Here is a 243,793-nt window from a genome sequence, read left to right on the forward strand (position 1 = left end):
ATAGAAATATTGCATCTTCAGAGGGCTGCACCAGTACTGACAGCATGAAGCCTGGTTAGCTTTGGTTCTTGTTTGTAAGTGAAATGTAGGAAATTCTCTCTGAATACATAACACTGTGTAGATTAGAGGAAGACCTTATGTTGAGACTTGTACGGTTGTGGTCCTGGTTTGAAGTCAGTTTAGTCTTGACCTAGACATAGTTTGGTTATATTCTAGTCCTGGTTTAGTCCTGGTCTATTTTACATTTAGATTTAGCTTTTGTCCAATTGGATAGTGTTCATTTTGATGTAGTGAAAGTGCAAATATGAACTCATTATGCAGTATGGACCATCTGGTAATAATTTAGATGATTGGTGATGATGAGTAACAAGATTTATGGTGTAATTAGTGGGAATTTGAGAAAAAAACTAAAACAAACAACAACATTTATAATCATATGTCAAATTGTATTCTCTTGCAGTGAATAGTTTTACATAGATGCTTGTTAGCTGTTGGTTGGAATGACTATGTTTTTCAAAAATCTTTTAAAGGTCCTTATTACAGAACATTAGGCAAAGTAGTACATCTCCATAGTGACAAAGAAGTAGCAGATCCTCCACTAGAGAAGTTACATGGTGCAGCTTTAAATGTCACTTGTCGAGGCCCTGCAAAAAATGTTGTCCTGTATATAGTCATGTGCATATCTCTTTACATTGTGCTGAATCAGCCTTTAAAAATTCGATTCAAATAATAATGAAACCTAATTTATTTTTTAACTGTTAAACTTCCATATGCGTTGGGCACTTGACATTTTGACCCTCAGTTCTTCTTAGCAAACACTATTTCTGAATAAGTGCATTTTTACAATTTGCAGACTCATCACATGCTCCTGCTCCTTCTCCGACCACACACATGTACTCAGACAGTGCGGTGCAGGGTGGAGGTCTTCGGGGTGGGGGTGAGGCGTGGGGGTTGGAGGGCAGAAGGTCCCTGGGTGGGTGAGTGTCAGCTGCCTGTAGAGTTTTGTGCTGAGAGGACAGAGAAGAGATGAGAGATGTAGAACTGAATCAATCAGCCTGGAGCAGTACTGCACCAATGAGCACAGCCCCAGAGGCTTTACACTGCCAATGTGGGGCAAGTGTGCAGTGAAGCATCAAGATAAAGTCGAAGTAATGTACAGGATTTAGATAGAAACATGTGTTTTAACATTTACATGAAAAAGAATAGAATAGAAAACAGAATAGGAAATCTGATACAATTAGTTCCCATTTTAGCTGGTTAAATAAAGGTTAAATGTAATAGCTTAATTGATTTCAAAATGTTATTTTAAAATTGTAAGAGGCATGGTCTTAGTTCCTGTTTTTAGATTTTTTTTTTTTTGCTAAAATATAATTGTATCTTCACTATAGCCTGAAGAAAAGTTGAAAAACAATAATTGCAAAGTCCTTTTTCTCAAACTCCTACAGAAGATAGATTCTGTAGTTTGTAGTTAGAAGAAGATTTGATTATTTACCTATTTACCAGATTTACTATTACTATTTATTTAATATCTAGCTGCTGTGACAGTTATTTCCCTTGTCAATAAAAGGTATATAATTATACAAAAGTATATATATATATATATATATATATATATATATATATATATATATATATATATATATATATATATATATATATATATATATATATATATATCATATCAAAAGAATCCCATTCAGAGCTCCACATACCATAGCACTTCTGTAATCCCTGTTTAAAGTCACAACAAGCCAAAACTCAGACTCTTAGTTTTCACAGGTGCAGTTTAAACCTGAGTCATGGGTGAGGTTGTGAGTACAATGCCACGTGGCTCTCACAGATCTCTCCCCAAACCCCTCACACCCTCCACAGATGAATATGTCATGACTGTACCAGACGCGTCGCTCCAAGCTACACTGTCTGAAGTTGGCTTTTGTTGGAAATGAGAGCTTGATCTTCCAGCAGGAGTGTGCCTGTGAATGTTACAAGAGCGAGAGGTAGAGGGAGACAGGGGAAGCGGAGGAAAAGAGAGAAAGGAAGAAACAGAGGGGAGGAGGTAGATTGAAAAGTGGGATTGAAGAGAGAGGGAAAATGGAGAGAGGTAGGAAGTGAGTGCTTGATCTTTTGTATCTGTGAATTTTGATAGAGAATTGAGAGTGTGTGATATGACTTTAGAGAAGAGAGAGAGGGGGAAAGAGAGGGATGAAGAGAGACAGATGAAGGGAGAAGGGGAGCAGTGTTTGGAGATGAAAATGAGTCAATTTTAGGATATGGGGAAGGAGGGACAGAAAGAAATAAAGTAAGAGAAGAAGAAGAAGAGAGTGGGAGAGAGAGGGAAAATGTGATAAAACATTTGGAGAAGAGAGGATTAGGTGGGAGAGAGAAGGGAGGAAAAGAAAGAGAGAAAGAGAAGAGTGGAGAAAGAGGAGAAAATAAAGACAAATGGACATAGAGGAAAAAATGAGTGAAAGAGGGAGAAAGAGAGAAAAAGAGAAAGAGAGAGAAATAGAGAGAGACTGTGGAGTTTTATGGGAGACTGTTGACTGTGTAGACGTGGCTACAAACACACACACATTACCTTTCAGCAGGAGCTCGACCCAAACCCTTACTCAGCATCTTCTAAGTTTTCCTATTTGTACAAATACTGATGAGCCTGACAGAAGTACTCTGGATTTTGGATAGCCGTAATTATCAAGACACTGGAAACTTAAATATTAGGACTTTGAATGAAATCCTTTCTTGGGGAAAATGCTATCAACATAATAGAACAGTTGTTGCATTTACATCTCAAATATAAACTCCAAAATTAATTCTAGTGGTGTAAAACGTATGTGCATGTCAGACTGGATGAAATATAAAACTCTGAGGTAAAATCACATTAGATCTTGATGTACCCAAGCCAAAATAGCATATTGTAGGTTGACCAATAAAAACCTGACTTCACCCGCACCATGTAACAGTATAGTGGACATTTGATATATTTTTGAACAATAAATGATTAAGGATATGACTTAATCTAGCTCTAATGTTCTACCTTAAGGCAAGAAAAACACACACATAATTTTGCTGTGGAAAATAAGGCAGCCTCTTAAGTACATCTACTGTATAATATCACTCGGACTCGGATCTTATCAGTGCTCCGACCTGATGATCTATTTGAAAGAAGACAATAATGTTTTATAGACAGCTGTAAAATGCAGTCGCCTGTCTGGTATTGACTTTTCATGTGCCCAGCCTTAAATAGTCTTTCATATAGATCATTTGTTTACCATAGAGGTCACATATACCTGTATAATCCTCTTAGTGCTATATAGGATCAGGACATCAGCACCTGCTCCCTCTTCTGTATATGGAACAAATCAGCTGTTTTAAATCAGACTCTTTATCTTGGGTATTTACTTGAAATAAAAGCAGGAAGTTTGGGCGAGGCACCTCAGATAGACACGCTCATTAAACCAGTGGGATGTATGACATACAAAAATACCCACCCAGCCCCCTATATCTCATACTAGACACAAACTGTACATATTGTAATGATTCTGATTTTGAGTTTGCAAGTTATTACAGAAAACCTTAGTCATTTTGTCCAGAAAGTCAGTGATTCAGTTGATGAATAGGAATCTAATAACTAAAAGGATTGTCCCATCTCTCCCACCCTGTGGTTGTGTCCTTGTGCAAGAGGAGGGTGGTGGTGAAGAGTACTTATTGCATTTTCTCAAGTAGACTAGATATAGTTGAGTAACTTTGACTAGAATCATTTGCACTTCCCAGAAAAGTGTTTATCTGGCTTCAAAGTTTTTACATATTGGTCTCAGATGTTATATTTTACTCCTGTTTGTGTAACACATTTTAAGTGTGAAAGTACAGTATTAAAGAGTTTTCAAACCTATGTGTCTATCTATTAAAAATACCAGATTCATGCATTATTTCATGTTTTAAAACCAAATGATACATACAGACAGTTACACCTACAATTACTCTTACTTGGGCAAATCTTTGGACCAAAACTTTGTACATCTAAGTAATATGTAACATAATAGGATTCTTTTTCTAGTATTTTAGCTACTGTATCCACCTTGCCTAAGTCTGATTTCAACCAGGAGAGACTCAGACAGACACAAAGCAAAAGTTTTAGACATTGAGATGAAGGGGTTTAAATTGGACAGACTGGGAGGAGTCTTTGGAGAGAGGTGATGAAGGCTGAGCAGGTAAACTCTAGAGAAGAGGTGATGTAAACAGAAGCGAAATGAGGTCTTTCAGGCTGAATTTACTGTCTTCTATTGTTTATTATTGTATATTGTTAAGATACTGTATAGCACATTCTAACTGTATTTGTTGTCTTCCAGGCTGCATGCTGTGTTTTGGCCAATCTGCCTTCTTCCGCTTCAACCACCCTGAAGAGGCCTTTAGGATGAAGAGCATGATGCCACAGGGCGGCAGCATCCACACTGCAGACTACAGCCTATGTACAGGTACGGGGCCATGCATATTTACTACACAGGGCTACACAATTTGGGAAAACTAATAGCGATTTTCCTGACAAGCATTGGGATTGTGATTAGAATTGCAATTTATGTTTTAGTATTCCCATATTATGCTACTTTCTGATCTATGTTACAATGTTCTTTCCTCATGAAAAAACATACCTGTAGTTGGGCTGAGTTCATCTCCGCCTTGTGATTTCAAGTGCTCCGCTGTGCTTTCAAACCCCATACACCTTCACTTGTATCATTTGGGTAATTTCAGTCCAGGAATTGCCAGTCTCTTCCGAACAAGAGGTAAAATGGAGATGTTCACTTGAAAACCACTGCTTCATGTCATCACAAGGGGCATCAGAACATTTGAGCTTTGGAGCTGTAGATAACCTCACAATAATGGGTTACTCAAACATGTATGAATAAATCAAAACACAACTCCAAGCATGGTTTTGGTCTTTAAAGTTTTCACATTTTAAACTTTTAAAACTTAAAACATTGAAATAGACCTGACAAATTAATACAAAATTCACACTTCAGAACATGTTTGCACAGATCTAAAGTTCATGGTTAGCAGGTTTTATGCAGAAAAAGACAGAATGTTTTGTTGTTTGTGAAGAAAATGATAGTACTTTGCTAATTGCATCCATTCAAATTGCAATTATGGTTTGATTAATCTTGCAGCCATAGCATTTACCTAATCTTACCTAATATGTGATACTATTAAATATAAAAGCTACTCTCATTCTCTTACTACTGTAAAGTACACACATTGCTTTTGTCCCTTGAATAATAAGGCCTCCATGGAGAAGTCCCACCTGGAGGTTCAATTTCACCCTGGTCTGAGTGAATGAATAGAGCACAGTGTTCTCCGGTGGTGTTGAGGTGGAGCTCTGCAGGTTTAACAGCGAGAGAAGGAACTGCACCCAAACAAGGCATGGTTCTTAACAAGTGTATTACGTTACTGTTAGGGCTGGGTGATATAACTTAATTATACCCCTCATAATGATCGATCAATCAAGATTATTGCCTTGAATTGTGCGATAAAACAAGTGCTTTTACCGACAGAAGATTGAGGATTAGAAATGACTGAATCTTGATTAAAATGTGACTAATTTGGTTCCCATATTAAGATATTTTCTGAACTGTTATACGGTTGTTTCCTCATCAAAAACGTACTTGTGTTTTGTTTCATTCACACATGTTTAAAATACAAACCCTGCATTTTTAGGCCCTTCTCTAAAACTGAAAACACTCTGTTCCACCTTGTGATGTCACATGGTAATACAGGAAGTGCTCCACTGTATTTTTAAACTTGAAAACAACCACTTCGTGACATCACAAGGTGGAACAGAACATTTTGAGCTCTAGACAAGGATTATTCAACACATCCACAAGCGATAGAACTGTGCTCCAAACCTAATTTGTTTACTGTCCCAAAGACGATCATTTAAATTATTAGAACTTTATTTGATTAATATTTTATACAGTGTAAATTCTTCAAATGACTGCATAACTGGTTCACCAATCATTTAAACATTGATATACTATACGCTCAAACCAGCGAGTGCCGTCATCAATATGCAAGCCTCTGTGACACAGGCCTGACTTTCTAATGCTCTCTGTACCCCCCGGTCTGAACCATCCTCAGCTGGGACCTGCGCTGTATTCACACTATGCATGTTTTATGAGCATCCCGTTCGTCTGCGTCTCCGGGCAAAACTTTAGGCTGCTCATGTGTGTGTGTGGCCGATACCTCTTACTGTAAAACTACCTTTCCTTTGGCCTGCATTGCTACCAGAGACTAGGCCACAGTAAGAAATTTTAAAGCTGCACTATGTAAGTTTTTGGTTGGGGGTCCATCACTTGCTTGTTTCTATTCTATAGTGTAATATTAAAGAGATCTACCTTATATATATTCAATTACAGCTGTTTTTATAGCTCTAAAAGCCTAGAAAATCACACATTCTGATTGTGAGCGGTTGCCTCTCCACAGATCTGACCTGTAACTTGGTCCAGTTTGGTCTCCATAAAGATAGAAAGGTTTAATACCATACTGTGAAACATTCCAAATGAAACAATAACATCTCCAAAGGCACCGACAACTAGAAAAGTTACACAATGCATCTTTAGCATGTGACATATTGCTGAAGAAAATATAGATATAAACAATAATGCTGACACTAATTTATCCCAGTTAGACAAAAATATATATATATATATATTTAAAAAGATTTAAACCACCAAGATTCTTCTAAATGTAAAATGTTATTTAAAAAAAATCATGAGCTGCGATAAATAAATAGCAGAATGAAACACTTTAGCATTTACTATACTTATTATACGTCCAAAAAATAACAAAAAAAATTATTCCACAAAGAAAATATACACAAAATAATTACTGATCCTCAAAAATATTGTTCCAGCCTTACTATATTGAACAATAAATCGATATTGTAATTATAGTGACAGGCCTCCCAGTATCTCGTAATGTTATGTCCTTGCTTTAGCAGCTATTGATGCTTCCCACTGTGAGACCTGTATAGCAAGAAGGAAAGCTGGCGGCTGCGTACTTCCTGATCCGCTAATGAAAGGTTTCCGTTGTTTAGGAACGTGCCATTTTCTTCAATTATGCATTCCTCACTCCCATGTTAATCTCAGAATATTTGTCATATCTGAAGCTAAATTACCTCTGCCATCTTTATGACTACTATGATAACAGCACTACAGATAATTTCACTACGCTTTGAACCAAAATTGAAATAATTGAAGTGTGTTGGCTGTAGAGTATACTTTTATTCCCCAGGCCACAAATACATAGACCGATATGTGTAAGTTGAAATGGAGTTAATGCATGGGTACTTTCACTGTACACAAAGTAGTAGTAGTATTTACCTATGGTATATATATATATATATATGTGCATCTATAAAAACAACTCAGTGTAACACTTTATTTATATAACACTATACTCTATATTTATAAACTGTAATGTTTCCAAAGTGCTGCACTGAAAAAAACATTAAAAAACAAACAAGCAAACAAATGCTCTACCAGTGCTTAGTGCTTAATAGTGATAAAATCCTAATGCAATAGAAAGAGGCTAGATAGATAGATAAAATAAAATGAATCAAAAATGAATAAAATATACATGGATAAAATCATAAAAGACACAGTGTACTACACAACTTGTGCGCTGATGTACGAAATGTTGTTGTGACCTATTATTAAGTCTAAACTATCTAACTATTTTTTGCTCATCTCCCTGCAAAATCTTTAATAAGTTCTATGCTCTCGCTCCATGTTGTCATAGTAAAACATACACGTCTTCTGTACCCAGTAGACCCTATTCCATTTACTTTTGGCTGTGTTGTGTTTTTCCAAATCTATCACACTGACCAGCTGTCTTTATCCAGCATCTTTCAGCAGAGATCTAGTCCCCGATTAGACATTTCCTGGCTGTTCAGGCCTTTGTGCTTCTGAGCTGCTTACTGAGGCCACGGTGGCTGGGGTATCTTTTTCAGGGACTATTTATACGCCCCTATTCTACTGTGTGTTACTCCTATGCATCCCCTCTAATGCCTCCACACACTCTTTTTGTTAGCTTCTATTTTAGTTGACATTTTAATAAGAACCTGCATCACTCCTGAGGAGGTTTGGCTCAGTAGCCAGCAGTGAGAATGGAATGAGGTACTTATGTTAATACTGGTCAGATAAAGTTAATTATATTATTGGAATGGTATAATGTTTTGCATTTGTCAGCGGATTTTTAAAAAAGGATTAAAAGCATGAGAATATAAATTATATAATAATATAAATATAAATTATCTAGTTTCAATACATTGTATTTTAGAATGTGAAATATGCTGTGGCTCTGTTTATTTTATAGTTAAATATTTGAGTGGCTTATGTCAGATGTCAGTTTCCCATCTTGTATGCTTATTAGACACTTTTTAACTGCTTGCACATGGTGTCAAGTCAAGCACATTGTAGTAGAATTACCGGAAGAGTGAGACATAATAGATCTTAAAAGAAAATAGTAATAAGTCTTAACTCTGTGGCTTTCCATTGATTGTAAATTAGGCTGTTTTGGTATCCAAACGCATAGAAATTGTCGATTTTTTACAATATATTTAAAATATTTCCTTTAAAAATGTGAATTTACTAATTTGTTACTTTACGTTGAAAGTCTTGACCGGAAATAGCCTTGATCACTAGGGTGTAGCTTCACTGCGCTCCCCAACATCCCCAGGCTGATATCCACCCCGGTTTGTGGTTTATGGAGCCCGGCCAGGCCCCGTCACTCCTCGGCTTCTCTGGCACCGCTGTCCGCAGGATGTCGGGATTACTATGTTTCATATAGTCGCACTGACACTGGCCTGCTCGCAGTTTTATCCCTCCATGATGTGAGTAACCTGCTTAGCGCGTAACGCCTGACAGATGCGATAGTACCTGGTTGCGCGCCATACTCCGTAAGCATAGCGGCTAATTTCTGTTTATTAGCATGTCATGCGATTGTTATTGCGTTGAAAGAACCAGTAAATACATAACACGATAAACCTGTAACCGTTCTTTTATTCCGCTGAAAGGTAAATAATAATTATCTCTTCTATTTTGCAAAATAGTGACATTTATCTATAAAGAAGCGTAATCAGATAAGAACCAATGGACGTATCAGCATACCTATAAATTAAACTTTTTGCCGAAGGATATCGGTTATTAATGAACTAAAGTTGCCGAATGAAAAACGAACTTTTTATTAGTGTTTTATGTCTTTAAAAAGGCGAAACATCGTAAGAGCGTTGATTGAGACAGGATAATTGTTTTCAGTGATTTTTAAGCGTGGTTCGTCAAGTGCTCCTGGCTGAGGCGGTAGCCCATGACATCATTGCACGGGCTTTCCCTTAGCAAACGCTTGCATGTATTTTTATCAGCGCTCTCCCTTTACTGGTGACAGTGCACATATGAATCCAGCTGCTGTGTTTAGTTTGATACGCGAAGTGGCATTCGGCGCACACGGAGCCCGTCGCCTAAAATCCAGGCTATTATCAGTGTGACAGCTCGCCTAATGCTGTACAATTGGCCTGGACATACATTCAGTGCTCATGTGGACAGCCTGTCATTACCACAGAGCGTCATTGTAGCGCTCTGTCTTTTAGATGAACGACCAGGAAGCAAGTCCAACCCCATCTCTGTTGAACAAGCGCCTAATGCATATTTTATAGATGTTCTATTTGGAACAGCTCTCTGACATCATTTTTATAAGAGGAGGGCAGACAAATAGCCTCCACTGTTATTTTGAACTTGACACTAGTACCAAACCAAGTAAATTTGTTTCATTTATAATAAGTTAATTAGCTCAACACTGATAATATTGGCCTGTTCATGGGTTTCAGCCTCCTGTTATAAGCAACATTATAGTGCTTTCTCCCATTCAAAACCTATAATATTTAGTTTAATTTGGTATCATTATGGCAATGCTCCTAATTTTTCATCTTTCTGAAACCCATGTATCATATCATTATCATCTACTTATAGTCCATTCAAAGCACTGGAAGATGGTGTTGGCTCTTATCTTTCTCAAACATTTGTAGTGGCAATTTAGTTTTATTTTTAAAAATAATTTTAAACAGGACATTTTTATTCAGTGGGCCTAATATTTTTGTTTTTTTTAGCAATTTAAATGGAAACATTTGGACTACTGCAGGATTTGTGTAATTACTAATTTATTGACTTGATATCCAGAAGGGTTAATTACTGTGTTATTCTGTCACCAAATCAATTCAAAACTAATCGTATTTAGCCCAAATTAAACCTGATCTATACAGTGATCCTGCCCTGGGGAGTTTAGCTCCTGTGGCGGTAATCGACGGTGCGGCGCTGACATCAGAGAGACAGTTCAGATTAGATTACAGCTTGTGTTCTACTTCGCTTTCGAGCTTCATGGTAATTGGGTTATGTGGGCCCATTTTCTCCTGATCCCTATCCAAAATAGTATCCCTACACACACCGCTTATATTTTTTTCTTCTCCTACTTTTTGTAAGTGTCACAACTATTACCAGCACCCTATTCAAATGACAGATTTTTTTTTTATGTATACCTTACCCTTACCTTAAAGCCCCAGTGCATAACTTTTTATCTTATTGTGATTTCTATTTTTATGGGAGGTGACATGCCACTTCTAGAAAGTTACCCAGTGTTGCTTTAACTTAAGATCAGAGTCAGATCATATCTAAACAAGACATGTCAAAAACCAATGTTAGTTGATATCCCAAATTGTAAAGTAAAATAGTTGGCTGTAAATAAATGTATGAGTTTTTGTTGAAAGAGTAAATAATCTGAACTGATTACAATTTTCATCTTGATATACAATAAGGTTATAGTAATTTTAAAAACACAGAATGTAGTTTTATGAACAATTCCACACATGGATAAACAAACAAAAGCTAAATACGGTCTTGTCTTACAATATTACCTTGTTTTTCAGACACGGAGAGCCTGGTCAATGGGAATCACCACTCCAGCCCGGCACAGTCCCCTCCGGCTCCTGGAGACAAAGTTCAGTCCGAACACAGTAAAATCGTCAGCTCCATTGAGAAGGACCTTCAGGATATCATGGACTCCTTAGTCATGGATGACCCTCAGCCTTCATCCTCAGACTCCAAAAAGCTCCCCGCTGGCTCATCTACCTCCCCCCTGTCTCCCATGGTCAACGGAGGTGGGCGGTACTTGCTGTCTCCACCTACCAGCCCGGGAGCCATGTCTGTAGGGTCCAGTTATGAGAACACCTCTCCCCCATTCTCCCCCTTGTCATCTCCATCAGCGGCCAGCAGCGGGAGCTTCACCAGCCCCTCCCCCATCGGTGGACCATCTGACCAGAACGCCTCCCTGCCACCTGTGCCTGTTCGCTCCTCCAGCTACAACTTCACCTCCCAAGCTCCACCCATCCCACAGCCACGGACCATACTCAATTTCAGCAGTAGCAGCAGTGGAGGTGTGGGTCAGAAGGTCCAGGAGAGCCCTAGGTTACAGAGAAAGCTGCTTACAGAAACTCCTCCAAGTCCGAAATCGACCAGAAGAGGACTGAGTTTAGATGGGAGCGATAGCCCAAGACAAACCCCTGTTTTATCTCCCGAAGATTCTCTCAATGGTCGCAACATTGTGCCAAGTAGCCCTAGACTTATGCCTAAATTTTCTACTTGCCCATCTCCATCTCATCCCAGGACCAAGACCACCACAGTGCTACAAGAAAGACCCGCTAGTCCTTTCCGGGAGCAGACTAGCTTAGCTGATCGCACGCTCACCTCTAGCCCATCAAGGCAACTTTCTCAACCAACAAGAGCCTTCCAGCCGCCTCTAGATCCCATTGTCCACATCATTCAGGGTGGACCTTTACAACAGCGAACGCTACAGCCCCCTGAAAGCCCACGTGTAACTCGGAGAAACATGGAAGTGAATGGTGGTAGTACTTCAGGTTTAAGTATGAGAGATTTGCCCCCGCTTAGCCCGTCTATGGCGCGGAGAGGTGTGCCGGTACTTCCAGGAGCGCTTCCAGGAACAGTCCCCATACTAAAGACTCCAGATAGTCCTTCATGTTTAAGCAAGCTAGTTCCTGAAAGCCCTAGACTGCGTCGCAAAACTGCAACAACGACAGATGAGTTATTAACCAGTAAAGGGATGAGAGCACGTAGTCCATCTCCTACTTTAATGATGGAGGGTAGTGCTAGTTCTAGAAAAGCTGGTTTGGGGAGCTCTCTGACCCCCGCCTACAGTCTGGGGTCGTTGCCGGGATCGTCTCCAGCAGCCAGTCCCAGGACACACAGGAAGATGTCGGCATCAGGAAGGCCTCATCCGGGAATGAGGGAGAGGAAGAACAGTATCACGGAGATCAGTGACAATGAGGATGAGCTGTTGGAATACCATCGCAGGCAGAGGGAGGAGCGGCTGAGAGAGCAGGAGATGGAGAGGCTGGTGAGTTCACGATATGTCAGGAAAACTTTGTATTGAGAAAGTTGGCAGAATATTCACCAGGTGTCAACAGTACATGCGTATAATAATATATTAACTTTCATTTAATACTTCAGAAACAAATTATTTAGGATAGATACAGCAAACATAGATTAGCATGTGGTAATTTGATGCTAGTGTCAAAGTGTTAATAGACTGGGGTAATTTGCAACACCACTCTCAAGGAGGGCTTTAAATAGATAGATAGTTCTTTTCCTTCTTCCTGTTATTGTCTGTTCCAGCAGGTGATAGAATTTTTTCTTTGACAAGACACAACATTCATGATAAATATACATATACATAAACACATTTAGAAAAACACAACACAATAAAAAGACAACAGCAGTAGCCTGAGCTCATCTGATGGACTTCAGAGAGGCACTGGCATTCGGAATGAAGGATTATTTGCATATGTTTTTGCTGGCCAAAGGGTTGCTTGCCTGATGGTAACAGTGTGAAGGAGTTATTGGCAGATTTGACATCGCTAAATGCAATGTGGTTATAAAATTGGTTATAAAATGCAACAACAGTAAAATTTAGAGTAATTAATAAATGCAATGCAAACATATGCCAATATAATTTGCAATTATAAAGAAGCTACAACTAGGTTACAACAAGGAATGGATATTTGAAATCATGCATAACACAGAAAATAGTTCAAGGTCAGAACAAAATTTAAATAAACTTTTTTGTAGTAGTTTAAATTAAACTACTAAAATATCACTCATGCTGTAAGTCGTGGATTGGTTGAATAATCGGCGTGCCATCTTTGAACAAAGCTATTGATTGCTGTTATCTCCATGTTTGTGTATAAAAGTCCATAAACCTTTTGAGTGACAGGTCCGTATCTGGGCTATTGGCTGTCTGCACCGCTGCTGTCATGTAGGTCCCAGGACGTCCAGGGATCACTTAGCAACCGCATTGTTTGTTGTTTCCTAAACTGGACCGGGGGAGGAGGGAGGAGCGGTTGCCGTGGTGAACTTGTCTGGCTGTCTGAATCAAAGTCCTTTAAAAGCCTCTCTGTGAGTCTGAGGCTGTGAGGAAGGCATTTGTCCGCCCTGCTTGTAATTACAAAACGTGTTGTAAAGAGTGTGGGACAGCTTGGTTTGAAGGCACGCTGACATGCCCTGTGTGTCTGTGCGGGGCAGGTTGTGTTCTGGGACCTCCTGGAGAGACCTGCCAATAAAGCAGAGACACAGTGCCACATGTGCCACAGAGGAATGCTTTTAAGTTGCAACTTGACAACTAAAGTGTCATTCTGCAATGTAGTTTAGATAGTTACTTGAGCTAAACTTGAAAGTGGGATGTTTGGAATGATCTATTGATAGACCTGTCACAACAACTACTATATCTTCTTATTGTTCAATATATAAAAGCCTGAACAATATTTTTGGGGGGGTCAATATATATCATGTGTACTTTTTTTACACACTTCTGAGAATTTTTATTTATTTATTTTTTTTATTTGGCTATATGAAAATTTAAATGTTGAATAACTTCTATGACTCTTTGCAGACTAACAGAGGGAAACACTGTTTGTGTTTAATGTTTTTCTACAGACATTGTATTGATCAATTTGGCAAATATTTAATTAAGATTTTCTGACAAACATTGTGATTAGATTTACGATTCTGTTCAAAGTTCACATTTTTAACACATCCAAGAGCATTAAGATTTGAGAGGAGACTGAAACTGGAATTGCAAATTAATCTTTAATTTTCACAATTTGAGTTTTGCATGATTGTAAAATGGCTATCATATCTGCCCCTCTACCAAGAGGTATAGGTTCAATTCCCAGCCTACTCAGTTAGTCATTTGGAGTAATCCCAATTCCCTCATATCCTGTGATTTTTTTTTTTTTTAGACTCTGTGTAGCTTGCTACAAATCAAATCTTAAATTCCCTGAATGTAAGTGTATATAGTGTAAGGCCATTGTTCTTTGTGTTGCTTTACCAACACCCCATTGCAATAGCAGCTGGGATTGGCTCCACAACCTATAACCTGGAGTGTAAAAGATGAATGAATCAGTAACATGAGCTGGCACTTTAATCTGTGGAACACATTATATTAGTAGTCGAGTAGTTTGTTGTATTTGATCTAAAAGTATATTGCATATGGTCGCATGCTTTGTGAACAGCTTTATACCAACATATTTACTTTACAAAGCTGTTAACTCATTCATTATCTTTCTTTTTTTCTTGCACACTATAAATCTTAAGGGTGTGTGTATAACTTTTTGTTTTGGTTGCCTATCACCTGCTTGTTTTATGGATATGTCACTGCTCTGCTTGGAATGTTCCACAGTATGACATTAAACAGCTCTACCTTACATTTATTCAGTTACAGGTGGTTTTATAGATCAAAAATACTTAGAAAAACAGGTATTCTAACTGTGAGCAGGATTGCCTCTCTACAGATCTGACCTGTAACTTGGTCTGGTTTGGTCTCCATGAAGATAGAAAGGTTTAATAGCATACTGTTAAACATTCCAGACAAAGCAATAACATCTCTATGGAGACAAGCATTTGACGGGCCTTCCACCAGAAAAGTTACACAATGCACCTTTAATGTAAATGCAGTGTTTATTCATATTTCATAAGAATGTGCAGCAAAGTAAATTAAAGTTTCCACAATTCAAGAAAGAAAGAAAAGGGAGGGTGGTTCAGTATATATTTTTTTCAATTTTGTTACAGTGGAAGGCTTTTAACACTTCAGTTTATGTTAAATTATCTCAACAGGCTGTCAAAGGCTTAAGTCTTTGTTCCAGGTGAAATATTATGAGTCACTTTAACCTTCGGCCTGGTACCGGCGCTGACACACAAAGAGGAAATATTGACTATAGTTATGTGCATACAGCTGAACCCTGCAAGGTCAAGAGAAGTTACTATGAATAAGTAAAGAATCCAGAAACAAACACAAGCATATATAGTAAGTAGAGTTCTGTTAAGGTTTGTTTTTCTAGTAAGTTGTGATATATATATATATATATATGAAAGCTCAATTTTGTGTGATGTGGGACCTTTAAAATCAAATTTCAGTCCATGTGGTGCCTACTTATAACACATTCCACTTTATTATTTCAGAGAAGACTAAATAATCACATATACTTCAACATGTAGAGGTTCAAAATTACAGGTTTGGAATTTAGACTAGATTGAGAGTTTTAGAGTAATCTTCCAGCTAAGGGCCGCACAATTTAGGAAATTTTTTATTTTTTTTATTTGATTACGATAAATTGTGTAGCCATAGTTCCTGAGCTGTATTTTCTGTATAGACCTTGAGGAGACCAGAGCTTCAGGCCTTGTAATTAGTCACAGTTGAGTCACTGTTATGACAGATTTGGTTTACCCCGGAGCGTCTGAATTTTAATGATTTAACACACACACTCACACAGCCTGCTACTCATTCATACAAGTGATTACAAAACAAAGTTGTATACACTGTGAAGAAATTACTCAAGAAAGAGCCCTCCTGTTGTGGTATCAAATAGGATTACACAGCTCTAAGGCACGAGCAGGCAACACCAGTACTGCTACTTTCATGTGCGCTGTACAAAGATTGTGATGCAATCTGCACTGTAAAATATAGGCCAGGGATAATGTCATAGGGCCACAGGTTTTACTGTACCATGTTAGGTTAACTGTTCTGCAGGGTTTTGTGGCTCATTATTTGTTAAGGTGATTGTACTAGACCCGGAGCCTTTTATTCATTATTCAGAGACGTAAAATGATAAGGTTCAACTAGGCTATGATTTCTAAATGCTCAGATCGAATTCAGTTGAAGGTGGCACCACAACAGTATATTTTTTCAATGCAGTTTGTCCATTCTGTTGGTGCGCCTAACTAAACCATAAATGATTAAGTCCAACCATTATCTTTGTCCTGCATAAAATTTTGTATGCAACAAAAAACTGATCTAGTAGGTAAATAGAGGCAATATTAACATGATATATGTCTGAATTATTTTACATTGCAAGGAGGCTTTAACACATCTCTGGGTGGAGTCTGTGTACCTAATCCTTGTTACTTTAAACTAGCTCTGTAACTTTCTTTATGTCCATTGATGGTCCATGTATTTTTAAATAATGTTTTTATAGGTTTCATTTATCGATAACTATATTCCATGTCCCTCTTTATAATGTTTCATTCAACATTCATTCATTTAGTTTAGTTGAGCAGTTTAAAAATGTGTAGTGTAATTTGTGTAATGTAATTTAAACATAAAACACAAGGAACAATGTCCAAAGAGAAGCAAACTATAATTATGAACCTATCTTCTCCTCTTGTATATGGAGTTTGGTTTGTGCGGTTTGATTCAATATAGGTACATACAAGTTTTTTGTGCTTGTATTCCTCTGTCAGTCACAACATACTAAATGATACAGGTGTTGAACTGTGGATAGTGTAGTGTAGCCTAATTTAACCTCTTTTTTTCCTAATCTCTTTAATGTCACTTGATGCTGGAGGTAAGCCCTGTCTAATGAGTGTCCTGCAGTGACTCCTCAGGTCCATCTGTTTGGACAGTCCTGATTCCAGACTGGCACTGCCCACTTCATATGTCCAGTCACATGTCCAGTCTGAGGAACATGCCCCCTCTAAGTATTACTGTCCCACCGTCCCAAATGTCCCCAGCGGAAACCTATTTGGCCCTGTCCCAAGAGCGCGCAGAGAGGAGCAGCAGAGGCCTCATGTTACTGCTGTGAGAGTGTAGCTTTACTTCCTGCTTGAACATGTGACCTATGAACCCAATAGTCCCGACCACATGAGCATCAGTCTAATGGAGTTTTCTCAGAATGTTAAGCCCAAAAATTGATTAAAAAACATGTTTACGTTACATCATTACTCTTATATTATAGCACATGTTTTAAGCAACTTACGATTACTTTTACATTGTCAAAATTTACATGCATTTATATCATATGTCTGCTAGTAATGTTTTGAGACATTGTTGTTAAAAGTCTTTTAGATTAGAAAGGTACATATGATCTAAGTTCAAAGTGGCACAAAGAAGGCTCATATAATTCTGAACAGAATTAAATCAATTGTATTTTTGATTCAAGATTTCTGGAAATTAATAAAGTAATAATTGAAATCACAATTTAAAACTCAATAAATTGCACAACCAGAGCTTCGATTTGGGACACTTTGATTTGGGAGACCCCAATTTTTAAATATATCTATCACGACTGGTATTATATGGCAAACTACAGACTATCTCAACTCTGCTTTGTCAGATCGGATGTTTATAAATATGGACATGTGTGACATTAGGAGAAATATTTGCTGCATATTTCACATATCTGCTACTGTCCAGATGGATTAGGAGACCAAATATACCCACTCAAACTCAACACTGTGCATGTATCCTGACCTCATGTGGAGAACCAAATATACCCACCACCAAACCTACATCAGACCACTCAAAGAGCAAACAGCAACATGTCAATCTGTTGTATAAAAGATAACCTTTATTTGTGGGACCATAGGGAAATTCCAGTGTTGCACGCAAAGTATAAGAACAGCAGGAGGATAACAGTGCCTTCAAAATCAAGATAAATTATTATTAAATCCAAATCTAACAATTTAACTAGACTATTAGAATATACTTTGAATAGAGTTAGATAGCAGAGAAAGTGTCTTCTTTGTATTCCCTGTATTGTACAGTATTGCACATATTACACACATATCAAGTACATATGGATGACCCATGCACAGAGCTTGCAGTGTTCATTGTTATCATTGGGAACAAATATTTGCTGCCCTGCCTCTGTCTCAGTAATGATAATGATTTAAATTACTATGATTTTGTCTTTGGATTCGGGGCCCTAAATTCTGCATGGAAGTCCCAGGGATAGTTTGGCTCATTGTCTTAAATACTGTATTTAAACCTATATTTATTTATGCAAAGGAAAGCTACAATATGGTTTTGTAAATCTGTGCAGCATGTGTCTCCTTTGGGACAAAACCAGGCCACAGGAGTCACATTAGCTCTTTTTAAGTTTCCTTAGGGGAGTTTTGGCTGTAGTTTAAAAGATGCTCTGTGGTTTTGTCTTTCTAACATGCACTGACCTCATAGACTGAAGATTTTGATCATAAAATCTCTTTGACTACAAAAGGCTTCAAAGACTTGTTGGGTGTCTGCTCCCTCTTACTCCACTAGAGGGTGTTGTTTAACTGTTAAAGTTCTCCACTGAAGCCTGTGGCTCCTTACAGATCGCTCAATGTAGCTGTTTTTATTTTGGGCTTTTCTTTTAGTGGAAATAATGCTGGACTGTAGATTTTATAACAATGTGGAAAAATTACTTGTCCCTAAAACACAGAAGTGGGGAAAAAAAAAAATCTTATTCACATGGTTTATTGTAGCAATTAACAAATATATTCAAAGACTTATACAAAATTATTTAGACACAGTAGCTCACACATCACAATATATTATAATAACAAAGAGAAAAAATATAAATTGTGATAATAAATTCTAAATAAGTAGAAAAATAGCAAGAGACAAATGAGGCATAATTATATATTATAATTATATAAAAGTATATGTACAAGTAAAAATTAAAATAGAAATGTAGTAATGCAAATATATATATATATATATATATATATATATATATATATATATATATATATATATATATATATATATATATATATATATATATAAAATGTATATAATGTATATATATACACACACAAAACAATAATACATAAATACATTTCTAAGCATATTATTGTAAATATAGGGCATGCTAGCTATGGCATACTAGTTCATCTAATCTGTATTACATTACATATTTACCATATCTTCATGTCTTCATTCTGTTTTACTGCCATGACAGTACAGCCATGTTTGGATAATGAACTTAATAGTAGTAGTAGTAGTAGTAGTAGTATTAGTAGTAGTAGAGTAGTAGAGCTCTCCTGCCTGGATTGAACTCATAGCCCTATTTAAAGTAGGGTATCCAGTGCATATAAAGTGTTTAGCCTCTGCTTTTCTTAGTTAACTACCTCCCACTTCAGTTCATTTCATCCCTCCACATGTTCTGACCCCATGACTCCGCCCCCTTTTCACACGGACTTCTCACAAGACTTGACCCGAGTCCAGAGCTATGTAGCCAACAGTAGCCTCAGTCTGTGGTCTCAGAGGAGGACTGAGAGGGAGATGGAGCAGTTCTATGTACAGAGTGGAAGCAGGACCTTACCTGTATTGAGGCGAGGTCAGACCATGCTCTATGTACTATCTATGGCCAGAGACAAGCCGCTGTATCTCCACAATATGGCGGCTCTCCTCAAGGTAAAGTCAAAATAGTCTAGTAATATTTAAAAAAATACCAGTAATTGAACCAGACTTTGGTTGTTCTGTTCATAATGTGCCTAGTGTTTGAAGAGGGCCATGTGATGTTGTGGTAACAAGCTCTATAGTACCTTCTAGTTCTATAAAATTTTATTTACAGAGCTTTTTGCAAGTGTATATTGAGTAATATGTGGTCTTTAAGCACAGGTGAGTGACATAAATGTAGGAAACAGACATGGACTTTAAGTGGGAGGTACATTTCACAATTATTTAAACATGGGGTATGTTGAAATCTAAGTTGTGTCTAATTATTTTTGTACCATTGTTATTATAGTACACATGTGTACAGCAATCTTATGTCTACAATGTGTTGAACAGTTGGCTAGGTTAACAGTGTCCAGGAAAATAAAGGTGCACTATGTAACTTTTCTGCTTGTCTACATTTTGATGTTATTGTTATTTGCCTGGATTGTACCACAGTATCATATTCAGCTTTTCTATCTCCTTGGAGACAAGCAAACCACATCAACAGGCCAAGTTACAGGTCAGATCTATCAATAGGGGACCCAACTCTGAGAATGTGAACGTGTGAAGTACAGGGTTTTTTAAGATAATGCAAAATACTATGTCACTGTTGAATAATAAAAAGCATTATCTTATAAATACTATGAAAGTGGATGACATAAAAGGTTCCAAAGGTCAGTGCATGCCCTAAGAAGCAATTTAAAGGATTAAAGTAGAGATTTAATAGAAGTTCCCTGATGTTAAACAGCATGGGTCCTACTGATTAGATGCCATCTGGTTGATTCATTGTTAAACTGGGCTGTGATTCAGTTTATAATTTATAATTTACGATAATATTATTACTTGACTCTTTTTCTGAATAGGTCCAGTTTGAATCCGAATGTAGATTTTGTTTGGTCCTGTTGGTAATGGTTTAGTCCTGGTGTAGTCCAGATTTAGTTAAGGATTTATTCAAATTTTGATGTGTTGATTGTGTAAGTGTGAATGCACCCTTAAGATAACCTAGTTTACTTTCACTATGGTAATGCTACATATATTGCAATCCCACCACTGGAATTAAAACATACTTCCTTCTTTAAATAATCATCATACAGGATGAAACATGTTTTTGAAATTTAAATTTAAAACTAGTGCAAAAATACAATAGACACCTCATGTTTTTAATAGTGCTAAATTATGCAAAATCGACTCCTGTGGGCTTTAAACCATGTTTTAATCTTGTTACGTTCTCAAAAACATACGTGGAGTTGTGTTTTTCATTCACATGTTTGTCTGTCTACATCTCCAAAGTTCAAGATACTCTGTTCCACCTTGCACTGTCATGAAACTGTAGTTTTAAATTTACAGCTATCTTTTTAGTTCAGTAGAGATTGGCTAAAATGATCCAGATGATTCTAGTGAAAGTGTAGGAAGTGTGTATGTAGGTGTATGAAACAACATTATAACATAGATCAGAAAATAGCATAATACGGGCCCTTTAAAGGAGCAGTTGTTGACTTGTTCTTTTGGGAGTACAGTGATACTTAATCCAATATTTCTGTGCCCGACAAGTATTTAACTTTACAAAGCTGATGCAATTAGCTGCACATGTTACTCCCTGCTTCTTGGCTTTATCTCCATCCTATAAGAACAATCGCTGCTAATCCTGCCTTTATTCTGCACACTGTTTTGTCAATGTCGACGTTGGAGCATTATCCCAGCTTTAATCAGTGCACGTGCCCTTTGAAGTGCACGTCTTTTGGCTCTGAGTCTTTGACATGATAACTGCATCTTCATTTGAGTAGAGGGTTTCCCTTAGGGCCAGAGTGGAGATGCTAAAACGTCAACGCCTTCCTGTGCCAAATTAAGCTCTGCACGTCACATCTGAAGAAGACCACCGGCTTTATTTTTATTATCAAGAGAAATACATGCAGCCTCTTCGCTTTTCCTGTTTTGGCACTTGTATCTTCACCAAGGGAAAGCAAGAAGTTGACTATAACATCTTTTATTATCCTTATGGGATTTGAACATTTGAAACCTCAGAGGATCCCAGTCTGAACTAGGTTTGTTTTGGAGACGCTAATTCCAAATTTCCCTCTAGTTATATATAAAGAACAAGCCTTTGTTTAACTTCACTGCTTTACACACATAACACACTGTACGCATGAAATTTTGTGTTTACACCAGTGACGTAGTTGTTACGGATGCGGTAACGATGAAGCCAGGCATGCACTGGTAAAATGAACTGCTGATCAAAGGTGCAGAGGCAGGGAAATGCCCCGGGCATATAGGGAAAGGGGGAGGAGGAGGGGGAGAGTGTGGTATAAGAGAAAACAGGAGATAGAGGGTCCCATGAGGCAAAGGAAGCACGCTGACTGCCGTTATAAAATACAGAAATTACAAATTAGTATATTTAGGGCATTATATTGACAGGAAATGTGTGGAGCATATATTTATTCTTTAAAAATGAATAACTGACAGTTATATTGATGCATTCAAATGCTTAAGATATTCCTACATTGGCACAATTCTTAGTAATATATTTAATTCAAATAATAGAGTTTTTGATTATTTATTTGTCCATTTTCTACATCTTGTTAGTGTTAGGTTTTGTTTTCCAAGGTTCTATAGGCCTATGTCTAGGGTATACTGTATGCAGGATGCAAGAGCAGGATTGACAGCTAGAGGCATACATTGTTCACATTGGCATTTGTTCATTTCAGGCAATATAGATGCAATAATTATACTACATATACTCTATAATATTTTTACACCATACAAACTCAACATAAACTTTAAAAATCATCTTTTTCTAATAAAGTTTTACGCATTTAATCAGTGACTCTTCCTGGCAATGTTAAAAACAAACTGCTAGTCTTCTGCCCATTTTTTTCTTCTAATCCATACCTTCAGCATGTAGCAATGATAATCCAGTCAAATGAGTATGACAAAGTAGTAATGCAAAAATAAATATATTCAAAATACAATACAAACACAAAAAAATACAAAAAAGTTTTAAATTTTTAAATCATGAAAAAATTTTTAAATCATGAAGTGTACAGTTTTCTTGCACTCATCTTCAGACCAAACGTGGCGGTTGAGGCAGAGGCGTCAGACTGGGGGATAAAGGGTGTTTTTACTCAAGGTTCAGTCCAGGGAGTCATGCTCACAAAGTCTGTTATGTGCATTTTTCATTTAGAGAACTTGTAGTTCTGGCCCAGTGTCCACCAAGAGGTTTTGTACCCAGGGCCCAGAATTTGGAGCTACATCCCTGAGTCAATAGATGGAGCATGTCTGTGGGAGGATGATGTCTTCATGGAGCGTGGGAACTGTGCATTCCTTTAAAACTATGTGGTTGATTGAGCATCGTGTTATGGTCATAAAATATGTCTAAGCTGAATGTTGACCTTGCACTTTGGCTGTTACTGGACTTAAGAAGGCTTGATTAGCTTAATGCTGTTCTGTTGATTGAAAAATGTGTGAATTGCTAAAAATGTCACAATATGATTAATGATTGTACAGAATATTATGATAGGTCGAGTTAATAAAATCCAAATTGCTTCCTATCTGATACAACAGTGGAAAAGTGATATAATAATAGTAAGAAGTAGGCATATATGACGTAAGAGCTTGTAGATTTTGGTTGACAGACCCTCTTTTTGGGCGCGATGGGCGTTTTTTGTTGTGACAGTGACTGGGGGCTGTATCCAGCTTTCAAGGGTCAGTATTTGTCCAACTGTCTTTGGCTCAAGTCTCAGTGTCCTGCAATTGTTGAGCCAGCACAGACAACCAACATGAGAGTGAGTACTTCTGGAACTGAATATCATGTTTTTTTTGCTATTGGTAATTATGCAACATTGAAGATAATTGAATCGAAATCATATATCATCTTTCAGTCTTCTTTCAAATGTTATCATGCTAGAGTGTGGAATGTGGACAGAATCCCAGTATTTTTTTTTTTTTTTTGCCAAAATCATGTAGCTCTAGATTTTGTATTTTGTGTCACTGTATTTAGCACATGGAGACTAGGCAGTATTTCATAGATTAGCCCACTGACCTGTTTCCACCTTAATCAAAATTTGAAGCTGCAACCTCATAGCCTATAAAACTAATTAGAAAACATCTAGTAAATCTATATTTGACTGTTTGGAGAGCATAATTTTAGCTCGCTTGGCATCTGTCACTTGGCTGCAGATTTGATGGTGCATGGTGTTGATTTATGTTGTCGCCAAACATATTTAGCTATAAAATGTTTCTTTGATCCAGTCACTTATTCATCTTTTGGGTTCCCTTGTCGCTCTGGGCAACCTGGCAATCACAGCAGACAATGACACTTGTAGCTTTTAATCTTCTTTCTCGACAAAAATGGAGGCGCTAAACAGATGTGGGGAGTGGGAGGACACTTGGGTAGTTAGTAGCTGCCAAAAAAGTTAAACTCTTTTTAGAAATCAGCCTAAAGGGGTCTATTACTCCCACCTACACAGTTAAAAGCCACTGCTCCTAGATTACAGGCTAAAGCTAATGGTGGCGCGCTAGCTGCTAATCAGGCAGATGCTCCTTCAGTGGGAAATGTTGCTAACTGCAGGCTGTGTGTTTGTGGGTGGGAGTTTTCAGCTTCTCTGGTGTTCCTCGGCGACAAGAGCTGGATTTAAATGTAATTCAGGCATAAGAGGATCAAGAAGGAACAATGCTTTCATGGTCCCAAAGCTTAGTTTACTGTTTACAATATAATGCATTGTCTTATCAGAGGCTTTTCTATTTCCAGTGGTGTTTATACAAAATATAAACCTGCGCTTTTGTTCTAGTGCTTTTTCTCCTGAATGACTCAATGTTAACACAACGAGTGAAACTGAACTCGGCGGTATACTTTGTTAAAATGCATTGTTACAAAAATGCTAGAATGTGTTACTGGAAAAATGGCAGATTGTACATAGCTAATATTGCTCTCAGCTTGACGTGGCGGAGACTTCAGGGGGTTCTGTATGGGAACAGCTGACTCGCTCAGGTCGAAGGTCAGAGCAGTGCGTTCTACCAGGAGGTTCACACAGTGACAGCTGGACAACCAGACTCAGATTGGGGCACTCCGAGTCTGTGCCCCATGTGAGAGATTGAGCTCTCTGTTGTTTCAGTGGTGCTGGCAGACTCCACGTCTGCTCCTGAACAGAACAGAGCTGTGATTGGCACAGGAGGCTCTGTGGGTCTGAGAGCCCAAGCTTTGAACCTGTGCCCTAGTTTCTCAGCCCAAAGTTATGTGTCTGTTATGAGAGATTTGTCTTCATCCCTGTGTGACTGTTATCTGATGTTCTGGGTTTGTTTGTGTGTCAACAGGAAAGACAGCGACTAGAGACCATCCTAAACCTGTGCGCAGAATACAACAAAGGAGATGGGCCCGACCCCCTAAACTCCAGCAGGTTTCCCGGGGGACTGTCAGAGGGGACATGTGGGAGGCCCGCTGTAGACATTTTGGGAGGGACACCATCCTCGTCCACTCTGCGTCTGGCCCAGAGACAAAGAGAGAGTGATGAGGAGAATCTGAAGGAAGAGTGCAGCAGCACTGAGAGCACCCATCAGGAGGTGAGGATGTCCCCCGGGCCCAGCGCAGGCTCTGCTCTGCAAAATGGAGACAGACAGGTCAGAGGCTCGGAAGGACTGCATGTGCCTTGGCAATGCTCTGCTTGGCTTTGTCTTCAAAAACTTGCATTTATTTTATTTAAATAAATATAATTACTCATTTTAGTGATAAAACACATTTATATTGTTGAGCTTGCCATGCCTAGTGGAGATGGATATGCAAGGCAATCTTACTGCTCTGATAAACCATGAATCCCAACAGCTGGAAATAGTTTGATCTGTAAAAGAAATTACAACAGAATGACCCCTAGGGCCTGAAATAGAACCTTATTGCCCATGATGCATGGTAAATGGTACGTCTTGCATCTTACATAAGTTTCATAATAAACATCCATGAAGAGGATTTCATCATTTATACAGCAGCTTCATCAAAATGACCTTGGTATTGCTGCTTTCACCTTTGACTGTGACTTTCTTGTCTGACATTTCTTTGATGCTGCAGCATGAGGACTCTCCTGGCTCTAGTCGCCTGGAGCTGGGGTACCTGGAGGAGGAGCGGGTGCGTGTCCTGTCCCGGATCGATGAACTCAAAACACGGCTGACTGAACTGGAACAGCAGCTACAGGAGTCCAAACAAGAGGTAACATGATGGAAAAATTATGGGGACTAAATCATATTGAATGATTAAAATGAGATCTGTTGAAAATATCAAAAAACTTAATATTGTTATGAAAAAGATAACTAAAAGTCCATCTAGTAAAACATGCAGAAAACATATTCTGAAATGCATGGGGTGCAGGTGCACTGTGTAAGTTTTCTGGCAGAGGGTCTGCCACCTACTTGTTTCCATGGAGATATTATAGCTTTAACTCCAGTATGGTATTAAACTGGAACTGGAAGTGACACCACCAGGCCAGTTTGCAGGTCACATCTGTGGTGACCCCGCTTACAATAAATAATGCATGAGACTTGTCTGTTTGCGATGAAAAACACCCGTAATTTAATAAATGGATGATAGATCATCACCATGCAGACAAAGAAATAACACATAGACCTAGTTGTGTATAAAATTATGATATTTTACTATACTATTTTAGTTTAGACCAGTAATTGAATATCTTTTTGTTTTGTAATTGCACAGGCGGAAATGGAGCGTGCTTTGCTACAGGGCGAGAGACAGGCAGAACTCGATCAAATTGAGGCTGAAACAGACATCATCTCACAGCTCCAAAACAAGATGGATGAACTGGAGAGCGCCATTCAGAGGGAGAAAGACAAGGTAGACATGCCAAAGGAAGGAGCTTGGCGGATATCACATTTGTTACCTTCAAGTCTGAATCTACAAAGGCTTCATTCATACATTATTCCACACAGAACTTCACTGCCTGACTTCTAAAAGCCTCCTTTGATCTCTTACCTTTTTCCTGGTTGGTTATATTGGTGTAGTCAGGAGTTGCACCTAAAATCAGAGCCGTATATAGGATTAAACTAAGGTCTTGGTTCTCTTTGTGGGTGCTTTATCTGGCATGACTTCACTTCTCAAGTCCTTTTAACAAGCATCCATTAACCCCTGATGTCCATTGCTTCTCCGGTTCTCACAATCATCTCTGCTTGCCTCTGGATAGCTAAACCCTGCATGCTTATATGAAAAAAAAAACTGCTTGTCTTCTATAGTGGTTGGTGCTATGTGATGGTAGGATAAGAAATAAATTAGCTGAAATATAGGCAATTTCTCAGCATGTTTCTGTAATATGTGTTTACTCTTCACATATATAAATACATGCTCATACCAAACCGAACTTGAATTGTGCCTTTGTAGAATATTTCTTATTGAAATATTGTATAGACTATATTTGGCTCATCTGTTATTCTGCAATTTTCTGATCTATGTTTCCTAATCTAAAATATACCTGGAGTTGTGTTTTGTTCTTTCACATGTAACACTAAACCTGAAATCACAAATCCTGCATATGTATTTTGAACAAAAGGTAAAAGGTAGCTGTTAACTTGAAAACTACTGCTTCATGACATCACAAAGTGGAACAGAGCATTTTGAGCTCTGGAAATGTAGACAACCTAATAATACAAAATTATGTGTGAAAAATGTGTGAATGAAACAAAATGCAACTCCAGGTATGTTTTTGAGGAGGTAACCACATTGTAACATGGCTTAAAGCTCTCAAGAGTGAGTATTGTGTAATATAGGACCTTTCATTAATTTGTACTGCAGGGTCACAATTGATTTTCCTGGCACATTAATTTATCCCTATTGCATAACTGCATAAGTGTTGCACCCATAAGCTGAGTCAGAACTTTTAAGAAATATATGTTTTAATATACATTTTTACCTGATTTTGGTCCAGTTATTTGAGGCCACTGTTTGCTGTAATTTTCTGATTGAAACATAAAACTAGGACAGCACTCAGGAGATGTGATGCTTTTGTCTGTTTAGATTGTGTCCTTACTTGCCTTCTGTGCCTCCCTGCATTATTATTCAAATTCATTACCAAATTGGGCCCATTACTTCCCAGCCCAACAGAACTTAAATACATTTTTGATTAGCTCGAGCTGTGCTGAAAATAATTAAATTTCGAGAAGATATTTCTAATTTGTGACCCCTTAAAAGTGTGCTATTGCTAACCCTGCAGCCTGGATTTTGCATGGCGTGTACTGAGCCGTGTTTTCTCTCTCTCTCCCGGTCCATCCATTGTGTGCCTGTGTGTGCGTGCGTGTGGTGTCTTCTAGGAGAGGGCTAAGGTTGAGGCTGAGCGCCAGGCCCTGCAGAGCCTCCAGGAGGGCTACGCGGAGCTCAAGAACCAGCTTCATAACTGCCCCGAGTCCCTGCGCGAACAGTTGCAGGAACAGCTCAAAAGGGTGGGTTTGTCAGTCGAGCAGAAGCACCAAACCCAGTGTCCTCAAGAAGTGGCCCATAGATTGATACTCTAATTTACAATTAAGATAATGTGAAGATAAAAAAGATATGCACTATACACATACGCATATGCAATATGTAAAGGTGCACTGTAACTTTACTGGTGGATCGTATGTCGCCTGTTTGTCACCATACAGATGTAATTGCCTGGATTATTTTATGGCATATATACAGCTGTGTGTAATGTTTACAGGTTGCAATATACTTTGACAACATGCATTCTTACTGTGAGAGGGGGCCCCTCCACAGATCTGAAATGTAACTTGGTCTGTTGATCATTCTAGGAAAAGAAAAACAATCGGATCACAAGAAAAGTTACACTGTGCACCTTTAAAGCAAGAAATGGATATATGGATATGGACTGTGCAGTGGCGCAAAAAATAAGGAACAAAAACATTAAGTCACTGTGCACTGTGTTACCGGTACAGTGTTAACAAATTTATTATATGTGTTTCTCTAAACAAATTAACTTGCTATAATATAACAGATTCAGATATATATAAAAAAATTAAACAACATATTTTAAGCAACAAAAAACACGCATCTCTGTGCTTTGTGTTAGCGGTCCAGTTCCGTGTCGGCCTGGCTTCATTAGAATAAAGCATGTACATTTGTCAGTTCTCTGCTCCTGCCCTTGGTCATATGGTGCTACTGTGACCTTTAACCTTACGCTGGAGCCCTGTGCACATGGGTCCTCACACATTACACACATGGCCTCCTAATGCTCTCACAGACGTGCTGTTGTCACAATGAATATGACTAAGAGGCTAAGACCCCTTTCACTTATTTTCTGCTGTAGCACGAACTCCCGATCCTGTCCTGTCAGCTGCTGTTTTCACTGGTCAAATGGTCCCGGTGCATGTGTGATTTTTTGTGCTTTGTTTGTGGTTTGTTGCAGCTCATGTAATAATTTCTTAACCGCTCACTAATCAATTAACATAAGCCCTGACTAGATCCATTCTTTGATGTCACTCCCTCTCATCCTGTGACTTCTCTTGTAGAAAATAGCCTTGTTTTTTGTAGTTGATTTATGAATGCTGTTATACATAATAGGGCTTTATCTGTATGGGAACATGTTACATACACTTCCAGAGCTTATGTAAGTAGTTAGTTACTATATTTCAGTCATAGGTATAATCAGCTATTATTCCCAAAGACCAAGAAGGTGTGATCTTTTTTCAAAAATGAACGAAAAACTAAAGGAAACCGTATAGATGAAAAGTACAATATATTCACAAAGTAAAACTTGGAATTTATGTAGCTGCCTCGAGTTAAACATTTAAAGTGGAAAAAAGTGGTACATACTTAGCTATAGGGTTACTTGTCCCTTCTAAGAAAGCAAAAAATATTTTGACAAAGTAATTGCTCATAAGTTATCAAATTCCTTAGCCCCAAACCAGCAGAACTGTGTACCAGTAGAAGCATGTCTGTAATGGCTGTCTGCTTGGCTAAACAGGCTGTAGTTAGTGTCTGCCCAGAGTCTGGTGTAATGTGGGTCTGTGTGTGCGGCCTCGTTAGGACGGAGAGGCGCTGGAGGCAGGAACCAAAAAGTTTGAGGACCTGGAGTTTCAGCAGCTGGAGCGTGAGAGCAGCCTGGAGGAGGAGAGAGAGACCATGAGCCAGCAGCTACAGCAGGAGAGGAGCGAGTACCAGGCCAGTGTGGCCAAGAGGAAGGTGGGAACAACTCATTCACTGAACTGTTTCATGTTTAACAATCAGGCTTTGTGTCGAGCTGAATCAGCTACAGGCAAATCTGTTTATAAATGGTATATTTATATCATAGTTTTATTTCAAAGATAAGTGAAATTTAATAGTAGTTCTTAGAGGCATCATAAAGTTTGGTTCACCACCATTCGCACATTATATATGTGTGTGTGTGTGTGTGTGTGTGTGTGTGTGTGTGTGTGTGTGTGTGTGTGTGTGTGTGTGTGTGTGTGTGTGTGTGTGTGTGTGTGTGTGTGTGTGTGTGTGTGTGTGTGTGTGTGTGTGTGTGTGTGTGTGTGTGTGTGTGTGTGTGCGTGCGTGTGTGTGTATAAAACTTGCAGTTTTACATAACATAATTTACATCATATTTTTGTTCTTTTTTTAGGAAAAAGTTTCTGCTCTGGAAAACCAGGCCAGTCAGCTGGGCTTGCAGGCCTCTCAGGAGTGTGAACGACTGGCTAAAGACCGGACCCTGACTCTGCAGATGCTTCAGAAGGTACAAAGCTTCTCAACTCAACCTCAAACTGAGAGGACACTATGTTTCTTTTTTCCATTCAACTTTTAACATATCAGACAGGAGCACATACCTTTAGCATTACTATTTCCTGGGCTTATTCAGTGCATTTCTAATGGAGATGTGTCCATTTCAGGAAAAGGACAGACTGTCTGCTCTGGAAAAGCGGTACCACAGCCTGACTGGAGGAAAGAGTTTTCCAAAGTCCTCCTCTGCAATGAGAGAGGTAACACGCCTCAGGGCTAAAACGGATTAAACAAAACTTAACATGACTGACAACTGATTGCTCTTTTAGGATCTTTAACCAACTGTATGACTCATTAAAACTTACCAATATTTTAATAAGAGTAATGCGTGAATGTAACACAGTAGGTTGGTAGGTTTATCACCTGTTACAGCACAGATAAAGGGCTTGAGATGACGTGATTGAAGTCCTTGTTTACAGCAGGGGGCACTGTACATGAGCGATGCTGTCTTGTTGGAGGATGTGCGCTCCAGTCGGCCCTCTCTCTCTCGGGCCTCGCGCTCCTACTCTCTCCCTTTCCCTCTGTGTCAGCTGTACCCGAGCAGCCCCACAGAGGTAAAACTGAGCTGCATGAAGCACACACCTGTCTGTCCCAGTCGCTGTCCTGTGGCTGTGATCGCACATGTGGTCCTATGCTAAATGTCAAGTCGCTTTTTTGCTTATTCAAGTGCTTATTCAAGTGCTTATTCAATATTAAAGTGCAGACATTTGGTGTGAGTCGCAGCTTCAGTAAAAATATGTCTCTCAATGGGCTTTGTAGTGTTCAGTGGTGTACACACAAGCATGTATCAGCAAGCCTACACACCATCCGGTATGTTTTTGCAATTCAAACTTTTATGTTTGTCTTGTCTTAAATATATTAATGTCTTTTGATAAATTTGAGGAATATGGTAGAACTTTATATTATTGATTCTCAGAACAAAATTTCAAATTCACTGCAGCGTATCCACTGATTTAGACACCCAGTGGATTGAAGTTCATAATTTGCATCCAATATGTATGCATCTAGAGCTTCACAAATTTGGAAAAAAAAAGTAATTGTAATAAGTATTGTAATGCTAAACTAATTACATTTTTACATTGATTACTGAAAAGAAAGGCAGCAGATAACACCATTTCACATTTTGTAAAAGCCAATAAATGGAATTGGCAATTTGTTCTATTACTAGATACTGTAAGTGTACCTACTCTCTGATTTTTGATTCTGTTGTGAAATATGGCAGCCATATAGCCATCTCAACATTAAGCTTGTGTAGGCAGACCATTATATTAAATTCATAATAGACTAATCCAAATTAATCATTGTGTATTAAGAGTAACAAAATGCATGGACTATAACAATTACAACGTCCTGACCCAGATTTGCTCAACACTACATCACTGATCACTGGTTCTTATTTGGTGCCTTGTGTGTGTCTACCACTAGCTTTGTTTGCACTCGGCTTTTTTGTGTTGTTGCTTTCTTGGTTTCACAGTTTGGCCTTGTGGCATTTGTGTGTGGATTGAATGGTGTTGCAGTAGTGTTATCTGACCATACAAACTCTGGTGGTGCTCAGGAGTACATGAAGCTGTCCGATGTGTATAAGATGTACAGCAGCGACAGCGGGCGGCCCCACAGTCAAACTTTTGCCATAGACACTGCGTTAGCTGTTCCCTGCGAGGTACAATCACTTCCTGTCTTCCTTGACTGTATCTCTGTGTGTCGTCCCAAATGTCTTTCTTTTCTTTCTCCACTCCTTGATTCCTCACTTGTAAATCCTGCCCACTGAGAAGAGAAGCACAGTCACTATAGCAAGTAGCAATTTTTAAAGGAGCAATGGGTAACTTTTCAGGTGAAGGGTCTGTCACCTGCTTGTATTATGGAGATGTTTTTGCTTTGCCCAGAATGTTTGACTGTAAATCATTGCTGATGAATACCTTGAAAATTATACTTTTTATACTTTTTGTGGGATAGCCTCTCCTCAGGCCCGGTGGTATCACGTACTTCTTTGGTTTTATGCCATACTGTGGAACATCTTGGTAAAGACAAGCAGGAGGCAGACGCATCATCAGAAAAGTTACACAATAAACCTTTAACATATTATTATATCTTTTCAATGGTGAAAAGTCCTCAGTAAAGTTTTGACCCGTTTTATTGAAACTGGCATAAAGGCATAAAGTTTTCTCTCTCTCCACAAATAACAAAATAAAAAAATAAAAAATCATTAGAGGATCCAAAAGTGTGGCATTACACACATGTGACAAATGAGTGATGTGTGATATTGTTACTTGAAAGGACTAAGACACAAGTTGCAGGTTTGTGGACCCATTATGTATATTAATGGAATTTCTGTTCTTTTGAAAACTTCCTATTGAGTTAAACGAGGCCATTGCACTTAAATTATAACTCCAAAATGTCCTGAACGCGACCTACTGGCGCTCTCCTCTCAGTAGACGTGATTGACAGCTGAGAACTTGAGGCGTGGAGGAGGCAAGGAAATATTATTAGGACAGGGCCAGTGTGTCCCCTCTGATCTTTTTTTTCTACAGCCAATGTTGCTCCCTCTGCTGGCCTGGTCTCTGAACTGTGGACTTTATTTTAATTCACAAGTTTGAATTCTAGACAGCTATATTGAACACCAAATGTAATTAATATGAGAAAATCTATAACTGTGTATGAGATGCATTGCTCAAAACGTTCAGTGTAACTTGCAAAATATATTTATTGCTTGCATAAGAATTACATCTACAAGAAAAGTGTGGAACGTGCAAAGAAATCCTTATTACATCATCTATTTAATGTCATAAGCCAATCAAATACGTTTAAGGTTGCTCCAAAATGCTTTCTATTTCACTTCAACTGTTCTCATTTTCAGTGAAATTGAGCTGAAAATGTTTAATAGCCATGTTGTGACTGGAAGCTTACTCTCATCTGTCTGTTTTTAAAATCCAGACAGATGAAGTTAAGTGCTGCACAGATGTTGTTTTTGCTTGAGTTTCCGTGACGCTGCATGTTTTTCCTTCAAAGCCTTGGTGTGTTGTTGCCATGTTTGCCCTCCTGCTGCCTCCCTCGCTCATTTGCCTCCCTCTCTTCCCCCTCTCTCTCCTCTCTTGTCCCCGCTGAAGGAGTATGTGACAGTGGGACAGTTAAATCAGATGTATGGAATGCCCAAAGTGGAGTCGTCTCCTACCTCTCCGCTTCGTCAACCTCAGGCCCTGCAGTCTGGAACAGTAGACCCCGCCTACCCATGCCTCCCCCCTCACCATGGCTCCTCCCTCTCTCTCTCTGTTGAGGTGTGTGCCTGTCTCCTGCTGGTGATGTTGGCCTCCTAATCTATAAATTTTGATGTTCTAACTGCTGTAAATTGTTCCTTTCCTCACTAATTTCTCTGACTTTCTTTTAGCACATATTCAATCTACACAACATGCATTTCAAACTTTTCACTAGCTTATATGCTGTTGCTTGACAAAATACAGACACTATTTAACCACTTACCACTTAAGTGGTTAAAGGTCCAATATAGATATACACAAAATTTACTCTTGTGAGCTTTATTATAACATAGATCAGAATAGCATAATATGGGCCCTTTAATTATACTTCACAATACATCCAAAACTAAAATTCAGTACACCACAAAATTGGATTATGTAGTCATCATAAATGCTTTGTAGATTTCTCTGCCTCTGAATGTAATATAATTTAATGGTACAGACTTACTACAGTGGCCCTATTGTGGGTGCAGTTGGAAACAACCTTCTATACATGTTTTAGTGCTGATAAGCCTTTAGTATGCAAAAAAGCAGTGGTCTGATGAAGTTGAATAGACTAAGACTAACAAAATGTAAAATAGAGAGGATTGCTCAAGGGTATCAAGAAAATGCAGCTGACAACCGTAATATGGTGCACATATTTTAGCAAATCATTTTCACTAAAACGTTAATTTTAGCTTACCATGCTTCAGAAATATTCACCTTAAATACAAGCTCTCTGAATGCTTTCTAATCTATCTTTTCCGTTTCTGCCTGTCCTTCTTCATTTCCTCTTCATGGTGCAGTACCCATCTGAGTCCTCTAGGCCGCGCCTTCCTAAGGTAGATTTAGAGCAGTGGTACAGGGAGCTGATGGCGGGCTCTGGTCAGCTCGGGCCCCCTCCTCTTCCAGCCAAGTCTCTGCCTAATCGCAGAGCGGCGCTACAGGTACTGGCTCCTCTTCTCTTCTCCTCAATCTTTCAACACGCACTGGCAACCCTTCACTTTGTGTGTTTGTGTGTGTGTTTGTAACCAAGTGGTATGTCTATGTGGAAGAATCATAGTATAGAAATGATAAGTAAGTGGATAAGATATGTTGTTGGGATGACTCCTCGTTGTGGCTATAATGTGCACAAACCACTTAACAGTGGTAATATGTATGAAGAATTGTTTTGGTATTAAAATAAAGCTGGGTTTGTTGCCTTCAGCAGAGAGTCATCAGAACCAACTGTCGTCAGTTGAAATAAGTGCATGTCTACCACTTTGAAGTAGTGACTTTGAAGCTTACAGTACTTAAAAAAAGACAGAATTAAGTCTGATCAAAGAGCTCTTTAATGAAAAGGCCTTGTGTGTGTCTACATCATCTTTGATATTTTTATTCACAAAGTGAAATTAACAGTGGATTGAAGCTCCATTTATGTAAGCGTTTGACTGCGTAATACTAAATGTGCTTCAACAGGTTTCTCTGCAGGTTGCAGCTGTAACAGATGTGAAGTCTGGCATCATTCCCTCGTCTTCACTGAAGCAGGATGGTGGCAACATGTTTATTCTTTTGTTCATCTGTTCTTCAGGTGTTTCGCTCAAAGTTGGACAGTGACCCGGGACAGCCCCTCCTCACCTCCAGGTCTGGATCAGCCTCTCCCCTGCTCCACGGTGCGGCCACACTGGGGCGAAACACAAGCTCAAAGGTACAGCCATGACCACACTCTCTTAAATACAGGATAATCTACAATCACAGAGACAGATGTTATGGTACTAACTGTGTCTCTGGCTTTGACCCTGCAGAGCCCCCTGCTGGCTGCCAACAGCACTGGCAGTTTGCCCAGGAACCTGGCAGCGACTCTTCAGGACATCGAGACCAAGAGACAGCTGGCCCTACAGCAGAAAGGTAACTCACCTGCTTTTGAAATGTCCTTTGCTGTAACTCCAACATTTCAGTGAATTAAATTTGTATTATCCACACGGAGGATGAATCTTCTCTGAGAACTTCTCCTAATTGTTTTTGTAGAGAAGATCATTGTGTGTAGGCTGTAAAGGTGCATTGTGTAACTTTTCTGGCAGAGGGCCTGTCAAATGCTTTTATCCATGGAGATGTTATTCCTTGATGGTATTAATTGATTCCAATATGGTATTAAACCTTTCTATCTTGGCCACACCAAGTTACATATCAGATCTGTGGAGGGACAACACCACTGTTTTCCTATGTATTTCTGAGCTATAAAACTACCTGCAATTGATTAGATGAAAGGTAAAACTGTTTAATATTATACTGTGGAATATTCTAGGCAGAGCAATGACATATCCATAGAAACAAGCAAGTAATGGACCCCAAACAAAAAGTTACATAGTGAACCTTTAAAGTGCATTTTTTTGCATATATTTGTCCAAAGTTTCTGTAGTTTCTGTAATGTAAGTGTGGTTTGAATATATAAGTTGTGTATGGAGTTACAGCACTACACAGAGACATGGAGCTTCACTAAAGGGATAAGACTGAATGTGTGATGGTGTCTGTTCTCACCCACGGGTGCTGGGTCGCCCATATGTGTGTGTGGTGTTTAGGCTTTGCTCACTTCTGTCTCTGTGTTTCCTGCATCGGTGCCCACAGAGCCCCTGAGCGGCAGACAGAGCGTCGGTGAGGGGAGAGTGGCAGGTAGACAGATACAGGGACATCTGCTCATTCACTTTTTTCTACACTGCATCATCCATCTAACCACTGGGAAATATCTGACTAGGCCTGTCACAGATAACACATTTTGATGCACGGTATAAGATGATAAAAGATAATACTGAAACTACTTCATGCTACTGATATATTAACAGTAATACAAGATAATCCTTGTCAGCCATTTTAAATGGTTTTGTATCATTAAAAGCCATGAGCTCCAACAAATAAATACCTGAACAAACCAATAATTTGCTACAGAAGTCACTTACTTAACCTTTCACAGCGCAAATGTTATTGCATTACAACTAAAAATACCCAAACCTCACCATTTTTACAAATAAACTGTACATACAATAAATATTGAGCCCCAATATATATTGTTCCAGTGGTCATATATTGAAGGATAAGTCAATATTGACATTATCGTGACAGGCCTACATCTGACACTAACTTCTACTCATTGTCTCATTGTCTTACATTAAAATGATCGCTCGTCTTCCAACTCTGCTCTTTTGAGACTACATGTATTTTTAAGGGTGCACTGTTAAGGGTCCTTTGCCTGCTTGTCTCCATAGAGATGTTATTACTTTGCTTGAAATATTTCATAGCATTTTATAAGACTTATTTATCTTTTACTGATTCAGCAATAGATATGTTTTATGGCTAAAACATAACTTGAAAAAAACAGCACAGTTGCCTCTCCACAGATATGACCAGTAACTTTGTTTGTCTCCAGAGAGATAGATAAGTTTAATGCAATAGTGCAGAGCATCACAGGAAATGCTATGACATCTCCCCGTGGGCAAGCAGGTGGTGAATCCTCCATCAAAAAAGTTTCATACTGCACCTTTAAAGATATAATGATAAAACATATATCATTCCTTTAAACTATATAGCCTTTTCGCACTTCTAAGAACATGAAAAAGCCAATAAGACATCTTCAACACAGCCAAAAGACGAAAGACTGAACTTAGAAAGAAACTCCAGCCCAATTTGAAATTTAAGCCCTACTCAAAGCTTACCTGTATTGATTCTCCATCAAAGCTAACGTTTACCAGTACTTGACACAAGGCTAGTGTATTCTCAAACTTCATAACCCGACTCTCTGTGCCTCCTCTTCTCTGGCGTGTCATTAACTCCTCTCTCCAATAAAACCCTTTTCATCTTTCTTTTGTCTGGAGCATCGAACGCGCTCTTTCTCTGCTCCATCAATCTTCTATGAACAGTCTGGCTGCACAGGGATAAATCTTGCATGTGTGAAGCCGTGAGTGCGCTCCTCCTTAGCAGTTATTGATCTTGGCTTGGTCCTCAGTGCAGAGTGGAGGTGGTGAAATTTCAGTACAAATGTTAAACTTTCTGTATTTTAAAGGAGCACATATGTCTTGTTATGTACGGTGCATGGACGGTGGTTTGGGGTTTTTGGTGGTGGTGATGATTATTTTGTGTGGGATGCTGCAGTTGCAGAACGCATGGCAGTTTAATCTGGTTTAATCCTTTTTCGGTGAATGTAAGATGCTTTGTCATGTTCCCTCTGGTGGACCTGTGTTGGGGGAGTGGAGACAAATATTTATATTTTTTATATACAGTATTTGCTTTCAACTTTTTTCTCTCTTGTGCACATGCACTGTCCATTGGTTACATTCAAGAGATCTTAAAACGTTTAAATAGTCAAAAGTCCATAAAATGGTGCTCATATGAATCATGTGACCAAAACTCTGCATTCATTTTTGCCACAAGGATTCATTGTGATGTTGTGTTGACAATATTTACTCTATGCCAATATTTGTAGCCTTTAAGGTTGTAAATGCTGTAGTAATGCAAACTAATGATTAGTAATTAATATATATATATTTTTTATCTTTTTTTTTATCTTACTTGATCTCTACAAACAAATTTTAAGGCACGTGGTCCACTGGAGGAGCAGGACTCATTATGCCCTTAGATACAGTATATTCACATGTTGACAAACTCATTCATTCGCCCGCTTCTCCAGGTCAGCAGGTGATTGAGGAGCAGCGGCGGCGTCTAGCTGAGCTGAAGCAGCGCGCTGCAGCAGAGGCCCAGTGCCAGTGGGAGGCGCTACACGGGTCCCAACCTCAGCTCCTCAGCCCCTCCCCCTCCTCCCCCTCCTGCTCACCCCTGCAGTCCTATGGCGTTCACCACTCCATCCTGCACCACCAGCCCGCCGCCCGAGAACAGCCCTATGATACACTCAGTCTGGAGAGCTCAGATAGTATGGATACCAGCATCTCCACGGGCAACAACTCAGCCTGCTCACCTGACAATGTGTCCAGGTAAAGATATACCGTGCATTTAAGTAGAGGTTTAAAGCACAGCAATTAAGCATTTTATCTTGATGAGTTATTATTACAGATGCATCGATCCAGCTTTTTCTTTTCCGATACCGATGTTGATACTATAGCTTTAAGCGGCTGTCGATACCCGATATCAACCGATATCAGTGCAGAGAGTACCTGATCATATTGTTCTGGCTGATCTGTCATATTTAACACAGGATAACCCTCTGCTGTCCAGGGCGCGTCCTTGTGCCAACATCAGCTCGTTTAGTGCCATCTGCTCGTGTGGCATCGCTGTGTGGCGTTAAACTGACAGTGTGTGGGCTGCAGCAGATTTCACTCATAACTGCTTTTCACAGCTCCCTCAGGATCCATTGTACAACTATTAGTAGTAATTTTTAAATGTGGCACTGAGTTAACTGACAGCTACCATGGGAGGAAAGCAAAATGACTAAGTGTCTGTTTTTAAAGTTTAAATGGTGGCACAGTTAGTAATAAATCTGTGAGTAAGTAGTTTTTGGGACATTACTCTACCGCCTACATAGTTTTAATGGCTAAGAAACTGGGCACATGGACAGCTGTCGAAATGTCAACAATGTAATGACTAACAGCTAAAGTAAAGTGGACAGGGTTATTCAAAGCTTTCCCTCTGAATAAATAAGATTGTCATTCGGCCCATTACAAATAACACATTATGCGGCATCCATCGTCACCACGGTTACTCTTGTTGATTTTTGCTTGTACCAGCACTTTAGTTTCTACCACAAAATGCCCAAACTTTTAACATATCTTATATTTTACTGTTTATTTTAGTTTACTTTACTTTTTAGGTTACCAAATACACCTTTTCCATCTCAAAGTTTCAGTCACCTGCTTGTCTCCATAAAGATGTTATCGCTTTGCCTGGAATGTTCCACTGTATGGTATTAACATAGAAGATGTTAATATAAGATGATGAAAAGTATCATCTGCTTGTCTCCATAGGAGCATGGCATTAAACTTCATCATCTATCTAAACAAAGTAACCCTAATATCTCCGTGGAGCCAAGCAGAAAAGTTACATAGTGAATGGTTTGAAATAATTACTATTCATTGTGTTTTTGAAAGTATTATAGTGACTTTTCACATTTTAAACAAGAGAAATAGACTTTGTCAAATCATAATTTCTTTGTTTTTATCTACAGTGTTGGAGGATTGGATGCCCTAAAGATTGAGGAGATGGAGAAGATGCTGAAGGAAGCTCAACTTGAAAAAGCCAGACTTATTGAATCTCGAGTGAGTTATAATTCAAAGGGACATCACACTCTGTTCAAATAAATCTATACAAAAAGATAAATGACTCCACTGCAAGTCCGCTGTTTACAATATGCAACGAGCAGGTCAATACAGCGATTCATTTTGATGACAGCAGGAGAAAGTTAACACTGAATATCTCCTGTATTCATCATTTCTATGGCAAATTTAAAGGGTCCATACTACACTGTTTCCTATCTATGTAATAATGTTGGTTACTCTCCAAAAACATACCTGGAGTTATGTTTTGTTTTATTCACAAATTAATACACAAACCCTGCATATTTACATAGACTGAGTTCTTCTCTCAAACAGAAAACTCACTGTTCCATCTTGTGATCTCATGTGGTAATACAGGAAGTGCTCCACTGTGTTTTTAAACTCGATACACTTTCACTGGAATCATTTGGATAATTTCAGCTCTGGAACTGAAAATCACTACTGAATTAAAGATAAACGGTTGCTATTAACTTAACTACCACCATAACATCACAATGTGGAATAGAGCTAAATGCTCTATTCCTTGTGAATAAATACATTTTTAATCATTGCCATTTGACACAAATATAATCACACTTTTTCCTTTAAAGTCTGCTCCAAAATATCTGCTTTTAATGACCAAGGATTGGCTGTAGACTTCTTGGTTAAATTGACCCTATTTTATAATTGACGGTTGAAATTTAATTAATTGCACAGTCCTAAATTTTTCTATTCAGTTTTTAATCACTGTGAACTTATAAAATTACTTAGATATTATTTTTATCAAAGCCCCAGAGTTTGTAATGTAAGGTCATTGTGTTTAGGAGCGGGAATACCTTGCTCGGAGACAGATGCTGGAAGAGGAGAGGAGGAGGAGAGAGGAGGCAGAGAAAAGACTCCAGGATGAAACACTCCATCGAGAACAGCTCATCGAGAAGGAGGTCAAAATGAGGTCCAAGAACTTCGCTCAGGTCAGGAAAAGTATCTAGTAACTCTCCAAACTCAGTACTGGCTTTATCCATTCTTTGCAATTTACATACACACTGCATAAAACTAAATGCATTGCAACAAAATGCATCTTCTGCATCTTCTGCATCTTCATCTGACAGCAAAAATGTTCCTGTCCCAACATTAAAAGTGCACCACGGAATTTTTCTGCTCAAGAGTTTGTTACTTGCTTGACTCCAGTACAGAGAGATGGTATTTACTTGCCTGAAATGTTATGCTGTATCTATCTTCATGGAGACGGATACAGATCAAGCTAGAAGTCGGGTCTGTGGACATGGAGTGCATGTTTTTCTAAGTATTTGAAGGTATATTTAATGCCATACTAGTGAACATTTCAGGCAAAGCAATAACATCTACACTGGTTTCTGCTTTAAATTAGATCTACTCCCTCAAATTGTATCAAAATCAATCAATTTTCCACTTAGTTTTAAAGTATATGATTTTATTTGTGACCAGGCCCGCCCAATGACCCGTTACTTACCGATCCGAAAAGAGGAGTTTGACCTGCGCTCTCACGTGGACTCGTCCGGGCACAACGTCGAAACCTGTTTCCATGTCATCGTCACGGAGAAGATGTGCAAAGGGTACCTGGTCAAAATGGGTGGAAAGATCAAGTCCTGGAAGAAACGCTGGTTCGTCTTTGATCGCCTTAAACGGACTTTCTCCTACTATGTTGGTAAGCACATTACTTGATACAGTGATACATGTATGTGTTTTAATGGCAGTTTTCGTGTTAAAGTTAGCTACATTTTACCTTTAGTTCAGCAGACAGAGGCATTTCCAGGGCAGAAATCATCCAAATGATTCTAGTGAAGGTGTATGGAGTTTAAAAACACAGTGGAACACGTCCTGTATTACCACATGACATCACATGGTGGAACAGAGTGTCTTCTCTGTTTGAGAGAAGAACTGAAAGGTCCCACTTCTCCATAGTTGCATTTCACCTTAACAAACAGCTGATTTTCATGTGTTTGTGGTCGTGTGACTTTTTGGACCCTACATGGTGTCTGAATTTTTTCAATAATCACAAGTAAATACAGAGCAGAGGTCAGAGATGGGGTGGGGGTGGTGGGTATGTGAATTATTTTACAGGATTATTTTCCAGGATTACTCAAAGGTGCATAAAATCGGGTTACTTCTTAGATGACAGAAAAGGAACTCTATTTAAAAAAATTGACGTGCATAAATAACACATCATACCACCCCATAAATAACTTATATAAATGCTGGTAAACTCTGTAGCGTCCTTGTGTATTTGCTGTAAAACGCTGAACGTGTTAATATTTGAGTTGAAAGTGTCTGAGTGGTGAGTTGAACATGCGTCCTCCAGACCTTGAACGCCTCATGTGTGGAGCGTGCACTGGTGTAATTTGATGTTGCACACGGAGCTCTGGGACACTGGCTGTCAGCCCTTTGAAGTCCTCACAAGGTTCCGCTTAAAGCTGCTTAAAGCGTACCTTGTTGAAAGCGGGCCAGGGCAGAGGAGGTGTTCTGAGATTTCTTTGGTGCTAGTTGAAATGCTCTCCGCAGCCCGTTCTCCCAGGAGCGGGGTGAGATGCGCCGTGTGCCCTTGTCTCTTGACCTTGAGTTAAGTCTAACGCGAGGTGACAACCAGAGTCAGGAGCACTGCTAGGCCTGTCATGATAATTACTATATCAACTTATTGTTCAATACATGAAAGCTGGAAGAATATATTTTTGGAGTAAATATTTATCGTGGGTACTTTTTTTATACTTTTTTAAAAAAAAATTTATTTTTAACTTTCTAAATCTATAATATTGTAAAAAAAAAAAAAAACTGAGCTGCAATAAATAAATAGCAGAATGCAGTGATAGTTTGTAACACTAATGAGTCATAGTCAAGTTATTAATTCAGAATACAGAATACATAAAAAAAAAGTTCCGCATTAGTACAAAGAAGAGGTACCCATGATAAATAATGACCCCAGAAATGATTGGTCCATCGATTATTTATTGATGGATAAGTCAACATAGTAATCAGATTCAATATTGTTTATCGTCTACATTTTCTTAAAGTTGCATTGTGTAACTTTTCTGGTGGAGAGTTCATCAAATACGCTGGAATGTTTCACGGTATGGTATTTAACCTTTCAATCTTCATGTTGACAAAACCAGACCAAGTCAAGTTACAGGTTAGATCTGTGGAGAGGTGACCCCACTCACAGTTAGAATGCCTCTTTTTCTAGGTGTTTTTGAGCTGTAAAACCACCTGCAATTGAATAAATGTAAGGTAGAGCTGTTTCATGCCATACTATGGAACATTCCAGGCAGAGCAATGACATCTCCATAGAAACAAGCAGGTGACAGACCCCCAACCAAAAAGTTACATAATGCACCTTTAAGCAATATCACCTTGAAATGTGTTATGGTGACAGGCATAAGCACTGCTAATCCGCGCTAATCAAGACACAACTTCAGCCTCACTTTGGCTCATTTACTCGCGCTCAAATGAGATGCAAACACAGGGTTGTTTGAATGCTAAACAGGTCATTAGCGGATAATAGTGGTGCATTTAAAGGAAACTATTATTCCTCGAAATGAAGTGGTGCCGCGTCTCTACCTACTGCTCTTAAGTTGGCTTGTGCAGTGTTTGTGCCTGGAGGTAGAGAGGGGCGTTGAGTTCCCCACCGGTTCCTCACTGCGCTTCTGCAGAGGCTGATGAAACAAACTGCAATCATTTACCACAGCGGCGTAAGAATGCAGTCAAGTCTGAAAATACAATGTGAGCCCCATTGGTTTTAAAAACAGACAAAAACTGCTGTGCTTGTCTTTTTCCATCCATCATCAGAAACTATAAATTGGTCAAGATCAAAGTTGGACCTGTGTTTTCCAATTAGCTGATCATTCAAACAGTGTGATGTTGATCTGACAGAGTTTGGCTTCTCACATTCAAACAATAATAACGTGTTTACGGGTGTCACAATATCAAATTTCTTTTTTATGATTATATTAAAAATAATCAACACATTTTAACAATTATTCATGATTATTGACTCCGTGTGTAAAGAATAGTGATATCTTGGACTGCACAATATAAAAACTGCAATTTTAGTTGGTGCAATTATCATATCCAACTATATAACTTATAATTGCATATAACTGCAGTTATTTAGATAATAGAACACACTGCCAAGAACAAAATAACTTGTCTTTTTATAGAAAATCTTGTTTTACCTGTACTCTACAAACATGTTCTGAAATTCTTGGCATATTAGTTTACCAGTTCATATTTCTGCTTTCTCTCAAATGTTAATGCTCCGTGAGTTGCAATGTGCAGAATTCTACTTTTTAAACAAATCTAATTGCAATAATTGTCAGAAAAATCACAATTCGATTTTTTCCCCCTAAATTATGCAGTCCTAGTCCTTCACTTTTTTCTCATGATTGTTGTCTAATTTGTAAGATTCACTCAACTGTGCGATTAGCTATATGCAATCAAACTTTCAGAATTATAAAGTTAATGTGACATAAAAAGTCATAAAAAGCATTGTAGATTGAACTGAAATAACCTAATTTAGCTTGTCAGGCTCATAATTATTATTTGTTGGTTGTTACTCAAATAATGACAATGATCTGTTAACTGAATAATTAACACTGCCTTCTTGCATTGTGTTTTCCTACAGATAAACATGAGACCAAGCTGAAGGGCGTGATCTACTTCCAGGCCATTGAAGAGGTTTACTATGACCACCTGCGAAGTGCCACCAAGGTACGCCCCTGCCTGCCCCCTCCTCACCCCCTCCATACCCCCACCCACCTGCTTTGATTATTTTTATTTAAACGCTGCACATTTCTGTTTCTCTGCTTGTGCACTTTCATTGCTTTGGCTGGCCGCTGTCACAGAAAGGACCGTTCAACTTGAATCTCACCAGTGTATGTATATCCACAGTGGCTTTGTTTACATGGGCACCAAAAATTTGATCATTATCTGATTTCTGGAGATATCAGATTATTGAAATGTCGTGTAAACAGTTGTATCTGATGTGAGTTGAAGTGTTCGTTCACACTTGTGCAGGTTTTTACAAGGAAAACTAGGCAAAAAAAAGGTCAAACTAAAGACAAAAATTGAAGAGAAAGAGTTCCATATTATACTGCTTTCTGATCTATTTTAGAATGTTGTTTCCTCATCACAAACAAACTTGGAGTTATGTTTTGTTTCATTCACACATTTAACACACAAACCCTGCATATTTTGACTGAGTTCTTCTCAACAGAAAACACTTTGTTCCACCTTATGATGTCATGTGGTAGTACAGGATGTGCTTGATTGTGTTTTTAACTCCATACAGCTTCACTACATTTTTTTGGATAGTATCAGCCCTGGAATTGCCAATTTCTACTAAACAAAATGTAAAAGGTAACTGTTAACTTGAAAACTATGGCTTCATAACACCACTAGGTGGACCAGAGCATTTTGAGCTTTGGAGATGTAGACAGACTAAGAATTACTCAAACATGTGTGAATGAAACAAAACACAACTCCAAGTATGTTTTTGAGGAGGTTACAACATTCTAACATGGTTTAAAGCTCACAAGAGTCAATTTTGCGTAATATAGGACCTTAAAGAGTTACTTTTAAAACTGACTGTACTTTGTCTTCCAAATTTAACAGTTACTCTAAAAAAATCCATTGATTAACCTACACATGTCACCAGTTGTTTTAGTGATTTTTGTGTGTGCATGTAAACATACACCAAAAATCAGATCTAACTATTGTCTGATTATTCTCTTCTCTCATCATGACCATGTAATTGTACCCAGTGTTTGTAACATCCTCCTATAACCCCAGTATATCCTTGTTTAAAAAGACCAAAAATGAAAGACAAAAATTACAGAAAAGTCAACTTAGTCTTCCAAATACAACAGTTACTTTAAAAATCCACTGTTGATTGTGGTTGCAGTGTAAAATCCTCCTGGAACCCCAGTCTCTCCTTGTTTAAAAAGGGAAGGACGAGGCTTGTAAAGGAAATGTATTAAGTCCCTAAACCCTGCTCTAGTAGTGTGAGCTGATCCCCCCTGATCCCTCTGTCCGTCCCAGTGGTCTGTTTGAAGCTGCTACAGAAAATAATAGAACAAGTTTTAGTCTGTTTAAATCCAACAGAATTAACCGCTAATGCCCTTACAGTCAGTTTGAGTGCGAAAGTGATACACACTTAACTATCTTCTAATTATTCTCAGTGTATTCTACTGTACCCTATTTCTCAATTCAGTTTAAAGGGTCTATATTATGCTCTTTTCTGAACTTCTGTATGTTAAAATGTTGTTTACTCATCACAAACATACCTGGAGTTGTGTTTTGTTTCATTCACACATGTTTAACATACAAATCCTGCATATTTAGGCTGAATTCTCTCAAACAGAAAACACTCTGATGTCACTTGGTAATTAGGAAAGTTCTTCACTGTGCTTTAAACTTTATACACCTTCACCGGTATCATTTGGATGATTTCAGCAGTGGAATTGCCAGTCTCTACTGAACAAAAGGTAAACTGTAGCTGATAACTTTAAAGCTACCACTACATGACATCACAAGGTGGAGCAGAGCATTTTGAGCTTTGATGACATAGACAGAGTAATTATAAAGGGTTAGTCAAACATGTGAATTAAATAAAACACAACTTTTTTATTATAGCATATTTATTCTATGTTTTGGATGAAAAAAATGCCATAATGTTATGTACTTTAATTAATCGTTGCACCATTTTATCCATACCCTTTATAAAACTGCATACACGTCCTTTACTGTATTTCTTTCTTTATGATCTCTGCTGATCTTTGCCTTTGCAGCCTTGACTTAAAACTGACATTTTCACATCACAAAACCTCTCCGTAGCTCTGCGTGTGTGTAACTGACGGCCTGTCGCTGAGTTTTGACTCAACTGTGCGGCTCTGATCAACTCTGAACCTTTTGATTTTACTTGTCACTTCCAATGTCACAAAACAGAGGGGAAAGTTGGAGCACATTTAAAGAGATGTGTGAGGTTCAGAGGAGGAACAGGCTACACAGACCACAGGCACATTTGTGTAGATATAAAGAAACACTCAATACTACCGTGAGATTTAGCGGAGCAAAAAACATGAAAACTTTGATCAAATTAGCTAGCTAAAATGTATTTTTCTGAAGTATGTTGTGAATATTGACTTGTATATGGGCCCACTAATAACAGCTTTTGAAATGTGATATATTAGTCCATAAAATACTGCTATAAATATTTTTGCCAGTGATACAAAAAAGTTCAAATTATACAAATTAATTAATCAGTCCTACTGCTCATATGTATATTACAACTACATGTATAGTAGTAATTTTAAAAATAGAGAAACAGTTTCCCACAAAAAGCAAAATAGAACTATTATAATAACATAAAATATTTTTAACCAGTTAATATGACAGCACTAACACTGACTTCATGCTATAGTATTAATACTCATTTTTAGTAATTAATATTATAATTATCCAAAATCCATTGTCTTAGGGGTGAAGCCTTTTAGTGCCTTTCTTCATGTTTTTTCTGAGTGTCAAATGCATGACTTCTGCCACTGTTGTTCTGACTACATTGTTGTATCACGTGCATCACAATCTTCCTTATACTATAAACTGTACATTGTCATTAATAGTTTTCCTCTGTTTGTTTCTTAGAGCCCAAATCCTTCCTTGACCTTCTGTGTTAAGACCCACGACAGACTGTACTACATGGTGGCCCCTTCTGCCGAGGCGATGCGGATCTGGATGGACGTGATTGTAACCGGGGCAGAGGGCTACACACAATTCATGAACTAAGGAGTACATCTCTGCCAGATCTGTCCCATCTGACTCCACTTCCTGTTTCCTGTCCCACTGTGGACACATGCCTTCCTCAGCTCACTTTCAGTATCACAGGTTTTTGATTTTGATCTTTTTTTTTTAAACATTTTGTACGTGATTCTGTTTGGATCAAAAAGGGAGACATGCTCAACTCATGACTGTATATTAACCAAATGTAAAGACTATAAAAGCCTTTCTATATTGCCAAATGGAGATATTCTAGTTACTTTTTTGTATTATTTTATCTTTTTTACTTTTATTCATCGATTCAGCCAAAAGACTCAATGCCAATGTTTATTTTAAGTGCTCTATTGTCACCATTGCTTTTAGTTCATCAAAAGGATGTAATCGGGAAGGACAATTTAGACACAAACCCGTCTTTTACTAGTCTGTGAAGAGTCAATGCACCAAGCTAGTGTTCACTTTGTTTCTGACACTACATCACATGCAGTGTATCCAATGTATTTATTGTAAAAATGTTGCTCTATCCAGGTTCAAAAAATTCATGTATTACGATCATAGACTGTTTAAAGAAGTGGACCAAGCAAGTGTGACGTCACCCATAATGCTCGGCTCCAGTCAAATGAAGATCACCGAGGCAAGCAGTTATGGAACAAATTTGGAGTTCCAGATTTGAAACAGGAATTTATTTATAGACAAAATAATGAACGAAAAACACCGTGATAATGTAGAGTGGGTGAATACGATCATTTTAAGACCAAAATGATAAGCCTGCAGTTAGAGAGTGGTGACATTCAGTATAAATTGATTTGGAGCTGGAGTCAATGGAGCCGGAAGCACACCCATGGTCACTTCCTGGTCAGCTTTGTCCATTTGTATAAACAGTATATGGTTACAATTCACTACAGCTCAGGAGTTCACACTGCAGTTCTCCATGTGTTTCAACTATTATAAAAGTAGCTGCTAATTTTTAAATGCTAATTGATTCAAACATTTTGTTACTACAGTAGGCTATTGACAGCACATCATTTTATATTATTTTCGTGAATTTGTAGCTTTTATAATGGTTCATTCATATATCCAGTGTTTAAAATTTTATTTAAAGGTGCACTGTGCAAATTTTGATGGAGGGTCAGCCATCAGCTTGTCTCATGGAGATGTTTTTGCTTTGCCTGGGATGTTCCACAGGATGGCATAAAATAAATATTTATTGTAGGCTATCTATTCAGTTACAGTAAAAACATGTATTATTACTGTGAGCGGGCCCACCCCTCCACAGATCTGACCTGTAACTTGCCCTTGTGATGTGACCCGCATGTCTCCATACCATCTTGTAGAACATTCCAGGAAAAAAACTTTAACATCTACAGCTAGTCAAGCAGGTGATGGACCCACTACTAGAAAAGTTACACAGTGCCTTTAAAAGTCACTATCTCTGAATTAGGCTCATTTGCCAACTCAAGCTACATATCCATCGCTTCGCCACATGAGCAGTTTTGCCAAGTAGCCTTTCTTAGCTGACTTGACCATGCCCCTGGACAACAGATATCATCACTGCCACTAGAGGGCGCTACAATGTCCAACACAGGACCACAGGAGATACACTATACAGTGTAAGGACTAATGCAATTCAGAACTGTGCCTTGAAATTGTCCAGTGAATACACTACGGGGCCATTGCTTTTAATTGGTTGGCGAAGAGGTATTGAAAGGGTTTTGAACCAAACTATGTAGTTCGGTAGGGATGGGACAAGATTGTGCACACAGGCGGAAAATTATCTTGTGAGATTTAGGGATGCACCGATACAATACTGTTACTGGATATCGGCATAGATACTGAAAAATTTGCTGGATCAGATATCAGCTTCCAAATATTGGTTCAGTCAACCAGTTCAGGTTCAGTGGACATATAATTTTATGTAATAAGACTTTTTCCTGGTTTTAGTTGGCCCAGAAAAGAACTGATTGTACAGATAGAAATTAAAACACTAAGTTGTTCTGTGGTTACGTGGAAGGTAAATATCAGTTACATAACACAATAGGACCAGTTTTGTTTCATTTTATATTAAGGAAATAAGGGGTGAAATCTGGTGAGTTAACATTTTAAAAGGCCATAGTTCCTAAAAGCAGAGCTAGAATGACAGCAAAGATAAATTAAAAAAATGGTAAGGGCCTGGATTTTGTGGACCCAATCTCATGTCTCGTCCCATCCCTATAGTTCGATTTAAAATAAATATGTTTTATAAATCTGATTCTATGTTGAGACATAAGAGCATGAACAGGGAATAGACAAACAACTGAAAAACTTAAATATTCTTCATTGTTGATAGTTAAAAGACCCATTGATTTGGAAGACATTACGCTGTGATTTTTGGCGCATGTGAAACTGTTGTTTAGTTTCATGTGTTATAAAGTAATTTATGGTTGTCGTGCCTGAGATAGTGACTAAAGAGACTAGTGAAGAGATCTTAATATATATTGCATCTCCCTTGCCTCTATTTTGAATGCACCAGTATCAAAATGTGTGCAAACCAAACTATGAACACTGGCAAGGCTGTCTGTGCGTATGTAGTGCTATTGTTATCTATGTGAAAAGAGGAATAATAATATACTGTAAAGCGGATGCCTGAATGAATATCTTACTATAAAAATGAAATGATACTGTAAAAAAAAGTACAATTTTTACTTATTTTTGTCATTTTAGAAAATTTATTGTCACGTTACATTTCAAATTGTAAATGGTAGTGATGTATCTACTTTTTTTTACCGGTACAGCAGAAGACGCACAGAGACTCACCTAGCACTCAGTACAATGGATGTTTGCTGGACATTACTGTAGAAGCTGTATTTTACAATTCGGACCATACTGTGTTAGGTACCTTGTATTTGTCGAGCGTCACTTTCACACAAAGAAAAACTGATTTGATGAAATCTATTAAAACTGTTACTGAAATACAGCTGTGTTTTCTTTTTCTTTTAACAGGTTAAAAATATATGATGTTGAGGTGTTGAAGTGTCAATGTTGAAGGAGCAGGTTTAACTTGACAAAAATGTGTTTAGATCAATCAAGACACAAAAATATACTACAAAAACATTAAAAGTGAGGGCAAATATAAAAAAAGACATCTTTCAAATTAAAAATGACAAAGTAAAACACATTTGAGATGAGATGTTGTTGACAGTGATTATCCCAGTTTGTGGAATGTGAAGATTTTTCCTTGCACATTACAATTCATTCACACTGTCACCTGAAGGGACAAAAAAAAGAATATCAAAAACATGTTAAGGTACACTACAAAACATTTCTAGTGGAGAGTCTGCCACTTGCTTGTCTCTATGGAGATAAGATAAGCAGGTGGCAGACCATCAAACAGAAAAGTTACAGAGGGCACCTTTAAGAAAATCTTGGCCATATTTAACCCTCTTAAATTTATTCATTCAAGTTTCCATAGACTAAAGGAACTTTTTTATGAGATTTCAATGTACTCAGGTCAGTAACTACAGATGCAACTGAAAGCTGAATGAATGAAGAACATTTTAAGACCACCTACTTTCTGCACAAGGGGACGTGTATTCAGTGACTGCTTCATCACCTAAAAAAATAAAGCAAAAATAACTGTAAACATTGTTCAGTTCTGTTAACATTTTACTAAGTGAATATTCGTACTCGTCTGGTAGTAATCATAGACTTTAACCACTGCAGGTTTGAGGTTCCTCACAGCCTGATCCTGCTCAATTGTCACACTGTAAATCCGCATCTTGTCCTGTCTCAGCTGCAAATACAAGAATACAGAATGATATCCATAGGTTTCAGAATGAGAGAAAAGTCCTCAAAATCTTATATATACCAGGAAGCTGAAATTAGGCATGTCACAATCACTACTATATTGATTTATTGTTCAGTAGACAATAGCTGGAACAATATATTTTGGGGCTCAATATTTATCATGGGTACTTTTTCTTAGCAAAACTGGGGAGATTTGTGTTATTTTAGTTGCAGTAGGATAAGATTTGAGCTGTAGAGGATTGAATAAATCACTCTTATAGCTAATTACTGGTTCATTTTGCCATTTAAATTGGTTTACTGGGATTATCTTGTTTTACTTTAATCTTAATCAGTAGCATAAAGTAGTTTCAGTATTATCGTTTCTCTGTAACAATATATCGAGATTCAGAATGTATTAACCTGACAGGCCTAGCTGAAACCCACTCTTATCATTTACAGAGTGTTAAACAAACTACTTGGAGAGAACTTCTGGTGGAGAGCCTGTCAGCTGCTTGTCTCCATGGAAACGTTATTGTTTTGCAGAGAATGTTCCACAGTATGGCATTTGACTTATTTCCATGGAAGCAAGCAGGTTAAACCATCAGGCCTACTAAAAAGTTACAAAGTGTATCTTTAGGCATGATTTGAATGGGTAATATTTGCTATACAAATGTTTTTTTTTATTTTATCAAATGCTCAAAGGGTTTGCCAATTCAAAATGTACCAGGTCTTTAAATCATCATTCTTACCCCGTCTAAATAAATGTTAATGAATCCATTGTCTACATCCACTCGCTTCACGGACTGGTCACCCTTCATCTGTCAATATATAAAAACACAGCAAAACTTTAGGGGACAGGACTTATTAGTTAGTGATTATACTCTTCAGTATAGGGCCCACTCTCAAATACAAAGTTGGTGCTTCAGTTTTTTTCAACTTTGTATAAAAACATAGGTTAACGTAGGAGTGTAGCCCTTTGTTTAACAAAAAAATTATGAAAGAAAAGTTGTAATAACTGGCACATCACTGTAGTAATCTTCTCACCATGTCCAGAGAGCTCTTGTCCAGGACATATCCAGACAAAAGTTTGATGTTAATAATGACCATGTTGGTTTCCTCCCTGCGGCCCTGATATCTGAAAACACAAAACAGCAACAAGTCCTGGGACAAATTTTTGACTTACAACTACATAGAGGCTTGCATAGTATTAGCAAAAGGATATTGAGTTGAATTATAAAAGAAAGAACACACCTGACATGCACAAAGAGGATGAGCTGTGGTCTGCTGACATTACATTTGGACATAGTGGAGGTGGAAATGTTGAATGCAGAGAAGTCCGGGGGAGGAGGGATGTTGTAGTGCATAGAAATCTGTAGATATAACATTAGTTTAACAATGTATTTTTTTTAATATCAGGCTATAACTCTATAACTAGTTGGTTGCCACACTTTTTGTAACATTTTGATAGCTGATGCATTTTTTTAAACATTTGAACTTTGTGATTTGGTCTCTCTTTTAAAAATGGAATATTAATAGTGGCCTCTCTGTCCTCCATTTGAAACACTGACATTATAACATACTAATAATATTCTGATAGTTACCTGAGCTAGTACACAGCCCTGTCCCTCTGCCCTGACCGTGTACTCCCCGGGCACCTCGGGCAGGTTCTCCTCCTGGTACAGAAGTCGATTGGACTGATCCACAGTGAAGTCTGTGCTCAGGCCTCCTAATGATGTCACCTTCACTGCAGTACTGCCCTGCTCACTGTAGGTGGCAGCGGCATACTTGGCCAGTGCTTGGAGAGCCACCACAGTGTCCTGAATAGCCCCAGGGGAAGACAGGAAAAAAAACAGCCATGTTACTAAAACGTTTTAATAAAAAAAAAAACAACTATGTAGTGATTAACATATAAAAGTTAGATCAGATGCCGCCCCAGGTGCATACATTTTCATTTACACAGGCTTGGCACAGTCACACCCCTTATACTTTGCCTGGTTACTTACTGCTTAAAAAAAAAAAATCACTTCTGAAAACAAATGCCTTGGTTTAATTGGAACAGTGCATGTTAAAGGTGCACTGCATAGCAATAACATTTCCATGGAAACAAGCAGGTGGGGGACCCTGTATTAGAAATGTTACGCACCTTGAACATAATGTTATAAAAATAGTGAATTTTTCACACACCAAAGTAATTCAACACAGGAGGGGAAGTGGGTGAAATATCTTGCCCAAGGACACACTGTCAGTATGTACTAGAGACACTGCAGCCCCACAGTTGCACCTGGCATTCCTAGCAGTCTCCCATCCAAGCACTAACCAGGTCCAACCCCACTTAGCTTCCAAAATCAAACAAGATCGGGCATTCTCAAGGTGGTATAACCCATGTTTACACTATTACACTGTTTTTCTATGGTTTGTTGTCTAGAACTAGTGTAGGTAAATAATGTTTTTTATTGTAATTCGCTTGTTTTAGTTTGATTGTAAAATAATATGTTCAACTAAAACGGTTCACCTGTGTAGAGGAGAATCCACCATAGGGGTTCTGTTTCTGTGCGAGCCAGCGGACGATACTGGAACCATAGTCCAGACCAAACTCTGGTAGAGCAGGTCCAGAGAGCAGAGCCAGAAGAACATATGAAGTCATCTCCACCTCCAGAGAGTCCAGGCCTTTATCTGGCGCACCTGCCCTGTCCCAGTACCGTGTCCCACCTGTCATTCAAACAGCACTTCAAACTCAACACAAAAGAAACTTGCCAATTTATTTCTGACTATTCAGTATTAAAATATGTATTATATAATTGTTATTTCCATGTGTGTTTTGTCATATAGTTTAACATGTTCTTTGTTCAAGCTTTTCAAGATATCAATTACAGAAACATAATATGTCTCTTAATACCATACATTTTAGACACAAAGATGACAACCAGGTTTGACTTTCTTTCTTTCAATCTCCAGAACAAATCTTCGTAATATATTATATGAGTAAATTGGATGTTGCAATATTTTCCCAGAATTAACATGTAGACTGGACCCGTTTAGACAAGCACAAAAAAACACCTTGAATTTGACCACTTGGGGCTTAATTAAATTGTCAAAAAGGGATTTGCAGCCATTGTTTTCGGGGCTAAATTCAAATCTTTTTTTTTTATTATGTGCTGCTTTTCAAATGGCTACATTTTTCTCACCTTCCATTTTGGATTTCTGGTGCAGGTATGTGATGAGTTTGGTCCTGGTTTCCTGGTCTCCTGCCAGAGTAAAGGTGTAGGATAGCAGAGCAGTGGTGTACAGGTTATCCATTTGACCTGCTAGTGCCCCCCTTAGGCACACGAGACAGTTCTGCACCATGGGGTCCTGGCCACAGCAAGAAAATATGGGTGTCAAGAACTAGGAGATTATGACACAAGTTGTTTTCCTTAATCATTAGACCTAGGCATCAGTGGTGGAGCATGCCTTTCACACCTAGGCCTTCAGTAGTGCTCTGTCTGAAACAATACACTCCTCAACAACTATTTTATAGTTACATTATACACAGTATAAAGAGCCGAGGAGATTCCGTGCACATAGAAGTGAGGAGAGGGGGGCGCACAGTGCACGGAGAAGAAGTGATTAATAAAGTAATTAAAGGTTCTATAGTACACTTAAAACAGTGCTTCTCAAATAGTGGGGCGCCCCCTGGGGGGGCGCGAGGCTCCGTCAAGGGGGGCGCGTTTGACCTCGGGGAGCATGCTTTTTTATTTTTTTATTTTGATTTTTTTTACTGTCTTAAGGGCCGTTCACACCAAAGCGTCAAAAAACGCCTTGACGCTTCTATTTGGAGCCTTTGCGTTTGAGTTTAGACGCCCCCGACGCGCATCTTTGACGCCGTGGACGAACGGGACAAAAATACTTGACGCGCGTCCGTTGCCCTGGAAACAAGAGCCCGGTCCCGCTCCTTTCCCGAAACAATGTCAGACCAGACTGAGAGAGTGTTTTTAAGACATAAAACATCAGCGGAGGAGATCGGGTCGACGACTGGGGCTTATATATATTTCTACTCCGCTAATGACACTGAATCAGTCCCGGTCTAGTCCTGGTCTAATACCGGTCTGGTCCTGGTCTAATCACGGTCTAGTCCCGGTCTAGTCCTGGTCTAATCACGGTCTAGTCCCGGTCTGGTCCCGGTCTAGTCCCGGTCTAGTCCTGGTCTAATCACGGTCTAGTCCCGGTCTAGTCCTTGTCTAGTCTCGGTCTAGTCTCGGTCTAGTCTCGGTCTAGTCTCGGTCTAGTCTCGGTCTAGTCCTGGTTTAGTCCTGGTCCGGTCCTGGTGTATTCCTCGCGATCGGCTCGGTGATTGTGGCGTATATATTTATTCTCCGCTCATGTTTGTGGTTCTCGTTCTGGTTCTCGGGTTTTTCTTCCTGATAATAACGTCGCTGCGTCTCTGGATACTCGTCCCTGATTGGTTGACGCGGCGCGTCTGACGCGAAAAGTTCAGAATTTTCAACTTCTTGACGCTGACGCCTTGGACGCGCGTCTTGGCCGCTGACGCCAAAACGCTGAAGACGCGCTGCGCTGACGCCAGATTCGCGCCGCGCTGACGCCGAAAACGCGCCGCAAAAACGCAGGACGCTCTAGTCGCGCGTCCACATAGACTTTACATAGAAAGTGGACACTTTGACGCTTTGGTCTGAACGGGCCTTTAGAATAAAGTGCAATTGCACTTCCACTACATTAGGGGGCAGCGGCGCTCTCATTGGCAGAGTGTGCGCAGGGAGCATTCGCTCGGTGGTGTAGGTGTTTTGTTTGCACTGAGCATGCGCGCTTTGCACACAGCACAGAGTTTGAGTATGAAGTGTAGACACGAAGTGTAGCAGACCCTCAAGTGACACCATGAAAAATGGGGGGGGGCGCGAGATGTTTTATTCATCCTAGGGGGGGCATGACAGAAAATAATTGAGAAGCACTGACTTAAAATGACTCATTTGAGCTTTAATCCATATTTCACTGCAGTTAAATGTTATGTTAAAAAGCTGCTCTGTTCCACCTTGTGATGTCATGCAGAGATGGATTTAAATTTTAGTAGAGACTGGCAATTCCAGGTCTGAAATGATCCAAATAATTCTAGTGAAAGTGTATGCAGTTTAAAACACAGTGGAGGACTTCCTGTATTACCATATGACATCACAAGGTGGAACAGAGTGTTTTCTGTTTGAGAGAAGAATTCATTCTAAATATGCAGGGTCCATGTGTTAAACATGTGTGAATGAAACAAAACACAACAGGTCTGTCTGTGATGAGGAAACAACATTATGACAGAGATCAGAAAATAGCTCAATATGAGCCTTTTAAATTAGTGAATGACATTAATTGTACAAGAACATTTGTAAGATAGATTTCTCTGAGTATAACAAAATTACCTGTTCTATATTACTTACGGTCACACCTATATCCAGCTCCAGAAGTGCAGCTGTGATGTAAGCTGTGAGGGACACATCATCACTCACTCCCCCCTAGAAAAGAAAATAAGTCAATTAAAAAAAACAAAAACATGAATACAGTCCTAGATCTCAGTAAGGATAATTGCCCTGAGATCTACATGGTGCCTAACAGTCTTTGAAGTCATGAGGTTGCAGCCTAGATTATATTTCCTTTATAGAGCATTGTTAGTTGGGTCTGGCCAATTATCACAGAGTCTGTGTTGTTTGCCTTTGGGCCTGAGGCGAGGTACTCCAGAGCTCAGTCTTACTCCACTAATTATTCATAACACAATACACAGCAGCATCTAGACAAGCATTTGACAATCTTATTTGAAGCTGTATGAACTGTTGAAATGTATGAAATGTTCAAACCATGAAGAAGGAGGAAGTCTGTATTTAAATTAGTGATGGACAATACCAGTGATTATTGTTTCAGTCTGATACCATGTAATACTATGGCAAGTATCGCAATATCCATCTTCTACCCATCTTTCCTCCACCCCTTTTTGAATTGATCCAAAAATTAAACAGATGTGCAGATAAACTACAATATAATCAGTATATTAAGTAATAATGATTAAAAAGCTTTTATTTTTATTTTATATATTATTTTATTTATCTCACGCACAGCGACACCAAATGCTGCTTTTACTATAAACTCAATAGAGGAAAACAAAATGTACTCATTAAGTCGAGTACCCCACCTCTAAGACACCCAAAATAAAATAGAAACATACAATAATTAAAAACGAGCCATTGTACCTTCATGCCATTATGAAAAAGTTTGCCGACAGACGTGATGCACCCATTTGGCCTCTGGTGACGTGCGAGCCAGTTCTTTGCCTCGTCAATGTGCTTTGGTTGGACAAAAATGTATGGCCGAGCTCCTCCAAAGGATTTCATCACAAATGTGGTCAGCCTGAGAAGACACACACGTGGAATCCACAATCAATACTTTTTCAATAATGGGGTATTATTGAAAAAATACACATAAAAAAAAAAGTAGTAGTAGTCGAAACGCGTTGGCGTGACTATTAATAAATTCACCGCAAATGAGAGTGCCGCTGCCATCCTTTTTTTCTATTTTATAAAAAATTGTATGTTGTTTCAAAAAAGGAAAAAAAATGGTTTCATTTGATTTATTTCTCTATATTTGACTGGCAATGCTCCTTGGTCCATCTCCCTCCTGATTTGTTACATATATTTTACAGTAAACATTTTTAAAGGTGCAGTCACTGTGTGTGTGTGTGTGCGCGCGTGTGTATATATATATATATATATATATATATATATATTAGGGCTGGGCAAAAATAAAAAAAATTAATCGCATGTTATACGCAAAACCAATTAATGAATTAAAAAGTAGAGTATAGTGACTTTTATTGGAAAGCCATACATTTGTTGTGCAAACAGCATTTCTTTCACAGGGGAACCCTCAGAGCCTTCAAGGTGTTCAGGGAAGGCTGAAGAAAAAATATTGAATGGATGTCTGTACTACTAATATATTTATTGAATATTTTTTATGCTGTGAGTAATGAACACTACGGAGGCTCGGGCCCGTTGCATCTCACGTGGTCAGGAAAAAGTGAAAAAAGTGTCAAGAAAAGACGTCAAACTTAAAGAAACGCTCGCGGTGGACTTTTTCAAAATAAAAGCCAGTGAGAAACAGACGTTTACAATAAAATAAATAAATAAATAATAAAAACTGCGTTAACGGCGTTAAAATAATTGTTGGCGTTGATGACTTAATTAGTTAACGCAAAGTTAACGCAAAGTTAACGCGTTAACGTGCCCGGCCCTAATATATATATATATATATTTACATATATACATACACACGTACATACATACATATATACATACACACACACACGCGCATACATATATGTCCATCCATTGTCTTATCCGGGGCCGGGTCGTGGGGGCTGCAGTCTAAGCAGTGACTCCCAGATTTTCTTCACCCCAGACATTTCGGAAATGGGAGGCCCCAAGGTGTTCCCAGGACAGGTGTTCCCAGGTGTTCACAGGCCAGCCAAGAGACATATCCTCCAAGCATGTCCCGGGTCTTCCTTGGGGCCTCCTTCTGGTGGGATGTGCCAAAAACAACTCCCGAGGGAGGCACCCAGGAGGCATCAGGAACAGATGCCCAAGCCACCTCAACTGGCTCCTCTCGACATGAAGGAGCAGCGGCTCGATTCTGAGCTCCTCCTGTGTGACTGAGCTCCTCACCCTATCTCTACTGTAAGGGAGCAACCAGCCACCCTGTGGAGGAAACTCATTTTGACCACTTTCGGTCATTACCCAAAGCTTATGACCATATGTGAGGATAGGAACATAGATTGACCGGTAAATTGAGAGCATTACCTTTCAGCTTAGCCCCCTCTTTACCATAGCAGTCCGGTACAGCGATTGCATCACTGTAACCACTGCACTGATCTGTCTGACAAGTTCCATCCTCCCCTCATTCATGAATAAGACCCTGAGATACTTCAGCTCCTCCACCCACCCGTAGAGGACAAGCCACCTTTTTCCGGTTGAGAACCATGATCTCAGAGGAGCTGATTTTCATCCCTGCCACTTCACACTTGGCTACAAACCGCCCCAGTGCACATTGCAGGTCCTGGCTTGATGGAATCAACAGGACAACATCATCTGCAAACAGCAGAGATGAGATCCTGTGGTCCCCAAACCGGACCCCCTCTGGGCTCTGGCTGCACCTAGAAATTCTGTCCTTAAATACAATGAACAGAACCGGTGACAAAGGGCAGCCCTAGCAGAGTCCAACATGCACTGGGAATAGGTCTGACTTACTGCTGGCAATGTGAACACGGCTCCTGCTCCAGTCAGACCCCATACTCCCAGAGCACCCCCTACAGTAAATCGCGAGGGACATGGTCGAATGCGTTCTCCAGATCCACAAAGCACATGTGGACTGGTTGGGCAAACTTCCATGAACCCTCGAGCACCTGATGGAGAGTATACAGCTGGTCGAGTGTTCCGTGGTCAGGATGAAATACGCACTGCTCCTCCTGAATATGAGGTGCGACTATTGACTATTCGGATTCTCACCCTGGAATAGATTATTAAAGAATAAAATATATAAATGGCTCCGCATTCCAAACAGGAAGTGAGCAAGGGGCATTTCCAGTCCATCAACTTTCCATTGAAAAATTGTCAACCCTCTCCCTGTAATTGCTGCAGTAAGCCTTGTCAATTTGGTCTTATAATGTTTGTGTTAACCTGTTCTACATGATCCTGGTGTTTTTATTTTGTTATTTTGTCCATAAATAAATTCCTATTCCTAATCTGTAATTTGGCTCCAAATTGGAATGTTCCACAGTATGGCATTAAATTATCCAGCCATGGAGACAAGCAAGTGATTTCGGCAGGCCAAAACCATACAGGCCAAATAATAATAATGTATAATTGAATACGTGCAAGACAGATAAGGTAAACATAAAAGGTAAACAAAAAAGTAGGCGGGAAAGTTACATAATATACCTTTAAACAAAGATTATGATATTTTATCTCCAAGCTACTTTCAATAATAAACCCAATGTAAATGCTTTCTGAATACTTCCATTGTCTTTTCTAAACAAACAACACTATGTTTGGCAAGTTGGACAATCCTTGGTTCACACACACCTACACAGCTCTGTTACCTGCCAAACTGCCCAGTGGTGTCTAATAAAGAGCAGAGGGGTAGATAATTCCCCCGGGGGCTGCAATTTTAAGCCTATTCAATTCAAATATTCACATTTTGGCAGCGCTTTTGGATGTATTAAGATGTGTGCTGGTGCCAGACAGCAGTGGGGAAACCATTCTTTTTCTCCGATCAAAAAAGTGTGAGATTAAAAGCTGAAAATACACACAGCGCTGCCCTAAATAAATGCTTTTAAATGTTGGGTAACAAATGATGCAACAAATACAAGTTATGCCATCAGAAATATACCTCATTCTCTATTTGTGTTCTAAACTGTGTAGACCAAAGATTGCTGAACATTTATGTGTAGTTTTAGGCACTAATATGAACAAATGCAGTGACAACACTTTGTAAGGTGTAAAGTATTTACATCAGATGCCCTTCTTATATAGTATAGCTATACTGGTTTGTGAAATCCTGATCTTGTCAGATCTCAGAAGCTAAGCAAGTTTGGGCTTAGTTAGTATTTGGATGGGAGATGCTGGGAATACCAGGGGCCACAGCAAGGTGCCAGTGGCAAAAAACTGTTATTGTGTCCTTAGGCAAGACACTTCACACACATTGCCTAGTAAGAATGTGCTGTGTGAGGTTGTAGGGGCCGATGGCACAGATAGACACAAGAACAGTAACATGCCACCATTAAGTATGTGCAGTGATTATTTAATGCATGAAGCTGAAACTGAAACATGAAAAGATGTTATATAAAACTAATGCTATAAACATTATTATTATGATCATTAGTAATTATTGGCTGTTAGGATGTTTTTTGGAGTTGGTTAATTTACTGACCATGTGTTTCCAGACTGGTCAGACTTTCCAAAGGCACTGTATGAACCATCATCATGTTTGTAGGTGAGTTCCCTCTGATATCCTGCAAAAGATAGATGAAAATAAATATTAACTAACAAATTAGAAAAAGCTTGCATTAAAAATAAATTCACTTTTTATGCGGCAAACCTACACTGTTACAGCTGTGACTACCTAAAATCATAGATGGTATAAAGAAGTGGACAAAGGGAGTGTGACATCACCCATAGCATTCAGCTCTAGTCAAATGAAGCTGACAATACTAGCAGTTATAGGGTGAATTTGGAGCCAAGCCTAGGAAAAGGAATTGATTTATGGATAAAACAGCAAAATAAAAACAGCAGAATCATGTAGAGCGGATTAATACAAACATTTTAAGAACAAAATAATGAGGCTCACAGCAGCAGCAGCTTTTCAGTGTAAAGTCAATTGGAATCAATGTAGCCGGAAGCACGCCCAAGCACACTTCCTATTTGGAATGCAGTGGCTAGTGGGTTAGCGATTTACATTTATATATATACAGTCTATGCCTAAAATGTGCTTTTTGTGCATTAAAAAGTAAGAACAAAAAATAAAATTATATGGGCCAGTGACCTGACTGTAGGAATTCAGTAGCTCTGTCCAGTATATCCTTGGTGAGTTGTCCTGTGCTCTTCAGATAGTTCAGGATGAAAATGTTTGGGGCAAACAGCACCATGTTCTGCTCCCCACAGCCGTACGGCATGGCCAGCAATTTGTCCAGGTTCTTCATGGCTCTCCCCATTAGATCACCTACAAATTGAATGACCACAACATTAGCTTACTTTTAAAGGTCCAATAATACGCTAAATTGACTCTTGTGAGCTTTAAGCCTTGTTAGAAAATTGTCCTCATCAAAACATACCTGGAGGTGTTTTGTTTAATTCACGCATGTTTAAAGATGTAGACAGACTAATAAAACAGTATTACACAAAGCTCAAAATGCTCTGTCCCACCTTGTGATGACATGTAATGGTAGTTTTCAATACTAACAGCTGCCCTTTGTTCAGTAAAGATTGGAAATTCCAGGACTAAAGTTATACAAATGATTGTAGTGAAGGTGTAGGTAGTTTAAAAACAGTGGAACACTTCCTATATCACCACATGACATCACAAGGTAGAACAGAGTGTTTTTTGTAGACAAGAACTCAGCAAAGCATAACTCTAGGCATGTGAAGAATCCCTCAGTCGTCCAGGTAGAATTCATGGCGAGGAAAAAATTCAGTTTGTCGACTGCAGCTTGGACGAGCTGCGAAATGTCTTCAACCAAACTAACTTTTGTCCGGTCGATAAACTGAATTTTGTTGTTTTCTCATCAAAAACATGCTAGGCATGTTTTTGATGAGAAAACAACATTATAGCATATATCATAAAATAATGCAATTTGAGCCCTTTAAGAGATATTAAAACACAGGGAGGTAAATGTGGAGCTACAAACCCAGAACGGAGACTGTGGCTCGAGCTGATCCAGCAACAAACATCTCAGGCATCAGGAGGGAGATTTTCTTCTCCACTGGACCCTCTACAACAAGACATATAGTATACAGTGAATACACAATACAGAACAATAGAGTATTATGGTCCACAAAGTATTTAGCGAAAGAAAGATTAAGATGAAAACTCACCTGCAGGACACAACAGTGCATTGTGGCTCACCATCTGTGGTGTTCCTTCAGCCTGGAGAAAAAAAATTAAATCATTATTAATGTTTAAAACTTAATATTCAAACTGAGAACTTTAAAATAAATCAGAAAGAAGATGGAGGTCAAAGTGTATAACTCTATCATTTATTTCATTTAATGATTTGTGAATAAATTCTGTTTGCCATAGTTTGATTGTCATCTCAATGTGTTTCCAGAATATAATTCATTATGGTCTTGAGCCTTGTTTCTGTACAGTAGTGTGCACTGACCTGCACCAGTAGTGTGCGGACCACCGTATCGATCTGGCCCATCTCGGGGACAGTGGCAACCTCGTTCCCACACAGGAGGTCAGTCTTTAGGGCCTCTGCACTGACCCGCAGGCTCACCTCACCTGTGGACCATGGCCGAATGATTACTTCCACTGTCACATTCTGAGCACCAGTCCCCCTTATGTCCCATCATGTGGACCTCCTCATGTGGACCTCCTCTGTCCCAGCTGCTGACTGTCCCCCTCCTGGTCCCAGCCATTTCTCCCTCCCCAGTCTCAGCTCATCGGGCTCATTAATCCCCATTTGTCGCCTTATTATTGGGCTCCCCCCTCAGCGCCTTCAGTCATCTCACACAGAGGACGAGTACAGATGGGCCCTGGGGGAGAGCTTTCCTGCTGTTTCGTCAGAGAGAATACCTGACTTGTTAGTACAAGTGATTGTCAGCAGAGCCGTGAGGGGCGTTAGAGGAGCCTGTTCTCATCCCACTGATGGAGGCTGATGGAGCTCACACCATTAAGAACAACTGTTTCACTTTTACATGGCCCGCAGCACACCCAGCTGTCAGGGGCTTATAATGAAGGGTAATTAGTTTCTTCTATCTCCCGTTTGTCACTAAGAGCCACACAAAAACTGCTAATCCAAATTCAATCATTCAAGACTTAGGCCATGCTATTACATGATAATAAAAAAAATTATATATATGGTTGATAAACCCAGCTGAATCAATTTAGTTATTTTAATCAAAATACATGCTTCTGATTACAAGAAATTATTTTGAAAAAGTATTATACAGATAAGCCTGAAAGTGTCTTAAAATTTTGCATTTAATCAATAAAATCTGACAGAATGTCTGAATCTCATTATTCCTCCTTTATGGCTATTTTAATTTTAAATCTAATGATTTTAAATCAGTTTTGTGTAAGAGTAATGAACAGATTTTTGTCTTGTCAAATTTTCTTAACACACAAACCTAAAAATTTAAGGTTTATAAAGCATATAAATTAATACAAACAAGCTCTTACCCAGAGTGGTTGGCGTGACGACCCAGGAGAAGGTGGAGCTCTCCTCGCCGCACAGACACACAGTGTACTGGCAACTGTCACAGGGCTTAAAGGTGAAGTGGTCTGATTCAGCCAATGTCACCTTCACCTAGAAATCACAATCACAACTAGCACAATTTATTTTAATTTTGTTACTTTATTACAATGTACATCAATTCTGACAACTATCATATCATTTTTGCACTGTTTTTCCGAATAACCTCTTATATCTCGTAGCTGAGATATATTTTTACTTATATATATATATATGTTTACTGGTCTATAATTATGCTTTATTTGAGATCAGCAAACCTATTTTTGCTACTTATTTCGAATTTATTATTACTATTATTATTATTTCTCTTTGTTATTATAGTATATTGTGATGTTGTAGCTACAATGTCCAAATAACTTCCCTTGTAGGTCTATAGTTTTTCAAAATCTAAGTACTGTATCACTTTTGAGTACTGTATACAGTGTAGCTCTAAATAATAATATTTTAATTTTCATGTATTTTTATCTTAAAAAATAAAAACATTCACTTCCACTTTAAAAACACAGAAACAGACAGTAGCCTGCCCACTACATCACCATCAGACTATGTTGTCGATGCAGCAGCCACTTGCAAGACAAAAACAATTACAGGCTAGGTCACTTTATAGTCGCTGGCTTTTATTTACACTTCATTATTTTTTACATTATTTAACCTTATGTGTATCATTTGAGTATGATTTAAAAAAAATTAAATTATTGGGGTAATGGGTAGGTCTGTCACGATAAAGTACTAAAGTGTTTCATTCTGCTATTTATTTATTGTAGTTTATGATTTTTATATGATTATTATAGTTTTTGTGGTTTAAATTTGCTCTTGGGTTATTATGTCAAAAGGCATAAATTAGTTTCAATATTATAATTTCTCGTCAAAATTTACTTCAGTAATGTATCGCACTTCAAAATATGTTATTGTGACATGTCTAGCTATGGGTGAGGATTTGCGATAAGTGCTATAGTATATTCTGAGCTATTACGATTTCATCAAATGCAGAAAAATACACAATCACTAAACATGCATAAATCACAAGATAATAAGCAAGTGATTGTACCATGATGCACTTGGAGAGGTAGTTGAAGACAGTGGCTTTCAGCGTAAACACCTCTCCTCTGATGACGGAGTAGGGCAAAGTGAGACTCACGAAGAATGGTTGGAAAGCAGTTAGGGCTGTGTTTGGGGCGATGCCAAGTCCCACCGAGGACACACAGAACGCATTTGCTGCCCATTTAGTAATGGTGTCTGGGACAGTTTTCTCCACATTCACCGAGCCACTGGGGCTGTACAAAATATATATGGACAACAAAAGTCTGCATATAATAATAATACATATATAATAATATATAGAAAAAAGTATTATTATATTATTATATGTAAAAGAGGTTTGGAGAGGTTACTAGCAAAGTTAGGATGTCAAGACAATTTGGTTATTTAATTATTGTGAAAAAAATTCATGTGAAATTATAAGAAGAACTATTTATTGTGTCCCTTGTAAAAGCAATAACAATTCATTTCAGTCTGTTCTGTGTTTAAGTGTAAATTGAAGGTGCACTGTCTAACTTTCTGGTGAAAGGTCTGCCACCTCCCTGTCTTCATGGAGATGTTACTGCTTTGTCTTGACCACCCCACAGTATGGCATTAAACCATAGACTGTAAAGAAGTGAACTCAGCGAGTGTGACGTTGCATATAGCATTCAGCGCCGCTCAAATGAGGCTCGCAATTCTAACAGTTACAGGAGCAAATCTGGAGCCAGGCTCTATGCTAATGAAAAGGATTATTTTGATGGACAAAATAGCGAAAAAAAAAATCTGGATCATGTAAAGCGATCAATTTCCATAGAGACAAGCCCGCAATGCCTCCAGGCAAAGTTACTGGTCAAATTTGTGAGGAGGTGAACTCACTCACTGTAGGAATGTATGTTTTTCATAGTTTTTTGGAGCAGTAAAACATCTGTAATTGAATAAATTAAGGTGAGTTTAATGCCATACCGTGAAACCTTCCAGACAAAGCAAAAATATCTCTCCCCTACCAGAAAATGTACACAGTCTACCTTTGAGTAACATTAACTGAACTTATTTTTGAGTCTGATTTCATGATGCTGGTCTCAAACTATAGGAAGTGAATTAAGTATTGCACTCTTGTTTGGTCATCCTGTCAGTAATTGTATAATTGTGATGTTTCTTCTTACAATATTAACAATATAACAATATAACACTAAAAATCTACATCGTGGCATCCATATGAAGCAGCTATTCCAAAAGTATTTGGCACTACGGTCCCAAATCCCACTAACCCTAACCCACAGAGCCCCCCAACAATAACAGTCCATTCTAAAAAGAATGAAAAAAGAAAAAGTACTAACCACCATTAGTGATTTCAAAACCCGTTATACTTTAAAATACAAGAATTCATGTTTTCTTTCTCTTTTAATTATATCAGATTATTACCCGACAGACACCAGGTCCCAGATCCATGTTTCTGGGAAGAAAGTCCTGACGGTCTCCTTCTTTTGCTCGTTGTCCTTAGTGAGGAACTCGCCCATTGTGTTAAAGGCCATGGGGACTGGAGAATCTACCACATCTAAGAATACATAAATAAGAAAACAGCATTAGCACAAACACTTACCCGACTGAGACCAGCTCCCAAATCCAGGTTTCGGGGAAGTATGTTCTAATGGTCTCTTTGGTCTCTGAGGTCTCTTTGGTCTCTGTGGTCTCTTTGCTCTGTTTCACTTCTATCACTAAGTCCACCTGTGAAGCTGCATTTTCATCATAATCGTATGTACCATCGTAGAACATATCGTACAGTCGGTCGTGGCAGTTATAGGGTTTCTTCACATCAGAGTTGGTCACAATCTTGATTCCTATTTCCTAGAAAAAACAAGATTCAAAATTCAGAATGATTTATACATTTTAATGCAGTTTGGCTAACACTTTGGCTGACAGATCACCTGTCTTCTCCCCAGTACCACTAGAAAATTTGAGCAAAATTGTGTTTTGTATGTATTTTGGTTGAACCTATGGGCAGGTAAAACAATTTTTTTGATTGCTTTGGACTTTCTCAAAATTTTTTATAATTTTTTTAAATACATTTTTAAAATTTGTATTTGTCACTCAATATAATTCAGTATAACTCTAAACCCTGTTATGAGTAGCTGTGAGGACATATTACTTTAAAGATGCTGTAGACATCATCCTTGTGATGGACAGGTCCAAAATATGAGGAACGTTTCCTGCGTCTGTCTCCCTGCACCGGCACCTCAATCTCTGGGTCCCCCAGCACTTCCGGCATGGGCACTGGGAAACACGGGTACGGCTCATGGTCCTCTGCCTCATATGGATAACCAGACAGCTTCTGGAAGGGCAGCTGGTCGTACACCTGAGAAAAACAAGACATTACTGATAGAAGAAAGGTAAAGAAATTATTAAACATTTGCTGATTGAAAATGTTACATATTAAAGGTGCACTATGTAACTTTTTGGCTATATATAATATATATATATATATATATATATATATATATATATATATATATATATGTTTTTTGTGCATTCATAAATAAATTTCCAACTTGTCAACATGCAGGCCTAATTGAGGCTACTTTTAACATCACTGAACATCAGTAGGACATGAGGACTAAACCAGGACTAAACCAGGTCTAAATCAGGTCTAAACCAGGACTAAACCAGGTCTAAACCAGTACTAAACCAGGACTAAAGCAGGACTAAAGCAGGACAAAAGCAGGACTAATCTTGGACTTGAGAGAGAGAGGGGGAGAACCCCGAGCCCGAGGAACAGGGTGCCCACAAAGCGCGATCGGGTGACAGCTGCGCTTAGCTGCGTGAGGCACGGAGCTCTGCACTAGTCCTTTCGCCAGCAGTCACCCCGACGGTCTACGCGGGTGCACCTATGGGCCCGTCCTGACACTCAGTCCTGTTCAGCTCTGGTTTAGTCCTGGTTTAGTCCTATTTTAGTCCTAGTTCAGTCCTGGTTTAATCGTGGGATCAGTCTTGGTTTAGTCCGCATGTGTCGTGCCCCCAGTGGCTCTTTGGTTTGGTTCGGGCTTCACCTATTGAAAACTGCTGAATAGGACAATACAGGTTCACCTAAATTACAATCACCTCATGTCTGAGATAAATGCAATGTGTCTCAGCTCTCAATATTTTAGATGAAATCTAAAAAAATAATTGTCTTGAAAATGTATAAAAGGATAGGATGTCATACATAGTCCACAGTGAGCTCTACTCCAGACTTGAGCAGGAGGACACTTTGGTCAATGGCTCGGACTGAGCACAGAGAGTTGGGATGAGCCTGCAATGTCAGGGTGGTCTTCTCTGCTGGAAGCTGCTGAAGAGATGCAAACTTCAGGGAAACCTGTTGGGGGAGGGCAGGGAGGGATGGGGGGATTGTTCAGAAAGTCAAATCTTTAGGCAACTGAAAAACCTTAAATTTAATTAAATGCATACAGTTAGGCCTGTCACGACAGACAAATTTGAAGGAAGATCTATGCTGAAGTAAATATAGATGATAAATGATAATATTGAAACTCATTTATTCTCCTGACACAAAAACCTAAGAGCAAAATTATGCTACTTAAATAACAGAAAGAAACATATAAATCCTTAATTTGTATCTACAATGTGTAATTTATTCAACCCCGCTACAACTCAAATATTATTATAGTATGGAAAAATAAGAAAAATTCCAACACTTCTAGTACAGAGAAAAAGTATTCATGATAAATACTGACCCCCAAAAAACTGTTCCATCTGTTATGTATAGAATGATAATTCAATATAGTAATTATCAAGACAGGCCTGCCTGCAGCGTTTTCAGGTGTAGTTCTTATACCTTGTTACTGAGACACAGCTGAACAGGGAAGTCCTTACTGTCCGCCACAGCCTCTCCACTGGGCATCACTGTATACACGAGCACCTGAGCCATGGGTGCCAACTTGACCACCTGACGCAAGGGTATGGTCAACACCCCTTTGTTCACTGGAAAAAAAGACACAGCTAATAATTATTATAGTTACACTTTGTACAGGCATACATTTAGTCATAATTAAGCATTTGGAAAAGGTACATACAAGTTAACACATGTAAATATGTAAATCAATAGGATAAACTTTCTGGAAATGACTTTGAATAAATTCATTTGCCCTTGTCATTCTTTAAAATTCAAAATAATTTACCCATATCTTTTTTAACAGCCTCAGATATACGGTCATGCTGGACAATTGAGCCTTTGGACATCACCTGAAAAACGGCATAAACAAGAGGAGCTTTTTGTGTCTTTATAGGTGTTTGTCATTCAACAAAAATTGATTTCCATAAAATAATTCCCAATTACATAAAACAAAGATATCTAAAGAAACTGCTTATGTTCAAATGGTAAAGCTGCATTCGTTCAGATGGTGGTGTCAAAAAAATTCCTCTAGTTGGACGCATTTGCATTTGAGGGCAGATGCTTGAAACTCATAAACAGTATAAAAATTGCAGCTTCCCTTATTTTGAGATTGTGTCACACATTTGACTCAATGGTTTTAGACCTAGATTTGTTTATTTATTTTAGTGTCTGCCAAGATTGCAGTCCCGAGCAGTTATAATGTCACTCTTGACACCACATTTGATTGGTCCTGTTCAGTGTTCAGTGAATTCTTACCAGGTAAAAGAAGTCAAGGCTTTCCTGCCCATCCTTCAGCTCCTTTCCTTGGATAATGTACTCAGCTCGGACTGTGGCCTCTTTGTTGCAGCGAAACTTGCCTTCGTTTAGCTTGATTTTCAGAAAACTGCTGCTTTTGGAGTAAAAAGCTGTGACTGCACGGACAGCATAACGGTACTCTGGAGAACGTACATTGGGGACATAGGTCTCCTTAGTTCCTGGCTCTAAGCAGGATGCCTGTGGAAAAAAATATTATGACATTTTACAGAGGATGTCAAGTCATCATTATCTTACTCAAAGTTATACTCACTACATGTTTGAATGCAAGATAATGCAGGATTACTCAAAGCTTGGATGTCTCTCTACCCTCTGCTCTGTACTAATAGTCCTATTTGCAATGTTTAAAAAGAACAAAACAAAAAAAACCTGCTGCTCTCTCTTTCTCTCTTCATCCATAATGAAGTCAAACTATAGCTGAATGAGGCAAAAGTGCTGAGAGTCTACTCACATGGACAGTGACAGAGTCCTTCCAGAGGGATGTGTCCAGGGAAAAGGAGGCCATGCCTTTCTGGTCTGTGGTGAGTGTGACGTTTTCTGAGTATTTACCAATGGTCACATAAACCTTCTCATTAGCAACAGGCTTAGAATCAGGACCAACCACTTTCACCTGGAACAGAGAGGAAAACAAATACATTTTTGCAACTCACCCTTATATAATTCATCTTTGCACTGTTTTCTGAAATATATTTCCATTTATATTTTTGCTCTTATTATTATATTTATTATGATAAGTGAGCTACTGTGTTCAAATAATTTCAAATTTAAGGTTAGTGAGTGAAAGCCAATCCAGGACTAGAAGAGGACTAAACATTGCTCAACCCAGGACTAAAATAAGACATGTGTGAATAACCCCATAGTAATGTCAAGACCAAACATTTCACCATTTTAAAGTGTAATATAATCCATACTTTTCCTTCAAACGCGATGCCGGACTTGTATGCTGCAGGTTCATCTTCAAAAGTGACTGTTCTGATGTCATTGGTGAAGCTGGTCCGAGCACTGCCTCTGAGTGTAACTCCTAATCCAGTGACAGTACAAATTAGAAAATATATTCAAATGACCACATAAAAATATATTTAAATGTGCACTGTGTAACTTTTCTAGTAGAGGGCCCACCACCTGCTTGTCTCCATGGAGATGTTATTCGTTTGTCTGGAATATTCCAGTAAGGCATAGAACATATTTACCCAATAATGTGGGTTTTTACTGACTTAAAAACTGGCATTCTTACTGTGAGTGGGCTCAGTTCTCCACAGATCTGACATGTAACTTGGCCCTGTGGTGTCACCTGTTGTCGCCATAGAGATAAATATGTGTAATGCCATATTGTGGAATATTTCAGGCAAAGTATCCATGGAGAAAAGCACATGACGGACCCTTCAACAGAAAAATTACACAGTGCACCTTTAAAGTGAGAAATAAAAAAAAAATTAAAAAAAACATTACCAGTGCCAAATTCCTGCAATTCTGCCTCGAGTTGAAAGTTGTCATGATACCCACTCTTATTCAGGAAAAACTCAGAAAGATTCACAGTTTGAGAAGTGCAACCGCTTTTGTCCGTCTAAAAAACAATAAAAATTTACCATTACACAGCACGATAATTCCTTTATCAACTTATTGTTCAGTATATGAAAGCTGGAAGAATATATTTTGGTGTCAATATTTATCGTGTGCATTTTTTTCTTTGTGCTACTGGAAAATATTTTGTTGGTTTTTAGCTATATGATAAGACTTAAGCCATAAAGACTGAATTTATAACTTCTATGACTCATTACAGATGCAAACTAAGTACTAAAATGCTTCATTCTGGTGTTTATTTATTTCAGCTCATGAACAATATTGTCGATTTAGATTTATTTAGTTTTGTGGGTTTAAATCTGCTTTTTTTTTTTTTTTTTTTTGGTCTCAGTGGCAGAAATTTGTTTCAGTATTACCGTTTATCATCTATATTTACCTCAGCAATATATTGGCCTTCAAAAGTTGTTATCGTGATGGGCCTACACAGTACCATTGCTACACCACCAGTGTACAATAAAGAGCCACTTCAGTTATTTAGATAAATCTGTGCTACTTACTGTGAGCTGGAAGGTCTTGCACACATCCTGGTTGTTTCTGGCATACCAATACCCTCGAAATGCTCTTCTACAGAACACTGCTTTAACAGAACCCACCACTGGTTTTCCGTAAGTGTACCTGCACAGAGCAATGGGACCTTTTAATTGGGTAGAAATTTTAAATGTATAATATGACTTAACATGATATATATATATATATATGTGTGTGTGTGTGTGTGTATATATATTGACATTCAGAATAATGATGAGAGCAATACAAAAAAGTAATTAATAACACACGTTATTAATAATGTAAAAAATGTCAACGCAAAATTGACTCTTGTGAGGTTTAAACAAATGAAAAACACACCCCAGAGTTGAGTTTTGTTTCATTCAGTTGAGCTGAGGTGAGTTTTGTTTGAGTAATCTTTTATTATTAGTCTGTCTACATTTACAAAGCTCAAAATGCTCTGTTCCACCTTGTGATGTCATGAAGTGTAGTTTTCAAGTTAACAGTTCAGTGATCCAAATGATTCTAATGAAAGTATATGTGGAACACATATGTGGAAATACAGTGGAACACTTCCTGTATTACTATTATTGAGAGGAGAACTAACTATAACTGAATATGCAGGGTTTTAGACTCACTCACTTTCCACAGACTTTAAAGTTGGCTTCTGTATCCAATATCGTGATCACGTTTGGCAGCTGGACTTTCACTTCATATTTGGGCAAAACTGAGGCAAAAAAAAAAAAAAAGTATAAAAATTACACATAGAATCAAATGTAATAGTATATTCCCTGTGGGAATGTGTGAAGCTAACTGAAAGCTCTGCTGTGTGAGCTCTGTTACTCAAGTTAGACTTTAATCTGAGCTTTGTTTTAACACAGTCTGACCAGAAAGAGCTGATTTGGTTAGAACTAGAATAGGTGATCTGATTTGTGCTGTTATTAAAGTCTCTCACACATAAAATTACAGTCAGAGGCTAGATAGCATTAGCAAACAATTTACAGTTAGTCGCTTTCACCTTTTTGTTGAAAATCAAATACTCATATTGATCACCAGAAAATGTGCTGTTTACACCAATTTCATACGATATTAAAACATTTTGTCTGTGCCTCCAGCAGCGTGATGTCACTGCAAAGTATCAATACAAGTAAAAAGTAAAACAAACCGTATTCCTTGATGTCAAAGTTGTGCTGTACTTGCTCTCCCTGCTCAGTAGTGGCAGTAATGGTGTAGGTCCCCTGTGCTGCTTCAGGGATTATTGGGTGTGAAAGATCCAGGATGCCCCCATCAATGGTCTTATCTAACCACTGAGCAATGCGATTTGTACTGGGATCCTTAAAGCAAGAGCAAATATAGAGCAGATCGCAAAATTAATTAAAATAAAAGCCTTTGGAAGTAGGCCATGGTTAAGGTATAGATAAATGAATACTAAAATAATTACAGTGGTTTATTTTGCGATATAATATTTCCAATATCATTTAATGGGTCAATGTTAAAAAACACTTCGAGTTTTGTTTCAATCACACATGCTTATTCCTATTTTACGTTCTTCTCTCATACTGCAAAAAACTGTTCCACCTTGTGATGTCATGCGGTAATACAGGAAGTGCTTATTATATTTTTAAAGTCCAGGCACCTTCACTTGGATCATTTAGATAATTTCAACTCTGGAACTGCCAAAACTGAACAAAAGCAGCTGTTAACTTGAAAACTACCACTAAGTGACATCACAAGGTGGAACAGAGCATTTTGAGATTTGGAGGTGTAGACACACTATTAATAAATGAATACTCAAACATGTGAATGAAACAGAAGATGGGTATGTTTTTGACGGGGTAAGAGTCAGTCTTGCGTAACATAGGACCTTTAATTAAAATTTGAAACAACATATTCCATCTTTTGGCGTTCATAACAGGAGAAATTTATCAAGTGGTTTTTGGTCATCTAAACAGATATGCTACTGTACTTAACCAGCTGAAGACAGTAGACACAAATATATTATGCAAACAGCTTTTATGAGCTTTAATCCCATTATAATTGTTTTCCCTCATATGTGCTGCCTGGAAGTTGTGTTCTGTTTTGCAAATTCACTGCTTGGAAATTCCACAGTGAAGTAGTCAGCAGCAGTGTATCAGTTCTGCAGTTTTGAACAGGAAGTCAATGGACCCATTTCTAATATAATGTTGGTTTAATTCACTATTATTTAAAATGTTAAATAATTATCTACATTTGTGATACTTTATTGCTAAATATTAGCTCCAGTCAAGTGAAGCTCATGAGGCTAGTAGTTATAGAGCAAATTTTGAGCCGAGTTCCATATAAGGAATAGGAATTGATTTACGGACAAAATTGTGACATAAAAACATCAGGATCATGTAGAGCGATTTAATACGAACATTTTTAGACCAAAATGAGGAGAGGACAACAGCAGTTACGGAGAAAGCAGTGATATTTTTTCAGTACAGAGTGAATTGGAGCCTAAAGCGTGCCCATGGTCACTTTCTATTTGGAATGTGGCAGCTAGAAGATTAGCTACGTATGTCCATTTTTATATACAGCCTACGGTCATACTGGTATTTCAAAACTAGTTTTAAATATTCACACACTTTACTTCATTTCATCTTAAAATGCATTTCTTCATAGTCTAAAATCTTGGCCATGACTTGGTGTCAGTTAGTGTGGGCTTGCCTCCATTTCTTGTACTTCATCCAGTCAGAGTGATGCAGGCAAATCTCAGTCAACCTGTTATGTTTTCACAGCCAAAAACATGATGAAATTATATCTTACCTCGAGCTCGATCACTTTATACTGAAAGAAAAACAAACATACACTTTAGTATTTCAACATACTGATAGTTGACAATATGGGCCTTTTCCAGTCTATGTCCTGGATGGAAAAGGCCCAGAGCGTGTATTGATTCAGATGTTTGGGTCAGATGTGCTGTGTGCCAAATGAACTCTGACAGCAGTTTATCACGGGAGTCCACACGGTGCACACTCCCACTCTCTCTTCAAAACCAACAAACAGGCCTTCTCTTGCCTCCCACTCCTTGAACCAAAATAGACCCAGCTCCTCAATGTATCGCACACACCACGTTGCAGTACACAAACTTGTGTACCAGTATAGACTTAACATACATATACATATATAGATAGACACATTTAGGTACTAGCAAAATAGAAGAGGAACATTTTACATAATTTGGTATTCCCACAGTACATATTTGTACATCTGAAATGAATAGTTGTAGTGGGATAACAAGAGTTGTGGTAGTTAGTGCAGGTAAGTAATTTAAAATATACCTTAGGGCAGGAATTAGGGATAACGGTCTCATGATACCGGTTAAGATGATATCCTTTAATCTTACACAATAAGACGATTTACAGGCTGATGTAGGTCTAGGACAGCTCATAATATATGAACTTTACCTTGTACAAAGCTGTGCAGTAGTTAGTTTCAAGATAAATAACAATTGCATAACACAATTTGATCAAATTTGTAAAAATTTAGTCTCTACACTGATATCAGTTAATATCAGGTATCATCAGATACTTAAATGTTAAGTATCAATATCAGTACTGGAACTAAAAGCTGTATCAGTGCATCCCTCGTAGAAATTATGAGCTATGAAGATTTAAGGAAATCAAACTTACCACTCTTTTCACAGGAATAAAGTTGGCATCCAGAGAGGTGATTCTGAATTTCACTAGGAATAAAAATCAGATGAAAATATAAAAAACTAATAAATAAATTTTTTGCAGGTAGCCATGATAGAATGTTGTTACCTAATTAAAACATACAAAGAGATGTGTGTTGTTTTTTTCACACATGTCTGAGCAATCCTTTATTATTAGTTTGTCTACATCTGTTCCACACAGAAATTATCCAAATGATTGTGGTGAAGGTGTATGAAGTGGAGCACTTCTTGTATTACCACATGACATCATAAGGTGGAACAGTGTTTTCTGTTTGAGAGAAGAGCTCACCCTAAATATGCAGGATTTGTGTGTTAAACATGTGTGAATGAAACAAAACTAAACTCCAGGTAGGTTTGTGATGAGGAAACAACATTATAACTTGGATCAGAAAATAGTGTAATTCAGGTCCTTTAAATATAATACAACTAAGCCTGGGCTGCCTGACTTTATTATTGTAAATTAGAACATTCTATTTAACCCTCATAGTGTTGCTATTGTACTAAGCAAAGCAGGTACAATTATAAACAATATATTAATTAGAAGACATAAAACCCAGTAGTACTAATTGGAATAAAAGACTGTTTTAGACAACCTATTACATACTTAAGTTAATCTCCTGTTTTTCAGTGATGAAGACATGCATAATAATGTGCCAATTTGCTGCTCCCTGCAAGCTTAAAAATGAATGGGATTTTTAATATTGCTTTGTAAAAAATCTCCCTTGATTTACAAACATCCACAAGCAGAATCTGTTGAGGAACCGCTCCCTTCCTAACTGCTGAATATAGACATAATTCCTAAAGTTGTCAAGTTGAGAATCAGCACTATGCAGATTTTGTAAAGTAATCTAAAATAGCGCAAAGGCAGCAGAATTTCTGAGCAGTGCCGAGAAGAGGTTGTATCACTCTACCCCCATGCTAAATACTATTAAAGATGCACTATGCAATTTTTTGGGGAGGAGGGTCTGTGTTTACATGTTTAAGTGCAAAGTAAATATAGATGATAAACAATTAATATTGCAACTAAACATTGAAGCAGAATTATGCCATTACTTGTATCTATTACCATAGAGAGAATCAGACAATGCCATCAGTCCAAGTTACAGGACAGATCTGTGGAGAGGTAATCCTGCTCACACTAAAGATGCATGATTGTGAACCAGTAAACCATCTGTAATTGAGTAAATGTGAGATAGAATAAATGTAATGCCATACTGTGAAAGATTCCAGGCAAGGCAATGACATTTCTAAAGAAACAAGCAGATAGTGGACCCCCTACAAGAAACGTTTCAGAGTGCAGAGTTAAAGAGATAAGAAATATACCAGTCTGGCCTGGTTTGTAGATGGGTTTGTCGGACTGAATGATGTGAATAAAAGTAGCAGGTTCGATCATTATTTTGGTCTTTTTACTCAGCGTGCCGCTCTCCCCCTGGATAGTGACGTTAACAGATGCTACTGTACTTCTGGGAACAACTGGGGCCTGCAACAAAAGGCAAATTACACCAGTCAAGAGCTACATATGATAAGATGACTACAAAAGAAGGAATACAAAAATAAGAATATATGGATAAATGGGGAATTGCAACTAGTGTTGTCAAAGAAATCAATGCCCAGATATTAACTGACACTGAAACTAGTATAAAAATCATATATGAATGAATATATACCGTACATAAAAAGGACGGAGTTGGGCATTTCCAAAATAGTTTTAGATTTTCATTAGGATCTATAGGAAAACTAGTTGTCTGACCAGCCAAAACCTTCTACATTCTGTGTGAATCCAGAAGGGACCATAGAGGGTGAAAAACCTTCGTCCAAACTTGGGACGCAGCATTTCTCATGTGATAGAAAGCTTCTCTCAAAAATTCTCATAACATTCAGAACAAGATATAGAACTTATTTTACCTGAAATAATTAATCTTTTGGTGCTTTGATTATTATTTCTTAATCATTTATGTTGTTTTTTTTCTTTTTTTTTAATGTGCAAGCAGCCACGTTTGTTTTTGACGTGAACAGAGTATGTGTCTCTTGGAATATCAGGATATGGCTCCAGACCCAGTCGTCTTTGTAAAGTTCAAAACAGTGTTCTGGCTGGTCAGGTAAGAGAACTAGTACATTGCCCCACTACATCAGTCTGGTATAGAAATTAGCATTCAGTAATCAAGGCATTTCCCTAGTAATGATTCAGTGATTGATTCATTATTTATTTATTTATTTAAACATTTTTATAGATGGACAGAGGAGCGCATGCTCCTACAGCTCCGCTCAAATAGTGAGTAGCTCACATATCACAATATATTATGATAAAGAGCAAGAATATAAATGGTAATAATACATTTAAAAGAAGTAGCAAAAATATTAAGAGACTGGTGTCAAATAAGGCATAATTATATCAAATGTATATGTACAAGTAAAAATAAACTATAGAAATATAGTTATACAAATATATCTCAGCCATACACAAGAGGTCAGTAAGAAAAAAACAGTGCAAAGATTAAATGAATTGACCTGACAGGGTGATCTATTACATTAGGGTGAGTTGTTGTACAGTTGTATGGAGCATGGTATCAATGTAGTCCTGTATCTCTGTGTCCAAATAATTTCCCTTGTCTAAGTCTAAGTCTATAAGTATGGTGAATAATATTGATATCATCTTTATTCTTTGGTTCAAAAGGCATTCTGTGTTATCATATCCAAAGTTGGGAAACATTACAGTGATACACATATTGTATAAGTCACCATGTTGGAAACAGGCCATTTTCTGTAATGCTGCACAGTACCATCTGGCTGTAGGTCCATTTTAAGTTACATTAGTCCCCCTCCATCGCTCAGGCTTAATTAGGAAAAGTACTCATACTTGTATAGCACATGTTTTCACTTCTTAATGGAGTTGCTATTACATAAGCGATGCTGGAACTAGTCCCAAACGCTGTGGTTTGGGGCAGAGCAGGGGCTGAGTACAGGGCAGTGGAGGCTGTAGTCCAGAGGAATGTAGGTACAGGTTTGGCCTCTGGCAGAAAGCTCTCATTGTGGAGTATTGACAAATGCCAGAGGAGCAGCAGGAGGTCCACACACACGCCTATTGTCACAGGGTGAGGGGGGTCGGGGGCATTTGGCATCACTGTGCACGTACCGTAAGTTGCATAACAGTGTGCAGTGGTCTGACGGAAACCAGAGCTGCAATTTACTCACAACAACCATTTACTTTGTCAGCACTGGTCTTGCTAGAGCCAATACATGGATACGTAATCAAGCCAAAATCTGTACAATTGGTTCAAATTATGGCGTGAGGTTACAGTAATAGAGGTGTATTATACCCCATTTACTTGTTGAAAGTAAATCCAAATAAGTATAGTTCTGTATCTGAGTTTCCACTGTGTTGAGTCATACCTGAAAGGTAATACAGCGGTAGAAGTCCTTCTCAATGGTCTCCTCTAACAGAGTGCTGCTGCTGGACTCCAGCACCAGAGCCACAGTCAGGACCACTGGCTCAGAGGGCCCATGCACCTGGGTGCATAAGGTCTGTGGAGCGGCCGCTTTCACTCGAGAGCTCACAGTCACCACATATATCCTATATGAGAAAGACAGAGCAAAGATGAACAGACTGGTAAGACTATATTGGGGTTCATATTACGGGGTGTGATGAAGGCATATTCTCAGATGAAGGGCATTAGACAGTTTTCCCTATTGACAATTATTGTTCTCACTTTATAAATATTTTAAATTTAAAAGAAAAAGGTAACCAGGTCATTTGTATTAGTAACAAGACCCTAGAATCTTACAATTGCTGCTCCCATCTGCATTAAAAATGAGTAGCCTATAGAATGTCTGATGTCATATAAAATCCTGCAATATGCAAGACAACCATACACAATATTTTCCCATTACAGTGCACTATGCAACTACCTCCTGTAGTCGACAAGATTACCACCAAAAACAGAAGAGAAACACTATTTGTGTTACAGCCCATGTTTTTGTACAAGTGTGCTTTTATATAGGGACCAGATAGGAAACAATAATTAGCAGAAACTTGTTGAATAAAGTTAGGTTTTAGAGTGATGAAACAGATATGTTCCTCTGTTACAGCCTGAGCAGATTTTAAAGAGCCATTATGTGCAGCCTCGGGCCCTCTGCTGATTAGTGTTTGAGGTTGTGCTGGAGCCTGGTTGGCACGCACAGATCGTCCACTGCCAATGAGAACTAAAGGACACATTTAATTGAGTTTTGGTGATGCTGTGGAGAATGCTGATGCTGTTTTTGCCTCAGAGAAACTGATGATGAAACTTCTTTGACTGGACAGCTCCATGCTCCCTGTGAAAGGCATTTAGGTCATGGAAGACTCAGATAAGAGGCTCAGATAAGACAGTTAACCAGGACACATCAATGAGTCCCAACATTTGGAATGGACAGATACAACTCTTTCAGTATTTGTCATTATGCAGTTACATAAAGAAATGTTAAAGGTACACTTTGTCAGTTTTCTGGAGAGGGTCTGCAACATGCTTATCTCCATAGGAATGTTACTGCTTAGCCTGAAATGTTGCACAGCAGGCCATATACATTCTCATCTTACCTGATCTGAACTGTAAGGGCCTGGTAGCAAGGTAGACTTTTAAATACCAGCTGACAAATACTTGTTACGAGAGGACATTGATTAGCATTACAGAAGATATACTAACATTGCAACAAGTAGACATCCTGTTATACAAAGTGGTTAGTAACAGAGTCTGCAATGTGGCAAAAATGAAGGCGTTAATTAAGGTGCCCAGCATGTTTTAACCACAGAGAGATGTCCAAAGATTGATAATGTAGGCATTCAACTTCAGATTTCAAAATGTTAAATGCACATTCAACAGAATCTAACACTGCACAGGCCCAAACACTGCTCTTCACAGATTGCATAACAGCAGAGGGGGACTTTGCAGCCTCCACGCGGGGATGCTGCTGCTGCCTGACCCATCATCATCACGTGCATGCACCGTGACGCACAAACCTAAACTGCAACATGCAGTGCACCTGAACTTCAGCAGAAACTTTTTTACTCACGTGTCGTTGATGTTGCCTGCTGTCGCCGTTTGTAAAAGTACAGACGCGACGATGAGCGCCAGAACTGCGGTCCGGACAGGTGCCATGACCGCTGTGGTTTGTTCTTTAGCAGCAGTGGCTAACGGAGAGGACCAGGCTGCAAAGGGCTACGCACTTGGAGCGGGACGCACGCAGAGGGACGTGCAGGCCACAAAAGTTGCTCAAACGGAGGGCGGCGGTAGTTTGCTGTTTATACCCCAAAGCGTGACCACCTCCCTCTGAGTCACTCCCCTCGTGAGCCCGTGTTCGTTGGACCTTTATGCCTCCTCCCTTTTCCCAGCGGACTCACTTCCCAAAAGTTTAAATCCCGGACACACCACATATTGTGGTTCTTTTGGTTTCTCGAGAAACTGTTAAAGTTAACCTTATCTTGTTTTGGCTTGGGAGCGAAGGAAAAATAGCCTTCTCAGTAATAATGGGTTGACCAATAAGCCTTATTTAGAACTCTGTCATAGACAGAAACGCTAGTCTATAGATCAACGGTGTCAGACTCAAATTCACGGAGGGCCAAAATTAAAAATTGGAACTAAGTCATGGGCCAGACTAAATATTTATTGAAAAATTTCAACAACATCTGCATGTTTTCTCTTCTTTCAAGATATGTAATGTTTTACACTTATTAAAATAAATGTTTAATAATAGTTTTACTTAAACACTGAATCCAGAACAAGCACAATATGAAATAATAACAAAATTTTAATTAAATAATGTCTCTATAGCCTATCTGTAGCCAGCCAGCTCTAATACATATTTGATATGATCTCGCGGGCCAAATTTGGCCTCGGGGGCCTGAGTTTTACATGTCTGCTGTAAGAAACAAACCTTGCATTTAACACAACCTACCTGTAGACCTAATCCATATAATACAGATGGCACTAGGGCTGGGCCTATATTAACACTAAATATACAGCTGTTTATAAATGTTAAGTGGCAAAAATAGGCTACAACATAATGAAATCACAATTTAGTCTCATCTTTGGAAAACTTGTCTATAGGGTTTTAGAAGACCTTTGGACCTTTGCAGACCTCTCAGTTTCTTCAAAGAAATGTCAATACTGCAATTAGGTCTAACACTTCAAAGAAATATCAATACAACATTTTTTATGGTTCTGAAATGAAGCAAATCTGCTTATAACTCCTCAGTATGTTTGGTGCAATATCTCGAAATAGCATCAGGAAGCCTTCGATGAGACTAACAGCCAGTGAAGGAATGTAGCATCATCTTACAAAGGGAATTGGAGACAAGTCAAAGGTGATTTTACAACACACAGGGGAGTACACACTATGCACCCCCTGGCATTTCAAAAACTCTATTTGAACTGAGCTAAACAATGCAAATGACTGATCTCTATTATAATGCTGTCTCCTCATCACAAACAGACCTGGAGTTGTGTTTTATTTCATTCACACATATTTAATACACAAATCCTGAATATTTTAAGTTTTTCTCTTAAACAGAAAACACTCTGTTCCACTTTATAATGTCTTGTGGTAATACAGGAAGTGCTCCACTCTGTTTTTAAACTCCATACACCTTCACTTCAATCAGCCCTGGAATTGCCAGTCTTCACTGAATTAAAAGTAAAAGAAGCTGTTAACTTGAAAACTACCTTTTGGGTAATATAGGGCATTTAAAGCATATATGATTTGTGGTAGTTTGAGTTTATTTTATTGCTGATCATTGTCATGGTGACAATATGTCTTTCCTGCAGGTTTTCTTCTCTCATCTTTTCTCTTTTGTTTTGTGTCGCCTTTGATCTTCGCTGCTCCAAAACCAATCAGATCCAGGGCTGCATCTGTCCGGGTGTCAGATGAACAGGCAGAGATTGAGTTTGAGATGGGGTCAAAGAAATCTCTCAGAACAATAAGAAAGCATGCAGAGGGGCTGAAATTATTCATTACAATTCAAAGTGAGCCCTGGTCTGTGCAGAAGATAAGAAATAACAATCTTCATTTTCACACTTCATGATATCTTTCGGCTCATAATAATAGGGCAGAACAAAATCAGCCACTAGAATACAGCCAACTCTGTCTTTTACTTGAAGGCACACTATGAAACTTTTTGGGTGGGGGTCGGTCACCTGCATGTCATTGCTTTGTCTGCAATCATTCGCAATATGGCATTAAATTCATATAGCTTGCATTTTTTGAGTTGCAGATGTTTAAATAAAAAAAGAAAACACATGGACTAAGTGAGCATGACTTCACCCACAGCATTTGACTCCAGCCAAATGAAGCTCACCGAGGCAGTTATGGGGCAAATATGGAGTTCCATATTAGGAATAGGAATTGGTTTACGTCCAAAATAGCTGAATAAAAATACCAGGATCATGTAGATCACATTATATTTTAAGACCAATATGAGGAGTTTGAATGCAGCAGTTATAGAGAGATAGGTGATGTTTTTTCATTACAAAGGGAATTGGAGCCAAAGTCGATGAAGCCAGAAACGTGCCCATGCTCACTTACTATTTGAAACACGCTGGCTAGTGTAGTGTAGTGCTATGTATTTATGTATAAAGTCTATGCCTTCCACCAGAAAAGTCACATTGCACCTATAAACACTGTTGTATGCCAGCTGCTTGTGTGGGGAAATTGTGATTCTGTTCTCCCATATCACACAGCTCTACCCCAGAACACACTCTGACAATGCAGAAGCTTGTCTAAACCATATAGCAAAAACTGAAAAAAACAAAAAAAAACAGTTACTGTAATGAGTACTGAGTCACTCTGAATTCTCCTGAAGTAGTTACACAACTGGAAAATCACTCACCCAAAATAATACTGTGAGTGTTATTTGGACGTTAAATTCCAGGTCTGAAATTATCCAAATGATTCTAGTGAAAGTGTATGCATGAAGGTTAAAAACACACTTGAACACTTCCTGCATTACCACATGACATCACAAGTGTTGTCGAAGTTTTCAGTTTGTCCAAGAAGAGAGACCAACTGGATGTCTTAAGCAGGAGAAGTTTATTTACCATCAGTAATATGGGCCCGGGGTTACTTGAAAAGTCAACATAGTATGATTTCAAAAGTGAACATAATGTGATCTTTGAGTGTTCAAACCCCTTGACTATGCTTCCAAAGGAGGAGGTTTATAAAGCAAGTGGTGAGGCTATGAAGGCCAGTAGACATCCGTTAGTGCAATATGCCACAATTTAGATAATGGTATGCCAATGGTATGCCAAGGGAAGATCATGGTGTAAATATAGCTTTTGTGAGTCAATGTTAAACTAAGAGATGTACGTGGAAGAAAAATTACTTAAATTCTGTTACACCAAAGTGGAACAGAGTGTTTTCCGTGTCAGAGAAGAACTCAGCCTAAATATAAAGAGTTTGTAAGTTAAGCATGTGTGAATGAACTAAAACTGAACTCTGAGTATGTTTTTGATGAGGAAGCAGCATTATAACATAGAACAGAAAAATAGTGTAATATAGGCCTGTTATTGTGACAGGCTTTCCCATACATTACATACCATATAAATCCATGCATAATATTTTTTGACTGTCACTGTATTTGCATATGTCCCAGTATCTTTCCATACACTGTCAGACAATGTGCTCTTTAGTCCATGGCCCTGACGCTTGATCACACATGTCCGACCCGGGCTGAAATCTCATTTAGATTCTTGTTTTTCTCCGCTTTAAAACCACCCTGTCTTATTTGACGTAAACAAGGCTAACCCACTTTCTTCCATTGTTTCGCATCACTGTAAACCTATTGCATAAATATGAGAGGTTTGAATACAGTCAGTGTGTGTGTGTGTGTGTGTGTGCGTGTGCGTGTGTGCGTGCGCGGGGGTGGGGGTCTTCACAAGGATCTTCTTCTGTTTTTGAACCAAAACTCAGGTCCCCATAAGGTAAATCCTTCAATATCAACCCAATAACAAGATATTCAGTAATTGTGGCTAAAATCAGTTAATATACTCTTCCCACAACCATGGAAACCCAATCATATGTCTGTGTGTGTGTGTGTGTTTGCAACAGCTGTCAGCAGAGGGCGTTGTTGAGCGCAAGCCTGTTTGTTTCATCTCCAATTCCAGGGAGGGGTTAATTAAATCAGGATCTACAATTCCCTCTAATGAATTCTTTATTAAAACAATATGTTCACTCTCTGTTATAATTTAAAAAGGTCAATTAATTACGAATTGATGCCACAAATGAGATGATCTTTCACAGTTAAACGGTCCGTGGTCCATAGTGCAATAGCATTGGAGCAAAACCACAGCAGAGGGTAACAAAGGAAAGTGAAGGCGCTACATAGGGATTTGGATGTTCAAAGGAGCAGCTTTTTGCCTCTGGGCCACGCAGGGCTGCTGTTGAGTTGGAGAATGAAATGTGTTGTTTAACAAGCCTTTATTGGAATCCACACTTCTCCCAAAATGTTGAGGATCAGGGACAAACAGAAAGCCGCAGTGGAGTTACATGAGTCAAATATATCATTTTTGGTGTTGGTATAAGAGAAAAATACGCAGGGATATGCACAGAGCTTCAGGTGGTGGATACAACACAGTAGGTTGTCTTCTCTCTCCTCCTCTAGAGGGACAGAGGAGCTCTTTCGCCAACATGCTCCCACAGCTCCGCTCAAACAGTGAGAGATACAGGACAAATTTATACCATACTCCATACAACTGTACAACTCTAATGTAACAGATAACCCTTTGTCCTGTCAATCATCATATCAGTTTTGCATCTTTGTTTTCCTTACGACAATTTGTATAGAGCTGAGATACATTTTTATTGGTTAATTTCTATATTTTCATTTTATTTTTATTTATGTACATATGGATTAATATAATTATGCCTTATTTGACACTCTCTTGTTATTTCTGCTACTTATTTAGAATTTATTATTACTATTTATTTATTTTTTTCTCTTAGTTATTATAATATATTGTAATGTGTGAGCTACTATGTCCAAATCATTTCCCCTGTGCATCAATAAAGTTTGTCTAAGTCTGTCCAGTTTGCAGAGGGCAATTAGTTTACTTTGGTTTATGCTGAGAGTCCCTTGGCTGCTACTGAGTCCCGGACAGTGCCTCTCAGCTCAGGGTACTTTTGAATAGCTTCATGTGGCTTAAGAAACAAAGGGATATTCCCAAAGAGATTACCCGGACACGCTTCAAATGGTGTTTCTGAAATAACTACAACACTGCAGTTTGTATATTTAGGTGGTGTACTACTGTTTAGATTCTGGGGTCATTCAGAATAAAACCTTGTAATGTCTTTATCTTGAACCCCACATGTAGAAGCATTGACTTGCCTTTTTGAAGTAAATGTAGAATATATTGAATATTTAAGATCAGAAAATATGAATGCAGGAAGGAAATTTGGTGTTAAAATCAGGGTAAACCTTATATGTGAATACATTTTTTTGGCTTTACTCCAAAAAGCAAATTCACTATTTCATATTACTGCAGGTAGTAGGGATCACATCCGATACAGATTCTGATAGTATGGCTTTCAGTACCCAATATCAACCAATATCACTCTGAAAACAGCATTTATTTCCTTTAAACAAAAACAAAATAAGACAAAACTGATCCAAACGTGGTATGGAGCTGTTATCGATCTCTCAAGTAACAACAGAACACTTTTATGTAAATAAAAGTTCAAATATTATCAGACTTTCTGGGCCGACTAAGACCAGTAAATAGTCTTATTACTATTATCAGTTTATATGTCCAACCAGAATATAGGTTGAACTGATATTTGGAAGCTGATAACTGATCCAGTAGCTATTATTCGATACCAGCATTGGTCTTGGTGCATCACTATTAAAGAGGCTGGATTTAGTTTCAAGACAGTACTTAATACTGGGTTTATTCCCAAATACTTCACATTACTTGAACTTTTGCATGTTGCCAGTCTATTGAACTTATGTCATAGAGCATATAATAATAACAAAGACACTCTAATATTGCACAAACATATCCAGTATTGTTTATATAAAAATAAATAAATCATACATGCTCGTTTTGTCCCCTGAATCTAAACCTCTGTAGTGGATTCCCATCAGCACACACAGTCCAGTCTGAGCTTTAATCCGGCTTCCTGCTTTCACCTTCAAAGTATTTTTTTTTTTTTCTTCGTTTCTTTTTCTTTGCTCTTCACATCTGTCTGCTGCTCAGGCCTCTCCTCTCAGCACAGAACCACAGGGGGCTCAGTATCATGTGGACTATCACCTTACAGGGCCTGTATAGTTTAAATAAATCAATATATCACTTATGAGAAAAGCAAAAAGATGGTCCCGATAAGTGTATTTAGTGGATTTTCTTCAGTATTTGGTGAACTGATAAATCTAAAATAAATCTTGCTCTGTCTGACTGGATTCTTTTCCATACATTGTTGTAATAATCCTACATATTTGTTTAAATTAAATACTATTATCTATAATAACCTGTTATATTATGTGTTATTGTCTGACCTATGTTTGTTTTGTAACAGCCCCACATTGATAAAAAATGGCAACACTCTCGAGTCAACATAGAAAGCATTGTTTACATTTATGTTGAATTGATAAGATCAGAAACATCCAGATACTAAACAATACTAAAACTAATATTGAAGCTAGAAACGTGATACACACTGTATCAATATTAAAAACATGAAATTCTTAAATAGCTTTAGGTTTTGATATCAGAATTAGTCCACCACATAACATTATTAAAGAAACTAGTATATATCGATATTTTGCATACTCCTAATCAAAATTTATTTCTATTTTTAGTACTGTGACAACACTAACAGTTTATCAATAACATTATGTGGTTATTGCCATTGCCGTTTACTTCTATTAAAAAATCATGAATACTTTCTCATTATTCCTGGCATATGAACTCTCTTTAGCCGCATCATTGAAAAAATCTGCTTTGGCTGTAAGTGGAAGTAGCTATAACCAAGAGCAAAGCCACAGTCTCAAGCCCAGCACACACACTCATTCTGGGGCAGAGACAGCAGCGGAGGTGGGTCCTGGAGGAGAAGACTGTTTGAACTATGGCAAAAACACAGCTCCCTCTGCTTTAGCTTCAAAGGAACAGTATTACCAACAGCCTGCCGTAATGAGACAATGAGACCAAACATGCACAAAATCTCGTCTCAGTTACATATTCCCACCGCAGCGTCGCCACGGTGATAACAAGAACACCCCGAGTAAGACAACAGTAATCTAGTAATGAGGAATTATGTGTAAACTACTCATCTAGTGGGATTTATGTGTTATTTTCTTCATAGCTTATTATTTATTAAAAATGAAGGAGAAATGCAGTCAGTCATCGAGCAGTGGGGGAAGTGGGGGAAGTACTCAATTTTGTTCCTTAAGTAAAAGTACAGATACTGGAGCAAAAACACACTCAATTCATTTTTATCTGTATATTTTATTTGCTCAAACTACCAACATGCTTAAATAAACCCCTTAGCCTTTTCAGGTTTCAAACAATAATAAAAACTATCTGTATAGAAAAAACAAAAACTAAGCCCTGATGAAGCTCGAAACATATTTAAATAAAGGCCTTTTAACTATACTTTTCTTCATGCGACTTTAACTTCGTTGGATTTTGTTGTGTCTAAAATAATAAAAAACACTTTTCAGTTCAGTTAAAAAGTATCCACTTTAAAGTCCAGATACCTACCATTTTATTTAAGTACAGTACTTTACTACTTTTACTGTTATGTTCCACCAGTGGCCTGTAGTAAATGTGATTTTTCAGTTAATTTTACTGCGCTTGTCTCCTGTGATAGACTTCAGCTGTCAAATTCACTTTAGGCAAATATGACGTATTATTTAACCTGCTACTACCAAGGGCACGATGAACTCAATCTGAATACTATATATTACAATGAGGTACTGCATTGTTTTGCTTATGCTGCATAAATGGATTCTCCCATATCCTGTAGGCCAATTTTTAACCACCCTTACCACACGTTTTCAGTGTGTGTTAAATGTATTTCTTGGCCAGACTGTTCAGCTTTTACAGTCAATGTTAATACTGCTATGAGGTCAAATCAATTGCTGAAGCATTGAAAGCAAATCTGTTCATAAGCACAGTATTGTAAATTGATGTGTTCCCAATTAGCATCACAGATTTTATTATAGGCCACATGAAACTAGGCTAGAATAACAGGTTTTGAGAATTGAAGAATGAGAGAACTGGCATTTAAAAATATAAAATACTGCTTTACTTATGATGTTTCCTAGTATGGCATTAATCTGGAATATTTTGCGTTATTTGAATACAAGTGATTTTATTTTCCAAAAATACCTGAGCTGGCCTGTTACTTGGCCAGGTGACATCTCCTGCTTGTCTCTATGGAGAAAATTAGGTTTAATGCTTTGCTGAGGAACACTGCCTGCAAAAGAAATACAATCTCAATAGAGACCTGCAGATGGTACCATCCTCCAGAGAAGTTATAGTGTAACTTTAGTAAAAGAAAAACAAGGATTCCAAAAATCTATTAAACTTAATGGTTACCTAGTTTTAAACCTTCCTAAATAAACCCACAAATGACACCGCACTACTTTTAATTATATTTAATCTGTATACATCAATAAAAGCTACATATGCAACTATTTCATTGTAGTTGCACTAAACGTGCAAAGGCCTCGCGCATATTGTTTTGAAGCCTGATAATTTGGATCTTTTGTTTTTCTATTATTACAAACCAGTGTTTTGTTTTTGAAGTAAATCCTAATTTGAGTTGCATCATGTAAGCAGTGTTCATGGTCAGAGTAATGGGTTAATTCACTCATCTTTATTCATGCCGTCTTTGTAATTTTAACACAGAAACATAAGACAGCGTGTCCACTATCTTTTCTTTTCCTTTTTGACTTTGGTGGTATAAACACACACAGGCAGATCTGACATTGTCTTATAATGTGACAAGGCCATAGCACAATACAGTGTGATAAAAAAGCATCTTGGGGTTTGTATAAATTGTCTATATTTACCATGCTTCCCAGTGCACCGCAATTATCATCTCCCATCGCAGGGTCTAACACGGTAATTTAGGTTCATGTTCAAACTAAATTAATTCATTTGCGTTGTGCATTAGTGTGTGTGCATATGTGTGTGTCTACAGTATCGTTGCTACAATTACAGTTGATTTTTGCTGGTCCCCTTGGTGCCTGTGTTTCTCAATGGCAAAGATGAGAGGGAATAGTGACATGCCTGCTCACACATATGCTCCTGGGGGAACACTTATCAAAACAATATGCCAGCCATCATTCACGCACTTTGAAGCTTCCCCAACCTCTTGTATTTTTAATCTCTATTCTCTCAATGAGTAATCCCGCCAAATCTACCGGGTAACTCCTTTTTTCTTTGGCCTTGTTTGTTCTACACTTCATCAACAAATAACAATATGTTCACACCAACTATTGAATAAATTGGAGGCTAAAATCTGGTGCCATGGATCTGTGCGCCAGTGCCTGTGTGTTGCCAATCCCATGTAAAAAGTTAATGTAAGCAGTATTCACAGGAGCTACTGGTGGTGATGAAATTATGGTGTAACTGTTACCAATGTGGCGTGCTGGAGGAGAGCATGGCCGCCCGCGTCTTTGAAGAAGCAGGCTCTTCCCATCCCACGATGCACCGCTGGAGTGGAGAGGAGTCCTGGTTGGCGCGTACAGTACAAACAGGACAGATGGAGGGCAATACTGCACAAAAAGCAGGCAATCATCGGGCTCAGCCATGGTAAAGGAGCCTAAACAAATTCATAGTCAATTCAAGATTGCACAGCACGCTGAAATACTGCAGAGTCGACGCTAAATATGTACGTACAGTTTAAGGAATAAAAAAAAAATGTGTCATTTATAAAAGCAAATGTTTTAAATTATTTTCTTTGAATTTATCTGAGTAATTTGGTTGCATGATTTATACCATGTTTTATGGATTAATTCAGACAAACATTATTGATCCATAAGGGAAATTATTTGGACAAAGTAGCTCACAATATATTATAATAACAAAGAGTAAAAATATAAACGGTAATAATAAATTCAAAATAAGAAGCAAAAATAACAAGGGACTGGTGTTAAATGAGGCATAAATATTAATGTATTAATGTATGTGCATTTTGATTTTAGTATTCCTAAATTGATTAAATATGATTGATATGATGTGAACACAAAATAGTTTTGTTCATATTTATACACGAATAAGAAAGCAAACTGTTCTGAAATAAATGTGGCTTTTTCTGTTTTGTGTATTTCTGAGTAGCCAATAATTAAGCTGTTACTTTAAGCCAAATGCCATTCCTCATACACTTGGGTGTATGGGTTTGGAACAGGCGTGAAATACACCGTCTTGTTACTCCTTGTGGTTGCATTCATAACTCGTTATAAGTTCTTGTTCAGTGTTTATATTGCTCGTATTTCCATTCTTAATGATGTTGTGACCTCAGACGATTACGTATTAATGCTATGAAGAGGAAAAGTGCCCTCTCTGCAGAATAACAGTGTAAACAAAGAGGCGGCCCTTAACCCGGTGCACTGCCAAAACATGTTTTTGGACAGAGCTGAGTCTGCGTCGCCTGTCACTATAGCAACAAGCAGACCTCCATCAGCTCTGATTTAAGCAAGAAGACTGAGGGTGACTAGCTAGATATTCATTTAATTTAAAAACTAATAATGATTAAAATTGCAATATTTACAATCTAATGTGGGGGGAAAGTATGTGGCCAAAAGTATTCTTTTGGCCACATTCTAAACTTTCTTGTAACCCGAAAACAACGATACATGTGAAGAACAGTATGCTTTGAAACAGATATACTCTGTGATCATAACAGTGCATGAGTAACCAAAGAGTTATTACTATTATTATTATTTTTATTATTATTATGCATTTTATTTATAACGCACTCTACATTTGCAAACTAATCTCAAAACTACAGAACATTAAAACTGTTAAAAACAGACAAACATAAATGTATTCAAAAATTAAATTAAATAATTCAAGTTTTTACAATGAGACAAAAGCGTTACGTGTTACTTTGAAATTAATGTAGTCATTTTGATGTACAATTAAAAATAATGTGACCAAATGCAGCTCATTCTGTAACCAACTTGTCAAAAGAAAACTTATATTACCCACTTGCAGATGCAGACCGAGGGAGGCTCTCCAGGTTTTACTAATAAGACCTGTCCTGTCTGACCTCCACACGTCCCCTGTCAGGTGTCACCAGTCAGGTGTCACCCGTCAGTCCAAACAAGAGCCTCGGGACAGAGCTGGACAAACAATGACAGCACGCGGGGATTAAGACACATGATGCAAAACTGGACAGGGCTGCACAAAACACAGAGGAAAACAGTAACTATGCTGAACAATGTTATATCAATACATTGGTCAATATTTGGTGTAGAGGTGGGAGATACAGGAAAATTTATCATATCAAAAACTGTTGTTCTGGAGATATTTCGGTCTAAACTTACTGGTCTAAAACTGTGTAACATGTATGATTAAAATTCTTTAGCCCATGGGCCAGAACCCTTCAAAATCTTTATCAAAGCTCTATATTTTGGAATGATTGAGTTGTCTGAGTTTCACTGGTATCACAGTTATCAGCCCTTGATCAGATCATGATTTCATTTATCATGTTTGGTAAACTTTTAAAGAAAACAATGTCTTTCATTAAAGTCATCTGAGACTCTCTGATAAATACTGTTGAAACTACAGCATTTCAAACTGTCACAGGCAATTTTCTTCAGCAATTTTGCCAAAACTGTTTTACAAAACCCTGAAACCTACTGGGACATCATAAACACACATTTCTCAAACCATAATATTCTCAGAGGATGCTGTGTGAGCTACCATGTACAAGAATCATTCTCACAGAGGCACATCTCCCATAGAAATAAAAAGCCTGTTTCATAGGTTCTGCATAATAAAAGTCTTGTTTGTTTTTTCTGTTTTATAAAATGGAAAATGTATAGTCTTAAACAGGCAACTATAGGTGAAACCGCTATTAAAAAAAATAAATAAATAAATAATATATATATACATATATATATATATATATATATATATATATAAGTGTGTGAGTGATCGTGGTTGGAGAGGCCATTGGTGCAGTGCATGAAAAGGGAATCAGTAATACAATTTAAAGGGCCCATAATACGCTACTTTCTGATTTATGTTTCGTCATCATAAACATACCTGGAGTTGTGTTTTGTTTCATTCACACATGTTTAACACTAAAACCCTGCATGTTTAGGCTGAGTTCTTATCTTAAACAGAAAACACTCTGTTCCACCTTGTGATGTCAAGTGGTAATACAGGAAATGCTCCACTCCACTTCTTGCACCTTCACTACAATCATTTAGATCATTTCAGCCAAGAATTCTACTGAACTAAAGGTAAACGCTGTCCACTTGAAACCTTGATGACAACACATTTTCTCAAACATGAGTGAATGAAACAAAACACAACTTCGGGTATATTTTTGTATGTTGTATGTTTTTGATGAGGTAACTACATGGCCTAAAGCTCACAAGAATCCATTTTGTGTAATATAGGACCTTTAAAAGAACTTTGAATTTTTAAACTGCAGTATATAAGACCACATAACCTTTCTCAAAATAAGTTTCATATAATTGTGAAGTACATTCTGTGATGTTGTTTGCTGATATTGCAATACCAATAAAATATATTGGGAATTCCTGGTCTACTGGATCTGCTGGCAGGAAACACAGATGCATGATGGGACGTATGCAAACTGCTGATCAGTGAGCGCCATCTGTTCAACTGGCATCAAAGCCCAACACCAGCTCATTGCTATTCAAGTATTTTTGTGTCTACTCATCAAAGAGTTCAACAATAAAATAATTACTATAAGAAATAATAAAGTAGTTCAAATGAAAAGTTAAAGAGTTAAAGAGACTATCATGTCATCAAATAATATGCTTTGATTTTGAAGTTGTTTTTTTTTATTGTGTTATACTACAGTTATTCTTTTCTATTGTAAGTATTCTTATTGTTTTTTTTCTTTAAGATTTTTACAGTATACACATTCACACGACAATGTGTGTAGGCGTACCACTTCCTTGTTTATGTTTATGTATTAAACATGGGACAGTGCACATTAATCACATTAATCAGCATGTGTTAGTACAGCAAGTAAATGTGCCGTGCAGGCTAATTTTCATCCATAGTCCCCTCGGCAGGTTGATGGCAAGACAAAAAACAGGTCATAGGTACAATAACATTTAGTCCATCACACATGACAAAAGACATTAAGATGAGTGAATATTACTGTAGTCATATTAGTAAAATTAGAACATGCTAAAAGCACACACTGCATATACATTAAAGACAATAGACACAAATCACAATCACACAACAAGACAGAGAGATTTTCTATGTGTTAAAATGTGTTAAAACACATATTTGTTATGTTCACATGTCTGATTGTCCAGAAATCACTGTATCACATCTACTAAAGCCATGGATAGAGGTCATGTTCCTTATTTCGGTGGGGACCAGATTCCTTGAGAGTGTGGCGCAAAGTGAAAAGGCTGACTGTCCAAATGAAGTCTTTCTATATGGGATTTTACAATTTCCTCTGCTTGATGGTTGAGCGTATTTAAATTCAACTGTATGAACTCTTTTAATGAGGGTGGAGCAAGATCACGGAGGGGTTTATAAACAAGAATAATGATTATGTTTTCCCAATTTAAAAATGTATATTCACTCAATATTTTACAACGATGATATGAGTTTGTTAATATGAGTTAACATTTTCTATAATCAGAAAAATTTTTAGACAATTTGGTAGGGTTGAGTAATGTTTTATCACAATGTTATGATAAAATAGCATAAATAAGGTGTATCTATCTAATTCTAAAGTGAATGTAAATCACTGGTTAAATTAATACATCCACCTGTTTTAATACATTATAGGCTACTTTTCTCTTAAAGGAGCACAGTGTAACTTTTTTGTTTTTATATCTTGGTATCTGCTTTGCGTTTATAATATCAGCAGGCCTAATACTGTACTACAGTATAACAATACAAGGGCATGGTCAGATTTTACCACAACACAATCTGGGTACAAATTTAACTGCATAAGGCTCAAGGCTCAAGATCTTTAAAACATTCAATTCATACAAATATATTTGCTGAAACGAAAGTAGAAACAGGTGGCCGTGTGTAACAGGTGACGTCCTAAAATAGCCTAGGTGATTTATTTACAGCAGCTATCCCATAATGCATCTGGGTGGTGGCCCTGTGATTTCTTTACCGGGGCCATGGGCTGCACCACCAGCAGGTGTCATATACGTGAGCAGGTCCCAGGTCGGTCCTTACAGTAATGATTAGCACTCAGTAAAAGAGTGATCGTAGGCCAATAGAAATAGAAAAGTTCCCGGATAAACCAATGGTGTGGCCACATTGTAACAGCGCTCAGCGAATCCCCTGCGGATCTGATGCAACAGGGCTGCAACTAAAGTTTCTCTCCTTCAACGCCAACACGATATCCTTCCGCTGAGAAGGATCGTAAATTAGTGCTCATCATACTGTGCCGTCAAAATATAGGCTTTAAAGACACGATTAGCAGCGGGACGTTTACTTTTTCACTTTATGCGGATTATTGAATTGTCTTTGGCTACGTTTTATTTAGTTTCAATGCGCATGGATACTGTTTAGACATTTTCTCTCAGTCACAAACTTTCTTACATTGCCTCAGTTACATTTTTGAATAATGTTCTGTGCGTAAAAGACAAAAGTAAGTATTACGCATAGGTATATTTTCCTGTAGAATAATTCAGAGCAGACTGGAGAAGCGGCAGGCTGTGGAAACGGGAAAGTCCCCAGGTTCATGACGTAAGGACCGGTTGAACCCTGTAAACCGCGGATTAATCCCATCTGTGGTGATCCGGCCCGGCATTAGGAGTTGGAGAAGTAGCGGATTTAAAAACTTTGTGCCTCCAAGTCTGTGTTCGCCGAAATAACACTTGCTGAGGACTCCCTGGCTTCCTAAAGGGAAAATGGCATTTTAATTTGTGACTGTCTAACAGATCGACTCAAGGTTCCGCGTGCTTTGCCTCCGCAACGCACTTTGACAACTCTCTCACAACTATGGGGTAAGTGCGTCTTGTTTTGAAGCGACAGAAAAGTTCAGAAAATCATAAACTGTACATTGTTCATTTTAGGATAAAGTCATCCTTTAATTTATAGTCTTTATTTCATTTATTATTTTAGTTCTGTCCTGTTTTTTCACTTGTTTTGTGTGTGTTGTTTTTATTGACATTTTCTCAGTGTGAAAACGTGTAGGCTATATAATGCGCGTGTAAGTGTCTAGCCCTTATAATTTTATAACCCTGATTTATTGAAGCAGCTTTGATGATTTATCAATTATATTATTATTACCACCAGGCTATAAGTACAATTCATATACATTTTTATTTATAGTTTATTAGTAGATTTATAGTTTTCATTTTCATAATCATTATGCCATTTTGTAATAATCAATTGTTCCAAAATGTTTTTTGGCATTGACTTAAATTTTTTAATAAAAAATGTTATTAGTGTATTTATTATTATTATTTATTTATTTAATAGTGTTTTTTTGAAATCTGTAAAAAATTTTAAAATTTCAAATTTTTTGTTGCATATTTGATTTTTTTTTTTTTTTTTTTTTTTTTTTTTTCCCAGAAAAAGTATTAACTTTTAAACATTATTCTTTTTTCAGGTCTTCAGGTGTTTCCGAAAGTCATTTGTCGACGCAGTGCACGATTTGTGCTTTTGAACAATTCGATCGAAGCAGACGGCATAATGGCGGCATTGATCCTTCGCAAAATTCCTCCCATTTCCACGGGCGAGCGCGGCGCTCCCCTTCTCCAACAGGCTAACCCTAGCCAATCACGGGCCGGGGTGGGGGCGGAGCCAGCAGAGCGGCAGCACTTAATTGGTGAGTTTTGGCGAGATCGTTTTTTATTTTTCCACAACCCGAGGTTGGAGCCGCAGTGCAGCACGGGGCTAATGTCGTACAGTGAGTACAGCTAAGTGGATATTTATCGAATGCAGACGATGCTGTTCAATCATTTTCAGATGATCGGTTAGTTGTTCACTTGGATTATTTGGAGTTGTTGCTTGGTTTTTAATTACATTTTGGCATTTACCACCTCAATTAGTGATTTAGGATTTTTTACACACATATATATATATTTTTTATTTTGTCGTAAATTTGGTTTGCTTTGCTGATTTGTGTGTTGCTGTTTTTTTGTTTTTTTTTGTCCTTTTTCAGGTGATGGTCACTCAGATTGGATGACGGAAAAAGTTGATTTGTCTTCGTTTGTGTCGACGACCGAGTCTTCTCCGAGCTCATCGCTTCCTCCGTCTCCTTTAGAACATGATGTCAAGGTGCCCTCAGACCTGGAGGTCATGACCTCACTGCTGCAGGAAGAGCTGGCTCAGCTGGAGGACTACTTCCGCTCCGAGTCCACAGCCACAACCAACAAGTTGGACAAATCCTCAAAATGTGACAAGGGTGCTCCAGCCATGGGCTCCCAATCTTATTATCAGTTACCTTATGGCTCATATGGGACCAGCCAATCAGAACCCAGCCCTGTAGTTGTTACCTTGGCAACAGGGGAACTGGACTTGGCCAGCTTTTGTGGCGGTCCCATCAGCAGAACCAAAATCGCCCGACCCGCACCATACAACTACCACCACCGCTACCACCACAACAACGGGCGGCGAATCATCAGTGAGACTGTGAAAGTGGACGAAGTGGGACTGGACTCGTGGGGCTCCAGGGGCAGTTACTCAGGAAGCACAGAGCTGTCCGTCAACCACTACTCCACGCTCAAGACGGTCAGTAAGAACAGCTTCGGCAGCGTCAAGAAGGTGAGAGAATGTGCTTTATCGCTGAAGGAGGAGGAGAGCTACTGCTTCTCAGAGGGGATGTTTTGTAGTGAGGAGATCGCAAGAGGGTTTTTTGGTGGTTCGTACGACAGCCACCACAAACGAGAGGGACAGTTGATGCACAATTTGAAGGTTAATGTAAGTTATGACAGCACAGGCTTGGAGGTCTTGCATTGCAGCAAAGATGGAGGACTTTCTGGAGGTATCCCCCAAGAGACAATGATGCCCGGTGACAGCTACTTCCAGCAGTCCATGGGTAGCACTGAGCCTTACCATAGCTTTATAGGCGACCTGGACGCTCCCACACAAGCACAGGCTGTAGAGCCCCAACATGGCCACTACCTCTACCCAGAATGCCTTGCAGACCAAAGCTACGAATGTCTGTCCAGAGTGGAGAGCGAGGGGCCGCTGCTGGGGGCTCCAATCCATCGCCCCACTCAAAGGCTAAAGGATGAGCCCTGCCACATCAAACCATCTCTGGGCATGGGCGCATCTGGTATGGAATCTGGCTGTGGGGAGAGGAAGCAAAAGAAGAGAGACCAGAACAAAACTGCTGCTCACAGGTAACTTCTTATAACACAAACTCTCACAACTTTGTTCAGATTTGGTGCCATAGTCCCAAATGTGCATTCCCCTACAGTCTCCATCTGTGTTTAAAGTTGAGTGTAGAAGTGCATGGAAAGTCCCTCACAGCTGGCCAAAGTCTGCCCCACCTTAACATTTATATAGTCTTGTCAGTTTTTGTTTCCTGTGTTCATATGTGTTAAAGATGTGAAATGCGTCAGAAACAGTGAGGTCATGTAAAATAGAAAGGTTAAAAATGTTGAAGTCATTGAGAAATATTTTCGTCACGTCAGGAGAATACTGATCACTATGTGTCGTCATCTCAAAGGTCACGCTCACTCAACTAATTAGTAAAATGCAAGGCAGCAGAACTGAACTGTGATCGCTGTTGTTGCAGGTACAGGCTGCGAAAGAGGGCGGAGCTAGACTCTCTGGAGGAGGAGCTTCACGGACTTGAAGGACAGAACCGCGAGCTGCGTGACAAGGCAGAGTCAGTGGAGCGAGAAATCCAGTACGTCAAAGATTTACTCATTGAGGTGTACAAGGCTCGCAGCCAGAGGCTTAAGCAGGACGGCACTGTTTAAACTGCACCTCAAGCTCCACCAGTCCAGAAGAGGGAAAAAAATCTACCAACTGGTCTCACACACAAGCGAAGTGGTAGTTGCATGATTTTGGTAGTTCTTTTCAAAATAAAACACACAAAAGAGGATGACCAAAACACCAATTTCCAACAAAAACTTTTAAAAGTTTGAAAAAGGGAAGATGAACAATTTACAAGCCCAAGTGAAGTGGCTTTGAAGGATGCTGAACTTGTCCGTGACCACTGTGATCCGAACTGCACTCACAGCCTTGTGAAAGACTGACGCTTGCGATGATCGTTTACAAAACGCTCTTTGAAATAGTAGTAGTCATTGAATTTGCTTGTGGTTTTTGTGACACACATCGGCAGCATTGAAGCAGATCCATATTAAATATATATTTTATTTTCTATTTTATTTTTGCTTAACAATAATATTAATGTTCATTTATCATTTGCTTAAAACAATCCGTTAAATAAAGGGATTGATGGAAAAGTGTGCGACATGCTCTTCAAATATTCATTATCAAAGACATTTTGAAATTTGTATTGCTAAAATGTATTTACACTTCTTTACCCCACTGCGATGCATGTTTGATTTTGGAAAAGCATGTGTGAGTGTTATTTGAAGGCAATATTTTGTTAAATGCATGGCTTCAGAATCCACTGATTTGTCCCTTCTCATCGGCTGAGGACTCTGCCCTGTGCCGCCTCGCCAGTGCAACCCATGCTCAGGTTAAGTTTTGGTCTTTACAAACATCCTCTGGCTGTTTTCTTTCCCCCTCTACCCTTTCCTCTCTTTCTGTTGCTCTCTATTGGCTGTATTTGCGAACAAACAATCACCTGTTGACGCAACAATAAATCGTTGTTGGGTACGACTTTTGGGACTTTTCTTTTTGATTTATTTATTTTTTGTTAAATTTGTTGAAAATTCAGGTTGTTTTAATAATTCATGTTGATATCAGGAGATTTTCATCATCAGGTAAATTTTAGCCAAATAAACCACTGTCATTATTATCTGCCGCCTTGGTACTGTTTTTCACTGCATGTTTTCATTCATTCAAATGCTTAGCTCTCTTGATTACATAAACTAGAACATACCCCTTTGCCCCTCCCACAAAATCTGCCCCTGCCCTCAAACCGAAACAGTCCAGCCCTTATTTTTGGCTGCAATGCAGTCTCAAACGTCCAAGTGCTTCCCCCACATCCACCACTAGGAGGAAGCACATGAAGGGGAAACTATGATTGACATTTGTGCTCCAAAACAACCACACTGGTGTCAAATTTAAGCACTGTAGTATGATTGGAGAAAAGACTGAAGAAAACACAAATCGCTCTTTGTTTATTTATTTGGGTGATTTGTCTGTGCCTGATAGATCCCGAGGGAGCAGCCAGGCGGTATCAAGCTCCAACAACAATCAACACAAACATGGGCTGGTTGCCTATCTCAACCCCCAGCCTGCTCTGGGCGTGTGTTTGACTGTGTGAAATCTCTTGGTATCTCTCCTAGCAGTCTTAAGGCCTTTCAAGCGCATGAGGCAATATCACACAATCGTTGCAGAGGGAGGAGAGAGATGCAAGCGAACGATCAGAATAAAATAGTACGAGGTTGACAGAAAAGGCCATTACAAGTATCGATTTGTTCTTACTTCTGTTTACTGTTGCTCGATTCAGACGCACTGTAATAACACACCTGTACTGCCATCACAGGGTCCAGTGTTACCTGATGTTTCTAAGTGTACAATAAATAATTTTATTCAATTAAATATCTCTGGCTATGCATTTTTATTATATTGTTTTTTGATATTTTATTTTTTAATAAAATATACACTAAATACATATATATGGTAATTGCTTAGTCAATAAAGACAAAAAATAAAGTTAAAAAAACACAATGTTGAAAAATTCTATAATAAGTATAATTCCCTTAATAATATTAATAATATTTCCTTCTGAAATCAGTTACCACTTTTAACAATGTATGCAAGATCTTTTTGGATTGGCTGCTTGTAATTCAAGTTTTTTTTTAGTTTTTTTTTTATGAAACTGAAATATGGTACCACAAGCTTAATTACAGCAAGTCCCTTGCAATTTTTATTTTTATTTTTTCTGAAATTAACCCTATTTGACCAGTCATTGCAATCCACACTGGTTCTTTTGGACAGGTTGCTTCATTCATTCATTCATTCATTCATTTTTTACTATTGCATTATACCACATTAAAGACAAGCAGGGCATGAAGACTGTGTTATACACAGTTTGTGTTCCCAGATCATACTGAGGGAATGTTATGGAGATTCGCTCTGATATCTTAAATGAGAGGAGTTATTTACACAGAAAAAGTAAATCAGCTCTAACTTGCCACCAGGTGTCCCTCCAAACTCAGGAGAGACAAAAAGCCCAGAGGGTTGTTACTACACTGACTACAAAACTAAGAATTATAACTGTACTTAAAATATGGATTCAAAATGTCACTCTGCACATTTGATGCTTTAAGATTTAACAAAAACAGTTTAAACCAAAACCTAGAGATAGGACCTTTGGTTATTTTATGGGAGCAAAATCTTTTGGATCCATTCATTTCAAAGAGAATTAAAAGAGAACAAATTTTAACAACAAATCAATCAAATCAGTTAATCAAAGAGAGAAATGGCCAAGGCTAATATTAGTTTAAATTGTTCAAACTCATCTCCCATCTCTTTAAAATCACCTTTCATTAACTTTTTTGTTTCTTCTGTTTGTCCTTGTTTGCACTGTGTGTTATGTATTAATTATTATTATTATTACAAACTCCAGTTCCAATTAGTCATTGTTCAAAAGAGCCGACTCCTTCAAAAAACATTCACACATCAAAAGCTGAACATATTTGCTTGACATATGTCGCAGTAGTCACAAGAAGACACAAAAGGCTTTCTGCAGTAACTGACTGTTATGGTTTACATGTTTTTAGTGAAGATTTGAGCCTTGTGAGTCTTTCTGACACTCAGTATGGCGATGCGTGTCTCATAAACTTCTCAGATGTGGTTTGACCAGTTCTGGGTGAGTGCAGCTATCTGAGAGGTCTGACTTGTGCAGACCTGCAAATTCTCAAAGAAATGCTCAAAATTAAATGTTAAAACAACCAACAAAATTTAAACCTATGTGTTCTCTGTAGACTTGTCACGATATCACATTTTAAAGCGTGATATATTGCTGAAGTCAATATAGACGATAAATGATAATACTGAAACCAGACCATAAAGCAGAATTATCCACAAAGAAATATTCTAAATGTACAATATTGTTAAACATGAGCTGTAGTAAATAAATAACAGAATACAACACTTAAGTCATTAATTTGTGTCTATAATGACTCATAGAAGCTCAAAATTCAACCTTCTATGACTCAAATCTCATTGTAGCACAGAAAAACAAAGACAATTTTCTCACTAGTGCAAAGAAAAAGAACTCATGATAAATACTGATACCCAGAAATGATTGTTTCATCTATCATGTACTGAATGATAAGTCAATATAGTAATTACATGACAGGCCTATAGTTCTCTGCTAAACAAAAACAGTTCAGAGTATAAGACCATTCAACATCAGGTGTGTAAAAGTCTAAAAACACAGAAATGAGTGATGAAGAATATATAATATAAATAAGATAAATATAATGATATACATGGCCAATAAATGATTTTTAAATTCTGATTTGATGCATCTTATTAAAACTAATTAAAAAGGCTTTCTTTAATATCACTGTACATAAATAAGGCACACTTTTAATCATTTCAGTTTAACTAAACTTAACTCCAAACATCATGCTTTTACTGATAAAATGTTGGCTGCTGATACCTTCATTTAAAAGAATTGTTAAGAATTTATTAATGAGATAGACAGCGCACATTCACCTTAACAGGAGAGATACCGAAACAGACCCACCTATATTGATGCTTAAATTAGAAATGACTGAATCGTGTTTAAAATTTGACTAACTGCAAAGCTTTAATAGAATATAAAAACGTTAGTTCTTTTATTACTGGTACTATATTACTACTCACTCATTTTCATCCACTGATTGATTGATACAAGTACTGCCCACTGTAGCTCAAAAACTTGAACTTTCAGCTTTTCTGATGAAGAGTTCAGCAGCTGCTTGTCTCTATAGAGATGTTGTTGCTTTCACACAGTATGGCATTAAACTTACCTCCATTGAGACAGATAAGTTGAATACCATACGGTTGAACATTTCAGGCCAAGCAATGGAATGACTGAAGAAACAAGCAAACCCCCACGCTAAAAAGATACATAATGCATTTTAAGTATGTTCTAGATAGATTTTTTTTTTCCTTCTTGTAAAAATGTATGAAATACAAATCGAATTACCACCCCTGCCAAAATGAGCGGGAACAAGAAAATCGGAAAAACTGCCCAGAGAGGAATACACATTGTACTTTGCCCTTGAGTTAAGTCTGCTCAAAGTCATAATCAGCTCCACAACTTTTATATAAACTTCACATTATTAATATGCAGGTACTGGAAACACAAAGTCAAAGAGACTTCATCAGTGCCAAAGCAAAGCAGAATTGATTGTATAATAAATCTGGACAATTTATACAAATATTATTATTAGGGGTGTCAAATTATCGCGTTAATTGCGATTAATTAATTACAGTCATTTAGCGCGTTATGTTTTTTAATTGCGTTAATCTCATTTTTAATCTCTAACTTTACTGTTTCTGTATGCGAGTTACTTTATTATAAAATCTGTTTTTATGTGTTGTTGGGACAACAACAACACACACACACACACACAAAAAACACATTTGTAAATTTTTTCCACTCATTGCCGGAAACCCACACAAAACGCGCGCAGTAAGAGCGATGTGAACATCATGTTCACGTTGGCGGCGTCAGTCACACAGTGGACGAGGTCGAAGAGCCAGTAGAACAGAGGCAGCAGTGCACAGGTAAAAACACATTCGTGTCTTGTAAATTATTCTCCCGACGTGAAATATAAAAGAAAATAACAAATATAAAATCGCCTACAACTTAAATGTCACTGGTGAAAACAACCTGCATAGACTCATGATGTCTGCACTACTGTCCTATAGTGACCTGCCACATGAGGGGACACGCACACAAACACACACAAACACACACAAACACAAACACACACACACACAAACACACCTTCATCATCATCATTAACCTGAGAACGCGCGGACCACGTTTCCTTCTGTAGTTACTGCGCGGACACTGCTGTCCTCCCGCGCGCCGCCGCGTACGTTTTCTGGCGTACGCTGCGTAAACCGCGCTTCCTCCTGTGCACCTCTAAACCAGAACTAACAGCAAGACTAAAACCGGGACTAACCCAGTCCAGGACTAAACCAGGACTAAACCAGGTCAAAACCAGGACTAAACCAGGACTAAACCAAGATTAAACCAGGACTAAACCAGGTCTAAACCAGGACTAAACCAGGACTAAACCAGAACTAAAACCAGAAATAAAACCAGGTCTAAACCAGATCTAATCCAGGATTAAACCAGGACTAAACCAGAACTAAAACCAGAACTAAAACCAGGTCTAAACCAGGACTAAACCAGAACTAAAACCAGAACTAAAACCAGGTCTAAACCAGGACTAAACCAGGACTAAACCAGAACTAACACCAGGACTAAAACCAGGATTAATCCATTCCAGGACTAAACTAGGACTAAAGTAGGACTAAAGCAGGTCTAAACCAGGTCTAAACCAGGACTAAAACCAGTGATCTCATATATAAAGCATTTCTCTATCAATAATATTTTTAATATGGTTAGGGAAAGACTGGACTTTTTATTGTCTTTAAGTAGACAAAAGTTATTATGTTCAGATTTCCTCGTCTTTGCTACTTTACAGCAAACAGTTTCTTATTCATGGAGACTTGGACTCAACAGCCAATTTGGAGAGATTTGTTAAACAATAAATGACTTTATAAAGTCACTTTTTTTGTTCTATATCAGTCTTTTGATCTGCCACAATAATGTAATAATGAATTTAAATGAATATACCTCAAATTGAAGGCTTTTCTCAGCAATTTTTAGGTGAGATTAAAAAGAGATTAATTAGATTAATTAATTACAGATCATAATTAATTAATCTCTAAAATTTTTTAATCGCATGACAGCACTAATTATTATTATTATTTGATTTGATATGTTTGAGACTGAAGCATCAAAAAAAAAAAAAGTTATATAACAATTATTAGTTAAATAATAAAATATAATATCTAAAATAAACTTTTGCTTGATTTGTCTGCTACTACAACTTGTACATGTGTTTTTGTTAGGAATAAAAAACTGTATTTTAGCTACATATTGATAATTTTCTTCCACTCCTCTTAAGGATTTAGGCTATTATTAAATCATATTTTCTCCAGTTTCTCTAACCTGAAATATTGTTGAGTGTATTTTAAATATGCAATTAAACTTTCTGTAGGATCTTGGAGCACTGTAGTACCTTCCACTGGCGGTCAGTATGAATTCATATTTTGCTCTGGTCTTGAATCTCATGTGAGTGGCGGTCTTATGCAGAGCTCTTGGCTAAAAAACAAGAAGACGGCAGCGCTGCATAAAGTTGGGGGTATGGGGGTAGATGTGATGCAATGTGGGCTACAGTTGGAGCGGTGGTGCTAGCTGTTGCACAATGGCCTGGAGCTCTGTTGGAGGCCGAGTGCCAGCAAGACGGCTTTAAATTCATTATGAGCCCACTTATACAGGCAGAGCAGGCTGAGCAGGCAGGGAGTCAGGGAGTCAGGGCGGGGCGGGGGCGGTCACGGGGTACAGATGAAAGAGTACGCACGAATATGTTAAAGAAGTCTACACTGTCTACACTGTCTACACTGTAAAAACTGACATTTAAAGTGATTTTTACATTTAAAGGTGCACTGTTTAACTTTTCAGTTGGGGGTTCATCCCCTTCTTGTTTCTGTGGATATGTCATTGCTTTGCTTGGAATGTTCCATAGTATGATATTAAACAGATATCTTACATTTATTCAATTACAGGTGGTTTTATAGCTCAAAAATATCTACAAAATCTGGTATTTTGACTGTGAGTGGGGTAGCCTCTCCACAGATCTCACCCGTAGCTTGGCCTGGTTTGGTCTCCAAGACAGTAGAAAAATGTAATACCATACTGTGAAACTTTCTGTACAAAGCAATAATAATTTCCATGAAGAAAAGCATTTGACAGATCCTCCCCCAGAAAAGTTAAACAATGCACCTTTTAAGGTTATAAATAAAGCTGCATGATATGAGAAGAAAATGCAATATTCAAGGAAGAGTTTTTTATCACAATCATTATATCAAAAGTGTGAAAACAATGGTTTGTGTGTGTGTGTATATATATATATTATAGATTACATAATATATATATTTATATTTTACTTAAAAAACAAATACATTTCTGTCAAATGAAGTCCGTCAATTATGTTGTTGTAGTATATTTCTTGTGATACTGATCAAAAAACAAAAAACAAACCAAACATGGTGACAATGACACACAGACAATTTAGTAAATAAATGTGCAAAGAGAAGGACTTTGTGCATTTGTTGACGTGTAAGACGCATTTGCTTTTCTCTCAACTGGATTTAACAAAAGTTTGTTTTTTCGACTTGTTACTTCGTTGAAATGTTTCAACCAATCAGTGTGAAGTTTTCATTTGAACATCCAAAAGGTTTCTGAACACTTTCATCAAGAGTAATCTCTTGATAATGTGCAGAACTACATTTCAATCTGGATCAGATCAGTCCAAGTCTAAATAAATGGAGACAAAAATGGGCCAGAAATATAAGATCTTTGTATTTACATGTTTTCATGTGAAGATGTATCCAGGGTAAAATGTTAGGAAGGGCATCCATCTTAAAATCGGTGAGAAAAAGCTAAAAGGAACAAGAATGTAAATTCTTTACTGAAGATGCTGGTTTTTAAGTTTTACTGCATTCCTAGTGCTGTACAGACCTGGGCAAGTTGCACCTGGCCCTTGGCCTGTTTTCATTATTATCATGTAGGAACAGAAAGGGGACATTAACATAACACATGATTAAATATGATAAAAAAATATATATATAATAAAAAAAAAATATTAAAAAATCTGAATTAGTCAAGAGGCTATTTTTTTTAATCTGTAAGCTCCATATACCATAATGGAATGAGTTTAATCAAATAAAAAGATCAAAAGAAAGCACATGACAGACTGAACAGAATGCAGAAGTGAAGGCTTCATGTGATACAGGATAAATGGCTTCATCTAATTAAACGACACACAAACCTGCGGTTTAGGTTTATCAGGTTCATGGGTGTATCATGGGTGTAGCTCCACAACATGAACAAATGAAAGGTTCAGGTTGCCGAAGGCAGTGTGAAGCAAAAACACTGTGTGTTGTTGTGTTATGATTGTGACGCAAAGAAATCTTTATTTAGGTAGGGCAAGCAAACAGTCTTGTTTATTATCATATTATATTAAAATATGTATTATAATAAAGCTAAAGGTCCAGCAATTCTAAAATATGACTACATGAATTGTGTGAGCATGAAGACTGGCATATAATAAAAGCTAAAAAAAAAAAAGCTTCTCAATGGAGAGTTGAGGCTGGCACTCCACTGTCGTGGTGCTTTAGCTTAATTCACTCCACACATAGTGGTGATAATCTTGAACCTGCATCTGCCCTGATAAATCTAAAACATTGTAAATAATAAATATGAGTTGATCTCCATGTCCACGGTTAGTCATGTTGCTTTCTTATACTTTATACAATATTTAAATTATTTTAGTATTGACTAAAAATAAAAATACAACACAACGTTGTTGAAGAAGGGTTAAGAGCTGTCATCATCATTCTATCCTGTGTTTTGGTTTCTCATGGTTGAATTCATCACAAAAGTTAAGGTACAAATAAAGCAACATTAAATGGAGTGTTATAATAATTCTAATAGTTCAGGTGAGAAGTCCCCATTGTGGCAGCCCACTACTGTGGATGACACCATTAAGAAAGAATCAAATAAAAGGACACATTCTCAAACTGTCAACAGATAGTTAAATGACAACCTTAAAAAGTAAGAACAGCTACAGGCGAAGTCCCTGAAGCCTGTTCTTGATCTGTAATTAACATTCATAGATGTTTCATAAATACAGTTGGTTTCATAATCAATCTAAAATGGCTCTACATTTCTGACTACCTGACTCACGCCTAGTTTAAAGAGTGAACTAGATTTACAACAAATTCATTTAAATTCAAGCAATGGTTTATTATTTTCAAACAACATGTTTGTATTGACAACAATGACCACAAACCTATTAACCCAAAACAAAGATAAAAAAAACAACTCGGATATATATAGATATAGATATATATAGATATAAACACACACAGACATATATATAAAAACAAAAGATGGTCTTGTGATATACTGTATTTCATCAGAATAAAACAAAACACATCCCACCACCACAAAAACTATATATGTGAAGCTACTATGTCTTCATAATACAACAGTGAATAATGTCTCCTGAAGATCCACTTGTACCATCTTTGCACCAGTGGCTGTTGACTTGTGTACTTTATAATGGACCTATTATATTAATGGTTCTATTAAAAGTACAGCATGTTTCAGCAATATTCAAGTCAAGGTTCCAACAGTGTGCACACGTTCTCGCCAGAACGGTTTTGACAACTGATCTGTATTTGGCTTAATCTTACAACCTTACAACTTTCAAAATAACCAGTTAACAAATTAAATGTATTTAAACAAATTAGATTAACTGAAATGCTATCAAGAGACTGTACAGTGGATCTCCTTCACTACTAGAGATAATGTTGTTACTCCAATGTAACAAACTGAGGAAGTTTCATGGAAACCAGGTATTGGGCACCTAATGCTTTTGTGCAGGTTACATATACAACATCTGATTGCAAGTCAGATATTGTTACCAAACACAAAGCAACAGATGCTTTACACTTCAGACCTGAGTAAACCAAGAGAGGCCCATAACTGTGGGCTCTGCTCTGATGTCAGGCTGAATACACACAGAACATTACTGTCGGGTCGCAAAAAAAAAGCCCTGCAAGGCCTTTAGGAGCTGTGAGGTATCCCCCAAGTCTCCTGTCAACACAGAAAAGATCACTGTTAAAATACATTTTTTTATAACTTCATATGAATTTAGTTTATATTAGCCTCAATGAGACCTACAGTGTCTGAAGCGTCAACTATTTTAAAGTCGCAAGACCAGAGGTTCCAGTGAACTAACACTGACACCAGCGATGTCTAAATAACTCATAAATGTCATATTTCATCCAAGGTAATTATGAGTTACGAATCTTCTCTGGCAGAGAACTTTTTGTGACATCAATAGCAAAGATTGCGAAACATCTTCTTTAATATGTAACAAGCCCTCTTAAAGCTTGCCTAACTGGATATTTGTTGTAGTAACAGCTTATTGACAATAACTCTATACTGAGTACTGGAAAAATTGACTAGATCCTTCTCAGAAGCCTAACTACAAACACAGTAACACAATCCCTTTGTTTTTTGAGAAGAGTTCTAATACAAACCATAGAGTGCAGGTAACTGCCCATCTGCAGCAGGATTTCCAGTGTCTCCAGCATCTGCTCTTTCCGCAGACTGTTGAGTCTGGAGCTGAGTGGAGAGCTGCTGTCCCCCTCACACACAGTGGCCTTCAGAGCCACAGCAGCACACTGCAACACGCTCATTCCTGCAGCATAATTATATCAACTAAAGACACTTACTCTATGAAATGTACTTTTGTGTTATCATAGGGACTTTTACATACCTGAGTTGTCTGTGGCTTCCACATCAACAAAGTAGCCATCGGTCATCATTTGTTTAAAAACCTAAAAAAAAAAAAAAAGATACTTTTCAGACTGACTCGGAGATGGATGTTTTGTCCAGAGTGTCTGATTAAAGAGACACTGACAGAGAGCTAACAGAATCACTCTTCTTAAATGCCTGGTTAAACATGTCTCTACTGATCATCACACAATTACACGTGAAAGCTCTGACCTCCAGAACCTGCGTGTAGCCCTTCTCTGCACTCAGGTGGAGGCAGGACTTGCCCATGTTGTTCCTCTCGTTGATGCCTGCTCCCAGCTGGATCAGATCACACACCATCAGGTGGTGGTTGTTCTTTGCAGCGTAATGAAGAGCAGTCTGGAAAAAAGACACAATTGTGAAAAAAATCAGTATTAACAGTAATTACAATAATAACAATAATGTGTGTTTTTGTACCATTCCATAGGAGTCTTTGAGGTCCAAGCTGCTGATGCCAGCCATTCTTTTAGCAATGGCGTAGGCCAGAGCCCTCTTCCCAACACACACCACATTGTGGAGCAAACTGGAAGAGAGACATGATGAGAGTCTAAGGTGTGAGAGGTGTCTAATTTCTGAATTAAATATATTACTTATTTATGAATCTTACTTTCTGCCATGTTCATCTTTATTCAGGAGCTCTGCATCACAGATGTTGTTGAGGACCATCTCCTCTTTCTGGAGCTGGGTCCAGAAGAAGGCAGAGCTGTCCAAGCTCCAGCTCTGAGGGCAGTGCTCCTCCTCCATGAAGGCACTGGACATGTGGTCAGGGGACAGGGCCTGGTGGTCCGGAGACATGGTCTGGTAGTCGGGGGAGAGAGCCTGGTAGTCGGGGGACAGGGTCTGATGTTCTGGAGACATGGGAACGTAGTCGGGGGACAGGGTCTGATGTTCTGGAGACATGGTCTGGTAGTCGGGGGACAGGGTCTGATGTTCTGGAGACATGGTCTGGTAGTCGGGGGACAGGGTCTGATGTTCTGGAGACATGGTCTGGTAGTCAGGGGACAGGGTCTGGTGGTCCTGGTAATAGTCTGCCCAGGGAGAGTAGCTCATATGATGCTGGGGACTGGGGATTATTGAACCATCACTGCTGTATCCTGAAACACAAGAGGAGAACCTTACAAAAAAACCAAAAATCTTAGATCACCATGTTCAAATCTTAAGTCCAAAATGAGTTTCGTGACCAAGAGCCCATACTTCACTTGAGCAAATGTACAAAATGGTTCCTACATGATCCTTAGGACATATCAGAACAGGTAAAGCAGGTTTCATAATTGTTCATGTGTCATTACCTGTCAGGGCAGGAGAGGCAGGAGGGTCAGACAGAGATGTTTTCGTGTGTGGAGTTTTGAGATCCTCCTCCAGAACCTCCACTATGATTGCCAGTTCCTCCAGGCTTTTGGGTGGGCATCGTTTCTGAACGGAGCAGATAGTACATATGTCATTAACCTTGTCAGTCTATCCTGTGAAAGTCTTTGGCACTGCAGGCCTGTTCTATTGCTTACCTTGGATGCTCTAAGGCTTGAGCGAGTTTTGACACGCTCTTCTGTGGAAAAGTTAAAACCAGATCAGAGAATTATACACTAAACACAATGTTAGAAAAAACATCTCAACAAAATAGTCTTTTACTGACCTTTCTTCTTGAATGCATCCTGTGATGTGGAAGCAAAAACAACTGATTAGTTAAAAACATCAAACAATCCCCCCCAAATCTAAAATACTGGAGCTATTGATGTTACATAAGTGAATAATGTCAGTGGCGCAGACAGGTAAAGTATGTTTGATTTACCTGAAGCTGCTCAGGTCCCCAGCCTTGAGCCAGTCTGACATTTTTCAACATATCTCTCACTGTCATTTTCACACGCACACCAAGGTACACTTTTCCATCATTGGAGCTTCCACCCCGTTTGCCAGCTGGGGAAAAAAATTAACAATTGTCAATAACTAGCTATGTTTTATTAGAGTTTTACAACACTTATAGGAAACGTAAATAGCGATGTGAAAGTTTCAGAAATAAAAAACATATCCTTAAAGGAGCATTGAATAACTTTTCTGGTGGAGGGCCCGCCAGATGTTTTCTCCGTAGAGTGAAATGTAAACAGCTCTACCTATCGAATTAAAGATGGATTTACTACTCAAAAATATACCTAGAAAAACAGGCATTCTGACTAAGCGGGTTGCCTCTCCACAGATCTGACCTTGTAACTTGGTCTGGGATGGTCTCCGTGAAAGTAGAAAGGTTTAATAACATAAGCTGAAACAATCCAGACATAATAATAATAATAATAATAATAATAATAATAAAACATCTCCATTGTGAAAAGCATTTGATGGACCCTCTGCCAGAAAAGCTACACAATGAACCTTTAAATTCAACAATAAGCTAAGCAAAGCAAGCATTTTTGTAAATATTAGCCTACCTCTTGGTCTCTTCCCTCTGATGACATTTTTGAGTCCGTGACCACGACCAGTAGTGTCTGACTTTGGTTCGACAGACACACAGCACGCTCCTTCACTTTTACGTTTGAGGTTCTTTGCATTGCCGGGTCCTCTCATCTTAACCATGCACCAAGGGGACACTACTGTTGAAAATAGGGGCTGTTCAAACCCGCTAAGTTCAGATGAAACTACAGTGGTGGTGTTGCTCTGTGTTGTTCGCTGTCTTGAGAGGTTGTGCTACTCACGCACATAGCACCTGTTTTTTCTACCTGCAAAACCTGCTCCTGCGTGACACTCCTCACTCACCAAAGCCACTCCCACCAAAAAGAAAAAAGCCTTTAAAATATGAGAAATATCTAAATAAAGTAACAACAGGTGACCCAGAAAGCCACAACTAATGATTCTATTCAACAATGGTTGAAATGGTTTAAACTGTATTTTATTGTGCTGTACTGATAAGAGTGATATATTCAATACAAATTTTTCGGTGAAACTACCAAACCGAAGGTTGGAAAATCAATTACTGCTTCAACAAAGTTCTGTTGCTCTGCCATTGTTAGGCAACACGCTTACTTTGCACCCACCTTGCCTAGCATGACTGTTGTGTGAGTGGTTGATGGTGGTCAAAGGGGCTGCTTTGCTTCTATAAATCTACCCCAGGGCATCTGTGTCTACAGAAGTACCTAATAACCACTGAGTGTAAAGTGAAGGAAGAATGACTATAGTGTTGCACTTTGAAAACCTGTAAAGCATAACACATGTAAAGATTATTTATATAGGTTAATATGTCATTCTGCAGAATGGATATTATTACTGATACTTGCAAGGTGGTGAATACAGTGGTATATTTCTCCTCTAACTGAGATACAGGTTTAAAAGATTTGCCTCAAATTTGGATAGAAGAACATCAACAACACCAACAGAGTTTCAGTTCAAGTAAAATCCTTTCTAAGTAATATGTCAAGTAGCAGTCAAATTCTATGGGCCTGAAATTTTTTTTACCTACAAATAGCTGAATAAAAATGATGGTCTGTATATAGTAATTCTTATTGTCAAATCATCATCCATCACCTTATGTGAACCAGAACAATAAGGTTTTCAGTTGAATCACAATCAAATGGTTTAAAGCTTTGGGAATAGTGCTTGTGTCTCATATCATCATCAGATGTCACCATCTCCTGTATCTCATGTAGCCTCAGTAGTGGCTCACACAATGCACAATATGACATGTATACAGCTCTGAAAAGGTTTTTGGGGACCTGAGCAGGTGTGTCATTTACACCATGTTTATCTTACCCTCTAACCTGTAATGTAGATGCAGAGGTGATGTAGGGACTTGTTTGCTCTGCTTTGTGAAAGGGTCTCTTAGACTGTCTACAATGTCAAGCTCGGACTGAAACCTGTTTTTCAACATTTCTGTGTCACACCATCAATACAACCTACTTTTTCATTCTTTCACATAATAGTACCTGCTGCCAGGTACTGCCAGGTTTAAATCAACATTCATGAGCTTTAAACCACATTTTAATGGTGTCCCTTCACAATATACTTACTTCAAGTTGAATTTACACTGAGTCAGGCTGAGTGCTCTGAAAAAGCCTTTTTTCGCCAAACACTGAACTCCTCCCACTATGCCATATTTAACTATTTTTCAAAAAAATCTGATCCCAGAATCAAAAAATGCCATGTAGCCATTTTCAACAATAAAAATAAGTATGAAATTTCAAATGTCACTAAGAGATGGGGTCCAGCAGTTGTACAGTTTTGAACAGGAAGTGAGTGGACTTTTTTATTGTGATTCACAATGAGCAAAACAAGGATTTACATAGGTAAATGGTCCTCTCTCTGTGAACCTTCCCCAAACATCCAAAGACACACTGCTTGAGATGGTAACTCTAAATGGGCAAATGGAAACCAACTATTTTCAAGGGCCCATAATATCATTATTTTCTGATCTATATTATGTTGCTTCCTTATCAAAAACATACTTGGAATTGTGTTTCATTCACACATGTTTAACACACAAATACTGCATATTTACTGTATTTTCTGGGCGATTAGGCGCGGTCTTAAGCCTCCAAAAATGACTGCGCGCCTTATAATCCGGAGCGCCTTTTATATGAATTTACGCGAGTGTTCCAGTACAACTTCAGTAAACGACAAAGCCGCACCAGTTGCAGCATTACGGCTACCGTAGTCAGGAGCATCGCGGAGTAATACGTACTGTGATTCCTCATGTTTCCTGTGGACGAGGAAAAGATGAGCGACTGGCTGCGAGAAGTTTACCTTAAGAGACCGGATGGCCTTTTCCACACATCTCCATCCCTATTGATCTGCGACTCCAGTGCAGTAACAGATTGTTGTCCAGACGCAGCCGTGATTCATTTTCGAATTATTTGACCAACAATGGCCAATACAGAGAATGTAATACACGAAGATCAGAGCAAGTACCAGTGTGCGAACATGTGGCTCCAGAGTGAGTCAAAATTGGGGGTGTGTACGTCTGTTCAGGACCTGCACGCACAGAGAGGTCCCGGTGTTCCCTGTGATCATGTACCAACCAGCATTTGTTATTTTGGGTTTTAAATAATTTTATGGCAATAGCCTATTCAATTGATACAACTTTAAAAAGTCCCTGCTTTTAGCCTAGTGTGAGAAATACAGTCAGACTAGATCCAAACCACAGTCCCGAACCAGCGGGGACAGCTCCGTTTCAGGCTGGGCTCAGAGGAGCTGGAGCGGGGATCCTCGACCTGAGGAAGCGCTTTCCCCGGGAAGAACCAAATGCGCGGAGGACGGACACTCAGAACAACATATAACAAACCAAACTGGACTCATGCTTCTGTCCGGATGCTGCACCACCTCAGAACCAGCCGTGGTTCTTGAGCGCGGAGGACCAGAGCAGCCCACCCGGACCTGTAGTCCACAGCGCATTCTTGCTTTTCCCGCACGGAAACAGCGCGCAGACGACGGAACGTACCCGCTCGGACTCAGTCCATCAAGCACTGGTCTTTCTCGCCACCGTTTGGAACCAGCACAAGGAGGATGGAGCCTCCGGACCATCTGACCAACGCGCTTGTAGGAGGACAGAAGACCAAGGACCAGACCTAAGCCCCGTCCTGAGGAGCTGCGCGCTACTGTGAGCGCTGTTGGCTGCTGCTGTTACCCGAACTCTGGGCTGATGAGGTGAGTTTGTACAAAGTTCTACATGTTGCTGTTTTATGAGTTCATGATGATAATTTGAGATGAGGACGGCCTGTGGTATTAACAGGAACATCGGTGTTGATAACTGGAGGGATCTCTGTTTTCCCGGGAAACAGAGACACGTCAATTTGCCGGTGTGAAAGCGGACCACACTGGAGTGTATTTGCTACATAATCACAATTTTATTGCCTGGTGCGGACCAAATAATCGAACTAGCGTTGTGAAAACGCCCTAATGTGTTATTTTTAGTTATAACCGAACAATTATGAGTTATTGTGAATACGCTGACAATTTATCGGTCTCAGACAGTTTTTTTGTTTTTTACGTGTTACAAATGAACAAAGTTGAGAGTTAACGTAACGAGTAAACGCGTTAAATAAAGTTTGACTGATTTACCTAACTGTTGTGTTTCGTTTAACGCGCCTTATACTTCGGTGCGGTTTATATGTGAAAAAAGTTCGGGAAAACGACAGTGCGTCTTATAACCCGGAGCGCCTAATCACCCGGAAAATAGAGAGGGGTCTGGCTGCAGACACATGGGGAAAGTGGAGCTCCACTCCAGACCGGAAACACGTGACCTCCACCGGAAATACGTCATATCTACGATAGACTTTTATTTTTTATTCGTATTAGCCATATTAGCCGTGTCCCAGTTCCAGGGCGGCAGCTTTCGAAGGTTGTGAAAGCTGTGGCCTTCACTGTAGCTGAAATGTGACAGGTGTAGCCCACGGAGGCGCCCCGTCGCCTAGCAACCGAGACACTTTGCTAATGCTAATGCTAACAACACGTACCACGCAGATGACGCACGGGTAATCAAACTGTTGGAATTTCAGACCAAGTTATTCTAATAATTCTCATCCAAATCTTATGGCTAAAAACGATAACTTATGTTTAACTTTTGCAAAACAAAACGGCGATATTTCTGGGATACATCTAAAATAAACTAAATTGCCTTAAAGTTTCAAAAACTGATGAGATTATTAATTATTAATAAAGTATTTTTAAATTGATAAAGGATTACATTTATACCGGGGATGTATTTAAGTCAGTTTATAAAGAAAGACGTCTCTGCTTTGAGAAAAGATGGTTTATTAAACAATCAAAGGATTATAAATACTGTAAATACTTTATCATAATGTGACTAGTCAAACATTAAACCCATTACACAAACACACTCTGCATTAATAGGTGAGTACAAATAGCTGTATGTCAGTGTACTCTCAAAGAGTTGTTCCCATTTTGCTGAAGCAGAAAAAAAAATTCCAAAATATGATCAGGTGGAATACCACTGCTTAACTGCAGTACAATAGTACATTCTTATAGTACATGTAATTAGTTACTTTCAAAAGAGACAGAAAGTAAATAGCACATTTCATCATGAATCAAACATCAGTACAGACTGAAAAACATTCAGAAAAACTTATTATGAGTAACTTATATGACTAGTTTGTCTCATACACTTGTTAAGATCATATAAGGCCACATTTATCATGGGACACTTCCTCAGTGATAAAGCTGTTTAGGTGCTCTTCAGCTAAGACGAACAGAAACCACCATTTTACTGTTTCACTTCTGGAGGAAATAAAACGTTAAACCTAATCTTTATGGACACATCTCTATTAGGACACATTAGGAACAGCAGCAAACAGAATGTGCAGGAGGAAGGCCTGATGCAACCAGAGGCCCCACAGGTCTACAGTCTGGACCTCCTCCTCCTCCTCTGTGAGTCTGGACATGGACAGTGGAGACATGACCCAGTGTACTTGGATCATTCAGTCTGACATATCTCTCGTTTTCTGGAGGAGGAAGAGCAGAATGGGCCTTAAGTCTGACTGGTTGAAATTTCTGTCTGCAGAGTGAAAACCTGTAATGACACACACATTAAGAAAACTATTACATAAATCCAAACAGCTAAATATCACACATTTGAGAAATGTATATTTTCAGAAAATTAAATAATGATTTCAACATGAGCCTGATTCATTTATTATTATTGGAGTTTTCAATGTAACATGTCCCAGACCTAAACAGAGGCAGAAGTCTGGGTCAGCACCTCCTGCTGTTGACTTTTCTTTGTCATCTGCATTTGACCCATTTCATGAATCATGAGCGTCTCATCAGCCAACATTTCTGTGGCCCCAGCAGTGTGTTGTGTTCTCATACAGGAAGCTGCAGATGAGAAAAGAACATGAATATCAAACAGTTTACTCACTGTTATGATATTAGATGTGATAGGCCAAACAGACACAGGTGTCTAGTATCTACAACAGTGTCTGCAAAATCTGTTAAATGAGCCTTATGTCCACCTTATATCTGACCTGTCCAGGCAGGATTCTTTACTTTTCACTTTACAAACATGCACGGATTGTTAAAAGCAGATAATGTATTCCCAGAATGAAATGCACACGTTGGAGGTTTATGTTACATGAATATAAGTAAATATAAGCTTTGATATATTTAATGTTTTATACATTAAACATAAAAAACTGTGTCTTTTATGTTTAATGCATGAAATAATGCGTGTTTTTATCTTACCGCACTTACACTTATACTGGCCAAGTGTTTACAAGTTTTCTCCTCGTAGCTTCATTAAATCACTCCGTGGGCTTCTTTACCCCTAACAGTAAAAACATGATTAGTGTTTGATGGAAATCTGTCCAAATATGAAAGTTTGAGCTGACTTTTCATCGCGTTAGCTGCAGATTACTAATCAAACTTTTAGCTCAAATCTCCGAGGTTCACGCAGTTAAAAATAAACTTATTTGACAGTTTTGTGGGAGTTATGGCTGTATTTTACATTTACAGTTGTGTTAGTAATGATTTCCTAAAGTTAAAAGCGTGTTACTCACATGTTTTCTCCGTCTTCCAGATGGTCGTTTTGCTCTGTGTTTGTATGTGCGAACAAATTCCATAACGTAAAAACAATCTTATTTAATAAACATTTAATTGCGGTCAAAATAAATCGTTTCGTCCCCCCATAGGTCTACATAAAAGTAGAGATGACGTCTTCGGTGGAGGTCACGTGTTTCCGGTCTGGAGTGGAGCTCCACTTTCCCCATGTGTCTGCAGCCAGACCTTCTTGGGAAAATATGGTAGGCTGTGTTCTTTTCCCAAATAGAAAACACTTTGTAATGTCATGTGGTAAAACAGGAAGTGCTCCACTGTGTTTTTATACTCTATACTCACTAAAATAATTTGAATTACTTCAGCTCAGAAATGGTCAAACTTTTTGCAAGAATAATTTGACCTAGTTTAGAACCTGGGAAACTGTGATTTTTACAACTTAATAACAAATATAGTGACAGTTGAATATGCTGAGGGCGTAAAGTGAAAGCGTCGTTTATTGGCTGCATGAGTTCCATGAAAGCGCCACAGATTAACACATGGCAACACCCAAATGACAGACAACAATGTGACTCATCTGCATCTGCACTTATGTGTGAAGCCTTCAAAGAACAGTCAATGTATTTAACATACCAGGACTTGTCTTTAGATAGATGGTCACCTTCATAACATAAAAGTTGGGATTCTTATGGACTAATAATTGCAAGTGACGTCCAATAAATCAAGTGCAAGTGTAAGCTAAAGAGTGTACATCAGTCCTGACTGCACTGTCACAGCACATACACCAGACAGAATGGCTTTCCCTAATCTAAATTCTCTTTTCACATGTTTACTGTACAGTCTAGTAAAGCCAGTAGGGCAAAATAATGCATATAACCTGAAGAGATTCTTTCATGCCTTGAGAATTGACAAGTTTGAAATGTGAAGGTTAAATGGCCCTGCAGGGCGCTACTGCACTGAGCTAAAGCCAGTCCAAAAGAAGGTTATTATATTATAACTATATTAAAAATTGCAGGATCTATTGAAAACCATTATGAAACTCCTTCCCAAAGCAAAGACCACTTCACTTCAAATTTTCCCTTTACTGATACTTAATTTCAAACTGTTGCCTTGACATATGCCATTGTGTGTTGTTTTTCAATATACTGTCCAAATTAGTGATGAACAATAAAACACACCTGGTTTTCTAAATACATATAAAACTGCCGACATGAAACTGCACGTCCAACAGCACATAGCTTCATATTATTACATATGCGTCAGTGAATTCTTTAAAGGTGCACTGTGTAGCTACTCTGGAGGAGAGAATGCCGCCTGGTCGTCTCCACGGCAATGTTATTGCTTTGCCTGGAGTGTTTTTATTGCTCAAAAATACCATCATAAGTATGCATTGCTACTACAAGAAGAGACATGTCACGAGATTTGGCCCACAAGAACAAGACACGACTACAGACTATAATTAAGACAATAACTTTTAATTAATCAATTACGCCATTCAGTTCGTAATATTGGTTTCAAATTTTTTATTTATTTAATTTTTGCTGTCACATCAACACTGCTTTTTAGTACTATAGCTTCTCAAGAGGAGATACTCGGCAAAGCAAACCTTTTTATTAAAAGGCAAATGTAACACATGAGGAAAAAAAAAATCCTCATGTTTGTACAGTCTGGTGGCAGTTTTGTGAGTGGCATTGCATTTCCGTAGATCTGACCTATAACTAAGCCTAGTAGTGGCACCAGCTTGTTTACAAAGATAACAAAGAGAAAATCTCCACACAAATAATCATTTACCTGGTCAGCCAGAACCACAAACTTCCACAAGACAAGAGAAAACTTCCAGAGGGTAAGATTGACAGGTAGATTCACCAATCAGAGAGACACATTTTCAGTTTGGGTCAATCCAAACACGACGACTTAGATAAAAAAAGTGAGTGAAAAACAACACAGAGGACTGAGAAACAGTGAGGAGCACCAAACTTATTTATATCAGGTAAAAGAAGTTATAGATTTTCTTCTGAATTAGAGATATATCGGGCTGATAGTTGCATTTTTTAGTGTATCGGCTATGAGCCTTAAATCTCCAGCTCGTTAGTTAGCTGTAAAGTTTCATTTGAATGATTTACAACAAAGAAGATACTGTACAAAATGTGACTTCATACCTCTCTTAAACAGTTAGTAATGAAACAGGGTAGTGGGTGAATTTGTACCCAATTCCAATCAAACAACTGGGGGAAAAAAATCAAAACACCCCCTAAATATCGTGCAAAACATCTCAGCAGCTTATTAGTCATCTACTGCTCTGGATTCTAAACAATTACTAAATACATTGGTCATGAAAAAACAAAAAAAACAACAAAAAAAAAACATGTTGGTTGATCTCTATTCTTAATATTATGAGAGGAGATACCCCTCATTTGAAAGACCTGTGATGCAAATTAGAGCATGTGGATCGTTTCACGTTAGGGCAGAGGTTTTTCATGGTCTATGGTCCAACTCCAGATTCAAGTATACTTACTATACGTGATTTGTTTTTAGCAAAAATTTGTCTTGCTCCGGTGCAGATATATATAAGCAGCTCTTGAGGTCAAAATATGTATGTGTGCTGTTTGCATTTCAATAAGTGTTTTATTATCTGGGATTATATGATTATCATGATAGTTGTTGTTAGCATTACCATGAGAACAAAACTGTGTCACAGTAACTCCGCTCACTCATCATAGTGAATAATTAGATGCTTGGAATGCATAAGGTAAGTGAATAATATGTTTGGACCACTGCAAACTATTTAGTATGAACTCCAACAGATGAGCTCATGCCACATAGCTGTAGAAATTGACTTTTTTTTTTTCCATTGCCATTAAACTCTGATATTTTTGGGCAGATTTATGATATATGGGGTTTTTGATTATTTTCCTCAAATTACGTAATACAATTTTATTACCAACACATTCTCTGCCTTTTATTTAAGTATAAACCTTTAAGACAGTTGAGCAGATATGTTTAGTTAAGTGTTCAAATAAACCTTTGCATGTTTTTTTAGGCAGCAGATCACTCAAAGCAAAATCAAAATCAGCCTGATCTACTGGCCACCCCATATATCGGTCTACCTCTACAGCTGTTTTTAAAGTGTCTTATGTATGACTTTATTTATGAAATAATCAACCTATCTATTCATCTAACTAGATCTGTTTTTAAGATAGTAAAAATATGATACAGTGCCTTTAAATCTACATATTTAACACCATTTTGAAGTACCTACCTTCTCCCCCTTTGAAAAGAATGGCTGAAGTCATTATGTCAAGTCAACTGCCAGGCTCAAGGAGACTGAGCCTGCAGCACTTTACACAGAAGAGAGACCTGCTTTACATGGAATGCTGCCAACAGTAGTGGGCCTAAAAGAGCTCGTATTTGAGTAAGACAGTGGAGAGGATGTATCCGAACAGGCAGCAGCGTTTCATGAAGTTTTTGATGGATGCTGGTGGTCTGTCATCCAGCGTGAAATAATTCCCCTACTGGCTGCCTCCACTCAACTCTGGGCCTCAGTTGCATCACCCGCTGATCAGGATTCATTTTAAGAGGAGACTAGTGTTTTTTTAACTGGAGCAACTGGGCTATGCTGTAATGAATGGCGCCATCTTGTGGGTAAAACAGGATCTGCTTGGACGTCTGCAAATGCAATAATTATTTTAAGACAGGGTTCTTAACATATTTTGTTCTAATACTTCCTAATAATAATAATAATAATAATAATAATAATAATAAAATATGTTATCTGTTTTTATGGACACTGATATGTTTCACATATCACTGATATGTTTCACACTGATATGTTTCACATATCAGTGTCACATTTATACAATTACAGGTGTTTCCATTGACTAAAGGTCCTATATTACACAAAACTGATTCTTGTGAGCTTTAACCCATGTTATAATGTTCTTACCTAATCAAAAACAAACATGGAGATGTGTTTTGTTTCATTCAGACATGTATGAATGATCTTTCATTATTTGTCTGCTTACATCTCCAAAGTTCAGCATGCTCTGTTCTACCTTGTGATGTCATGAAGTAATAGTTTTCAAGTTAACAGGTACCTTTTACCTGTAGTTTACTAGACATTGTAAGTTCCAGGGCTGAAATTATCCAAATGAGCATGTGAATGTGAAAAGCATGTGAATGAAACAAGGTAACAATGTTATATAACATATAACATATAATGTGGCCTGGTGTCACCTGTATGACCTGTATGTATGTGGTTCTCATGCTAGTTGTTATGACAACAAACATCACGGTAACTCCGCTCTGGCCTCTAAGATGCTTGGAATGCATAGGAAGGAAGGAAGGAAGGAAGGAAGTGAATTATATCTTTGGACTACTGGAAACCACTTAAAACCAGTGAAGATTTTTTTGTTAATAAAAACAAACAAACATTACACTATAATGACAGGGACTGAAAAACATGGAGATTTTGTCCTATTGTATAATATTGTTTATTTGTCTTATGTCATTGTTTAAACAAGAGCCAAAGGTTAGTAACTGATTTATTTGATTTGCAAAGGTGAGTGGTTCTCAAATATGTAATTGTTTGCTCATGGGATGTTCATTTTACTTTCAATTTATCAAGCTTTTAGAATATTTATATAAATTAAAAGTAATGTATTTTGTAATATTTTGAGTGTTTGATCTACCCTCAGGGTATAAGCGGTTTAGCACTGGTCAACAGGTTTGTAGGATACAAACTGGTGGGAAGTACTGCAGGTTCAATTCCCAAGTCATTCATCTCACAATACCTGTCAGTGGGGTCTGTATGTTCTCTTGCTCCCTGCGTACAAGACATAAGAGAAATGTGAATTGTTAAAAATGCAGAGTATCCTGAAGTTATAGACCATTTTGTCTACACAAATATAATAAATGTAAATACTGCCTATATGTCTTTCAAAATGTCAACTTCTGACCAATCACAGTATGATCTGCTAAAAGTAAATAGCTGGAATAATGGACACCTGTGTGGACACCTAATTGTACTGAGAAGGGTAAATGAGAAGAGAAATATAATTCTTTCCTGGTTCCATTGTAATGTGAAAATGTCTTTGAATAACCAGGCCATGTGGTGTACTGTATTTAACATAAAGAAAGACAAACAAAATGTAAAACTGTAAATCTCTAAGTCAAGCATATGTCCTCTGTTTGCCACCAGAGGGCGCTGCTGCTTTATAAACAAACAGTATTTAAAAAGATACTTCAAGTTTATACTGCATTTTTTAATCTTAGTAGCTTGCATTGCATTATAATATATATTATATATATAACTGACACATTACAGACTGTGTAAAGCTGTTCCTTCTATAGACATGTTTTGACTTGTGCAGCTGTAGTACTCTCTTATAGGGTCATTCTGTTTAAATGTATTTCTTTTATATCACTTTAGTTGTACCAGTACACATTTGGAAGAAGAAACCAATTTGCTTGCACAAATTATAAAAATTGACAAAATCATAAACTTTTCTCTATGGCATAATTTTACAAGCCTTGGCATGAACATACAAGAGTATTTTCAAAATTAACACAAAAGAACTACTTTTAATGTCTTAAATAAAGTTGTCCATAAAATTCTTTAGCATTTTTTCAATGTCATTTGGTAAAAGGAAATTTAAAGGTCCAGTTTGAACAATAATGTGAGATCTTTCCTCATGTGTCATATAATGACATCACTCTGAGGACCCTGCAGGACTGTAAAGTGGAAACAAGATTCAGATTTGCTCTTAGTTTTTGTTGATGACTCCTTTGTCACAAGAAGTACAGATGCCACAGTTTTGGATGTCATTTGGTGCAACGTTGAAAATGTGTTTAAAACTTATCATTTTTAAAATACTACATTTGAAATCAATGCTTGGTATGAGTAGTCAATACTGATGCTTTTGTCTCTCTTTGATCGATGAAGTATATACCAGTTTAGAATGAAAATGTATGAAAAATGTAATTCTGTAACACAAAATGTGTCATTTGGTGAAACAGACCTATATACCTGTGACCGAAATAAATAAATAAATATAAATATATAAATATATATATATATATATATATATATATATATATATATATATATATATATATATATATATATATATATATATATATATTACAAAATATACACTTTAATATACCAGAATTTGTAAGCCATTATATTTAGATTTTTTGAGTATCTGAAAACTATAAAACGTCACTGGCACTGTAATGTGCTTGTGTGCAACCCCACCAGTCTCCAATTGAGTCCAATATGCTCTTTCTTCCAATGCATTGTTGATGGGATTATTTCCTTGTGTAGTTTATTATAATGGGTATATGTCACACAAAAAAACTGTTATGTAACTTGTATCAAATTTGCTCAAAATGAATGACTGAAATGAACAGTTGTGCACTTGATTACAATAGGTACAGCTGATTTTCAATTCCATGATACAGTACACGAAATAAAGTTTTTAAGTTTTCTTTAGCTTATTCTTGAACCTTACATTATTGCTTTAATCATTTTCTGACATTCATTAAAATCTAACCTTCTAGCATTTTCTCAGCTCCACCCTGAATCAAACTCCCCGAAACAATTATTCATTAATGCACTAGTTCTATGACCCACCCAATAATGTGTGCACTGAGTATTTATAAAGCTAGAGGCTCCTCTGAGTGGAGCTGATGTTTAACTAAGATAAACTGTAAAAACACCTGGCACAGTTACTGCAATGGGGATACTCAGAAACCAAAAAGGGAAGTTCCACTACTTCCTGAATATGGCTTCGATTTAAAAATATGTCTTAATCAACGAATATTTGGGAAATCTAGTTACATTATACTTTTAGGAGGACTGGTTACATAGTTTATCCCAGTGTTGTGGCCTCACACATGCACCTGTCTCACATCACATGCCACACTAGGGGTTTTCCAGAAATCTGTCCTTCTCATATTCCTATTCCCAGCATTAAGAAAGTGGCACAAAGGTCTCTTCCTGGTTCACTGCTGTTTTTCGGTAATGTATTAAAGTTAAAGTTTTTTTTTTTTTTTTTTTAACAATACTTTACTACCACCACTGGTTTATACCCTTGTTTGGGAGTCTCTTTTTTAAGTAATTTTAAGTAATTTTAATTTATCATATGCAATAAAGTTCTAATTTTTTAATTCTAATTTTAATAATATCATTTTTTCTTCCACATCTAGTTGTTGATGACCTTGCATTTGTCTCTCAAGGACCACTTCATGTTCTGGTTAACTGCTTGACCACTTATACAAAGCCAACAGCTGTGCAAGCACCTCTTAGCATTTTATTTACTAGGTGTTTGTGTCAACATTTTACTGCTCATCTCTCAGTACAGGGGTTAAAGGTGGGGTCCGTGCTCCTGTAGCTGGGCGGGTACAGAGCACACGGGAGGTGATTGTGAATATCAGGAGCAGGTTTGTTTGCAGAGCAGGCTGAGGCATGTACCGGCCCTTTAAGGCTTGACTTGTACACACAGGTCTGTCATCTCAGCTACACGACACAACCTTCATTTCAACTATCGTCAATCACGTTCCACCATTGGACAAATGCAGCAAGTTTAAATAGTTTAGGGTCCATATTATATTATTTTTTAAGTTATGATGTTGTTCCCTAATCACAAACATGCCTAGAGTTGTGTTTTGTTTCCAGGTATGTTTTCAATGAGATAACAACATTGTAACTTGGTTTAAATAGATTTGCATTAAAATGGCATCGCACAATAGCTAACTTCAGGACTAATGTGAAGTTATTAAAAGTTGTCCTGCTCATATGGTGTGCTGTACATCACCTTTTAATCAGGGGTCCTGGGGGTATGTAGGCACTCAGTAGGTGGCACTTGGAATGGTTTCAGATTTTGAAAAGTGAAAGGGAATAGTATTTGAATTTTTTAAATTTATTTTTGTGAATCCTTATGAATGTTTGAGGGTTTTGGACACCAGTATAATGAAATCAAGAAAATATAATGCTATTAATTGACAATATACTAGTACTACTACAGTAAAAAAGATTTGTTTGCCTAGTACTGGAGGTACCGGAGTTCAACAAGTCCCTCTAAAATAAAATTACAGTCAAAAGCTATAGCTAGAAGTTTTTTCAGTTAGTCATCTTTTTGCTGAAAATCAAACATCTACACAGGACCACAAAGGTTTATATATTAAATCACAGACTCCTGAAAATGTGTTGTTTAAATCCATTTTGTTTGAGTTTTCAGACTACCTTAAAACTTTTTTGATGTTTGCTAATGTGCACATGCTGTCACTATGGTAACTGGTGAACATTCCCTCAATAAACATACATGTAGAACACCCCAACGTGATGTCACTGCAAAGTATCAAATGTATTCTTAACACTCTCCTTTTATATTTTTATCCCACTTTAATGTTGCAACAGAAATTCCCCATTGTGGAACAAATAAAGGATATCTTATTTGTAGTACATGTATATTAGACTATTACATCCCATTTATACGATTTTATGTTGGCAATCTTCCAGCCAGTTAACTGGATCTCATATCAGTGTTTGTGTATTTTTTCATGTTTAGCTCTCAAGTTACAAGTCAAGTTCAAGTTAATGATTAGTATGTGAGAAAGTGTGGTCTGTCTAACCAAAGGAACAAAGGGAGTTTAGGAGTGCCTATACTGTAGGCATTTGAAATTCAAGTTAGTGTTAAATAAATTGCAGGAAAGTTCAACTGTTATTTTATTTGATAATTTTTTCAGACCAAGGTTTAGTTTGTTTTCATACCTGACAGTTTTGACAGCTCACTCGCTGTCTTCCTCAGTCAGGTATGAAAACAAACTAAATCTTGGTCTGAAAAAGGAATCTAATAAAATAAATTATCAGAAAATGAAATGAACCTTGTTGAACTAAAGTTCATATTTGTTCAAAGACTTCCAAAGCAAGAGGGGAAGGGACTGCAACACTTCATTTTCATGGTCTTTTAAGTTATTTGTCAGTGCATTGCTTAAAGTCAAGTTTTGTTTTGTTTTTTCATTCACACGTTTAACACACAAATCCTGCAAATTTAGGCTGAGTTTTAAGCTCCATACACTGTAACTAGAAATTGCCAGTCGCTACTGAACTAATGGTAAGATAGTTGTTAACTGGAAAACTACATGACATCACAAGTTAGAACAGATCATTTTGAGCTTTGGAGATATAGGTAGACTAATAATAAAGGATTATTAAAACATACACGAATGAAACAAAACATGTTTTAGGGTCCGAAATATATATGTATCGGTTGGCCGATGTTATCGGCCGATATGGGCACTTGGAGACAATGGCCGATAGTCCATGTGGGCATGTTATACCTCATTATAAAAGCTTACATGCTCTATATTACAGCTATTTAATAAAATTTACAGGCAAATAAATCTCCTAATATGTGGCTACACATGAATATTTATCAGAGGAGTAATTTGTCTGTGTGTGACTCATGTGTTCTTGTTTACGCCAGTGCACTCTGAGGTTGCACTGAGACGCTGCCTTTAAAAGTTCAGGTTCAGATCTAAGATACTGACTATAAATAAAAGTGAACTTATGTGCAGTTTAGGCCAGCAACACAACTACAGCTTGTTTTTATCAAAGTGTGAGTGCAGAGAAGAAAGGATTGCCCCATAAACAGCTGCTGTCAACATGCTGGATTATATTGTTTTACGTCAGGATTAAAAGGACACTTATTCATGAAGACTTATGAACTGAGAGGTGCCTGTGCCAGTTTTGAAATTACTTTTGGTTCTTTTACATTGGTTAGTGCTTAGTTACTGTAAGCTTCAACACATAAACAGCCTGTTTATTCTTACATTGGCCATGTAAACATGTTACTGGACACGGACTGATATGTTGCAGTGCTAATTAATTACAGCTACATGCACGCATTTACGCTAACCTCAAAAGGCTAAGTGGTAGTTTACTTATTTGTAAGTAAGGCTACAATGTCATGCAAAAATGCCATTAGGCCTAATCTACTGTCTTTAAATATGAAGCAAAGAGGCAAAATAACAGTAAATGTATGGGGTTATTTTTGTCTCATTAACATTCACAAATAGACAGATGGTGATCTACAAAGTAGTCATTGATTTGTACATGTGTTTTGATATCCACAAATGCAAATTTAATATTTGTAAATTGTATTTTGGCATTTACAAATAGATGTGCATTTGTAAATATATCGTTTTTCATTTGCAAAAAAATATTTCATTTGTGAAACTAAAAATTCTGTTTGTAAAATGTGATGCGCATTTGTGGGTCATCAGTTACACGAATCCACCGATTTCCGGTATGGCGTCATTTTGAGACGCTCATTTTGAGAAATCCACAAACTCACACAGATCCACAAATACAGACATGTACTTGACCAGCAGGTGGCGGCAGCTGACACACGAAACATTTGACACTGCCGAAATGGAAGCGTCTCTTGCTAACTTAACGTCACTTAGGCTAATGCTTACCATTATCAAACACCTCAACAGCTAAGGACTAAACCAGAACTGAACCAGGACTGAACTAGGACTAAAATAGGACGAAACCAGAACTGAGTGTCTGAACGACTTGGAGTTGTGCCCGCGCAAACCGTCAGGTGACCGCAGGCGAAAAAGCTCCACGCCCCCTTCGGTCCTGGTTCAGTTCTGGTTTAGTCCTTAGCTGTTGAGGCGTTTGATAATGGTAAACGTTAGCCTAAGTGACGTTAAGTTAGCAAGAGACGCTTCCATTTCTGCAGTGTCAAATATTTCATGTGCCAGCTGCTGCCCCCTGCTTGTCAAGTACGTGTCTGTATTTGTGGATCTGTCTGAGCTTGTACATCTGTGTGAGTTTGTGGATTTCTCAAAATGAGCCTCTCAAAATTACATCATACCGGAAACTGATGATAACTGATGATCCACAAATGCAAATCACATTTTACAAACAGAATTTTTAGTTTAAAAAATGAAATTTTTGCAAATGAAAAAAGATATATTTACAAATACACATCTATTTGTAAATACCAAAATACAAGTTACAAATATTAAATTGGCATTTGTGGATATCAAAACTCATGTACAAACCAATGATTATTTGTAAATCACCACCTGTGTATTTGTGAATATTAATGAGACAAAAATAACACCATATAAATGTAGCCTAAATAAACCATATTTAAAATCCAGTAGAGCCAAATCTAAGTTTTATAATGAATCAAAGATTTTACAGTGAATTTTTACATCATTAAATACAGTATTTCAGCTGTTATTGGCAACTCTAAAGCCCATTTTATTGGTATCATGCTAAATGGAGCATGAGATCCTTCTACTGTCCCAAAAGTTGTAAAGATGATCTGAGACAGCCCAAAGAGTTAACAGACTCTTTCTTAGAGCAATACTGATAAAAATGAATATCTTAACATTGTTTGGAGTGTCCCGATAACAATAAGAATATCGGTTTTAGGTAATCCAAAAGAAAATGTGTCTTTAAATGCCTTACACCAGGCATGTCCAAACTATGACCCGGGGGCCAAATGCGGCCCTCAGACTAATTTTTCTTAGCCCTCAGACTTCCAGGTGTATTGGCCCAAATTACCTTGCATCAATGAAAAATAAACTTTTTATTGCAAGTTTTTTGAAAATCTACCTTGATAAAGCTAATAGTTAATATTTACTGTGTGGTTTTAAGGATCTTGAATAAAGACTTATGGTTCATTCTAACGTGTTAAACATGCACAAATTTCAATTATTCCCTGTACTGAGCGTCAGTCTTCGGCCCTCAATCGACCCTCTGCTTCGTCTGTGTTTAGATATGTGGCCCTTGATGAAAAAAGTTTGGACACCCCTGACTTACACGATTTTCTGATCTATGTTGTATCCTTATCACAGACATACCTGCAGTTCTGTTTTGTTTCATCCACACATGACTAACACACAAATCCTGCATATTTAGGCTGAGTTCCTCTCTCAAACAGAAAACCCTAACCCTTGTGATATTATGAGGTAATACAGGAAGTTCTCCACTGTGTTTTTAAACTCAGTATAATTTCTCTAGAATCAATTGGATAGTTTCTGCCCTGGAATTGCAACCCTCTATTGAAAGAAATATAGAAAACTACGGATCCAGTATTGAAAACTACGGATCTATGACATCACAAAGTGGGAACAGAGCATTTTGGAGATGTAGACAGTCTAATAATTAAGGATTACTCAAACATGAATGAAACAAAACACAACTCCAGGTATGATTTTGATAAGGTAACAATATTACAACATGACTTAAAGATCACAAGAGTCAATTTAGTGTATTATAGGGCTTTTAAATGCATGATAGTTCACTGTGCCTATTCAGATATCTGAATAAATGCATAAATCGGTTAAAAAAAATTTCCCTTGTTTTTATAATACAAGTTTATTATTCGTGGTGTTATTGTTAATTTGATAAAATACCAATTTCTTGTCAGGAAATTCTAGACAGGTGATTACATTTTGAGCTCTCCACAAACAAATAAGTCAACCACACTCTTTCTTACCTTTGCAAAAGCAAATCTACTCCCTGTTATTTAAACTAGACTGAGTAGTCCATTACTGACAGTTCTTGTTTGCAATGCACAGAAGTTACAGCCACACTTTGCATTATACTCTGTACAAAAAAAAAAAAAAAACACACAAGGATACCAGACTAGCCACTCACAGTTATGGACTTATAATGGATCTATACCACTGAAGCTGCAGTAAGTTAGCTTCTTCACTTCTGCTTTTGTTTTAGAGCAAGTTGTAGTTGACACTAAATACATATAATAGAAGGTGGTACTGTGCTAGTGCAGTGATTTTCAACCTATGGTATGGCCACTGGTGGTCCATGAGGTCCTCTGTGTGGGTCTAAACTTTGTTTAATTACATTTCAATATGCATATTTTTGTCATAATTTGGGTTAGTCCTTATTTAAAACTACTGTAGCTATGGTGTAATTTATACCTAATTTAGCCTAGCGTAGATTTTGCATAGACTGTTTATAGACTAGGCTTAGATCTGGTAATACTTGAAAGGCCAAATATTGGTACTTCTTGCATGTGAGAGCCACTGCTCTTGTGGTTTGCAGAGTCGAGGTCAACGAAGCTCAAAGTTCACCCAGGTGTTTCCTGTGAGCGCAAAGTCCAGTTTCATAACTGAGTCTCACTTTATGTTATCTATCTATGTGACAGACTGTTATAAAACACAGTATGCAATTGAAAACTGCAAGTTCAAATGAACAAATAAATTGTTCAAAATACATTTTTTTACTTCTGTATTTCTGTATTGTATTTTTGTTATTTTTGGTCAGCGCCATAAATACTTACATTACTGAATTCAAATGTATTTATCCAAAAGATTGCACTCCTTTACAGACCACATGCATTTCTGAAGATTAACTGACGATGCAATCTACAAACTAATTTATAACGATAGATTAAAATTTGGTAGCCAATTCCAAAACCTAATCAAATTTATCTGTACAAATTATATTTCAATATTTGAACAGTGAAACCAAAATAGATCTTCCTCAATGAATAAACTGTCCAGTAATACATATTGTATAGATCTTGCTACTAGTTATATTTTACTAACTTTATGTGGTACAGTATGTATCACACTTGCTCATTTAAATGTGGAAGAGGCAATATCCTATAGTAGTGTTTGTGCCTTTGTTAGATGTGCACATTTTTAACAGTTTGAGCTAATACTATGACTGTGTCACTTCATGTTTAATACAATTTTCTTACAAGTCCCATTAACTAAATATCCGGTACACTCTTTCGTCTGTGACCGTGCTGCCCCTTTTAGGGCCGAAAAGAGGAAGTTCACCGCTGAGAGTTGCTTTCACACCTACAGAACAATACAAACTGATTGGGGCAGATGAAATGAATTAAAAGAACACATTGTGTAACATTCTGGAGGTGGCACAATTCCATGGATATACAAACCATACTGTGGTAAATTCTCCATAGAGACAGAAAAGTGTTAAGCTTGTAGAACATTATAGACAAAGCTACAACATATCCAAGGAAACAGAAGCAGAAGGCAGTAAGAGTCAGGTTTGTGGTGATGCAAGCCTGCTCACAGTAGAGTCATGTTTTTCATGTTTTACAGTGCAATGAAAATATATTACTTTAGTTCTTAGTTTATCATAAAAAGTAAATCTGTTTTGTTACAATATGGACTTCATCCTTAAACAACCCATGGCTACCTAAGAAAAAATAATTTTGTTTTATTTCAAAGATCTCTCTTCTTACTGGTCATGCACATGCCCAGACAGGTTCAGATTAGTGAAACCTCGGCTGAAATTGCAGCAATATGGATCAATCATCAATCACAGTTTAAATCTCACTGCAAAACGAATAATGTCTTGGACAAGTCTTAACTCGAGCCATCACTGCCATTTTCTGTCTTCAAGTCCAAAAGAAAAATGCCAAAACTAGACTACAAGACTACTGGACTGTTCATATTACACTATTTCTGATTTCTGTTATTATAATGTTAATGCAACATCACAAACATTCCTGGAGTTGTGTTTTGTTTCATTCACACATATTTAACACACAAACCTTGTATATTTAGGCTGAGCTCTTTTCTCAAGCAGAAAACACTCTGTGATGTCATGTGGTAATACAGGAAGTGCTTCACTGTGTTTTTAAAGTGCATATACCTTCACTAGAATCATTTGGATGCTTTCAGCCCTGGAAATGCTTAGAGAGGTAAAAGGTATTTTACATCATAAGGTCGAACAGAGCATTTTGAGCTTTGGAGATGTAGACAAAAGAATAATATAAAGAGTTACTCAAATATCTGTTAATGAAATAAATTTAGTTTCTGGGGAGGTAACAGCATTATAACATGGCTTATAAAAGCAGATAGAGTAGAGACAAACTTTACCCAAATGCAGCAGTAATATGAGCATTATAGGATGACATTACAAGGGTTAGAACCATTGAGTCACTCTTGTATATACGTTCACTATAGGCTTGTACCTACAGAGTTCACTGGGAAGCTGCCAAGAGCAAGATACATGTGATTTGACGTGTGGAAAATTAATAGCTATAAAATGGTGTTACACTGGTGTCTCTTTGATTCATTATATTATATAGAGAATTAATTTGGTTGTTGTTGTTGTTGTTGTTGTTTGACATAGAATTGTGATTTTTGGAGCACAAATTAAAATGGACACATTAAGTAAAATATACTTTTATGAGCTTTTAACCATGTAATAATGACTGAATTAATGATGAATTAGCTTGTAAATTATAAATTGTATTTTGATTAATGCCTGAATGTTACAGTAAAACTGTATTGAATGAATGAATGTTTATTCAGACAGTAATGCATAAAGCATGCATAGAAAACATAAATACAGATATAATACGAAAAATAAATACTTCTTTTACGTATATAAGAATAAACAAAAGTAAATGTAATGCAGAGTTTACTTGTGTCTGAAAAGGAGTGAGAGGAAGTAAATACTTATTTAACTCCACCCATTTTCTACTGTCCCAAATTAACAAAGAACATATAGACTCCTCATTTCCTGTACATTATAAGCTATAATTGGACAGTACACACATTTTATTACCAAGCAGTAATCGCTTTTGTAACTACACTGTTGAATACATGTATATTTGGACAAAGTTTTAGTTCTATTTTCATGTTGTTCCATAATTTGACACCACAAACAGAGATACAAAACTTTTCCTTCTTGTTCGAGCACAAGGCACTTTAAAGTTTAAAAACCTTCTTAAATCATTCTTTAACACAAAAAGCTGTTGAATATTTTTTGGTAAGTGCTTACTTTTAGCCTTATAAATTACTTGAGCCGATTTGGTACATAATCAAATTGTTCACTTTATGTAATGTGGCGTGAATAAACAATGGATTAGTATGGTCATGAAATTTGGCATTGTAAATAGTTCTAAATGCTCTTTTTTGAATTTTTTTCTTTTCTTTTTTTCCCAACTAATATTATTTTAGTTCTATTCAAATTTAGAGATAATTTATTTGTGGCAAACTATATTTTTAGCAGCATTATGTCAGATGTTATATTAGATAATAATTGTTGTATATTGTCCACATAACATAAAAAATTTGTGTCATCGGCAAATACTACTATAAAACAATGCATAAATCATTAATATATAAAATTAATTGAAAAAAGATGGCAGAGGCACTCTGATTTGCGGTGAATTTACTACTACTTGGTCTTCATCAGGGCTAATACCAAGACCAAGTAGTCGAAACGCGTTGGCGTGACTTTGAATAAATTCATCGCAAATCAGAGTGCCTCTGCCATCTTTTTTCTATTTTACGTGAATCTAGCCCTCCGGTATGATGAGCACCTGTTATGCGTAATTTTCTTTGATCCAGTGCAGCACTCCAATTTTGTTATTTTTATAAAATTAATTATTTAGGTCCTAACACAGACCTACATATCCTCACATGTAAAGCAGTGTGTTGCCCCAGTTTTCGATTTTCTAAGCAACTTTTTAGCCAATTTTAAGCTACAACTCTTATTCCATATCTTTCAATTTTTTTGAATAATAATTGATGGTTTAAAAAATGCCTTGAATATATGACTATACCAGCTATTATTTTCCTTTGATCAATGTATTTTCCTGCAGTTAAGGCTTGAGTGCTGAGACAATTTCTATTTTCACCAACCTTCTATCTCCACCACATGTCTGTATTAAAAATCTGACTCCGGCAGGGTTAAAAAAAAATGTCATGTTGCCGTTGTTGCACAAAATATAAAAAACATACATGAAAATCCATGGCTTGCTTGAAATGCCCCTTGTTTTTGAACAGGAAGTCAATGGTTATTTTGTCATTTTAGATCAAATTTGTGGTTTACAATTGGCAAAATGTAAAATCATGATCTACGTATGTTATTGTTTAAAAAGCTGGTGAGTACAGCAAACATATCTACCAGTTACAAATGAAACTTGCTGCTTTGAGATTTGAACAGCACTGAAATCCCAAGGGCCCTGGTCGTGCCACAGTTATAAAGACCCACACTCTGTCCCCACTTTGATCGTTGCCTTCACTTGAACGTCCTGATACAGCCATCACAATGCTCTGGGAAAAATGTAAGTACAATTGCGTAGAAATATGTCGCAAAACTTGGTTTTAGCAATTTGGTGTTGACTGAGAGCAAATTATACGTACTATGATTGAGACAAAGTTTTAAGTGGAAATGAATTTTATTTATTTAATGAGACAGGGACAGCATACAATTTTTATATTAACCTTAACAGGAGAGATGCATTGTACCAGGTTGTAGCACCAGTGCTAATTTCCACCTGTAGTCCCTGGGCAGGTTCACCGATTGATTGTATTTAACTGACCTTGGCTATCAACTGTTCTTCCTGGAGACCTATGAAGCATGTTTTGGGTTTCTTGGGTTTTGAATTTCTTCTGTATGTATTTTGCAAATGTGGTGTAATTGTAATGTGTCATTTTTAAGTATATGTATCCATACATAGGGAATTCAAAAAGAAATAGCCTTTATAAAATACAATCTAAACTCAATCAGTCAAAATAATAAAAAGAAAACTGTCTTTTGGAAAGAGGAAGATAATGTTATGACTAGGATGCAATCTTGATATGCAAAATGCTCGGGACCCTGCATCAATACAGCAATACACAGCTGTGCCACTTCCTCTTTGAATGCTCAACAAAACTTGCAGAAACAATAATCTATTAGTCAAATCCTTTGTTTTGTGAGACTCTACATTAGGACAGGACAATATGTTTTATCACAATATAATAATTTATTTGACAATATGCCAAAGGTCGCCTTTTATTGGCACTTATAATTTTGTAATGACTTGTTTCAAGCTATTTAAGTTAGAGCTGTATGTTCTGCTTCCTCTCACATCTTATGTATTTCAGTAGAGTCGATAGCCTCTGCAGCGTCTCTTTGTAAAGAGGAATTAAATCTCACAATTTCATATATCATGAGTTCATCCCCATATGTAACTCAATATATCACAGCATGCAATATTTATTAGGCAATCATTGTTGCAAAATCGAATAATAAATAAATTTTGATCAGATCTTGTAATTCTTGTTGTTCTCACAACAGAGAAACTAGAACACTAAGGGCTTGTCAATAACTTGAAGATCCCTTGCACTCTCTACTCTCTGGGGGCGGCAGTAGCTCAGTTGGTAGAGCATTCGCCCACTGAACTGAAGGTTGGCGGTTCGATTGACAAAAACATCACACGTTGAGTGGTCAGATCCACTGGCCCACAGGTTGGCTGGTGTGATTCCAGCTCCCACAGATGAATGCTGTCATTGTGTCCTTGGGCAAGACACCTAACCCACATTGCCCACAGTGTCTGTGTACACTGGTGTGTGAATGGGTGAGTGGTTCCTTGTTGTAAAGCGCTTTGAGTGTCTTGAAGGTGGAAAGGTGGCTATAGGAAAATGTGACCATTTACAAGGAGACCTCTGGTTCTGCTTGTCCACACAAGGCGTACCATCAGAAACACAATTTAGTTTTACTACTTTAACTCCTGTGGTCAGCAATTCAAACCAATCAGTTACTGACATGTGGACAGCTTGTACACAGGTCATTGAGAGAACTCAATGACAACACTAATGGAAATGTAGGCAGTGGTCAGGTCACATGGGCGATTGATTAGGGAGAACTTATGTGCTCAATTTGTTCATCACAATCAGAAATAACAACAACGCTTTACAAATTATAACCTACATGTGAAAAGCAATATAACAAAAATGCACCTATAAAATGTGCAGCTATTGATGCAGTGAGCTGACTAGACGAGCTGGATCCCTTCTGTCTTTTTCAATCCCACAGTGAATAATACTAAGCACAACTTTAGTACTGACAGCAGTAGGCTACTGAGTACCCTTTTTTTAAAGCCATTTCAATACCAAACTAAAACATGAAATAAAAAATAAAGTAAGAGTAAAAAGATTTCATGCAATGTTACTCATTTCAAGCACCAGAAACTTGAGACAGTTTAAGTAATTGTGCTTCCTGTATCTCCTACCCTGCAGCACAGTCAAACTGGGTTCATTGTTCCACATGTACTGCTTTTTTTAGGCCTGAAGACAAATCCCATTTGCTCTCTTGCATGAACTTGCAAAGTCATTCTGAAAAATCTCAAAAAGACTGAGACTGTGTAAATTTGTCTCAGAGAAGACACTCTGGTAATGGACATTGCTCACGACTCAGTGCCAGCTGGGTAATAAAAACATATCTTCGTATAAATTATTCAAAACTTATCTATCCAAATTCTTTCTTCAAGCTCAACCAGCAGCTGAGGTGCGGCCCAGACCATACCAAGGGGTTCGGGTGAAGGACCCAGTCAGAGAGCTACTCCGGAGGAAAAGAAGTGCAGCACCCCCTAACTCCAAGGCAACGGCTCCAACTGTGGTGGGAAAAATTCACTCATAAAAAGATTAGAATGCATAAGAATGTTAAAAAAAATACTCATGAGTAAGTATGAGCAAAAGCAAACATGCATACTTCCTCCTTAAGGGTGCATAAAAATTTATCATGACACACTAGACACAACTGAGGGCTGTCTCTAGGGATGATCTGATATGGATTTAAGATGATATCAGATTATTATCAGATTATCAAATTATTTAAAAAAGAAGACAAGTCTGTTGACCACTTGAAAACAGTGGAGCTGATTTCTGCCTACCCCTTTATGGTATGTACTGCCCCCACTGCCACCTATAGAAATCTACAGTTCCCAGTAGCAAGTAGCAGGCTACACAATATTATGGAATTCTACGTGTATGCCCATTTAGGAAAAAAAAATTGAGAATGAGGTAAGAAAATAGTGGGTGTATGAGAAGGGTGGGTGAAATGTGAATTTTCAGTGCAATGATCCACTGACTGCAGGAGAATAAAGATTACTCAAACAAGTCACTCAAAATACAAAGCAAAGACAAAGCTGTAAAAAGCTCTTAAAAGTAGAGATAGCATAATATGGCTCCTTTAATAAAAAGCCATATATGATCCTAGCTGGGCATTGCAGTGTAATCTCAATGAACAGAACCCAATGTTTACTGTTTAAAGGGCCCATATTAGTCTATTTTCTGATCTCTGTTATAATGTGGTTTCCTCATCACAAACATACCTGAAGTTGTGTTTTTTTTTCATGTTTAACACACAAATTTAGGCATACTGTTAGCCTACATATTTAGGTTAAGTTCTTCCCTCAAACAGAAAACACTTTGTTCCACCTTGTGATGCCATGTGATAATACAGGAAATGCTCCACTGTGTTTTTAAACTTCATACACCTTCAGTAGAATCGTTTGGATTATTTCAGCCCTGGAATTGCCTCTGTATAACTAAACATAAGGTTAAAGGTAAATTTTAACTTGATAATTACAGCGTCAGGACATCATACGATGGAATAGAGCATTTGGAGCTTTGGAGTAGACAAACTAATAATAAAGGATTACTCAAACATGTGAATGAAACAAAGCACAACAGGTATGTTTTTGAGCAGGTAAAAATATTCTAACTTGGCTAAAAGCTCACAAGAGTGAATGATTTCTAATATATGACCTTTAATAAATAGGATCAGGTTTGAAGTAGTAAGTGCTAGTTGTTCGAACAGCAGCGTGTTGATTCTTGAAAGTTTCTTTGACCAGTTTCCCATCTACTGTCTCCAGAACATGTAAAATTGGCATCTGACAGTTCCACGCGTTTTGTAAATGATTAATAAGTGCTGGGAAAATCATCAGGATATGCAGACAGGGTAGTAGACTCACATACACGTCTTAGAGACTTTTTATTGGTAGCAAATGCCTTGCCAACAAGAGTCTATGCCTAAAGGAAGATTAGTCAACAAATTCATCTGTAGATCTGATTGGAATCCTGGGCCTATCCCTCAACAAACTTTTCCTTACATAATCCAGGTGGTTCTTCGTGACAGTTACATCGCTCCATGGCTTCAGGGGAAAAAAAGACAAAAGAACTGCATCTTTGCCCTTGAGTCCTCCCACTGCATCTATGAACATGAACAGGGCTGAGGACCACGGCACAGGTTTTAGGCAAAAAACACTGAATTAAACATTCTCCACTGTGCAATCATTCCACTGTAAAGTATCGGGAGCTGAGATTCACCATCAGCAGCTTTTAATTTCTTTTTACCACATACAAATATTTGATGCCAAAACAAAAATAGGTTAAATCATATTTTACATCATTTGGTGAAAGGTTACACAGAAATGATCAAACACTAGTGTTTATGAGTCTGCTCCACATCTGAAGTGTTTCATTTGAACAGCCCACTGACGTCAGGTGTCTGTTGTGCCTTCAGGAGAAGACACCTCCTTTTACGCAATCTCAACAATTACGAGAGCGATCTGCAGGTTATAGTTTCTGCTTCTAATATTCTCCTTTGTTTCCTGCAACATAGCAGTACATCTAATAATTGGCTTATATAATTACGGTGTTCTCAGATAGTCAGGTTTTTACATGCTTTGTCCTGGTCTAGACCCAATGTTTTCCCAGTTTCTTTTAGGATTTTCCACTTTTCTTTTAGTATTCTTAACATTTGTGTTAGTCACAAGTTAAAAAAAATGCATTTTATGTTTGAAATAGTTGTAGTAGTAACAGTAGTAGCAACAGTAGCAGCAATTTCAATGTGTGATTACCTCTTCCTTCAAACTGATTTTCTCAAAATAGACTTTATAGAAAATAACATTTTAATCTCAGTACAAACAGTGCTGTGTCACCTGTCCTAAAGCTCTTGAGTCAGTGCACTGTGTGTGGCTTATTTACATTACAGTCTACACTTGTCTGTTATGGACACAGTGTGTTGTTGTTATTGTTAATCTTCTAAATTCTTTTTTGTGTTCTGTTTCAGGAGGTGGGACCTTTTGTCAGTCAAGGTACAGCTACAGACATGTACAAAACTATATAAACAGCCGCCTCCAAGATGAAATAAATACATAAAAGTTTATGGAGTGGGTATCAGACAGCACTTTTACTGGTTTTAAAGAAGTACTATAATCACAACAGAACCTGGCTTGGGCTTGCCAGTGCCTTAACATGCAGATTAAGGACATACACATTATTTTTCATTCTATGCAGCAGGCCATGAGTCATGTGAAAGCACAGAAACTCCAGAATTCAGTCACTGAGCTGCAGAGGCTGTACTAGCACAAATTAATCATTGGCTGAAGGTGCCGGTGTTTAGGTAGTGAGGTTTCAAATCAGAGAGTCATTTTAGGTTTATTTCCAACTGATTCTAGTTGTAGGAACTGCCAAACCAAATGAGACATGCCCATATTGCTTTCTGACTGGATAATCGCCTTGTCCCTGTGACCCGTTTCTAGGGGTCTTGAGCTAAGCTTGGTAAGGACTACCTTAACTGGAGGATTTTACCAATGGTTCATGTTTCGAGTTGATGAGAATAAATCAGCCTTATAATTGTAATGTAAACCAATATTTGAATACCCTCCCTTTAATCTCTCATGTCTGTCAAGGTGACTCTACTACCCTCAAATTTAAGAAAGTGACCTGCAGGGCACCTGCAGGGCACTTTCTGGAAGATTTTTTCTGATTCATGATATCCAATCACTTCTGGGCCTATGACACACATACAATGGCCAGACAGACACTCTAAAGATTCATTAAAAAACATTTTAAATAAACTAGTGATCTTAGTGAGATCCGATTCACATATGCCAAACAGCAGTCAACAATAACATGGAAAAAATACTCTTCAAGTTTCACCATGCACCTCTGTAAATAAAATCTAAATATCTTTGTGGTTTCATTTCACTCAAAATTAAAGAGCCCATGTAACACTATTTTCTGATCTATGTTATAATGTTGTTTCCTCATCACAAACAGACCTGGAGTTGCATTTTGTTTCATTCACACATGTTTAACACACAAACCCTGCATATTTAGGCGGAGTTCTTCCCTCAAACAGAAAACACTCTGTTCCTCCTTGTGATGTCATGTGGAAATAAAAGAAGTGCTACACTGTGTTTTTAAACTACATACACCTTCACTACAATCATTTGGATAATTTCAGCCCTGGAAATGTCAATCTTTACTGCACTAAATTTAAAAGGTATCTATTAACTTGAAAACAACCATTACATGGCATCACAAGGTGGAACAGAGCATTTTGAGCTTTGGAGATGTAGATAGTAACCCTTCAATATTAGTCTCATACACGTGTGACTAAAACAAAACGCAACTCCAGGTATGTTTTTGAGGAGGTAACAACATTATAACATGGCTTAAAGCTCACAAGAGTCAATATGGGACCTTTAAACCACAACTACTTGAACCAAAACCTCATGGTTGCTGTCTCATATCCCCAGGACTATTCTCCAGCTCTGAGTCTTCTGCAGCACTGAGTGAAGGGTGCTCTGGGTGGAGAGCTGTGCCCACCTCTGGCTGCCCTGTCCAGCCTACTCTCCTGCCCTGGTCTGCCCCTGAAAGCAACCCCCAGGACGGCCTAGCTCCGAGCCAGTCCTATTCCGTCACCACTGCCCTCTCCACTGGCACAGACCTCTACATGTCCACCCTGTGCCCTAGCTACACCATGCTCACCTACACCCATGCTCCTCTGCTAACTAACTTTGGTGTAAGTACTAGAGTGTGATAAGTAGACCTGTCATGGTGACAAAATTTGACGTGTGATATATTGCTGAAGTAAATATAGACGATAAACAGGATATAGCAAACATGAGCAGAATGAAACACTTTAGTACTTCTGTACTGAGTAATAAAAGGGCTTAATTTAACATTTAGTCTTATCATATAGCCAAAAACGTAACAAAACATTTCCCAGTAAAGCAAAGAAAATATGTACACAATAAATATTGACCCAATAAAAACATTGTTTCAGCTTTCATATATTGAATGATTTGTCGATATAGTGATTACTGTGACAGGGTTAGTGATATGTATAGCATCTAAAATCTGCTGTTTTGATGATGTTGGCAGATTGTGATTCAGTAATTCTCAGTAATGAAATGGCTGATGTAATAATAACTGCAAGACTAATATATAAAAAAAAAAAAAAACACACACAGAAGCAAGTTTGCTAAATGCTGACAGTTCAAGGCATGCCAAGTAAAGCCCTATGCAAAACACAGCACTTCAAAATGAAACATGAGAACGATATCTATTAATGAGAATGTGTACTATTGGTTATGTCAGCAAAGTGCTTCCTGTCAAATTAATGTATAACTCATAATAAAAAATGGTCATAGTTAAGAGGAAAGGTCAGTAGTTTGAGGCTAATGAAGACAGATGGTGACAGTTGTGATGTGTAGTTTGATGTGTTTGTTTTTCAGACTATCCCAGTGGCTCCAGTGCCCACCCCTCTGCCTCAGATGGACTCAGACTCGGGGCTCACATACCTGCCCTGGACCACCATGTCCAGCAACGCAGCGCTGAGCGGGTCCCCCCTGCTCCATGTGCCTCTCTCCATGTCTTTGGCCACAATGATCCCTCAGCTGGACCCACAAGTGTCAAACGCAGATACGCAAATACTGGAGGCACCGCTGCAGCCTGTAGCAGAGGGACCAAGTGAGGGGCAGAGTGACGGACAGAGTGAGGAGGAAGACCCAGAGAAGCAGGAGTCTCCCAGCCTTCTGGATAAACTTTTGGAAGAGCAAAAAGCTGAAGATGAAGAAGATAAAGACTTATACAGTGACTCAATCTATGTCACAAATGTGTAATAAAAGGAAATTCTTTGATGTTACAGTTTATAATAAAGAGATTTTATCAACTTTTTGACACTGTGTCATTAAAAGTCTTGAAACTTTCTATGTACTCTTGCATTGAAACAAGCCTCAGGACACACAGGAGCAGCAAGTGTCAACTGGATCTTTTCCATTGCTTTTGGGCAAAGTTTCAAAAGAAATATTTCACCAGCACTTTGATCTTGAAAGAAATGTTTTGGCCATAGGTTATTTATATACATCAAGACATTTCATGAGACAAGACCACTCAAAAAGATTAAGATTGACATCACTGTCATCCAAAATTGTCCAGATTTGGGGTAGGTGGGAGTAGTTTAAGTTATAAAGTATATGAGTACTGTCTACTCACCATGTATTTGGACTGACTGACCTCTCCCAGGCAGAGCCTATGTTAAGCGTTCCCCCAGGGTTTACCCTGAGGGGAAACTGCCATGAGGAGGGGGCCATCCTCACACCTGAAAACACGGAGATGGTATCACAAAACGTGGTCGTCCAGCTTGTATGGTGAGAATGTGTTTAATGTAATATTTTACACTTAGATGATGGTGGCAACAGAAAAGGAGAGCTTGAACGAAACTTGATTCCTGTCGTGATACTGAGTGCAAGTATGTTCATGTTTGGTGTGAGTGAAAGAACAGAGCCAGAGGTGATTCGTAACAAGAAAATGTGGAAGCGATGGCACGTTTTTGGAAGCTGTAAATGTTACAAACCACTCACAAGACACAGCAGGTTTCAGTCAAACAAGTTTGAGCTGCCACCGTATTGAACTGACGGTGCTACAAATCCACAGCCATGTGTGGGGTCGCCCAAAGGCACTTCTCTGAGTAATTATGCAGCGGTGTCATGGGGGACCTCTTTAAAATCCATCTTTCGCCCGTGGCACCAGTCAGACCTCATGCCAATTGAACAAGTGCTTCAAGCTTTAAACACATCTCCACTGCCTGGTACTATTTAGCAGGACTACTTTATAGAGGATTATCAATGCTTCTCTTCTTAACAAGTTTGCACCTTGTAGCATACACTGTTTATTTATTGACTTAACCTTTTGTTCTGAGAGAGTCTCTGCAGTAACTTGCCTGTGCCGAGTGTTTGATATCAGGAGCTGTCAGTCTCTTCAATTTAAAAGGCTGTTGCTCAAGGTCACAGAAATCTGCCACCCCCAGGAGACCACATTTCACAATACCAACTCCTTTTAAAAAAACATAGTCACGGGTTGTAAAAAAGATTAGTGCAGGGCCAACTCCGGCTCCCAGCCCCTCTGCCCCCCACCACTTGATACCAATACTCAAAAGCTGTTATGGCCTATTTTTTTAAATGACTTTTTGGCAAATAATAACATGTCTGCATCTTGTATTTTGTTGATTTTTATCAATAAAAAATTATATTTATATGAAGTATTTATATTTAAATAATCATATGAGATATTTACATTTGCCCCCGAATTTTCATCACCTGACAAGCTTGAGATCAAACAGTGACAGTCAATGCAAGTGAAGAGTACTGTAGCGCAGTTAAGTAAGTTAAGTAATGATAAACAAATATGTGCCAGGAATTATATGTTGATATAGTATTGCGGATGGCTGTGACAGGATAGTAATTTCTGCTACACATTGAGGCCTACTGATGGTTATTTTGGTAATTTTGGTCAGGAGAAGGTCACGTAGGCTATATAACAATTCTGTTATATGACCTGCCTGACCCCGGCCCCCCCATCACAGTTAGGAGCAATAATGTGGCCCCCAGAGAAAAAAGTTTTGTGACCCCGTGGTTTAGTGAGTGAGGTGAGTTTATGGATTTATTATGCACTGTCTTAAAAAATGTGTACATGCATTACATTATATTGCCTCATAATGATGTTTTGCTTTCAATAGTGAGTTGGTGCTAATCAGCAAATTGAACTAACAATAAGAACTGAGGAAGCAGAATTGAAAGAATGAGTACACCAGAAAGATTGCCAAATGTGGTTAAAAATTATGACATATTCCCTTTCCCTGGTAAAACTACACCCAAATAACAGTAGTATTGGGATTAACAGTACTTGCATGTAAAGTAAACTAAATACGTGGCAATTTATTGGAGCTTACGCACACACGAACTGTTTGTTTTTGTGTTTTTCTTTATTAGGGAACTGATGACATGTCTGGACTACAATTTCTTTTCCGCAAACGGTTTGACTGCATTAGGAACAAACAGGGAAAATCCCAGAGTGATTCGCTGGAACTATTATCTGGTTTATCTAGTTTGTGTCTCCCTGTCACATGCGCTGCTATTGACATAAGGCTACTTACCGATCTTTAGATGACGCTACCTTTCACACTGGCCGTCTGCAGGACACAGGGGGAGATGGACTTTGGTGTTGTGCCAAGAGGAGGATTGATAAAAACTGCAACTGCACCCGGGCTAAATCAGAAAAAAGGCTAATAAAGCTAGCTACCTCCACACACTGCACATGCCTTTGCTGGTTGTGGAGATTCTGGTTTGCGGGTGTCCATTGAATGCATGCAGCATGATCTGCAAATTATTCAAATTAACAAATTACCCGCTTTTGACACTTTCCCCCCATTGTGCTGGGCAATGATAAACTGTCAGAGAGGTTAATATTTGGGTGTGGCCGACTAGACCGACCGATTTCCAAGGAACGGGTTTCCTTGGCAAGCGTGCGAGGCGCTGTGGAGCTCTCACCAGGAGCAGGAGGCCACTGTGGCAAGCCAAGCTGTTACGTAAAGAGTAAAAAGTATTATGCGCACAGTTAGAAATCTAATAAAGCTTCAAATGTAACCTAGGAATTTAGATTTTTAAAAGACCCTCCATCCTAAAAGTTACACAGTGCACCTTAAGTACAGTACTTTACTACTTTTACTTCATTATATTCTACCACTAGACTAGAGGTGCCTCTGCACGAGAGAAAAGTAGCCTCATGTAGCTTCCAGATAGGCTACAAGGTGGCATATTACGCTATTTTCTGATCTGTTATCATTTGATGTCCTTACCAAAAACATACCTGGAGTTTTATTTGTTTGAGTTCCTCTCTCTGTTGGAAAACATGAATGAATAAATGTCTTGAGTTTACGCGCATTCTTCATCTGACACAAACCGTAATTTCTTTGAAAATGCCCTTCTATCTGTTTTTATATTATTTTTATAGACTAGGCCTACAAATGTTTCTAAGTCTATATAGACTAAGTCAACAATCGTGGTATGACAGAGTAAATAAATCCCTCCGCTCTCAGTCAGATTGAAATAAGTCACTGTGTTGTTAGGGTTAGGGTTAGACTTTGGGATTTGATGTGCAGAGCTATGAATCAATCAGCAGAACCACCCTGATATCATACTAACATTAACTTATGAAAGGTTTGTGTTATATTCTTGTTATGTGACCTAGTTTAAGGTGTTCCACATACAAGCCACAAAACACATTACAATTTAAACTAAACCTTGGATAGACTATGACAAAAAGGTTCTCATATCTAGACTAAACTAAACTTTTAATTATATTACCCCCAAGAGCTACAAATAAAGTCCCACTATATAGTGTTAATGCTGAATAATAAATACAACCCAGTTTTTTTCTGTCTCATTTTACAAACAAAGCAGTTTCCAAAGTGTTTCAGTCAGTGTAAACATATAGACATAAATGTAAAAAGAAAAAAGGCCAGTAGAGGGCAATGTGAATAACCCAGCTACCTAGATCAGTGGGCCATACTGTGTTCTGCTTTATTTGCACAAAACATATGCCATAAATTAAGCATTCTAAACATATATTTTGGTATTCTAAATGGTAAATGGTCACATTTTTATATGGTGCTTTTTCACCTTCAAGACACTCAAAGCACTTTACATCATGGAACCACTCACCTATTCACACACATATTCATACCAATGCTCAACCAATGGATCAGTGGACAAATGCTATACCAACCAACTGAGCTAAAGAACATGTCACATACATGCAGATAATGGTGTTCAGTTTGCTTGTAAAAGGTGAGTTGTTTTGGGTTGGTCTCTGTTCTTGAGCCTCTAGTAGCAGACAGGGGCCAATGGGGCTAACGGATTACACACTGACTCATGAGTTTCTTCCCCAGGGCTCTGCACAAGTCCTCGTAATAAAGGCCAGACTTTATACTGTTCTTATCTGGTAGCTGTGCAACTCAGAAAACAAGACAGAATGAAGTGCCATATAAAACTGAATGGGCAACTCACCAAGTATTGTGTACATAATTACAACCTGTTTTTGATCTAACGATATCTTTTACTGAGCAGCTTTTTACCTCTCTATAAACGTGGGTGTGCTTTTAGTTAATTAATAACAGAACACACCTTAGAAGTATGTAGTTATTGATCAATGATTATAAAGGTTTCTGTGAATAAATGAGTACAAATATGTGGTGTGCGGTCTGGGGAATTTGGATTGTGTTATTACTATCATTTAAAAGTATTGACCTTTTATTTAACCAAGATAGTCCGGTTGAGATTATCAATCTCTTTTTCAGGGGAGTCCTGGCCCCAGATAGCCAGGCTGGCGCCACCTAGTGCCTCTGCTCAATTTCATTTCTCTCCAGCGACTAGGTCACGAATCGGAATACCCTAGATGGTTTGCAAAAACCCCGGAAGTGCAAGTTCAGACACAAACCAATCAGTGAAGAGCCATATTTTCAGTGTTGTCAACGCTTCCTGAGATTGAGGATTTAAAGCCAGAATAAAGAGAATGTTTGGCGAATTTAATCAAGGGGAAAGACATTATTGCACTTCTTCCTATGGGATTTAGGAAAAGCTTAATATACCAGTTAGCCCCGTTAGCGGCGCATTACATACGTGACTACCAAATAGCAGTGATTAGTTAAATGATAAAAAGTACCCGCCTACCATTGAGCAAATGAATTCTAACACTGCAAGGTCACACGGTTTCTACAAAGTAAAACCGGCTAATGAATCAGGCTAGGCCCCAGAGGAAATCCTAATGTATATGTATGTATATGACCTACACAGGCCCAAGGAGAACATGGAAATTCCACAGATTTTATTAATTAATAAATGTCTTTATTTATTTATTTATTTATTTTTATTTATTTATTTAATAGGGACAGTGCATATTAATGAACATCTACCACACTGCAGTTTAAATATGCCAGATTATAGCAAAAATGCTCATTTCCATCTGGAGTCCCTAGGCAGGTAACACAATTAATAATAAAATAAGATAGAAAGTACATTCACTTTATCTTTGTTTATTGCTCTTACAACACATCTCCCATAATCTCCCATATAACTGTGCAGACAGTTCAAATAATCATGTTATTAATAAGTCAGGTTCTGGAGAATACATAAATCTAAACCCGCAAAGGCTAAGATTTCATTGTAAACATTTGAGCCATGGAGTCAAATTTGCTTCCGAGATGTCAATCGTTTAAGTTGTCAATTATGGGATCTACAGTGTGTTATTACTATGCAGGTGTTGGCAGAGCTGGTTGGCAGTCATTTGGCAAGACACTTGCCGTCTGTTCCAGAGGGAATCCATTCCATATCCTGCTGTGGTGCTCAGAAGGGACAGATAGGCAAAATACTACCACTCTTTCCTTTCTTTTTACATTCATTCTCACTCTCTTTTTGGCAGACAATACTGAGACACCTACCTGCAGATTTACAGAACGGCACTTTAAGTTATATTGCCACCGGCACTGTAATGGCCTGGAGTAAATCTGAGTGTGGAAGGTGTTGCAAGAGGCAGCCTTAGCAGGGGATTTCCACAACTGCTTGTTCAGCAGCAGGCTGTGCCAACAGGATTTATGAAATATAAACACAATAGCACACACAAACATCAGGATTAGTGAAGTGTGAAGGGAAAAACACAAAAGCAGTCCCTTTTTCAGTTTCTTATGTTTGGTTTGGCAGACTGCTAACACTGCGATAGTGACAAAGGTCAAGTACACTCCACAGTTCAACACCAGATCAGACTTGTCTTTAATGACATCTGACACCACTTAGGCTCAAGGCAGCACTGTAAAACCACTCACTCTGATCTTGGATCATATTATCTAAGCATATATATATATATATGTGTGTGTGCGTGCGTGCGTGCGTGCGTGTGTGTGTGTGTGTGTGCGTGCGTGTGTGTGTGTGTGTGTGCGTGCGTGCGTGTGTGTGTAATTTGGATGGGATGGGACATTTATACTGTGCAGGATAAAGTCCACTACATAAAGATATAATTGATGATGATATCATTTCATTTGTATGTGGTGGAGCCATTCTGCACAAACTAACACCATCTTATGTGCATGGTTTCACTGCTGCATATTGTGTAGACATTTAAAATGGATCTTATGGCTTTGTCAGAACAGTGGCTCATCATATCATCTTGTGACTGTAGCCCTGAGAGCTGCACTTCAGCCTGCTCTTCTCCCTCCTAATCCATGTGGCACCATGTGTATGTTTGTTCTGACAAGTGATCTGACACCTCATCAGGCTTCACTGCGAGACTCAAGATAAACTTCACTTTGTGTATTACAGTGATGACGGTATAAGATCTCTGCTTGTAAACCTGAATGGGCTCATTGTCTTAAGTCCCTGCAGCTATAGTTAGATCTGAGCTGAGATGGTGCCTAAATGGATTAAAATGTCACAAACAACACAATTTGCTAATTCTCCCATTTTCCCTCCTTTTTTCTTATCAATGCCCCCCTTTTCCCCCTTACACACACACACACACACACACACACACACGCACACACACGCACACACACACACACACACACACACACACACCTTTATGCCCCCCTCCCCACCAGCCCTGGGGTCCATGTTTGTCTGGGTCTGGGAGGCTTGTTGGCAATCTCGTCCCAGAAGAATCACTCAGACAGGAGAGGGGCCACATGTTCCCTCTGCCCCTAGGCTCTGTTTACCTTTCACTTCTCTAATAATATTATAAGTCACTATAAATCTAATAATTTTCAATACTAATTATAGATGTAATAATAAAAATATTGTTGTGTGAAGAATAACGAAGAATAACAATTATTTTATTATAGTCCTTGTATTATTGCAAACATTATGGATGAAAAGAGATGTAGTAACTGTAAGGTCATTATTTAATAAAACAGGTTTTATAATAAAGAAACTCACATACAGAAACACTAAAGTTAGAGATTAAAAATGAGATTAACGCGATTAAAAAACATAACGCGCTAAATATGACTGTAATTAATTAATCGCAATTAACGCGATAATTTGACACCCCTATGTATATTGATATTCTTGGAACTGCATTGTTTTACTTCTGCATGTCAGTAATATAGGGGCTTTGAACTTTCTTGTCAAAAGTCAAGTCAATTTGCAGTGCAAACTGCAAAATTAAAACAAAATAGCATTCTTCTAAAGTAGTGCTTTATTTGTGTATCATTTTTCCCCACAATCAGTCTTACAAATAAGTGTGCATGTGTTTACCACATGTAGTTAAACCTACAAATCTTTGAAAAAAGAAAAGAAATACTCAGCATTTGTAAATGTTTCTGTTTATTTTTGTACAGCATTTTACAGTAGTAAAATAATTCTCAGTGGTAAAAAAATAATATTGATATAAAAATACCAAAACTTGAATTACATCCATTAAGGATTTGTCACAATCTCTCCCAACCAAAGTAGAGGGCAATTACAAGCACAAGCTGATATGTACATACAATCTGTTGAAACTTTTTTTACATGGACATTATTTACAAACACAGGGTCAATACTGCTGGCATCATAGCGTGTTGTATATTTCAGCTGTCAGGTCTCTCTTGTAGAAGCTCTCATCAATGCATGGGTACACATAGTCCATGGAGTTGTAGTATGGAGCATATTCAGAGTTGGAAAAGGCCTCCTGCTGCAAATGGGCCACATTGTAAGAGTCCTGGGACAGATAGTGCTGGGTATATGTATAGGGCTCTGGGCTGAAGAAACTAGACTCCAAGCGACTGGGTGAATCGTAGCAGGACGACAAAGAGGTGGAAGAAGAGGAGGAGAAGGAGTTGTGAGGTGAATAGCTGTTGTGATCATCAGGGCTGCATATCTTTAGACAATCAGCAGGTGAACAAGAAGTCTGCAACAAGATAGGACAATGTTATAATCTGTATATACCAACCCAGTCGCCAGAGGACTCCAGATTCGAAAGGCGATGAGCGATCTAAATACAAGTATATTATAACTGAAAAGCATAATCCATGTTTTAGAGGCTTTTGAAAACATGTATTAATCTTAGCTCATAGCGTAATATCGTGCTGTGACTAGTAAGATTTACAGCAAATTTGTTAAATTGTAAATATATAGATTTAGAAAATTTTGAAGTTTTAATCTATTTGCCCACTATCTTCTCATATAATACCCAAATTGTTATTATTATTTATAACTAATGCATATTTGAAATAAGAACAGCAATAAGTTTCAAATGTTCCATCCAGCCATTGTCTTACCATGCCAGGCCCATAGTAGTCTGCATCTGATGACAATCCATGGTTCCAAGATGGTGGCAGGCCTGAACTCTGGTAGTTTTGTCCACTGTGGTGTTGCTGTGGATGTTGCTGGTACATATGCTGGAGGTGGTTGCTGGGACCACTGTTGCTAGGCTGCACGGCATCCCAGAGCTGGTGTTGAAAGTTGTTGTTATAAGTGTTCAGGTCCTGTGTCTGGTTGGAGCTCAGGCACTCGTGGACAGGGTATGAGGCAGGGTAAGGCACCTGGAGGGTGCTGACATCAGGAATTGGAGCAGGAGCAGCTGTGGGAAGAAAAAAACAAGATTTAGACTACCAATACAGTGGCATGAAAGTCACCATGGTTACAAATAAGAATAACCTATAATGAAAAATACAGGTGATTTGGAAACATTTTCTGTGTGTGTGTGTGTGTGTGTTTAGTTTTTTTTTTTTTTTTGTTGTTGTTTTTTAATGCATTCTAATGTGGTCCCTTTAGTCTGTTAAAGCATTGCCACTTGTGTTCTGGTAAGTATTGGAACTTGCTCAGAACTAAAAATAATATGTTCTATAAAGGCAAATAATAACTGACAATAATATAAAATGCAAAAGAAGTGAATGAACTGTATTTCTAAAAACAGAATGTTCTAATTACGAATCAACATTTAGTTTGCCTCAAATGAAGAGTGGCATTTCACAGTGAGTTGCCTATACCAATATTCATTAGGTGATTTTGCCTAATTAAGTGAGGTAAGGCAGAGACAAATGGAGAAAGCAAACCATTTGCTCAGCTATAAGTTACAGTGGGTGATGTCATGACACATCAGCCAACACATTTGAATGAAGCTTATAAGAGGGAGCTAAGCTACTAAACTTGGCTGTACTTTGGGAGTCTGTTTAGACTTAACATATTTTTCTTGTAAATTTCTAACTTAAAACGCGAATTAGCCATTTTAAATTGTTTTGGTGGTTTTCTTTTTGCTTTTTAATGTTTTTATACATACTTCCAGCTTTATTTTGGAACTCAATAGAGAGTTTTGGGAGATATGTTTTCTGTAATTCAAGTTGCTTTCTTTTCTCTTTTTATATAACTTGGGCAAACGTGAGGTTAGTATCGGGAAAACTTACTTGGATAGAGTGACGCAGAAAGTTTTTGCAGATCCAAACGCGCCTGGGATATGATCTGTTCATCGGAAGACGCAGGGAGGAAAGCAGAAGTTAATACTGGTGCAGACAATTTAACCATCTTTGTCTAAATATATGTTTGTATGTTGTGATTAATCGTTATAAGGAGCCGTTACATGATGATGTCGGGGGCCATCAATCATTTATCAGAGGAGCGGCTAATTGGTTGTGCGTGCGTTTGGGTGTTGTGTGTGTGTGGGGGGGTATCTACCGTTTTAGCATTTTTTCTGTTGGCCTCGCGGGCACGGTGCCTCTGCAGCAGCTCTCTGACGGTAGTCTTGACGCGGACTCCGGGGTAAACCTTGGATTTATCTGTATAAAGAACACCGCGTGGCAAACATGTTTAGTCAACAGGAGCAAACATGTTACAGCGGTAGCACCTAACTTGGCGCGTTCCCGGCCCTAATCCTCTTTATCTAATCCCGACAAGAGTTTGAGAAACTGATACTTGATAGTAAACAAACAACGTTAAACGGTGTCAAAGCACTTAAAACACATTAATCAAAAATACGGTTTTATTCTGTATTTGTTCTGACATTCATCTCTTGTTTCATTAAATAAACATTACATATGTTCAAACTTTGTGCTGTCTGGTTTGTTCAATTGATTTCCAGATGTACAGTGCTTAAGTGCATAGCATTTACGCGTAAATGACTGGCTCCTTTACGCAGCCGGCTGTCTCCAAAGCCACTGCAGAGCTTCCCCTCACCCATAGCCCTTGTAAGGGATTTGTGTTTCCTGATCCGCAGCGAGCACCACCCCACAAGCCAGACAACAACAGAGGAACAAAGGCAAAATCGGCGTGTTACAGTAAGTCATATTTGTTCTAAATTTAAAGTTAACCATTTGATCTCAACGATTTGTTTGATCCATAATCTGTTTGCGCCCGAGAACCTTGGGAAAATGTGATCAGGGAAAATATGAATATCTCAAACTGTACAAAAACACAACAAAGGAGAAGATCGGAGAGCAAACCTATACAGCTAACATAGCATATTGGCTGCGCAATCTGCTCTTAAAGTAGTTTCAACATTTGCAGAGCGCACGAAATCAGCGCGCCAAAGTAATGGTTTTACGCAGTAAAGCGTACGGCATGATTGGTACTGAGTTTGGCTAGGCTAATTAAACTTCATGAGTTGTTTTGTGCCATCCACGCCTGAGCTGTTTATAATTCACAATATAGTCCAATCCGAGGCTTTATTCAAATCGAGACACCCTGTTATGGACTTGAAACTTAACTTTGCACCACTGGCAACGACATGTATGTGTTATTTAATCATAACGTTCAAAGTTGGCAAAAAACTTAAGGCACGCATCGTTAATGTAAAGCATTTAGGAGTGGCGAGCCGCTCCCGAAAACACTGACACTGAAATTAGGCGAGCTGCCTCTGATTAATATTCATGCACAAAACCTACTCGATGATTTGTCTTAAATTTGGCAATTACTGCAGCAAAATCTATGACAGACACATCCCACTCCGGTTTTACGCACGACGCCCCGTTCATTGCACCGCAAGTTACCCTCAATATGAAAGACAGACAGCTGCGATATTTCACTTCTAATTTAAAAAAAAAAAAAAAAACTTTAAATCGTGTCCTGGCGTGTGTCGATCAAGAGTTTTACCAATATGCGCCCGCAAAAGTAAAAAAAAAAAAAAAAAAAAAAAAAAAAAGTGGTTGGAGACGTGAGAGGCGCGCACAGTGCAGCATGTCATGAGGAAGTTTGCAATAGGCTATTTAAGATTCTACAACTCTGTTTGGATGCATCAAGTTTTGTCTTATTAGGCAATTTTCATTGAAATGCTTTAATAAATAGTCTAATAAAAAAGTCCAACTAACATATTTTGTGGCGACTTTAGTTCGATTGATTTCACAGCTTGACATGTGTACAAATTTCTTATATTTTCTTCCCCCCCCAAACAGGTTAAAATTCATCAGAATCCCTCGAAGATGGAAAAAAGACCATAAACTCACCCGACATGATGCCTGAAATGAAGTTAGATCCACCTGTTGAAGACCAATAGGACTCCACAATGTTCCTTTTCTCCCTCAGCAACAATGGCCAAGATCGAAAATTCTTCAAAAGTCTCAAAAATTCAAAAGACAAATGTCTTAAAAGAGCCTTAGAGCATACAACAATATTGTATTATAGCTGGAGACATATTAGTTTGAGATTTTCTCCCTCCATGCCTACTATTTAAAACCCCTAGAACTCAATGATTTGACAATGATTTGATTGCGCGTTACTTTCAATTTGAATATTCAGAGGCAACCGAGTTTTGCCGATTTTTGTTTAAAAATCACTTCATATTGGGGTTGTATATAGTTATCTTCAATATACTATGACAATATTTCGCAGTTAAACCAAATTAAACCACACTTTTATTAAATTTATCCATGTTTTTCAGTATCCCAGCATCACCCCCCCATTCCCAGCAGTAGAGCACAGGTGGCCGATATGCGTTACTTTTGCGCACAATCTGGTGTTTTTCGCGTAAATAAGTACAACTTTGACCATAGGGCCATTTGTAAAATGTTCAGTTCAAAACTATTATTTGAAAGAAAAGCAGATAAATGAGTGGATGGGGTGGGCGTGGCAAAAGGCCGTAGCCATTTGGCATCCCTGTGCTCCATACAGCTACAAGGAGACTGCTCCACAGCCACCAAAGATCCCAACACTTTACATTAGAAAGAAATAAATACATTAAATGTTAATATAAAATAGCAACATTAATTCTTGTCACCAATCATAAGTTGAAAATTTAAATGTTATTGAGTTTTTCCAATATCCTGACTACTAATAAATTCCAATGAGAAAATGCATTTTTTATAATTTCAACGTACATTTTTATTTTTGCAAAAGCACATATGCAACCATTTATCTTAAAACTGAATAAAAAAGTTTTATTGGCTTATGCCTGTCAATTAGAAGTTGAAAGAACAACTCAGTACTGTGTACACTTGAGAAACTTGGCTCACAACCATTTGAAACTATAGGCCATTCCTTTCAAAGTATAAACTTAGTTGGGGCTACAGCCTATTTGATGACAATTTCTCTTAGTCTTTCACCAGTGACTGTTGATCATTTTAAGTAGGATGTATGGAATTGTAATGTATTATTATAAGACCATAACAACTGCTTCATTGTCAATTTTTGCTGTTTGAGCAAGTACAATGAGGTTTCAACAATATTTTCTTAAAATGTAGCTTTTTTCTTCTCTTAAACTATATCTATATCAATAGTAGGTATTAGCCTGCTAAATTTATTTTCCAGCATATTAAAGAAACGTTAACACGTTAAAACATTATTTTCAGTATTTTGCAACGCGCAATGTAAAATGTACCCAGAAATGTAAAACGTGGGCTGCTCAATAAAAACATGTGAGGTAATTTGTGAACTAAGTTGTAGTTGTTTGTTTGTTTGTTTGTTTTTTAAGACATTGATTACGCCAGCAATGTTCTGTAAAAAAAAAAAAGAAAAAAAAAAGAGACTCATTTACCCTATATCTAGCTGGCTTATTATCAAGTCTGTACCTTTTATTCAGGTGTTGAAGCGCCATCACGTGGCTAAAGATGAGTACAACATGACAGAGCTTAAAGTTGTGATTTCGTTAAAAGAAAACAACAACAAAAAATCCGAGACGAATGTCATTCAAATATGTCATCAGTCAAATGTTTTGGAGCAGTAATACAACTTTTTTTTTTCTTTATTGAAACATACCAAGCCTTAAATATATTGCATAGAAACCATTGCTACATACTATAGTACTTTTACAAAAACTGTTAAGGAGTGTAGTAACGTATATTACAAAGCTAATAGTTGATGTGAAGAAAAATAGAACATTTCTTTAATTAGAGCTGGGCAATTAATTACATTTTAATTGAGCTTGAGATACAGCCAATCCTCTGTCAGTCCAATCTTAAACACATTGGTTTGAAGCAGAGTTAAAACTTTTATTTTGTTTTTAAGAAAGAATTAAAAAAAAAAAGCGATAGATCAATACAGTGTAAAAAATGATGTGACCCAGCCCTTGAGTAATTGTGGAAACATAAGTAAATCAGAAATAACAACAGTACATTTTTACCTGAGTCAAGCTATAAGTATGAGAGAATGTTGAGCATCGAGTCTAGTTTCTGTCACACAAAGGTTTAAATTTAAAAAGAGGAAAGAGGAAAGTGCAAATAGTTCGATTAAGATTTAAAAAGTTAAGTAATGTAAGCTACATCTTTGCTTTGGCCATATCCATAAGTTTCAAATAAATAAAGTTATGAAAGGAACAGCTAAAATAGTTACACAGAAAAGTTTATTGACCTAAAACTTCTTATTTCATTAAAAAAGTGTCTGTTTGTGCTTCACCACAACAGCGCCCCTACTGTCCAACCTGCTACAGTACAGTCTTTGGTCTCAGTAGGCTCTCCTGATTTCATACGGAGACCAAGAGCTGACCGCATCCTCTTTGGCCCAGGACGAGTGACTGTCGCTGGTGGGGGGCAGGCTGTGGTTGTCACCCTCCTCACTGACCATCTTGGACATGAGCTCTGGGGTGCTTATGTACGGTGGGCACACATAGGATGAGGCACTGGTGTATGGGCTACTGCCTGAGGTGGTGGTGAGGGAGTGGTAGTGGGCGTCCTCTAGTGGATGGAGAGTGTATGGCTGGCTGATTGGCGCCAGAGAGGAACCTCGGCTGGGAGAGCGGTACTGGGACGGACTGCCGGGGGTCTCGGGGCTGGGCATGGACGCGGGCACAGAGACAGGGGCCAGACTGTCCCCACACAGAGGGTCCACCTGAGACACCGGCTCAGAGACTGGCTGCTCCCACGAATCCCTCTGTGGACAACACAACATACATAAGACCCTGTATTTTCTGTATGCAGGTTAAATTAAAGAGGGTTTCTGACTTTAGTGATTATTTATGTTGTGTTTAGGGCCTAGGGTTTAGTTTGTTTGTGAGTCCATGACATTTTAGCTTACCCCTTTAATAAAACAGCTATCTATTTTGCTACATAACTTATATATTTTATTTCATTTCCATCTTGCACTGTTTCTCCTTACCAAACCAACACTTTTTAATATACTTTTTTAATTTACTATATTTTATTTGCATCTATATTTTTTGCTCTTTGTCATAATATTGTAATATGTGAGCTACTCTGTGCAAATAATTTCCCTTGTGGATAAATTAAATTTGTATGATTTTAAATCAATATATTGATTGCACATTGCCTTATTGTTTTGTTTATTCATTATATTATGGTGTCCATAAAATGTATATTTTGGTCCCCATGTGATGAGTCCACAAATACATTCCACATTTTGTCTTAACAGGTCACATATTTAATTCTTCATATTAGGTTGAAATGTCTTTCCTAATCTTATGCCATCATTATTATCATTATGATTATCAACAACAATGTATAATAAATGATTATATAATATAAAATGTATATAATTTACTGACATTAAAAAAACAGGATAGTCCCATTGAGGTTCAAAGATCTCTTTTTCAACGAAGTCCTGGCTAAGAGGTATCAACATTTCATATAATTAATAATTAATATTTCAGCTATAAAACAAACAATATAAACAGGATCAGGTCAACAGTTGCCTTTCCATGTCTGTTAAGAGGATGTCAAAATGAGCCAGATGTATACGATTTTTTGAGTTTCTGTAGGGAGTTCCAATCAGCAAGAGTACAACACTGAAAAGACACTTTGTATTGACATACCAGAAAGAGATGTGAGGAGGTGTCACTGCTGAAGGGAGGCAGCAAAGAGGACAGGGCTGTGGAGGGCAGGAAAGACCCCCCGGAGCTGGAGAAGGCAGAGGCTGTGCGGTAGTCCCCAAAGGTTTCTGGGTAATAGCTGTCGATGAGGGAGGAGTAGCTGCTCATAGTGGGAGCCTCACAGCCCAGCGCCTTGGCCCCCAGGCTGGACGAGTATAAGTCCGGGGAGAATTGTTTTGTGGAGGAGCAGAAATCCGAATCGAAGGTGCGTCTCATGCCATAGTACCCAGGCAGGACATGAGATCCTGAGGAGAAAGTCCAGAGTTAGATGATCACAGGAGTAGATACTATCTGATTAGCAATAATGAAAGTATCTCCTACTTGTTTACATACAAATAGAGGTTTATGCATATCACTGATTGAAAACATTAAGTGGTGTGGTGAAAGATTTAAGTGGCTTTAACAGCAGCAGTGATGGAGACTGAGGGTAGACACTGTGAGAACCACAGACAGTGAAATCTTACCTGACATCTGCATGAAAGAAGGTGGAGTGGTGGACCCCCCCTGTGAAGCACAAAGCACAACATTAGATGACATGATAGAGCCAAAATCTTATCTCACTTCAGTCAATGGGACAGGCCAAGTTTGTGAATTGTGGAGTGGGTCCTCAAGGTCTCTAAGCAGAAGGAGAAGCTGCAAGGGCCAGCACAGAAAGTCAGCCTCACTGATTAGGTAGCACAGAAAAAGTGCGCCAAATTTGAGCTTGCTTCAAAACATGATTAACCCTCTCCAGGCAGGCGTTGCAGATTTGCAACAGCTAAATGCCAATTATCTACTTACTCCAAATCCATATTTTATGAGCTTTTTTTACTCAGGAGCCTTTTTTCCCATCCATGCTGATAAACGTGGACGATGCAGACTGTGCAAGAATGGCGACACACAAACGGCCTGCTAGAAGTGCAAAGTACTTTTGTTGTTTACAAAGGATAAAAATTGTTTCTTGGAGTACCACACGAAAAAGTGATGTTGTTCTGCCAATGTAAAGCACTGTTACACTGTGATTTATGTTTTCATTGTTATGAAAAGTGGCATACACATAAAGTTAGTGTTCATATCATTTTCAGTCTTCAGTGTTAATTTACCACACCAGACCAATGCTGCAAATCTGCAACATCCCAGAACGCACTGGATGTGAAGGTCTCTCTCAAAAAAAAGTCAGGATTGTATATTACTACCCCATATGATCATTTTCCCCAAATATCAGATTTTTTCTTGTTACTAAAATTTTATTTGAGCCTGAGAGGGTTAAGATATGAGGTAATTGCAAACAAAAAACAAGCATGTTACTTTTAAGTAAAAAAGTACACAATTTTACAGTTTACAATTTCATGTTGTACAGTATAATCCTGGGTTAAATTAAATTACTATATTTTAATGGAGGCCTTTTATAAAAATCTGCCTTAGAGAAAGGTTTGCAGTGAAAAATAATAATTCATATCAATAAGAGTTTATAAGAAAGAGATACTTTGCTGAAGTTTTTTTTTTTTTTTAAATTACTCTCCAGTATAAACCTGAGAATAAAACAGTGTAATCCCTCATTTGTCCAGGAGTGGTTCTTCACCTTAAACCTGAGAATATTTTCATTAGTTCAAATAGTATTACTCTATTATAATATTACATTTTAATTAATCAAAGTTTCTTTTACACACATCTTTTTATACCAGGTTTATAGTATGTGCTCCTCTGTAGAAGTTCCACATGTGAGTGAGCAGGACATTGCTGGTTATTGGAGCGTAGACAGTCAGGTCAGTTTGGATGTGGAAGGAGCACAGCAGTAGCTCATGCCCAGGGTATAGGCACAGTTGTTTGCATATTGCTAACATGAAAGAGTTGATATTAAGCCCATGTTGACTGGGAAGCATGCAAATGTTGAGGCTTAAATTTGAATGTAATTTGCCAGCGCCAAGACTTCCTTCTGTGGCCCAGGTACGGCACAGTGACTCTCTGAAGGCTGCGTATGGAAATGCTCCCAGACTCTAGAGGTGGGGGATGCGACTACACCAGTCATGTCGGTCACTCGTTATGACTATGTTTAAACCTACTTCTTAGAATAAGCCTTATGCTGTCCATACTGCTGTGTACAGGGGTTACCTATAAATACAAGTTACTTTAAGAGATTACTTATAAGCAATGGTAAAACATAATGAAGTACAAGTAAAAATAGTAGTATATAAAAGTAGTAGAAGTGTACATTTTAGGTATCTGTATTTTACTTGAGTACATTTTAAAGTGGCTATTTTATTATGGTTTGAGACCTGCTGTAAAGGCTGAGGGGGTTATTTTAAATATGTTCTTAGTTTGAGCAAACAAAAATATACATTTGAAGCTTTATAAAACCTCAAAATCTGTGCAAAATACTTTTACATACTGTTAATGGGTCCTTTAATATTTTTTTTTACTTGAACATTTTTGTGCTCCAGTATCTGTACTTTTACTTCAGTAAAAATGCAGATCTTTACATCAAAAATTGCACAAAGTTTCAAATTTTATTTTTTGTTTACTGTTTGTCAATTTTGCACATATTTTTTGTTTTGTCTGTCAGATAGCATTAGTAAAACTTTGAACTAATGTTATGTCCAGTTGTCCTTTTTCCTTGAGAATAAAAACACAATTGATAAAATTCTGCTCTGGGAACTGTTCACTTTCAGTTAGCCTTGTGTAAATTAGATTTGAGTTAGTCTTTAACAAAACTCCAAAACGTAGGTTCTTATGTAGACCCATGTCAGAAATGTCTAACAAAACATGATCCCAGATACCAGTTTATTTACATAAGTAACCATGCATGTATTCATTAAACATATCCTTATGTCATATTAGCTTTGTTATTTACCTTGGTGATGTAACACTATATTCTCTATAGACTCTCCGAGTTTAGACTTGAAGCAGTTGGGCTTGTGGTCAGAGTTTGTTCATAGTTGTCAGTAGTCTTTTATCAGCTCATATAAACACTTCATGGCTCTACATAATCGTTGTAGCATGCATCGCTTAAATCCATTCAAATGAAAAGCACATTGGGACTAGAGATTTAGTAACGCCTCTTAATTATGAAAATACTTTACAACAGTCTTTAAATGTAGACAAAGCTTTATCAGTGAATATCTAGACTGTTTTGCTCTGTTTTGTTCACAGATGACCAGTGGTGGAAAAAATCTACTTAAGTAAAAGTAGCAAAAAGTAGTAGCAAAAATGTCCTTAAACAGTACAAAGCTTTGTACAGATTTTGAGGTCTTATAAAGTTTTAAATGTATTGATTTTGATAAAAAAAAATTTGTGCTGAATTTTGACAACTGAATGATTTTGAAAGAATGAAGTTCCCACTGTAAAATGTACTTAAGTAAAGTATAGATACCTAAATACTTCTCAATAGATAAATAATGAGTGCAGATGTAGTGGCCTCTCGCTCTCCCAGTCATTGTCTACGCATGGGAGAGAGAGAAACGTAATTTTGATTCCTTTGTATGTCTAGTATATGTGAATAAATTGACAATAAAGCTAACTTTGAACCAACTTTTATACTTAAGTACAATACTACTTTTACTTTGTTACATTCCACCAATGCAGATGACAACCAATGAAACTTTCTCACAATTGAATTAATCCTGGACAAATGAAGGACTACACTACAGCATCACCATGTCAACAGACTTTATACTATTTGCCGTGTGGATGTATCATGATCATATAATCAGATCTTTGTCACCACAAAAATATTTCTGTTACATAGAGCTTCTATTCAAATTCATTTATCAAGAAATTAGTCGGACATAAACACAGGGCTCCATTCAGCTGTACAGTCATTTGCATCTTTAATGTATTTCTTTTAGTATAAGCTCCAACTCTGTGTAAAAGTTTACTACAGTTACAACAGTCATACTTAACAGTTGCATGATCTGGCAATCCAAAGCAAGGAACTTTTTGTGGAGTGGATATTTTCTGAACTTTAACTTTTATGCAACTAATTACAATTGTTAGCAGTGAAAGTAAAAATAATCACAGATTTATATGAACATGTTTGCTTCATAACTCTGGAGAATACTAACAGAAGATTTAAATCTACACTGTCTAAAATTTCAGATGAGGGGCCTGCCACCTGTTTGTGACCATGGATATGTTATTGGTTTGTGTGGAATATTCCAGTTTGGCATTAAACCTATGTTGCATTTATCAAATAATGAAATTATAGGTGGTTTATCACACACAAACAAAATACATTCCATTGAGCTGTGAGTGGGGATGCCTCTCCACATATCTGACAAATAATATGGAAGTTTAACATCATACCAACATTCCAGGACAAGCAATAACATCTCCATGGAAACAAGCAGGTGGTGGCATACCAAATGCCAGAAAAGTTAAGCAGTGCACCTTTAAAAATGAACAAAAACAACAACATCAAAACAAAAATGTAAAATCAAATATATACTACTTTCAACTACTAAGTCTTAACTTGTAAGAGGGTTTGTGGTATTGTGATAAAAGTGTGGAGTAGTTTGCGTGTGTGTGCTGCTGCGCCTCACTGCAGTGCTTTCAGAGCTCGGACACAAAAACAACAGCAGCTGCAGAGAGATGGACCTGAATGGAGAAAGATGGAGACTCTGGATCTGTTTGTTTTGCCAACTGTCAAGTGAAGCACGGCATGTTTCTTTAAATCTACTACACTACAATACATCATAATAACATCTACAGCAAAATCACTCTTTTGGATAAGTGAGCTCTCTATTTTGCTATACACAATTACTATTCTACTCAACTACTGTGGTCTGAAAGTGGTAGTCATGGGTTTGAAAACATCATAAAATAGAAAGCACCTATTTTTAGTAAATGTGTTCACAAGGTTAGATAATAAGCAAATTTTTGTCATTTCGTCACCAGTGTTTTCCCTATAAATGTGTATGATTTTGTTGTTATTTGGATAGCACACAGCAATAATAACAATGGTACTCTAATGGTATGTACTGTATTCACAGATTTCAGTTTTCTATTGATGCCATTTAAGGACCTTACAAAAGCTACATTTTGGATTTTTGAATTGTTAATTGCTATGTCAACAGTGACTCTGAAACCCATGGATATGACATCATAGTGCATAGTGCATTAGAAGAACACTATCTGGAAATGTTGGTAACAAAGTAACTTTTAGTCAATGTAAGTTATCCAATAAACCATTTAAATTACTATGTTATCATAAGAAATGCTATGTCAGTGAATCACTGATTAGTTAATCTAGGCAAAAAACTGTATTTGAGCTTCAAAAAGTGACGCACCAATCCAGCTTTTTCAGTTCCAAACCCGATTTCGATACTATGGCTTTAAGTATCTGTTGATTTCTGATATCAACCAGTACCAGTGCAGAGAAAGAAAACAGCATTTATTTCCTACCTAAAATAAAATAAGACAGAACTGATCCAAATTTGTTAATTGGGCTGTTATTAATCTCTCAACTAATCACAACATTATGACTACATTTACTATACTACTACATCAGCACTACTCTTACTCACTACTCTCTTACTTATTACATTAATTAATATCCCACCAGGATATCATCTGAATCGGTATTTTGAAGCTGATATCCAATTCAGCAATTTTTTTAGTATTGACACCAATATCCAATACCAGTAGTAGCAGTGGTATCAGATAATATTAAGGCAAAATATTGTGGGGTAATTATATTTGGCCTAAAATAATAATCTCAAAATACCAGGCTCTGATATCACTTACATGTATCTGAGTAATCAATTAGCAAACCCCGCTTGATTTTTCATTATTTGCAATATACTGTGCTCAATAAAAAATTTTCCATTGACATTTAATTATGTTTCACTTAACGCTTGCCTCCATTCTCTGTTTACAAGCTTTAAAAAGGTCTACACATTCAATGCTAACAGGACATATATAAAATGAAGTTACCAGGGCCACTGACGCATGTGAACAAGTTGCACCCAGAGACTAGTCCCTGGTAGCAACAAGTAAACAGTAGCAAACATATTGTATTAGGACCTTATATTATAATGTATTTCAATAGATTAATCCACTTTTTGTATTTGGTTTTAATTCATTTTTCACCTGGGGCATTTTTGTTTAATTGTACATGATAACATCTGTTCAAAAATCTGAATTATCTAGGCTCCCATACAGTTTTGTGTGTATACTTATGTCTTCTTTGCACAGGGTTAATTATGGCCCTCTAAACTATTGTCATGATTTTTCCAAGTATACAATGATTTTGGTGGCTTTCAGATGCGTACTTGTGTGTGTATGTGTGTGTGTGTGTGACAGCGTGACAACAGATAGTGCAGGATCATTTTATGGTTTTATGTTTTTTGTTTAATTTGAAGTCCCCTTCTTTTGTCTGGCCCTAAACCCTGTCATTAGACCGTGGTTGGTGCGCTGTGTGTGTATGAGTGGACATGCCGATGCTCACACATGGTAAACAGCACTGTCTATAGACTCTTTCACTGCCACTATAAGCGACTGAAAAGGAGGTCTTGCTCGTGCACGTTTTAAAGTAAATCTGCCTTGGGTGTTTGTGTGCGACAACAATGGAGGACTTGTACGGCAACCAAGACAATGTCCGCGGGCAGGTGTGAGAGGATGGGACTTTGCATAGGCAGCCAGTCGCACGGCCAGGCTCCCTCCATCCTGTACTGAAAACCCCATGCCCCGCCCTTCCCAAAGCTCAGGGACTTTTGAATCGCAATGCCACAGTCATTGTCATCTTTGTGTCAGCTCTTTTGTGAGGTCATCCCAGGTCTCTCTCTCTGTAACCAGTGTTTAGCTATTTACAGATTGGCTTTTGGACTTCTGCAGGCGGTTTGGGAGCATAGAGACACAGAAGAGGGGAGGGGAGTGGGAACCTGGTCAATGCCTTAACCATGGATCGTTAGCAGACAAAACAGCCCAAATGTAAACAGAGAGGGAAATTTCAAAAGAGAGATGAATAATTGTGCTACAAACAGAATGTCAGCTGTGGTTTGAATGAAAAATGACATGGGAAAGGAGAGGACAAAAGTGAGATGCTTACAGTGTATCTGGGTCCACTGGTCTGTCGAGATCGTTTTTCAGCCAGGAGGTCCTTCACAGTGTGTTTGACCCGGACGCCTTGGTAAACCCGCTTGGAAAAATCTGCGAAAAGTTTTACATCAAATACAAATCCATGTAACACAACTGCGTACAGATTTTCATCCATTCCCACAAATGCTGTTCATTTGAATGTTTCACAGTTTTATGCATATAGGCCAATGACCTGTTGGGATTGGTGTGTAAATATCATGGAAATTACATTTGGTTTGGTTCATGCAAATGGATGGCAAAAAAGAGGCAATTTAGTGTAAATTAATGTAACACTCAAGTGAATATATGTGTTATTATTTTATATAATAATAATAATAATATCATCATCATCATCATCATCATCATCATCATCATAATTTTGTATTATAAGTAAACAATAAATAAATCTGTCATTAGCACAGGTGTGATTTGGGGACATTCCTGAGTAGCAGAAGCATAAACTCGATGAAAATGCAAACTTTATTATACAGAAGGAAATTGCATGCAAAAAACTATATGTAAAAGATCCCTGTTTTTTGAATGGACCTTTTTAGATAAGCCCCCAGTTTATTCAAACCAGCCAAAATATTGATTTACTACTAATAATTTGCAGCACATTATAGAAGACAATTGCGCTAATACCATGTCAGATTATATTTTTTTGATAAAAGAGTCTTCTTAGTAAGCTATGTTTTACAATGTTGTGAATAATTCATATTTAAAACAAGAAAATATAAAACATAAATGCATACAAAGTTGCAAAAATCATAGTTATTGCCCTACCTGTGTCCATGATGTCTGTATGTGTCTCTTCCTCAGTTTATCCCCTGCAGTAGTTGATCCCTGTCTCTGCGTTCATCAGGACCATACTGAGGTGAGAGTATAAACCGCTCTGTGAAAAGGGCTGGACACACGCCACTCTGTGCTTCACCCAGCTCCACAAAATGACCTTTATCAATTTGTTTAAATGCAAATGTCTGGCAGGGACGTTTTTTAGCCTATTTGCATCGCTGTCCAGATTAAGGGCTTGTGAGCACCAGCAGCGTGGAGAGGAGACTGGGCAGATCTGAGTCACTCCCCTCTGCTCCTCTGCTCTGAAAAGCTTATATTGTTTTCTATAGTTTTGATTTACTGAGCGGGAGTTTTTTGTGCTGGTTTGTGGTAAAGTCATGGTGCTTTTTAAGTGGTTTTAAGAAGCTGTCCACATGTCATTTGCACTATCCATTTATATATACACTGCACAATATAGAAGCAGAATATCAAAGGACGAGGTGTGAATGCAAGCACACTAACCCTGTGGTTTTAGTTTCCTGGTTGAATCATTCATTATCTGTCCAAGTATAATTTGTCATAATAGACTGGGTATTGAATAGTTTTATAAGCCACACAAAGCAGGTAAAAAGTACCACGCAAGATAAACTATAAAATCATTAAAGGTCATAATACATATTACACAAAATGGGTTCTTGTGAACTTTGAGCCATGTTAGAATTTTGTTACTTTCTCAGAAACATACTTGGAGTTGTTTTTTGTTTCCTTTACACATGTTTGAGTAATCCTGGTTCACTGCTGTCTACATCTCCAAAGTTCAAAATGCTCTGTTCAACCTTGTGATGTCATGCAGTGGTAATTTTCAGTTTAACAGTTACCTTTTACCTTTTGTTTGGTAGAGATGGGAAATTCCAGGTGAAGGTTCTAGTGAAAGTGTATACTGATTTTAAAAGACAACGGAGCACTTCCTGTATTCCACATGACATCACAAGGTGGAACAATGTTTGAGAAAAGAATTCAGCCTAAATATGCAGGCAGAAAATAGAGTAACATGGGCTCTTTAAGTTTTTAGTGCATGTTATATAAGCAACACTGACGTAAATCATATAATCAAAAGTACACAAAAGTATTAAAAGTTAGACAAGAAGTTTAAAGGTGCACTATGTAACATGTCCGGTGGATCATACATCTCCTGCATGTTTTTAAGATATTACTCTTAAGTAGGGCTGCACAATATATTACAAAAATATCAATATAACAAATAAATACAAAGTTCTCAATTTTACAGAAGTTTAATGTTTTTAAATAACATTCACAAAAAAGGTAGATTTTATCAATGTCTTGGTTTAGTCTCTTGTCTATTTTTTTATTTTGACAGTTAACAGTAATAAAAGAAGGATCAGTTTTTATTTAATTTAACAGTGGCTAGCACTCACGCCTCATAGCAAGAAGGTTCAGGGTTCGATCCCCAGGTTGCCCGGGCGTTTCTGTGTGGAGTTTGCATGTTTCTCCCCGTGTCGGTTTCCCCCATCAATCCAAAACATGCTACATAGGTCTCCAAGAACAGTTGATAGTCAAGGTCAATTAAATACCATCAATCAATGAATCTGCCCAGGGACTACAGGTGGAAATTAACACTGGTGCTCCAACCTGGTACAATGCATCTCTCCTGTTAAGATTAATGTAAAATTGTGCGCTGTCCCTGTCTCAAATAAATAAATATTGCAATAATATTGTTACTAAAGTTATCAAATATCATATCTTTTTATCGTACAGCCCTAGTCTTAAGTATGAATTTAAGGTTGTTTCTATTCCCATAAATACCTTCAAAACCTTGCATTCTTACTGTGAGTGAGTCACCTCTCCACAGATTTGACCTGACAGCTGACCAGGTCTGACGTGACATGTTGCCTGCTTGCTTATCTCCATGGAGATAAATATGTTTAATGCCGTGTTGTGGAAATTTCCAGGCAAAGCAGGAACGTCTCCATCTCCAGGAAAGTTACATAGTGCAGGGTAAATGTTTTTTCCTCTTTCCGAATTAGAGACCCTTACCAAAATAATCGACACCTTTTTGTCTGGTCCACTAAACTTACAACTGTACAAAACTAAATGTGAGTGAATTTTCCTTTCCCTTCCCCCTGTAAATGGACTGTCCTTCCCAATAACTCTGCTCCTACAATGACCTCATATTAGAGTCAACTGAAAACACATCTTAAGACCTGTACTTTATTTTATTTCCACTGGTTTATAAAAGTGTTTGTAATTTGTTGTTTTACTGTAAACATCTTTTCCTCTCTCTTTTATTATGGAGCACTGTTGCTGCAGTTTTCACAATAAGTACAATCCGTGAGAATTTGAAACATTACCATAACAATTGGCAATGTAAAGTAAAAGCTAAATAATATATTTCAATGGTGATATGTCCTCAAAATGTTGCCTATAAATGGGGAGCAGAAGCATAAATAAAAAATATAAATACATTTTACTGCTTCTTCTAAGCAGGCGTAAACTAAATTTCTTTTTTTTCTGAAATATAAAAATCTAAAATCATGAATAAATGGTTGAAACTATGCAGACAAGACAGCATACTGAACAATTTATGTATCTATTTTTGTCCAATATTTTTCTTTGATTTCCTTGTATCAAGCCATTCGATAAAAGTGTTATGAGAATAAGTCATGCCCAAACAATTTTCAGAAACCTACATCTGTGCTTCTAATCTACACAGCTGTGTAACAAGATTTACTATTTGAAATACAAATTTGAAGTACAAGTTTTATTTGACCTTTTATCACTAGATGGCACCAAAAATACAGACAGGTTTATGGACTTGATCTGTGTTTAACTATTCAAATACCGGGTCATTGCCTAGTTTTTTACAACTCAGAAGATAACAAGTCAAACCAGTTTAATGTATTTTAATGTACACCTCAATAGGTAGTACATTATCCACAACTACCATTTACACTGTTGTTTTGAGCATGTGAGTAAGTTCACTGTAACAAATGGGAAAAAGCAGGGGACTTTTTCATCAAGCTAGAGGTCCACTAAACCTATTTTGACAGCAAATATTCAGGATACAAGGCACATATTTCCTGGTCCGTGTTCTGTGTTTTATTATGTGAGTGGCTGATCTGATGTGTGGGGTTTTATCAGTTAATGACCAGGAGATAAGAGGAATGCACAGCTCTGCTCTCAACGGACATCTGCGGTGAACAGGAAGGAAGAAGCATGGGTCTACTGTATGTGCCACAGTACCTACTGTCATTGTGTGCATAACATGTGGTTTGTTAAATACAGGTGCACTGTGTAGCTTGTCTGGTGGGGGTTACTGCCTTGTCTGGAATGTTCAACAGTATGGCATTAAAGGTCCTATATTACACAAAATGGATGATTGTGACCTTTAAGACATGTTATAATCTTGTAACCTCCTCAAAAACATATGCAGAGTTGTGTTTATTTCATTCACACATGATAGAGAAATCCTTTATTTTTAGTCTGTCTACATCTCCAAAGCTCAAAATGCACTGTTCCTTCTTGTGATGTTATGTACTGGTAGTTTTCAAGTTAATAGCTGCATTTTGCCTTTAGTTCAATAAAGACAGGCAAATTAAGGGCTGAAATCATCCAGATGGTTCCAGTGAAGGTGTATGGAGTTTAAAAACACATTGGAGGACTTCCTGTATTACCACATGACATCACAAGTTGGTTTAGAGTGTTTCCCAGTTGAGAGAAGACCTCAATATGCACAGTTTGTGTGTTAAACATGTGTGAATGAAACAAAACACAACTCAAGGTATGTTTGGGATGCTTAAACAATAATATAACAGATCAGAAACTAGCGCAGTATAGGCCCTTTAAACATCTTTCTTCCATTTATTCAATTACAGATATTCTTTTAAAATACTTGCATTTTTCTTATTGTGAGCACCTTGGAGATAGATAAGTTTAAAGTTATACTGTGAAACATTCCAGGCAAAGCAATAACATTTGTAGAGACAAGCAGGCGGTGGACCCGTCCAATACAACATGTCTAATATAATCAGTAATGTACATGTAATAGACTATAGGCTTTTTTAAAGCACTCTTCTAATATGAAACTTAAAAATAATGAATACTAAGATAACAACTATAACACTGACTGTACTATATATTATACTACTAGGCAATAAATCTAGAAGACAGAATTATATATTTCATGCTATAAGGTTGTATCATGTTACACATAAATTAATTAGAATCCGTAATTAGCGACCTCTTGTGGATCTCTGTTGCCAGAAGGTCATTCACACTTTGTCCAGTGGATGGCAGTAAAACACAAGCAAAGCCGGTCAGTGACGTACGCCCTGAGACTACAGACAGACGACTATACATTTAATCAGAGGCAATGACGTGCGTATCAAACATATTTGTCTGAATCAAATATTGTCAGGATACAGACGGGACCAGCAGAAGTGAGTCTGACGTACTATAAACCCGTTATTAAGATTATGGCAGCAGCCGGGTCCCATACCACTGATATTACACAGAATTGTACAAGCTAACAAAAGGTGTTTAGCTGTAAGGATTGTACAACTAAACGATGCTCTCTGGTGGTGAGGACTGAAAAATTCAGTCTACAATGCTGTAAACAAGGGCACGTCAATACATTAGAATCTAATGAAAAAGTAGGTCTAAGGCACATTTTGCGTTAGGGCACATATAGTGGTTGTCAATTCGTTTGGACTATGATCATGAATATAACTACAACCACATTACTGTAAACTTTCAACATTATTTATGACATGTATAAATATTGGGGTAGTCCAAACTCTGAAATCTTGGGCTGTCCAGATTATTCACGCAATAAATGTGTGATTATTCCAGTCACAATATAAAATTAATAACTTATAAAATAATAATGAAGACATTTTTTAAGTTAGTTCAGTTCATTTAATAAAAAATTAGTGCTTTTACTGACACATTAACTTTATTAACCAAATTAACCATTCAGAAACTTTGATTTCATAAAGCTGGTCACAAACTAGTGAAGGGCAATGTATGTGACAAGGGGAATGATGGCAAATAAATATTTAAATGTTGTTTGACTGTGGTGTAAATAATTGTGATGAATAACTGTTGAATTTTGATGTTTCTCCCAAAATTTGAATTTAAGGAATGTATTAATTGTAAATGTATTACATAATAGTGTTCACAATACTAAAACTCGATTTTGATACTAAGGAACAGACTTGATTCTCAATACTGAGTCCAATACCATGATACCATGTTACCATGATAATAAAAATGCTATTTTATTTAGACAATATGAAATGACAAATGTAATTTTCAACATGTAATTGTAATACTTTCTTTTATATTACCATCTCATCTTATATCTGTGAAAATTCTCAGTCGTACAGGTTCCATGGTGGTCCATGGGTGTATACTAGCCGAAGTGGTCTTAAACTTGTTCTGATGCAGATCAAGATAATTCTAAACCTATTTAGGGAAGGTTCATTTCTGTTCATTCAGTTCAAATGAGTATCTAATTTCAATATAAGTTTTAATATTGATTCATATCAGATTTGTGGTACTTTTGACAACCCTATTACATAATACCATATAATATTCTAGTTAAATAAACAACAATAAACATGACCACATAATTTTAGACATACACTGCCCTGCAGATAGCCAGTGTCTAAAACACTATGGGTTTTCTCATTTTATTGCTCTAATTCACCTCCTCTCAGCATTAAATATTTTACATTTGGACTCCACTATCTATCAGCCTGACAGCTTTAGTGGCAGCTTACTTTTCTGTTAGGAAAATGTTGTCCTGAGTTGAGAGAAGGTGAAATAAGGCTAAACACTTCACAACTCATCAATTTGGTAGAAAAAGAGCCACAGCCATAGTGTATGATTTCATGCCACCTCGCCTGTCAAGTGGAATACAGATAAGAAAAAGTACAGGGCTATATGTGCTGGATAATTTATTTTCATTAGTTAAGTTGTTGAGGAAGTAGATATATCTCAGTTAAAGAACTATTGCCATCATTGCACAGCCTGAGAAATTCGGAAAAAAATGTTAAAAGCTTAACTAGTTCATTGTGACATTTTAAGTTGAATAACTAGCCTTGCTTAAAACAAAGACAAAATTGATTGTTGTGAGTTTTAAGCCATGTTAGAATGTTCTTGCCTCCTCAAAAATGTACCCTGAGTTGTGTTTTGCTTCATTCACACATGAATGAAATCCTGTATTACTAGTCTGTCCACATCTCCAAAGCTCAAATCTCAAATCTCCCTTGTAATGTCATTTATTGGAACAGTGTTTTTTGTTTTAGAGAAGAACACAGCTGGGTTTTTATTTTAAACATGTGTGAATGAAACAAGACACAACTCCAGGTGTGTTTTTGATGAGGAAACAACATTATAATAGATCAGAAAAAAGTGTAATATGGGCCCTTTAATTCAATACAATTCTCTGGATTAGAGAGTGAATCTGATCTGTTTATTTGATATCAGATATTTCAGTGGTTTCAAAACATTTCAATTCTGACTAGTTAAAAATAATTTGAAAATGAATTTGCCATTCGGAGTAGGCAAAATGTTTTGATCAATTATAAAATGGTGTTTCATATCATGACATTACTTTTTAAATATGATTTATTTGTGCATTTTTTGTTTTTAAAATTATCTAACCATAACTTAATGAATGTGAGTGTGTGAGTTTGTATGTGTGTGATATTTTGATTATTTAAAAGCCCTTCTGGGGACTGGTGTTGCAAACAATTGAATTGTTAATCTATGTTTGTCATATCTGACCCTATTCAAATAAATGAATAAATAAATAACCAGGTTCCGCCATTATAATTGTGACTGCATTATGTACATATAGGCCTTATTGAAATCATACAGGCCATTCGCTCACTGTTGGAAATGATAAACCACTGTTGCGTCACGAGAGAAATGCCTTAAATTCTTTGGCTTGTCTGGAAAGATATATTTTGCTGAGTGGGGTAATAGAAATGTTTACATAAGAAAGTGCATGCATACAGATTCACACCAGTCTGGAGTAAAGTGGAATGGTCACATGACTCGGTCCCCTGGAGAATGAACTTTATTATTTCCACATAATCTTCAGAATGATCTATGGAAAGCCTTACCATGCTCCATCTACACCACTGGTCCAATCTGATCTCATTTTAAGAGGTGGTTTTACCTTATATGGCAAGAAAGGGGACATAGAGAAACAGCTTCAAATTCAGGGCACTGGGGCAACTGTTTTGGGGGTTGATTTGGAGGTAAAGGTCTTTTGCTGATTGAGTCTTTTATTTCTTATGCTTATTTTTAAAGAGACCATATTATGCTGTTTTCCGATCTATGTTGTAATGCTGTTTCCTCATCAAAAACAAACCTGGAATTGTGTTTTGCTTCATTCACACATGTTTAACACACAAACCCTGCATAAACCCTGAGTTCTTCTCTCAAATAGAAAACACTTTGTTCCACCTTGTCATGTCATGTGGCAATACAGGAAGTTGCTCCACATACACTTCACTAGAATCAATTGGATAAATTCAGCCCTGGAATTGCCAATCTCTATTGAACAAAAGGTGGAACAGAACATTTTGAGCTTCAGAGATGTAAACAGATTAATAATAAAGGATTACGCAAACATGTGTGAATGAAACAAAACACAACCCCAGATATGTTTTTGAGGAAGTAGCAATATTAAAAGACCACAAGTCTATTTTGAGTAATATAGGACTTTTAAGCTCAATTTTCCCCTGGTGTAGTCCAAGTCCAGAGTCTAGTGTGAAAATATAATATTATATGTAGCTATTATTATATATGTAGCTAAAATGTATATCATATTGTTGTTGATAAAAACGATACACTGTGACATAATTAAGGGATACTATATATGACTAAATTGTGACAGTTTTGTAAATTTATAAAATCGACAATAAGACGAAAAAATTGGGATTCAAGTTTCATGCTCCTGATAAAGCAAAAACAAAAATAACTGGTTTAGTCATGGCGCAACACATGTCTGGCTTTTATTTAGGTCTACATCAGACCAAGCTAGTCCTTGTTTAGTCCATATTAAGTCCTAATTTAAACCTCTTATCAAGACATAGATTAAATGTCCTATATTACACAAAATGGGTTCTTGTGAGGTTTAAGCCATGTTGTAATGCTGTTACATCATCAAAAACATACCCGGAGTTGTGTTTTGTTTCATTCACACATGTTTGAGTAATCCTAGTTTATTAGTGTGTCTACATCTTCAATGCTCAAAATGCTATGTTTCACCTTATGATGTCATGAGGTGGTAGGATTCAAGTTAACAGCTACCTTTTATCTTTTGTTTAGGCAATTCCAGAACTGAAATTATCCAAATGATTCTAATGAAGGTGTATGGAGTTCCTGTATTGCCACATTTCACCACATTTTTACCACACTGAGAAAAACTCAACCTAAATATGGGATTTGTGTATTAAACATGTGTGCATGAAAGAAAACACAACTCCAGGTTTGTTTTTGATGAGGAACCAACATAACAACATAGATCAGAAAATAGTGTAATTTGGACCCTTTAATTTAGGCCAAATCTGCAAAAAATGGTAACTGCAAAATCCCTTTTCTAAGATGACATTTAAATTTAAGTATCTTATTTTAGATCTTGGGAGTCATGACCAGTATCGCACAGTGCACCGCAAAGTGTGATTTAAATCTATGGGCACGAGGTTGGTGATTAGCTGAACTCGCGCTGATCAATCAACAGGCAACATTTGGAGTAAAATGGAAATGTACTTAAAAGCAATCAGCAGAGGCGACTACAGAGACAGCCAGAGGACTCCGGCTTTCAGTGACAGTCTCGTATTTGCACATGGAACGAATCAAACTCTATTTTCAGCACTTTATAAACAAGCTCCTTCTAAATGTGCAGTACTGAAAGGACACACCAAGATGGAAATAAGAGGTAAAGCATTTTGTCTCTATCAAACTTCTGGAGTCAAGGTGACGGCAAATAAAACAAAACACTGGCTTTATATTCCTTAGGCAGGGTGGAGAGGTGAGAGTATTTCTATTACAGTAGAGAGGGGAACAGAAGCTCAGTAATTAGAGCACTTAATCAAAAAAGAGCAGTTGTGTTCTTGGGTAAGAAACTTAAAAGTCTTATATTGTGCAAAATTGACTCTTGTGGAGCATTTTCTGTATAACCACATGACATCACAAGGTTGAACAAAGTTTTTTCAATATGAGAATAGAACTTGGCCTAAATATGTAGGGTTTGTGTGTTAAACATGTGTGAATGAAACGAAACACAACTCCAGTGAAGACAACAAAATAACAAAACAACATTATCACAGAAAATAGCATAATATGATACATAATACAAAATAGATTTAAAGCAGAACTAAGTAAAATTTTTTCCTTAATTAATGTCTTTCAAAGACCCTCTGATGGTTACATGTGACATTTTGGGGTGTTTGAAGGATACACTGGCACCCCCAGCTGTCTCTGGGCAGAAAAACCAGACATGCAACTTCATTGCCACTGACCAACATACACACAGGTAACCAAGCTAGTGACACTCCCCTTACCTGCGCTATCTGCAGGTCACTGCAAGAATAAATATCTAGTGTTTATTTGTGAGGTGTCAGCCATGGCACAACCAGCTAAGAGACAGTGGAAGCCTTTGTCCAAGAATGCAAGGAAAAAAAAACCTGAATCGGACAGAGCTCATGCTCACAGGAGTCAGCCTGGGGAAGGTGTCTGAGGAAGATCAGAGCTCAAGGAAAGAGAAGGAGCGATGCAGATCTGGTGATATTGTTATTGAACACGTAAGTTTAATATACATTGCTCTTATCACTGTTATAGTTATGTAACTTGAGTAATTGTTAGCTTTAATATTTAGTTATCTTGTTTGTAGATCAGATGCTGTTATTAGCATGCACGCCAGTATCAAACAGGATCACGCATTTGCGTGTGATCAGTGTGCATCACGTCAGAGTCACTTCTGTAATTGACAGACTGATGTTTCATCTGTATGTAGTAGTAATGTTATATACTTTAGCAGCTCGACATGTTCTTTGTTGTCAGTATTGTCAGGCCGTCTGTAAACGAAGCAACAAACAACTTTAGCCCAGATGTAAAATCAGCCTGAACATTTAACAGTAACAAATTTGTGTTGGATCAACCCGTTTGGAATTTCAAGGGAGATTTAGAATGATATTATTTATCTAAAGAAATAGCATTACCTACCTGAGATATTTTGTTGCGTACAGTGTTCACCGGCTTTGTGGAAACAAATGTGAGCGCTCAGCTGGGCAGTGGGCGAGGTGGGGAGAGTATTTACAACAGTACATTTTCACAAGCAACCTGCTGGGGGAGCACTACTGCTGAAGTTGCTTAGTTCTGCTTTAAATCACAAATTTTTAGGAACCTGTGACTAATACGAGCAGTTTAGGTGTTTGATGTTCAGCAACAAAGGTGAAAATGATTAAACGAAAAATTGTAGTAGCAGTTCCAGCTAAATCAGATCTTTCGGTCAGATTAAAACAAAGCAGGTTAAAACAAAACTCAGATTAAATAATAATAATAATAATAATAATAATAATAAAGCAGGATTACTCAAACATGTGTGAATAAAAGAAAGCAACTCTGAACATATTTTAGATTATGTCACATTATAATATGACTGAAACTCTTAAAGGTCTTATAGTACACAAAATGGATTCTTGTGAGCATTAAGTCACTCTCTGTAGCCCTTCTGGTAAGGTCTAAGCTGTTGTTAGTCTGTTCACCAAGGAGCTTCAAATGTTTACCTGGGCATGAATGGGCACAGCACCTGCTCGATGACCTAACCCTAGTTACCATGGCACATTTTTCCCAAGAACAATCTGTTCTGATCTGTCCTGTTCCTTAACATATAAACATAAAAGTCCTCAATTACTCCCAACTAGTCTTCCCAGTGACACATGATAATCACCCCTCACACAGACTTAATTAGGGGATTAGGAGAACGAAGCAGAAGTTTACATTTGCTCCATGTCTGGATCAGCCTGTGCTCTCTCAACACTGTTCAAAGCTGTAGAGTTTAGAGACAGAACATTGTGCGTGCAGGCCCAGAGGTCGAGATGAGGTACAGGTAACGTCAGAGACGTCCTTCTCACGTCAGAGGTACAAGAATGTGAGTGAGAGCACAGGACAGTAAGAGGGAGGAGCAGACACCAGGGTAAACAGCAACACTGTCTTCAAACTGTGATAAGACAGCAGGGTGGTGCCACATATTTTTGCTTGGAGGAGCTGTGGGGGTTCTAAGTTTAAAGGTGTGCACTCAACATGTAAATATAGAGACTTTTAACAATAGACCACACCTACACACCTAGCCCCACCCCATGTTTGCTACACTGTTTTAAACAAGTTTAAAGTAAATTAAAGTAGTTAGTAGTTATTTATATATCCTAATATGCAATTATTCTTTTTTTATGTAGTCTCATTTTGAATGCCATTGGAATATCTTAAATCAAGACGGGATGTCCTATGAAACTGTGGCAAAAACCTCTGGGGGAGCTATAGGGGTGCACTGGCCATTTTGGGGGATGCTAATACCCCCTCAAGTCCTACCCTGGCACCGCCCCTGTAAACCCTGTAGGCCAGAGAAGGCTCTTTGATATAGTGCATCAGTTAATATGTTTTAATGGTACACAGTTTTCTGATGAGGAATCTTCCTCATCTTCCTACTTGTCACCATGATGATGTAATCTCTTTGTCTGGAATGTTCCACAGTATATAGCCATGCATTTATTCAATTATTTCAGTCATTAGTTAGTTTCAGTGTAGAGAACCTATCCATTCACAGAGATATTTGCCATTGTCTGTTTAGGTTAGATCATTGTCAGAACTAAAGACGTTACTTGGCAAAACCTATTCTCTCTAAAAACTTTGGCCACTCAGCTTTTACTGTTATTAATGCAATATCATAGGACCTTGGAAAATTGTGCTGTCTGAGCTTGCTTTTGATATAGAATTGTACATTTTTGCTATTGAAGTTGTCTGTATATGTCTATGTATGTTCTGTCACATGATTATTTAAGTTCGGTGCAGGCAGTTTAGGTGCAGAGGGCCACCCAGAGTCAAGTGTATTTGGACCCTTCACACAACCTCTTTATCCAGGGCCTGTTTCCATCAGACAGTGGAAAGAACTGGAGTTTTACTAATGAGCTGATCACAAGATCTTAGTTGGACTCACCAGAGCTGCACCAGCAGTCTGCCCCGGGACTCTGCAGGATTCTGACAACTTTAATCTCCCTCTAGATCATCCGTGACAGCATCTCCTCCATTACTGCTGTCAAAGAGAAAAAGGCACATTTCAATTTCAGTCCATGCTACAGGAAAATTTGCAAAGCACCAGAGATGCTGCTGTTTATAACAGATTATTCAAAAATGTAAACAAAAATGATGGAAAGTCATAAATATTTAGTCTCATCCACAAATTACTTTTTATCTAAAAATGCTTACAGTCTGTGCATGCTTTCTCCTCATATCTACAGTTTTCAAGTGGAGTTTCATGGGTAGGTTTACTGCAGTCACTATCAGAGGTCAAATGACGTTAAACGCACTGCTCCCATAATAATGGCTGGAACACTCAGATGTTATTAGAGCTAATAGAGAGTTGTCAGCAGAGCCCTGAATGTGCTGGTGTTGGTTTGATGCTGCACAGAGGCCAGCAGTCTGAATCCAATGCAGAAAGCAGTGACATGTGAAGTGAGGCGTGCAGATTGAAAAAGAATCTGTCCAAAGTGAATTGATGTACAACGTGTGGTCTGTGCAGTGGACCCCAGCCACGGGCACGGAGGCCGGGGCTGGACAAGCTCATTTCCAGATGTGTCCTGGGACATGACTTATGTAAGGTGAGGTGCTCTCATAGTGGGCTGGCCCTGTGTCGACTCAAGGAGTTCTAATGTTGATCAAGTCTCAGAACCTGCTCTTCTCTTTTATCTTTAGCCCTGTCCATTCATCTGAGCTCAAACATATCAGTGCTGTATTCACTATACTGTGTGCACAACCGTGTGTTTGCTCCACACTGACCTCATGAGTGAAAACATATTGAGAACCATAATGACAGTTTTTCATAACCTTCTGGCTTACAGAGGCAGAGCCTGACAACCTCAATTCATTTGTCGTGCAAACGCACAGAGAAGGGCCCTGTCAATGGACGTCTCTCTCCACAAACTGACAGAGAGGATTAAATCACTCCATTAAGCACAATGTCTTCTCTGAAGCTGCAAAGGAGCGCTTGGTTTACTCACCTGTGTGAACCTGTAAACTGCTCTTCAGAGTCTCTGAGGCCTGGGCTGTGGCGGGAGGCTGTTTACTTAAACAACAGTAGCAGAGGTGTGACTGTTTGACTTCTCACTGTACAGATGACATCACTGCGCCATTGAACACTCGCTACTTTGGTGAAATGAGCCATGAGCGAAAGTAAACTGTGGAAAGTTCATCCACAAAAAGCCAAGTACAACATCTTCAAAGAGTCTGCCCAGTCATGCTTCAGCACATCTAATGTCCAAATGCATTATATCATTCTTATATCATTCTTATCTGCTGTGATTGTGGTTTACTGTTGTTCTCAATGTGTTTCACCATGACAACAGGATCTGTATTCACATATAATATTAGCACTATGAGCTTTGTGCATTGATTATATAACTTAATCCTGAAATCAAAACTAATGACTATTTGATTATTATTAAGCCCCATCAGTTAAAATGGCTCAAACTGCAGTAATCACTCTTCAGGAAAGAACCTTCAAAGTATCAATAGAATATAATAAACTCTGAAGTCTCCAGGCACTGGATTAATGGAGTCTTTACGTGTTCTGTGGAAACGCAAGGACATTATGTGTTCGATTTTTTATCTGTCAGCCTCTCACCCCTTCATTTTGGGGATTTAGGATATTATGCAGTAGTATGCACAAAAAAACGAAAAAAAAAAACAAAAAACAAAAAAAAACAACAACTTAATACTCAATGCAGATTTATACACCGCATAGGTAATAAAAACACAATACAGAATGTAATTGTAACACTAAATAAAAATAGTTCCTCAAGTTATTTCAGATTTTTTTATTAGTCCTGTTAAAGTTATTCAACTCTTCAGGAAAAGTACAACTTTGACCTATTTTGTCGATACTTTTTAAAATAAAGTACTAGTTCTAGTAGCAGATAGTGACTGGCATGTTTTTGGACAACGCTGCCTGCTTCTTACACAATACTCTGTTTCTCAAAAAAAAGAACAAGATTCCTGAGAGATTATGCTGCTATTAGAGATATTTTAGGACTGTATACGTCGTATCCTGAGACACTTCATCCAAAAAAATACTCCAATCAGAGAGTGACATACATTTGAATGCATTTGTGGAGCTTTAATGTCTTTCTTCTATCTTTTCATCTGTCTATCTAGCCACATTCCTCTAAAAGTGAGCACAATATTGAGTTAACCTAAGGTACGGAAACCTTGTAAAGTGCTCTCTTATTCTGAACATACCTGAAGAAGCAGAGACTTAAATCGATGACTATTATGCAAAGTACTAGCCCCTCTCTCTCTTTTTTTCATTATGAGCGGGTTGTTTCTGATCCAAGGCCATTGCTGACGTCAGGACTTCTGGAGGAGAACCTGAGTGCATTCCTGGGATGAGCCAGACCACTCTGCACCACGGACCATCCAGGACAACAAGCAGACCTCTCCAAGATGGCTGCCTCACCAGTCACCATGTCCATGACTGCAGCCTGGGCCATCTAGAGGGGCGAGAGATATCAAAAACGGTTAATAATGCGATGGCGGTTTTGGTAGACCTGTCACAACAATTTCTATATCGACTTATCGTTCAATGTATATTAGATGGAACAATTCATTTTAGGGGTCAGTATTTATTGTGTGTACATTTTCTTTGCTCTAGTGAGAGATTTTTTGTATTTTTTTTCTGTAATATAAGATTTGAACTGTATAAGGTTCTGCTGTTTATTTATTGTATATTTATTGCAGCATTTTGCATTTTTTTGTCTGTGGTTCATTTTACTGTCCATTCATGTTTTGTGCAAAACATGAACCTCACTTACAGATATATTTTAGCACATTTCTTGTTTACATTTCAGGATTGCTATAATATTGTCAGGCGTTAGCAACATGGATGAAAATGTATGATCTTTTTTTTTTTTTTACCCCAGATAACAATAATCACACTCACATTATATTTATAGTCCATCTTAAATGTGCAAAACTGTGCAGCTCAGGCTATAAGGTGCTGCACAAAAAGTGAATTTACTGAAAAAGTTGAGTTTCTATTTTTTTATCCACTCTTTTAGCTAATAGCTTTTGTCAATTTTCTTCTTGTAGATTACACTATCTTGCATTTTCAAATCAACAATTTCAATATGACTTAGTAGGCTTCTTGATAATGTATTACCCTCATTAAATACAAGTATTTTTTTCTCCTCAAAGTTGCTGCAGAAATGTGTGAAGTTGTGGCAGAGATGCAATGACCCTTCCGTGTGCCAGATTTGGAAAAAATAGTTAAGACTATTTATGAGATACATCTGCTGACCCAAAAAAGAAACCCAGGTACTCACATTAGTGCTCTATAAAATTTTGGCTGGAAACTTTTTAAAGAGGCTTTCAATCACTTTACACCAAGTACCATCTCAGACAATATTTAAAAATATGTGGCTAATATCAATATTTTACTTTTAAAATCCACAGCGAGCTCTACGAATGTATCTTAAGTTAAAGTAACGGTCACAAATTAACTTTTCACTTTTGTAAAAATAGTTAACAAAATTTATTTTACAAAATTATTTGTTACATTAAGTAAACATACAGGCATATAATTCTCTTCTGTTTCCATTTTGAGTCATTAGTCTGTTCAAAAAGGTCACAGAAAGGGCAAAGAATCAGTATCAATATTAGTCGATATCAATACTGGAACCAATATGTCATTCATTCCTAATTCAAATTACCACAAATATACCAAATGCCAAACTGGGGCTAAACCAGAACTAAACAATGAGAAAACTTAAAAACACACTGCACACCACCAGTTCCATTTACAACTGTTGTGTAGACATACCAGACACTTACTTATTCTTTTAAGCTGTTTTTGATGGCCAAATATCGTGCGTGAAACTAACTAATTTATGTTTAACTATTTTCTGTTTCTTGCACCTCTCTTGTTTGAATCACAGCAAGTGGGCTCTGTTTAGTTTTTACAGTTTTACTCTCCTATTGTAACAGCGCTGCAGACCTCTTGAACATGTTCCATATGGCTTTAGGGAGTGCTTAACTTTAATTGTGCTCATTATAAGACCTGTAAATACACCAGTAAATACCTCCTGAAGGCCCCTTTGACGAGAGACCTTCAGATCACTTCAGTACAGTGGTGAAATGCTGGACAAACTTAAAGGTGCACTGTGTAACTTTTCTGGTGGGGGGTCTGTCACCTGCTTGTCACCATGTAGATGTTTGGGCTAGAATTTTATACAGTATTATACAGTATTAAACATTAGAGCTATCGAGCATGAATAGAATAAAAACATTTTATTAGTAAAACTACCTTAAAAACATACATTTTTACTATCAGCAAGGTCACCTTTACCTAGATGTAACCTATAACTTGGTTTGGTATCTTCACATAGGGATTGACCTGTTCATGTTTAATGCCATATTGTAAAACATTCTGGACAAAGCAATAACATCTTCATGGAGACAAGTACATGGCAGACCCTGTTCCAAAAAAAGTGACACAGTGTACCTTTAAATTATAGTAAATAATCTGAATCCACATAATAAAGGTAGAAGTCTTTAGTGTGTGTCAAGTTAGAAAGCATTTGAATCCAATTGAGTCCAAGTACTGTTTGTGTACAGATTTAGAGGGATAGCAATAGTAAATAATATCTGTCTTAATATGAGAATGCAAAGCTGTTTCATCAAGGAACCATCTTCCTATTCACACTGAAAATCTACACAAAAATACACTCTGCAGACACCAAGGACAAGCAAGATGCTTTGAATATCTGATGAAATGCTTTTACTAAAGGGTCCAAGGACTCAGTTCAAAGGTTACGCTAGACTGTCTAAAAGTGAGAATAATTTATAGTTCTATTCAATTCAATTATGTTTTTATAGCTCAAAATAATAACAGCAGTCCAGTTGCCTCTAAGGAATTCTCTAAGTTAGCAATGTGTCTCTTTACTCTTTCAGTTCCATACTACAAAATGCCCAATAAAGGCTATATACAAAAAATCCTAGAAAATGAACATGAATGTAGTGTACGTGTTTGAGTGTTGGTGGTGGTCGGAAGGGCTGATGGCACAGCTTTGCAGCCTCGCCTCAGTCTAAACCAGGGCAGCTGTGGCTACAATAGCATCTTAGCAGCGAGTGTGGAATGAAAAATAATACGCTGAAATGTGTCTCTGAGTGTCCAAAAAAGCACTATATAAATCCATCAGTAAAGAGACAGTGAAAGCATTAGGACCTTAATGAAACTTTTTTCATTAAGGGCCATAAATCAAAACACAGACAAAGAGGAGGACTGAAGGAGGGCTATAGATGGTCAGTACAGAGAATAATTCAAATACATTCTTTTATAAGAAAGTATTTGACATGCATGTTTGGATCCTCAATACTGAATACTGAATACTGGCTTTGTCAAGGTACATTTTCAGAAACTTGGGCCATATCAACTGAAGGCCAAGACAAAATTGGTCTGAAGGGCGCATTTGGCTACTGGGCCATAGTTTGGACATGGATAGGTATGTGGTATCTGGCATAGGAGCATCCAAACCACCAGTTGGTCATGGTCACTGTGGTTGTAGTAAGACCTCAGTGAGTGAATGTTAAACCAGAGCAGCTCGTTTGCAGGTTGGGGCCCCACGTGCTTCTCTCTGACACAGGACTACTGGAAAATGTCATAGGTGTCACCAGCTTTTTACTGTCACCACTGTCAGCTCTGCCGCTCCATAACTTCCCACAAATGAAATGGAAATATTTCGCCGTGAAAGAATGGAAAAAATCTGCTCCTGATGCTCGGGAATCACTAGCTTTAAGAAATCCCTTGTGTACGCTCCCATATATTGGTCCTTTTTGCCTGATATAAATTTCAACCTTGTCTTGAAATAAAACTGTCACAATGTCTAACGAAGGAAAAAGTGAAGGCATGCTTTTAACTGTCTGGAGCACGTGCCGAGTGTCACAAATCTGTCTGGAGAAATGGTCTGACCTGTTGGCAGACCAGTGCGCTTGTAACCAGGTGGTATCACTCAACGCTCTCCTAGCATGTAAACACGTCTCCCAAAATGAATGAAACAACCGTGCCAAGAAAGTAAGAAAACTAGGCCCCAGGCAGGATAAGCTCCACCAGACAGCACCTTGAAGACGTCTGCGGAGATTATAGGGAGAAGACTCAAGCTCTTGGTTTGACGTCAAAAAGCCCATTACAAACAGATAGTGTCCTTAGCGACGGCAGGAAAACAATCGATACAAATGTGATCTTGAGGGCCTGGGCCAAAGCAAGGGAGATTTTTCACCCTATTTTTTTTTTTTGCTACAAGAATAACACATTCCTGGAAGTCATTGGGAATAGTTGGGGGGTGAGTCATCAATTTCTGCCCTTAACCTCCACCAACACATTGCTGATCAGAGAAAAATGCTAACAGCTTATTTTAAGAGGGTATGTTATTTCCCTGAGTAACTTTTAAACAAACCAGTACTTCTTATCCAATCTTAAAGAACCTATATTATGCAAATTTGACTCTTGTGAGCTTTAAGCCATGTTATAATGTTGTTACCTCATAAAAACATACCTAGAATTGTGGTTTGTTTCATTCACACATGTTTGAGTAATCCTCCAAAGCTCAAAATGCTTTCTTCCACCCTGAGATGTCATGAAGCGGTAGTTTTCAAGTTAACAGCTACCTTTGACCTTTTGTTCAGTATTGGCAGTTCTAGAGCTGAAACCATCCAAATGATTCTAGTGAAGATGTACAGAGTTTAAAACACAGTGGAGTACTTCCTGTATATGACATCACAAAGTGGAACAGAGTTTTTTCAGTTCAAGAAAAGAAATCAGATATATATACTTCAGCCGGATCCCTAACGAAATTCGTATTTCAAGCAGCATACAATATATAATACATCAATTTATATAAATTCATCAAATTATAGTGAAGCGTTGAATGGCCCTATGGCATGTAGAACAAACAACTTCCAGAGTCAGTGGCACATACAACAGTCTGTCCCCAAAGATGCTCTCCTGTCCGATGATGGTACTGTGCAGGGGGTGCTGGGTCTTATCCAGGATGGACAGGAGCTTGTTTAGGGCCCTTCTCTCAGCCACAGATGTGAATGAGTCAAGCTCTGCACCCACTACAGATCCTGCCTTGCATTAGCTTATCCAACCACACACAACACTGTTATGAAAAAGTCACAAAAGAAAATTTCAACTAGATTAAAGTTTTTGGAATGAATATGTTTTGGCACTCATCCAAGAGGCTTCTTATGTGTATGTTATGAAAAAGAGAATTTATGTTTCAAAGGGCTGAAATCATCTGGTTGCCTTGTTGATTAATGATGTTAGTCAACAAAACTGAGTCATTATTTCATAGGCATTTTAAGTATTTATATGGACCACAGCAAAATTGAAAAGACATGGAATGAGTAAGCAAGAGATCTGGGAGTGTAATATGAGATTGTTATTTCTTTTGAGCTGCTTGGTGGTTTTCTGTGTAATTGTTGTTTTTTACATGTACACCAATGAAATTGTGGTCTAGTGAATGCATGTTTGACTGACTTTATGGTCCTAGGCAAGACACTTATGACTCACTTGTAGATGCACCGATCCAGCTTTTTTAGCTCCAATACCAATGTCAGTACTGTGACTTTAAGGATCCCCGATATCAACAGGTACCAGTGCAAAGGCTGCTCCAAATGTGTTACGTAGCTGTTATTTATTTATTTATTTTTGTGATCAACTTTTTTTTTTTATTGAAATGTTGCACAATCACATTGACTCTACATTCATGAGTTCTAAAATGAGTACAGCTTGCTTTATATACATACATAGTCAGAAATACAGCAATCCAATTATTTGTTTTTTCAAATACAAAAAGAAAGAAAAAGCTAACAAACAAACAAACAAAACAAAAAACAAACAAACAAACAAACAAACAAAAAAAGAACAACCTCCCACCCCGGTCCACAGCCTCACCCAAGCAAAGGTCTGCTACAAAGTTGTTGGAGATGCTTAATGAAAACATGCCATAAGGTAATTGTGTCACTCTTGGCCCTATGCACTCTGGCTATGGAGAGTTCTAGTTGGGCTATATCCAGATACATTAAAGACCAAGCATGAATAGATAAACAGTGTGGTGGCTTCCAGCGTGTGGCCACCATTTTCTTAGCTGCCGTTAGGCCTGACAACAAAATCCTTCGCTTGGCCACTTTAAGTTTGACTTGTGAGAGGTTATTTAATATCAACACATCCGGTGAACAAGGTATTAGTACATCAAATAGGGAAGAGAGTTTACATGAAACCTGCCTCCAGAAATCCCGCACGGGTGGACATTCTCAAAACATATGTTTAAATGTGCCAATGTGATTTAAAGAGCATAATTTACATAAAGGATCTGTAATCCTCTTCATAACATAAAATGTTTTGGGAGTTAAATATAACCAATGTGCAAAATTATAATGGATTTTTTGGTGATCAGGATTCCTGGAGGACAGGCTAATGCTCTCCCACACCTCGTCCCAGTCCAGAACAGGGCTACCATCCCAGAAATCAGCCTTCCACAAGGAGTCCAATGCCAGAGGTTGAAAAGAACTAGTAAGTAAAAGTTTAAACAGCCTTGAGACATGCCCCCCCCCCAATTTAGACACCTTTAACAACAGTTTCTTAACAGGAAGCTCAGACAGAGGACTCTCCAGCGGGGCTCCAAGCTCCTTAAGCACAGATCGCAATTGTAGATAGAAGTAAAAAGTTACCCATGATAAATCATATTTAGCACACAAATCCATGAATGACAGCAATCCGTTATCCTCAAAGAGATCACCAAGGACAGAGATGCCCTTCTCCTCCCAAGCTGCAAACTGCATTGGTCTTTTCCCTATTTGCAGTCTTTTGTTGCCAAACAGTGGGATTCCAACAACTTCCCTGCTTTCTCCCACACATTAATTAAGCATGTTATATTGGCACCGTACACACTTGAATGAATGGGACGTGTATATAATTCAGAAATTGCCTGAGAGGATGAGGACTGACCAAGCTTCCCTCTATCTCCCGCCACGATACTTGTGAATCAGAACTAAACCAAACAACCAGCGGTCTAAGTGTAAAAGCCCAGTTATAAAGTTCAAAGTTAGGGAGTGAAAGACCTCCCGCCTCTCGGTCACGTTGCATTGTATGTAGTTTGATTCGTGATTGTTTACCACTCCATATATATTTGTTAACCGCTGACTGTAGCCTACTCCAATATTGACGTGGGGGAGAGAGAGGTATCATTGAGCTAATAAAATTCACCCTGGGCAGTATATTCATCTTAATCACCGATACCCGACCACGAAGTGAATTCTTAAGTTTAGACCACCTCTCTAAATCAGAAATTACCTTTGTCAAAGTCTTATCGTAATTTAGTTTAACTATGTCCAAAATTGATTAACAAATCTCTATGCCCAAGTATGTAAACTGCTTAACTACAGGGACGAGGCTGGGGAGCCTCGGCCCATGCAAGCCCTGATTCAACGGTAGTAGAGCAGATTTCTGCCAATTTATTTTAAACCCTGATATTTTACCATAGTGCTCAAAAACTGCAAAAATACTGGACATACAGCTGTTAGGGTCGATAATATAGAGAAGAATATCATCTGCATACAGAGAAATTAGATGTTGGGTACCTTTAACAGAGATTGGGGAAAACAAATTGGAAGAACGAATGGTTTGTGCGAGAGGCTCCAGCGACAGGGCAAAGAGCAAGGGGCTCAACGGACAACCCTGCCTGGATCCCCTCGTTACAGGAAATGGAAGTGAACACATTTTACCAGTTATTACTGCTGCAGATGGACCAGAATAGGGGACCTTAATCATATTACTAAAGGCTGAGCCAAAACCCAAATGTTTAAGTAGGGACCAGAGGAAGGGCCACTCCAAACGATCAAAGGTTTTCATTGCATCTAGGGACAGTACAGCAGCGGGCGACTCCCCCTCTTTCACATTGTCAATCACATGTAACAACCTTCGAACATTGTCAGAAGCCAGTCTTGCAGTCACAAAACCAGTCTGATCATAATGCACCTGTTTAGTAATGAATCTCTGCAGACGTATTGCTAATACTTTAGAATAAATTTTGATATCTGCATTTAACAACGAAATTGGCCTGTAACTGGAACATTCCATTGGATCCTTGCCTTTTTTAAGGAGCAACGAAATCAAGGCAGAATTCACATCCCGATGAAAGGCTCCCGTCCTAATTGAGAACTGAATCATCTTTAATAACAAGGGCCCTAACAGAGGCCAAAAAGTACTGTACACTTCTGGTGGTATACCATCGGGCCCAGGAGACTTGCCTTTATTCATCATCTTTAATGCTCTCTCACATTCTGGCAATGTTATGGCATGCTCCAGCTCAGCAGACTCGTTGTCAGAAAGACATGGCAGTTTGATTGAGCAGAGAAAGCGATCACATTCTGATGGACTAAAAAGATTTTCTGAGCTATATAATGAGTGATAAAAGGATGCAAAAATGGAGTTCACCATTTTCAAATCAGTTTCGATATTTCCCTCGTCAGTTCTGACACAGAAAATATCAGAAATATGCTCATCCAATTTAAGTCTTAATGCCAACTGGTGGCTTGGTCTAGCCGATTGAAAATAGTATGTTTGTCTCGTCCTATGCATTATAAATTCAGAACGACGCTTTAGAATCATATTGATTTCTTTTTGGACAAGCTCCTTTTGAAGGCGCACTTTGTCACTATATTTTACTTGCAGAGAAGCGTCTAATGTGGCACATTGCTGCTCCAATGCAATTAGCTTTTCTGTACGTTATTTGTTCCTAGAAGATGAATATACAGTCCCTGACAAAAGTCTTGTTGCTTATCCATTTTGTAGAAACAAAAGCTTATAACTTGACTTTAAATTAATCGATTGGTTTTAGAAATGTCTCATATGAAAGCTAAAACCCTCCCAAATTATGCTCAATAAACTAAAATAAATTTGCTTCACTGAAAAAAGATTGATCATTTAATGAACACAGAAAGGTCAGATTTTGGCAAGACAAAAGTTTTGTCGCCTACAGAAAATTGAACAAATAATTTACTTCAAATACAAAAATATGTTGCATAACGTCAGTGAATGAAGTGGTGCTGTGAGATCCATATTTAATATCTTGTATGACTTCCATGAGCTTGAAGGACTGCATCCATGCGGTTCCACAATGATTCATACAATTTGTTGATGAAGTCATCAGGAATAGCAAAGAAAGCGTCTTACATGCCTCCCAGAGTTCATCAAGATTCTTTGGTTTTGCCTTCCATGCTTCCTCTTTCATTCTACCCCAGACATGCTCAATGATGTTCATGTCTGGTGACTGGGCTGGCCAGTCCTGGAGCACCTTGATCTTCTTCACCTTGAGAAACTTTGATGTCGAGATAGAATTATGCGATGGAGCACCATCCTGCTGCAAAATTTGACCCCTTTTATGGTTGGGAATGTAAGAGGAGCTAATACTTCTTGATATTTTAGGTTATTGATATTTGCCTTCCACCCTGCAAATGTCTCGCACACTCCCATAATGGATGTAACCCCAGACCATGATTTTTCCGCCACCAAACTTAACTGTTTTCTGGGTGAATCTTGGATCCATGCGGGCTCCAGTAGGTCTCCTGCAATATTTGTGGCAGCTGTGATGTAATTCAACTGAGGGTTCATCTGAGAAATCCACCGTCTGCCACTTTTCCAGTGTCCATCCTTTTAACAGGCTGTGGGCCTTGGCAAATGCCACACAGTTTTTTAATTGCCTTTTGTTTAGTGCTGGTTTCTGTGCACTGATTCGACCATGGAGGCCATTTCGAGACAGAATTCTACAAACTGTTGTGGTTGACACAGGGACCTGAGGTGACCAGGCCTGGTGGAGTCTGCTGCAGTGGAAAAGGGGCTGGCCGTGGATTTTCGAATCAACAAACGGTCCTCCCGAGCAGTTGTCTTGCGGGGTCTGCCGGACCTGGGCTTGTCAAAAACATCTCCAGTCATTTCAGATTTTTTTCTTATTCTTTGTACTTGATGCTGAGACACATTGAAGGTGTCAGCCACCTCAGCAGTGGATCTGGTCTTCAGCCTCTTGATAATGAATGCTTTGGTCTCAGGGTGGATCTTAGGCATGTTGTCAGAGGTCAAGTTGCAGTTGATGTGAAGGTCTGGTGTGCTGGGGTTCTTTTTATACACACCCACTAATTGACTGATCAGTAACTGACCACAGGTGAGGCTGTAATCTAGGATTGGGTGCATCATATGACAAGGCGACAAGACTTTTGTCTTGCCAAAATCTGACCTTTCTGTGTTCATTAAATGATCAATCTTTTTTCAGTGAAGCAAATTTTTTTTTAGTATATTGAGCATAATTTGGGAGGGTTTTAGCTTTCATATGAGACATTTCTAAAACCAATCGATTAATTTAAAGTCAAGTTATAAGCTTTTGTTTCTACAAAATGGATAAGCGACAAGACTTTTGTCAGGGACTGTAGAGTAGCATTAGATCTTATAAAACCTTTAACTGCTTCCCACATAATTCTAGGGTCAGCTACTGATCCTTCATTCCATTCCAAAAATTCTTTAAATTGTAATTCAAATTGCTTTTTGTAATTTTCATCCTGTAACAGTGATATATTAAATCTCCATCTTAGTGCTTTGTCTACTGTTGAATTTAAGTTGGCAGAACAATAGATTGGTTTGTGATCTGACCATGCAACTGGTATATAATCAACACTATGTATTTTAGAGAATAATCTGTTGGATACAAACAAAAAATCGATTCTTGAGAAAGATTTGTGCCTACCTGAGAAAAAGGAGTAATTTTTCCAGGAAGGATGCATACTTCGCCAAACATCAACCATACCCGTATCCCCAGTCCACTGCCGCAAAGCCCGGGAAGACAACAGTTGGTCCCTTGTCTCCGATCCCCCAGAGCGGTCCATATTATTGTCCCAAACAGCATTAAAATCAGCTCCTAGAATAACCTGATACTCCATCAAATCAATCACACACTGTGTCAATACTGAATAAAAATTTTGATCATATACATTTGGAGCATATGCAGATATCACTGCTACCCGTCGCCCATCCAAAGATATTTTAGCTATAGCAATTCTACCTTCCCCATCCACCCACGTATCAATCAAATTAAATTTCAAATTTCGTTTACACACTACCACAACCCCTTTTGATTTTGTGGAAGCTGACGAATAGGCAATAGTATGATAAAATTTATTAGCAAAACAACATATATCTGTTCTCAGCAAATGTGTCTCTTGAAGCATGGCAAAGTCAATCTTTTTTTTCCGTAAAAAGTCTAACACTATAGTTCTCTTATATGGGATGTTTAGACCCCTGGCATTAATTGAAATAAAATTAAGGGGCGCCATCATTAATTCTTGTTGAACATAACCACAGAGTGTCTCCTAAATACAGATTGGCTTTGGACCACCCCCACCCCACCAAAATATCCCCAAAACACCCCCCAAAACATAATACAATAACACTTAACTGAAACTTGGTGACGTGAAAGTAACCAGTACATTCCATCATCACCTATTAACGCTATTAGAACGAAAGAGAGAAACTGGGTGTAAAAATCCAAGCCACCCCACCACCGTAACATTGAACATGGCAATTACTGTCAGAATCCAAGTAAACCAAAGCCTCAGCTCACTGCCCTCTTAGTAACCATACAGTGCTAAATGAAAAATGAAAATATTACAAAGAAATACCATCTTATAAATGTAGTATAAATGTCTTACTCCGTTAAGTTCAGAGGTACTTTATGCGCTGTAAGGCCTTCTTTGGGTCATCAAAGCGGAGTCTGGTTCCATCCGGAGACGTGAAAGGCAGCACAGCCGGGTACTCCATGCCGAACGGTATCCTCGCTTGATGGAGCATGCGCTTACAGTCCTGAAATGCCTGCCGACGAACCTGCGTTGCCTTAGAGAAATCTTGATAGAAGCTGATCTTATGGTCTTGCCAGCGCACGTCTCCGATCTCCCTCGCAAGTCTCCGCACCCGTTCCTTCACTGGAAATCTCAAAAAGTGCACCAAGATGGGCCTTGGAGGAGCTCCGGGTTTTATCGGTGTCCTCGTTCTGTGCTCTTTCTATCTCCAGGCCCCCTTCAAAATCACACTCCAGAATCTCTGGAATCACTTTTTGTAAGAAGGATATTGCATCTTTATCCTCAGCTTTCTCTGGAAAACCATAAATACGCAGGTTTAATCGCCTTTCTCTGTCTTCTAATTCGGCGAGTTTTACCCGCAGAATCGTAACATCTTCCACCGTGGCAGACGGAGAATCACAGCGCTGCCGTTCAGCCTCCGTCAGCGAGTCCAGGCGGGACTCAGCACTGTTTACTCGCGACAGCAAGTCCGTCATTTTCTCTTCAAATGCAGAGACGGCTCTGTTTGTCTCTGACAGCTGCTTCAGAACATCGTCAAAGCTTTTCTTCTGATCCTCAATGATTTTCGTTTGGTCTGCGACCAGTTTTTTGCAAAAGCTGCATCATGGATCCTGGTTCTCGCTAGCGGACGCCTCCGTCGGCTGCATGACTTTGACCGCATGGGCTTTGGTGCTAGCATTAGCACTGGACTTAAACAGCGATTGTTGCAGATTTGTCTCCGTTGTATTTTTCTTGGGACCCATTTCGTTTAACTTCGCAGCTTGTAAGAATCGCTTACATACAGATTTTCCAAAATCTAAATAAAGAACGGTGGTGTCAGAGCTCAAAATCAGGCAGCCATTCTACTTGCTCGTTATTTATTTCTTAAGTAACTAATAAACAACTTTGAATAAATAAAAGTTCATATATTCTGAGACTTCTTGGGCCAAATACAACCGGTCTTATTACATCAGTTCATATGTCCAACGAGGATATCTGTTGAAACGATATTTGTAAACCGGTCTCCAGCAGAGCAAATTTTTCAGTATCGGCACTGATATCAAATATTAGTATTGAATCAGTGCACCCCTACACTAACTATGCTCTCTCCAGATAAATGAAATTTCACATTTCTTCAAACCTGACTTTAAAAATATTATGGTTTATCTGAATTGCATTTTTCAGCGATTCCTATAAGGTCAAGATACACTTTATATTTCACGAAAAGGAAACTTGTCTTTTGCATTTGACCGATCCTTCAGCTGTCAAAAGCAGTGGGACTCATCTCCAGATCTTGAAGCTCGGTCAGGACCACCTTAGTTTTAGGACTGTTCACGTTAGCCATGTTCTTTAGCGTATAATAATTTAATACGCTGTAATTTATGAAGAAGTGCCAGAGTTTGTATTGCCTATTAGCCTCCAGCCTTTTCCACAACCTTATATAACTCCTATTTCCACTTCACACTCTTGTAAATGTGTTGTTCCTCAAAAGTAAAATCATTTTCCAACTCTGGATTGAAGTTTTATTGGGTTTAGTCCATTTATATTTGACATTTATCTTAACTTAATTTAGCTTCAGAAACATGAGCACTAAAAATGTCCACTGCTGGCTCCAACTACAAAAATGAATTTCTTGGATCTTTTATTGGAAGAACTTCCAAAAAATAAATGAATTTCATTTGCTTTTTGATCTTTGACCAAACACATATGATTAGTCCAAATGGACAAACAAAAATGTTTGTTATGATTTAGACTCTCCAAAATACTCTAGTATGGTTAAAAAGTTCAATTATCACTTCAGTGCTATTCATTATTTTCATTATTAGGTTGCCTGTTTTGTTGCCAATCGCAAACTTATTTGGAGATCAGATTACAAGTCATTTATACCAAAACTCTGAGCTTCAAACTAGCACATAAAAAGTGTACTCAAAAAAGCATACTGTTACTTCATAACAATATTACTGCTACTACTATTACTAATAATATTATACTTGAGTACAAAGTTATACTAATTACTCAGGCAAGAGTAAAAAAGAAAAAACTCTAAAACTCTATCTGAGCTTCAAACTAGCACGTAAAAAGTGTACTCAAAAGAGAATATTGTTACTTTATAACAATATTACTGGGACTACTATTACTAATAATATTATACTTGAGTTCAAAGTTATACTAATTACTCAGGCAAGAGTAAAAAAGAAAAGTATTTAAGAGATATATACACATACACAAGAACCATTAAAAAACAAAAAAAGCTTTATATTATATAAATGATGAATGCTTCATTAAAACAGCTGAGGATATATAACTATATGTTATGAGTATTACCATGCAACACCATGTAGTTATGGCATAATTTTACTGTACCTGAAGTATTATTTAGTCTGGCGTGAATTTAAAGAGACTGCCATGATAGAGTAGTATTTCAAATATTCCTGAGAAAGAACAATATATTTAAACACTTGAAGCAATGTTCTTTTCAGGATGTGATCTATGGGGTATTTCATTGCCATAGTTTGAGTGTAATATGATGGAATTGGCAGTGTGACACGGGCTGCTGCATTCAATCCACTTTTTATTATAGATCCACTGTCATAAACTATAAATCTGTTTAAAATGCTTCTAATCTGGTTTGAAATCATACAACCTTACCTTGTCCATTTTGGCCAATACCCATGTGGACTATTCATTATTCTAATGGCCCCTGTCTCATCTGTTCAGTAACAACACAAAAAGTGCTCCTCAAACCACCAGCCAGATATCTGGGGTTAGTTACATCCAAACCAACAACCTGATACCTTGAATGAGAGGAAAATACTAGTATTACACAGACTGTAAAGAGCATTATTCAAAGTAAGATAACTTATGCTGTGACTTCATATGGATAAAAACTTGTGGGTCGAGGGGCAAATAAACATAGCACTATTTACTAACTGTTCATTTCATCATAAATTATACATTTTGTGAAGCTCAAATACAAAATTTAATTTTTCCTTCTTAACAAGGAAGCACATTCACTAATATGTATACCTCGGTAAATTCAAATTGGTTGTTTCTTTTTTCATATAATGTTGTAAAACCATTTGCACTCTGATCACAGAGATCACAGGATTTTAAAGGGTTTTCAGATTCTAGAATCACGTGATAATTTCATGGATTTCTCTATTGATTACACTGTACTTCACCATAAAATATCCAAATGATAAATTCACAAATCTTGAACCTGGTATTTTCAATTACTGACTAAAACCTGGATCTCACTATTACAACATAATTTTACATTTTAACAATATTAAGTTTAGCTGCTCCCCATCTGTATTCATTAATATTGTCCTATAGAATGCTGTGAAGTCCTCTGAAACCACAAGCGTATCTTCTTCAATTAGAACTGCACTTCATCTAAAAGCATTAAGCCTAATAGGATCTACTGCTGAGAGGAACAAGCCATAAAATCACTTCTTATAAACGTTTTCATTTATAGGCAAGTAACATTGCAGACCACATCTCATTCTACCTGGTTTTATAATGCAGAAGAAAGTTAACTACAGAGTTTATCACTGTTAAAGATATTTCTTTTTATGACTTTTTCAGACATTATAGTAGAGACACAGGCTCTCTTGACTGTTTTACCCAGTGAACTGCATGGTGTGAGGTTAAAATATTGTTTAATATCCTAGTAGTGGATAAGTACACATAGGTCTGCCATGGTAATTACTATATCAACATAGCGTTCAATATATGAAAGCTCCAACATTGGAGTCAATACGGGAGTCAATATTTATCAGGTGTACAAATTCTTTGTAAAAGTGTGGGGGTATTTTTGTTATAAGATTGGAGCCATATAGCATTGAATAAGTAACTTAATTATTGTTTCATTCTGCTTTTAATTTGCTGCAGCTCATGCCACTTAATGGTGCTGTCTATTTTAAATGGTTTACTGTGTTTATCCTGTTCTATTGTCCTTACGTCTGAGGCATCAAGTAGTTTCATTATTATCTTTTATTGCAATATGTCTCTGTAGCAATATATCATGCTTGAAAATTTGTAATTGTGGCAGACCTAAGTATACAATAACACATTAGATTTCCTTTGTTTTGTTTCCTTGCTACATTACAAATATTAGTACTTGGCATATAATAAAATGACTGCACTCGCAATATTGACAGAATATATAAAAAAAATTAGATGCTAAGATTATCCATTGTTTTAAGATTTTTTTTATTGTGTCCAAACTTAACCAGTTTTTGGTCTTGGATTTTATTCTAACAGTTAGTGAAAAGAAAGATTGCATTTTTGCTCAAATTAAACAAAACTATTTCTTAATCTGCTTTGTGACGTCATGCACAAGCCCTAGATACTTCTAAAAGCACGTCCACCTCTTACACAAGACTCAATGACCTGAGCAGAGGCCAAAATAATGTGGTCTCTGAGGAGTTTAAGGAACACACTGACTCCACAGCTGGACCAAAACTCAGTACCTGATATGTCAGCCCACACTCATACAAACTGCACAATAGAGAAAAAATGAAAAATGAGTTTCACAGTTAGAGCTACTGACGTTATAAGCTGTAAGGTGATGTCTGGCATTTAAAGATGAGGTTACTGCTCAGTGCAAGTGAATCAGCAGATACCAAGACGTCACTCACCCACATGCAGTTACAGCTATAGTATCACATTAATTAGAAACTAACCACTCAAATACTATTAAGTAATTGTATAAGGCAATAAAAATTGACTCTTTTGATCTTAAAGGCATGTGTCTTGTTTGAATAAACATTTATTAGTCTGTTTGCATCTTCAGTGCTCAAAATGCTCTGTTCCACCTTGTGATGTCTAAATAACTGAGGCTAAATATGCATTGTTTGTGTGTTAAACATGTGTGAATGAAACAAGACACAACTCCAGCTTTGATTATGATGAGGAAACAACATTACAACAGAAACCAGAACACTGCCTATAAAACAAATAGGCCTATTCAAAGGGCGGAGGGCCCCACGTACCACCAGAGACAGCCAGCGTACCAATGTTTGAGAAATTCCGATATAGTCTTTAGTTAATCAAATGCGATAAAAGTTACCAGACAGACGTACTTAATTTAATCTGAAAATCTTTCCCCCGAGTACTACAAGTCTGATAATGATTGATAATGGTTAATAAAATGGCCTACTGATTTCCAACAGCAAGACAAGACAAATGGCGTGGATAAGCAAATAAAGAAAAATTGTCTTTTGTTGCTTTTGTTTAGAAGAGCAGATTCCAGAAACATCTGCACCTTCCCAAAGAAACAGATCATAATAGATAGGTATTAAATGCTCTCGTAAAAACAGCCATTACACTTGTGTCTGGTGTCTGGATTTTGAACATTAAGGCTTTAAAATGTAACCGTAAGTGAGCATAATTGGGACTTTGTAACGACTTTAAACGATCTAACAAAATTAAAACAGCGCCTACACAAACCTAAGCTAACCATCCAAGAACTCACGAGGCCCGTCCTGCGCGTCTCTGCAGAACCATTATTAAGTGTTATTAAGTACTTACCTTGATCAGAAGAGCAATGGAAACCAACCCGATTTCAACTGTGCGCTTTGCGTCAGTCTCCGGCTGGAAAAGTCGCTGTTCGGGCGGGACTGGGAGGCCACGGCTACATGTGCGCCTCTGCAGCGCCATGCCTGCAGCGCGGTGTCCACGGTTCTCTGCGGCGATTTTTAGGTACCCGGGACTTCTGTTATACACCAGTCACACAGACACTCGGCGCGAGGTGGGTTAAGTGTCTTGCCCAAGGACACAGTAACAGTAGCAGCTATTAATCTGTGGTAGTTGGAATCGCACCACCATCCTGTGAGTCAGTGGATCTGATCGTTCTACCACTGATGTTTATGAGGGAGCGGGATTCGAACCGCCAACCTTCCTATCAGTGGACAAACACGTGAACAATATTAAGTTTTGTCAAAGCATGCAGTTGTGGCTGAACAGTCTGCTTTAAAATAAATAGACCTGGTTATGTGATTTATTTTATACCAAGGCCACTTTTATTCTTCTTTGATGAATTTATTGTAGAAAATAATTAGTATGAGGTCAAACTAAAAAAACTGTCACAATTTGCCAAATGTGCACACAGAGAACTGTGATATTAACCGATACCAGAGCAGAGAGTGACAAGAGCATCGATATCCGATGCAGCAGGATCAGGACCAGCGCTGTATAGCACGAGGTCCTCTATTATCACAAACTCTGGGTTTATCTGTGGTGCTAAGTTAAAACAGAGATCTGTGACTGGCTCTGTGCTGCTACTGTTCAGACTGTGGATCTTTTCGTGGAAATCAGGAGTCTTGAGGCACAATCTCATCCCAGAGGATTAAATAGGAAGTCAAGGTTGCTACCACACTGTACCGTGACCAGGACATGCATTATATTGACTTATTATGTAACACATTGGACTGTGCCATGGTGCTTTTGGAAAATGTGCCTCAGGACAGACAGGTAGGTAGAGTAACCTTTGGAAATATTTTGAAGTATTTTTTGAAGTAAAGGATTGGCCAACGCTTTTAAAAACAAACATATTTTATCAGACAGCCAAAAATATGAGCTCAAATTTATGGCACTGAAGATGTTGCTTCGTACAGTCTTTCTCTGTTTAAGATTTACAGGTACAGCTGGAGTCTTATATTTATAGCCTGAATAGTATCCACTACATACATGACATACATTTTGTCAGAGAGCAAGTTAAAAGTTTCCATGGAAATAGAGAACCATACTGTGGAAGATTAAAGAGCCCATATTATGCCATTTTCTGATCTATGTTCTAATGTTTCCTCATCAAAAACATTCCTGGAATTGTATTTTGTTTCATTTACACACATTTGACACACAAAACCTGCATATTTAGGGGGAATTCTCTTAAACAGAAAACACTCAACCTTGTGATGTCGTGTTGTAATACAGGGAGGACAGGGATTGCTTTTTTAAACACCTTCACTAGAATTAATTGGATAATTTTAGTCCTGGAATTGCTAATCTCTGAACTAGAGGTAAAAGGTGTTATGTTGAAAACTGCAGCTTCATGACATCACAAGGTGCAACAGAGCACCTGAGCTTTGGGGATGTAGACGTTGACTCAGATGTTGGTGAATGAAACAAAATACAACTCCAGGTATGTTTTTTATGAGGTAACAACATTCTTATATCATAATTTTGGGCAATATAGGACCTTTAAAGACAAAGAACAACATTTCCTTAGAAACAAACAAAATATAATCAACATGGTATTTTTGGTGTTTGGGTTGTAGGAATCCACCAACTGGTAGATTTAAAGAGACTTAACCTTGTCAACTGCAACTTTGTCCCAAAGGCTTTTAAATATGAGTCAGATGCAAAGAAATCCCTTTACTGTGAACAGTAATTGTTACATTTCAGAGAAAGTCAGGCCTCATGGTGGCACAGGTCATTTGGATTAATGTTTGACAGGGCAATGTTTTGAGTAAGACGATAGAGACAGAGTGAAACCAGAAGAGTAATTATCTAATCTCAGGCAGACAGCAGAAATACGACATCAATATTTAGCATGGCTCAGGAGAAGGCCAGTATGTAATAATGAGTGTTAATTAACCATGAAGAGCTGACGGGCACATGTGTCAGGGTCACTCTGGAGCTGGAGATGCCAGTGGTGTAAGATCGGATTTAATGAAAACTGAAAAGAGTCGCTTTGGTTTGGCAGGTGGGATGTTAGCATGGGCAAAAGGACAGAAGACGATCACTTATAATTTCCTGCAGCAGAGAGAGGTGGTTTCTGCCCAGGAACATATCACTTCTTTGGAGAATACACTTGTGTTGAGATTTTGCATGTGATAGCAATAGAACTTCTCATTGTATAATATTCAAATGTTCGTTTCAGATCTTACCTGGGGGGAGTGGTTGGAGTTTGCTATTCCCTCTTGAATTCTCCCAAAACATTAAGGACATCAAGAAGAGCTGCTGTGTTAAGATGGTAGTTAAAACAAGTGCTTACAAAAAAAGCGTTACTATGGAGTTACGATTATTATGGGAAATAACATCACGGTAATATATCTTTTTGAAGAGAAGCAGTTCTGATGCCACCAGAACAAGTTACAGGTCAGATCTGCGGAAAGGTAACACTGCTCATGACAATACACAAGAATAGTTTTGTGCAATATAAACACCTGTAATTGAATAAATGCAAGACAGCGACGATTAATGCCAAAAAGTGGGACATTCAAGGCATAGCAATATATGTATCAATGGAGATAAGCAGGTGCAATGTCACCAACAGAAAATTTACATAGTACAACTTAAAAGGTCCCAAAATATGCTATCTTCTGATCTGTTAGAATGTAATTTCCTCATCACAAACACACCTGACGTTGTGTTTTGTTCCATTCACACCCTACATATTTAGGCTGAGTTCTTCTCTTAAGGAGAATACACACTGTTTCACCTTGTGACTGTGTCATGTGGTAATACAAGAAGTGCTCTACTGTGTTTTAAAATCCATACACCTTCATTAGAATAATTTGGATGATTTCTGCCCTGAAACTGCCTAGCTCTACTGAACAAACTTAATTTTGCTTCTAAAATAGTTGATTATTATTGTTTAGTTCTTTTGCTTATATTATGACCAGAAAACTCACGATTATTAACTAAATATTTGCGAGTACGATGAAAATTACCAACATGATTCTCCAAAATTGAGAAAACCTGAAGGACATCTCAGACTCATCTAAAAGAACTGGATGTTCTTTGTCTGTGGTGGTGCTCTACATTGCTTAGACTGTAGTGGAAACATATTAAACCCAATTAGGCCCTAACAGCTGAGTTCTGACCGCTTTTATCACTGCTATTAGATGTTCTTGTGGCTGACAGATAGCAGAGCCGCACCAGTGGACCAAATCAGTCCTTTAGAGACAGCTTTTCAACACTGTCTGTGGCTCTTGGAAAATATGGGACTCAATGTATTCAACTTAAACCACAAAAATGACCAGTAACATTACACAGGTCTTCAGGTCAATTCTTCAAATAGAGAGTTTAATATGTAAGTATTACTTTCAGCAGATACAAAAGACCTAATGAATCTGGCTCCTTTGTGATTTGTGGAATATTCCATTGAATCCGACCTCTTCCATTGATTGGGAATGTATGACATGCGTATTAGTCATGCACTGTTTTATTTTTCCTGGCAGCGCGATCCCAGTGTAGCATTATCACTCTCCTCCTCACAAACGGCTGTATCCAGTTTGTGTAAAATCCCCCTCCAGGCTGTGCACTGACAGATAAGCCCTAAATGTAAACAAAAGCATCAACAAACTCATTTCTGACTCTGTGGTAAAAGTTTACAAGGAACAAGTTATAGTCCAATATTATGTAACTAAGCCATAATGGACACAATGCATGCAGTCTGTGGGATGGTAACTAATGGGGCCAAGAGCACTTTGCTTTATGCACACACCTGTCTCCTGTCAGGGACTGGGGGAGGGCTGAGATCTCACTGTCAGACTAAAAGTGCAACTCTGGAATAATCTACAACATCGAAAATGTATACAAAACACTGAAGGTACCAGTAAATAAATTACTATTAATTGTAATTAACTGTAATAAATTTATTCTTTGAAAAACACATTTTGACACATCTCTTCCTTATCCGTTTTCAGGCTGTGATGCTGTGAAAAATTTAGAATTTAACTACAACACTGAAGTGGCTTTTGAATTTTGTACAGGGCAATAACCTATGAAAAATTAAATATTTTATTCTAAATGAGTTCATATCCTGATTGAACCTTAAGTCTTATAGAGTTGATAACATGTCTACTCTTTATTAAATAATCTGTTTATAAAAATCACAACTATATTGAGACTTAAGTCTTTTATTTACATATTATACTTTTACAAAACATGTCTTTATCAGTAACAACAGGACAGCAAAGCCAGAACACTATAGTAAAGATTAAGAACAACCATAAACTCCCATATACAGAGTGGTCTGGTCAGAACAGCCAGCTGTGATGTACATATCTGTAGTTATAACATTCAACACCAAACAGAATCTTCAATATACGGCCTGCAACTCTATCCGGGCTCTTCTATTGAGATACAGAACCAATGACGCATTTGCCTCAGAGCAGGTAGTTATCAGGTGGCCAACAGTATATGCTTTGTAGTATGATTGTTTTGTACACTGCAGACAGTCACAAGTGAAGACAACCAAGGCCCCTGTACTATTCACATTAACAAGAATATCCAAAGATGCCATAAAACAGCAACCAGAATACAAAAGTCACCAAAAATAGATATTGTTTTATGTAATTAAAGTGGGCTACCATCTTTTATATTTTTATGTGGACTGAAAAACGTATACAACATCAAGTGTACATTAAAGGCATGTCCCAGACAGGATCAATATTGTTTAAAACATTGCACATACAGAAAAGAGGTGGCATGCTGGACACTGAAGTTTGGGTTAATGAAGATTCTTTAACGAAGAAAACTTTGACCAAAACATTGCAAACTGAAGACATGCTCTCCACTGCACACAACTACAGTATATGGACATGCAACAACCAAATCAACACAAAAGCTGAATAAACCCAGTCACTTGGTCTAAAAGACTGTTTCACAGATCACACATGGGTTTGTAATTCACCTCAGTCACATTTGAAACAAAATACATTCTTCTTTTTATAAGACATTTTACTATATATATATCGAAGACCAAAAAGTGACTTCAAAAACAACACCTGTCCATTTATTGCACACCAGTGGTTCACAAAAATATTTTGGGCACTTTTGCGTTTCATCAAACAGCAGCATTTCATTGTAAAAAGTTGTTTTAAAACAGACAACAGATGAGAAGAATGACGTACAAATGGAAAATTAAACTTTTAAAATTTAGATGGTGTGCAACTCGAGTTTCAGGTCCATGTACTAAGGCTAGTCTCTGAACTGCACCACATCTTACAGTGTTGTAGGGTCAGTGCACCCTTTGAATAGTGTGGACCACTTGGTTTGATTATCTCTTTTATTTTACATGTGCAATACTGATTGCCTCGGCAAATCCCATCAAGAAAACATTTGGTCCTTCAGGTAAAAGCTTGATTAGTGCCCAGCAAATGGGCAAATGGCACAACTATGGAAAGATCGGCTGGCACAGGGTGACACAAGTGCATTTGAATCTTACAGATTTTACTGGTCAGTGTGTTTTTGACACTTCATTACAGCAATAATTTACATTCAACTCTTTGTATCAAAGTCTAAAATTCTGCTGTAGCAGAGAGGGAGAAAACAAAGACTACTGTTCACGACATAGGCACGATAACTGCGGCCATTTTGGCACTGAACTTAGTTTGACAGAAAGAGCTTGAACAGAACAAACGGCTCATAATGTTATAATCATGTTATTGACTCACAGTACTAGCATTCACACCACTGCTTCAGAAGCATTACAAATACAAACATTACCAAGCAAACAATAATATGGGCCATATAATGGCCTACTATCTACTAGCATCTGCTACTGCTACCACTGCAGATGCACGACTGGACTTCAGTCATGATTTGTTAAAACAAAGAAAATCAAATAGTCTTTCTACAAATTATTTAGACAAAAAAGATGATTGGAACTGCTGAAAAATAAAGGGCATGGCTTAAAGATAGAAATCTTAGCATTTTACAAGCATTATGCTACATTAAATATTTTGTGAGGAGCACATTTGGGTGAAATGTCATTCTTTGCTATTTTTCCTCTAATATAAAACACACCAACAGCAGTGACATTACAATCATAACTGTTTTAGATTTAGCAACATGAATGTTGACGCTAGAAAGATGAAAAATACTGCAACATGATGAATACTCTGTCCTTATAGGTTCAAGTTTTTAACATTTACATACTACTGATAAAAGATATGCACATACACACATCTGACAAATCATACTTCACAACACACAGCATTCAAAGAGTAAACTACAGTACAAGCTATTGCAGTATAGATATTATAGACATGTAACAGTTTGCCTATAGAGATGGCACTGAAGGAATAACATGGTCTCAGCCCAAACAGACAAGCGTCACCACAAACACGGGATCCCTACAGCTCAGCCTGTCTCTGGCAGCCATCTCCCCTCACTCTTAATTAAATGATGCAGGCACTTTCCAAAAATTTGGATTTTTAAGCCACCAAGAAAACAGGTAAGAAAAATACTGCATTCACGTCATATGGGAAAGCATCAATAACCTTTACAAAATCGCTTCCAAATTACAGCAAAAATCTTTATAGAGCTTGGGATTGTATCCTCCCATCTCTAGGAATTTTCAGTTAGCCTAATGTTAAACCAATGGAGATTTTAAGATGCTAAATGCTAAGCGTTCATTCAAAAGTATTTTAACAATATAGTGTGATTAAAGTATGTACCAGTAGTGACCCATCAGCTTATTGGGTTGTTCCATGGCTCCTATCCAGAGCGCTATACTTCACATACAAACTAAAAGGGAAAAGAAATGATTTGCAGTTGTATTTGAATGCATGATGTGTTCAAAGATTAAAGGAAAATATGTTTATGGCATATTCTTGGTGGTCTCACATGCTTTCAACATGTGACAAACATCCCAACAATTCTTTCTGTCCGTAGAACCATATTCCCACATGACATGCGCACAGAAATAGAAGACTTGAATCACTCGATGGTAATGGGGGCCAGCTCCTTTGCCTGGTCGGGCTGATTTTCCTCAAGCCCGGGGGAACAGTCACCCACACTGTGCTCAGTTTTCACCTCTTCCGTCATGTCCTCTGTGTCACCGGCGGCCATCTTGGGGCTGGATGGAGCTTCCAGCTGGTCTGCGGGCTCCGGAGAGAGGAAGCCTGAGGAGCTCTCGCAGTGGTGGGTGGAGGAGGAGACCTGTGAGATGACGGGCAGGTGCACTGAGGAGGACGGGGCGTTCACAGAGCTGCCGGGGTACGGGACGGGGACAGGGGGGTCGTACTGCACTCCCAGCACTTCCTCCTCCTCCTGCACCTGGCTCAGGTAGTCGGGCACGAGGAAATCACTGCAAACAGGAGCACAGGTTTCAGCCCAGGAAGGAATTGTTTGAATAAAATGCCTCAAAATACAAATGAGATATAAAAAGAAAAACAACTTTTTTTACTGCACTTTTACTGCTACTTTTTTGTGTGTGTTATAATAGGTGTACTGTCTAACTTATTCACTGGAGGGTCAACCACTTTCCCAACCTGGAATATTCCATATTATGGCATTATCTACTTTCATGTAGACAAGTAGATCATATAGATGATAGTTACCCTACTAGACCAAGTTGTAGGTCATAGACGTGGAGGGGTGACTCCGCTCACAGCAGGAATGCCAATTTTGTCAAGGTATTAATGAGCTATATAAACACCTGTAATGTCATACTGTGAAATATTCCAAAGAAATTGAAGGACACCTCCATGGTTACAGACATTTAGACAGACTTTTACCTTTACTGTCTTGAAGACAATGGCATAAAGTTGCTATTAAAGAGAAATTTGGTTTGATAAATGTACAACATAATATATGTAATATAACAAACTGGAATGATTGTGATCATAAATCCACAATAAAAAAGTTGTTGATGTTTGAAATTCAAATTGGTCTTTTCCATGAGCAGCAGTTATTAAACAGTGAGAACAAAGGCTTCTATAATAAATAGATGAGGATGACTCTCATGTGGACGAGAGTGCAGCCTGATCTGTGCAAATCAGCATTTTCTAAAAAAAGCCCAGTGTCGTTAACATGTCTCTTTATGTGAGGGCTGTGGATCGGACCAAGAGACGGAGTGGACTGCCAGAGAATTTTCCACACTGTTATGATCTCAGGCAGAGACCTTCTACTATAAAACTTTTGAGGAGTCAATGGCCCATTTGAGTCCTCCGACCTGTGAGGGCTTGAGTTGATTAAGAAGTGGAAAAGTCTGGGAAAGAAAAACACACTTCCACTTCATAAAGACACTGTGTTCTGGCTTTCACGAGCAAAACAACCCTCTAATTGGTTCTGAAATATCTCTTACAAAAAACTAACACACATTGATATTTATATAGTATAAAAACATGTGAGTTTCAAATTTGATTCTCAGTTGTCATTTGTATTCTTAAAAAAGAAACAAAACAAAATGTATATTTCTTATAATATATGAGAAGTAGAGTATATTTAAGTGGACCTAATTGTCACACTTCCTCACTCCAGAAAATGTCTTTATTTTTCATCTTAAACTGTTTAGATTTCCAGGTGAGATCTGAGTGAACAATGGGGTCAGTACCCACAGACTCCTCACCTGCTCTGGAAGTAGTTTGCTAGCTCGGAGGCTTCATGGTTCAGACTCCTCAGGTGTACAATTAAATTGCCAGAGTTGGTGAACATGGCGCCGCATGTTTTGCACTCGTAAATCCGTGGCTTGCGGATTATGTGTCGGGAGACCCTCATGTGGTGCTTATATTCACCGAAGGACGTGAATGTGGCGCTACAAATCTGGCACCGGAAACAGCGTTTACCTTCGTGCTTCAGTCGATGCATCTTTAGGGAGTAGGCCCGTGTGAACTTTTTCCCACAGCGGTCACACTGGAAAGGTTTAATGCCTGGAGGAAGCAGACATTGAATGATTTAGCTGCACTGTAATTTAGCATCTCAGATATATATATAACATACATAACTATCACCATGGATGCACTGTTTCCTAGAATCACCTAAGCTATATACAAAGTGCAGCAAAGGACATCCCCATGTCATATTTTTACATTCATAAGTTCCCCTGCAGCAGCAGTTTAGAAATCCATCATTTCAAAGGTTGCAGCAAAATGATCTTCATTAAACTAAATATTCCAAATACAAAGTGTATTTAATTTCTACCTACCGGAATGTATGAGCATGTGCTGCTTAAGGTTTTGTATCCGAGTGAATCGGACTCCACACGTGGGACACTGAAAAGGCCTGTCAGGACCATTAGTACCAGGTCTGGCTGAGGGACTGATATAAAGGTGATATGGATACTGAATACCCTCCAGCCTGGAAGACACAGGAGCAACATGGAGATTTTAGAGCATTTCATATCAAACAAGCTTCAACAAATGCACAACTCAACTTTCTCTGCGTCAGTTAAACCATAATTGATTTAAAGCTACAGTTACAGGTCATCAAGTTTATTATAATTGTGATGGTGCCTTTGGCATAGCTTGTGAATTTATAATGGTAATAGATGTGACGCACTTGCTGTATGTGGTTTATGTTTATATCTTTTTATTGCTTTGCTGCAAGTTATAACACAACTGCACCTTTCATCGTCCTCATTGTGTCCTCCAGCATTTGAGGCGCCCTGCAGTGATGGCAGAGCCTCTGACACGCCCTCGTCCATGGAGCCTGTAAAGGACGAAAAAGTACAGTCTCAACAAAATGCTGTTGTGCTGGAAGGGGGCTACACAAATACAGTCTATTAGGACTAAGTCCATTTTCAAGGAAACTATTTAACTTGCTTCATGTGTTTAGGAAAAAATGAGTGATGTTTCCATGTTTGTGTTTATGGCAGGGGATAGAATGCTTTTAAGCTGCATTTAGGGCCTCTACAATAAAAGTTTCCATCTCAGGCTCTTTAGGCAGGGTTAGGCTCAGAGGAAAAGAATGGTTTTCCAGCACAGTCAGATTGCTGCTGTGACAAATCTGGAGCCAGGTAGAATACCAGATCTGCCCAATATGATTAAAAGTAGGTCTTTTGACCCTTAAGGGTCACAAATAACTCTTAAAGGTGCACAATGTCATTTTTGTGATGGAGGATCTGTCATCTGCTTGTTTCCCTGCAGATGTCATTGGTTTTCCTGGAATGTCATTATACTTATCTATCTTACAAACTGTATATTCAACTGCAAGTGTTATTATTGCAATAAAAGACCTTTACACACATGACATACTGTAAAACATTACAGGCAAAATAATAACATCTCCATGGAGAAAAGCAGGAGGTGGACGCTCAGCCAGAAGTTTCACAGTGCACCTACAGCAGTGCTTTTCTTCTCTCTTCGCTTTTAATGCAAATGTTATGATGATTACTGTTTTATGTTTTGATTTGTTGTATTGTGATTTTTTCTTATTCTGTAAAGCACTTTAAATTACTTTATATAAATAAAGTTGCCTGGCGTTTTAGGGGGTATTTTAAGTAATTTTATGTAATTCTTTATGGTACTCATCTTAAACTGTTTAGATTTCCAGGTGAGATCTGAGTGAACAATATCAGTATGAGAATTGTGTTAAGGTAACAGATTCTCACCAATAGAGGAGGACTGTGGGCTGATGAGGAGCTCCTCTTGGACCTGCTCACTGCCTGGGACGGTCTGCTGGTCACTCAGTGAGCTCTGGGAGGCACTGACCGCCTGTGAAGCCTCCTGCACCTCTTCATCACTCAGACGCTCCACCTTCACCCTCACGTCATCCTCCTCCGCAGCCACAGGGGGCGATACTGCCTTGGAGCTCTCACAGGACAGGAAGTCACTGAGACGGCGACCCACTACCTCAGAGGTTCCTGCAGCTCCCTGGTCTAAACAGCGGGGGCTTTCTGACAGTTTGTTTTTTTCTGAGTGGAACCTGCGGTCGATCCCGAACGGAAAAGTCCATGGAAAGGCCAAAGAGGACTCTACGGGCTGGGCGGCACTGTCTGAGAAAGAGGGTGATGGGTTTGTAATCTGAGGAGATGTGGCCACCATTTGTGTAGTGCATTTAAGTGGGCTTTCAGGTGATGCCATGGTCACAAAGGTCTTGCGTTTTCGCCGTGATTCTCGACACACCGGTACATTCCTCTCCATTACGCTGCAGTCTGAAGATACAGGTGACACACTGCCATCTAGTGGAGTGAGCGTGCAGTGAGAGGAGGCGCTCTCTGGGATGGATTCGTGCTGCTTATCTGTACCAAGGCTGTTGTTGCTGCTCGGGCCCCACAGAATACTGGACTTCATGAACTCTGAGCATGTACTCGCCACGGCGAACATCTGCATGTAGCTCGCAGCAGCTAGCACGTCAATAATGTTCTCTGTGCTGATGGAGAGAGTGGAGGTATAGGCATACTCCAGGAGCGGAGCAAAGCCACTGACTGTGACGTGATGAAGATCTAATACAAACTTGTCCTCCTCCTCCGAGCGCCCCACCAGTTTGGAGCGGAAGAAGTCACTGCAGCAGGCCAGGACCACCTTGTGAGCGAGGAAGAGCTTGTCCTGAACCCGGATGGTGACGTCACATAAGTGCCCCTCGCTGCGCAGAGCATTGAGTTTATCCAGCATCTCCTGACTGTGCGAGGCCGAGGTGTGGGTGAAGGTCTTGGCCCCCATGCTGCAGTCAGGATAGAACAGGGAAAAAGAGAGCTGTGAAGACAAAGAAATCAAATAAATAAGACAACAAAAAGCTTTTAAGAAATAAAACAGCTACAGAATGATGCCGGATGAGTTTTGTAATCTGCTTAACATATTGTTGCAGTTATTTTCAACAGCAGATATTATTTTCATTATTCTAAAGGGTGACATTCATATAAACATGTGAGTCATATTGGAATAGAACATAATGCTACAGTTAAATAGTACCTATAAAAATGTAACCTTGGTTTTATTAGATTCAGTAATACTAAGTGCAGCTTTATTTTGTTCCAGTAAACAAAACATCTCGAATATCAACAACAGAATTATGCATAATTGAAAACATGTCTGTTAGTATTTTTTATTCCTTATTAAATCAATCTGTCATGAAAATATTATTTCTATATTATTATGTGTAAAATATTTTAATAATACTGAGAGTTCTCAATTAAATAGTTATATTCTTGTGTTTCATGTTGTAGACAGACTGGTGCAGGTGAAGACGTGCAGTTGGATGGAGTGAACCAAGGACAAAATGCCAAGTTATGTAAGGCCAATCAAAGCAGATGTACAGAGATAGAGTCCAGATCTGAGGAGAGGCCAGTGCACTACAGGATGCTCAGCAGCTGTCTGTGAGACATGTGGATTCTCTGAGGCATGAGATTTTCCATCAAACAAAGGCTGAAGTGAAGGGGCTCGCGCGGGGAGAGCTGCACATAGAGCAAAGGAAAACACTCCAGGCAGTGTCCATGCTGCGTTATAAGCCTGAGCTGTGGAAGACTGCAACACTATTAGGGCTAATGAGAAGAGTCTTTTAAAGCAACATCTCTCATGTCAGAGACAGCCTTTCATATATCATGTCATATGTACTGACGGCTACTTTGGGATATTAATCTATTCTACATTCTAGCACCTACATTAAGTCAATCATTATTTTGTAGATTATTTCCCCAAATAACAATCACAAAAAGGGCCTATATGGTCTTTTAGTTTGATGTTCATGTATTCCAAATACAGGTCCATATTTTCTACACATCCTTGATTCCCATGATTATAGCATGAACCTATCAAATTATTACTATTACTATAACCTTTGGGGAGTGTTACAAGATTCTATTTATTCAAGTGTACTCTTGAAACTACACACAGGTTACAATGTAAGATCAAACCCCTCTCCTCATCCATATCTACTATTGTTCTACTTAGAAAAAACAGGATTTTGTCAAACGATATATAACATTGTGACTGATGGTGTTTTTACATGTGTGTGAAAAAGAAATGTGTGGTTATGGCTGTCTTTTATTTTGAACTTACATTTCCGTATAACTTTGGCAACCTTGACGCACCAAATGACGCACATAGCTAATACCGTTAGCCAGCAGCCTGTGGCCTCAACTTACACTGCACTACTCTTTAATGGCCATTTTCCGTCGTCAGTCTCGTGACAATAACAAAACCTGTTCAAAGTATACAGACGGGTGTTAATAGCTTAAACATAGACGTGTACCTTCCGCGGTCCGGCCCGTACAGACGGAGGGGCCTGGGGATGCTGAGCCGACACAAAGCAGCGGTAGTCGGAGACAGCTCCGCGCCGTGCCGCCGTCCTGTGCGTTTTGGCCACTTGTCAGCCTTCCAGCCGTCACACGCCACCACCGAACCAACACTCGCATGAATTCAGTTCACATTACGCGGGCATTAAGCGGTGTAAATATGCTGTCTCCATCCCTTTGTGCTCCCGTTGTCTCTGCGCCGTATATCCCCACAATGCAACGCGCATCTCCAACTGTACTTTACTGTAACAGGAAGTTCAAAAACATAATATCCTTTTGTCAGTGTAAATGATGAAGTTCACTCAAGTTTACTCGGCAGAGACAAATGCAATATTTATGTATTGATAAACACGTGTAGTTTGGTACTATATTATACTCCTCAATAAGATTCAAATACTTATTAATAATTACAAATTATTAATAATTATTTATTATTTGTGATATTGTGCCCTTATGTTTTCAGTTATAGAGAAAGGAGAGTAGGTCTGTTTGATCCCTGGGATTATAGTTGCTTATAAATGAATAAAGGACTATTATATTACTGTTTGTTGCCATTGTTAATTGGCTGTTTTAGGAAGATACTTTTTCTCAGTGTTATCATATTTTTTGTTAATATTTTTAAGGAATGATAACCAATAAATACACTGATAATAAGCAAGGTGCATCAGTTAAAAATGAATGGTATTAGGATGAATTAGTTTGAAAGAGGCTCTCCCTCATGACATGTTGTTGTTATTTATGATGTAGAAAGTAATTTGACAGTGGGAGGACTGGGCTTGACTTCTTAAAAGGCTCAAATCTGTTAAACAGGAGATGAAGTCTGCTTCTCTCATGTTTTAACAGTTACTGTCTCAAAGGAATGTCCTTTTTTTTTTTTTTTTTTTTTCATTGGCCCACAGTAATTCTACCACTAAAGTCGAAGTAGGGCAAATTATGCATCCTCTCACATTGGTGGTCAAGCAACAAGACTAAAATAACTGACCAAGATGCCACATATTGAAATATACATGTGTTTATTTGACCATTTCATTTACAAAAAATCAAAGACAGCAGCATGTGCCAGTTTAATTACATCTCAAATGTATAAACTTACAAAAATAAATAGCTCAAAGAGGAAGCTGTAACAATATAATAGCTGAGTCCTTCACTGAAGGGATATAGGCCCAATGCTCGTACTCACTCCATTTTTAACATAAAGCAACTTGACAATGAACAATCAAATATACACACAACTGTGAGCATTTGCTGATTGGTTTACAAATACAACATTTGTAAAAACATGAGTGATATTATTTACACACACCATAGTATTCTTATTGCTCAATACATTAACATGACTTTTTAGTGAATAACAAGTGATTAGATTTTGTCTTAATGCACCATAATTAGAAAAACGTAAGGGCAGATGAAACAGCTCTATTGTGCTCAGTTTGCTCTTATGGTCAAGAAAGACTCCTCTCTAGACCAAGATTTTACACACTGTGTAAACACACTCGAGTCTAAATAGCACACCTCTAGGACATTTAAGCTCTCTGTTATGAGTAATAGACCTACCAATTTAGCATATAATTAGCGTATTACATCTCTAGAAACATCACATTGTTAGAGTAGGTATGAATGGACAGAACTACAAGAGCTTATTCCCAGAGACATTTATAATAAGTTATGTGAAGGCTCCATAAAGCTTTATAGGCAAGAGTTCTGTGGAGGAGGCTGGGAGGTATATTTACACTGTGCTGGTGTTTGACAGCATCCTGTCCCATTGAAACAAGTTTATACAAAACGAGACTGAAAAAACACACAGCACCTTCATTGTGGTACATAGAATCAAATGTACATCCTGAGGTAGATTTTACTTATAGTGGTTGTCAAATGTCAACAAAAACATAATATTTTGCCCAGTAGCCTAATACTACCAGCTGGTAAGTGCAGTTTGGGCAAAAAGGGCATGCTGTGTTCATAAGCACTGAGGGTTGAAGCAGTCTCCCGACACTGGCTCTGGGATCTTGTTTGCGTCACACTTGTTTAGCTCTACAGTCTTCCCTGTGTAGTCTATGCAGACCACAGTACGGCGCCGCTCGCCCTGACCACAAGTCCGAGAACACGAGGACCAGGGTCCCATCTGCCACATGGGGCAGGGCAGGTCCCCACAGGCCTTTATGTCGGCAGGCTTCGGCTCTTCACAAGGGACTAGAGAGGAAACCGGCACTGTCCCTACACTCCACTGTCCTCCTGGACCAACCAGAACCACAGCTCTTGGAACACTCTGACCACTCACCCAGCACCCACTCAGGGAGGCCAAAAGGGTGGATCATGTGCACAGACAGGCCTTTCTTCTCCTTAGATTTGTTCAGTGTTGTGTCTCTCGGGATGTAAAAGGAATATTTGACCTTGGGAGGGTTGTCATCTCCCCCAGTGGCCAGCAGCTGTACTGTGAGGGTCTCCTTGAGCTGCCTGAAGCTTTGGAGCCTCTCCAGAGTGGTGGAGGAGCCACTGTACTTCAGCACCGCACCCTGCACCGGGATGTCCTGCTCCACTGTGGACACAGAGAAGTTTCCATTCAAGATGTAGCTTCCACTCTCCCTCTTCACTGCCAGGTAGTTCCCATCATGTTTCAGGCCTCTGTGGCTGCGCTGTTTGATGTCTATATTAGTGGCTCCCACAGGAATAGTGACTATGTCATTGTAGCCAAAACTGGAAGATAAAGCGTGGCAGATTAATGATAGAATAGAATACACATAATGTAAACTGAAAATCTGTAAATCCATAAAATATTGTGAGTGTGATATAAAATGGTACCACTTACATTGCTTTGTTGTATGACCCTGTGATTTTCCTGCACGAGAGCCCATCTCCCCCACAGATGCCACACTTGTCCACTCTTTTATTAGAGCCGATGACCTGGTCACAGCCAGCCTTAACACACTGGCCCTGAACACACACAGAGGTGGTGTCGGGACCACACGTTGTCCCATCCACTACCTGCACACACCACATTTAACATCAGCATGCTAATCATTGTATTATAAATACATCATCTTTATGTTTTATTAAACCTGTCATACCTTTGATTCAAACACCTTAAACTCATTGCTGCCCTTGGCCCGGCAGAACAGCTTACACCTGTCTCGAGGAGAAACTCCGGCATATTTGGGAATCCACTGTTTGACATTACCATTGAAGTCCAGATAGTTAGGACTGTTGTATTTTTCACACTGTTCTTCTCTGAAACTTTTTCCTGCTGAGAACAAGAAAAACAACAACACATAGATAGACAAAAAACACTTCTCCAAAGCTCCTTAATTTCAGTCAAAGGTCAGAGCTCACCTCCACTGTTATCACAGGTTTCTATATTGCAGGACTGGTACCGAACCCTCTGGCCTTCGCAGTATTTGCCTCCATTTTGTGGTACAGGACTTGTGCATTCCCTGTAGGAGAACTCCACCCCCCCTCCACAGGTCCTGGAGCACATCTGCCAGGGCCCCCACTCGCTCCAGCCACCGTCCACTTGAACCTAAGCAGAAGAGAAGAGGAGAGGAGTCCAGACAGGCCCAGTCAGAGCGGGAGTTAGGGCACAGAGCCAAGGGCGTCTCAGAGTGCACTCTAAACCTCAGTGTGGATTATGGCTACAGTGTGCTGGCGTGTGCTACTACAGGCTAAATGCATGCTGAAGTTCGGCACGCGCCTGCTGTCTGCCTCTGCCCACATTCCTGCCACATGTGTCAGTCACCCAGAGTGGAGGCGGCCGTGATGGGGCTTTCTCACACTAAACGGAGGCGTTTGTGAGCTGCTGTGGTGTCCTTTCCAAAGGGTTTATGAGTTTGGAGCACATAGAAACTCAACTGCCAGAGAGTCTGGATTTATAAACATGTGTGATCATAACACAAGGAGAAGACATCAGGGAGAATAGAAGGAACCCTGAGCCTCACCCATCACCAATCTACACTTCTGCATATTAAAAATTGTTATATTTTGACAGTTTTTGCTATATAATACTACACTTTATTTAAAAGTTTTATATACTCCTTCACTCAGACATTTTGGTTTGTGAATAACTTGTTCTACCTCCAAAATTAAAGTGTCAGTTATGCATATATTCTCAAAATACTGCACTCTATAAATCACTTTATTTAAATGATCTAGTTTAATTTAGTGAATGACCTACTCCAGCTCCAAAAATTACTCATCTACTTCAGTAAATATTATGTCTATAAAAGTACTGCTAGAGTTAAGAATAAGTGAGGGAGGGCAGTCTTACCAGCGGTTGCATCACCTCTTCATCTGTCATACACTCTCCATTCAGACAGGCCCCATTGTCGCTGCACCTGGTCCCATCGGCCCAGGGCAGGCTGCCGTTCCTAGTGGTGCACTGTGTGGTCCCATCCTCCTGACACCAGAGCTGAGAGCAGAGGTCGCTGTCAGACATGTTTGGACAGAGAGAAAACTCCTCTCCAAAGATCTGCTGGCACTGTTGATCCAGACTGTACTTGAGGCCTGGCAGCTCCTGCGGTAAAGGGATTGTGTTCTCAGGGAGGTCCAGCAAACAGTCCCCTGCAGACAATACACAAATATCAAGATATGATAGATATGTTAAAATAACTATAGCTGTAGATGGGTTTTTTAATCAGCTGAAAGCGCTACCCTATGCTGCTACTACTGCTACTGCACTATTGCTGCTGCTACTACTACTGCTGCTGCTGCTGCTTTACTACTACTACTACTACTACTACTACTACTACTACTACTACCACTACTGTCCAACTCAGCATGTGTAATTGCCCCACAGTGTGATTTTATGGCGATTCTAAACATACCAGTCTCTTATTCAGGATTCCCAATAGAAAGAGAAATCATTCTTTGAAACACATGATTTTAAAAGACAAAACTCTAGTCTATAGACAGCTACTCTAAATCTCCTGGCTGCTCTGTTACATTCAGTAGTGAAGTCTATATCTGGAGCTGAAGTGATGTGAGCAGATCACAATGAACCATCTCAGCTGTATGGGTTTTCTTTAGAGACTTTTTCCAACTGATAAAGAACATATTTAGCTGACACCAGCTGTTGCTTTTGGCTATGACAGGGAATTACAGGAAGAAGAAGGTCGACAGTATGACTCAGTGGAAAAGAAGTCACTGGGAGATACACACAGATAGAAATAAAACACTATGAATATTATATCTATAGCAAGTAGTGAAGGGGGAGGAAGAGTTGGACAGTAAAACTATGCTGAGTCAACAGAACAGGATACTAAGTAAGTGAGCATCGTCAGAATGTGATATCCAGATGTAGTTTATAATAAGTCACATTAAAGGTGCCCGATGAACTTTGCTGCACTGAGTCTGTTCCCAGATTGTCTCCATGGAGATGTTATTGCTTTGTCTAGAGTATGGCATTAAACATGTCTATTTTTCATGCAATTGCACTTATTTTTATTAATCAAAATGACCTTGAGATAGGTATGTTAATGCCCTAGTGTGAGACACTCCAAGCAAAGCAACTTAGACTCGATGGTGACAAGCAAGTGACAGACCCTGCCCACCCCACTAGCCGCTGCATTCCAGATAGAAAGTGAGCATGGAGGCGATTATGGCTCCATGATCTTCATTTGTTCATATTAACCTGCTCTACATGATCCTGGTCTTTTTATTTTGCTGTTTGGTCCACAAATCAATTCCTATTGCTAATATGGAACTCGGCTCCAAATTTGCCCCTATATCTGCCAACCTCAGTGAGCTTCATTTGACTTTAGCCAAACTCTATAGGTGATGTCAGCCCTTAGCCCACTCAACTAGAAAAGTTGGCTTTTGGGAATTGTTTTTGTGAAAATACCTATATATATAAAACTGAGGACCAGGGGATGCGGCGGCCCCATTCAGCCCCATTCAGCCCCATTCAGCCCCATTCAGCCCCATTCAGCCCCATTCAGCCCCATGGTCGGAAGGCCGTTCTGGACTTTGCCAGAATGTACAGATTGCCAGTCCGCCCCTGATAAACAGCCAAATACTGAATAATATAAGCTTTATAATCAAGTATAACTGCCCATTTGAATCAAATGTGATAGGATTTTGATGCATTTGTGCAGTCTCTTACCATGTCCACCATCAAAGAACTCAGTGATATACAGGGCGCTGCAGGGAGACCACGGGGAGCTCTTGTTCAGATTCACAAACAGTGGAGCCATCAGATAATGTCCTCCCAGCTCTCCAAACAGCCTCTCACATGTTTTAGAATCATCATGGGGCATGCTCAACACATGACCTGTGCATACAACAAAATTAGACTACATAAATCTAGACATATCTAATAATATCAGCAGAAAATTGTAATTCACCAAGTTCATGTGCGGCAGTGAAAGCAGCCTGGAGTCCACTGTCTTCAATAACAGAGCAGCTCCTCTTTGGGTCGCACATAGTTCCTACATCAGCTACCCCCAGAGTGTCACAGCTGTTGTGGCCACAGATGTCCTATAAAACACACATTTATTTAGTAAATTTCACATTTTTTCCTTTCCATTGAACGCCACAACTCCAAAAATGTCCAAGAGGAAAGCCTTTTTTCTATTGGCACAGGAACCACTTTGGGATTCCCTGGAGCTCCCTGCTTAGACTGCTGTTTCCATGGCGCTTCCCCAAACAGGAAAGATGATTAATAGATGGATGTTTTTAATTAGTTTCAAAGGCAGCTTCGTAATATGTAGTTAATAAAAATAAAAATAAAAATAAAAATGGACTAAAAATAGGATAGAACTATGTAATTTTTTATTTTAGATGTTTTTTATTGGACCTAAAAAACTCCTGCTTGTCTCCATGGAAATGTTCCTTTGGCTATAATATTCCACAGTATGGCACACGTAACATATTTATCTCCATGGAGGCTGTTCCTAAGTATGGCTCTAACTTTCTATTTCCATAGAATCAAGCAGGTGGGAGGTGCCACCTCCAGAAAGTTACACAGTTTTGCTTTAAAAGGCCCATATTACACTATTTTCTGATCTCTGTTATAATGTTTCCTTACCAAAGACATACCTGGAGTTGTGTTTTGTTTCATTCACACATGTTTAACACAGAATCCTTGCATATTTAGGCTAAGTTCCTCTCTCAGACTGAAAAGACTTCCACCTTGTGATGTCATATGGCAATACAGAACTTGTTTCACTGTGTTTGTAAACTCCATACACCTTCACTAGAATAGTTTGGATAATTTCAGACCTGGAATTACCAATCTCTTCTTGGAAAAGAGCATTTTGAGTTTTGGAGATGCAGACAGATAAATAATAAAGGGTTACTTGGAGTCAATTTTGTGAAATATAGGATCTTTAAATATTTTATGAATCATTTTATGTCTGCTTCTGCTATACAATCAAACAAAAGATCATTCTTCCATGATACAATAAATAATGCTGTTTTAGGGTCTCCTCCGATCAGCTGTTACATGAATCAAGCCTCTTCAGTTTGTTTTGTCATATAGCTCACAGACCAGACTCTACTTGTTTCCATTCAAAACAAATAAATATCCCAGGGAGTTTTCCAGAGGGTTGTGTTGTGGTGAAGTGAACATTGTGGTGTATTTAAAATGTTTCCGCATTTTGAGAGGAGATGCCTGGCAGAGCAGACTGGAGTGAATATGTCCAGAAAACCACAATGATGTGAATCCCATCTGGAGCTGCAGCTGTGGCCCAGCCCAGCGTGGCTCTGTACACCTTGTTCCAAAGAGCATCCTCCACAGGCCTGAGGATCCAGCAAAGTCTTATCTAAAACCATGTCTGCTGAGGAGCTGCTGTTTGACATGAGACAGAGGTGGAGTTACTAAAGTTTTGTAATACTTGTGTTTGGCTTTAAAGGCCCTATATTACACAAAATTGACTCTTGTAAGCTTTAAGTCATATAATGTTGTTAACACCTCAAAATATTCCTGGAGCTGTGTTGTGTTTCATTAACACATGTTTGAGCAATCAGTAGAGATTGGCTGAAATTATCTAAATGATTCTAGTGAAGGTGTATGGAGTTTAAAAACACAGTGCAGCACTTCCAGTATTACCACATGACATTACAAGGTGGAACAGTCTATTTTCTATTTGAGATAAAAACTCAGCCTTAATATGTACGGTTTGTCTGTTAACCATGTTTGAATGAAACAAAACAAAACTCCAGATTGTCCAGTTATCTGATATTGGTACTCAGCAACTGCCTTGTTTGTGGAATAAATGTAGATAAGATCGTTTATATTTGCTTTGGATTAAATTAACGCATAGGTTTACCTCATCAGACAGAGGATAGCATTCCAATGTGACTACACAATAGCATTCCAATGTGACTACAAAATATGCTCTCTATTCCTTTACTTCATGTTACTGTAAGCTACCTTCGATTTCACAACATCCAGTAGCAGCCTTGACCCTTTTAAGAGGCTTTCTTGTGTCAGGCCTGATTTGTGGAGCTCCTAAAGTTAGCTCATCCTCCAGGAGTCGTCTGGTCTCTATATTTTCAAAGCATATCTCTGCGGAAATGGAAAAACAAACTCTTAAAAGGACTTTTGGTGAATAATGGCTTCCCAAATCGAAAGCAGCCACAACAAACTAAAAAGGACACTCATATGTTCAATTCATCACTTCCCTTCTTGGATGAATGCACCTCCCTGTGTAACGTCATCCAGTAAAGGGCTAAACCTATCGTCACTCAAGCTGTGACTATGGCACTCTGCAATAAAACTTAATAATACGAAGTGCTAATTTATTGTGTGCTAACACCTTGTCAACAAGTAGGGACCAGTCGGAAAAGACTGCTGGAATTAAGAAATTACTCTGAGACGCTGAGAAACTCAAAGGTGCACTATAATTTCTGATAATATTTCTTCTTTTTTTTTTTTCATCTAATTTTTCTAATGTTTGCAAAGAGACATTATTATGTACTTGAGTGTATGGTTTAGGTTTAACTATATGGTGAAGGCATAGCAAGTGATGACAAAAGAATATCATATAGTTGAAATATTGTAAATCAGGGGTAATAAGCTGATTGTATGCTGGTTTTAACTATTTTTTACTTACTTTTTATTCAGTTTACATGTTTTGAATGTCTTTCCAAGTATGGAGACAATATGTTTTTAAAATAAATTTTCTAAATAAAGTAACTAACACTTAACATAGTGTCATCTCGCCACTGTTTCGCCTGTGACTTGGCCACATTGAGCTATATAAAAAAGTCAGGATACCTCTGTGAAAGTTCTGAACTATTAAACCCAACTTCAAATTATCTCAAAGGGCATGTGGCAGAAAAACTAACCAAAACAAAATGCAACCCAATGAAGCACATGACTCACTCAAAAATGCCCTAAAGAAGAGACTGTCAGTACCAACTGCCAAAGCTATGTCATCAACTATCTTCTTCAGTCTCTGCTTAGACATGTTGTTCCTGTTTGACAGATTTGAGAGAGAGAGAAAAAAGATCTATTTAAATAAAATAGCTTGAGGTTTTCCCATATGAGTCTTATGCACCTGCGCTAACATCTGACCACTGGGTTTGATGTAATGGTTTTGTGGTGGAGCTGCAGCTGAGCGCAGAGGCCTCATGAGTCAGGCTGGCTGTGAATGGACAACATGATCCACCAGCACACTCTGGCAGCCAGCGCAGGCCAGTCTAAAAACACACTGCCAAAACCATTTACATGACTATGGTTTAAAAGGGCAGAGCTTTTAATAGGAGTGTCAGTGCTCATGTGTCAAAACATTAGAAGGTTAAATACAGAATAAAATACAGAAATTCATGTGAATGGAATTATATTTACAAATAATAATTAAAAAAAAAAATACTTTTTTTTAAATACAAAGTTTTACTAAACAATTTTGTACAACCACTACAAATCCAAGTACCACTCCTGCCTTAGATTTTTAGATTTTACTATTTTTTTTTCCTATGAAACTTTTTGCAACTGATGTCTGTAAGATTGCCCTGAATAAAAAATGCAATAAGGGCAGAAAAGAATTGATCACCTTTATCCATTTTGCCACTTTCCCATTTAAAAGATATAATTGTTAATCTCTATGACAACACTCTCTCACTTTTTCATAAATCTGAAACCCATAGATAGTCTTAGCTGGCCAGGTTAACAGTATGTTCCATATGCTTTGAGTTGGCACCTTAAAGAATGACTTGATTTAAAAATGACTGATAAACATTGCTCTCACATTTGCTTATATGTTAAAAGTGTACTATGTGACTTTACTGGTGGAGGGTCTGCTCTCTGCTTGTCTTCATAGAGATGTTGCTTTGTCTGGAATGTCCAGATATGGCATTAATTCAATAACATGTTTTATATTGACCTAAAGACTTTCATTCTTACTGTGAGTGGGCTTGCCTTTCCACAGATCTTACATGTTACTTGGCCCTATGATGTCACCTGTTGTCTCTGTAGAGATAAATAAGTGCACTGCCATACTGTGGAACATTCCAGGCAACATCTGGCAACATGGAGAAAAGCTGATGATGGACCCTCCAGCAGAAAAGTTACCCAGTGCACCTTAAAGCTGCATCCCATACCTCTCTGGTGAATAGCATGGCTGTGTCATAGTGCTCGGCGTGTCTCTGGCTTGGAGGGTTGAAGAGCTGTTGCCAGGAGCAGAAGTTTCGCAGTGTCATTCCTCCGTTACTGGACACGGCTGGCCCCACCTCCTCATCCTCAACCACCAGCATCTTCACCACCACCAAGTTCACCTGGTTCTTTATGCTGGGATGTTTGTACAGATGAGCTGCCATAGACATCAGGGTCAGTATGTAGTGCTGTAGACAAATTAGACATAGGTTTTATTACACAGAAAGTCAAAAGAATCATGGTGAGTGTTTTTTTTTATGTTTTATTGCATCTTAAGCAGCCATCTACCTGGAACAGATTATCAAGAAATGAGAATGCTCTTCCCATGACAACCTCTTCTCCTTTTCTATTTGGAATAACAACAGAAATAAACAATGCAATAGTTTGAATGATGTTTGTTTTTAATGCCAGATGTCCTACCACAATCTTCCCTAACCACAAATTATCTGAGTTTGAAGACTGCTATGGCATGTAGTGTATTACTTTATGAAACCGTTGAGTCCAGGTATAACAAAACTAATATCCATAAAACTCACAGTTGCTATAAGATGTATTTTTCAATGCTTAGTAGCTGGTTTTTATGGCGTTTGGCCGATTGTTTCCTTTGGCAGATGAGTACAGTACACTTGTCACTCCGATGACACTTGAAATAACTTTTTTCAGTTGGGTTGATGGTTGGTATTGCTGTATAAATATTTTTTCCACATGTGCTGCTTTCACCCACAGAACCACGTGTTGGCTACAGACAGCAGCCTTCAAATCACTAAAACCATAAAAACATTCAGACACCACGTAAGGTGTAATAATTCAGTCAAAGACAAACTATTATATGTCCTTGGAGGAGAACCAAACCAAAACCTATAGTTTTAATATTTTGATTTACTTTTGGATTCCACTTTGAGGTTCGTCTGAAATATTGGACAAAGTGCTCTGCAAATAAGAGATCTGTTGACTTTCCGATGAAGGGGTTTAGAAATTGCAATGCACACCATTTGGGATTTGTAAATATTAAATACAGTGGTTTCATCTACACATACAGTTTCAGCAGACATTATCATAGTTGACTCCCTGAAACAATTTATTTGTGTGACTTTAATTTGCTTATGGCTTTATTATGCAGCATGGTTTAATCCTATTGATCCCAGTGTGTATCAGGCCTGAGAAGATGATGCAGAGCAGTGGTTGCCAAACTGTGACCAACTCCAGAGGAATGCGCTGGAGCATTGCTTACATTTCTGTAGCCTGACCTCGTTCTCTGGGCCTGTGGAAAACATGGAGCCCTCTGATTCACTTTTATTGCCAAAACATGCTTTATGAACCAAGAGAGACTGAACAATTTTCCTCCTGACTGTACAAGTGTGTTGAGCAATAAAATAATGATGAAGAAAATATTGAAAGTATTTGATCTGTAAATGCAGATTTGTAAAATATTTTAGATATTGGATAGTTTGTGATTTTGGTAAAGTGTCAGTATATTACTGGAACTATTGCACAATACAACAAATATAAACCTGAAAAAAACGCCTTCACTCTGAAACTATTACCCAGTTGACAGAACTGAATTTTCTTTTACTATGGAAACTACCTGCACAACTGAGAAATTATAGATATTTGGAACTGACATATATATTGTGCCATATCGTGTGTGTCTTTTGTTATGTGCCTTTTATTGTTATTTGGCATTCTTTAGGTCAATGTGTGGGAAGCAATGAATTGCCTGACCTTTATTTCATCTCCATAGAAGTGGGTCATGCTCGCGTCTGCCACGACCAGCGTCTCAATGAAGCGCGGCGCGGAAACAAAGCGTCTCCTGCGCATCTGGCTGCGTGCGTCACTGCTGCCGTGCGTCAAAGTTTCCCCACTTCGCCTACTCTCCTCCTTCTCCACCTCTGTCTTCTCCACTACCGGTGCGGAGCGGTCAAAGCGCACCGCCACCACGCCAGGACTTGTGCCAACCGCTCTCCTCTTAATCACATGAGTCTGCTCCATGGAGTGGACGCCGTTACGCTGTTTGGGCTCAATAAAATACTCCTTCCCGCGCGTAATGAAGGAGCCATAGATGCCCGAGCATAAACTGACAGCCACCACAGAGCTCTGATCCCCGTCTACGTTTCCGGAGTAGAAGCAGCTCCTCAGGTGGCCCTCGCTCTCCTCTGTCCGGTTTATGGTGCTGTCCAGAGCTGGTGTGTGGTGCTGGCCAGATCTGATCCTCTGAATGCTGAAGTAAGGCGAGAGGAAACTTGTGTCTGGGATGAGGTTGAGCGTGAGGTCGTCTCCAAACGCACTGAGCACGAACCTGGGCTGCTCCTCACTGCGTTTCCAGAAGCGACTGCTGACTCTGGAGTTGATCCGATGAGGGACCACATCCTCAGACTCAAACTGGACCGCACTGGTCACACAAAGGCATAAAAAGAGCAAACGCACGGGGGAATACATATTTTGTTATAGAAACAATACTTTTTGTAGAAAAAAAAATTGTCTCTGAATTGCAATCAGTGTTGTAAAAATAAATTCAAGTGCCCTATTCTTAGCAGGCAGTGTCCAGTCTTGGTCAGTGTGTGTCTAGTCCTCCCAGGCTGCGTCCTGTTGCACCTCACACAGCTGCAGTCTGGACGCATCAGGCCTATTTATACTTTCTGCTCTTCCCTGGACACGAGGGGGTTTATTTTTGATATCCTCCGTTGCTGGAAATTCTCCTCCCACTCGTGCTTCATGAGAACCAGCCGCCACTCCCCCCTTGACTACTGCGCTCCTATTCTTAACTCAGCGCCAGGACGCGCAGCCCATTACTATATGCATAGCTGGAAGTCCACAAGCCCAGTTATTTCTGACCCGAAGAAAGGTCTGAGAGAGTGACAGCACCCCCGCCAAGTCTGTAAGAACCCCTGCAGGAGAATTGCCAGAGTCAGGGACAAAAGAGCACCGTTTGACGGAGGTTGATGTATACTTACGTAAGCCAAGCCCCATCACGTCTGTTTGAAAAGAAAGTAAGGGATGCAGGGTCAAGATGCCTAGTTGGATTTTAATTGGCGGCAGAAAACGCACTAAGTCTATGCGCACAAAGCTGTTTGCGCACATTACGCAAGACAAAATTGCCTATACACGCAGATACAAAGAATAGCCGACATAACCCCAAAGATGTGAAAGCAAACGTCACAGGCGATTAGTCCGAAAGGCACACACTCTGAAATCTAGCGTATGCGAGGAAGACTGCATACAAAAGTAGAACTTACTAAAAAAGTTAAACTGCTGTTGGAATTACTTTAGTCATGCTGTTATATGGGAAGTGGATTTCCTCATTTCATTTTACATTACTCTTAGTGATGTGCTCCAGTGACGTTATTTTCTTTTCTTTCCCCCATTACTTATTTTACAATATAAAACTGAATGTTTTCCAAGCCCCGTGTAAATCACGTTAATGAATATCGCGTGCCATTTGTTAAAAAAAAAAAAAAAAAAAAAAAAAAAAAAAGAATAGTTGGCTCCTCTTTGCATCAGTGGCCACCAGAGTTCGCCAAAAGAAAAGCTATAACGTGCACTCACAAGAAGAGACAAAGTTTGCAACACGTTTGACAAGCAGCAGGGGGAGACCACAGTCAGCGCTCAATTCACCAGGCCTCAGCAGCAGGTGAATTAAACAATGGACGCTTCTCCCAGGGCAATGTTAAATTGTATGAGTCTTTTATAGCCATCTATGCAATTTTATGTACAACACAAAAACTGTAACAAAAGTGACATAGGCTAATTGATTGTAATTAGCAATCGAATAAGATTAATTATGTTAATCTCTCAAAAGCCGTTTCGATAAAATGCTTGAATGAAATTGGTCTAATTTGACATGATGTGAAATACATTTATTCCCGTCACGTACAGTGCTCCGTGTCCTCTAACAAAGCGTAAACTGAGAAGTTCCCCGAGAGCGCTGTGTTGAGGTCACGTGCTGCGCGTCCAGCGGGTGAAGTGCGGGTCTGTGGGTTGAACGTGTTGAGGGCCGTGCAATGGGAGGAGAGATGCTCTGTCACAGACTCTGGAGCTACAATAATGTTTGGGGAGCTGCAAGTGGTTGTGGTCTGAATACAGACCAGCACGCGACCAGAGAGGTGCGGACCCTTTTGAGTCCAGCTCGGGACCAGGAGCATGATGGGACCCTCGGCGTGAAGGCCCTCGGAAAGCAGGGACATGGCTCTTTTGCTGGCCGCTTTGCTGTTGCTCTACACGCGGTGTAGAGCGGTGCAGCCCGTGGAACAGGACATATGCACACCTGTGCGCGTGGACCCTCTGGAGTTTGCGCATCTGCGGCGCATGGACGCCCAGCAGGTGCTTTTGAAGCTGCATGCTTTTAATGAGGACTTTTATCTGGATGTTGAACCGGACTCCAGTTTTATGACACCGAAGAGTGGGGCAGACTTTGCTCATTGCTTTTATTCCGGGCGCGTAAACACGGACGGAAATTCGTTTGCGGCACTGAGCCTCTGCGGGGGGTTGCGGGGGAGCTTCTCTACTGGCGGTATGGAGTATTTCATCAGTCGATCCTCGGCTCCAGGACCTGAGGCAGGACTCGGGACACACATCATCCAGCGCCGTGCGCGCGCTACATTCCCAGGGGAAAACCTCAGCAGGTGTGGGGTTCTGCCGCACGCGCACCTGAACGTGTCCTTAGACAAATATAGATACCTGAGTGACTTGGAGGAGGTCAGTGAGCGTCTGCTGAGGATAGGGCGGAATAAGCGGTTCGCCTCAGTCCCGCGGTACGTGGAGGTTCTGGTCGTGGCGGACGAGTCCATGGTTGCATTCCACGGGGACGACCTCAAGCATTACGTCCTCACGCTGATGTCTGTGGCGGCCCGCTTGTATAAGCACCCCAGCATCCTAAACTCTATTAACCTGGTGGTGGTGGGTTTCACTGTTCTGGGTGACACTGACAAGGGGCCCAAGGTCTCAAGCAACGCGGCACTCACTCTGCGCAACTTCTGCTCCTGGCAGAAGAAGCTCAACAAGCACAACGACAAGCACCCGGAGTACTGGGACACAGCCATACTCTTTACCAAGCAGGTAGGGCATAAAGAGCAGAGGGACTGGAATATATCTGTAATTTAACCCCTGGAGTCCTGTGGCCTAGAGCTACACGGTGCCCCGAGGTCCATCACCTGCGACTCAACCACAGATGTCCCTCATCTCTCCCGCTGCAGAGCACAGCCAGTGCACAGTGACCCCAGCGCCTGGAAAGAGGCGTATTTATTTACACTGAGGGCATTACACGTATAGGAAACTCCAGGCAGCCCGGCTTTTCCAGCACAGTGAACACAGCTGCACTGGAAAAGTCCAGACAGCAAATGCAATGTATGGCTGGTAGTCTGACATTTTCACATTGGCAGTATTTAAGTTGGCTGAATTAACCTCTTTATGTCTATTATGTATTGAACTAAAATGAGACATATAAAGATAAATACTGGAGGCAGTCAGGCCTGTGAACAGGCCAAAACATACAGTGTTTGAAACAAAACGTGGAAATTACCTATGCTTTATCTGGCTTTTGTAGTGCCTTCTCTGAAGCTTCATATCCAGGGTTCATTGCTAAATGTTGGGTCTTCCTTGGGCTGCAGGTCAACTGGACTCTGCCCAAAATAAACCTCATCTGTGCCACACTACAACAGAGATCATTTATAGTGCTCTATCTCCAAATTGAAATATCTGTCACTTTCCTGATAGGTAGTCTGACACTAATGGAGAACTATGGAACATTCAAGGCAAACTAATAACATCTTCATGGAGACAAGAGAGGCAAAATGTTACATAGTAAATCTTTAAGTGTAGGTCAAACATTAAGACAACATAACTATAAATAAACGTATAACAGCGTGTGTTATATTTTTTATGTTTTCCAGGACTTGTGTGGAGCCACTACCTGTGACACTTTGGGAATGGCTGATGTTGGGACCATGTGTGACCCCAAGAGGAGCTGCTCCGTCATAGAGGACGACGGCCTGCCCTCAGCCTTCACCACTGCACATGAACTGGGTAAAAACACAGGGAAAGTATGATTTGAAAAAGAAGTGTTTCAGTATCTAGCCATGCCTCTACAATCCATTCATGTTAAAGGGCCCATATTAAGCTGTTTTCAGATCTATGTTATAATGTTGTATCTTCATCATAACATAACAGGAGTTGTGTTGTTTTTTTTTTACATTTACACATGTTTAACACACAAATTCTGCATATTTAGGCTGAGTTCCTTTCTTATAATAAGCTAATGTCTCTGATAGCAAACAAGCATGACCCAGATCACAGTGACGTTAGTGGAGACGTCATAAATAAGTCTGGCTTAATTAAACCATCAGAAAATATAATTTGGAACACACAAGTGCTGTGGTAATAAGTAACAACTTCCTAATATCACTATTGTACTCAGAACAGCCAACTACCATTAAGCTATGGAGCCCTGTGTAATTTTAAAAGCAGAGATTGATTCAGTCTTTTTGATGGCAGTTACCATAATCTTGTGCTTTAAGGAAGTGAGGTGCAAGATTACATTGATCTGGAAAGCTTAATGTCTCACCTAAGTGCAGTGTAGATATTGAAACATGTAAGCACAGGGAACTTATTCTCATGATGTAATTCAAATAACAAATATGCACTCTTATCTAAAAACACTGGCTATGACTCCAGCTAGAGACTGGGGAGGCCAAGGTAAACAGAGAAACAGGATAAGTCTTGCAATTTCAGCATTTCCCATGAGTTTAGTGTTGATTAAGACAGGAGAAACAAGCAGCCAACTTACAGTTTAACAGGACCACATTTTTACAATTTAAGTGATTGGCAGTCAAAAACAATGCCTAAACTTGGAGCATTTGTGAAAGGAGAATCTGGCTCATATCTGACATCCAATCTGTTAGTAACTCTTGGAGTCCCTTGAGAGGCATTGCTTTACATTCAAACTCATATATGTTAACTAATTAGACAATTTCCTCTTTAAAAATATCCTGTCTTATGATTGACCAGACTGAAAAAACACAGCATATGTTTGCTTTTCTTGCACTAAGTATTTGAAAATGTAAAGACTTTCCGGAAAACTTTCTAGTCTCATTATTTAGGAAACTGAGCCAAAATTCCTAATTTTGACAAACATATCATCACACAGCAGTGGCTTTTAAATATCATACCATCCAGGGGTTCAAGTGATGGGAAAAGGCCTGATACCTTAGCAACTAACATTTCAAAACAAAATGTAATTTTGTGTTTTTTAGGAAAAGGAAAATTCACAAATGTTGAATCTCTTGATCATTTCAATAAGTGATTAGACCCAAGAACTCACTGTATTAAAACAGAAATCTGCCTTTGAACAATATTAATTTTATCTGCCCTCCATCTGTATCAAATATGACTGGACTATACAATGTTGTGATGTCATCTGAATCCCACCAATACGTATAAGTGCTCAAAGTGTGTACATGTGGCTGTAACCTGTCACTACAGCCAAGGTTTTTTTAATGATGAAAAAAATAGGACAGTTACCATAGCGATTAACAATTTAAAACGAAGCATTATACCTTTTCAATGTGATAGATCCCCAAAATATCACAGATAGCAGGAAGCTGAAAGTGAATAGAACCACTATTAGGAACAATAATTAAACATTAGACTAAAGCAGGGTTTTAGGGTTAGGGCCCATATTCCACAATCTTCTAATATGGTGTTTTGTTTCAGCAGTGTTTCACACACAAATCCTGCATATTTAGGCCACGTTCTTCTCTCAAATAGAAACAGTCCACCTTGTGATGTCATGTGGTAATACAAGACTCTACTGTGTTTTTAAACTCCATAGACCTTCACTAGAATCATTTAGATCATTTCAGCCCAGGGATTGCCAATATATATTGAACAAAAGGTAAAAGTTTTTTTTTTAAACTTGAAAACGACCAGTTCATGATATCACAAGGTGGAACAGAGCATTTTGATCTTTGGAGATGTGGACTGTCCAATAATGCAGGATAACTCAAACATGTGTGAAAGAAACAAAACTCTACTCCAGGTATGTTTTTGATGAGGTAACAATATTGCAACATGGCTGAGCTCACAAAGGTCAATTTTGCATAATGTTGTACATTTAATAGAAAAAAATGGTCTCTTATATTCATTCATTCATCCGCTCTTTTCTGTCTGTAGGTCACGTGTTTAACATGCCTCACGACAATGTGAAAGCGTGTGAGGACGTGTTTGGTAAACTGAAGGACAACCACATGATGTCTCCCACCCTGATTCAGATCGACAGGACCCGGCCCTGGTCCGTCTGCAGCGCCGCCATCATCACCGAGTTCCTGGACAGAGGTCACGGTCAGTAAACACTTCCTGCTCTTCCCCTAATTCATTGCAGGCCTCATGCTCTCCACAGACAGCGTTCACAAATGTTTCACCTTGGCACACTTTTAAGGGGCCTACTCTATTATGTGTATTTAACCCAATAATATGGTAGACTTAAATAATTGTTTTGTGATGGTATAGCAAATACTCCAAATTTATGGTAAAAAGAGACTCACAATCACTTGCTGTATTGTTATTGTACTATTGCAGACATCATTTGTTTATCAGAGGTGAAGTTACAGGGTAGATATCAGTACATGAACAATGTTTACATCTATTAATCATTACATGAGATTACATTGAGGTTGTTATCAAAAGACAAAGGAATTTTGTTATATTTTTGTTCTGGTAAGTGGTACCCTTTTGCCTGTGGTAATAGTAGTACATTCACTTTAATAGTATTGTACTGACACCCAGCCCTAGGCAGAGTATAAACAATGATGGCATGAGGATGGTACTAAATTGTAAAGATAAAAACAGATAATATTTTGATATTTTGATTTCACTTTGCTCTTTCTAACAATTCTATTAACATTTCACACAAGAAACAAAAAACAGACTTGCATGGTAGTCATTTACGTACATTTACAGCAGGAACTTTTTCTAGATTAACTTCTAGGTTAACATATTTATTCCATCAAAACCTAAACTCCATGTCCAAGTATTCATCCTTGCCTGCCCTGCATTGCTCCCAGCCTTCAATCAGACAGACCCATGCATCCTCTTAGCAAGAATAAGAAGATCAAATGAACCCTTTCACCTTATAAGGCCACATACTCCTCCTCTTGGAAGTAAATAATTGGGTTAGTGGGAATATTGTGTTGTCCCTCTCATCTCCTCTTTTTGGCCATGTTTCTTGCTTTCCTGGAGCCCAGACAACTCAGTCATCAGGGTGTGTCTTGTCTTTATGATCTTGTTTTCTCTTAATTTAAACAAAAGTGTAGTCTGAAAATATCCATAGCCACAAATCCCACCCAAAATGACAGTGAAATGGAAAAGCTGACTTCAAAGCACCTTTTAACTGGATAAAAATGACCTCAACAAGAAGGATGAATGAAGTTCATTCAAAGATACCATAGGAAACACAGCAGCTGATACATTCTTTATGGCTTCATTAAAAAGACGTATGTATTTCTGCCAGACAGTTAAAAGCTCTTGAACCAAAGACTCTGAACAAGTGCACATGAGGATCTATTCATCTTTAGACATAATTTTGTTTGCCGTGACATTTAAAATACCACTTCAAATCCCTTCACTTACTGTACTATAGCACTGTACTCCAGCCAGTGCAGTCTCAGTCAACCAAAATTTGTAGTAGTCTACTATACTGTACATTTTATTTAGATTAAAAGGATTTTCATGGGACAAAGAGAAGTTAGTGAGTGAGTTAGCTAAAGACTTGGTATTTAGGGGGGATTTGTGTGTAAAAAAAACATTAATTTAACTTGATAAATGATTCATAAGTTCTTAATACTCTATTTTCCAAAACCTTTTTAATAAATAGTATGCAGTATAGTATAATATGCATAGAGTATGTTTAGATTTTAGAGTTTTTGCCACGCCCCCTTTTTACTCAGTTCATTAATTATTCATTACTAATTCATCGGCATATTTATTTGAAATGGGACAGTGCAAGTTCATAAAACACATGAATATACATGCATAAATAGCCAGAATTAGCCAAGAAACTACACATTTTTCATGTGTAGTCCCCAGGCCCTGATGTTATAGGAGATATGAAAAATAATATTCACAGGACAAAACAGGCTATACATTACAAGCATGAGACAAAATATACACAGCACAGAGTATAAGACAAAACAAAGTACAGATATTTACACCACATACAATACATGTGTTTAGTCGAACAAGAATTTCTTTAGTCCGTTACAGCCTTACACTGCACCATCCCTAACTGTGCCATTATATCATACTAAAGTCCACAGGCTTTCCTTTTCTATGTGTATCTGTTTAAACTTAAAGTGGACCAAAACCAAAACACAACAATTTATTACCGACCCAGATACAGCAGACTTTCATAGCTAAATTTACCAACCATTTTTTATCTAAACATTACCAGGTGGCTGCCGTGGTAGAATATATTCACAAATTCATCTTTTTACAATATGTGGTTGTGTATGATAGTTTTTCTGATGTCAGCTTACATTTACATTTAAGGGTGATATGAGGACACATACAGTAAGTGCCCATAAAGTTAAATTACAAGACCACAACAGCTAGTTTGTGTGTTAGTGTGATATAAACCTTATGAATGTGAATGTACAATAAAGAGGACCACAGAGGATTTAGGGGAGATGCAATGAGCAGTGGGACTGGGCGTAATTATCAGGGTGGAGGCCGATAAAGAAGATGGTAAAACTAGATACTTAAGATTTGTTTTAGAGCGTGAAGAAAGTTGGGTGCATTTTTTGAACATAAGAATTTAGGTCCACTTAAAGGGCCTATATTAAGCGATTGACTCTTGTGAGCTTTAGGCCTTGATATATTTCTGTTACCTCATCAAAACCATGCCTAGAGTTGTGTTTTGCTTCAGTCACACATATTTGAGTAATCCTTTATTGTTATATATCTCTGTATATATGTCTATATCTTCGAAGCTTCAAGTGCTCTGTTCCACCTCATGATGTCATAAAGCTGTAGTACTGGCTACCTTTGACCTTAATTCGGTAGAGACTGGCAATTCCAGGTCTGAAATCATCCAAATGATTGTAGTGAAGGTGTATGGAGTTTAAAAACACAGTGGAACTCTCCATGTATTACCATAGGCCAGCCTAAATATACAAAGATGTGTGTCTGATTGTTATTGTTTGTGTGAATGAAACAAAACACAACTCCAGGTACGTCTGTGATGAGGAAACATTATAACCTACAGTAGATCAGAAAATACCATAATATGGATAATATTTTATTAACATTTTCTAGAAATTTGAAAATTAGGAGAATGGTGATGGTTGTAGGTTCAGTTATCTGAGCAGCTGACTTTAAGTTGTAATGTATATCTTTCTTGTGGTTGTAGTTAGGGGCTTTGATTTCTTCGGTACTTTCTATACATGATTATACAAGAACACAGTTTTGGGTTAGTTGGTGGATAACACAACTGAGTCTGTGCTCCCTTGAGTTATCAGAGTATTGGCACTCACAGTGATAGAACATCCCTCCCGGATCCAGAAGATGATGTTCCTTATCCACATCCAATATTTGTTTCCTGGCTTAATGCTGAACAAGTTTTGGAAATGTTCTAAATCTCATGCATAGTTTTTGTTGTATTCATTTATTAAAAGTACACTGTGTACACTAGCAGGTGCACACCACATGCTTTTCTCTATGGAAATGTTACTGCTTTGCCTAGAATGTTACAAAGTACGGCATTAACCTTCTATATTATCCGCATGAAGACAAGTGGAACAGCCAGGCCAAGTTAAAAGTTCCATCTGCATGATTCTCAAGGCATTTCTTCAGCAATAAAACACCTTGTAGATGAAAAAAGCGAGGCGGAACCTTCTCAGAAAATCAATGACAAGTGCATCTCTAAAGGCCCATATTATACCATGTCATTTTATGATTTATTTAATGATGTTAAAATGTGTCCTCATTAAAAATATACCTGGAGTTGAGTTTGGTTTCATTCACATGTTTTACTCAAAATCCTGAATATTTAGGCTGAGTTCTTCCCTCAAACAGAAAAACACTCTGTTCTACCTTGTAATGCCATGTGGTAATACAGGAAGTGCTCCACTGTGTTTTGAAACTCCATACACCTTCACTAGAATAATTTGGATAATTTCATACCTGGAAGTGCTGATCTCTCCTGGCCTAAATGCAACTTGACAACTACCACATCATAACATCACAAAGTACAACAGAGCATTTTCAGTTTTGGAGATGCAGACAGACTAGAAATAAAGGGTTACTCAAATGTGTGTGAATGAAACAAAACACAACTTCATGTATGCTTTTGAGGAGGTAACACCTTTATAAATTGGTTAAAAGCTCACAAGAGTAATGTAGGAAATTTAACTTCGTTCATGTACTGTGTGATACTACAGTAGATGGTTACAAATGAACAAATGTTCTGTATTTGTAGGTGACTGTTTGCTGGACCAGCCCCAGAGGCAGCTCTCTCTCCCCGATAACCTCCCTGGTGCGACCTATAGCCTCCATCGTCAGTGTGAGCTGGCGTTTGGGCCTGGGTCCAAGCCGTGCCCCTACATGCACCCCTGCTCCAAACTGTGGTGCACAGGGAAGGCACGCGGGCAACTGGTGTGCCAAACCAGACACTTCCCCTGGGCAGATGGCACCAGCTGTGGCACCAGCAAGATCTGCTACAGAGGAACCTGCACTGAAAAGAACAACACTATGCACATCAAGGTGAGAAACTGGAAACACATGTCTTCATTTACCCCATGATGGTACAAGGTTAAAGTCAAGGTGTAGGTCCCAGATGAACCCCCAATTTGTTACAGCCAAGGATGAGTGGGAAGTACCAAAAGTCAAAATATGTTACAACGTACTAAACATGAATATGTAGGTATAAAAGAATTAAAACAAAAGGCCAAATATATACATAAAGAAAACTGCCAAACCAGTTATGTGAAAGCTGAGGGTAGTCTTTGGTTGCATCATCTCTGCTGTCTAGTTATCGTTGCTTGTCAGAATGAGTAATTTGTTATTATGTGTATAAACCAGTGCAATACAACTCTACTGTCTGTATAATATTATGGGTTACCTTGATTCCTGATTTAGCAGTGTTTTAACTTAAAATGATAAGTGGTTTAAAAAGCAATCAAATAGAGACATTAAAGAGGCCATATTAGGCAATTTGTTAATCTATCTTATTATGTTGTTTCCTCATCAAAAATATACAGGGACTTTTGTTTCCTTCACACATGTAACACACAAACCCTGCAAATTTAGGCTTCTTCTTGGGCTTCTTCTTAGTTCTTCTCTCAAACAGAAAACACTCTGCTCCACCTTGTGATGCCATATAATACAGGTAGCGTTCCACTGTGTTTTTAAACTCCATACTTCATTACAATTGCCAATCTCTACTGAACTAAAGGTAAAAGGTAGCTGTTAACCTTGAAAACTACTGCTTCATGACATCGCAAGACAGAACAGAGCATTTTGAGCTTAGGAGTTGTAGACAGACTACTAGTAAAGGGTAACTCAAACATGTGTGAATGAAACAAAACACCACTGCAGGTATTTTTTGATGACGTAACAATATTATAATACAACTTAAAGCTCAAGAGTCATCTTTGTGTAATAGGACCTTTAAAACAGCAGCACATGGGACTATTGACACATTTTGTTGCAGGTGGATGGACAGTGGGGTAAATGGGGTCCATTTGGAGACTGCTCACGAACTTGTGGTGGAGGTGTGCAACTGGCAAAAAGAGAATGCAACAACCCCGTCCCTGAAAACGGAGGAAAATACTGCTATGGTCTGCGGATCAAGTATCGCTCCTGCAACCTCCGCTCATGTCCTGACTCAGGTTAGGAGCCACTATCATTCAAGTTTATTTATAATATCATAAAGTAGAATGAGTTAACTTGCTGACTATTTTTCCTTCGCAGGCAAGAGTTTCCGCGAGGAGCAGTGTGAAGCGTTCAACGGCTTAAATCTGAACACTAACAGACTGGGCTCCGCGGTGGTGTGGGTTCCCAAATACTCTGGCGTCTCTCCCAAGGACAAATGTAAGCTCATCTGCCGCGCAAATGGGACTGGATACTTCTACGTCCTGGCTCCAAAGGTACCTAGACATTTCAATGCCACCTGCCTATAACAACTACATGATGTTAATCCACATGACAATGAAAGCTGTTAGTGTTAGATTTGTTATAGTTGACTAAGGAAAGAAATTGAGAAAACCAAGACAGTATGATATTATGATTATGCTGATGGTTCAGATTGTTCTATAAATGGTTGATATAACTGACTGATGTCATCACTATTCCCTGGGGATGTGATGCTAACTGTAGGCTCTAGTCTGTCTAAGGCTTTACTGAACTGAAAGAACTGACTTAGATCTATGACAGGTGAGCTGACTTGTGCACTTAAACAAGTCTATCTCAAATACAATTACAGTAACAATATAGGTTTGCCAACAGTTTTTCAGTTAGCCGCTTTTACCTTTTCTGTCATCTTAAAAACTTTATAGTCTGTGTTTGTTAATGTTTGGATTGTGTCACTATGGTAACTGATAAATATTCCACCAATAGAGATACATGTAGAATATACCCAGTGATGTCATTGCAAAGTATCAATACTGTTTTAAGATGGGAATGGTGAGATTATTACAATTGCAAACTTTGTTATACATTCTCTTTCAATCAAATTACTGAAGCTCCACTGTGTAACTTTTTGGCCAATGACTGATAATTTTTTTTACAAAGTAAAACACAGGAAAAACATGCGTCCTTACTGTGAGTTGGCTTCCATCTCCACAAAACTGACTATTTGGCCTGCTGCTCTCCATGGAAATGCTGTTCCTTTGGCTATAATATTCCATAGTATTGCATAAAACTGGTCTATCTAGATGGAGATTGACCAGAAGTATTTAACTTTGTGTTTCGATGGAATTATATACCTACCTCCAAAAGGCTGCATTAAATACTGACATAAATGCGGTAATATTTGCTGAGAACTGCCAACACAAGCACATGTTGCAAATTTACAATCAACAACTTCTTTTTCCAGTTGAACAAGTTGTTGGCAAAGTAATCTACGCAAATCGAGCCTGGACATAAAACAGATTTGATGGAAGTGGTGTATTGTTGGCTGGTTTATTCTGCTAATTGCTAGCTGTTGTGTAAATAGCATTGTCAGCTTCCATTACACTGTGAGTTTGAGAACAAATACCGTTTCCATGTGACATTGGCCTAAATGGGTACAAGCTATTGTACCAGCTAACTCAATGTGAAGATTGTGTCACCCAACACCTCATCACAGGAACAACCTAATGGGAAATTTCAAGTAGCTCCAAAGGGGAAGTAGGTTGAAAATAGCTGGCCGTTATAAGTCTCGTGTTAACAGTGCAGCAGTGACAGGTGAAGTGTCTGAACAGATGGAGTGATAGGAGGGGACATACAGGGACCACTTCAGTTCACACCTGGGGCATTTCACCAAGCTCATATGCAAAGAAAACAGGCCAGTGACAGCCAGAAAAATAATGTTTAGGTTAAGAGTTAATAAACATACAGCTAGTGCAAGATAAATAGCAATCATTAGTTTGACTGTGATCTTTGACTTGAACTGTGCAGGTGGTGGATGGAACGCCATGCTCGCCTGATACCACAGCGGTGTGCGTACAAGGGAGATGTATCAAGGCTGGCTGTGACGGGAGACTGGACTCCAATAAGAAGTTTGACAAGTGTGGAGTGTGTGGAGGGGACAACCAGGGATGCAAGAAGGTCTCAGGAATGTTCACCAAACCCGCGTATGTCAAAGTTACACATATCTCACACCATGTCTAGTGTTTATGAGGCAGCTAATATCCTGCTTGTCATTCCTTTTAGTCACGGCTACAACTTTGTGGTGACGCTTCCTGTGGGAGCTGCCAACATTGATGTACGTCAGCGTGGATACCGAGGCCTGGTCAGTGATGAGAATTATCTGGCAGTGAAGAACCGCCAGGGCCAGTATCTGCTCAATGGGAACTATGTAGTGTCAGCTGTGGAGAGGGACCTCCTGGTGAAGGGCAGTCTGCTGCGCTACAGCGGCACCTCCACCTCAGTGGAGATGCTTCAGGCCATCAGACCTCTGCAGGAGCCCATTACTGTGGAGGTGCTCTCTGTGGGCAAAATGACCCCACCCCGAGTCAGGTACTCCTATTACATCTCCAAGGAGACCAAGGAGGACAAGAGTCTGCGCAAAGAAGAAAAGAGTCACACGTCACACAACAGTGTCCTAGACCACAACAAAGTGGAGGCAAAGAAACATGTCCTGGATAAAACTCCCATGAGCCACTGGGTGTCAGGGAGCTGGGAGAAGTGTTCGGTGTCATGTGGGACGGGTTTGCAGAGGCGCGTGGTACAGTGTCAGAGCATAGACGGTCGCCCTGCAGCAGACTGTCACAGCGCAGAGCGCCCCCTATCTGTGAGGGCCTGTGGGGACCCCTGTCCTGTGTGGGACATGGGGGCGTGGTCTGCCTGTTCTAAGACCTGTGGCAGGGGGTTTAAGAGGCGCTCTATCCGCTGCATCACCCAGACCGGTCTGGACTTACCCAGAGAGCACTGCACTGGTCGGAGGAAGCCTCAGGAACTGGACCTGTGTAACATGAAGCCTTGTTAGACTAAACATATCATAAATGATCATATGAGCAGGATATTACAGCCAGATGTGATATCCACCTTCTGCTGCCCAGATGCACTGAGGCTTAGAGAGAAACAGAGTGGAGCATCATGGGAGCTTTGCCTCCAAACTGTCAAACCAGGTTTGACTCATGGTCAGTCTACCTCTGTCTGCACAGACAATACAACATATGTGAGATAGACAGAACTAAAATGCCCCACAGCAGAGAGTCTGATCCAGACCTGTGAGTGTCTCATTTCAGTGAAATGTGAAACACTGAACTGTATCTACAGAAAGAGCTGACACAAACATTTATTTAGATCTGAAAAAGAAGTATAAACCAATAGACGTCATTCACAGCTATGTAATATTAATCCATATCTTAACCCCTCCTAAGAGGGAAGAACTTTACTAAATAGTTTTAATACTGGCTCACATTACCCTCCACTGTAACACAAAATGTCCTGTTACCTTAGAGCTGCATGCATGCTGCACATTCACTGTAGGCTTGAACACTTCAAAGCAATGTTTTATGTAATAATTATATGTTTAATTAACATTAATTATTAAAACACAAAACGAACATTTAATTAGTGCCCACGTGCCATCTCAATTTCAGGGCCAGGCTGCTTCAGTCACCTCCTCACCAGCTGCTCTAGACTGTAAGACACATTAGCAGCATAATAATACTGTATACATTACATCAACATTTCCTTGTGCACATCATCAAGAACAACAGTTCAATATATTTGTTCATATGCTGCAAACTCATTGTTTTGGTTTAGAGGGACCATACATACATATATACCACTTAAAGATGGTAGTGTATCATGTACAGATGTTGTTTTATCAGTTGTCATTTGTATACTGTGTATACATCCAATTAGCTGTAATAAAGTATAATATACATGAGTGTATGTGTGCAGTGACATTGTCCTTTTGTCTTGATCCAGTTTTGCTCATTCATTTATCCACAGACACACTGTGCTGAGTCAGACCTGCTGTTTCAGACCTCAACACGCGCCGTCATTTCAAACTCTGTGACCCACAACAGCAACAACAATCAAAGGCTAGGTTCAGTTTTGATTAATCAGCCATAAGTGCAGTTTAATGCGTGAAATCATAACACTCTTTGTTCTGGTGAAGTGTGCAAAAACAAACACAGCAAGTCTGAGTGAATAAATTCAGAAGATAAGCTCAAATCCTGTGTGACTGGGGTCTGAGCCAAAGCGGTCTTCATGTTGCTCCAGGTATCTGTTCTTGTAAATGTCCAAATTAAAGATCCAGATTCTCTGAATTCCACAAAGGCTTAAAGTGGACAGGCTGAAGAGAGGAGCAGATGTCTCAGTTTGTTAATGCAATAATTGAGACCAGTTTTTTGCCTTTTTTTCTATTACAGTTCTAGCATCTGACATCTGTGGTTAAAGTGCATGTCCATATAATACAGTAGTTATAGAGGCTGTAATTATAGTGAATGCCAATTGAGCTAACCTTGATGAATTTGAATTTCCAAACATGGGACTCACTTTCAACTGCGTTCCCAATTGTGTTGTATTTTGTGTGCTGCAGAAACTCTGGCCTGGAATCCAGGATGCACACTTCTCCGACATGAGTCTGTTCACCATTGAATCTACGAGTTTAGATGGGCATAACTAACAGGTGGATTAGCCAATCATACATGGTCCATCTATCTACAACAAATTTTGGCTGCTTATGAAGGAAGAAGAAAGGAACAATATCACAGGTTAAAACAGACTAAAAGCCCCATCAAAATGATCAGACATTTTCACACGTGTCACTGAAATAAACTAAACTGACTGTACGGCCACGTTTGAGGTTGAGGCGTGACATAGACAATGGTGATCGGACTGATATTCCTTTGTTTAAAGAAATACAGGGATATCAGTCTAGACAGAAACACACTTACACAGTTGTCCACAGTTTTCCCTTGTAGCATCACTGTGAAATTTTGTGCCAGGCCGGTGTTTTCCTGTAGCTTCCCTAACTCCAGGATCCCACAGAGAAGTGTATTGAGGAACTGCCCCTCTTAAGTTTATCTTAAGCTTTCACCAGGAGCTGCTGAGGTGTTAAGGCCACTTTTGTCCCGGAAATCACATTATCTGCCTGACACAAGAACTCAGCGGCTGATGGTCCCGGGTCCAGAGCCCAGCGCTGGCCCTCCTCAACAGAGGATGTGTGTGCTTTCAGTGCAGCTCACGTGGACAAGGAGATGTAAGGGTTAATGTGCCCCACCATGAGAACCAGCCAGTCTTTAAGAGCCTTTCTTTATGCTGACTGAAGCCTAAAGTCAGAGTGACCAGCGTTACAGAGTTAAATTCATGTGGAGGGCTGTAAACAACTGGCTCTGAGGCTGATGTACAAAACAAGTGTCAGGAGCTGAGCAGGAAGAGCAGAGTTTAGAGAGAGAGAGGCTTTGAGAAGGAGACACAAGTTAAACAGTTAGTGAACTGTACACATTTACTATAGAAGGAGCTATTTTGTCTTCCTTTGAGATAATAAAATGCCATCTTCAACTTTACCAAGTCACCAGCTTTGTGTGAACAGGAATATGGGCCAGCATCAACTATAAAGTCTAATGTGGCAAAGTAATGAAGACAACTGTAAAACAATGACATAACAAGATCCTTAAAGTTATATATTACTGTATGTTTACACTGACAGCAGTGACTGTGAATAATGTAAAGTAGCAATTAAATTCAAGATAAGAAGTTATTATATCTACATATAAATATATATTATTATTATTTTTTAATAAGGCATAATTTCATTTGTGCAATACAAACATTGTGTGTTTTTATGACTGTTTTGGCTCAGTGGATGGTACTAGTGAGTGCTTTCTGTATCTGTAACTGATAATATAGAGATGGACATGCCCATTTGTCTTAAAGATCCTTTCTAAGATCTCCACTGTTTTACCTAATATGGTTGTAGTTAAATGTTTACAGTCAAGATAATAGGCTGCAGTTCAGTCAGGGAGCCAAAGACAAATCTTGTGCATTTGTTATGCAATACATTGTGCATAAACAACAGAATCACATTTTCATAAAAAAAAAAAAAAAAAAGAAAATGTGTGTATATATGTGTATATATATATATATATATATATATATGTGTGTGTGTGTGTGTGTGTGTGTGTGTGTGTGTGTGTGTATATATATATATATATATATATATATATATATATATATATAGATAGATAGATATATAGTTTCTCAAAAGATTCTTTTGGTAATTGTATACATGCAAAATTTACCAAATATTTTACAAATGTTTAAAGTTGCTGGTCACTTTTGAATGTGGATGAAAATATGTGGTCATTATAAAATCTTCATAACTTGTAATAAAACTTTTAACACATGAACAGCAGATACCACAAACTAACTCACTGTATGTGAAGAAATTTAAACAAATGCCACATCCTCTGAGGTCAGACATTACTAGAACCTAGAAAATTCAATAGATAATTCAAGCTCTTTGTTTTGTTGTCCACAGTGCCAGCATGATAACCTAAAGACATAGGTCCCTCCAGCCTTTCACTCCTGCTCCTCTAGTTCACGCAGAAGAGGAGGCTAAATAAATGAGGGGTAAATTGGGGTATTTCCAGCGCCTACATAGATTTAAGTTGCCATGGAGACTTTGCAAAATAAGGGCCGGGCTTAGTTAACTGCTCTCCTAATGTTTCAGCAATCACGTTCGAGTAATGAAAAGCAGCATTCAAACGAGGGGGGCAGACTGTCGCCAGTGCCAGTGGGTTTTATAGACTTCTTCTTGTAGCTGTGCTTTTTATCTGTTTATACTCTTTATGTCGTGGAAACTGGCGATAGACTGAAGTAAAGCAAGTTGTTTTTCAGCAAGTGACAGCTCTAGTCTATTACAATGACACTGGACCATTTGAAAGCCTTTACAAACACATTTTAAGTCTATCCTGGAATGAGGGGTCAAGTTGTAAGAGAAAAACACATTCAAGTCCAATGATGTCAAATCAAAATAATGGCAAAATATATTTATTATAGGCCAACAGATTTTCTTGTTTAGTACCAAAAAAAAAAAAAAAACCCTCAATGCTCGATGTTTGATGAGTAACTGCAACTTTTGAGACCCAAGACTTTACTTCATTGCACTTCGGCTGCGCAGATACAAACGTGAATTGCGTAACTTTTGCAGTGATGGGTATGTGCTTGCTTGACTCCATGGAGATGTTATTGCTTTGTCTATTATGTTCTTCAGTAATGTATAAAACATATCTAGTGTTTTACTCAAAAATACCTTTAAAGAATGCAGTCTTACTGTAAGTACATATACAGACTTTACAGATTTGTCTTCTAACTTGGCCTGGTCACAGAACCTGCTTGACTCAATTAGATAAATAAGTTACATTCAAGGCATTCAAGGTAACATCTCTGAGGAAACAAGCAGGTGGCATATCACCAGAAAAGTTGCATGTTGAACCTTTAATGGGCTATTTTCTGAAATCACTCTACACACTAGAGTCATTTGGATCATTTCAGCCCTGCAACTGCCAATCCCTACAGAACAGAAGGTAAAGATTGCTGTTATTTTGCTGTACAGAGTGGCTAAAAGCTCACAAGAGTCAATTCTGTGTAATACTGAACCTTTAATTAATAAATTAAAACTTACTTAAAGTTACCATAGTCAATTATGCTGTTATGGGACAGGATCTTTTCATAACTCGCTGTGCACTGAAGCATGGGGGGGTATGACTGGTGCCCATATGTTTTCCTTTACTGCTTCTTACAGCCTGGCTGTCATCACTAAATATAGTAATAAGATTTTAATTAATCATTCATTGCCCTATGTCAATAAACTACAAAATGGTTTTCAGTTCCTTCACTATCTTTATGCACGTGTATTTATCAGATTATCACAGTTTCCCATCTCTGTGTTGCTAGGCCACTTTAGTCCAGATGGCTGGTTTTGATCTGTCAGAGCAGGCTCTATGTGAATCACACGCTTGAATCATGTTTCAT

General features: G+C 38.3%; 10 protein-coding genes and 2 long non-coding RNA genes across 27 annotated transcripts in view; 5 read left to right on the forward strand and 7 right to left on the reverse strand.

The window, feature by feature from the left end:
* The window catches only part of phldb1b (pleckstrin homology-like domain, family B, member 1b), a 97,179-nt gene extending 46,708 nt beyond the window's left edge, over positions 1 to 50,471 (forward strand). For 4 of the 11 annotated variants that reach the window (XM_055166803.1, XM_055166805.1, XM_055166802.1 and 1 more), the window contains 20 exons: positions 4,347 to 4,472; positions 10,964 to 12,447; positions 25,111 to 25,413; positions 25,856 to 25,993; positions 26,495 to 26,632; positions 28,099 to 28,227; positions 29,804 to 29,959; positions 30,375 to 30,485; positions 30,640 to 30,729; positions 30,949 to 31,083; positions 32,085 to 32,189; positions 33,634 to 33,801; positions 35,330 to 35,446; positions 35,544 to 35,646; positions 38,417 to 38,717; positions 39,905 to 39,995; positions 40,817 to 40,963; positions 41,457 to 41,676; positions 44,644 to 44,729; positions 47,661 to 50,471. In XM_055166803.1, coding sequence (XP_055022778.1) covers positions 4,347 to 4,472; positions 10,964 to 12,447; positions 25,111 to 25,413; positions 25,856 to 25,993; positions 26,495 to 26,632; positions 28,099 to 28,227; positions 29,804 to 29,959; positions 30,375 to 30,485; positions 30,640 to 30,729; positions 30,949 to 31,083; positions 32,085 to 32,189; positions 33,634 to 33,801; positions 35,330 to 35,446; positions 35,544 to 35,646; positions 38,417 to 38,717; positions 39,905 to 39,995; positions 40,817 to 40,963; positions 41,457 to 41,676; positions 44,644 to 44,729; positions 47,661 to 47,801 — 4,289 coding nt within the window. In that variant the 3' untranslated portion in view covers positions 47,802 to 50,471. The remainder of the gene's footprint in view (positions 1 to 4,346; positions 4,473 to 10,963; positions 12,448 to 25,110; positions 25,414 to 25,855; positions 25,994 to 26,494; positions 26,633 to 28,098; positions 28,228 to 29,803; positions 29,960 to 30,374; positions 30,486 to 30,639; positions 30,730 to 30,948; positions 31,084 to 32,084; positions 32,190 to 33,633; positions 33,802 to 35,329; positions 35,447 to 35,543; positions 35,647 to 38,416; positions 38,718 to 39,904; positions 39,996 to 40,816; positions 40,964 to 41,456; positions 41,677 to 44,643; positions 44,730 to 47,660) is intronic. The other 7 variants (XM_055166804.1, XM_055166807.1, XM_055166806.1 and 4 more) reach the window with 7 other exon arrangements.
* A 194-nt stretch (positions 50,472 to 50,665) lies between these two features.
* Positions 50,666 to 81,324, reverse strand: LOC110162013 (alpha-2-macroglobulin). Of its 2 annotated transcripts, XM_020926874.2 has the most exons (36): positions 81,069 to 81,322; positions 79,413 to 79,593; positions 77,346 to 77,502; positions 75,979 to 76,031; positions 75,113 to 75,133; positions 73,491 to 73,659; positions 72,968 to 73,052; positions 72,337 to 72,454; positions 71,708 to 71,822; positions 71,170 to 71,279; positions 70,710 to 70,868; positions 70,202 to 70,438; positions 69,732 to 69,795; positions 69,389 to 69,534; positions 68,762 to 68,911; positions 67,709 to 67,915; positions 67,323 to 67,407; positions 66,985 to 67,117; positions 65,591 to 65,816; positions 64,470 to 64,596; positions 63,448 to 63,569; positions 63,161 to 63,212; positions 62,974 to 63,057; positions 62,112 to 62,288; positions 61,500 to 61,581; positions 57,770 to 57,926; positions 56,966 to 57,040; positions 54,737 to 54,902; positions 54,064 to 54,260; positions 53,153 to 53,368; positions 52,803 to 52,921; positions 52,596 to 52,686; positions 52,301 to 52,369; positions 51,453 to 51,558; positions 51,337 to 51,378; positions 50,666 to 51,033 (listed from the first exon to the last, which is right to left on the reverse strand). In XM_020926874.2, exons 1-36 carry the CDS (start codon positions 81,152 to 81,154, stop codon positions 51,011 to 51,013), a joined length of 4,407 nt encoding a protein of 1,468 aa, XP_020782533.2. In that variant the 5' UTR covers positions 81,155 to 81,322; the 3' UTR covers positions 50,666 to 51,010. The 2 variants fall into 2 exon arrangements, with proteins under 2 accessions (XP_020782533.2, XP_020782532.2); XM_020926873.2 differs by lacking the exon at positions 66,985 to 67,117 and having other exon boundaries at positions 67,163 to 67,407; positions 81,069 to 81,324.
* A 14,329-nt stretch (positions 81,325 to 95,653) lies between these two features.
* On the forward strand, positions 95,654 to 100,127 carry atf5b (activating transcription factor 5b). Its single transcript, XM_020926813.2, has 4 exons — positions 95,654 to 96,186; positions 96,795 to 97,013; positions 97,350 to 98,532; positions 98,931 to 100,127. Exons 2-4 carry the CDS (start codon positions 96,878 to 96,880, stop codon positions 99,115 to 99,117), a joined length of 1,506 nt encoding a protein of 501 aa, XP_020782472.1. The 5' UTR covers positions 95,654 to 96,186; positions 96,795 to 96,877; the 3' UTR covers positions 99,118 to 100,127.
* An 8,258-nt stretch (positions 100,128 to 108,385) lies between these two features.
* On the reverse strand, positions 108,386 to 112,701 carry zgc:113279 (uncharacterized protein LOC553749 homolog). Its single transcript, XM_020926792.2, has 11 exons — positions 112,382 to 112,701; positions 111,751 to 111,875; positions 111,595 to 111,613; positions 111,467 to 111,507; positions 111,254 to 111,377; positions 110,572 to 111,058; positions 110,382 to 110,487; positions 110,157 to 110,303; positions 109,927 to 109,987; positions 109,688 to 109,848; positions 108,386 to 109,238 (listed from the first exon to the last, which is right to left on the reverse strand). Exons 1-11 carry the CDS (start codon positions 112,524 to 112,526, stop codon positions 109,209 to 109,211), a joined length of 1,446 nt encoding a protein of 481 aa, XP_020782451.2. The 5' UTR covers positions 112,527 to 112,701; the 3' UTR covers positions 108,386 to 109,208.
* A 4,358-nt stretch (positions 112,702 to 117,059) lies between these two features.
* Positions 117,060 to 119,332, reverse strand: LOC129412672 (uncharacterized). Of its 3 annotated transcripts, none has more exons than XR_008633797.1 (4): positions 118,454 to 119,332; positions 118,140 to 118,221; positions 117,628 to 117,773; positions 117,060 to 117,468 (listed from the first exon to the last, which is right to left on the reverse strand). It is a non-coding gene; the product is annotated as an uncharacterized LOC129412672 (long non-coding RNA). The 3 variants fall into 3 exon arrangements; XR_008633795.1 differs by having other exon boundaries at positions 118,149 to 118,221; positions 118,454 to 119,325; XR_008633796.1 differs by lacking the exon at positions 118,140 to 118,221 and having other exon boundaries at positions 118,454 to 118,795.
* A 16,089-nt stretch (positions 119,333 to 135,421) lies between these two features.
* On the forward strand, positions 135,422 to 143,225 carry LOC110162023 (POU class 2 homeobox associating factor 1). Its single transcript, XM_020926884.2, has 5 exons — positions 135,422 to 135,553; positions 137,744 to 137,871; positions 140,329 to 140,353; positions 141,803 to 142,068; positions 142,784 to 143,225. Exons 1-5 carry the CDS (start codon positions 135,538 to 135,540, stop codon positions 143,168 to 143,170), a joined length of 822 nt encoding a protein of 273 aa, XP_020782543.1. The 5' UTR covers positions 135,422 to 135,537; the 3' UTR covers positions 143,171 to 143,225.
* A 7,523-nt stretch (positions 143,226 to 150,748) lies between these two features.
* On the reverse strand, positions 150,749 to 153,257 carry linc.pou2af1 (lnc RNA pou2af1). The gene is made up of 3 exons (XM_055147890.1): positions 152,761 to 153,257; positions 151,636 to 151,937; positions 150,749 to 151,265 (listed from the first exon to the last, which is right to left on the reverse strand). Exons 1-3 carry the CDS (start codon positions 152,876 to 152,878, stop codon positions 150,927 to 150,929), a joined length of 759 nt encoding a protein of 252 aa, XP_055003865.1. The 5' UTR covers positions 152,879 to 153,257; the 3' UTR covers positions 150,749 to 150,926.
* Positions 153,258 to 153,526: 269 nt separating this feature from the next.
* On the forward strand, positions 153,527 to 156,215 carry LOC129407299 (uncharacterized). Its single transcript, XR_008631483.1, has 2 exons — positions 153,527 to 153,627; positions 154,741 to 156,215. It is a non-coding gene; the product is annotated as an uncharacterized LOC129407299 (long non-coding RNA).
* A 111-nt stretch (positions 156,216 to 156,326) lies between these two features.
* Positions 156,327 to 178,765, reverse strand: si:ch211-213d14.1 (POU class 2 homeobox associating-factor 2). Of its 2 annotated transcripts, XM_055148019.1 has the most exons (6): positions 178,678 to 178,765; positions 166,440 to 166,525; positions 165,628 to 165,728; positions 159,068 to 159,107; positions 158,547 to 158,848; positions 156,327 to 157,648 (listed from the first exon to the last, which is right to left on the reverse strand). In XM_055148019.1, the coding sequence occupies exons 2-6, from the start codon at positions 166,447 to 166,449 to the stop codon at positions 157,223 to 157,225; spliced, it is 879 nt and encodes a 292-aa protein (XP_055003994.1). In that variant the 5' UTR covers positions 166,450 to 166,525; positions 178,678 to 178,765; the 3' UTR covers positions 156,327 to 157,222. The 2 variants fall into 2 exon arrangements, with proteins under 2 accessions (XP_055003994.1, XP_020782558.1); XM_020926899.2 differs by lacking the exon at positions 178,678 to 178,765 and having other exon boundaries at positions 166,440 to 167,173.
* Positions 178,766 to 202,470: 23,705 nt separating this feature from the next.
* Positions 202,471 to 211,755, reverse strand: zbtb44 (zinc finger and BTB domain containing 44). Of its 2 annotated transcripts, none has more exons than XM_020926847.2 (6): positions 211,485 to 211,755; positions 208,906 to 209,989; positions 207,920 to 208,004; positions 207,502 to 207,653; positions 206,926 to 207,226; positions 202,471 to 205,662 (listed from the first exon to the last, which is right to left on the reverse strand). In XM_020926847.2, the coding sequence occupies exons 2-6, from the start codon at positions 209,954 to 209,956 to the stop codon at positions 205,293 to 205,295; spliced, it is 1,959 nt and encodes a 652-aa protein (XP_020782506.1). In that variant the 5' UTR covers positions 209,957 to 209,989; positions 211,485 to 211,755; the 3' UTR covers positions 202,471 to 205,292. The 2 variants fall into 2 exon arrangements, with proteins under 2 accessions (XP_020782506.1, XP_055003683.1); XM_055147708.1 differs by having other exon boundaries at positions 205,497 to 205,662; positions 207,143 to 207,226.
* Positions 211,756 to 212,523: 768 nt separating this feature from the next.
* LOC110161994 (A disintegrin and metalloproteinase with thrombospondin motifs 8) lies at positions 212,524 to 224,796 on the reverse strand. Its single transcript, XM_055147971.1, is given in 10 exon segments — positions 212,524 to 213,718; positions 213,720 to 214,221; positions 214,334 to 214,509; positions 214,593 to 214,768; positions 214,855 to 215,041; positions 215,786 to 216,078; positions 217,619 to 217,786; positions 217,860 to 217,992; positions 222,061 to 222,300; positions 223,835 to 224,796. Coding segments are annotated over 10 exon segments (2,823 nt in total). The 5' UTR covers positions 224,549 to 224,796; the 3' UTR covers positions 212,524 to 213,484.
* Positions 224,797 to 226,073: 1,277 nt separating this feature from the next.
* Positions 226,074 to 239,588, forward strand: LOC110162002 (A disintegrin and metalloproteinase with thrombospondin motifs 15). Its single transcript, XM_020926858.2, has 8 exons — positions 226,074 to 227,164; positions 227,998 to 228,130; positions 230,276 to 230,443; positions 234,576 to 234,859; positions 235,809 to 235,986; positions 236,069 to 236,244; positions 237,755 to 237,930; positions 238,010 to 239,588. Exons 1-8 carry the CDS (start codon positions 226,292 to 226,294, stop codon positions 238,782 to 238,784), a joined length of 2,763 nt encoding a protein of 920 aa, XP_020782517.1. The 5' UTR covers positions 226,074 to 226,291; the 3' UTR covers positions 238,785 to 239,588.
* The last annotated feature ends 4,205 nt before the right edge of the window (positions 239,589 to 243,793 follow it).

Source organism: Boleophthalmus pectinirostris, unplaced genomic scaffold (assembly GCF_026225935.1).
Source record: "Boleophthalmus pectinirostris isolate CB_2022bp ecotype Guang Dong unplaced genomic scaffold, ASM2622593v1 HiC_scaffold_9, whole genome shotgun sequence".
NCBI classification, from domain to species: Eukaryota; Metazoa; Chordata; class Actinopteri; order Gobiiformes; family Gobiidae; genus Boleophthalmus; species Boleophthalmus pectinirostris.

What these genes read in the sequence shown, in the direction of transcription:
- LOC110162013 (XM_020926873.2), bottom strand. Translation starts at nt 81,154, where the DNA reads ATGGCACCTGTCCGGACCGCAGTTCTGGCGCTCATCGTCGCGTCTGTA. An exon ending in GCATCGCGTTTGAAGGAAAA is followed by an intron (nt 70,869 to 71,169) that starts GTATGGATTATA and finishes TCTCTGTTCCAG; the next exon opens with GTGAAAGTGGTTGGTCCTGA. An exon ending in CCAGAAATCCAAAATGGAAG is followed by an intron (nt 54,261 to 54,736) that starts GTGAGAAAAATG and finishes TTTGAATGACAG; the next exon opens with GTGGGACACGGTACTGGGAC.
- si:ch211-213d14.1 (XM_055148019.1), bottom strand. An exon ending in CCAGTGGACCCAGATACACT is followed by an intron (nt 159,108 to 165,627) that starts GTAAGCATCTCA and finishes TGTGCTTCACAG; the next exon opens with GGGGGGTCCACCACTCCACC. An exon ending in TTCTTTCATGCAGATGTCAG is followed by an intron (nt 158,849 to 159,067) that starts GTAAGATTTCAC and finishes CTTTCTCCTCAG; the next exon opens with GATCTCATGTCCTGCCTGGG.
- linc.pou2af1 (XM_055147890.1), bottom strand. Translation starts at nt 152,878, where the DNA reads ATGGTTAAATTGTCTGCACCAGTATTAACTTCTGCTTTCCTCCCTGCG. An exon ending in TTCTGCGTCACTCTATCCAA is followed by an intron (nt 151,938 to 152,760) that starts GTAAGTTTTCCC and finishes TTCTTCCCACAG; the next exon opens with CTGCTCCTGCTCCAATTCCT. An exon ending in ACTACTATGGGCCTGGCATG is followed by an intron (nt 151,266 to 151,635) that starts GTAAGACAATGG and finishes ATCTTGTTGCAG; the next exon opens with ACTTCTTGTTCACCTGCTGA.
- LOC110162023 (XM_020926884.2), top strand. An exon ending in GGGACCTTTTGTCAGTCAAG is followed by an intron (nt 140,354 to 141,802) that starts GTACAGCTACAG and finishes TCATATCCCCAG; the next exon opens with GACTATTCTCCAGCTCTGAG. An exon ending in CTCTGCTAACTAACTTTGGT is followed by an intron (nt 142,069 to 142,783) that starts GTAAGTACTAGA and finishes TTTGTTTTTCAG; the next exon opens with ACTATCCCAGTGGCTCCAGT.
- zbtb44 (XM_020926847.2), bottom strand. Translation starts at nt 209,956, where the DNA reads ATGGGGGCCAAGACCTTCACCCACACCTCGGCCTCGCACAGTCAGGAG. An exon ending in CCCACAGTCCTCCTCTATTG is followed by an intron (nt 208,005 to 208,905) that starts GTGAGAATCTGT and finishes CGTCCTTTACAG; the next exon opens with GCTCCATGGACGAGGGCGTG. An exon ending in GCAAACTACTTCCAGAGCAG is followed by an intron (nt 205,663 to 206,925) that starts GTGAGGAGTCTG and finishes TCCTGTTTGCAG; the next exon opens with TGATTTCCTCGTGCCCGACT.
- zgc:113279 (XM_020926792.2), bottom strand. Translation starts at nt 112,526, where the DNA reads ATGGTTAAGATGAGAGGACCCGGCAATGCAAAGAACCTCAAACGTAAA. An exon ending in AAAGATGAACATGGCAGAAA is followed by an intron (nt 110,488 to 110,571) that starts GTAAGATTCATA and finishes TCTCTCTTCCAG; the next exon opens with TTTGCTCCACAATGTGGTGT. An exon ending in GCTACACGCAGGTTCTGGAG is followed by an intron (nt 109,988 to 110,156) that starts GTCAGAGCTTTC and finishes TTTTTTTTTTAG; the next exon opens with GTTTTTAAACAAATGATGAC.
- atf5b (XM_020926813.2), top strand. Translation starts at nt 96,878, where the DNA reads ATGGCGGCATTGATCCTTCGCAAAATTCCTCCCATTTCCACGGGCGAG. An exon ending in AGAGCGGCAGCACTTAATTG is followed by an intron (nt 97,014 to 97,349) that starts GTGAGTTTTGGC and finishes GTCCTTTTTCAG; the next exon opens with GTGATGGTCACTCAGATTGG. An exon ending in AACAAAACTGCTGCTCACAG is followed by an intron (nt 98,533 to 98,930) that starts GTAACTTCTTAT and finishes CTGTTGTTGCAG; the next exon opens with GTACAGGCTGCGAAAGAGGG.
- LOC110162002 (XM_020926858.2), top strand. Translation starts at nt 226,292, where the DNA reads ATGGCTCTTTTGCTGGCCGCTTTGCTGTTGCTCTACACGCGGTGTAGA. An exon ending in CACCACTGCACATGAACTGG is followed by an intron (nt 228,131 to 230,275) that starts GTAAAAACACAG and finishes TTCTGTCTGTAG; the next exon opens with GTCACGTGTTTAACATGCCT. An exon ending in GTTCCTGGACAGAGGTCACG is followed by an intron (nt 230,444 to 234,575) that starts GTCAGTAAACAC and finishes CTGTATTTGTAG; the next exon opens with GTGACTGTTTGCTGGACCAG.